The 288,358-nt window shown below is 40.5% G+C and overlaps 13 protein-coding genes, 1 long non-coding RNA gene and 1 pseudogene across 20 annotated transcripts in view; 7 read left to right on the top strand and 8 right to left on the bottom strand.

Annotated features, from left to right (window-relative positions):
* Nucleotides 1-46,547: 46,547 nt before the first annotated feature.
* On the top strand, nt 46,548-78,354 carry dpy19l1l (dpy-19-like 1, like (H. sapiens)). Its single transcript, XM_031279429.2, has 22 exons — nt 46,548-46,982; nt 47,410-47,434; nt 47,535-47,622; nt 49,111-49,248; nt 50,842-50,962; nt 54,782-54,875; nt 55,129-55,186; nt 56,619-56,710; nt 59,006-59,105; nt 60,378-60,455; nt 63,617-63,703; nt 64,766-64,825; nt 65,202-65,282; nt 66,490-66,591; nt 67,190-67,261; nt 69,425-69,504; nt 69,703-69,727; nt 72,375-72,494; nt 73,082-73,256; nt 74,181-74,280; nt 75,396-75,521; nt 76,255-78,354. The coding sequence occupies exons 1-22, from the start codon at nt 46,760-46,762 to the stop codon at nt 76,424-76,426; spliced, it is 2,217 nt and encodes a 738-aa protein (XP_031135289.1). The 5' UTR covers nt 46,548-46,759; the 3' UTR covers nt 76,427-78,354.
* A 2,102-nt stretch (nt 78,355-80,456) lies between these two features.
* Nucleotides 80,457-90,540, bottom strand: LOC116036022 (fucolectin-7-like). Its single transcript, XM_031279430.2, has 5 exons — nt 90,408-90,540; nt 82,971-83,256; nt 82,430-82,584; nt 81,554-81,833; nt 80,457-80,761 (listed from the first exon to the last, which is right to left on the bottom strand). Exons 1-5 carry the CDS (start codon nt 90,523-90,525, stop codon nt 80,608-80,610), a joined length of 993 nt encoding a protein of 330 aa, XP_031135290.1. The 5' UTR covers nt 90,526-90,540; the 3' UTR covers nt 80,457-80,607.
* Nucleotides 90,541-91,433: 893 nt separating this feature from the next.
* On the top strand, nt 91,434-93,213 carry LOC118496114 (annotated as a pseudogene).
* A 26,766-nt stretch (nt 93,214-119,979) lies between these two features.
* LOC116036023 lies at nt 119,980-137,536 on the bottom strand. The gene is made up of 6 exons (XM_036006364.1): nt 137,322-137,536; nt 133,653-133,714; nt 125,364-125,658; nt 124,836-124,990; nt 121,401-121,674; nt 119,980-120,613 (listed from the first exon to the last, which is right to left on the bottom strand). The coding sequence occupies exons 1-6, from the start codon at nt 137,366-137,368 to the stop codon at nt 120,460-120,462; spliced, it is 987 nt and encodes a 328-aa protein (XP_035862257.1). The 5' UTR covers nt 137,369-137,536; the 3' UTR covers nt 119,980-120,459.
* Nucleotides 137,537-139,545: 2,009 nt separating this feature from the next.
* LOC116036030 (fucolectin-like) lies at nt 139,546-141,677 on the bottom strand. The gene is made up of 3 exons (XM_031279441.2): nt 141,443-141,677; nt 140,074-140,353; nt 139,546-139,936 (listed from the first exon to the last, which is right to left on the bottom strand). The coding sequence occupies exons 1-3, from the start codon at nt 141,660-141,662 to the stop codon at nt 139,786-139,788; spliced, it is 651 nt and encodes a 216-aa protein (XP_031135301.1). The 5' UTR covers nt 141,663-141,677; the 3' UTR covers nt 139,546-139,785.
* A 4,378-nt stretch (nt 141,678-146,055) lies between these two features.
* On the bottom strand, nt 146,056-205,616 carry LOC116036026 (fucolectin-1-like). Of its 3 annotated transcripts, XM_031279438.2 has the most exons (7): nt 205,502-205,616; nt 203,929-203,990; nt 202,415-202,445; nt 201,409-201,663; nt 200,881-201,035; nt 147,978-148,257; nt 146,056-147,185 (listed from the first exon to the last, which is right to left on the bottom strand). In XM_031279438.2, exons 2-7 carry the CDS (start codon nt 203,984-203,986, stop codon nt 147,032-147,034), a joined length of 933 nt encoding a protein of 310 aa, XP_031135298.1. In that variant the 5' UTR covers nt 203,987-203,990; nt 205,502-205,616; the 3' UTR covers nt 146,056-147,031. The 3 variants fall into 3 exon arrangements, with proteins under 3 accessions (XP_031135298.1, XP_031135297.1, XP_031135296.1); XM_031279437.2 differs by lacking the exons at nt 200,881-201,035; nt 201,409-201,663; nt 202,415-202,445 and adding exons at nt 151,053-151,207; nt 151,575-151,860; XM_031279436.2 differs by lacking the exons at nt 200,881-201,035; nt 201,409-201,663; nt 202,415-202,445; nt 203,929-203,990; nt 205,502-205,616 and adding exons at nt 151,053-151,207; nt 151,575-151,860; nt 160,070-160,222.
* Nucleotides 163,082-164,690, bottom strand: LOC118496106. The gene is made up of 2 exons (XR_004898574.1): nt 164,659-164,690; nt 163,082-163,142 (listed from the first exon to the last, which is right to left on the bottom strand). It is a non-coding gene; the product is annotated as an uncharacterized LOC118496106 (long non-coding RNA).
* LOC116036024 (fucolectin-1-like) lies at nt 167,420-182,975 on the top strand. Of its 2 annotated transcripts, none has more exons than XM_031279434.2 (6): nt 167,420-167,522; nt 167,753-167,820; nt 179,863-180,148; nt 180,429-180,583; nt 181,577-181,859; nt 181,959-182,975. In XM_031279434.2, exons 2-6 carry the CDS (start codon nt 167,757-167,759, stop codon nt 182,107-182,109), a joined length of 939 nt encoding a protein of 312 aa, XP_031135294.1. In that variant the 5' UTR covers nt 167,420-167,522; nt 167,753-167,756; the 3' UTR covers nt 182,110-182,975. The 2 variants fall into 2 exon arrangements, with proteins under 2 accessions (XP_031135294.1, XP_031135293.1); XM_031279433.1 differs by lacking the exon at nt 167,420-167,522 and adding an exon at nt 167,622-167,702 and having other exon boundaries at nt 167,734-167,820.
* LOC116036029 (fucolectin-like) lies at nt 188,764-226,743 on the bottom strand. Its single transcript, XM_036006382.1, has 6 exons — nt 226,625-226,743; nt 226,313-226,380; nt 225,457-225,740; nt 223,120-223,439; nt 222,632-222,883; nt 188,764-188,910 (listed from the first exon to the last, which is right to left on the bottom strand). Exons 2-5 carry the CDS (start codon nt 226,374-226,376, stop codon nt 222,733-222,735), a joined length of 819 nt encoding a protein of 272 aa, XP_035862275.1. The 5' UTR covers nt 226,377-226,380; nt 226,625-226,743; the 3' UTR covers nt 188,764-188,910; nt 222,632-222,732.
* LOC116036028 (fucolectin-1-like) lies at nt 208,091-214,078 on the bottom strand. The gene is made up of 6 exons (XM_036006365.1): nt 213,946-214,078; nt 213,491-213,555; nt 211,918-212,203; nt 211,423-211,577; nt 210,580-210,859; nt 208,091-208,473 (listed from the first exon to the last, which is right to left on the bottom strand). The coding sequence occupies exons 2-6, from the start codon at nt 213,552-213,554 to the stop codon at nt 208,323-208,325; spliced, it is 936 nt and encodes a 311-aa protein (XP_035862258.1). The 5' UTR covers nt 213,555; nt 213,946-214,078; the 3' UTR covers nt 208,091-208,322.
* On the top strand, nt 217,663-220,412 carry LOC116036025 (fucolectin-4-like). The gene is made up of 6 exons (XM_031279435.2): nt 217,663-217,708; nt 217,740-217,825; nt 218,061-218,346; nt 218,648-218,802; nt 219,234-219,516; nt 219,616-220,412. The coding sequence occupies exons 1-6, from the start codon at nt 217,695-217,697 to the stop codon at nt 219,764-219,766; spliced, it is 975 nt and encodes a 324-aa protein (XP_031135295.1). The 5' UTR covers nt 217,663-217,694; the 3' UTR covers nt 219,767-220,412.
* Nucleotides 226,744-228,178: 1,435 nt separating the features above from the next.
* On the bottom strand, nt 228,179-230,865 carry LOC118496105 (fucolectin-1-like). Its single transcript, XM_036006366.1, has 7 exons — nt 230,754-230,865; nt 230,437-230,504; nt 229,800-230,085; nt 229,370-229,524; nt 228,773-229,052; nt 228,410-228,565; nt 228,179-228,332 (listed from the first exon to the last, which is right to left on the bottom strand). The coding sequence occupies exons 2-6, from the start codon at nt 230,498-230,500 to the stop codon at nt 228,415-228,417; spliced, it is 936 nt and encodes a 311-aa protein (XP_035862259.1). The 5' UTR covers nt 230,501-230,504; nt 230,754-230,865; the 3' UTR covers nt 228,179-228,332; nt 228,410-228,414.
* Nucleotides 230,866-233,174: 2,309 nt separating this feature from the next.
* smarcc1a (SWI/SNF related, matrix associated, actin dependent regulator of chromatin, subfamily c, member 1a) lies at nt 233,175-263,996 on the top strand. 4 transcript variants are annotated; one of them, XM_036006126.1, is made up of 29 exons: nt 233,175-233,436; nt 234,852-234,971; nt 235,111-235,196; nt 235,476-235,557; nt 236,006-236,098; nt 236,245-236,314; nt 236,603-236,672; nt 237,121-237,196; nt 237,610-237,735; nt 239,299-239,417; nt 239,888-240,021; nt 241,599-241,658; nt 241,810-241,847; nt 244,168-244,289; nt 245,624-245,695; nt 245,809-245,922; nt 246,563-246,716; nt 246,896-247,006; nt 247,101-247,160; nt 247,575-247,833; nt 248,135-248,296; nt 249,522-249,577; nt 251,770-251,920; nt 252,738-252,916; nt 253,330-253,464; nt 257,521-257,851; nt 259,542-259,667; nt 260,348-260,472; nt 261,819-263,996. In XM_036006126.1, exons 1-28 carry the CDS (start codon nt 233,251-233,253, stop codon nt 260,437-260,439), a joined length of 3,384 nt encoding a protein of 1,127 aa, XP_035862019.1. In that variant the 5' UTR covers nt 233,175-233,250; the 3' UTR covers nt 260,440-260,472; nt 261,819-263,996. The 4 variants fall into 4 exon arrangements, with proteins under 4 accessions (XP_035862019.1, XP_035862021.1, XP_035862020.1 ...); XM_036006128.1 differs by having other exon boundaries at nt 239,323-239,417; nt 260,348-263,996; XM_036006127.1 differs by having other exon boundaries at nt 251,770-251,913; nt 252,734-252,916; nt 260,348-263,996.
* An 11,457-nt stretch (nt 263,997-275,453) lies between these two features.
* Nucleotides 275,454-282,490, top strand: LOC116036010 (homeodomain-interacting protein kinase 1-like). The gene is made up of 8 exons (XM_031279419.1): nt 275,454-275,498; nt 277,237-277,500; nt 278,647-278,838; nt 279,745-279,926; nt 280,036-280,159; nt 281,867-281,983; nt 282,117-282,185; nt 282,302-282,490. The coding sequence occupies exons 1-8, from the start codon at nt 275,454-275,456 to the stop codon at nt 282,488-282,490; spliced, it is 1,182 nt and encodes a 393-aa protein (XP_031135279.1).
* Nucleotides 282,491-285,683: 3,193 nt separating this feature from the next.
* LOC116036124 overlaps nt 285,684-288,358 on the top strand; it is a 3,026-nt gene continuing 351 nt past the window's right edge. The window contains exons 1-7 of the mRNA XM_031279592.2: nt 285,684-285,745; nt 286,059-286,173; nt 286,254-286,412; nt 286,493-286,633; nt 286,715-286,760; nt 286,859-286,922; nt 288,335-288,358. The exon at nt 288,335-288,358 is cut by the window's right edge and continues 351 nt beyond it. Coding sequence (XP_031135452.1) covers nt 285,715-285,745; nt 286,059-286,173; nt 286,254-286,412; nt 286,493-286,633; nt 286,715-286,760; nt 286,859-286,922; nt 288,335-288,358 — 580 coding nt within the window. The 5' untranslated portion in view covers nt 285,684-285,714. The remainder of the gene's footprint in view (nt 285,746-286,058; nt 286,174-286,253; nt 286,413-286,492; nt 286,634-286,714; nt 286,761-286,858; nt 286,923-288,334) is intronic.

Raw genomic sequence — 288,358 nt, 5'->3', positions numbered from 1 at the left:
ACGTCAAAGATATAGACTTCTTTAAGTCTTACGTATAGTATTATTCATGTCACTGATGGTAATATGGTTTTTGCAGAAACCTTAATAGTGATGATTAAGTTGCAGATTTGCTTATACAATATAAGACGTTTTATTTCAGTTGATCAATACTGTAGCTGCAGCCATCACATAGCAGCAAGAATGAAATCTTTAACCTAATATTTGAGTCAGACAGTAGCCTACCTGTGCCTATGTTAAAAGACACAACTCGCCGCACATTCACATCTCACAGACACACAAAGTTTGTGGGTTAAACCCTGAACAGTGTTGTTAACCGTGAGGATCAGCAGCTCAGACATCGTGACCTTTCCTGCCTCTCAATGTAGAAGAAGCGTCAAAATTTTGCAAGACATTTCCAGGACTAAAAAAAGTTGTTCTTAAGTTTTTTTTACTCATTTTTAAGAGTCAAGTCAAGTCAATTTATTTATAGAGCACATTTAAAACCAACCTAGGCTGAACAAAGTGCTGTACAAAGTAATATTATGTTATAAAAACAAAGGAAGACAATAAAAATATAGACACAATGAACATCATACAAACAACACACTTCTATACAAATGTCCCTAAACTAAATCATACGCCAAAGAATAAAAATGTGTTTTAAGACGAGACTTCGGCAGTAGAGGAGGACCTAATATGAATGGGAAGTGTGTTCCAGAGTCTCGGGGCCACAACGGAGAAGGCACGATGGCCCTTTGTTTTCATCAAACAAAGGGAACTGATGAGACCATCTTAGGTTCCTGGAGGAGTGATGTAGGGTAAGGAGATCAGCAATACATAAAGGGGCCAATCCATGTAATGTCTTAAAAACAAGTAACATTACCTTAAAATCGATTCTATATTTGACTGGTAACCAGTGAAGAGAAGCCAATAAGAACACAAGGAATTGCAGTAGTCAATATGAGACGAAATAAGAGCATGAATAACAGTCTCCAAGTCCTTACGACAGAGGAAGGATTTTAATTCAGCAATTGTCCTGAGATGAAAAAAGCTACATTTGACAACAGAACTAACTTGTTTGCCAAATTTTAAATAGTAAAAGATTGAGACCTGGGTAGTATTCCACAAAAGAAAAAAGATGTCAGCTTGTGACGATTCAACGCATATTCAGGTCCAATTTCACATATCATTGCATTTTATTTCCAGGTTTTCTAGGATGACTGAGAAGAAAGGACAACTGCAAAGATTTGTCACCTTTTAATTAAAGACCTTCTAGCCCTGGAAACCTGCCGCTGCCACATTTTGTTTTTGCAGCTACGTGCTTTCCCTTGCCTGACGACGGCGTACCGAAGAAGGATGGGTGGATTAGCGCTATGGCCCTCGTGTCTGCTTTGGGCCCGTCCAAAGATAGGTTACATGACCCGGTGACCTATGCTTCTGCAGAGACTGCGGTCTGTCAGCGCAGACCTGCTGGGATGCAGAGCTCAGCGTTGGACTCTCTCACACCATCCCAGAGCTGGATGCCTGAGGATTAAAGTGTGTGCTGAGAGGTAGATCTGTTTTGTTTCTCTAATGCGCTAAGTACTTGAGGAGCTGTGCACGTTCTGAAAAAAAAATGTGTGTGCTTGATGATATTTATAAGTGTGCATGTGTGTGTGTTGGTGCATTTCTTTAAATGGTGGTTTGACTGTATAAGTACCTGGGAATTCTGTGGGTAATAAATACAGTGAGGCTTAAGTGTGTGTAAACACGTCTGCAGTACCAGACTGTGAAACGCTCTCCTGTGAATGGAGGCAGTTGGGAAAATTGAGCAGCTTTAGTGGCACATATATCTGTCTCTCTGTTTTGAATGTCTGAGAAAACCAATAATAAAACTAATACTCAAGTCCACTCACCCATGACGACTTCCTGTTTCAGTCCTCTCTATTTCTGGCTTTAGGTTGCTCGTTTTCATGAATATAAAGCTCTGATGTGATAAACAATTTACAGCAAGTGATGCTCCCCTGTGATCAGTTAGCAAGATGAAGAAATACAAATTGTTCTTATGTGAAAGTTAAATACAAAAATGTAATCAGTCTAAGTGTTAAGGATCAATTATTCCAAACTTTCTTAGACAAGATCTTAGTGCACCAAAAAATGCCAGAGAGTTTAAACAACATGTTGATAGCCGTTTCCAGTATTTGCATGTAGTATAACGAAGAGCAAAGACGGGCTATGAAATATGATTGGGAAATCATTTTTCCAATTATTCCGACAATACCTGAATGCAGCACAAATGCTTCACAAAAATGAAAAATAATGTGTATCCACCCCTTGATTCAAATATGCTCCAAAATGTAATGGGTTCTTCCTGTGTGCTACACCCATCGGACCAGTAGTTTTTTCATAATCCGGACAAACAAACCAACAAACTGACTAACCGAACCTAAAAACCTAACCTCCTTGGCGGAAATAATAACCAGAGCAAGTCAAAAAGGAAATATACAGTCAAAAAAAATAATACACAGACATAATACATAGAAAGAAAAAAATGTGAAAAATTAAGTTATTGTCGATTATGTTTTTTCAACTGAATAGTGAAGACATGTAACAAAGTAGATGGCTTTAAATTTGATTTCAAGTAATTTGCTCCCTCGTGCTACACACTTTCAGTTGCCTAATCTTGTGCTTGTTTATCAACCATCCTCGAAATCCACTCGGCTAAAACTGAGATCAAGAAATCCATGTGATAATCTGCTGAAATAATGTGCATGTTTGCTTGCTGAAGAGGTATCATCCTGTTCCTCATCTCCATTCCTTCCCCTCGGGGCTGATACTAAAGGCTGTTGACCCATTCACAGCATTTACTGCGTCAAGGTGCAAAGTGGGCCACCATTCTCACCCAAATCCTCCCAAAGCTCCCTTCTCTTTTCCCGGGCCAGGCCTATGGAGAGGCAAGCCAGTCTCCACAGGTGCAGCCCTGGAGAAGATGACAGCCTCTCTTCAGCAGGGCTTAGCTCCTCTTGTGTGGCTTTGAGGCTCTCAGCCAGTGGATTCCCCCGGGGCCGTAGTTGCAGCTACACCCTCAACAACACAGGTACTGTTGTACACTCCACAGACTTGAATGCCAAAATGGGACATACAGCAATTTGTGCCAAAGATACAACAGACATGTTTATGCTCTTTGAAGTGAGTGGATCATCAGATGCCAGCGGCCCTTTTCCAAGCGTTGTCTGTTAACACCCCGCCGACGTACGTTTGCTCACTGAGGAGGTGCGAACACTGAGGTATAACCTGAGAGATCAAAGATAAAAATGGCTGTCAAGTGGTTGAAGTCGTGGCTTGTCTGTGACCTCAATGAATGGAGGCATTATTACACACTTAGCCACGTCCTGTAACATCAACACGCTCGGTGCAATACACTTGAGAATTTTTTTTTTTTTAGAAGGAAATCACTGCAAAAAAAGATTGTGCCAAAGGGGATTTAAATGATTTCCTGTCATTTTAACATTTAATATAATTAATTTAATCCATATTCTAGAAATAAATAATACATTGTATTGGGACAGACCAAACCAATCCCAAATGTTTTAGGCTACTGAGAAAAAATAAAATGTGTTTGTGTTACCTTGCCTTTTAAAAATGTACTTTTGCATATGTACTTTCAGAATAGCACTTCTAAGAACATTTGAGCCGTACAATAGACAAGGTAAAGGCTGTAAAGGAGACTACAACGCAGTGTTGTAGTCAAGGCCACCTAAACCGAGACCAAGTCATCACCAAGACCAGAGTGTATCGAGACCAAGACAAGACTTTGAGGGGTTGAGACTGAGTCAAGACCAAGAACAAGGCAGGGAGAGACAGAGTCAAGACCACGACCAAGGCAGGGCGAGACTAGCCTGGTCCTACCAGACTCTCGTACATTTCATTTGTACAGAGAGTCTGGCCTCTCTCCATTGACAAGTGTTAATTTCCTTGAAGGCGGGTACTCTGTTGAAGTTTAAAACTATTGGATCTGCCCAGAGCCACTCTGGATCTGCCATAACCAATCGCTAATGTTTGGTCGTGACGTCGGCTTAGCATCGCTAGCATTAACCTTAGCCAACTCCTTCACCACTAACGGAGCGAGCTGGAAAATCAAACTTTTCCTGAACCCCGTGGGGAGGAGGGCCACAACATCATGGCCACCAACAAAACTCAGCAAAGATTGTTCTTGCTCGGGCTTTAACTTCTGGATATTCGGCAGTGTTGCCACAACGGACCGAATGGCTTCGCTCGCCTCTTTCTCCGCCGCCATTACGGAACTCACCGAAGGTTACCGAACCTCAACGTCATTCTCAGCCCCTCCCTCTGTTTGCTGATTGGACCGGTAAAGATTTGACCGGAGAAAACCCAAGAATATATCGCAAACCCAGACGTAGTACTGAAGGAAAATTAAAATTGAGCGGAAGTACGTAGGAGGGCGAAGCCAGGCTAGGGCGAGACCGAGTCAAGACCAAGACCAAGGCAGGGCGAGACTGCGTCAAGACCAAGGCATGGTGAGACTGAGTCAAGACCAAGACCAAGACCAAGACCAAGACCAAGGCAGGGCGAGATCGAGTCAAGACCAAGACCAAGGCAGGGCGAGACCGAGTCAAGACCAAGACCAGACCAGTGCTAGACAGCTAGAGCTTCTCATGTCTCCCACATTCACTTTCTTTGGAGTGCATGTTAAGGGGGTGGCGAGAGGAGGTTAACAGTACCAAATTTCAAATTAGAAATGAGTCAAGTTATTGGTTGCATTTAAAGCAGGAAGTTGTACATCCAATCACAGTAATGATGTTTACACATGAAATAAGACAATGCACAGACAATTTAGTGATATCCCTGAAGTTGTGGTCTTGACCGTTCTTGAATAAAATCCCAAGTCCTCTTTATCAGAGACTGAGATGAGATCAAGTAAAATTGCAGTCAATGCCGAGACGAGACCTTCAAAAAGTGGTCTTGAGACCGGTCCCGAGTACTACAACACTGCTAGAATGGTCCAGTACTGGGAGTTTGTGGAAGAGGGTGCCAGGCCAGCGACAACAATTCAAAAACTGCGATTTCTGCTGGCAGCATAGTATAAATAATTAATATTGTATGAGGAGCTGCATCTCACAGTCAGTGCAGTTGAAAGGTCCAAAAAACATTCAAGAAATTGAGTGTATCTGCCCCCTCCAATTTTCAGGAATTTCGAAGCTTGAGTTCAAAGTACGAAAAGTTCCTAAAGTTGCCAAAGATGCTAGTTAAACTTGATGTATGCTGACTTTTCTGTCTGTTAGCTACTTCATCATGTAACTCTCATGCACACTGTGGAGGATGGGTGGTCTGACCAACAGGAACTTAACATCTCCTCATTCACTCGTAAAAGCTGACACAAGCAAAACAAACGCTCGTAACGAACGGCATCCTACTTCCCGTGGCACGAATGAGCGAAAGTGTGAGAGGGCGTATGCGTTGTTGCTCTGCGTTTTTTTAACAGCGACCGGTTGTTGTGTTTGACGCCGGGTATTTTGTTTAGGAAGAGAAAGCTCTCCGTGTGTGATGCTGATGGCAGTTCCCACTCGGGAGCTTTTGTCCTGAACTTGACAGCTTCTCATTCATCTAGACCGAAAGCTCAAGGACAGTTTTTAAATACCTCAGTCACTACTGGTTCTAACAGGAAACATTGACGATCGACATCCTGTTCAATTAGCCAAAGATAGGAACCAGCCTGTCTAAACACAAACACAAATAAAATAAAAGTGAAAGCACACATTCACTGACTGCAAGATGGTAAAAAGCAGTACAGCAGCATTTACAGTTTTGATTCTACTGTTTGGTTGCTTCAGTTGAGACATTTTGCACACTTGTTTTTTCATGTCTTCATCTTAGAATCAGAATCAGCTTTATTGGTGGTAGGTGTACAGTACAAGGAATTCAACTCTAAATAGTTTAAGATGATAATACGGAAATGTTTTGTTCAGCAATAGTTTAGCCAAAAATAGTTGTGTTTGGATTGCCATGAGCCCACAAATGAATGCAAGACACTAGGATAATGCTGTACAGGAATGTTCAGAAAGTTTTTCAGAGATTTTATAACCTTTTTTGCTGTCTTTTGTTCAGAATCCGCCAAAGTCCGTCTTAAGGCCATTCGATAGAAAAGCTTTCCTGGGACCATTGAGAGCCTAGGGAGGTGAGTACTACATACAACATATATTGTTTTTGAATGAACTATTCATATAATACACAACTCAAATACTCAAAGTGCTGTGTACATTGTAAGTTATTTGTCACTGTAATAATTTATCTTGGCCTGAAAGAGCTGGGGGATAAAATCTGTGTTCCGTGCAAGAACGCATTCCAAGTTCATTCTTCTTATTGTGTATTGTAGTATTGTATTGTATTAATATAGATTTGAAAATTGAACTTATTCTTTTATGAAAGTCAGTTTAAAATCAGGTTTGGAATTTTTTATTATTCACATCCTACATTTTCATCATACAACTAATACGTTTTCTGTGATTCACATGATGTGTCCGTGATCTGTTTAACATGTAAGCTCAGTTATTCTGTGTAAATATTTGTGATAGCATTGTAAGTCTTTGAGCTGTGCACCATATCACCTCAGCTGGAATCTGTTTTTACATTAGTGAAGGTATTTTTTGGGATTATAAAATCAGCTTTCAACATGTTTGAGCAACCCAAATAGTGGAAAACTCACTTACTGTAACTCACACATTATCTTGTTAAATTTAAAATTATGTACTAAGAGTGTGTTTGTGGTTTTTCGGAGACAGCAGAAGAATGCCTCTGTGTGTGGTAGGGGGATATCGAGCAACGTGAGGAATGCTAACAGACTGCTGGTCTTTATTTGGTCTGGCTCCGGCTCTTATCTGCTTCTACCTCTCTCAATCTAACCTTCTTCTGTGTATTGACCAATCACAGCCCGGTTTAAACTCAGGGAGCCAATCCAAACGGAGGCAGAGCAAAAACAGCAGTAATCTTCTTGTTTTCCTGTGAATGGGAAATCAAACATAGACCATAATACATGTTCAAAAGAATGTAGTTTGTGATAAGAAGGAGCGAACACAAACACACCATCATTGTGCTTTGAGACAATTAGCATCTTGAAATATTACACGACACATCAGTGAACAGATGTTGTAACATGAACATCTGTGTGGTGTTAAAGAGCAACTTGTAGGTTGAATTACATTTATAGTTAATGATTTCTGGAAATGATCATTCGAAAAGCGCAGGATTGAATGTGTTTTACAAGACATAAGGTTAGAAATTCAGAAGACAAAGCAGGCGTTCTCAGACTACAACTTAATTTTTCGCCAAAGGCCGTTATTTGTACTTATTTCTCCAAATCCTTGTCTGGTCACTTGGACATCTAGCAAGCTAGTAGAATGGACATTCCCCTTCAAATCATCATAGCAGGATGGTCAGAGGGGCGGCCATTTTTATGTGTACCATTTGCCTTTATGGTGGTGAAGTAACTGGTCCCCAGGAAGTGTGCCGGGCTTTAAAGCCAATTTGACATAGCGGCAAAACAGTGGAAACTGTTAGCCTCGTCTACGAAATGATAGTTACCAAGCTCGCTGGCTCAGACAGCGTTTTCCCTTTTTATAGGGACTTTATTTAAAACAAAACAAAAGGTCTGTCTGTTGGATGGCCAGCCATTTTGGATGGATTGACATGACATTTTGTACAGACATTCATGATGCACAGAGGAGGAATCCGCCTGACTTTGCTGATATCCTGACCCTAACACCAGCAAGACAATATTTTGACTTTTAATGAAATATCAACACAAATATGAATTGCCATGCAATTTGGTTCAACTTTTCATCTAGTGCCAACATCAAGTAAGTTTTGTCCTCCTTCATTTGAAGTTATAGATGAAAAATGTTGAACTCAAAAAACTCTTTAAACTGAAATTGAACAGTAGCCTACATCTTCTTGTGCCTGCAATAATCATGTGGAATGACATGTGTTTTCTTTAATATTGTGTGATCTATTTAAATTCTGCGTCTTTATTTCTTGTTGTTAAGGTCTTTAAATGTTCCTGAGTCATGTAAAGAAGCCAAACCTGTAACCTTTTTTTCTCCCAATCACCAGAAAATTGCAATTGATGACATCATCAGATAGAGCCTGAGCTAATCTGGTCTTGTTGTTGGTCAGTGGCGGCAGCGGCGGCAAAGTGGTGTGACGCGTTGCATCAGACTTGGAGCCGCAGGGCTGCTCGGCTGCTCAGGATCTGGCTCTGCGGGGCCACAGCAGTGTTTATGGAGCCGGGCTGGAGATTAGCATGACTGCAACACACACACACACACACACACACACACACACACACACACACACACACACACACTTTGTCTCTCTCTCTCTCTGGGTTTCCACTCTCAGACTGCTCGCCATGAACACTCACTGCACCCCTCCTCTTTTTTCAGGGGGTCCCCTTATCATAGGCCTGGAGACTAGAGCAGTGACACTATCTACAGATGTGGGGAGGATGCGTGTGGTGTGTGTGTGTGCATGTGTGAGCAAGAGAGAGAGAGATTGAAGTGCTAGCGGCTGACATGAAAAGGGTCATAGCGTCAGATACGGCTGTCGCCAGCGCCGTCATGCCTTGGAAACTCCAACAAAACCCAACAAGGCGTCATGGCAGAAGTTCACTGCAGTCTTGGTGCTGAAACAAGAACGTATCGGGTGATGACCTCATATTGGCAGCTTTTCAGGAAACATTTTGGGGTTTGAATTTAGCCACAGTTTTTTTAAATTTCTATTATTAACGTTTGGTGTAAAAATCAACAGAATTTGAGTTGAGACATGACAGAGATATGAAGGTGGAAGCAGACAACCAGTAGACGGGTCATACATGTTTAGAGTATCACAAGGGGTTATGTACATATACAGTACATGGCCACCAGTGTTTGTGTGTGTGTGTGTGTGTGTGTGTGTGTGTGTGTGTGTGTGTGTGTGTGTGTGTGTGTGTGTGTGTGTGTGTGTGTGTGTGTGTGTTTGATAAGGAGCAGGGTGATGGCGCCATGTTGATCCTCCTCTCAACAGCGTTGCAGTAGTTCCCATGCTGTCCACATCCTTTAATGAGCCTGATGTGTGTTCTCTGTCAATGTGTTGTACAGTGAATTTTCGGCTGTGTTATTTAATTATTTATTTTTTTACATTAAACACTATAACTCGCCTATTACACTGATATTGCACATATTTTTGTGTACATATGTAGCCATAACTGTACATTTCTTGTAAATACATATATATATATATATATACATTTTCAAAATAGTCCTAAAGGAAAAAATTAAAAGGAAATATATTTCCTTTTAATTTTTTCCTTTAGGGATATTTTTTATATACCCTGTTCTATTTTATTGCTGTTTTACTCTATTTTAATTTAAACATATGAATGTCAGTTTATATATCTACTGTGTGTAGCATTGAGGGGGCTACACCTGCATTTCATTGTGCAATAAAGCTGAACCTCAAACCCTATACAAAATACATTTTATTTGACACAGTCCTCGAGCGTAATAATTCAGACATATTTAAAAATCGAACGATTGTGTTGACCAATATCCTAAACTCTCTCAAAGATGTTTCACACCTACTGTGTGAGAAAAGAAATTGACTAGTTTTGCTTTGAACATTATTGACCAAATGCTTTTTCAGTTACATAAGGTAAGCCTGGCTGCTACTACAGAATTTGTTATCCCCTAACGGACATCTTAGAGGGTGTCTGAGCTGCTCTTCAGGACCTCTTTCCAAAAAGGGACGATCCTTCAAGACAGGGATAAATGTGCTTACTTCTTTCTTACATTTCAAACATTCATTATCTCGGGTTGAGCCCATTTTAAACAGTTTTTGGTTAAACAATATCTATATACAATTTTATAGTGCATGAACCCTTGCGTCCCCTGTAGCCCTGCCAACATGTTTTTTTGTGTTTCAAATGTGTGCATGCAAGAGTGTGTGTGGATGTAGTCAAAAGAAGCCTATCTTTAAGTGTGTGTGTGTGTGTGTGTGTGTGTGTGTGTGTGTGCGTGCGTGTGTGTGTGTGTGTGTGTGTGTGTGTGTGTGTGTGTTCTTGTTTAACTATATTCGTGGGGTCCAATAACCAGGAATACAGTATACTTGTGGGGTCCGGACAGCTTTGTGGGGCCAAAATGCTGGAAAAAGGGCTGTTTGAGGGTTAAGACTTGGTTTTAGGATTAGGGTTAGAATTAGGTTATGGTTAGGGTTATGGTTAGGGTGAGGGTAAGGGTTAAAGTTAGGCATTTAGTTGTGATGGTTAAGGTTAGTGGAAGGGGCTAAGGAATGCATTATGTCAATGACGGGTCCCCACAAAGATAGTGCCACGCACTATGTCTGTGTGTGTGTGTGTGTGTGTGTGTGTGTGTGTGTGTGTGTGTGTTGTCTCCAGAGAGGGGCATTCTGATACTATTGTTAGTGAAATCTAATCTGTGTGTGTCGTATTGTGTTGGGGGTGGAGGGGCTTGGGTACCAGGGGATGGTGTGTGTGTGTGTGTGTGTGTGTGTGTGTGTGTGTGTGTGTGTTTGTGTGTGATGTTGGTTTGGAGGACATTGTGCTGAGCTCGGGTCTTCAGCAGCTTCTTTCTCCATTAATGCTCCATTAGCCAAATTAGAGGCCTAATTGGGGAGACGAGGAGAGCTCTGCGCTTTTAAAGGCTGTGTGTGCGTGTGTGTGCGTGTGTGTGCGTGTGTGTGCGTGTGTGCGTGCGTGCGTGTCATTTACTGTAAAGGCAGACATATAAAGGGACGTTTGATTTCAGACAGGAGGGCTGTTATCAGCAGGGCCTGTGAATGGATAAAGGTGCAACGTTGGATGAGGAAAGTTGGACTCTTTGGCTGAATATTGGACGGATCAGAGCTCTGACGACAGTCGCTGATGCTAATGGACTGTCTCGAGTTTTAAAGGGCCAGCCTTTGCAAATTTGATTAGCAGGTTATTAGCTAATTAGCTAGCTACTTACTGTGCTTGTTGCTCTCAAGGCCTGGTGGTGGGGAAGTAAACTGGAGGAGACACAAGGTACTGTGGCTAGAGTGTGAGTGTGTGCGTGCTCAAGCATCAGTAAGTGAAGAAGAGGAAATCATTTGTCTGCCAGAGACAGAGAAGAGATTAGTTTTGTTTCAATTAAGAGAATTTCTAAAAACCGCACACATTTCAGGACATTTCAGGTTTGAAACTGAAACTGACATCCAAGTTATGTAAGACCTGACATCCCGCTCTCTTCATTCTTGATTTTGGTTGTTTCAATTGAGCCCTGGATTACACATCTGTCAGTTTAAAGTCAAGAAAGTCTCAGTTTGTCGTAAAGCTGTTGAAGTATAGCATACAAGACTATACAAGACTTTGAAAATATATAATTAGAAAGTGTACTCACCTCAAAGTTGCAAAGTCTGCTCACCTCTAAGTAACATCTTGCTGAAGCTTCGATGTCTGTGTGTATCATACCGGGATGTAACGTTACTCAAACGAGCACTGGGTCTTGCGAGTTCTTTCCCTTCAAGGCTGATAAAAACATGCTGGATAATGTTGCGTTCGAGGCAACCTGTAACCCATGTTTTCACAACCTTCTACCCGTGAAAGTGCCCTTGAACAGCAGTCAAACCCGTAACTTACTACCCGTGAACTCGTACCAGATACCTACCAGGTAGCTGCTAGCTAACGTTAAAGTTAGGTAGCCTAACCTGAACCCTGGAACGCTACCAAGTCGTGAGTCGTGATTTGAAATTGTAACTTATGGGCTAAAAATTGTGTCTGGAACGCAGCATTAAACATGTAGATTGTTACATGTGTTGTGGAACATAGCTAAGCTAGCTAGCTAGCAAACAAGCCGAGCAACAAGCGGGGTGATGTAAATTGTGCGAGACGAGATACAGTATGTAGTTCAGTAAATAAGGTCCCATGGGGTTCACCGGAAAGGAAGGGACTTTGCCTCTCCGTACATTTAATTACAGGTGATGTTAGAGTAATAATTTAACTAATAATTTAAATAATTACATTACACATCACATCAAAATACTGATGTTAATAAACAAGTACTCCTCTGTAAATCGTCAATCCATGATGCATATCATTCGTTCAAAAAGCTACGAAAAGTTAAGCACTGTAATTCGAACTCCACGTTTTTTTTTTGCTGTATTCAGTACATTGACGGCCGCTGTATAAGAACGCGGCTTGCTGCATAGGGAGGAAGTCAGAGTGGATTGGTGGGCGTTAACATACAGGACTTTCAAGCCAAAGAGTGGAGTTCGCTTCCCAGGGAAAACTTAAGCCTTTCACTCAGGAAACGCTTGTTCCTTAGGAATATATTAGGAATATAATAATAATCTTTTTCCTAATCTTACAGTAAGTGGTCATTTTGGTGCCTAATCTTAACTTTCGTTGCAGCAAAAAGGTCATATTTTGTGGACTAAATTTAACCGTAATGTCCGCTGAAACGACCGGCAGCTCGCGGTGCTTTGTACCCAGCTGAAAGTCACCTATTTTTGGGTATCCGAACCACCAACTACCGCTGATACAACAGAGGTCTGTAGCCAGTGTCACGAAGCTCTGTAGCGGCTTAAATAACTAGCAACTGCCACTCGGCATCATGGAGCTCGTAGCCAGCTGGCATCACGTGGTCTCCTAATTTCATACGATATCATACGGACCCGTTCATGAGAATGCGTTGCACACTGATGCGATTTAATTGTTGTTCCAATTCAGTTCTATTTCATTTTGAAATTGTTATTTTAGTTGATTTTGGTAATATTTAATGTCTAATTATTCAGGTTAAGACACAATAGTACTTAAATCTAAGTATTTTTCCTCTGGGAGAAATTCTGAGAATTTTGTTTGAACCAAGAGAAAATTTGCTGATTAATATTACGAGAAAATCGGTTTACTTTATTTACTTTCTTTAGTTAATACTTGATACTTTGGCTTTCTGACAAATGCATCTGTGTGCGTACATCATAATTGGGTGCATGCCTGTGTGTGTGTGTGTGTGTGTGTGTGTGTGTGTGTGTGTGTGTGTGTGTGTGTGTGTGCTGATAAGAACAATAAAGCCTCGATCTGTGTGAAATTTCCCAGACCAGACCTCTCTGCTGAAAGTGCTCTAAAGTAGTTGGCAGAAACAGCCGCTCCGTGATAAACTGTAAATGACTGAGAGTTAGTTTAACCTAATCCTCTCTTGTAGGAGACCTGCAGGTCGCTCCAGCAACCTAACAGGTCTGTGTGCCCCGAGATCTCCACACCTCCGCACTTATCAAAGACTCGTATATCACACAGTCTCTCAAAGCCCCTCTCACTGGCCTGGCTCCCACAAATAAATGCTCACAGAGAGCGGCAGTGTGGAGGAGGAGGGAATAATGAGGGTTAGTTAAAGCTGCAGTGAAGAAGCAAGGGTTAGGGTTTATGTAAAAAATAAATCTCAGTCGTAGCTAAATTACAAAATGGAGCTACAGTATATGGAAGTTTAAAGTCACACAAGACTAGGATTCTAAATGAATTCACAAAGTCCAAATATATTTGGTAGTCTTGAACATAAATAATGTAAAAATATATATTTACATACTGTAACTTCTCATTAAAGCTGGAATTCAAATAAGCACGAACAAATACAGGCCGGTTGCTAAAAAAGGCCGGTAAAAAAACACATTGAAGGAGGTGAAATTACCTGAAGCCTACTACAACGGCTCATATGGTATAATGTACATTTCCACAGCTCGCCGTTTTCTCATATAAACTGCGGACAATGTCCTATGAATCAGGTGCAGACATTGTCTGAAGTTACCCTTTCACACATGTAGCACACGACAGGAGATTGTCCGTGTCAGACGTGTTCTTTCTTACTGTAAATACTCCGTTTGATTTAGGGTGGTGCCTGCGTAGAGTGTGCAGGTGGCAGAACATGGTGCGGGTTACACCGCAGTCACATAGTCAGATCATAATTTGGTCATAAACAACAAGTCTCTTGCCGTTCCATCAATCTGTCTGACGATTTCAGCGTCGGCGCTTACCGACAGAAGTTCCTGAATCTTGACGTCTCTCCAGTTAGACATTATCGCTTCCACCTTTGTGTGAATGACCCTTCTTCTTCTTCTTCTTCTTCTTCTTCTTCTTCTTCACCTTGGATGTTTTTCTTCCAGTTTCCCGTGAGCCCGTTAGAAACGTCTAAAAAACACGCCCTCTTGCTCGCGGTAGTAAATTCTCTGGACAATGACCATGCTCCATTTACACATGGGCTCAATCAGACATTACACAGACTTTGTACGAGAAAGGTTGCAGAGTAAAGTCCGTTTAATCACCGGTCCATCTGATTCAGACATTTGCGTTCTACCATACAGCTCCTCCGGATAATGTCAGTAATTTCAGTAATAAGTTTGCAGTGCATGTGTGAAAGAGGCTTTAGATTATCTTTTTAACAGCAAGGTTGTTTTCATACTCCAATTAATTACAGTTGTTTCTTTGGGATCATCCCTATGTTCCCAGGGCATGTGTGTCTCTTTATATAAACTCATATTGTAAGTGTTTGGTAAGGGCTATCTTCGCCGTTCAAATTGCAAAAAGAAGGAGAGATAGGAGGAGATGCGTGTCATCCCCTCTCTTTCTCTCCTTCCTTTCCTATCTATCCACTGTCACTATCGAATTAAAGTGAAAAGCCTCAAAAAATGATCTTAAAAAAAGTGGATGGAGATAAATGTCATAAGTCAAGAAAACAGTCGCAGGACAAGGTTTAGAAAAAACCTGACACACTGGGAGTTATAGAGCCGGGTTATGTTAGAAAAATAACTAGTTTGACCATCCAATAAGCAGTCAGGATGAAGCATACTGGCAGCTTCACAGCGTGTGGACTTGATTGTGTGTCTGTTGCATTCTTCACTCCTTCACAGGTATCACACTCTCATTGATGGCGGATAAAAATAGCTGCTTTAGGAAGACGGTGTGGCTCACACTAAGCCGAGCTGTCTCTCTCTCCTCACTGTTGAGTCACGAGCTCTTTTACTAAGAAAACAGTGCAGCATCCAGGTATTGTGCTGCAGGATCAGCACCGAGGGACGAGTCTGGAGAAAAGAATGGGTGGTGGTTTGACATTTTTATTTAAGACACATTGGAAAGACAGACGACCAGGGTGTGTGGTCGCACAGAGAACACAAACAAAAGTTTGTTTAAAGTTGGTCATTTATACAGTGGTTGCGAAATATTCAGTTTGTAAAAAAAAAAAAAAAATGGTACGAGCAGGAAGTTTCACAAGCTGAATCTGGAGCGGCAGAATTCTTTCAACATCTACTGAAGTCAGAAACTCAGTTTAAACACACGGAAAAGACAAATTACAAAGAAAAGAACTGGAGCATTGATGTTACACTCAATCCTAAAAAAGCAGCTGACACATATATGGATCCAGCACATCTGGCCTAAGGAAACTTATCTTACATCTTAAAATAAGAGAAAACTTGGGTATGTTTCTTGCGTTCTTGTCAACTGAGTGCATCAACAAAAATGAAATCAATATTACATTTAGTATCCAAGACTTTCCACCGCAGTTTGATAGGATCTCCCCTTCAACCCACCACTCCCCACACTTAATCACTGATAGCACCAGAGGCTCACGGGTGATTATCCTCAGGCACATCTCCACCTTCACTTCTCAGACAGTCAAGAAGTGTTTGAGGATGATCAATCAATCATTTTAATGGCTGTTGTAAGTCTTTATTAAGAAACTCTCTGGGGAGAACGGAGGCACGTGATGATCGATTATCATGTGATACTGATGTGACAACGAGCACATACATATTCTAAACTTTTGCTTTACCTTATAAGCTTTGAAGTATTAGATTTGGAGCATTTTGTAAATGAATTGTACCCTCTGATGATCTCTTATTTGAAATAATAGCAAAACATTACTTCATTTTTTTTTTTTTTATGTCAGCAACAACAGTTTGAAAAAAAACCCGATATTGTGTCCCAACTCTCGACATCTTCCTTTATAAAGACAACGTGCTCCGCTGTGGTTTGCCCTTGGCCTAGCTGCTGTCCCCTGGAAACCCCGTTGATTTCCAGAAGAACCCAAGCCTCTGTGGGTAACTGGGTTACCAAGCCTGTAATTTGTAAGTAATAGAAGTTGTCCTGGATGAGGGCACATAGATATGGTCCAGGAAATGTTTTTAAACGTGGGAGGCAGTGGGGGAGGGGGGAGGGGATCCAGAGAAGCCTCTCCACTTCAATCCTGGTAAACGGGGACAAACAGGATTAAGTTGGAGGTAGCGGGTTGGGGAGAGGGCACGCTTGCCTCTGGACTTTCAACAGCTCTGAGTGGATGCTGCCAAAGAGGCAAGGAAGAATGGTCAAACGCACTCATTCTTTTAGCCGGCCTGGTCCGCCGTACGGCAGCAGTAAATTCTCATTGGTGGAAAGGTACAGCGAGATAAAGACGATATTGTACTTCTGCTTACAGTCAAGGGTTTTAGGAGAGATTGTGGTTGTTGTTCAGTCATTTATTTATATTAGTTGCATATGCGCCTGAAGGTGGCAGTTTGATTAAATCAGTTGACGTTAAGAAGGCTCCTGATATGCAAATTAAACCCAAATGTGACTCGTGCAAGATGGTGAGCTCAAGTGCAGAATGACATCCCATTTTTTAAGATCATGCATGCAGCGAGCATGTTTATGGTGGGATGTTTAACAAAACGTTCCCAACTCGAGGTCAATTTGTAATGGTTTGAGTATTCGTGCTGAAGCGACACGGTTCGGCGGGGGTCACAGTCCGGGGCACCCAGCCGCACGCAGAATACACCATATTAAGATTGATGCACGTGGTGTGAAACCAAAGTTCAGGATCACAAACTTTTAGCCGTGTGCGAGTGTCTATGTGAATGAATGAATGAGGTGAAAATTGTAAAGTGCTCTATAAATATAGCCATTAAAACAGCTAATGCTAGCTAGCGCAAGTTGTGACTTTTTGGCCTCACTGCGGTTGCACATGTGTGTGTGTGTGAGATTGACAGACCATTGCATGATGGGTCATGTGATAAAGTGAAACATGGACAAAATGAATGTTGATAGCAATACCTAATAGCCATATTTATATATTTTATTTCCACGTGAAAACATGCCCAAGAGTTGCTGATTTCTGCTTGAAAGTGAAAGTGTAAAACTTTCTCCTCCATATTTACCACCGCTAAGGAGCCCTCGAGCAAGATACTTCACCTCTAAGCTGTTTTGTGGCCAACAGATCAGACTGCAGTTGTACTGGGCAGCATCCAGGTCAGGTCAGTGACGCATTTGGAAACTCCACCCTCAGACTTCTTCTTTAAAAGTTGGTAAAAACGTCTCTGTGTCCATCCATGGTACAGTTACAGCAACATTTCACTCGAGGGGCTTGTAATTGAATAACTCCATCCCTATAAAAGCAATTGTACGGTTATTTTCTTCTTAGGGCCCCATTTGTGTGGAGTGGCACTTAGGAGCAGGAGACTAATCTCATATTTGGATTTTCTTAGTCATCAGATTCGCCAATGTCACTGCTGCTGCCACTGCTGCTGGTGTGATGATGATGGGTTTGCCGTGACCTCGTGACTGATGAGTCTGTGTGTGTGTGTGTGTGTGTGTGTGTGTGTGTGTGTGTGTGTGTGTGTGCGCGTCAGTATTGGCAGGAGCTGGCTCATCAATGAGGTCACTATCAGGTGTGTGCGTGGCGACGTTGTCAGTGTGTGAGGTCATTTAGCACATTCTCAGGGTTTGCGCGGGGGGAACCGTGGATATGTTTGAGGGGGGAAGTGAATATGGATGAGATTGATGGACTGCCAGGAGGAATTATTTTCCCGTGCTGATCAATGTCGCCCAGTTAAAACCTTGTGATTTGATTAGGGTTGACCACTGTCCTGATCTCCCTCTTTGAATCCATGTTAAGCGCAAGCAAAGCAAGCCCTTAAGTTATGCAAAAATAATAACAGTGCGAACAGACTTTAGGAACATTGGCAACTTGAATGTTTTGGCTTTGGATAATTCCGGTTTATTAGAACTTGGATCTTATTTTGTCTATAATTCCTATCAGTTTTGTTAACATACTCATCGAATTAATTGCTGAGATCTCTGTGACGTCACTACAACAAAGTCCAACAGCAATAAACACGAGCATACAAACGTATAAAGACATATTTCTTAATTATTTGATTCATTGTTGTAGTCCCTTTTCAGGTAAAAAAAACTCTCGTTACAGCTAATGGGAGGATATGCTGCTCTTTCTTGCCAGGTGAGTTTCTTATGTTTCTTTGTAACGAGCAGGAAGGCGGGCACTGTGACCATGTATTTCCTATCCAGAAGGTTTCTGATCGTCGAAGCCAGAGCTGCACCCACCACATTTTGGCTGCCAACTCAGTCTGCTTCTTCCCGGGGGTGAAAGCTGTCAGAGGGCACGCTAGACGATGGGTGTCAGACTAAATAAACGCCGGGCAGCCATGCTTATTTGTATGGTGTTAACAGTTTGACTGTAAAACCCCCCCACCACACACCCTTAAACCCACCCAAAAGAGCCTTTCCTTCACGATGAACCGGGGCCAGAGAGGAGCAGCGTGCCAGTTCCCACAAACTGAAGGATTTCCATGTAAAATATACATTTTGGATAAAAGTACAGTTTGTATATATTGTGGGTATATTCAGGCAGACACACAACAAGAACACACACACACACACACACACACAATGAGAAAAGCCCACGTGGGTTCCAGCCAGTATTGATCTTTTAACATAGGATTATACAGTCTGGCTCTATAGGCTTAGCGGCCTTTAATTCCCTCACAGAATAGATAGACTGACTTTGGCTCTATACATATCTGGATCGATGCAAATCTACTTTCGCCCCAGCGGTTCAATTTTAAGCGAATTCCATTAGCCATAAGTAAAAGTTTTCTTGGGTAATGTGATTAGAGAGAGAAGGGGAGGGGTGTGCTTCTCACCGGGGTCTCTCTGAAAGCGGTGAAATGTTTCTATTTTTCCTCCTTCCTCTTCTTCTTTTTCTTCTTCAAACTCGCTCTGCACGCTCTCGCTCTGTCTTCTTCCCCGGCGTGACCTGCGGCGGTGGACGATGAAGAAGTGTCGATAACACGGAGAGACTAACAGGTTGTGATGCACACGGAAGCAAACACACTAAAAGAGAGACGCACACATTAGCAGGCACATGCAGAAGGGATGATTGATTCTGGTTTCTGAGGACTGACAGCGATTTGTTTGTATTTTCTGATAGCTGATATTTTCCTGTCCGCAAAATTGCAGCTTTACTTCTGTCAACATGAAAAGAACCTCTGAAGCAGCAATTTATAAAACAGCAATTTTGATAATTGGTATCGGATTTGTTGCCTTTCTCTGTTTTATCGTTGTAAATTCATAATCTTTGGATTTTGGAGTGTTAGCCATATGAAATAAGCAATTTGAAATCTTAGGAAAAAAACATTTTTGGGATTTGTTTTAGGTTATATTGACTCATAGAATAATTATATAAATAATTAACGAATATTAAAAAATAATTGTTAGTTGCGGCCATAATTAAGACCAACATGTGTCTTTTAAAACCTATATAGAAACCTTAAAAAACTAAATATTCTTTGAGTTAGCATCTCTGAAAGATATAATCATACAATCCAATCAGAAATCAGGAAGTCTGTTTTTTTAATGTAATTTTATGTATATATATATATATATATATATATATATATATATATATATATATATATATGCATGTATAAGTTTGTATGTGTGTATATATTTATGTATATGTGTTTAGGCATATTATGTGGCTTTTTTTTCTTTTGCTTTTTTAATGTTTAATATGTGACATATGTTTATACTGGTAACAAAAGGGAAGAAATGTCTAAAAACACAAACTAGAAAATTTAATTTGTAGTTTTTAGAGGCTGTCTCCATCATATTGTGAAGTTACAAGCGTGACTGACCGATATCTGATATTAAATAAAATCATCCTAATACATTGGTCTAATCCTGTTACAAACGCACAACAGTGGATGAGACAGTAACAGGACAACTGATGTCCACTGATTGGACCTAATGTATCTAAGGAGAATAGACACACAACAACAAAACACGCACAAATTACGCTGAACATTGTCCCGAGTGCAAAATTCAATCACAAAGACACAACTGCTTGTGTATTACGACCATTCACAGAGCTCCCAGCAGGCCCGGCTTTACCTACAACAATAGCAGCGCTAATATTAGAACAACAGGCCGTGATTCCTCTTCACTTCCACTCTCGTCCCTAACGTGATTTTCTTTTCTATACAGTAATTCGTTTGGTTTCAGATTGTTGGAGGGCGGCCCCCACGCTGTGTGCGGAGCGGCAGCTGCCTGTAAATGGCCGCCGAACGTCTTTGTTGTGTTGACGGGCAGGAAGGAGAGGTCACTCGGTGTCAGCCACATCTTTGTTTGACCCCTTTGATATGTCAGTTAAAGAGTAGGGCGGGACGAGCTCGGCCTGCTGCTGATTGTTCAGTTTTGGTCCGTGGTATTAAAATTCTGTCAATTACAGGAGAAGGGACTTTATGTCTCCATATGGTCTGTATTGACTTCTGCAGCAGGGACACAAATTAACATCGGTATGCTAACATCTTTATGTCTGAGTGAAGGTGGTTTGGAATTGAACACATGCACACTCGGTTAAACTAGGACATGCCAAGTCACTGTTGACTTTTTTAATATTGGATGAAATCGGGATCAGTTGCTCGCAACCAAAGGAGAGTCCAGGAAGTTACTTGGTCCCAACCAAGAAATAGTCTGGCACATAATCCTCCATAAAATACCAAATTGCACATGTATAGAGGATTACTCCTCGACGCAATTAAAGGCCTAAAATGCCCCAAAAAATTATCTTAAAAAAAAAAAAAGCTTATATTGCCTCCGATATGACACTTGCGAACGGGATCGGGACATCCCTATATCCCTACAGAGTCTTTTTACACTGTGTGATTGCTAATTTTACTTAAAGGTGCAGTAGGTAAGACTTATAAAACTAACTTTCTGTCATATTTGCTGAAACTGACCCTATGTTCGAGTAGAACTACTCCTCTGGCCACCACCTACAGCCTGTGATGTGCGATTTGCAAAAAGCCACCGCTCCCTGTTTAGATGCACCAATCAGGGCCAGGGGGGGTGTCTAACTGTGTGTCAATCACTGCTCATGCACACGCAGTCATTCTCCCTTGTGGGGGGAGGGGCTTAGGAGACCGTTTGGGCTTTAGCGGAAAGGGGGGAGGGACTGAGAAGTTGTTGATGTTCAAATTTTTTGGTCCTAAGTCCTGGATCTTCACAATCCTACCTACAGCACCTTTAACCCTTGTGTTGTCTTCCCGTCGACTATGCAACTTTTTTTTAGATTATCTGGGTCAAAATATGAAAATCCCTGATGTTTTTGAAGCTTTCCTCAATGTTTTTGTCACTTTTACCAATGTTTTTGAAGCTTTTTTTTCAACATTATTGTATCAATAATTTTCTTCAAATGCTATAAAATTTCATTAAACTCCCAAATTTAATGAAAGTAGTGAACTGAACATTTATTTTACGTTGTATGGAACCATGCACGTTACTTCTTTTTGACAAGATGGGTTGAAAGAAACCCAAATTTCTGATATAGAAACTTTTTAAAAATGGGTCAAATTTGACCCGAGGACAACAGGAGGGTTAAGTACAATATCTTGAGTACTTCTTCCACCACTGGTTGACCGCTTTAAAACATGTCAATTAGTTTTGGTTTCCCAGAGTATTTGGGTCAAACCTTCATCCTTGACTCTCTTTCTTCGTCCCTTTCTCCTTACACCTCTCTGTTCTCTCAGCATTCATATGAGGAGTCACTGAGCTGAGTACTGCAGTAAAAACCCGTCTAACAAGCTGCTGACAGCGCGCTGAATCAGGGGCAGAAGCAACGAAAACCGTGGAGACGGATTTAAGTATGCCCCTGGTCATTAGCCTCAACATAATTAAATCATTTTACTCATTCAGAAGTTTTCAGGGGCCCGTCCCAGGATGACGGACGCTGTCGTGAAGGCTTTATTCTTCCCTCAGCCTCGCTGTGCCAGGAGAGCCGCCTGCTATCGCTGCTGTCCGTGCTGCTGCTGCTGCTGCTGCTGCTACTACTGCTGCTGCTGCTGCCAAACAGGGTCACTTAACAGCTTTTAATTGTTCGTGTCTGTCTCCAGACACTTGGAAAAATATGTTGGCACTGCTCTTTCCACAAAGGAAAAAAAAACAGGTTTTAGTGATTTGCAGTAAATGCTAACTGCAGGGGAGACTGTGGCTAAAACACATTGACTGGTGGATGTGAAGTGGAGATAGAGACAAAACAAATGACATGCAGCTTAACCCTCCTGTTGTCCTCGGGTCAAATTTGACCCATTTTCAAAAAGTTTCTATATCAGAAATTTTAGGTTTCTTTCAACCAAATTGTCAAAGAACAATAACATGGGTGGTTCCATACAACACTCTTCACAAGTAAAATAAATTATCAGTTCACTACTTTCATTGAATTTGGGTGTTTTATTCAATTTTATAGCATTTGAAAATAAATTCATAAAAGAATGTTGAAAAAAGGTGACAAAACGTGGGAAAAAACATTTACAAAAACGCAGAAAAAAATCGACAAAAACATCGGAAAAGTGACAAAAGTGTCGAAAAGTCGACCAAAATGTTAAAAATCAGTTTTGAATTTTAAATTTTCACCTAGAATAAAAAAACGTTGCATGGTCGACAGGAAGGGTTAAGAAAAGGAAAAATCTCAGTGGATGTGAGAAGCAGCAGTGTGTTAAAAACAATTTACATTTTTGGATTTCATTTTCAACTTTTAACTACTTATTATTTCCCCCACAGTATTTCACTTTGTATCTTTATGTATTAATATTAATCTTTTCTGTTTCTCAAAAAAGAGAAAAGAAATGATTTTCTTTTTTTTTTTAATTTAATTGCTTGGGGATTATAAGACACCAGAGATCATGCAACTTTCTTTCTTTCATTTCACAGTAGGCTGAAAGAAAGCATCCAAAAAAGAGAAAAGGGAAAAGAAAAGACAAGAGAAAGGTGTGTGTTTAACAACCAGTGAAAGTGAAAAGAAATGGTCATCTTGTTTCTGCGTCTGCAAACTTCCCTCTCCTCTATGACTCTTCATGTTTTCCAGAGCTATTTCTCCCATCTCTCTGCACTATTTTGTCCTGATTTTGTCTAAGGTCAGGATGCTTTTCATGCTGTTATCTCCCCCTAGAGATCAATGGAGGAATAACAGTCGGTGCTCACTGTGTCTCCCAATCAGCATAAACTAACTAACTGGTTTTATAATGACCATGTTTTTTCAGGGTATGGCAGCTGCAGCTGTAACAAAATAAAGAGATGAAATTGAAGATGAAGAGAATAACATGAGGAGTCAAATAGAACCTAAATGTTGAATTGATCCAACACAATATATAACAAATATAGCTGGACTTTATTCATGCAAGATCAACTTGGCAAAAACAGATTTCAAGAATATCACAGGTGTCCACTTTCATTCCCAAATCGAATGTATAATAATATTATCTAGCATCATCATCAAATGGTGTGTGTGTGTGTGTGTGTGTGTGTGTGTGTGTGTGTGTGTGTGTGTGTGTGTGTGTGTGTGTGTGTGTGAAAAACACATGTACAATGAAAAAAAAATTAGACTTAGTTTCCACTCCTTTCAAATCATCATACAAATAATACGCATATGTCCTTAATTTTTGTTTGAAAAATGTTTTTAAACCGTTTTTTTTTTTTTTTTTTGAATTTAATCTTATTTTGTAGATATACGGCATATTAATCTCCTCAAAGACTAAGTTAAGCTCTGTGGCTTTGCTCCAAATAAACAACTTCGTACCCAGCCCACATATGAGATAATAAGTTGACTGCGAGTTATGAGTCTGAATGTGTGTGAGACTTTTATCTACGTGACGGTGTGCATCAAAGTGTGTATCTGAATTCCCTGGGTCCAGCTGATTCAGTTTGTTTGTGTTTGGTCTGAGGCCCCGGGGCTCGGCCAGCTCAGTGACAGACGTGTGCGGCTCTTTAATGCCCCCCCCCCCCCCCTTGCTCTCAGCCTTTGAAAGATATATTATTCCCTGGAACTTTTGGTTCCCATGAATCCAAGCTGTTTGTCCGAGTTGGCAGCAAAAGAGCTGCCCGCCACATCAATTCATCAACACTGCTGGCCATTTCACATGTGGTGTCTCTTCCAAGTTTGCCAGAGCTGTGTGTGTGTGTGTGTGTGTGTGTGTGTGTGTGTGTGTGTGTGTGTGTGTGTGTGTGTGTGTGTGTGTATGTGTGTAGCTGCACATCTCTTTCTGACCTTTTCCTATTCTGCCTCTCTGTTTTTCGCCATAATTCCATCAAATTAATCATTTAAAAACTACTGGTATATCACAGTAACATGTTGAGGAAACAATTTTATTCACATGTTATAGACTTCTTTGAAACTGTGTTCAAACTGCACATGTGTCCACAGCTCATCTTGTAATGTGAAGGTGAAGGAAAGTACCATGGATGTCAAACTTTTGATATATATAACTTTATATATATATATATACATCCTTTTTTCCACCATGAACTTTTCTTAGCTGACATGTTTTATTTCCCCTACCTCTGAAAAAACTCTAAGCTGTGTTCAAACAATGAATTTTAGAAGTGGTAAATGGAAAGACGTGAGTGTGACACACACATACACACACACACACACACACACACACACACACACACACACACACACACACACACACGCACACACACACACACACACACACACACACATAAACCCCTGTGCAATATTCATTCTGTGCAATAGTCACTGTTTCTAAATTTGCCTTGATCGTATATATTCTTAAAAAATACATATACATATTACATATATTTATTTATTAATAAAATGTATTATATTATTATATTTAATGTGTTTTCCTAGTTAATGTTTTTCTTTCATTGCCTTTTACAGCACATTCACACACAAACTTCCATTCTGCAAACAAAATGTGTGCAAATGAGGCAAGACGGAAATCTGCATTGACCCGTTTGTATCAGTTTTCTGAAGTGAAGGCTGTCAATCGAACAGATTTACTGTAAATACTTGCTGGGGAAAGTCAGATGTAAATGGAAAAGAAACATGCTTATGCAAATGCAAATATTTGATATGACAAATAATAAATTTTTACATTTTTAAAAGCCTGTGTTTCATGAAGGACTTGGCAGCTAGAAAATGTTGTTCAGCTTGCTGCAGTTTGTCAAAGAAAAGAGCGATTAAGGTAAAGAAAATTAGTCATTGCGCAGAGTCAGTGATAAACTGATGAACCAACACATTATTTGTTTCACTGGGCCACAAGTCAGCAAATTCTTTACCCCTATGCTTTTGTAATCTTTATTCCGACTGACTCAGAAGTCCCTATCATCATTTATTTTGACCCAACTAAAAGCCAGTGATGGCAGCATTTGATTTTTAGCCCATTTTCCCGATTAGAATCCAAACCAATAAAGCAGAGACTGGTTCTGCTTTTTTTTTATTTTTTATTTTTTTTTTTTATTAAAATTAAGACCTGAAACTTTATCCCATCTGCTAAATTTGTTGCAATTTTCTCTGAATGAATCGTTAATGTCACGGCGAACCGTATTAGGTCCCATTTGTGTTGCAGCACACAGCAGCAGACGTCACTTATTCTCTCAAACCTGCCTTTAATTTATTCATTAAATTGTCCAATTCTGCTACAAGAATCCAGTGGCTGGAAAGAAGTTAATTATGAGTAGACAATGAATTATTTATCCATGTTTGGGCCAGGGATAAAACAAATGAGATGTATATCTGATATTGAAGTTCAATGATGTTTTATTTTGTCAGCGTGAGCCCAAAGGCTTATATATCATGTTGTTAATTAATTCAAGTCAAGCCAGGCCTGTTGGGGTGTGTTTGAAAACTAATCTAAACATACTTTGTATTTCAATTGAGGTACTTTGTGTTTAGATTTGACATGTTAAATTACTATTTAAAGAATACTGTGTACAAATAAGGTATTTCATACCAAATCAAAATCACATGAAGTACAGCTGACCAGTCAATCCGGTGAAGGTGTTGATAGATCTGACCACAATATAGCTAATATAAATCTTAAAATGTACTGAGTGTATAAGATTAATCCAAAGTAATTAAAACTTGAATTTGCTAATTTTGATGAGACAAACCATTTTTTTTACATCACGTTGCATATTTTGCTGCAGATTTGAGTTGAGAGAATTGATTAAGCAGACATTTTTCACTTGTCACTCATTTTAATGTGATTGTACTTTTTCAGGTGTAAAAGCTGTGTGTGTGTGTGTGTGTGTGTTGTATTACAGCTATTTAGTATCCATATGAATATATTAATACTGCTGCCTACAGTCTGTGCAGTGATGATTTGTCAAGTTGCTCTTTAACTAAAGATGAGTCAATGAGGTTAATCATTTCTCCACTGGCTCCTCCGCCCGGCCAATCTTTCTTCCTTAGGGCCTCGAGCCATCTGTCAAGGGGAAAAGCTCCAAGCCTCCAAATTTTCTGAGATTGCCCGACAGTTTTTCAGCCTCTCCCTCTGCTTACACTCACAACAATCATCAGAGAAGATAAATATGCACAGCAAATGCACAGCTAGGGGAGAAATTGCCTCTATTCCGGGAATGGCCAACCTAATCCGTTCTGCTCCATCATCCGTCCAATTGACAGGGGAGGCTCGGTCCGGCAGCCGTGGACCAACCACGGGGCCAGGAGCCTCGCCGCGGTCCAGGCTCCGTGGCTTCGTGTCCTCATGTATTCCTGGACGCTCGGGGCCGCAGCTGCTCGTCAGGGCTCCTCGTGCCTCCATTCTGTCAGTATCGGCAGCCGAAACTAAATAAAGATGTTTACTGACAGCCTAATGAACGGATGGGCCCTGGTGATTTAACCTTGATGAATGGTCCGCCCAGGTGTTTTCAATAACGACAATAAGCACTGCAAGCCGCAGGCCCACTGATACTGGTATAATGCATTATTAGGCCATTAGAGGCAGGCCAAGAGAGACCACTTATGCACTGGCCTATCAATAATGCGGTGTCCCATTCCACATTTGGGCCAGGGGAATTAGTCATACTGATATTCTATTTAATAAAAAAATCACAGGACGACGCATAAAGAATCTCATTACATTTTAACAGGGTTACAGTAACCCAGGAGGACTGCGAGTTTAATTTTCATAAGAGCATCCATTCCTCAATTATGTCAAGCAGAGAAAATGTAAATGGCAAATGGAATCCTAACAATATCTAACCAGCAGCGCATTGGCAGCAGAGGAGAGCGAGGAGGGGCTGCAGCTATGTGTGTGTGTGTGTGTGTGTGTGTGTGTGTGTTTGTGTGTGCATGCATAGTTTCTGATCATACAAAAAAACAAGAGAGAGAAGCCCACAATTGTGTGTGTGTGTGTGTGTGTGTGTGTGTGTGTGTGTGTGTGTGTGTGTGTGTGTGTGTGTGTGTGCGTGTGTGTGCGTGTGTGTGTGCAAACCCACTCACACCCAATAAAACACACATAGAGCAGCTGCAAGGTGTGAGACCTATGCAGTGAAAACGCAAACTATTTTGAATCTACTCAGAAATATAAAATGTGTGTTTTCCTGTCCAAAACTCTGTAAAGGTGTCCTTGTTGTATTCTATGCTGATGAATTGGAGTTGATGATGACATATGGTTTGGATAACGGATCTTTTCACATACTGTAGATGATAATTGCTGATAAGACAGTGACAGATAATAAGCAGCAGCAAGTCTGTGTGTTGTATGTCTAAATTTTGTGTTTTGACTGTATATAATGCTACTGTACTTAAGCATAATCTGCTTTATTGTATCACCTGTGCCATTCCATGCTATTATCTGAGTGCCCTCTATTTAATGCACTTAAACTACAAACAACACGTTAATGAGAAAAACTATTGTGTCCAACAGAAATTCGACTCTGTTACAAATGGATGCATTGGAGGAACAGTTCAACATTTTGGAAAATACACTTGTTTTCTTCAAAAGTTAATGTTAGCTTAATTATCTAACTCGCTAGAGCAGATAAAAATCTGCCGACAGTTGACATTTCAGGTGGCATAATTGACTCGAAATAAAAAGTCTTCTGCCTTCCACTTCTGACTGAAATCAGGAAGCTATTGTTTCAAAAGTCAACGAATTTCATGCAGAAAACTGGTCCCCATTATCATTGAGTGTTTTTCATAGGTTTGTGTAACTAAAGCCCCTGACACACCAACCAGACGGCCGACCATCGGCAGAAAAGGCAGTTGGACTGATCAGTCTCCCCGAGTTGGTCAAAAAAGTGCCTCGGAACACACCAAAGCGACGAGACGTAATACGTCTCCATAACAGCAGGCGGCGCTAATCTGTATTGTCGCCCAAAAATGAAAACCGGCAGCTGATTGGACGAACACATCACGTGGGTCTGGTTTCTCCGGAAATTCAAAGCCAGACTGTCATGGCAGCTTGTTCAGAGTACGATCTCATCCATCCATCTTCTACCGCTTATCCGGTAACGGGTCGCGGGGGTAGCAGCTCCAGCAGGGGACCCCAAACTTCCCTTTCCCGAGCCACATTAACCAGCTCCGACTGGGGGATTCCGAGGCGTTCCCATGCCAGGTTGGAGATATAATCCCTCCACCTAGTCCTGGGTCTTCCCCGAGGCCTCCTCCCAGCTGAACGTGCCTGGAACACCTCCCTAGGGAGGCGCCCAGGGGGCATCCTTACCAGATGCCCGAACCACCTCAACTGGCTCCTTTTGACGCGAAGGAGCAGCGGCTCTACTCCGAGCTCCTCACGGATGACTGAGCTTCTCACCCTATCTCTAAGGGAGACGCCAGCCACCCTCCTGAGGAAACCCATTTCGGCCGCTTGTACCCTGGATTTTTTGTTCAGAGTACGATCTCATATTTTACTAAAATAGTTCACTGAAACATGTTTTTGAAAACATTTTAAGCGAGAAATAGGCCGTGCAGTTGCTGAATCTGTCTTCATTTCAGATCAACAATGGTCAGTTTAAAAGATTTTCGTCAGATTTTGAGAGACTCTAGTCACACTCATCCCGCTCCCCATTTCCAGGTTAGCACTCTACCAATCAGATGGGTCATATCAAATCGGCCAAAATGAAGACCGGCGGCCCCTCGGACGGACGACGGCACGGAACACACCGAACAGACTCGAGTCACTGACCTCGCCAGACTGTCCGACGACCGATTATCGGGTTAGTGTGTCACGACCTTAAGGTGCATGTATTTGGTGGGGTGGGGGGCTAGTTAGAGGTCCTTCATCCAGAAAATGTGACGTTTTTTAATTAATTTTAAATTTATAATTTATTTATGAATAATTTTGGACCATTCTTATTATCCTATCGGTAGTCTAAAACATTAGAAAAGCAAGAGCAGATAATAAATAAATAACACTCAAAAAGGCCGAAAGACAAAACTTGCTAAAGAAGTCCACAAAGAAGTCACAACTAACTAAATTACTTTTCTCAGATCTAATGATTGTAGTTGGCCCTACAATCATTAGATCTGAGAAAAGTCATTTAGTTAGTTTTGATGCTCACGTTGATTTTACATTCATTCAGCTTACATTAGGTGCTGCCTCAAACGCCTTGGGTGCTGTACCTACTGTAAGCCTTACAATGGAAAGCCCTGCATTGTAAACTGTATACAAGCTGTTGAAGAAAGGAAAGGTTGATAGACGTAGCAACAGAAGCTGAGGGTGCCAGGGTGGAAGGGCTTAGTTCGCAGGATTAAACAAACATGTTACAATGTATTAATCAACACTGTTACCAGACAAGAACATTCTGCATAACCCTGCTATAAGTCCTCAACCAGAAAACAACCATATCAGTTGACTGTGCAAGCAGCTCATAACCACTCATATGTGCGTTTGCTGTTAGGCGGCAGCCTCTCGTGGCTGTAGTAATTAACGAAAACAAACTATGTGTTTTAAACGGTGGCCGTTACGTTTCAGCAGGGGTGAAATGCAACTAAGTACACTTACTCAATTACTATACTTAAGTGCAAATGTTGAAGTACTTTTCTTGCCACTTTCTACTTCTACTCCGCTACATTTCAGAAAGAAATATTGTACTTTTTATACCACTACATTAATCTGACAGCTTTAGTTAAAAGTTACTTTACAACGTAAGATTTTTGCACACAAAACACGTAGTTTATTAAATATGATGTTTTATTATAAAATAAACTACCCAAAAATATACAAGTCTAATTCTACAAGTCTAGCTGAAATGATTAGACCATTAAACACTTAGTTGATGGACAGAACTGTTTGTATCGGTTCCAGTTTCTAAAATGTGAGGATTTTTCTGCATTTTTAATTTATTGCATTAATTAATTTTTTAATACTTTAAGTACATTTTCCCGAGGATACTTACATACTTTTACTTTGGTAACATTTTCAATGCAGGACTTTTACTTGTAACAGAATATTTTTACAGTGTAGTATCTACCAGAGGTGGGGGACTCAAGTCACACGACTTGACTTGAGTCCAACGGCAATTTGAGGACTTGAGACTTGCTTGACTTACATTGATAAATGACTTGACTTGACTTTGACTTGTTATTCAAGACTTGAGACTTGACTTTGACTTAAGACAGATGACTTGAAAGGACTTGACTTTTTATTAATGTAATAGCCAGGCCGCATTCTTTTTTTCTAGGTATTGAAATTAAAAAGCGAGCCCGCGATGAGCAGTGGTGGTTAGACGTGAGAAGAAACCACTGCTGCCTATCGTGGGCCAGTCTCAGCGGAGCTCAGCTAGCTTGATGTAAACCTAGCACTTTAATTGGATGTCTCTGTAATGAAGTTTTTGTTGCAACAGTTTCGTTGCAATATTGACGACAAATGTCTTTTAAAACTGATTATGAATGTAAAAACTGGGGTAGATCTAAGAATTTTGTACGACTTGACTTGTGACTTATAGCAGGGACTCGACTTGACTTGCTTGATTCTCACCACAGTGACTTGAGTCTTGCTTGCGACTTGAAGGTTAAGACTTGAGACTTGCTGGTGACTTGCACATATGTGACTTATTCCCACCTCTGGTATCTACTACTATTTTTACTTAAGTAAAGGATCTGAATACTTCTTCCACCACTACGTTTCAGAACGGTCACAAGACTAAAACTGCCATCGTGCGGCAGTAGGCTAAATAGAACGGTCATATATGTCGTTTTGGGAGTCATTGGAAATCTACCTATCCTGTCATTTAGACATGAGGATGTGTTGTGAGTTCTCCACAACACGTCCATTCTTTTACGATGCAGAACAGGACACGTTTCTTTGGGGCAAGATTCATAGGGAGGCACGAATACAAACACAGACACATACAGACAAACGCACACAAGTGGATCTGTATATTCTGCAGGGCTCAAACACATATACATAAAATTTTTGCTCACAGCACATCTCATCAAAAAAACCCAAAGACTGCTGCTGAAAGGTGTCACTCTGCACTCTGAAAACCCGTCTCTCTCAAACACACAAGCTCACAGACTGCCGGTAGCCGCATTGGCATGTAGGCATAAGCGCCCGGGGGCCGAAGCTGAGGGCCCCTGCAATAATAAACTGCTAATTGAAGAACTGCAGTGAGCAGAGAAGTGTTAGCGGGGTGCCCAGCCGCTGAAAGATCACTGCAGCACGCCAGCCAGCCGAGGCGTTGAAAGAGCCTATTACACCTCGCCTCAGTACCTGGACCTTGTTTAATGAAAACGCACACTCACACACACCCTGCCTGGACGAAATATATACTCTTTACATCTGACTTGGATGGGTTGGATTAGCATACAGCTGGACAGAGTGGCAGGAAAGCACTGTGGGAGTGTTTGTCTACACTAAACGCTTGATGCCAACTGTTATAGATGCTATAATGGTTATTAATCAAAAACATTTGCCTGTATAGACCACTTAATAATATTTTTACGTGTATGGTTTTCCCCGCACCTGATGCGGTGACTGCTTACTGTGAACAATCATGAGTTACCGTCTCTCTTGTGACGTCAAGAAGAGACCCTTTCAAGAAGAACGACAGCATCAGTCATTTCAGAAAGTGTCCCACTACGTTATTACATGACAAGTGACAAAGCCCTCTAGCAGGAATTATGACGGGAGCAAGGGAACAATGTCGGCTGAGGTTAACAAAGTCCACCGAGGAGGAGGTTTCAGTGGATGGATGGGTCGTCAAAACAACGCACTTTGACATAGGAGACCGCTGTGCGTTCTCCGTTTCCAACAGACAGTCGACACTGTTATTGTAACCATGATGAAAGGTCTCCTAACCTTAACAAAGTATTTATTTTAACCCAAACCGTGATCTTTCCTTAAACCTCAAGTCCTTTCTGTGCCTAAATCTAACTAAACGTTACCTGGCAGCTCGGTGGCTCAGTGGTTAGCACTTCTGCCTCACAGCAAGAAGGTTCTGGGTTTGAATTCCGGGCCTTTCTGTGTGGAGTTTGCATGTTTGCGTGGGTTTCCTCCGGGTGCTCCGGTTTCTTCCCACCATAAACACATGCATGCTAGGTAATCAGGACTACAGTTGAAAATCAGCCGACTGGCTAACACTGGTGCATTTACAGAAATGTTGATTAATGTGCATTGTTCTAATCAAATAAAAAACTTACTTACCTGTAGCGCTGACTTATTTTCCAGTGGTTTGGAAGGCACAGGCAGCATCGGCTCAGAAAACGATTCTATGGAGGCTGTGGACAAACAACACATTTAGTTTGTTTGTTTAATTTGGGAGGAAAATGAATGAAAACGTACAAAATAAAGCATAAATCGAGCAGCTGTGTTCCCTTGTCCATGTTTTTTCTCATCCAAACAGGAACAAAATAACAGTCTAATCTTACATTTCTACACAGCAACACAATAATAAATGCTGCTCCTTTAATTTTCACATCTTTTAGCACATTATAATTTATGTATGTATGTGTGTACGTGTGTGTGTGTGTGTGTGTGTGTGTGTGTGTGTGTGTGTGTGTGTATGTATGTGTAGATGTATGTATGTATGTATGTATGTATGTATGTGTGTATGTGTGTATGTGTGTATGTATTATTGTTTCAAATTAAGTCAACTAGAGACAGCTTTTTCTACAAATTCAAAAGTTAACGTAAGCTTAATTACCTAGCTAGCTAGGGCTGCTTAAATCTGCCAGCGACAGATGTCATTTTAGGTAGCAAAACTGACGTTTTAGCTCGAAATAAAAAGCCTGCTGTCTTATTCTGACTAAAATCAGGAAGCCGTTGTTTAAAAAGTCACTGTGAATTTCATGCAGTATATTGGTCCCCATTATCACTGTAAACTGCATACGAGCAGTGTATGGAAAGGTTGATAGATGTAGAAGCTAAGGGTGGAGGAGCTTAGTTCTCTGGAATCTCGAACATTCAACCATGAAAACCAGCTCAGTGGCACGTTTGAAAATAATCGCTAACAAAGCAGAAACACACAGCGTGATATGGCGGGAAATGGCCAACGTTTTAGAAAATGTCTCTGTCTCTGTTGGCATCAGCAACATGAAGGAAACTCTAAAAATGCCCCCAAAACACCACAACCACTTCCACCATCCCGTCTGCTTGTCCATGCCTCTCTCCCCCCCATTCGGCCTCCGTCTCACCCCTCTGAGAATGAAGTGAGGGCCCCCAGGAGAAACAGCCCCTTATGCGGCGTGCATGAAGCCATGCAGAACGCTTATAATCTTTTAATACTTGCACAGGCAGGAAAGATTAAACCGTCAGGGTGTTGACAAATGACAGAAGAACCTCGTCGAGTGTGTAAGTCACAGCAGCGGACTCACACACACACACACACACACATACACACATATTCGTACACACAAGGGCTGCACGTATGACAAAATGGTCAGAGACTCTTAAGTAACACAATTGGCTTTCCAGATTGCTTCCCCAATACTTGATCAGGTCCGTCTGTAGTAGTAAGAGGATTAGTCAAACATCTCAGAGAGAGAGAGAGAGAGAGAGAGAGAGAGGGAGAGAGAGAGAGATTGGAAATCTGGGAATGAATAGGCACTTCATTCACAGCAGGTCTCCTGTAAGGAAACATAAAAAAAATAGCCAATGAGTGACTGTTTATATGATTTGGAATGTTGCTTCATTGGTATTTTTTTTTTCTCCTTTTGTTCTGTTTTTATTCTGATTTTCTAACTTTATTCTTTTAAAAAGATTTTTTTATGGACAGCAATTGCTCTGTGCATATGACTTTCTTTATTCTGTATTCTTTATTTCATGGTGACCCCTCAAGAAGGTACTGTATAGAGAAATATAGACTGACATATAGCAAGTTGGCAGTAACACTAAATACAAGACAATAAAGAAGAACATAGGAAGTAAATAAACACATAAATATGAATGAGCAAACAAGCCAGCTCTGGTTGTTACATAAAAGTAGACATATTAAAAAAAAATAGTGAGATTGGATAACTCTTTCATGTTGTAAGAGTTGATTTTTAATTTTTATTTTACAGTGCTTGGATAAATCCAGTTTCTCTCATCATCAAAACCAGGACAAACTAATAATGATACTCTTCACTCAGACCTCCTGAAGTGCACTGTCTTGGAAACATTAGGCAAGTTTTCATCCAAATTTCAACCAAATCAACTGGATTTCCAAAATATCAGCATATTTCTTTGAAAATGGCAGACAATAAAACTTTGAGGTTGAGCATAACTATTCAGAATTTACAATTTTCTAAGACATTGCTATGCATAAGATTTTATAGAAGTTGAACAAAAAAACTCATCACGTTTCTCTCTAGCATTCACACACAAACACACTGTTTTTTTCTCTGTTTGGCATACATTTTTGACAGTCCCTATTAACCAGAAGGTGCCAGCTGGGTGACTCTGGAGGTTGGTGGTGGCAAGTGTGTGTGTGTGTGTGTGTGTGTGTGTGTGTGTGTGTGTGTGTGTGTGTGTGTGTGTGTGTGTGTGTGTGGAGCAGGGCCCCCTTGGCATTGTGTAGGGTCTGAAAAGGAGGTCACTGATTTGGGCTAATTATATTACATAGACCCTACTCAGGGCTGGTTAGGTCTGCGTGTGTGTGTGTGTGTGTGTGTGTGTGTGTGTGTGTGTGTGTGTGTGTGTGTGTGTGTGTGTGTGTGTGTGCTCTTGTTCGTCTACCTTTGTGAGGACCAGTCTGAGAGTGATGACATTTTTGGAAAGAAAGCACATTGTCTTCAAACCCTGACTTTTTCCAAAGGCCCGTTTGAAGGTTCAGACTTTTTGTTTTAGGGTTAAGATAGAATCAGGTTTAGGTTAGGATAAGGGTTGAGGTTGGACATGTACTTGTGATGGTTAACCATGGGTTAGGGACTGGGGAAGGCTTTATATCAATGAGGGTCCTTACAACTGAGTGTGTTTGAGGAGCAGAAAGTGTGTGTGAGGAGGTGAAAGAGTCAAAAGGAGAAAGAGGGAGAAGATAGTAGAGTAACAAAAGAGGAGAGTGTTGAGAAACAAAAGCGGTTGTACATGAGCCATTCCATCATTACCAAGGTAGATAGCCTTGGTAACGTTAGCTGAACCACGTCACCGTGTGTCTTCCTCTGTGCTGCAGCTAATCCTCTGCGTGTTAGCCTGCTGACTCTGTTGCTGCTCTACTTCATTTGTCTGCACAGCCAGCGTGGAGAAAAGCCCGTCATATGACTGCATGCTCTGCACATCGGCCTAATCATATGGAAGAAATGATCACAGGGCAGGAAATCGCAGCACATGGCCAAAGGAAACAATCTTTCTGCACTGACTTAAGCCAATCATGTCCTCTCTCTCAACTCACCACTTGGCCTCTCGCTTGCCCCCCCATTTCCTTTTTTTTCCCCCACATTTCTCCTTTATGTTTTTTATTCATGTGCTTCCAGTCCCCAGATGTATCTGCCTTCCTTTATAAACTCAGAACATAACAAAATATCACCAATCCTTAAATCCATTTTCACCTCAAGTCAAAGTATTTTTTAAATGTTTGTCTGCTTTTATATATGTCTATATGTTTAATATGAACACCAGTAAAAAATACTTTGGGAATTGTGAATTTATTTGGTTGTGGGCATAAGCAACTCAAATTAGGCATATTTTTAAAGCATGCAGGACTGAAATTAACACGCATTGTTCATATTTTAGCCTTTTTTCTATTATCAAAAAAAGGTTAATTAAAAGGTAAATAACGCATTTTTCAACCTGGGTATAATTCTCATATTTGTGGCCATTCTGACTATTGTCTTTGCATTCGCTACCTCTGTTGTATAGACTTAATTGGAAAACGTAAAGTGCAGTTAAACAATGTGTATAAATAAGAGCTGCTCCCCCCAAAGAAGATCTTTACACAGCAATATTAGCTGATGGGGTGTGGGTTAACTTCACTTTTGGTTCGGACGCCAGCGTTTGAAATTATTCATGTAAAGTTTTAGTTTACTGTGGGTGGTTCACACTGCTCGGTGATTGTTTTGCTGCATTTCCCAAATCTCTGCAGCAGAGGCAGTGAGTGGAGAATGATGCCATTGTCAGAACGGCCAAAATATGAGAATAAGACTTAGTTCTAAAAATGCCGGAATTATCCTTCAATAATTGTTTGAAAAATGTCTAATTGCAAATTTAATTTATGAAAACAGTCGTCGTATGCTTGATGCAGCTGATATTAAAAATGTTGCAAACATCAAGAAATGAGTTATGTTTTTACTGAAATCTTTTTCTTGGCCTGTTGGAGAAATCTCTGAAACTATTGGGCACATAAACTTGATTAGAACATATTCATGGCTATGCATGGAGCATTACCATCAGTTCAACACCAATAATCAAACAGCATCATACCCATCATATCAAAGAGGGATAGGACTAGGATTGGGCATCGAGAACCGATTCCTACTTGGAATTGTTTCAAAAATTACGATTCCAGTAGAATCGTTTCTTTATTAGAATCGTTTAGAGGATTTGGTTTCAAATCCGATCATCGCTTCCCAATTTAATAAGCGCAAGTTCTGGTGCCAGGCGCTTGTTGTGTTACAGCCTTGGAGCACAGTAAGCAGCGCTCTAGTGTGGCTTTATTTTACATTGAAAAAGCCCCGTAAAACTGCAACCCACCATTGAATCAAAATAAAACTTTTCTCTTACTTGTGAAAATAGGCATGTGACCCGTTTCAACTCCACCCCTCAAAGAATCGGAATCGAGAATCGATAAGAACCGGAATCGAAAGGAAGAATCGGAATTGGAATCAGAATTGTTAAAATCCAAAAGATGCCCAACCCTAGATAGGACTGACTTGCTGATATGAGTTTTGAAGAGAGAAAAAAGGCAATAATTGTGTGTACACTGTGCTGAGTCACCAGCAGCTTTGGTTTAATGAAATGAAGCTCTGATGTGTATCACACTCTGTTCAGCCTGACGTCTCCTCCTCAGTTTATCTCTCCATCAGCGGAGGGGCAGGTGAACCGGCCGACAGCTTTGTCCCGGGAAGCGAGGGATTCAAACGCTCGAGGTCAAGGTGCGCCGGTAATCCACGCAGCTGTGTTACCAGGATTAAGACGAGGCCAAGGCCATCGTTCTGTCCACCTAAAACAGGTGTTACCATGGCGATGACCTGGAGGGGGGGGGGAAGTAGCCTATACTACAGCTGCAGCACCTGCTGGGGTTGTAGAGAGTGCTGGACCAAAACATCTTGAACATGAGAGTAAAATTCACACTTTCCATGTACACATACAGATATACACACAGATACTCGCATGGCAACAATCAACCACACAATCAGACTCTATTTCTCTTTCACTATACACTCGCAAAGACTTACCATTACCAGTTCAATTACTCAGAAGCCATCAAGTAACCTTCACTGGAAAACTCCATCCAGCTCAGCTTCCTACAGTTATATTACCGCCTAATAGCAAAACATGTTTGAGGGAGTTAAATATCAACAATAAAGTTTTGGGATCTGACACTAAAAATCAAATCGGGAACGGATTCATATTTACAGTTGAAGAGAATGAACCCCAGTGCTTAGCAGGTACAAGACGTCATGTTTTGAGTTGTGTTTAGTTTTATTACAGTGGGAAAATTGTCTCGGCTTCTATTTGAAGTATTTCTCTAACTCTGCAAATTTAAGTGAATCACTAACCAAGAAAGGAGGAGGCCAAGAAGTTTGAGGTAAGTTTGGATTATGTCTGGCTCTCTGTCCCTCATCTCCAGCCACATGCCCTATAAATTTAAAATTCAAAATTCAAATTTATTTGTCACACAATAGTCTTTATCGGTGACGTTTCATTTCCGGGATTGTTCAGGTACCATTGGAAATTCTGCCAGATGCCCCTAATTTTCGGCCGGATGTCCGTCACCTTCCGCTTTCTTTGTGTTGGCATTTTAAACTCTGTTCGATTTATGAGGACTATGGTTAACTGTCCCTCAGATCTCTGCAGGGTAAATCCAGACAGCTAGTTAAATTGTCAAATCTGAGTTTTTATTATGCACGACTAAAAAGGCTTTTAAACGTGCACATGTTCCACCAAAACAAGTTCCTTCCCGAGGCTATATTTTGCAGAGGCACTGTTGCTCCGTAACACCCAAGATGATTGTGAGTGGTTTAAAGAAATGCCAATAAACCAGAGCACGTTTTCCAGGCTTTCCTCCGCAGTGCTGTGGAAATAGGTCTGGTAATGCGAGACTACATCCACAATAATATATTCTATACCTCAAACCACATCTTTCTCTCCATCCACCTGATGCCGTGGACCTTCCCTCCTTTCCACATCACCTGACTGCCACAGCCATCCACACACCTGTTCCCACTTCACTAATTAGCTCTGCCTGGCCTTCCCTGTCCACCTCCTCACCTGCATCTCGTTCCCTCGTCAGCCACTCTCCGGATATACTGGTCGGTCCACTTCTTTTGTCCCCTTGTCGGTTCATCATTGACTACGTTTACATGCACATACTATTCCGGTTTTTGCCCTTATTCAGAAAAGATGATATTCCGACTGAGCTGTTTACATGGATAATGAAAGTGAATATTCCACTAATATTCCCGTTTACATGTTTTCCAGCGGTGGTGGACTTGGAAACCGGAACTTGCGAAAACAGCCTCCCCCCTAAAAGGAGCTGTGTTTCTCCTTCTTATCAGGTCAGCCTTGTAAACTGTTGGCTGGTTGGTTTGTGTACAGCAACCATAGCAATGCACAGAGCTGACCATAAGCCGTAAACAGGCAAGAGGCCATAAACTGTGGTAAAACCCCCGATTGAGACACATATTCCGAATGTGCTGTATACAGTACATGTCCAATGAATGCCTCTAAAACACGAATAATACCAGAATATCCCACGTCTTAATTGGAAAATGCTTTATTAAAAAAAGGCCTTATTCGGAATATCCAACCAGAATATGCTGTTTACATAACCTGTATCAAATCCGGAATATGGTCATGTTCGAAATTATAGTGGAATATTGGTGTGCATGTAATCGTACTGAGTGTTGCAATGTGGTTTCCTGCTGCGACCCCTGTTAACTGTTGGCCTCTTACCTTCCTGTCGGATCTACTGCCTCACTTGGACATTTAACTCCTGCCAAGGCCTATTTCCATAACTTTGTTTCTTCAATAAACCACTGAATCCATCCTGCTGCCTCCTCTGTATGTCTGTCTGTGTCTAAATAACACATGGAATCTAAACATGACAAACGTATGTCAAAAGATCCATATCCAAGTATGTATGTGGAAAATGAGGTTACACTTTTTTGCGAAACTTCATTTTAATTCTGATTTTGAACCACATTTTTACTGTAAATCATCCCCAAGAAGAAGTCAGAACAGGCAAAATATACATTATCTTACCTCTGTACCTCCTAGATTTAAATCCTCTCTCTCACACACACACACACACACACACACACACACACACACGCCCTGGTTTGTGACAGCTGCTCTCTCTTGACTGATGTGGTGTTGTGGCCCCAGGGCCCCTGGAGAGCGCTAATTGAATTGACTTCCAGAGAATACTAATGGGCCTTAATGTTGAGATAACTGATACTCAAACAACGAGTGATCATTGACAGCATGTGTTTCTGCTCTGTGATAAACATGTCACAGCAGCACAGGGAGCCATTTGGTCCATAAATTAATACCCCCATCCCCCTCCTGTCCACTGTCCCGTCCCATTCCCTGCCACACACACACACGCACGCACGCACGCACGCACGCACGCACGCACGCACGCACGTATCACCCACACATATATTACAGACAACTTTTATAGTTCAGGCTTTCACAATCCCATTTATTGTGCACAAACACAAAAAAATTAGATAACAATATAAATAAATGATGATGTTTTTCCCTTGGTGGTGTGTGTGAGGCTGCATGATTTTAACACTATATACCTGAGGTCATGGCACAAACCAGGCTAACACAGGGTTTTGATGTAGTATATTTAAACATAATTGGGGCAACAATTTGAAAACTACTGGAGCATTTATGATAACATTATAGGCTAACAATTTCTCCATTGTGCTGGATGACACCTCCAATTGTAGCTAGTGCATCTTGTATTTCATCCATTGCTTGTTTCTGCGGTTGAAACACAGCTTCCCGAGTTCCTAAAAAAGGTTCCTGGGGTGGAATAGAGGTATTCGACACACAATGCATCCCCTATCCTCTAACCCTAACCATCACATCTACATGTCTAGCACCAATCTTTACCATAAGATTAACCTGAAACTAACCTACCTTTAACCTCTAAAAGCAAGAGTTCAAACAACAACCCTTTGGAGAGGTGAAGACAAAGTGAAGACAAAGTGTCCTAACTTGAATAAAATGTCCTCAGCCTTGAAGTCTAGAACTGGTATAAATAAAGATAGTGTGTATACACACACACACACACACACACACACACACACACACACAGGAGAGCGTACTGTGTGTACTGTGTACCCATTGCTTCACTATTATTACAACTAGGAGGTTAGTTCAAGAAATAGTGATTCATACTTTCACAACTTTGTAATTACTAACCATTGTATTTCATTATTAAATAAAATATACACACACAGCCGTCTTCCCACTGTCCCTTGGTTACTTTGGCGTCCATGGGTCCCCTTGCTGTCCAAGCCAGAATTCGCTTGTTTGTGCAGCAGATTACAGAGATGACCTCAGTGCTCTGAAAGCTGTAGCTTATACACACTGCTAACTGTTTTACACCTCCGCCTTCTCACCGACAGATCACACACCTATTTCTTTCCCCAAGAGTTCTCAAAAATAGATCAGGTGACATTGATGTGGCTGAGATGACATAGACAAAACATACAAATTTATAGATATTTGCATTAATCTGGGAACACACAACACAACAAAAAAGCCATTTATAATATGACAGGAAACTACAGATCTGAACACAATCCTGTAGTTCGAGCTGGTTAAAGAAGAACATCTAAAGATCTATCCATCTAAAGGTGACTGTATTCCACAGTCATCATTTAATATTTTAGTGGACATGGTTGAATTTAGACACAGCTGTTTTTAATTAGCAGAAGGTCACTAAAGCAACACAGCTAAGCGTCTTGGATAGAGAGTTTCGTCAATCCCCAGCCACAACACTGGCTCGGCCGAAAAAACCCCGACAGTACCCACCCACACCCTCGTCCGGCCAGTGCCTCTGCAATGCTGTGTTTGGTGTAAAAACAAATTCCCTCAGTGCAATCGCAAGCTGAGCGAACAGTTTTCAATAGCTTGTCCTTCACCATCGTCCCGTCCAGCGACACCTCTGGGTTTCTGACATCCCTGACGACAACTCAGCCTCAGTTATTGTATTTCGTCCAGGTTCACCAGCCCTGGATCAGCCAGGAGTTTGAGAAAATACCACCATGAGAGCGAGGACGAGCGGGGGGGGGGGCTTTTGGTGGGTTGGAAATTTGGGGGTGATGATGAGAGATGTGGCACACAGGGAAGGGGTTTTATCCCATGCGATGTCCACATGTGTTTGCGGTTTCAGGCGTGGCTTTGGACAGACAAAATGGGGACGGCACACACGCATGGCGCTCCAACAACAACTCTATAGGATGGTATAACAATAAGCATCTTGCAGATGTGTGTGGGCAGTGAGAACGCCTGTTTGAATGAGGCAGTAATGAGGCATTATAACAGTTTCTGAACCAAGACAGTGAGAATTACAGTGAGTGAGAATACATTTTTAAGGGATTTACATTTAAACAGGGGTTAGTCTTGCATTGCCTACTTTGACCTATCTCCACAGCGCTCCGGAAGAAGGTCTAACTAGCACACAACATTCCTGGATAGGAGGAAAACGTGCTCTGGCTTATTGGCATTTCTGGACGCAGCGACAATGTCGCTGCAAAATAGCCTCGGGAAGGAACTTGTTTTGGTGGAACGTGTACGTTCAAAAGTTGTTTTAGTCGTGCAACAGAAAACTCAGATTGGACAGATAGTCTAGCTAGCTGTCTGGATTTACCCTGCAGAGATCTGAGGAGCAGTTAACCATAGTCCTCAGAAATCCACCGGAGTTTAAAATGCCAACACAATGAAAGCGGAAGGTGAGAAACATCCGGCCCAAAATGAGTGGCCACCTGGCAGAACTTCTGGCGACACCAGAACTATCCAGTAAATTAAAAGTCATCGATATAGACTAAAGCTCCATTTACATTGCTATTTTTGGTTTTCAAGCAGAGTTTTGTGCCTAAAGCGATCTCCGTGCACATTTTTTTTATAGCTCCAGTAGAAGAACTAATCTCCGTTTAAAATAACACGCCCAAACCGCATATCTCATCATTCGAATGCCCCTAACAAAAACCAAACGTGCCATTACATAATTTGTGCCGAGGAGCGTTCAGATACTGAACAGATCAGACACAGGCACATATACATGTTATAATGTGCACTATTGATTCTTTATCTAATTATTTATTGATTCATCTTAGCTATTGGACTGATGATTGCATGTCACCACCATTGCTGTGTTGTTGCTGTTTATGTTCTGTTTTCTGTATCCTCTACGTCAGTGGTTCCCAACCTGGGGTCCGGGCAGCCCTCAGGGGGGCGGCAAAGATCACAGGGGGTGCGCAAGTCTTCATCTGGTTTGAGGTTGAGGTAAAAAAAAAATATTTGCACATGTTTAACAAATTATGATAATACACTAGAATATATAATGTATACAAAAGTCGGTATAAAAACTATATATTTTTGTTCTCGCTTGTAGGCAAGCTACTTAGTAGGCCAAACCTCCGGGACCTCTTAACCTGTGACCCTTGCTGTCATCAGGTCAGCTGCTAGCTGCTAGCTGCTATCATCCTCGTTTTTCCTGCCGCCACGGCATCACTATTTTATGAATAAAACATGGCGGAGAAACGTAAAAGTGCTGATAACTGCTCTGTATCAAAAAAGAAAGTAAGGCTGTATCTCGAGAGTTACCTCAACTTCGGTTTCGGGGGGGGCTCAGCTTTTCTTAGACATAAGTAGGGGGGGCGCCAAGGAAAAAAGGTTGGGAACCACTGCTCTACATCTTCAATGTTGTTGGATGTTTGGTGTGGTTTTTACTGTTATTGTTATTTACTGTTGTCTGTGCTTAATGTTCAATGTGGCTCCCTTAAGTGCAAAACAAATTCCCCGATAAGACCCAATCAGGCGGCAGAACTTTGGCTTCAAACCAGCTTCCAAACCAAAACGGGGTTTCTCCGGTTTAGGGGCTCTGAAACACTGGAACAGTGTGAACGCGAGTAGCAACGTAGCAAAAGATATTCGTTTTTAAACCGAAACGTAGCAATGTAAATGTAGCCTAAGTGTCATCACGATAGGGAATGAGGTAACTAAGATAGTTTGGCTTCGATTGAAAGAATTTTTTTATATTATTTTTTTCATTACCATATACAGAGCTACTTTACAGCGTAAGAAAAAGCAAGGTCATATCAAGATTTCATTAAAGTCATTAAATTAAGCATTACCAGAATACCTGTTGCATTTGTATGAAGTACTGCATTGTGTTGGAGTTTCTTTAGACCAAACACAGTGACACCGGGATCTCTATCTGTCGATCTCTCTGTTTATTCTAATGACAAATGCAAAAAAAAACAAGACCTCCTCATTCAGTAGGCCGCGTCAGCTTCTACAGTACACAAACAAGAAATATGCAAAACAGAAGTTAGATTAATCTGCCACAAATTTAAGCAAGCCACACTCCCTCTTAAAAACTCTAGAACACCTATATAATAATGACGTCTATTGCCTACAAGGGCATAAACTCTATATGACTAAATTAAGTGCAAAGGTCAAAGACACAAAATAACAAGTATTAGTTTTCCTAGTATTACATGCTCATACTTGTGATATCAGTAAAACATTCTCTGACAGGGGCGTAGCACAAAATTCTGGGCCCTGTAGAAAGGCATTTTCTATGGGCCCCTCCCCGCATCCACAGCGATTCATTCTAGCATATTTTTAAGGGTACTCAGTCACCTTTTCCCCCCCAGTCGGACGTCCCTGTCCCCATGTTCATCTTCTTTGTCTTATTTTTTGTGGTGATTCTCACAGATTCTCACATGCAGCTTTGGGCTTCCAGTACCGAGCTGTCGGAGAAAACAAACACACTATCTCCCAAAAACTTCTCACCCCTACCTTTTTTTTTTTTTTTTACCCACATACACCTCCCAAGCCCACCACGTCACCCTGAGCGGGAATCAGCGTCTAGAGTATCGTGGGTGTTTGTTTGTGCAGTTTGAAGGAAGCTGTCATGCTGTTACCACCAGAAGGCAGCCAGAAGAGGTTATTTTTCCCCTCTTGCTCCCTCTCTCTCATTCTCCAAGCTAAACAGATTAGATCAACTCATCTTTCCTGATGTTTCTGTCTCTGTCACCAGATAAAAACTATAGCACCCATGTTTCACTCCATAAAGTCCTGCATAAACAGAGTCTGCAAGTCTGTTTGCCTGAAGCCTCAATTGCTATTTTTAATAAAAATACCTGGGGGTCTGCTGAATCAGTTCCAAGCAAAAGCTCCAACTGTAATGTGGCTGTTGTCAAAAGAAAGTTGTAAAAAGAGAACACTCATATGGATAAAAATATGAAGGTTTGGGTGTATGAAGCTCATGTGAACCCTTTTAAATAATGTTGTAAACTAAACTTCTACAGTAATCTGCAACAGACAACCAGAGCCACTGTAATGAGATGCATTTAAAAACGTTAGCTAGATTGTGATTTTAAAATGCAGATACATTGTGATACTTCAGTGACATCTACTGGTTTTGTAATGCTGGTGGGACTTGCATGACACTAACAGGAATGAAGGACAAATTCTACCTGACAACGTTTCATACTTGCAGTCAAATTTTATATCCATAAATGTAAATACTGTTAAAGTGAATCTCTCTTTTCCTTCTATGGTTAATAAATTATGCTTTTAATTTAATGTGTGCCTTTTTGGTAAGATCTTAGCCTACCCCATGGTTTTAACTTTATCTTTGCTGTTTGGTCGTATGCAAACTTGCTAGTATTTTATGTTTTGTCTTTACATTATTTGTTTAATGTTCATAAACAGTTTGAGTTTTCAGTAAGTTTGTTAAGAAAAATACTTGTAAGGCAGTGATTCTAGTGGTAATAGGCTACCACAGACGGTTTAGAACCGGTTTAGTAGCTATAGTGTATTTTTGTTATTAGGCTACTAAGTAGGCTATTTAGACAAAGTAGGCCTATGTCATACATTTGTGGTCTGGTTAGGGTTTAAATGATTAGTCATAAGTAGTATCCCCTAGGTATAATAGCCTCATTTCAATTCATAATATTTTATTTAGACCCTGGTTTCTGTAAAATAATTTTTTTTTTTTAATTTCCCCAAAATGAATGCAGCAGTGCATGAAGTAGTAGGTTAAAAGTAGTAGCATAATATCCTACCACCAAGGTAACTTTGGTTTGAGAAGTGGGACACACACACACACACACACACACACACACACACACACACACAAAACCGGTGGTCTGAACTAGGTCCTCCGCCACATAAAATCTGCCAGAATAGTACTAAACTATGTTTAAGAAAAAGATGTCTTACTTTCTTCATTGTTTAGTACAGGCGCCGATAGCCAAGACTTATTGACAGAATTATTTTATAGAGTCAAAAATGTTCACAATTTTAAAAGTGCAGGGGTCACAAAGGGGATTTTTAAGTGTGTGTGTGTGTGTGTGTGTGTGTGTACCTACAGTACACCCCAGCCTACCACAGTGTAGAAATAGGCCTGCATTCAAAATCGTGAATATTTACATTTTGTGATAATTTATAGGCCTACTTCTACTCCTCTACAATTCAGAGGGAAATATTGTACTTTTTACTGCACTACTTTTATTTGACATAATATACAAGGAGGCATAGGCCTACTTTATTATTCCTTGTAAAAAAACAACTGTAGAGTTAGTCAACTGTATACATCTGTACTGTATGTAACGTATTGTTACATCGCTACTTGGCGTTGTCATGGTGACCACCAGAAGCTCTTTGCAGGGGCGCTAAACGGCCAGACGGGGGCGAAGCTTCATAAGATTTCTACGAGTGTCTGAAGCGAGGAACCAGTGAAAGCATCGCTCAGGTAGTAAAGGGGCAGATCCGAGGACCAGATACGAGCAACTGTGGTGCTGCTTAGCTCACACCCCTCGGGTTCTTTTTTCAACGGCGCCTCATTGCCTAACCTCGACTCTTTCTGGAGATCATGGTGGCTAAATACAGAAAACAGTCCGGGAAGAGTCCAGCGACCCAGACTGACCGCGACAAGAGCCCGCTTGTTTCGCCCCCTGGCAAAAGTAACGTTAGGCGACCAGGCAGGGAGGGCAAAGCTTTCAACAGCTCTCATCCAAATGGGCTCTCGGGCATCAGGCAGAAGCTTGGGCTAACTCCCTCTGGAGCCGTGAAGCTGGGAATCACTCTTCTCCTCGGTAAGTTAGGACTGTTAGCCAGCTAGCTCCTCCTAGCTAACGGCTGCTAACGTAGTCTATACTAGTAACTTAGCATTAGCGTGTCCGCTCAATTAAGTTATCTCCGCTGCTGATTAGTTGGCTAACATTAGCTCACCTGAACGCTAGCTCACCAGCGTTAGCTACCTATTGTTGCTATTCATTTCAATCGCATTAAAGTAGTCCGTGTTCCTCTGCACATGTGACATGTTAGTTCCACACGTGTTAACATGTTTTCTGGCAAGGGTTAAGCTAATGTTAATGTTAACATGATTTCTCTTCAATATGCACCACCGTAGCCACCCACAACATTGTATAAGCCTTCACCCCTGTGTTTTTATGGCTTCTTTCGGGACCATAAAGAAGCATTATTTTTGCAGCACTTAAAGTTGATTCTCTCTGTCCACAGCTGCTCTGACTGGGTATCTCCACTGGTGAGTTGCTCTCACAGCATGTTATTACTACTCATGCATCACTGCTGTGTTTACTTGTGGATGCAGCTCTTGGCTCACATATTTCTCCTCCTTTGGTTAGGCATCATCTCTCACAGCTGTTTGAGAATGACAGACACTTTTCACACTTGTCAAACCTGGAGAAAGAAATGGCTTTCCGGACAGAAATGGTAAATCATTTTTTTTTGTATTAGGTATGCACTAGTAAGCCAGTACTGTTTGAGTTTAAGTGCATAGCGTCTTAGGCAGTGTCCTCATTTAGAATCCAGAAGACTGGTGTATCTGGTAATGCTTATTATAGGCTTGTTTTCAAAGGAAGAGATTAATTAATTATGAAAATAATGGGCAGATTAATAGTAATACAAATAACCATGAGTTGCAGCCATAGTCGCCATAAAGGCACATTCGCCTTCTGTTACACTCAGCCTTGAAAAAGGATGCAGTGTCACAGTTCCAATGTGTGTTATAAATAAATATTGAGCAGAGAGAAGCGTCTGCGAGCAACGCTGCAGTTTGTAATCTGGTATTGTGGTGTTGTACAAAACAAGGTGATGACATAGCGCTAGAGTAATGACATTGGCATTTCCAAACACTGTTTCTATTTAACAACCAGAAGAAAAGTTGAACAAAGGTGACCTGCGAGTCTGCCAGAGTTGGGCCAGGCGAGGCAATCACAACAGAAAAGCAGGCTTTAATTTGTCAGCGGCATAGGCTTCAGTTAAAGTGAATGTGGGAGACAAAATGAATATTCAAGGCAGAAGTGTATGCGGCCGTACTGACTCCATAGCTGCATCTCATGTCGCTTAAATTGCCTCCTTGCGTCTTAGTACCTCCCACCGAGGAGGCAAGGGAGAGACGCGAGGAAATCATGGGAGGAGAGAGGCAACGAGCAAATGTGTTTTAGAGGGATGAGACGTCCTTTCCTCTGAAGCGTCGCATGAATTCGTCAGCTGTTTGGGCGGAGTTCGCAACTCCTTCAGCTGCACGGCTTCTGGGAAGGCTGCTCTCGTGTATCTTTGCTTATAGCTCCTCAATGATCCTTCCTCGATGCTTTGAGACGGCCTTCACCAAGATGGGACAGAACAACTCCCGGTTCAGCCAAGGACCGAGGAGTCGAAGAGCTATCAAATAAGGGCCATGGGATGTACCCATTATCATCTGCAAATTCAGAGAAAATCATCATATCCTCCCACAATATTACAAACAATATTGAACTTGCCCTTCAAAACGGATATTTGTGATTCTAACAATTTACAAAATGTTGGTGCATTCCTAATTTCTGTGGCATCTCTTTTCTGTCACTTTCCGTTCTCATTCTTATTCAACATGCAGCACAAGCTTCATGCCCTTTTAAGAGATGTGAGACAGTAAAGGTGATGATTTTATCATATGCAAACTGAATATTTTTCTTCCCTCGCCCCTGCTGTGTGCTACAGTACCAAATGTGCTGCGAACTGTTGCCATCTGCTGAGTCTGTTTGACTCACTTTTGTTTCCTCTATCTGAGTTGTTTGTTGTGGCGGAGTTATATTTAGTGTCTGTCTGCTGTCTCTTTCTCTCTGTATCACTCTGTTCTCTCTCTCTCTCTCTCTCTCTCTCTTTGCCTTGACATTTTTATTTAAATTTTTTTATTTTTAAATTATGTTCTTTTGGTTCCAGGGTCTGTATTATTCTTACTACAAGACCATCATTGAGGCTCCGTCTTTCCTGGATGGCCTCCACATGATCATGAACGATCGGCTGACAGAGTACCCCCTGGTTATTAACACACTGAAGAGATTCAATCTCTATCCAGAGGTAATGCTGATTTGGCATGCTATTGTAGTTTATTGCTGTTATCAGACTTTAAAGTAATAATCCTGAAGACTTGCATTTAAATAAATGTCTGTTAAGTCACTATCTATTGTCGATAACACAATGGTGTTTGAGCCGATGGCCCCATGATGAGCCCTTGCGTTTGCAGTATTGCGAACTGGGTGTGTGTGGCAACATTTCTGGGAAAAAAATCACAAGCAGCGCACAGTTAGTGACCGCTTCACAAAGCAGTGTTTGGTCCGCCAAAGAGGGTATAATGCGACAGACTTGCTCTTTAACTCACTTGTGTGTGAAGCAGCATACTCTTTTGACTATTCCATAGAGCTGGGCAATATATCGATATTATATCAATATCGTGATATGAAAGTAGATATCGTTTTAGATTTTGAATATCGTAATATGGCATAAGTGTTGTCTTTTCCTGGTTTTAAAGGCTGCATTACAGTAAATTTATGTCATTTTCTGAACTTACCAGACTGTTGTAACTGTTTTATTATTTACCTTTACTCACTTAGACATTATATCCACATTACTGATGATTATTTATCTCATTGTGTAAATATTTTGTGAAAGCACCAATAGTCAATACTACAATATTGTTGCGGTATCGATATCGAGGTATTTGGTCAAAAATATCGTGATATTTGATTTTCTCCATATCGCCCAGCCCTACTATTCCAGTCTCCATGGGTTGCGTGTAAACAGCCCAGGTGGCAACTGACTGACTACCGCTTATTATATAATAAATATATTATATAGGTGCCGCCAAAGAGAAGGAAGCAGATCTTTGAGATAACTTTAAAATGATTAAAAACGTAGTAATATTTTGCCCTAAGTTTAGGCACACCAGATCTCTAGACATTATTCTTTATTCCTGCATTAGATACAACAATTTTGAAAGAAAAGTTAGATGTGAAATGAATCATTTGCGCCATCTCTTGCAAAATGAAGTTGAGGGTTGACATTTGACAGGAAGAAGTTCTTTAGCTGTGCAGATATATATAAATCCTTTACAACATTTTATAATAATTCTAGAGTAAGGTCTGAAGTGTGACTGGTAGCAGTATAAGCATCTGGACGCATTGTGTTTTGGGCTTTCCACTGCCTAATGTTTTTTTTTTGGAATACCGTGGCTTTTGCAGGTTGCAAAACGCGAGGCGCACCACACAGACAACACTTGTTGAAGATGCCCCGATCAGACCAGTTGCATTTTTTTGTTATTCTTGCTAGGCAACCATCGAATCACCAGTCCTCAGCCAACCGATATTTCCTGGGAAGAGTTAAATGCCGTTGGACGTTTTTTTTTCCCCGCTCAGAGTTGAAGTTTTTTCAACTGAAGATGTTCAGGGCACTCCGGCAACAAAACGTGAGGCGAAGAGCAGCGCAAAAGCAGCAAGCAAAACGCTTCACTCTCATTGAAAACAATTACAAAAAGCCACCTCAGGCCACTAAAACACGCTCTGTCTGTCCTAATGCTGGCAGGGAATATAATGGAATCGGTACACAGACAGACAGGTCTTTACAACGTGTTTTAAAAAGGCTTCACACTGATTCTCATCCGTCTCTGCTCCCCAGGTGGTCCTGGCAGGCTGGTACCGGATGTACACCGGTGTAATGGGATACTTTGGGATCCCCACAAAGATGTGCTGGTCCATCAACAGAGGAGAGGGACTCAGTCCTGTGGACAGCTGTGAAGGTAAGACTGTTGCCTTGGAAATGCAGTCTGATCTGCAAATACTCTCATTTGTGGGCGGAGACACACACACACACACACACACACACACACACATACAGCAGGTTGAATGATGACTACATTACACAGGCAGATAGTTTCACTGTTACGACCTGGAGCCACACTAACATTTAAAATACTCACACAGTCTCGCGCTGAATTGACTGGATGACTAATTTCTTCACAGACTTTGATGATTTTCTTCAGTTGTGGACAGATGCAGTCAAAACAGCCTCACGGGGATTTGGCAGTTAAGAGAAAATGTATACATTTTACAGAAGGAATAGAACAAAAGGCAACATATTTTTGCTTAATATGTCTAATACGTTTCTTTTCTTGAATTGTTGTTGAATTGTTTAGTCTATGAAAATGTATGGAAAAAAAAAAAAAAAGCCAAAAGTTCCCAGAGCCCAAGATGACATCATTAAATTGCTAGTTTCGTCCATCCACAGTACAACATTGACATACGTTCAACTTGAAATCGCATAGAATGACAGAAAGCTTAGCATAGAGACTGGAAACAGGGGGAAGCAGCTAGCCTGGCTCTTTTCCAATGTAACATCTGCCCTCCAGCTCCTCAAAAATGAATACTTGTCCATCAAAATGGTTGTCAATAAATTTTCTGTCCACTCCTCAATTAATCAGCTATGTGTTTCAGCATTATTATCAATTGAAATAGAAAATAAATTGAGGTGAGGGAATTCTGAGATTGACAAAGCAAAGCTCACAAATTCATGTCAGGTATATCAAGCAAAGGTATGACATTAAGGATCTAAATGGCAGCTTAATAAATTGGTAGAACAACAAAGCCAGGGAAAATCTGTTATTATAGTAGCCCTGAGGGAAAGAAAACTGCTTTTTAACCTATTACAGACAAATAGTTTTCTGGTATTTGTTCGCAGGAACATTTCCGAGACGGATAAATCCGCTGACAGTAAACAAGCAAAACCTGTTGTCAGCTTTCCGTTGCGGAGCTGCTATCTGTGTGTTTTTGTCGGTCTCATTAGTGAAAGCGAGGCACCCCCGGGTCGATGTACTCAGGCTGTTTTCACAATGTTTACACAAACCTGACGCACACGCTGCCTTGCATAAGAGCTAACAGTCAGAGAAGTGGGAACATTTCCTGTAAATGTTAGCTGGTACATTATTTTGTGAGATGCAGAAAGGCAACATTTTACTTCACTTTAATACTGAGCTGCTATGGGAACAAGCTCCGTGATTTACCGTCAAGTCAACGGCTCTTAGTCATGTCAACACATTTCCGTGCACCTTGTTAGTCCGTGCCAGTCTTTTCTGCGAACCTGCTTATGTAGTGAGGTGAAGTGTCTTTGCGTCTACCCACTAGGTCTCTGAGTACAAATTGAGAAACCTAACTTTCTGTATCAAAAAAAGGGGGAACCATTATTATTCTAGGGCTGTCCTCGACTAAAGAAATTGTTAGTCGACTAACACTTATATGATTTTGTCGATTAATCGATTAGTTGATGTAATCGACAGAGCTGTGCTCTTTAAGAGGTGGTTAAGACTAGAAAAGCACAATATAAATGTAGTTAATTAACCATCTGTAAAACTGAGTTTCTCCACAATTAATCCTGCAAAAGCACCACTTTAAATCTTGTGCTTACCAGAAATGTGCCCATAAGTTTCTTGGAAATGAGTAATTAAGCATGAATAAGCATAAAAAATGACTTATCAACTAAAGAAATCCTAGTCGACTAAGACCAAAACGACCGATTAGTCGACTAATCGACTAAGAGGTGGCAGCCCTAGATTATTCAGTGTAATATATTCTTATGTCTACTGTTTCGAGTGTTCTGGAACTTCCCCAGACCTCAAATATGCCACATATTCTCACTTACTCATGCAAGTTCAGCTTTAGTGTAATCTAAACATGAGATCTACAGTATGTGATTATAGACTTCCGTCTGCAAAGAGAGAGTTTGGTTTATATTTCTTCCCTGCCCTGTAAAAACAACCTCTAGTCCGATTCAAACTGATCCTTAGTCTCTCCCGGCAGTGCTTTATTTGCGAGGTAACTGGAAGTGTGGGAAGAGAGAGACATAGAGGGGGAATTGCCTGAAACAAGTTGGATTCGAACTAGGGACTTTAAGATCACACAGTATATGATATGTGTTTTAACCACAAGGCTACCAGACCCTAACCTTTTATTTTATCTTCCACGTTTTGACCGTTTTGTTTCGCAACTTAAAATGTCATGTGAACTGCAGTCGATGTCATTGCTAACTCTCTCTGTTGGCCTTGCCTGACAGGGCGTAACACACAGCAGAGGTTTCCGCCCTCACTGGCTTCCCACTTATAAAAACATGGGCAAAAGTGTTTCATGGAGCACGCAGACAAGCTAAGGCTATGTTTAGACGGAAACGATCTGAAGGGAAAACGCAAAAGTGGCGTTGCGTTCTCACTTTTTATTCTGCGTTTAGAAGCGCGTTATGGGGGGGGGGAATCTGCGTGCATATGGTGACGCAAAAGTGTGTGAAATGCGATGTAGTATGCACACCAGGCGACTAGGTGGTAGTGTGAAGCACTGCCACACAACACCACCAAGTCCACGCACCTTCCTTCTACTTGTCTCCCTCTCCTCCTCCTCTCTCCCTCTCCTCTCCCTAGTAGCGTGAAGCAAACAACAAAAGCTGACAATTTTGTCTGGACAGACGAGGAGGTGGAGTTATTGCTCCAAAAAATGCACACACACACACACAGACAGACAGACAGACAGACAGACAGACAGACAGACAGACAGACAGACAGACAGACAGACAGACAGACACACTCGCACAGTGCGTTTTTACCCTTTAGACGGGAACGCAACGGTGGAGCGTGTTTAAGATTTCCACTCTGGATGGTGGTTTCACTTTTTTGCGTTTTTAAGCCCCAAAAATGCCGTCGCCGTCTAAACGAAAGGCACATCTGATAAAATATTTTGTCGTTTTCACCCGCGAGCGTATTCGTGTAAACAGGGCCTAAGTCACTTCAGTGGTGGAAGACCAAAGTTCAAAAGTAACCATAAAAGAAAAGTTGCACGGATTTTACTATATCTTTATACAAACGCATAAAATGGATTTGTCAAGTGTACTGTTGTACAAAATAACACTCCGATACGCTCTTCATATGACTTGGATGTCAAACAAAATACATAGCCTACAGAATTCCCCAAAAACTGAGCAAAAATGTACCTCATTTTAAAAATAAAATCACAAAAATAGCCACAGCATATACCTTTTAAAACACATAAATAAATTGAAGATAAAAACAGGCCACAGAAAGCCTGCAGCAGGTGATTGGTTGGGGTTTGTGGCATCCTCATAGGAAGAGCAGAGCACCATGAATTTGTCATCCTGGCCAAGAGCTCTGCAGAGACACTACCTGTTTCATGGGCTATTTTTGCACACTGACCTAACTTACAGATTTGAGGAGACTTGTGCATGCCACTTTCAGACTGTAACAGAAACTGAATAAAGACACAGGTGTGTTAAGGGGAGTTTTAAGAACATAGACATAGCTTTTCCTCTCTTCTGAATTGGTTAGAACAGTTTTTTGTGTGTCTTTGTGTAGTCTTTATATTATCAGAATTTAGTGACACTGACAGTGATATACAACAGACAAAACCCTCCTGTTTTAAAGTAATTCTTGGGACGTTTTGGTTGGATCGGACCCAGTAGAAAGTTAACAGGAAAATGAGGAGAGAGAGTCAATGTATGGCATTTTTGGGGTTGATAAATGACGATCATTAAAGTGTGTGTGTGCGTGTGTGTGGCACATTAGGAATGGGCGACCCGGCGTACTTCTACGTGGCCTTTGTGTTCCTGCTGAACGGCGCGATGATGAGCCTGTTCTTCATTTACGGCGCCTACCTCAGGTAACTCCGCTCCCACTGCTGTCACACTCAGGTGGGCATCGGAGACGAGATGATGGCTTTTTATGGGCCATGTCATTGCTCAGCAGTCAGCTGTCAGACCTAGATAGACACAATGCAGTTAACAGAGTACAGCAGTTTGTCTCCTGTCAAATATGTATTTGAAACATGAGATGGAGGATGCTCCTTTCTGAATCTGTCGTTTGCTCTCTGCTTCCCTTATCTTCTGTCCTCGCTTTCCATTTTTCCCATCTAGTGGCAGTCGACTGGGCGGCATTGTTACCACGATGTGTTTTTTCTTCAATCACGGCGAGGTAAGTGCACTACCCTAACTGTCAGTGAGTCAGGAGAGCTAAACGCCTGTTGCTTCGTACTATAACTGTGTGCAATAAGTCTCTCTGGTTGTATGTTACTGAAAAGTAGAGGGGCTCATTTTATCCCTCAAAGGAGCTTAGAGTTGGTTTCAGCTGGCACTTGAGTCCCTCCTCCCACCTTCTTCTCTTCAATTTCCTTCAGAACAAATAGCATGTCTCTCTATTAGGGATCGACCGATATGGATTTTTTTTTTCCATCAGCCATAGCCGATGACTGGTACGGGCTGCTGATTATCTTGAGCCATTATTTGGAGCCGATACTGCGTTTGCTCCCTCAATTTACATCATGAAAATGTAAACCCTGCCACACTGGATTTGTTTTTGGAATCTGCGCTGCCATTTCCTTAAAAATAATAAACAAAGTGTCACTTCTACAATCATCTTACATTCATATCACCCAAATGATGTGTGCAATGTGCATCATATGGATGGGTGCACTGCATATGGTTAACTGTACAAGGGTAAAAGGCTTTCATCAACATCTACAACACAGCCTTGATGATGCATTGCTTGCTGACATATTATAAGACAGATATAATCAGGTCATCACAAAATGTCCTTTGTCAACACATTTAAATAATTTAAAAAAAACAAACCTGAAAAGTAGCCATTGAAATAAAGTGCTTGATTTGTAATTTAAGACTGCCATGGTGCTGGATGCCTGCCAGGCTTCCAGCACCAGCAAGCCTGCCAGGCTTCCAGCACCAGCACTCTGCTAGTGGGGGAGGGGCAGTGCATGGTCTGCACGTGAACTGCAGCGTCTCCAGCAACACAGAGCTGCCTGTGGACGCCTGTCTGTAAATAATGCCAGGAAAAAACTATCGGTGAACGCAGCAGCCGTAAAAACGCAAATATCGGCCCGATATATCGGCCGGCCGATAAAATCGGTCTATCACTACTCTCTATTTTTCTCGATCAATATGGCGACATTTCAATCACACACACTCACAAGTGTTTCTCAGTCCAACACGTGCTCTTTTCATTCCAGTCTTTTCCTTCCCCTGAGTGTAGTGGTAGATTTAAGGAGCTTCTGTGGTTTTCCATTTTGTTAATTTGAGGAAGCAGTGGGTTGGTAATGAGTGTTTCGAGGTGACAAACGTGTGATATTTTAGTGTAAAGTCTGTATAAATAGGGGATTTTATCAAGCGATAGAAAAAGGTTTCCCTTTTACAAACAGTCAAGAATGCGTGTCAGCCTGGGAACAAAAAACAAGTCAAGTCCCAATCAAGTTTTTTGTCCCCCGATCAGAGTCCTTTGATACAGAAGTCCGATACTTTTATATACCTAAATGGCACAGCTGTGATGTTTTGATTTGCTTTTTATTGTGCATGTTTGTTTGTTGTTTTGTCATGTTTGTCATGGATGTTGTCAGAGCACTCGTGTGATGTGGACTCCGCCTCTGAGGGAGAGCTTTGCCTACCCCTTCTTAGTCCTGCAGATGCTTCTTCTCACCTACATCCTACGGTAAACTCACCGCCAGCATCTCTGCCTCAAAATCACAGTGGTCCAGATTATCCTGCTACAAGTCTTCTTTTTTTATACCCTATTAGCAAATTATCCATATTACAACATTATACATACAAAACAAAACACATTTTTTTGTTTGTTTTTTATTCAGCAGTGAGTGCACCTAAAGTACGCATTGCCAAGGCTTAGGTGCAGCACCCAAGCCATTTTGGGAAGCACCTCATTAGTCCCCATTAGTCATCGCCTTAGTGAAGACTATTCTTCCTGGGGTCCAGCACAAGACAAACAAATATTATAAAGCAAAATACATGTTACATTAGAACAAAAAAAACCTCCTGGATTTTGTAAAACAAAAGACACAGTAGCATGCTTTTCATGTTATAAAAACAACAAAAGAAAACAGTAACATCAAATAAAATATATAGTAAAGAAAGAAAGAAAAAAGAAATGAATAACAGAATCAAACCAGTTGTAACCTAAACTCCTTGTTTCTTTTTGAAGCTTGAAGTATTTCCCATTAGGATTAAATGTGGGGGGAGGCTGTTCCAATATTTACAGCTCTATATATATATATATATATTACCATTTTTTTTAAGAGCATTGGTTCTGGCCATTGGCAGAGTAAAGCCATAATCTGGTATCATAACCATGTCCATCATTGGTAGGTAATAGCTGCGAGAACAGGTTGGTGGGTTTACGTAATGTACAAATATTCTTTAAAAATACCATCAGGCTGCATGCTAGTCTTTCATCTACTGGCATCCATAACAGCCTGGAATGCATTTCTTCCACATTACTCCTTGTGGGGCAGCCAAGATTATAGAATCAATGTAAGCATCAAAACTATCTGGATTCCCAACGTTTAGACACAGATATGGTAATGATAATGGTCCAAAATGTATGTTGTTGTTTAGAATAGAATGCCTTTTATTGTCATTATACACATGTACAACAAGATTAAAAGCAACTCCTTTTCCAGTGTCAACATGTACGTAGGAGAAATGTAACATGTGATAAAATAAGTAGTGCAAAAGAAAGGGTGGGGGGTGCATAGTTCTGAGATGCTATATACATATATAAAAAATATAAAGATAGATATGGTTTTATATACAGTGTGATATGCAATGTGAAGTAATAATATTGCACAGTAATGAAATTGCACAGAATTTTCAATATTATCAAAAGTATTAAATATTGCACAGTATGTGGGTGGAAGAAAGTCCGGGGGTTGGGGGTAAGACTGTGAAGTCAGTGCATGTGTGAGTTCAAAGTGGTTATGGTGTTTGGGAAGAAACTGTTCTTGAATCTGTTAGTCCTCGTTCTGGTGCACCTGTAGGACAACCGGTCAAACCGATCAGAGCCAGGGTGGGAGCTGTCCTTGGTGATGTTTTCTGCTCTGCTGAGGCAGCGGGAGGAGTAGATGTCCATCAGGAAGGGGGGGAGGGCAGCCAATGATCTTCTGTGCTGCTTGTTTGTATGTTGTAATGTATAATATTTTATTGAAAAACGTAACATTTTCTTGAGGGCGGACCCCTAAACCCTCTGCCAAATACGTGCACCTAAGTCTTCCTCAAACTTAGGGAAAACACTGCCAGTGTCATCACACACTCCTAAATCTGATCATCTCATAAAACATGCAGCTTTCTAACTTTTCATGGAGCGTGGTGGATCACTGTACAGTGCACTACTTTGGTATTCACTTCCCAGATCTTGTTGTACATTGGTGCCTGAAATCTTTGGAAGAAAAACATGGACAGGCATCTGGTTTTCTTTTCATTTTAACACCCTGTTGCATACGTGAAACAACAGAAGTAAAACATGACCAAACAGCTGTTTCCTTGTCACATTAAAGTAAGCCATGCTACAATTGTCCCTGTGTGTTGTGATCACTGGGGTGAAGCTCAGCTTGCTTCTGTTGTCTGCTAAATCGTGCACTGAAGCAGGCAGCGTGCTGAGCTAATGTACTTGTCACTAGTAATCTTTCTCATTGCACATCAACTAGCGGACGCCGCCTTGTGTTATGCGAGTGCAGTCAGTAAACTGTGACTCCTTCCACCACCAGCTTTAAAATGAGAATGAACTCTGTGTCGTATTTCTGAGGCTGGCTCGGTGCATAACCGGGGCTTTGTAGTACACTCAGAGGGAAATTGAATGTGTGTGTGCTTGTGTACGTGTGTGCGTTTTCTCTGCCGTCTTAATGCATCTTCTCTTATCTCCTCTACACCCACACTCTCTAACCACTATGTTTCTCCTTTTTTTCTCTCCCCTCCTCTGTCTCTCTTTTCTCCCCAGGACACGGAACCCGAGCAGGACGGCCATGGTCGCCCTGGGCATCTCCAATTTGTGCTTCATGCTGCCTTGGCAGTTCGCCCAGTTTGTGCTGCTCACTCAGGTAAACGGAGAGCAAGAGAGACATTGAGAGAGAATGTGGGAAGAAAGCAGAAGGGGCACCGAGATTAGGGAGAAAATAGAGACTTGGAGAGAACAGAGGACTCTGGTAAGGAAGGTGCATAGATTGCTGAAGTTAGCCAGGGTGGGAGAGATACGAAGAGGCAGGAAAGAAAAGGGACAGAGCTGATGAAATTACAAGAATACACTATTTGCATCCTTGTTTCATAAACCTCTCATAACAAACAGTAGGAACATATGCATTTTGAAATCATTAGCATATTCGAGTGGAAAAAGTTGAGACTGAAAAAGAGATGCAGACACGCAAGTTAAAGAAAGAATTGGTGGGTTAAAGAGTGTAGGCTGACAGACGGAGTAGCCGGAGTTTGAAGCACGACTCCAGAATGAACGGGTCACTGCTGCGAGCGTCTGTGCTCGGCAGCAGTTAAGCCCACGCTGTCGGCGGCCCCCTTAGGGCACTGCAGCTTTATGTACACGAGACGAGTTATTTAACAGCTATTATTGCTTTGTTTTGTTCTTTTCAGCGGCTAATTGAGCCCGTCTTCCTCATGCGCTGTGTGCGTAACAAATACTGTATGTCCGCCCACACTGCTCAGTAGTGTGACTAGATATACAAAGTACACTCTGCTGGTTTTTAAACGTTTTTAGAATGACAAAATTAGTGACATTACTACGCATTTGCTGGTATTAATCTCTAAAGTATTATGATACCTTGATCCAGTTACAGGCATGCAACCTGTACATACTGTAGCTATGGGAGCTGGAATTTGCCACTTACAGAATCCTAGCTATTACAACTTGATTATTCATGTTTGCATTTAAATTATGTATTTAAAAACTCAAAGTAAAATATAATCATCTTACAATTTTCTAATTAATAATTCTATTTTCATATTCTGTTTGGTGTGGTAGACACAGCTAAAGCAAATAATAAATAAGCAAATAAAGTAAATGGAATAACAAAAAGTTAAAACTAGGCCTTTTTAAAACATATTTTGCAATACCGTTTAAAAAAAAAAATGTAATTCATCATTTAAGAGACATAATGAGGAAACAGGAATGGAAAATGTGATGATGTGGAAAGGTTTTTCACTCGGATGAAATGCAAATTTAAATAATGAAGTCATTCTGTTATGACTTTTAAATGGGTTTTTTTCTTGGATAGCAATAGTGGAGCAATAACAGGAAATAGGGGGGGGGGAATTATGTTTCCTGGAATATATTGTTATGGTTGTCGATTTTGTTTCCTTTCTAGGTGGCTTCTCTGTTTGCTTCTTATATCCTGGGTTACCTCGGCGCCGCCAAGATGCAATCCATCCTGGTCACTCATATGGTACAGTAGATGACCTTTCAGTCCATCCATCCATCAGAGTGTTAAAGCTTTAGTGCGTAACTTTTTTATATCAATGAACATCTGTTACATTCAAGCCAATGCCAAATGAGTTGATACAAAGCTAATTATCAGCTTCACACAACTCTTTGTGTGTTTCTCAGCATGGCTGTGTTTAGAAATTGTTGTTGTCGGGCGACTTTCGCGCGCAGAAACTCACTCGAGTGAAGATTTTTTGAATCCTCTGTTTTTCTTGGCTACTAGCAGATCTGCGTGGGGGTGGGGGCGCGTGCATGATTACGGAAGGCTTGTGTCATGTGGATGCAACAACGGTGGTGTTGTCATTATTTCCTCAGGGGGGGGCGACAGAAACTACGCACTATAGCTTTAATATAGTGTTTCTGTTCTCACTTTATATATTTATTTGTTACTGGTGCATCAAGCGGTGGCACCTCTGTAGCTTGGATTGATTCAACCGTGGAAATAATTACACCAAAGCAACTAAACTACTAAGACAGATACAACAATATAATTAAAGAAGAATTCAAACATGTGGAAAGGAAAGATGCAAATTATCAAATTGTGCAGGTGAGACACAAAAGCACAGAATGAAGAGAGAAAGGATCTCAATAGAAACGAAAAGTTATCCCGAGTAGAGGTTTTCGGTGGTTTGTTTCGATTTGCTCAGTAGTTTGGTATATCACAAATGTGTATTAGCTTTCAGTGTGTGTGTGTGTGTGTGTGTGTGTGAGAGGATTATGTGTTGTGCCCAACATAAGTGAAAGTCTTCCCAGCTGCTATCCTCTGAGCTGTAATGTGCTCTGCCTCAGCTCGCCTTATCTCGCTCAGCTCCTCGGCCGGAAGAATTTCATGAACCGGGAGGACGACACACCAGCCGAGACAGGGATGACTTTTCTTCAGCATTAACGATGCCACTGCATGTGCACGACTGCCTTTTTAGCATGGAAGAGGGAGGATATGTGGGCAACTCGCTTCACAAAAGGACAAAAGAATATCTGTGTTGATGTGTAAAGATGTTTTGTGTGTGTGTGTGTGTGTGTGTGTCAGTGTGTCATTCTGTTTGGTCCCTCTCTTCCACATTCTTTCCCCCTAATCCCCTCAGCATGCCAGGCTGTTAGCCAGGACCCGGTGTGCTCCACAGATAGGGAGAAGGCCCTTTGTGGTAAGATGGTGGAGATTTGTGTCAGAGGAAGGCATATGCCTCTGCATAATTTAGAGAGCTTGGCTGCGATGACTTTGGCTTTGTGTGTGTGTGTGTGTGTGTGTGTGTGTGTGTGTGTGTGTGTGTGTGTGTGTGTGTGTGTGTGTGTGTGTGTGTGATCCAGACACAAAGATATGCATGTGTCCTCTATGAGCTACAGCGCTGTTAATGAGTCTTAATGAGCAGTGTCACTTTTGATCATCAACTGATCTGTCAGTTATTAAGATAAAGACTTTATTGACATCCTTCTATAAACAGTGCAGTACAGAGAGGAACGAAATCGTGCTTCCCTGCTACAAGGCAAAAAGAATAACACATACGGTGAAAACAATACGATACAGAAATGGGTACAGAACAAAATACAAGACAAGGTATAGATACAGTATGCTAAAGCAACTGTAAAAACTGTGTTTGGGTATTATTTCATGATTAACTGTTTGTGTAGGCTTTAAAATGTCAAAACTAGTATAACTTGCGCAATCACAGTTTCTCAGATCCCAAGGTGACCCTTTTTAAATTGATCCAAACGCCCCAAATATTCAATTTACAATGATACAAAAAAATATACATTTTAGAAGCTGGAATTATTTGAAAAGATTTAATATTTAAGTTTTTTTAAATGGCAACGGCAACTGGTGAAGTACCCCCTGCCCCTGTGTTATAAGTGCCTGTCTACATAATGAAACGATTTCGCGTTTGTGTCACGCTACACTGTGGGATTAAGCATCAAGTGTTTATAAAATAAGGATTACATTTTCCTAGTGGCTGTGCATTCAAAGTTCACTGCATTGGTTTACATCTCTGGAGTGTTTTACACTTAAGATAATGTATCCCAGACCAGCCTCCTGCTAACGAGAGGCAGATATGTTGTTGTGAATATGGAGTGTTTTATTGAGGCAACTGGTGTGGTGGAATTTCCATCTTATAAACTCATGCTATGTAAGTTGAGCCAATAGTACCCAGGTGTCATTCAGGTCAGTGTCCAACATACGTAACCTCATAACCTTTCCAGGGAGAGGAGTTTTTCATCTTTGTACCTCCATAGATGATGGGAGATGTAGCAGCTGTGTGATAAGACACCCTGCTCACCCTGCCATGGCCATAGAGAAAGTGAACACATTAAACATTTTGTCTGTGCTGAGATATTTGGCTGCCCGCAATATCTTTGTTTACCTTAAAGCTATAGAGCGTAGTTTTTGTCTTCCCCATGAGGAATTCTAAGTGACGACAACAAAACTGTCGGCGCATCCACATGACCCAAGCCTTCTGTGATCGCGCACCACCCCCACCCCTCCTCCACGCAGTTGCTAGTAGCCAAGGAGGACACGGAGGATTACAAAAACATGATGGACTCTTCAGAAGAGGTCATTATCTTCACTCGAGTTTCTGCGCGGGAAAGTCACCAGACGCCACCAGTTTCTGAACACAGCCATACTGAGAAATACAGAGAGTTGTGTGGCGCTGATAGTCTTAATTAGCTTTGTCTAACTCATTTGGCAATGGCTCGAATGTAACAGACATTCATTAATATAAAAAAAGTTACACACTAAAGCTTTAAAGGTTCTGCTAAACTTGACACCTCCAGCATGATTTAAAAAAAAAAAAAGTAATTTCCCCACTGGGGATCAATAAAGTATAAAAAAATACACCTTCAGGAAGCGGGAACTTCATAAGTTAGGATGGCACCACACTGTACTGTGTCATCCTAAATTCTCCTCAATTGGGAATTCATTAAATGCTCCTGAGACCACATCAAGGTCTCCTGAATCATGAGTTGTGCTGCTCCCGAGTTTTTGCCTTAACAACTGGAAACCTGCAGAAGATGGCTGTGCCTCTGAGCTTCCTGCCAGACTCACATGTTTGGCGTTCTGTCTAATCACAGCGACAGATTGTGCACATCAAACAGGTGACCGTTGCTCTCCTACGTGTTCTCATCCTGCAGATCACTCTCGGCGTCTGCTTTGTCCTGATGTTTGGAAACTCCATGCTGCTCACGTCCTTCTACGCCTCCTCGCTAGTCTCCATCTGGGTGAGTTGGACCTTTAGAGTCCGATGTACTGCTTGTACAACCGTTAATGTTCCAAGATGTTATCGGGTCAGTCAAGATAACTTCAATTTGATTAATGTATCCAGCTGGTCTTAAAGGAACACGCCGACTTATTGGGACTTTAGCTTATTCACCGTATCCCCCAGAGTTAGATAAGTCCATACATACCCTTCTCATCTCCGTGCGTGTCGTAACTCTGTCTGACACCCCCACCGCTAGCCTCACTTAGCACAGATCCTGGAGGTAACCGGTTCCATCTAGCCTACTGCTCCCAATAAGTGACAAAATAACACCAACATGTTCCTATTTACATGTTGTGATTTGTATAGTCACAGCGTGTACAAATAACAAGGTCACATGAGACACAGCCATCTTCTATCCATATATAAACTGGGAACTATAAGCTCGTAGATATAGACTATTCTCAGAAGGCAAAGCACTGCTACTTCTGCTCCTTGGGTGGAGTGATTTGCTCGCAGCACCTGAGAAGCCCCATGGTGAGGAGCAGAGAGTTCGCTCAGAGTTGGAGTAATATCACTCCCAAGCAGCAGTGCTTCATCTTCTGAGAATAGTTCCCAAGTTTGTATACGGTTAGATGGCTGTGTCTCATGTGACCTTGTTATTTGTACACTCTGTGAATATACAAATCACAACATGTAAATAGGAACATGTTGGTGTTATTTTGTCACTTATTGGGAGCAGTAGGCTAGATGGAGCCGGTCACCTCCAGGATCTGGGCTAAGCTAGGCTAGCGGAGGGCGCGTCAGACAGAGTTACGACACGCACGGAGATGAGAAGGGTATGTCTGGACTTATCTAATTGTGGGGGATATGGTGAATAAGCTAAAGTCCCAATAAGTCGGCGTGTTCCTTTAAATAACAAATACATTTGTTTGAGTAAATGGTATTGCAGAGGAAAGTGGAAATGAAAATACAAAACCATTGTTAACTGATGTAATATGTTTGTATTTTATCATTTTGGTTAACTATGGATGATTTCTTTTGTGGTTTTGAATTCTGTTTTGGTATTTTCTTTTTTCTCCAGGCAATCATTGCATTAAGGGATCGATTTGCGCAAGTCTTTAAACCTGGCATCGTCATCTGGGTATGTAGAAATGACTTTAGAGGGATACACATCATTTTTTGCCACTTTCTTATGGCAGAAATAACCAAATGTGGCTCATATTACATGTTTATATTTAGTAGTGTCCATGTTCTCGTATTTGAAACTATCATCTCCAGAAAATAAACATGTCGATTATGCAGCCTTAGTTTTTGATCAGTTAGTTTGTTGTTAAAAGAGGTAAAAGATTGGAACTAGTTGGATTTTCTGGCTACTGTGTCCAGTCAACAATGGCCTACCTGGCTTTCTCCCAACTCCACAGCGCCTTGAAGCTTTGATTACAGGTTTCTGTCGGAGGTGTGTGTGTGTGTGTACACACATTACAGCCTGTCAGTGTGCATCTCTTCTCCCTCCTCAGCTCATGCAGGGTTTGGCTTGGGTTGGCTCCACCATTCTGCTCAAATTCATGCTGTCTACAGTCCTCTGTGCCTCTGATGATGTAAGCTACAGAGAACTTTACTACATGTATCTGGAAAAACTGCTAATATTCAGTTTGAAGTAGATTATATTCCTGAATAGGGTTGGGTACCGAGACCCGGTACTAATACGGCACCGGTGCCTTAACGACCGGTATCTACCAGACCGAATAGCAACGCGGATTTCAGTGCCTCATTCCGGTGCCACTCATATGCCTTCGCTGCTCTCTGATGCTCCGAAAACGGATGTTAGAGACAACAGTTCTGCATTGCTAGTTAACACTCGACAGCAGCTAACGTTAGCCTACCGTTAGCTAGCAGCTGGATTAAACACAGTTAAAATGCTGACAGCTAAACAGTGTAAAGTGTGACTGAATTTCACCGTAGAGGATTCCAACAACGGGACGTTAACAGTCCGACGTTGTCGGAAAAAACAACACAGACGGTGCGTTGACTTGAAACTGGTAGCCTCGCGGTGCGTTCAAAGTTATTGTAAAATACCTTTTTCCCATCTGGTGGTTGTTTTTGTCGTTCAACAGCAATTTACTAGTGAAATACGTTATTGTTATAAGTTATATTTATTACTATATTATTAAATCATTTAATTTTGACCACATGGCCTTAGCAATAAACAAGCCGTTCTTTAATGTCGCTGACTGTTGTTTAGTACCCTTCTTATTTTCACTTTCTTAAAAAGTAGCGTATCGGTCAGGCACCGTTTAGGCACTGTTTAGGCACCGGCACCGTTTTAAAAGTATCGCTTTAGCACCAGTATCGGAAAAAACCCAAACGATACCCAACCCTATTCCTGAATAATATGTTTGACGTAAAATCAGAGTAATGACAATGAAGGGTTCCTAGAAAGAGAAAGGAACGTAGAAAAATAATGTTTAAGTCTACATATTGAAAAGTTTAATAGTTGCACAGATATGTTTTTAAATGTGGATCAGTTCATATAAATGTTTAGCAATACACACTACTCTACACACTGTATTATTTTTTATTAAAGAAATGATATTCAAGTCACATTGTGTAGTCAACCCTCAAGTGAAAACTTAGCTGCCAAGGTTTAGATTGCTTTGTGAAGCTAACGGCCTATTTAACTGTTATATTGTCAAATGCCACCATCAGAAAAGGTCATACTGAACAATTAACTTACTAGATGAATTAGATCATTGTTAAAAAATGCAAAATGTATAGAAAAACATGATTTTTGTTTGTCTTTTCCAGGCTCACATCAGTGCACTGATCAAGTCTAAGTTCACGAGCTACAAGGACTTCCACACTCTGATGTACACGTGTGCTGCAGAATTTGACTTCATGGAGTTGGAGGTAAGGTCTGTTTATACCAAAATCTGGCCCTCGATCAGAGTTCCTATTTTTCATGCGTGAAGCTTTCACTGATAAAAATACAAATCTCGGGTGGTTTGGTTTGAAACCCATTTCTTTTAATCAGAAAAAAAGAAGAAAAAAAAGCCTGCTGTTTTGTATCAAAGTGGCTGGTATTTTCTCACAGCAGGAGGGAGACAGAGCTGTGCTCTGAATTTAATGGGGGAATAGAAACCTAACAGCAGAACCTGGCAGCTTATTTTGAGATGATTCTGTGCTACAGACTGTGCGTAAGACATTAGTACAGGTTAAACTATACAGACAGAAGTCAACAAGACACCATACAGACAGCTAGAGCAACAAATAAGCTTTCTCAGTAAGCCATGCAGAGCTACAGGAAGCAGCAAGACATCAGCACAGTTACACATCAACAGTATCCCCATTCAGTATAAGAAGCCATGCAAGCATCAAAACACAACCAAGCAACACAACGTTTCACGTTTTTGTTTGCGTGTCGTGACCGTGCATACAGCTGGTTAGAGTACAGTGTGCAATATTAGATTTGGTACCTGACTGTGCCTCTGTCTCTCTCCCCCCTCAGACCCCTCTACGTTACCTCAGAACGTTGCTGCTGCCCATCAACATGCTGGTGGTTGCTGTCATCGCTTGGAGGGTAGGTTTTCGTGTAGCTATTCAGACAAACACTTTTTGTTGGTTTGTTTTCAAAGTAGCAGAACAAATCGGATCCTCCCCCCCAAAAAAATGCTTAACTACACAAAGTCTGGCTGCAAAGCAAAAAGAGGACCCTAAAGATAGTGTAGATCTGTCTGTGGTTACATCCCAAACAGTAGATAAACTAAGGTCTTCTTCCTAGCTTTTTCCAGAACCACATCTCACGACGTAAAAGGGCTCGAATCACAGAAACACCTGACTCAATAACACATCAGTAATTAAAATGCATGCACACATACATCAAAATGAACAAAACAAATACAAAACACGTCTTTTAAGAGCTGATTAATTGATTAGTTGTCAACTATTCAATTAATCTCCAACTATTTTGATAATTGATTTATCGGTTTGAGTAATCTTTTAAGAAACAAAAGTCCAAATTTTCTTTGTTTTCTTTATTTGTACCCGTACGTAAATTTGTTGCGCAGTTAAAAAGTGCAGGGCATCCATGACACACAGTTTCTGACACCACAGACAACATATAATGGGGACAATGAATAGCACAACAATGAGACAATAAATAAAACGGTTAAAATGCTCCAGTGCTAATGAAGATGCTAGAATATCTAATGGATACCAATGAAAACACTTAAAAGCTTCTTAACAGTGAATATTTTCTGGTTTCTTCACTCCTCTGTGACAGTAAACTGAATGTCTTTGAGTTGTGGACATATTGGGCTTTAGGAAACACTGATCGACATTTTTCATTTTAAGCCACACACCGACCAGACGGCCGACCCTCAGCAGAAAAGCCAGTTGGACTGATCAGTCTCCCCGGGTTGGTCAAAAAAGTGCCTCGGAACACACCAAAGCGACGAGACGTAATACGTCTCCATAACAGCAGGCGACGCTAATCTGTGTTGTCGCCCAAAAATGAAAACCGGCAGCTGATTGGACGAACGCGTCACGTGGGTCTGGCTGCTCCCGGATGTTACAACCTGGCATTAATGGCGGCTCATTCAGAATACAATCTCATATTTTACGAAGATAGTTCACCGAAACATGTTTCTGAAAACATTTGAAGCGAGAAATAGGCCATGCAGTTGCTGAATGTCTTCATTTCAGATCGACAATAGTCAGTTTAAAAGATTTTCGTCAGATTTTGAGAGGCTGTTCGCCGCGCTCATCCCGCTTGCCATTTCTGGGTTAGCACTCCACCAATCAGATTGGTCACTGAGTCCAGACTGCCCGCCTTCTGATTGAATGAAGGCCGACGGCCCCTCCAACGGACGACGGCACGGAACACACGGAACAGACTCGAGTCACTGACCTCGCCAGACTGTCCGACGGCCAATGATCGGCTTGGTGTGTCTCGGGCTTTATAGACCAAACAACTAATCGAGAAATTGAAAAAAAACAATCAACAGATACAACAATGAAAATAAGCGTTAGTTGCAGCCCTGCATCTTGTAGTAAAATGCATAAGAATCCTATATATGCATAACACCTGTCTTCGTTTGCACAATCCTTGGGAAATGAGGAGTCTTAGGAGTGTAGGCTGTAGTTAGAGAAATTGTACGGTTGTGAAAAAGTGTCAGGCCTGCTGTATGAAGCCTCCCACGCCTTTCAGACCAGTACAGCAGGCAGTCAAACATGCAGTGAGTCGCTGGCTCACAGCGGCAGGAAGACAAAACTGGGAGTTGATCTGCTCTGATTACTTAATTACCCCTGAGGAAAACTGCTTGCTCCTTTTTATATATTCAGGTTATATACTCTTTCAGTTTCAGGAAATTGCAGTGGTCTTATTTGCTCTGCATGGGAAGCATAGTTGACATTTACATGTGTATAGTTAAGCTTTGAGAAAGGAAGAACAGCGAGATTTATTCTGGATTCCTGAAACATGAAAAAAAAAAAAAAATTGGGGGGTGGGGGGGACGCCTCAGAGAAAAAAGATATTTAAGGAGCTGCTCTTTATGTAGTTTAATCTCATTACGCCTTGCCCACGCTAAGCCAAGAATACTTAAGTCGATTTGACAAAGCATGGTATGCGGTACATGAGCAAGCTGTTAGGAAGATCTTCTCGGTGAACTCTTCTTTTGTGTGAAAACATGACATTTGAAGGAATCTCCTTTTGCATTTCATTCTAACCATTTGTCCTTTTCAGACGGTCCAGGATATAGTCCGGTTCCTGAGGGACGGAGGGAAGGTGTCTGTCAAGCCTGATGATGTTGATGAAGCTGCAGGGTGAGCGTCCTGAGGCCTCCTCGCTGGCCATGTTGCTCATTTTTACTATATTTACAGTCGACTCTATCAATTACCAACAGATTTTAATAGGGAAAATAGGAATTATTTCTTTTAAATATGTTTAAAAGCTTTTAATACAGATATTTTGTCCCAAGTGGGCATCTGAGTTTATGTATTTCTGTCTGTTCTGTGTTGCAGGTCTGAAATAGCTGCAAAAGGAGAGGTGGGACAAAAAACTTTGCACTACCTTTATTATTATTATTATTAAGCATATACACAAGCGTTATCTTAATAACGCCTCAATGTGAACTCGTAGGCTCTTTTTTTGCAGCGTTGTTCCATTTTTCAAAATCCGTTTTATTTGATTATATTCCTCCAGTGCAGTAACATCTGCTCAGTGACTACAGTATGTCCCTAAGTGGTTTTCATCCCTTTTCTCATTACTAAGAAATGAAAGGCGGCTTCCCTTCTACTCAGAAATCTCCCCGTGCTGCCTATTGTCAGCTCTCTCTCAGCTGCTTCATGTCATTTTCTGTAATATCCCTCCCAGGGCAGGGACACGTTCAGATGTTCATCCACCAGCCACAGTGTTTGGAAGTTTCCAGAGTTTCCCAGATAATTACTTTAATGCTTCTGTATGGATCAATGAGTAACCGTGCAGAGCCCCGAGGGTGTTCTCACTCCTCACAGGGAATGATCAAAGCACCATGCAAATGTCATTATACAGTCCTTCCAACAGATGAAGCTTTTCTTGAGGTCAGTTTTAATTGGAGGGGAGCTGCCTCTGAAGAGATCATAGCATCACTGACAGCATGGCTGCAACTGGCTGTCACTTTTTAAGAATTTTAGAACACAAAATTCATACAAGTGAATATGAACGCAATTCACCAACCTCCGCTTCCGTTCATTCGTAGTGCTTCCACTGCCTTAATTGAGTGACAAGCTAATGTTGCTGCGAGGCAGTTTTATTTTACATCAGCATGCAGCCTTACCTTGATACACAATTCTTCCATCAATGATGCCAAATCCAAAATTCTTCCTCACATTACATCTCAGTTAGTTTCATGTCATGATTATCTATTAAGTGCAAATTTTCTCCATTTTATGTCATTAAAGAGAAAAGCAGTAGCCTAGCAACAGGGCAAGCAGTGGCTTCATTTTAGGAATTTAAACCGATCATCACAGATTGCATATTTAATTGTTCCTATGTTCAACTGGTAGTTTGATTTCCATACAAATGTCCGCCCTATTATCTATTACTACGACTCAGACACCACTGAGGATTAAAGTTCAGGCAGGGAGAGACCGACGGAGCCAGTGAAAAAGAAAAAGTACCACTTTCAACTAGGGCTGCACAATATCTCTTTTTTTTTAATCGTCATTGCAATATCAACTGATGCAATATACATATCGCAAAAGGCTGCAACATATTTTATATTATATTTTAAAGATAATCTTTTGGGCATTTTAGCCTTTAATAGACAGGACAGCTGTAGACAGGAAAGGGGGGAGAGAGGGGGAAGACATGCAGCAAATGGCCACAGGTCAGACTCGAACCCTGAGCCGCTGCGTCGAGGACTGAGCCTCTGCACATGGGTGCCCGCTCCACCAGGTGAGCTTCCCAGGCGCCCTTTTATATTCTATTTTATCATTTATCGCAAGTAATATCGTTATGGGGATATTCAACAACGTTATCGCATGTTTTCCTCATATCGTGCAGCCCTACTTTCAACCACAATGGTTAACGCGATACCCGTGGTGGCGGTGCGAGGGGAAAGCTATGCTGTGTGTGTGTGTTGTAGGCAACTCTGAACTTGTTACCGCAACACCGTTTACGCTTGAAACACTGAGCCCCTCTCTACTTCTTTTCAGCGGTGAGATGAAAGTCAGATTAAAATATTTTGCTAATATCAAGTCTCGAGTCACTGTCAATCTTTACATCAAGGCAAAACTAGGGTATGCAAATTAGGACACCTATTTATCAGCATGCAAGGTCATTGGTATTATGCTGTACCAAAAAAAAGGAGCCTAGTCTTAGTCTGGAGCCCTGCGTGTCATGAATCAACTTTCATTCTCTTAACTCAATTTTTTTATTTTTTATTTTTAGATTGGTGATACAATGCACATTAATCAACATGAGAGTCCAACATGTAAATGTGCCAGATTTAGCCATACAGGCTAATTTTCATCTGCAGTCCCTGGCAGGTTGATGGCTTAAAACAATACGCTACAACAATACAACAAATACACATAAAACAAGAAAGACATAGGCATAGACAAGTAAAATAACACAACCACTATTCCAGATCATGACAACTGGCAGGTTGATGGCATGAGAAAAACATAACCGTAGTATCATACACAGTAGACACAGGTAAAAGTACGTAGACACACATTAGAACGCATCAACAACACATAAGCACACACAGAGACACTACTATAGCGATAAAGACAAACACATTATTCTGTATTATGGAAGCATAAATACTCGTGTAAAATGTACTTTGTAATATCATATTGCAGCAATGTGAAATCTAACTAAAGCTGTTTTAATACTCCAGAAATGTGAATCCAGTTGTGTTTGGGTTGAAACGACCTGCTCTGAGTTTTGTGTTTGTCTGAGTTTAACTGCCTGGGCTGCTGAGGAGATTAGATTATCTTGCTCGACTTTATTTCCTCTGCACCTTCTCGTCAGTTCTGATCAGTGTGTGTGTGTGTGTGTGTGTGTGTGTGTGTGTGTGTGTGTGTGTGTGTGTGTGTGTGTGTGTGTGTGTGTGTGTGTGTGTGTGTGTGTGTGTGTGTGTGTGTGTGTGTGTGTGTGTGTGTGTGTGTGTGTGTGTGTGCGTGTGTGTGAACTTGTTCCTCTGCAGCTGGTGTACCACAGCCTGCAGCTAGTGGCGTTTGCTGTCCTGGCCATCCTCATTATGCGTCTCAAGCTCTTCCTTACGCCCCACATGTGCATCATGGCCTCGCTCATCTGCTCCAAACAGGTCAGAATCAGAAAGAGATTTAGGGATGTAGCACTTATTAGGAATTTGTCTTGGTTGAAGGTGCGTACTGAAAGCCAATAAAATAAAAGAACAATAAATACAGAAACAAATAACATACATACATACAGTACATACTGTACCTACATACATATTGTACATACATACATGCATGCATACATACATACATACTGTACATACATACATACATACATACAGTACATACATACTGTACATACATACATACTGTACATACATACATACATACAGTACATACATACTGTACATACATACATACATACTGTACATGCATACATACATACTTGCGTGCATGCATGCATGCATACATACATGTTACTATTTAGCATTAATTGGGTTGGTATTAGAGAGCTATTATAAAGTAGGTCTGTCTGTGATTAAAAATTACAATACAAAACTCTTTTTTTTTTCTACAAAAACTTTTTTTTTTTTCCTTAATGTCAAACTATTCTGTTATTCTCCACTTAAATTAGATGTGTATGGTGCAGTTTGTTGAGCAAACATTCTGTCCTTCAATAATGCTCTCTCTCCCCCCCTGGTGGTTATGTCAGTTGTTTGGCTGGATCGGGGAGAGATATAAGCCCCAAGTTGCAGTGTTTGCAGTCATGGCCATCATGGCCGTACAGGGAGTGGCCAACCTGCAGGCCCAGTGGGGGATCATTGGAGAGTTCAGCAACCTGCCGCAGGAGGAGCTGCTGGACTGGATCCAGGAAAACACCCAGCCTGGTGAGTGAAGTCGCCTGCTTCCATGACGACAGTAAACTATAGGGCTGGGTTAAAAAAAAATCCAGAATCAATCTCTGTCTGTATCATATGAAACTAAAAGACCTTTGGTACCAACTAGGGGTGGGAGAAAAAAAAACGATCCAGCATAGTATCGCGATATTTTCCGTGGCAATACTGTATCGATACACAGACACCGAGTATCGATCTATTATTATATATGTGTTGGTCAGTTTGTCTGCTCAACAATCCCATTTTGCAGCATACAATTCAAGTGAGATGAACAACTTTTGGGGACATCATTTGAAATTGGGAAAAAAAATTTGAAGTTTTGACTTGACAAATTGCAATATATCACAGAATATTGCAATATGTTTAAAATCGCAATAATATCGTATTGTGACATAAGTATCGTGATGATATCGTAGTTTGAAGCCTCTGGTGATTCCCACCCCTAGTACCAACTATGTCATGCTAGCCTGTCGGGAAGGGGGTTAAAAAATGCTCCAAAGTAAGGCTACATTTTGGCGAGGGAAAAACTGGCATGGCCATTTTCAAAGGGGTCCCTCGATCACCTTACCATATCTGAATGAAATGTCACTCAACTTACTGACTGTAGAGTCTGTAGAACTGCACGCTGTGTGTTCATGTTAAATAAAAAGAACATTAATGTATCTGTTTTGGGGTCAATTCTTAATGTGAACATTGATACTTTTAATAATGCCTGGAAGTGATTTTTGTTTTAGTGCGACGTCAAGGGGATTCGGGCTATAGTATAAGGTTTTTAGTACGGTACATTCTATACCTAGATACTTATGAATAAGAATAAAAGAAGTGGAAGTGTAGTTGTATCCACTCTACAACTTTCCTGTTCCATCATCTCATTGTAGTCTCATTTGTTTTTGGTTTTGTGTGCGATTGATGCAGATTCGGTGTTTGCTGGGGCCATGCCCACCATGGCCAGCGTGAAGCTTTCCACAGGCCGGCCCATCGTCAACCACCCCCACTACGAAGACTCTGGTCTGAGGTCAGTGGAACTCGCAGCAGCACAAACTGCTCCTCTGCTCAGATCAGAAACCAAAATGAGTTGTTCAACAAAGCATCCATATGTGGCTCGAGGCAGTTTTGAATTTAATGTAAAATGTGTGTAAAATCTTTCGGATACACTTTACTTGAAGGTATCTACATAAGAGTGACATGACACTGTCATGAACGTGTCATAAACATTATAAACAAGTCATAAACGTTTATGACATAACACTTCTTTTCTTTTCTGTCATTCGGTTTTTGTCATGACAAGTTAGGGTTAGGGTTCATGTGTTATGACTGTGTCATGACAGTGTCATGTGTTCATGACAGTGTCATGACACTCTTATGTAGATACCTTCAAGTAAAGTGTTACCAATCTTTCTTTATCTACATCTTGTCTCCCTTTCCTACATGTATCACTCAATCTTTTCTTAGCTAAAGCAAAAAATATACAGCAGGATATGTCAACACTATTTTCACATCCAGTTAACAAATTACAGGAGAAAGTGATCACAAGCTTGTTACAATGCTTCACTTAATAAGATAGTAAGATTAAAATTCAAACATCAAAACATTTAACATTTGTGCCTAAGACATTCAAAATAATGTCTGAACAACGGGAAAATCCTGCGATGGCTGATTTTGTAGGATCAGCAGAGTGGATGTCATCCAAATATTTGCAGGTTCAAAGTTCTGCATTATGAAACGGAGAACTTTGTAGTTGATTCAGTCCTCATTCCCATAACTTAACTGCTGCATTAAATGTGACTCTAGTTGTATTCCACCTTATGCTTATAGCTCATAACAGATTGGAATTTAAGATGGTTTATGGTGTTATTACTTTCTAAGGGGATCATGTTGACAGGTTTATGTGAATGGTTTCACAGTTTAAACACAGTGTTGCCCCGTCTCAGCTCTTATTTCCACTCGCATCCCCCTCTCCAGCTAGCACTGGCACCGGCAACGTCTAACTAGCACTGTTGATTTTTAATGAAAGAGGAGGGACAAGCTAAGGCCTTACTTGAATGCTTTGCTTCCTAATACAAACATTGTATTGATTTACATATTTATATTTATATAATAGATATTTATACTGTATTGCGTTCCACGCAGGGAGAGAACCAAGCTGGTCTACTCCATGTACAGCCGCATGACTGGCGAAACGGTCCGGGGGAACCTGATGAAGCTGGGAGTGGACTTCTTCGTCCTGGAGGATTCCTGGTGCACAAGGCGAACCAGGTACCTCCCAGAAAGATTGTTACCCCAGGACCACTTTTCTTTCTTTTTTCTTTTCTTTGAAATTTGTTTCAAATATGTAAAAGAAAACAGAAAATCAGGCCATTCAGAAAATAAAAATATAGATAACATACAATATTAACAAAACACTTGATTTTTTAAAATGTATTGTCACATGTCCGAAAAAGGAGTGGGAAGAAGTATACACTTTATAATCCCACCCCTTCTCCATAAAACATTTTTTAATAATTTAACGAACACTCTCCGTCATGATTTTTCTTTTTTTAAACTCTTCCAATATTTAACTTTGCTTACCAATTCTCTTACAGCATACAATGTATTCCTCATATAATCTTATCAATTGTGTATTATAAATTCCTGGCATATTTATTTATTTTACCCAAAATACATATTGATATATTTTAGTATCAAAAATAAAAATTCATTCAGAAATTCAAAAGAATGTGACTACATATAAATAAATAAGTGAATAAAATAAAATGATTAAGGGGAAGCTACGAATTAATCTAAATAAATAAACAATATGCAAACAATGAGGGAGACATGAGACTGTGAGAATCATCTCCTTATATTTCTCTTTTTTTTATTGAGAGAGAATAACAAAGAAAGCATAAACTATAAGTTTTTATTCAGTTAAAATGCTAACCATGTTTTCTTCTGTCTTCCTCTCTGTATCTTGTTTCTTCCCTCACTCTCTCTCTCTCTCTCCGCCCAGGCCTGGGTGCAGCATGCCAGAGATCTGGGACATTGAGGATCCCCAAAATGTTGGTAAAACTCCATTTTGCACCCACATGTCCAAGAGCTCACGTCCCCACTTCGCCACGGTCTTTTCCAATGACATTTACAAAGTTTTAAAAGTCCCCAAAGCTACCAAAGATCTCAGATAACACCGTGGGGCCGACTGGGTTTTAGCATTTTGATGAGTCACTGCCATTGCTGCTTTTTTACCCAAACCCCCCTGCTGTTCCCCTTTTTTGTGGTGCTCTGATTCTCTGAGCGAGGGACTCGTACATTAATAGGTTGGACACGCCTAAACGGTTTGAGTCTCTCCACACTCGGTGCGTTCGCAGTTTTTGTGACTTCAAGGAACTCCCTGTTCCCCACATTTTGCCAATCATCCTTACTTCTGCATCGTTGTCATCCGGCGAGTTTCCCATTACGCCCATTGGTGCCCAAGTTAATGCTAAAAGGTTTAGTTAGGCTTTATTTAGTCTGTTGCATTGGTTCTGTTGTATATAATCTTCAGTTTAAGAAACATTGTCTTCAAAGAGATGCTGTTCATACATCAGTATTGTTTCTTTCTTCTCTGTGTAGAATTTATTTTTCTTTGACTTGTGCTGAAGAAGTACATTTTGTCTGGACCAATCGATGATGTCCACATACTGTGAAGCAATACCCTTTGCAAACTTGACAAAAGCTGACTTCCTGTATTGTTATGCACAGTGTTGATCTCTAAAAAAAAGTTTTTCAGTAGTACACGATTTTTATAATTTATTTCTGTGAGTGTTTTTTATGCAAAGTTCAGAGACGTTTTCTGTAGAAGCCAACAGTGTTTTAAGAGTCTTTGGACTCGCAGGGGAACATTCTGTTCTTGTGTTTGGAAGCTTTTAAAAACATTTGTACTGCATATCATTCAGCCCAGATGGAATTCATTGGAATTCAAAATTTCACACAGTAGAAGACCTTTCATTCTTAATTTAGTCATAAACTGACAAAGATTTTTCTTAACTGTGCCCTGTTCCAACTTTTATGTAAATACCCAAACAGTTGTTTTGTAAAATACCAATGTTCAGCCTTTAAAAGGATATTTTTGTTTCTTGAATTACTGTTTATTGCCAAAGGAAGTGTTGATATTGAAGCTGCATATTCGGGGGACTGTAGCACATAAAAAAACATGTTTTTAGTGATTAAGAACCTTTAATTTGTGAGTTCTGTGGCAGCCAATCCAAACTATTTGTAGCAGTGGATTTTATGTAAATAGTAGCAGTCGTTGGTTCCTTCTTCAGGGCGCATAAATGACCGTTTAATATTTCAGCAAATACACTTATTTGCTTTTTGGCTGATCTTTTGGTTAGATGAGAAGATCGATATCAGGTCTTTATAGGAGAGTTTTATCAATCTCCTTGTTTAATGTTTGGGAAGAAGGCAAATTAGTGTATTTCTCAAAATGCTGAACTATTCTTATTAAGACGAAGGAGTCGCCATGTTGGAGGGGTAGCAAGAGGAGAAAAAATGTTTTCTCTTTCTGATCCCTTTTCCTCCTGCTAGAGTGTGAGTTTAAGCCAACGCCGCACAGAACGGTTCTGTTGCATGTTTACTCCTCCAACAGGATGGGATGTCATTCACAATTATCGATTACTACTTATCAAATATTCCTTAATGGGTTTTTTGTTTCTGAAAAGGCTGCAAGCTTCTCTCAGCTTTAATGTATTCTTTGTGAATGATCTTGTAACGGGTTAAAATAATTTCGGTACACAACACACCGTGGTGCAGGTGATTTTGTTGATTGGGCACCAGAATGAGATAATAGTCCTTCTGCAGTGAGATTAAATGTGCCAGAGCGAGCGCTTGAACAAATCACACAGTACACATTTAATATGTGACATTTTGTCTATCTGATTTCAGAGCTGTTGGTTTATGTATTACTTGTACGAAGACTGAAGTTTCACGGTGTAGAAGTGATCTTCTAGGTCGAGTGCCCGTTTTTTAAGGACTGTAGCCACCTTCCCAAAACACTTTGACATAAGTAGTTTGTTCCTGTCGCAAATATAAATGTGTTTCAGATGTCTTTTATAATGTCTATTTTGTCTGTATTTAAAAAAATAAATAAAATATTTGCCATTAGCACCATTGATTTTTTTTTTTTTTTTTTTTTCCTAAATAAATGTTTAAAAAAATAGAAATCAGTTATTTTCCTTCTTAATAATAGTCTGTTCAGGAATATTTTTATTTATTACATTTTTTATAGCTAGTGTCACAGATGTTTCATGCAAAACTGCAAAAGAAATCCATTGCTGATATTGTTTTATCAAAAGTGTTTACTACAAAGCAAAATGAACACAATAACCCCAGTTATTTATTTAAAGTCAGTAAGTTTGAGTCTTGGAGATGCGAGTCCTGCACCTGAAATGAATCGCTCTAATATTTTCTGTGTCAACTTCAGCAAGTAGATGAACTTGTGCTAGTGGGCATCAGAGAAACAAGTCCAGAAACACAGTCTGCTTAAATGAATGTGGTTGTGGCAAAAAAAAGCCGTTCAAGTTTTAAATCATGTATGCATAAAAACACTTTATTCTTTAACTCCATATTCTTTAGTAGTGTTTAAGTTGAATCGAGTGCATTATGAACCAGACCATTATGCAAGGCTTGCTTAATGATTTTATTTTACTTTAGCAAAGATGACAGCAATAATGCAGCAGTGGCAGTACAATCACAAGCTCAGTGACATAGATCAGTTCTAAAACACACCTAAGCTGCTGTATCGATGTACTGAATATAATAGGCCTGTTTTACATAGGGCTGGGTACATTTTCATATGTTTAAGGCCGTTTTACAGTCACCGCATCCGAGCTTGCGCACGCCAATGTGACGTCAAAATGACAGATCTCGCTGGCGCGCCAGGATTTTGAGTGACCACTACATTTTTTTTCAGTGGCGCGCGACAAAGCGGAAACGGGAAGCCTGAACGAGCCTGAGGGTAACCGGATGCCAGGACTCTGTGTGACTACAAGTCTCTCTTGTAAACTTACTGGGTTAAGATGAGTTCTTTTATGGCAGGGGTGTCAAACTCAGTTTCCCACAGGGCCACACTGGAAAATGAGAATCACATCGAGGGCCAGACATGTAGAGATTATTGACGTGTTTATTTAAGAGAAAAAGTCAAATATTTTGACTGTATTATTGCATGTCTCATATACTGTAGTCTTCTCACTTACATTTTGGGCCTCATAAAGCCCCAAAAAAGTTTGGCTACAAAGTTCCTCAGCCAGCGACAGATACGTTGAAAAAAGCCCCCAAAAAATTGGAAAAAGGCCGAAAAAATGTCTGCACAAAATTGTCTGAAAAAGTGACAAAAATATCAGAAAGTGACAAAAACATCATAAAAAACGGCAAAACATTGAGTAAAGTGTCCAAAATTTTAAAACAAAGTGCCTAAAGCATTGAAAAAAGGCGCATAAATGTAAAAAAACAAACCAAAAACTAGGTGGGCCTAAATTTATTGTGAACCTAAATTGAAATGTGGGCCGGATCAAAACCTGCGAGGGGCCGGATTTGGCCCTCGGGCCTTGAGTTTGACACGTGTTTTATGGCGAATGAAAGGCTTCATCCAACGAAGTAGGTCATCGAATCAATTCAAAGCATTGACGTCAATGCTGCTGCCAGTTCTGCCGTTGTTTACCTTTTTCTTCTTCTTGTAGTCGCTAGAAATAGACAAGTCTGTAGCCTTTCCTCATTAGCACCACCTCTGTTCAGGAGAAGACTGCAACTAGTGTCGCGACCACCACGCACAAGTATAAATAGTTACGCCGCTCCCATGACGTCACACTGGCGCTCGACAGGTCGGCTGCGGCTAGTATACCGCACGTTTGAGGCACCTACCGAATTGCCTCCATAGTATTGAGTATAAAAAAAATCATTACCACATTTAATACTTATCAGCGTCAGTGAGCCAATAAGCATGCAGCTTTTACCAAGATCTGGGAAATGGATTTCGATAAAATTGGTTTCAATAAAAGTATCGTTCAGGAACCTGTATCGAATACACGGTATCGGTACCAGTATCAGTATCGAAAGTGTTTGAGCGGTACCCAGCCCAAGTTTCACACATGATTGTTGTAGGCTGATGTTAACACAGAGACTATCAAAGACCCATTTTATCCATCATTTTGCTAATGTCTAAAACTTAACTCCATGTTGCACACAATTCTATTGGTTATTTGTCATGTGAACAATCACATTAAAGCTAAATCTATTAACAATCACATTAAATCTGGATCTATTATGTTGCTTAGTTTGAGTACATATAACAACATTGGCTATATTCTTGCAAATGAAGTAAATGTTAAAGCTAATCCAGGACAGAGCCATACACCTCCACCTCGCACAGGACCAGCCACTCCTGTCTTCCAGGGATAACTATGTTAACATAGCGGCCATCAAACCCGTTGACACACTGGAATTCAACAGTTTGACCTGCCGGGATGCTTGATATCACAGCACACCTGGTAGAAGAAGCAGAAATCGCTTCATTAACTTGGGTTGGCTGAAGAAATAGATGACTCATTTTCACCACACCCATGAGTCTAATTTGACAAACAACATACACTGAGAGTGACATAGGCTTCACTTTGTTAGACTGTTGGTGGCAGGTGATAATGAAAAATATTGATATTTCAGGAATGACTTTCATGAATGTCTCTTTTAAGTTCTTGTCACAGAATCCTAATTAAGAACCTTCCATAAGCATATTTTGCCCTTTATATGTTATTGCTGAATCATGATGTCAAGTAACTTTGAGATATTTCAACAGGTCCTTAACTGTAACCAAAGGGTTCTCTTCCACCTTTTTAAACCTATTTTTGCCATTTTGTTTTATCTCAAGTACTCTGAAAGCGGGTTAGAGAGTCAAAGTCAAAGTCAAAGTCTCTTTATTAGTCTCCCTAAGGAGAAATTTGCCTTGGACAGAGAGAACTTGCCTTGCAAGAGTAACAACATCGACACACATCACAAGGTTAAAAAAGAAGTTAGAGAAACAAATGAACATGAAACATCTAGGCTACTCAAATAGCTGGGCAAATTACAAATGACCATATTATAAAAGCTGCTAGTAAATATCCTTACAATCCATTCAGAGATGTGGTGTTATGACCAGGACGTCACAATTTTTAATCCTAAAATCAGTTAAGTATATAGTATATAATAATTAGCACCAGAGTGACAGAAAAATGTGTTCCATCTAAATTCCAATAGTGACTTTTTAATATTAGTGATGTTATAAACAAGTGGTAAATTACCTGGGATTGTTGTTGCCATTGTTGTCAAGGGAATTTCCAACGCGGATCTCAGCTCCATTGATAAATTGTTCACGTCTATCTCGGTTGGTTATCTTAACCGAAAATACTTTGTGGGTTTTGATCAGATCCAGTCGCCACCAGGGGTTCAGCTCGTGATCTGTGTGACTGCAGGACGCCTTCTCCCACGTGCTGGCACGATTCCCATCAATGGCATTATATGCAAGGCCAAAACTGTGTAATGATGACTGTGTGGCTTTTCCTTGGAGTGCCAGGTTCTCTCCTGCAAAAAGAATAACTATACAAATCACAACTTATTTGCTTGTTTGCGCTTATCATTACAACAAAATCACAACAAATTGTCTGTTGATTTAACATGTATGACTTCTGATATCTGATATCTTTGAATTACCTTGTTGTAGCTTGTTTATACAAATAAACGTGCCTGGTCTGGCGTTGTTTTACTGTGGCAAAAGTTCTGCTGATTTTTGACAGAGTTGACAGTGTTGTTTATGGTTGCAATGGCGCTGCGCTAAGCTAAACACTAAAGGGGGAAATTAGCTGATTTTCAACCCTTCTAAACCGAGTCATCCAGATTTACCGTGTGTATTGAGGAAATAAATCAAGTGAGAATTAGGGTCATTTTCTCATAGACTTCTATAGCAAAGGACTTCTTTTTGCAACTAGAGGAGTTGTCCCCTACTGGAACTTAGATAGAATGCAGGTTTGAGCCACTTCAGCATTGGCTTCTGAAGCTTTGTCCATTATTTTTTTACAGTCTATAGTTCAAAGATGGCATCTTATTCATTCCTATGGAAGTTGCTTTCTGTGCACATACAGAGAAAAAGTCTTACAATATGTTATTTCTTAAACTCTCACCAGTTGGGACACGGTACCCGAAAACTTCCACTTCACAGAGTGAAAGAACCCTGTCTGAACCAGGTAGAGACACAGTCACATAACGTCCCTCCACACGATTGGTGAAAGTCAAAGTGTATGATCTCCCTGCAGGGATTTCAGAAATTACACCAGCCCTAAAAGAGAGACAAAAAGAGAGAAAACAGCTCATTATTGATGGTCAGGATCAAGTTGGTGGTTTCTCCGTGATGCAGACTGCAGTGTCGTGCTAAAAGAAACAGGTCTGTTGTGACTGGACTGACTGGATTGAGGTTGAAAGTGTGAGTCTCCAAACTGACTGATATCCTGGACCGTACTTTAATGAGTAATGCCTCCACTGCTAGCATTGGCCAGTTCCCACAGGTCTAAAGGGAAACTGTGGCGACGATTATTGATCAGAGCAGATAGGAAAATAAAAAGTACAGTTCTCTGGAAGAAATTAAGTTTCAATTGTTGCTCTAGCTGTCCTTTTTCATATATATATAAATAAAAGTATCTCCTATAACTATTAATAAGCACTCACAATGGGTTTGTGATACCATCGTCTTGCAAAGAGTTGCCGATGCGAATCTCTGCCCCGTTGAGCCTTTCTGCACAGCAGTCTCCTCTGTTGGCGATGATGATGGAGGTGACGATGTAGGACTCCAGCAGGTCCACTCTCCACCAGGGGTTGGTGTGTGTTTTAGAGTGGGAGCATGAACCGGCAAAATGATTAGAATCACGGTTTCCATCAATAGCATTGTAGGCAGCTCCAAAAGCTTCAGCCTGGCGTTGTGACTGAGTTGCTTTGCCACGCAAGGCCACATTTTCTGTGAAGGAAATACACATGTTTTAGGTACCAGCTTAATGTTGGCTAATGTTTACTTCTTTCCAAAGTCACACCCACAGATTTTCATTTTTAAACTTGTACTCTTCAGCCCCAATCAACACTGACTCAAGTTAGTAAATTATTAGTGCTATTTTGTAAAGTGCTCTTGTATTGAAATAAGTAAGTTTTATTGGATTTTGAAATTAAAAAGTCATTGAATTTCTAGCACTGAATATTAATGCATTGAAATTAGGTATCTGAAATTTTTTGGGTCTTTGTATGGGTCAGTGTGGTCTAGACCTACTCTATCTGTAAAGTGTCTTGAGATAACTGTTGTTATGATTTGATACTATAAATAAAACTAAATTGAATTGAATGTTATTTAAACTTAAGCTTATATATTTCATTAATTTACTGGCTTATTTAAAACAGGGGCAGTTTACAATAAATGTGTTGCACCAGATATATCACAATACTAATTCCCATCTGTTCTCTCTCTCTCTGGGCATGTAGGCTATAAGTGTTACGGTGTAGAGGATTAAAGGACCCAAACGCAGGGAGAGGCAGGCAGGCAGGAGAGGGTTTGAGCTTGAGGATTTATTATTACAAAACACAAAAATGAACCAAGGGAGTCCTGGGAAAAGGAGCAGGCAAAAACAGGTAAAAGGCGTCCAAGAAAACCAAGGGAGTAAAAAAACAGGGAAATGGAGGAAGTGTAGAAACTGACCAGACACTAACAAACACAAACTGACAGGAACAAGACACAAACGATCTGACAACAGACAAAGGAAACACAGGGGCCAAATAAACAAGGTAACGAGAAGACACAAGACAGGTGACACCAGGGCTGGGGAACAGGTGGAGCACATCAGACAATGACACAGGCGGGAAAACACAGGAAGTAGAACTAGACATGACAAGACAGAAAACAGACTATCAAAATAACAGGAAACAGAACATAAACAGGGAAATACACAACAGGGAACAGAAATATACACAACAAAATATACACAGACCACGGAATACAATAAACACAACAGGAAACATACAGAAATAATAATAACAGGCAACAGAAATGTCCACAACCACAATATATAAGTGCAACTCTATATAGAAAATATATTAACGTAACACTAATGTACACCTGTAGGACAGAACTACATATAAACGCCTCTTGTCCATGGGTCTCCTGACAGACCTCCAGCTGACAGCGGGGTCTGTGAGCATCCCTGGCCGGCCAGCGAGCGATCCCGACCTCCACCAGCTGGCTGTCACGTTAGACTGGAGCTTCTCAAGTCCAACAACATCGGAGCAAATGTACAATTGGCCATCAAATTTCGTAAAGCTGGAGAAGATGGCGGACCATGCTGTGGAGTAGACATGTTTGTAGGGAGCTCCACCTCAATCTAGCTTACATCTCACCCATAAGTCTTTAAATAAACTACTAATGGTCGTATGCTGTGCAGCAGGAAAATGACAAAAAAAGGCAAGGGGTTCAGAGCCGAAAAAAAGCTCTTGTGAAGATTTTGTCGGAAAAAGATGCCGACGCGGAGACCACCGAACAGGCAGGTGCTATTGCAGCTAGTGCTACTGCTGGTAGCGGTGAGCTCCCGGCTACTAACGAAGACATTTTAGCAGCAATACGCAAGATGAAAAGCGCCGTGGACGACAGATTCGACGAGCTTAATGGGTCCCTTTCCAGCCTTAAATCCGTTAGTGAACGTGTGACCACAACAGAGGATGCTGTTGAATCGCACGAAAAACGTCTGGACGAACTGGAGAGGCGACACGAGAGCCTAGCTTCCCAGTGCATGCTACAGCAAGCTAAATTAGATGACCTGGAATCCCGCTCTCACAGGCAAAACATCCGTATAATCAGAATAAAAGAGAAAGCCGAGAACGGCAAGCCAACGGAGTTTGTCACCAAGTTGCTACCGGAGCTACTGGGAGAGGAGCACTTTGATCATCCTGTGGATGTGGACCGTGCCCACCGAAGCGCAGCGCCAGCGAAAAACGGGAAACCGAGAGCTATCATCGCCAGGCTGCACGCTTCCAGGTAAAGGAGCTGGTACTAAGGCTCGCGAGGGAGAAGGCCCTGCTACAGTATGACGGGCGTCCGGTATTCATCTTTCCTGACTTAACATCAGCAACCATGAAGAAGCGGATGGCTTTTCAACACATCAAGGAGAAGTTTAGAGCCAGGAAAATTCGGTGTGGCTTTAGGCATCCGGCGAGGTTTGTGGTCACCGTTAACGACAACACGGGCACCTTCAGTACCCCGGCCGAAGCCGAAAAATTCCTGAGTCGAGAGGCTCATGACTGGGACACGGACATTTGATCGGGTCGTTATATGGACTGATCCTTGACCGACAATTGCATTATAATTTGGGGTATGGTGGTTTGTGGTTTTCCCTCTGGGGTGCGTTCATATGTTCAGTTTAGGGTTCTCTTTGCTTCAGCACATCTCTTTTTTCGTTTATTGCACAATCCTCTTTGCCATGGTCAGGTAACAAGCTATTTTACATTGTAGATACTATTTATGTTAAGAGGGCCTAGTAAGCACAGTGATGGTGGAGTTAATCTAGTCAGCTGGAATGTAAGGGGGATGAATAGCCCATTAAAAAGAGGAAAAGTGTATGCTCATATACGTACACTCAAGGCCGATATATGTTTCCTCCAGGAAACACATATTAAAAAAACTGCCGCTAAAGTATTATGTCCTTCATGGGCATCACATGTCTTCCAATCAAACTTTAGCACAAAAGCAGGAGGAGTGGCAACCCTTATTAAGAAAAACACTCCCTTTGTACATATGCAAACCATTTCTGATGATAGAGGTAGATATTTATTAGTTAAAGGGGAGCTAAACTCTGTGTCTCTGTATCTGTGACTTTGATAAATGTATATGGCCCAAATTTTGATGATCCCATTTTGTTCCAGAATCTTTTTAACACTATATCCAATATGTCTAACACAAATATAATCTTAGGTGGAGACTTTAATTGCGTTTTGGATTCAGTCCTTGATCAGTATCGCTCCTAATAATCTGATAGTGTTATAATCTGGTGGACATTTGGAGGCTCCTTAGTCCCACAGCAAGAGATTTTTCCTATTTTTCAGCCGTTCATAAATCTTACTCAAGGCTTGATTATTTTATATTGGATTCCAAATTATTATCACAAGTTGTGGATTGCATTTATCATAATATTCTCATTTCAGACCATGCCCCTGTTTCCTTAAAGCTTAATCTGAATCTTAAGCGGGGAGAATTTAACTGGCGGTTAAATGATACTTTACTGAAAGAGAAGGAATTTTGTTCTTATCTTTCGAGCAAAATTGATCTTTACATTGACACTAATGATAATGGTGAAGTTAGCGACTCCACACTTTGGGAGGCCATGAAGTCTGTTCTCAGGGGCCACATCATATCTTATGACGCGATGGAAAAAAGAAAATCTAAAGCTAGGTTAACTGAAATAGATAGTCAGCTATCAGATTTGGAAGCACTATATAGAGTGGATAATCAACTTGAAGTACTGAAGAAAATCTCAGCATTAAGATATGAGTACAATTCTATATTGTCCAAAAATGTTTCACGTTTGTTGGCCCAAGTAAGGCAAAAGTATTTTGAGTTTGGTGATAAACCCCAAATGTTACTTGCCCGCCAGTTAAGACAATCTCAGGCGTCCAAGTCTATACATTTTATCAAGGGGAATGATGGGATTCCCCTGACGGATCCTAAAAGAATTAATGAATGTTTTGCTGATTTTTATGAAAAGGTCTATCAGTCACAGGGTGGATCTGATCCAGGGGCTAAAAATTTCGAAAATCTGGGACTGCCTAAATTATCAAAAGAATCTTCCTCCTCACTAGATGCAGACATCAATTTGAGTGAGGTAAAAGATGTGTTTTCCTCTCTCCCCAACAATAAGGCAGCAGGACCAGATGGCTTTTGTATCGAATTTTTCAAGGTACTTAGCCATAAACTTTCCCCACTTATCCTACGAATGCTGAATCACTCACTGGTGAGCTCTAGGTTGCCTCCCACTTTATATAAGGCCAATATTTCACTTATACCCAAACCTGGACGTGATCCTAACTTGGTCTCTTCATATCGTCCTATCTCCCTGCTACCTATCGAAACGAAAATTCTTGGGAAAGTCTTAGCCAATAGATTAAAGGAGCACATTTGTTCTATTATTCACCCTGACCAAACAGGGTTCATGCCAGGTAGGCATATGTACTTTAATTTGTGCCGCTTGTTCCATATTACACACTGAAGAGACAGTAATCATTTCTTTAGATGCACAGCGTGCCTTTGATCAGGTGAAATGGCCCTATATGTTGTTTACACTTAAAAAATTTGGTTTTGGGCCCTCCTTTATGAAATGGATTGAGCTTATCTATTCACATCCAACCGCCTCCGTCATAACCAACCATAATATCTCATGCCCTTTTACAATCAGTCGTGGAACTTGTCAGGGGTGTCAACATTCTTTTATTCATTTCTCATCCTCAAGCTTCATTACCTCATCTTTTGACTTTAATTATCAACTTTGGCAGACTCTCCGGATTTTCTGTTAACTGGGATAAAAGTGAGTTGATGCCAATTTCTAACAAAGTTGATATGACATTTATACAGTCTACTCCTTTTGAAAAAGCTTTTAAAGATTTTTCGTATCTTGGTATAACTGTGACTAAAGACCCTGAGGACCTTCTATAGAAGAATTGGTATAATAAGATTGAGCAACTTAAACAAAGTATACATTTTTGGAAGACTCTTCCTATTTCTCTTGTAGGTAAGATTAATGCAATTAAGATGATTGCACTGCCACGTTTCCTACATCTCTTTCAGTCTCTTCCATGTTACATTGCCCAGTATTACGTTAAACAATTAGATTAAATTATTGCTCCTTTTATCTGGAACTACAAAGCCATCAGGATTTCCAAAAACCATCTGTGTAAACCAAAAAATGCTGGAGGCTTTGCCTTACCAAATTTTAAAATGTATTACTGGGCGGCTCATCTGTCTATACTTGCTTGGTGGAGGAAAGGCCCCCCCCCCTCCTCTTCTTATTCCTGCCCTGCTTGGCTATGCATAGAACGATTGCTTTGTAACAAGACCTCCTTGCTGGCTCTGCTCAACAGCCCCACCAAAGTTAGGAAGTCACATTATAGTAACAGCTTTGTAATCACTGGCACTATGCGCACATGGGAGCAGATAAAACTCCATATCAAGGCGCCAAGTGTATATACTGATACTCCAATTTGTGAAAATCACGCTTTCATACCCGGCCTAAATGATATTGCTTTCTCTGCTTGGAAACAGAAAGGCATTAAAAACATAAATGATTTGTATATTGGGGGAAAGTTTGCCTCATTTAGGCAGCTGCAAGCCAAATATAGAATATCTGCCTCAAGTTTTTTCAGGTTTTTGCAGATTAGAGATTTTGTTAAAAAAAAATATACCAAACTTTGAAGTTCTAAATAAACATGATACTCTTGAGGCAGTTAACAAATTTGACCCGGGCTCCCGAGGGGCAATCTCTGCTTTCTTTCGAATGCTTCATGATGGAGCTCTGATGAATACGGAGGCGTATAAACGGGCATGGGCAGATGAGTTGAATATGGAATTAAATGATGAAGTTTGGGAAGAATGTCTACGTAATGTGCAAAAGTGTTCAGTTAATACCAGGCACAACCTAATACAGTTTAAAACACTCCACAGACTCTATTATTCGCGGGAAAAGTTACACAAATTTTATCCTGATATCCCACCAGTATGTAACCGATGTAAATCCCATATAGGTACTCTAGCACATTCTTTCTGGGCATGTAGTAAACTTCATTCATATTGGAAGTGTATTTTTCTGTTTTTTTCTGAGGCTTTTGGTAAGAATTTGGTACCCAGCCCCTTGGCAGCGATTCTGGGGGCCACTAGTGTCCTCTCCTCCGTCAATAAATTTGAAAGAAGAGCCATTCAATTTGGGATGGTGATTGCAAAAAAGTTGATTTTACGTGTATGGAAAATGGATTCTGTGCCTTCATATAATTTGTGGCTGGGAGAATTGTCAAATACTTTACATCTGGAAAGATTGAGATTCTATAATGAAGATAGAGGAGACAAGTTTGATAAAACATGGGACCCGATATTGAATTACCTTAAAAATGTGAGCTCCTAGACATTGGCTATTGTATAAAACCTCACTGTGCAAATTAGTAGGTGATTTTGTATATGTCAAATTCATTTATCTTCACTACTTTTAGATGTTTTTGTTTATGGTACCCATCCTAACTATGACCATGGAATATTGTTGTAATCCAAGATGTGCTGTGTTCTGTATGTTAGTGTTCTTTGTTAGGTTTTTTTTCTTTTCTTTTTTTTCCCCTCTCTCTCCTGTCTTTATTCCTTTTCTTGAAAATCAATAAACATATTTCTAAAAAAAATGTTTTCGTAAAGCTGCCCATATTCGAACTCTACACAGTTGTTTTCTCGCATAAAAAAGTCTCAATAGTGAATTTATTGATGAAATAGCAGACGAAAATTGTAAAAAGTTTCCAGTTGTTGGCTGCAAGCTACTATGGCACACTCCCGATCCAGAATCTAGAATTGATTGCTTTTCCTTGGGTTACCAGATGTTAACAGTGAATTTTATATATTACATTTTGCTGCTGAATTTGGCCTGGTGAATTTGAGCAAGTTGAAAATATATTAGTTTAATTTTATATATTGTATTTTGTATCTGAATTTGGAATTTTTGATTCGGAATTCATAAACTTAAAAAATAAAGTTGAAAATAAGTTGTTGAAAATTTGAGTAAAATTCAGAGGCAAAAAACTCAAATACATAATTTCAATGCATAAATATTCAGTGCGAGAAATTCATGGCTTTTTCATTTCAAAATCCGATGAAACAGATTTACTTTCATACCCTTGTTACTATTATTATTGTTGTATCTTGTATGACCCTAGATTCCTGCCCAGAAAAACTTTCTTTACAGAACAGCCATTTGAGTATACCTCCACCTTTTCTGACCTCCCCCCTTTCATTCAGCGTATTATTAAATGACATCACCAGATATGAGCAATGTACGCAACTACCTTTGATGCTGTTTTATCGTTAAAATACAGATATTCGCACATTATACTTACCGTAACCTGAGCACGTCCCCAAGAGGAGCAGCAAAGGAAAAACCACACTGTTTTTCATTATTCTAGTGGAGACAGACAAGAGAGAATTGTTCATAAATATCAAAGCTGCAAATGACATTTCCACTGTTGACCATTATGTCCTTCAAGAAGAATAAAAACAAAATGGAAGTAAAGATCTTTGCCGTAATGATCTTGAATGAAGAATAACTGCATAACAGTATTTTTTTAATGGATGAACAATTGGGTAGAGGTTGGTTAAATGTCTGGTCTCTTATTGGCTCTTCCTGCTCTGAGCATACATGTGATTGATCATGTGATCATTTGTAAGCGGCTCCTAAAGTTTACTTTTACACTTCATTGTTGAATGATGTTCGATAAATGTGTAAATATATGAATCAGGTACCACTAAAATACTTCTAACTGGTACTTAAAAAGGTACAGTGGAATAAAACAAGACAATGGGGAACAAGGGAATAACTATTGGACGTTCGAGAGGAAAGGAGAAATAAATTATACTCATTTTTGTAAATACTGGATACCTACAGAATATAGTACTGGAAAACTAAACTAAAAATTTGGGGAAGATGGTTAACCACTGATATTCTACAGACCCTTTAAAGTAACTAGAAGGGCACTCGGAGAGCACCGACCTCCGGCATGGCCATTCCCTATCTCGCAATGTTAACGAGGAAAAAATATTTTTTGTATCTGCGTGATTCGGATCCGCAATTTAATCGGTTCTTCCTTGGCCCATGCTACACCCTTACACCATGTTTCATTAATTTGTGTTATTCGTTTTTCGAAAACCTGCTGACAGACAAACAAACCAACAAACTGAAGTGAAAACATAACCTCATGTAAGGTAATTATGGATGCATAATATGCTACCAAAACTGTGGGACAGTAAAGTTAAAAAAGGGGCTTTTGGAAAATCTCTTCAAACATTTACGTTATGGAAGAACATATTAAATATCAGTGTTGTTTTTGGTGAACTGAACGTACAGTATTTGTTTGCAACTAATGAACATGTACCTGAGCATCATTCGCAGGAGTTTAGGACACCTAAGGATTTACAGCACCCAGCATGTCAGTGTTGTGTCAAAGACTGTTACCTCATAAATATGTTTCCCCCTAAGTATACCTTGTCTCGCGCTGCTGGTAGGGTTAGCTTGCCTAGTGCAGCTTTCAATTCACAGCAGCAGGAGTTGGTTGGGCTTGATGTGCCGAGACAGCTTGTACACGACCCAATGCCTGTCTGGCCTCACGTGGTATGAGGCTGTAATACATTACCTGAAAGACAATAGGGGAGGAAAGAGGACTAACAAACCAACGCCAAAACATTCCCCTAAAGGTGGGGGTTGGGTGTGGGACCAGCTACTCCACCCCGTAAAAAGTCTTCAGCTACGGGAACATCGAGGAATATCAGAAAATCCTAAAGCCTTGGGAAGGAAGCCTCTGCGGCGACCCAAGCTAAAGAGAATATGACGATGCCTGGAAAACCGCAAGGAGACTGTACGTTCGAAGCTGCTTCTGACCTCAAGGCGACCCACCACCATAGCAACATGGAATGTGAGGACCATGTATGCTGGTGGAAAGGTAGCAGTGATAGCAGAAGAGATGAGGAGGTACGGGACATCCGTCCTTAGTCTGGGTGAAATTAGGTGGCTCCAGTCAGGGCAGGTCAAGCTGGCGAGTGGAGAGACCATACTCTACTCAGGGCATCCAGATGACTCCGCACCACACAGAGGGAGTAGCGTTCATGCTGTCCAAAGAAACACAAAGGGCCCTTCTCACCTGGGAACCCATCAACTCACGGATCATCACCGCCAAATTCCAAAACACCCACAAGAAAATAAACCTCCAAGTGGTACAATGCTATGCTTCCACCAACGACACTGATGATGAAGCCAAGGACCAATTCTACAACCAACTATACACCATTCTACAGGACAGGAAAAGGAAGGACGTTGTGATCTTGATGGGAGACATGAATGCAAAGATAGGGGGAAATAACAACGGCTTTGAGACAGTAATGGGAAGAGAAGGACTAGGGACCATGAATGAGAATGGAGAGAGGTTTGCATCAGTTTGTGCAGACAACAACTTGGTCATCGGTGGATCAGTATTCCAACACAAGAACATCCATAAAGCCACCTGGGTGTCTGCTGACCACACCACAGAAAATCAAATAGACCACATCTGCATAAGTCAGAAGTTTAGACACTCTCTGCTGGATGTCAGAGTCAGAAGAGGAGCAGACGCAGCAGGATCTGACCACCAGCTCCTCACAGCAAAGATTCAGCTGAAGTTAAAATGCATGAAGCACAGGGAAGAAAGGGTCAAATTCAACACAGAGCAATTTCAGGCATTAGGTACATCCGAACTCTACAAAGTGGCACTACACAACCGTTACCAAGCTCTAGAAATAGAAACCCCAAGCAAAGTGGAGGAGATATGGAAAGGTCTGAAAACCTGGAAAGACACATGCAAAGAAGTAGTAGGGAGGAGGAAGTCAGACAGCAATCCCTGGATATCCAGAGATACAGAGAGCAAAGTGAGTGAGAGGAGGAAGAAAAAAGAGGCAGTAAACAGAAGTAAAACCAGAGCGACCAAGGCGGCAGCACAGAAAGAATATGCAACAGCAAACAAAGAAGTGAAAAGAAGTGTAAGGAGAGACGAAGAAGAAATGTATTGAGGATTTAGCACAACAGGCAGAAGAAGCAGCAGGAAAGAACAACCTGAAAGACCTATACCTAACTACAAGAAAGCTCACAGGCAAATTCAGACACACACAGGCACACATTAAAAACTCCTCACAACTAAGGAAGACCAGGTGAAGAGGTGGACTGAACACTTCAACAGGCAGCCTCCTCAACTGCCAGCAGATATCCCAACAGCCCCAAACCCATTGGAGATAAACTGCAAACAAAGGAACTCCCAACAAAGGATCAACATCATAAGGAGCACCTACCAAGGGACGAGATGTCAAGTCCTCCATGAAGGATGTATATCGGAGGCATTCGAGGTACTGACTGGTGTGCGGCAAGGGTGCCTGTTCTCACCCTCTCTTTTCCTCCTCTGCATAGACTGGGTGATGAAAGAAACAACCAACAATAGACGAACCGGCATACAGTGGAGCTTGACCGAGCAGCTAGAAGATCTCGATTTTGCTGATGATCTGGCACTACTGGCCCACACACATCAACAGATTCAGGAAAACGGGAGGAAACTGCTTTGCAAATGGAAGTCGATAGGGCACACACTCAGAAGAAAGAAATCAATCACTAAACAGTCGCTGACGTGGAACCCACAGGGCAGGAGGAAGAGAGGCAGACCGAGAACAACCTGGAGAAGAACCACAGAACAGGACATGAAGAATGAAGGGCTGACATGGCAACATCTGGAGTGGAGGGCCCAAGATCGGAGAGGATGGAAGAGCTTCGTCGATAGCCTATGTTCCTATGGGAATTTAAAGGTCTAAGTAAGTAAGTATACCTTAACCAAACCTCATCCCTAACCACGGCTATGCATTTGAACAGAAGGGGAAAACTATTCAACGGCGGAACAGACTTGTCAGAACATCGGTGTTGCTTTTGCAACTAGCAATTTAGACGCAGCGACTAGTACTGCTGAAGCCAGTTCATATGAATATTTTTTTATCAAAACATCAGTTTAGATTTGGAAAAGGTATTTTTATGCAAAATGTGCCCACAGGGTCTAAAAAAACAAGTTTGAACATCAGCCATGAATTTAAAACGATACATTGAGTTGAAGCATCCAGGAGGAGGTTCTACTGAAAAAGTTGGCCATCCCTATGTTCCCACAGCACTATGTTCCCACATTTCTGTGAAAAAAAAAGATTCTTAGAAATGTGGGAACATAGGGCTGTGGGAACATAGGCACGGTACCCTGAAAAAGAATAGCTCTGAGCATCTCATTAAAAAAAAAAAATGGATGAAATGAAAATTTTTTGGAACTTCAAAGTTCTTGGAAGTTCAAAATCCAAACATTTTAAGCTATGAACATGAACTCAAGATACATTAATAAAATGACTAAAATAGGAGAAATGCAAAATGATTCCGGGTTAGAACAAATGATTTACCCCTGGAGTATTTACCAGTTGATTCAAGTCTGTATCATGCTGATTTGACATTTAATTGTAGCAACAGCTTCTTCAGAGTGAAGTCCTGTTTCTGGAGATAAAAATCCTTAAAACCAAGCTATTTATCTCAAATATCTCCCTTAATCAATTATTAATAAATATTACATTAAACACAGACACTATCCAATCACATCACATCATGGAATTTACTCTCATGCACTCCTACTCATCTAGGTTCCAGTGGTCATCTAAGGACACACCATGAAATATACCCCAAAGTTCATGTAATACACACTCATTAATTCCTCACTGATCCAACAGTACCATTTGACGAGGACTTTGGTTTAACACATTCACAGATGCAATAATGCTTTCACTTAACTATAAAATGACAATGTATGATTTCATTATGTCTTATGGTAGGAGTGTCCAAACTACATACAGCCCAACACCTTTTACAATATATATGGATTGTGAGTTATTTTAAAATTGAATCACTATCATCATATGGGAATATCAATCACAGGAAACCAGAGTCGCCCGGCTGGTTCATGAGATCCTTGGTCAAAACTATTATTCTCTTCCGATCAAGAGCACTTAATCACTGGGAGTTTCTTCCACTTAGTTGTGTGCTGGCATAGACGTTGGACAGTTCTGGAACGGTTCGCAGGGTAAGTTTGCAAGGAAAAGATAGGCTTATGTTGCAAACACATGAAATCATTTGTTTTAAAAATTTGACTTTTTGTGATGAAAAATCAATGACACTTATACTGCACACTTCTCAACTCTGTAGGCAATGATCTCCAGTCCCTCACACAAATCTGTGAAAATGGAGAAATACTGTATGTGACTGTGCTCACAACAGCGATCACAGTTTACCCATCACTTTTAAGATCTCACTGCCATTGAGGACATTAACCTGTTCTTCAAACATCTCTCTGTTAATAAGGAAGGAGTACAGAATATGTGCAGTTGAAGCATATTGAAATGATACTCTCTGATAGGATGATACTCTCTGTCGTCGCCACCAGCAGCTCCCACTGTCAAAGTGCTACAGGGATTTAGAAAGGGGCTTTGGGAAAATCTCTCAAAACATATACGTTATTAAAGAACATATTAAATATTTGGGTTATGTTTCCAAAATGACAACAGAGGTATTGACGTTTGCTGGGTTACAGTTAGTTTTGGGGTAGGAAGAATGATTCAACACTTTGCTTCAGCCAAGAGTTACTGTATCGTGCTGATTAGTTGTCAAGTTGTAGAAACCGCTTCTTCACCCTTGGCAAACCCCTTCCAGTCATTGGAGTAATAAAAACAAGCTGTTTTTGTAAATTTGCCCCCTTACATTCAATCGTTAATATTGAACACATTCATCCAAACACTATCTAATCACATCACAGAGTTAACTCCAATGCACTCCTACTATTCTAGGTTCCAGTAATCATCTAAGGACACACCATGAAATACACCCCAGAGTTCATTGCTTTCCCCACAGAGAGATGATTCCACTGATCAAACAGTACCATTTAACTAGGATGAACTGAACAACCCTGAGCGGTTGGCAGACTTTCTGTAGTTGAGCTTACCTGCTGTCTGAACACATTGAAAATATAAGTTTGCAAGGAAAAAATGGGCCTACATTGCAAATATATGCACACATGAAATGATTTGTTGTGAAGCTTCGACTATTTAATAGGAAAATCAATGACACTAATACTGCACACTTTTCAACTCTATGGGCAATGTTCTCCAGTCTGTCAAACATTTCTGTGAAAGTGGAGAAATACTGTATGGGACTGTGCTCACATCAGCGATCACAGTTTACGCAGCACTTTCAAGATCTCACTGCCATTGAGAAGGACATTAACATGTTTTTGAAGCATCTCTCTGTTGATGTGGAAGGACTACAGAAGATGTGCAGTTGTAGTTTATTGAAATATGATAGGCTCCCACTCTCAGTGTGCTACAAGGGTTTGAAAAGGGGCTTTTGGAAAATCTCTCAAAAAGTATACGTTATTGAAAAACATATTAAATATTTGGGTTGTGTTTCCAAAATGACGAGGTATTCACCTATGCACCTATGAGTTTTAGCAAAATAGTTTTGGGGTAGAAAGAATGATTCAACTCTTACCTTCAGCCAGAGTAAGTGTATCGTGCTGATTAGGCTTCAAATCATACCGATATAAAAAACCTTAAGACCAAGCTGTTTGTGTAAAATCGCCCCCCTTACAGTTAATCATTAATAAAGTTCACATTCACCGTTTATTTAAACACACTTCCAACACAAAGATGACACAGAGCTAGATAAAAATCGGTATCCCTTTAAAATACAAAGGATTGCATTGATTTTATAATATATATATATATATATATATATTGATTTTATTATATATATATATATATAGATTTTATTATATATATATATATATATATATACATATACATTGTTGTAGGGTTATGTTTTGACTATGTACACAAGCCAAAACAAACATTGTATTGCACATTATGCACTACTTTTTTGGCAGTTTGGCTTTAAACTGACTTTAAAAACCAGGGCAGTATTTGAATCTGTAAGATCCTCTCCTGCTTCTACTGCACTCTTTTGCAAGACAGAAAGACTTTAATTGTTCCTATGATAATCTACTGGTGATAAGTATTTAATAGGGAAGATGTTCTGACAAACCTACAATGCAAGATATTTTCTTACACTGGGTTTGGCACCATTGTTTTCTAAATAGTTGTTGACGGGAATCTCTGCCCCGTTGATCCTATATTCACAGCAGTCTCTTCTGTTAGTGATGATGACGGAGGTGACAATTTAGGACTTTAGCAGGTCCACTCTCCACCAGGGGTTGGTCTCTTCATCAGTGTGGGTTTGGGCGGAAGAAAACCCAGATTTAGGGTTTCCATCAATAGCAATGAAGGCAGCTCCTAAGTAGGGCTGGACAATATGTCTATATTATGTCGATATCAATATATGAGACTATATATCATCTAAAATTTTGGATTCCGTAATATTGTCATATGACACAAGTGTTGTCTTTTCCTGGTTTTAAAGGCCACATTACCCGCAATTTCCACCAACTGCGGAACATCTGCAGATAGGCTCCACTGCGTGTCAGCTCCGTGCTCCGCCGTCCTTCAATACCCACCAGGTGCGGATTTGTTGCAAAACGGTTGCGGCCATGACTGACAGCTGAAGTCACGAGGACCCACGAGATCTCGAGAATTCACGTTTGATCGCACGATATAACAGGATGTAGTTTCTACCCTGTGCTGAATTGCTGCGGAGCTCTCCGGCATCCGTCAAAAATAGAAGCTCTGCGTATTTGCTCCGGAGGGCTGCGGATCACTGGAGCTGGGACGGAGTCGGAATGCAGCTGTTCTGCAGTCAGTGAAAATACACACATTGACTTTAATGGAAACCCATTGACTCCGCCACCGTTCGGGAGCGGATCCGCAGCCGTTCCGCAGTTGGTGGAAATTGGGGGTTACAGTAAGTGATGTAATTTTCTGAACTTGATTATTTGTCTTGAACCACTTAGTCATTATATCCACATTGTTGATGATTACTTATCAAAAATCTCATTGTGTAAATATTTTGTGAAAGCACCAATAGTCGACTTTACAATATGGATATTGAGATAGTTGGTCAAAAATATTGTGATATTTGATTTTCTCCATATCGCCCAGCCCTACTCCAAACATTTGCTCATAATGGTCAGACCGGGTTGCTTTTCCACGCAAGGCCATATGTTTTTAGGAATTAATGTTAAAATACATATAAAAGACGTAATGAAATATTGTTTGTAAATTCTTGCACTTAAATCAGGGTTTCAATTAATGGTAACACTTTACTTGAAGGTATCTACATAAGAGTGACATGACAATGTCATGACACAGTCATGACACATGAACCCTAACTCTAACTTGTCATGAAAAAACCGAATGACACTTATTAAAAGAAGCGTTATGTCATAAACGTTTAAGACTTGTTTATAATGTTTATGACACGTTCATGACAGTGTCATGTCATTCTTATGTAGATACTTTCAAGTAAAGTGTAACCAGATTAATAGCTTTACTGTGGTCCTGTCAAACTTTGACCAAGCTGTTTGTGTAAGATCACCCCCTTACAGTCAATCATTAATAAAGATCGCATTCACCACAGACACTAGCCGATCACATCATAGCATGAAGATTACTCCCATGCTCTCCTACTCATCTAGGTTCCACTGGTCATCTGAGGAAACACCATGAAATATACCCTTTCAAAGAGATGATGTTCATACATCAGTATTGTTTATACTAACTAACTGTGTAGAATTTATTTTTCTTTGACTTGTGCTGAAGAAGTACATTTTGTCTGGACCAATCGATGATGTCCACATACTGTGAAGCAATACCCTTTGCAAACTTGACAAAAGCTGACTTCCTGTATTGTTATGCACAGTGTTGATCTCTAAAAAATGTTTTTCAGTAGTACACGATTTTTATATGATATACGACACAATTTTTATAATTTATTTCTGTGAGTATTTTTATGCAAAGTTCAGTGAAATTTTCTGTAGAAGCCAACAGTGTTTTAAGAGTCTTTGGACTTGTGTTTGGAAGCTTTTAAAAAACATTTGTACTTCATCATTCAGCCCAGACGGAATTCAAGACGATTTTTAGCAAAATTTCACACAGTAGAAGACCTTTCATTCTTAATTTAGTCATAAACTGGCAAAGATTTTTTTTAACTGTGCCCTGTTCCAACTTTTATGTAAATACCTAAACAGTTGCTTTGTGAAATACCAGTGTTCGGCCTTTAAAAGGTTACTTTTGTTTCTTGAATTACTGTTTATTGCCAAAGGAAGTGTTGATATTGAAGCTGCATATTCGGGGAACTGTAGCACATAAAAAAAATGTTTTTTTATCAGTTTTTAGTGATTAAGAACCTTACATTTGTGAGTTCTGTGGCAGCCAATCCAAACTATTTGTAGCAGTGGATTTTATGTAAATGTAGTATTGTTGTATGTCATTGGTTCCTTCTTCACTTATTTGCTTTTTGGCTGATCTTTTGGTTAGATGAGAAGATTAATATCGGGTCTTTATAGGGGAGTTTTATCAATCTCCTTTATTAATTTTTGGGAAGAAGGCAAATTAGTGTATTTCTCAAAATGCTGAACTATTCTTATTAAGACGAAGGAGTCGCCATGTTGGAGGGGTAGCAAGAGGAGAAAAAATGTTTTCTCTTTCTGATCCCTTTTCCTCCTGCTAGAGTGTGAGTTTAAGCCAACGCCGCACAGAACGGTTCTGTTGCATGTTTACTCCTCCAACATGATGGGATGTCATTCACAATTATCGATTACTACTTATCAAATATTCCTTAATGGGTTTTTTGTTTCTGAAAAGGCTGCAAGCTTCTCTCAGCTTTAATGTATTCTTTGTGAATGATCTTGTAACGGGTTAAAATAATTTCGGTACACAACACACCGTGGTGCAGGTGATTTTGTTGATTGGGCACCAGAATGAGATAATAGTCCTTCTGCAGTGAGATTAAATGTGCCAGAGCGAGCGCTTGAACAAATCACACAGTACACATTTAATATGTGACATTTTGTCTATCTGATTTCAGAGCTGTTGGTTTATGTATTACTTGTACGAAGACTGAAGTTTCACGGTGTAGAAGTGATCTTCTAGGTCGAGTGCCCGTTTTTTAAGGACTGTAGCCACCTTCCCAAAACACTTTGACATAAGTAGTTTGTTCCTGTCGCAAATGTAAATGTGTTTCAGATGTCTTTCATATGTCTATTTTGTCTGTATTTTAAAAAATATATATATATTTGCCATTAGCACCATTGATTTTTTGTCCTAAATAAATGTTTAAAAAATGGAAATCAGTTATTTTCCTTCTTAATTTTAGTCTATTCAGGAATATTCTTTATTTATTATATTTAGGGCCCGAGCGCCGACAGCGGCGAACGCCCTATTGAAACTGAAGGAATTATTAGTATTTTCTGCAAATGAATTGCCTTTTTGAGGGGCTTAACATATTCAAACTCACCAAAATTGGCAGTCGCATCAAGTCTGGTGAAAATTTACGCTCGCGCCCCCTACAAAGTTAAAAGAAATTGAGCCCCTGCAGTGCGTTTAACGTAGACTCACAAATCTTGGTACACATATGTAGCATATCAAGACGTACAAAAAACGTCATTGGAGCCATACCCTAAACCCAACAGGAAGTCTGCCATTTTGATTTCAAAGTTCGAAATTAGTGCGATTTTGGCCATTTCCACGTCGTACTTTAACGAACTCCTCCTAGAGATTTCATCCGATCAACTTCAAATTCGGTCTGTGCCACCTTAAGACATTAAAGATGAAAAGTTGTTAAAGGAAAAACTTTCGTCATAGGGCGTAGCCGTGGCGGGACGGCCATTTTGTGCGTTTCGCCATCAAAACAGGAAGTGGCTATAACTTAAGTGTACATTGTCCAATTGGCTCGAAACTTTTCAGGATTCATAAGAGTCCAACCCTGAGGACAAATAAAGGCCGATATTTACTTAAAGTCATAGCGCCCCCTAGTGGCAACAGGAAGTAAGCCTAAAAGTCAAGGTGCTATACTTTAACAAACTCCTCCTAGAGATTTCATCCGGCGGACTTCAAACTTGGTCTGTACCATCTCAACACCTTAAAGATGAAAAGTTATTAAAAGAAAAACTTTTCGTCAAACGGTGTGGGCGTGGCATGGCGGCCATTTTGAGTGTTTGCCGATGAACGAGAAAGTGGCTGTAACTACAGTGTACATTGTCATATATATGTTTGAAATTTCACAGAATCAACAAGAGTCCAGGCCTGAGGACATATACAGGCCAATATTGACTTTTGGTCATAGCGCCCCCTGCTGGCAACAGGAAATAAGCCTTATATGACAAACATCATCTGATTTACATGAAACTTAGAATGTGTGGTCTACATGTGATACTGAGCCGGCCCCTATAATATAACCACTGTGGTGGAAGTTTTCTTTACAGCAGGTGTAGAAGTTTTGGAAGAAAATAGAATTGTGAAACAAAAATAAAGAAACAGTCGAAGACTAAACCAAGTTAGGTTTTTGTATTTTATTAAGTATATTTGCAAATATAGGAGGAACACATTTCACAGAAGGCACGCAGCACAGGTGTGGAAAGGCTCTTCGAAATAAGTGAGCAGAAACACACAGCTTATATGCACGAGGTTTAAAGGGAGTGTTTCTCCACATATGGTTTAAGTTTAAGATCTAAGTCTGAACATTGCCTAGACAGCATATCTATATGTCAGCACATCTAAATCACAAAATGACATTCTGGTGCCTCAGTGTCCCTATCTTAGCCTTTACTATCACCATCTTGGGTCACATTCCCTGTACATCAGTGGGCTGGTAAAAGCTACTAAACGACAGAGGAAGATGTTTTCCGTTGACCTTGTACCCTTATCAGTTCGCACAGAGTCCATCTACATTTCAGCAGACTCCCAGGCGTCAGCTCATTATAAAGAGAAGATTTAAAAGTCTACATGTGAGATCAGTCAGTGAACTAAACTCCCTTTACATCTGTGGCGGAAACATAAAAGAAATAAATCGGAAAAATATATAGAGAATCATGTTAACAGAAATTTCGCCACTACATTTCACTCTTTTGATTACAAAATAATCACAATAATCAAATTACATGCATTCTAGAGGATATATTTTTTTTTCAAACCCTCTTTTTGTGAGGGGATAAAGAAAAACCCTCTAGTGAAAACAAACACCACTCTTATGTGAAACAACGCAAACAAAAAGGTAACTTAATCAAGAAGTAACAAAAATCACATTGTGTCTGATGCATTGTCTAACTCATCGTCAAAGCCATAATTGCAGAGGTCAAAACCGTTAAACCCTTTAGACTCAGTGTGTTGTTGCTGTAAGGCCTGATATTGAACCATGTGTAACAAGAACAATGAGGAGAACAACTTTTTGATTAGTGCCTTGGTCAGTAGGTTGAGCATCTCTTAGCGTCAATAACATAGCAGGTGAGGAAAAGTTATCAGTCAGATTAGTGTGGTCTCTAGGAACTGTGTGACCCCAGTTAGTTTTACTAGTGTGCCAAATAGCCCAGTCCCATGAGTAACATGTAGGTCCTACCCGTGGATCTGTGACAAAAGGTACATAACACATGTACATTTCTACCAATCCCCATTGCGACTTCCCACCCACACACATAAAATAGTCACATGGTTGAAGCATAAGGGTCGATGTGGTGTAAGTCACTACCGTGATGTTCGGTCTGTTGTAACTATTGAACTGTGAACGCCATTGTCGTCTAGACATTGAATACGGTGATCGAGCCACACGATGTTTACCCCCTTTCTTTACTGTGTTTGTGTCATCAATGTGTGTGTGCGTGTCAGTGGCATTGAGAGAGGCAGGCATCCTAACAGTGTAACAGTGTCATCGGGAGAAGCGGTTAGGTGAACAAGTGTTTTCTCATATCTTTCTAACACCAGAAATGTAATCATTAGACACACAGTAATAAAAAATACACTGCTAACAAATCTGAAAACCTCACAAAGTCGTGGTCATCGCCATTCCAGCCTCCAGTTTCTTCTGGACCGCTCCATTTGTGTCAGAGCAACCCTGCTGCAGTATGGAATGAACTGTTTTTAGATCTAAAACCTTATATCAATCTGTATTGGTTCTTAATCTACTCAATAAACTAATATGAATTAACCAAAAATATGTTGTTATTTCATTTAATTGTTGCCTTGCAACGCAAAGTAATACCAATTGTTGTCTGGTATTTCTAAAAACCGTTATGAATTAAAGTTTTCTGGCCTATAGAGCCAACCTAAGCACTTCGAATTTTCAGTCTATTAATTCAATTTGTTACTTGACATGGAAAATATAACACATTATATTATGTATGTCAAAAAGTGTACCTTAGTGTACTAAAAATGTTTGCTGAGCCTAAAACTGCACATGTACAATTCCTGTCTTTCTCTTATCTCTGTGTGTGTGTGTGTGTGTGTGTGTGTGTGTGTGTGTGTGTGTGTGTGCGTTCTCTGGGAAAACTCCTCCTCCAGCTGTCCGCTCTAAGGACAGGAGGACTTTCTCCAGGGTGCATGTAAACACACACCTAACTAAAGAGAGAGTGGAATGTGTTTCTGCTTATCATTCAAATAGAAATGCAAACCAAAATGTATTTGTTATGTCCACTGGAACACTGAGGAAAAAAAAGTTAGACAAATCATCAACATATTTGAAAAATATTTAGCATCCCCTTTAATCCCCTTTCGAATAGTGTACAGGTTCTGGCACATTTGGTGCGCAAGCGTGTACTGCTGCATTTACTGCTTTGAGGTCCTGAACAAAATGCCACTCGACGGCCTTTATCTCTGATTGGCTTTATAATCATATATTTGTTATTAATATTATATATTAATATGGAGTTAAAAACAGGTCTGATTCCGTCAATTGCTTCCTGCTTTAGTGGGTACTGATGTTTTTTGGGGCCTGTAGTGCGAACGCGGAATGATGACCACAGGTTGGCAATTTTTAATCAAACCCACATCATATTTGTTTGCTGTCCAGAGGTGACGCGGCACTTTCAGACAGCAAAGTTAAAATATCAGTTTGTTCTGCAAAAAGGTTTGCCACAGGTTCCCTTAACAGGTGAATGCTGCGTACACAAGACATGCGTCGCGATAATAGTTTCCTATAACACCCTGTAGAGGGAGAAAAAAGAAACCTTTTTATCCGTAGTGTCAGTCCAGTTGGTCAGTCTGTCACAGTCCAGTACAAAAATCCTGAGTCTGTCTCCTGATCTGTGTGGAGACAAAGATACAAGAATGTGAGCATGTGAGTGAGGAACTCTGAAAAACACATGTTGTTTATCAGTCAAGTTTGCGAATACTGCACATTTTTCATCATATCAGTATGCATAAGTATACTCAAGCTCATTTAGTTCTTCAAAAAAAAACTGTTCAGCGTAGTCTTCAGCTGGTTTCTGGTGAAACAAGAGAGGTACAATGTAAATGCTGTGCTTCCATGAAGTCAGCTGTGGACAGTGTTGGGAGTAACGCGTTACAAAAGTAACGCAATTACAGTAATGTATTCCTTTTTGCTGTAACGCAGTAATATAACGCATTACTAATTAAATTTCGGTAATATTATACTCGTTACAATCTCAGTAACGCGAGTTACAACGCATTTTAACGCAACATTTAGTGGTGCATGTCAAGACATTGTTTGTGTTAATAAAGTTGTACTTCCCAGTGACCAATCAGAGAGCGTGCTGCTAGGCAGACACGTATCATAACAGGAAGAGTTCAAGAAGAGAGAAAGAAAACGTTTGATGTATGTTACCGAGACGTTGGCAATGAGACAATAAAGAAAGCCAAGTTAAGAGCAAATAAACTGTATTCGCCAGCAGCATTATTTGACATGGTGTCAGAAGTGTTCTAAAACGGAACCGACGTGATGGCAAAGTTTAAACCACCGGAGAACTTCAACTTTGGAAAGCCGGGTGAATGGCCTGCGTGGAGACAGAGGTTCACACGATTCAGGTCGGCAACAAAGTTAAGCTATGAAGACGGTGACGTTCAGGTTAGCACACTCATCTATGCTATGGGCAATGAAGCCGAAAATATATTCAAAACATTCGTCTTCACGGAGGAGGAAGACGAGAACCATTATGAAACGGTGCTCGCGAAGTTTGATGAATACTTCGTACCGAAGAGGAACACAATACACGAGAGAGCGTGTTTCCACCAGAGACAACAGAAGCCAGGCGAAATGGCGGAGATGTTCATACGGGCCCTGCATGAATTGAGTGAAAACTGTGACTTTGGCGAAAAGAAAAACGAACACATTAGAGACAGACTGGTTGTGGGAATCCGTGACAAAGAACTATCCAGACGAATGCAATTAACGTCTGACCTCACTCTAGAAAAAGCAGTGATAATGGTGAGGCAAGCGGAAGAAATAGCACAACAGATAACCCACAAGAGCAGCAAGCACAGCTCACCGTGCAAGAAGTGAAACACAGGCATCCGATAAAGAAAGAATGGAAAAAACCGCAGATGAAAGAGGGGAGCGTTGGACAGCACTGCTCAGGGGTTTCCAAGTGCCGTCGATGCGGGAAAGAAAAACACAAAATCCCAACCAAATGCCCAGCATTAGAGTCGGAATGCAGAAAATGTGGAAAAAAAGGCCATTGGGAGAGAAATTGTTTTTCTAAGTTAGTGAGGGAAGTCACTCACAACAAGGAAGAAGAGGAAAGCTTCTACCTAGGCGCAGTAAGTAAGATAAAGCAAAGTAGTGTTGAACAGTGGACTGAAGAGATTTGTATAGGATACACTCTGGTCAGATTTAGAATCGACACAGGAGCAGATGTCACTGTAATGGACGTGAAAACATTTAGAGCTCTTAAGCCTGAAAGAAAGCTTGAGGCGCCCGATGGACCTTTAGATAGCCCGGGCGGGGCACTGGACATAATGGGCCAGTTCACTGCTAGCGCACTGCATAAAAACAAGAAATACATCTTTAATGTATACGTAGCAAGAGGGCCTACAGTAAGCAACCTGCTAGACAGGGAAACAGCGGTAGAGATGGGGATGGTGAAGAGAATACAGCAGATTAGGACAGCTGTGGGAATCCAGGGGGTGCTCAAAACCGACCCGGTGAAGATCCACCTAAGAGAGGGGGCTGTCCCATACGCTGTACACACCGCCAGAAGAGTCCCTCTGCCACTTCTTCCTAAAGTCCAAGCGGAGCTACAGCGAATGGAGGAACAGGGCGTGATCGTAAAAGTGACCCAACCAACAGACTGGTGCGCGCCAATGGTGCCAGTTATGAAACCTACAGGTGCCATCAGAATCTGCGTGGGGCTCCAAAAACTGAATGAAAACATAAGAAGAGAGAGATACCAACTGCCCACAACAGAAGAGACACTAGCTGAGCTAGCGGGATCTACGGTCTTTACGTCACTTGACGCAGCGTCAGGTTTTTGGCAGATACCACTACATGAAGAAAGCAGCACCCTCACCACCTTCATAACGCCTTTCGGCAGATACTGCTTCAAGCGACTGCCCTTCGGAATCAATATTGCTTCAGAAATATTCCAACGCAAGATGAACGAACTGCTGGAGGGCCTGGAGGGCGTGGCAGCATACATGGATGACGTGATTGTTCATGGAAGGGATATGGCATCACATGACAGACACCTACAAAACACACTGGAGAAAATGGAGAAGGCAGGCCTTAAGCTCAACAAGGAAAAGTGTGTATACAGACAACCAGAGCTGCGATTTCTGGGCCACATAGTGGACGCCAATGGGGTAAGAGCCGATCCAGACAAAGTGAGCGCCATTAGTGAGCTACAAGAGCCCGCCAACGTGCATGAGTTAAAGCGTGCATTGGGCATGATAAACTATATGAGCAAATACATACCAGACATGGCAACGGCAGCGGGCCCTCTGTATGACCTTCTGAAAGAAAGGACCGCCTGGACCTGGGACCAGCCGCAGCATCGGGCGTTTCAGCAGCTGAAAGAAGCCCTCATTACATCACCCGTCCTGGCTCACTATGACCCACAAAGACAGACGGCTGTTTCAGCAGATGCGAGCAGTTTTGGGCTAGGAGGCGTTCTACTGCAACTGAATGACGAAAGCTGGAAGCCAGTTGCCTACTGCTCAAGAAGATTGTCAGACGCAGAAACCAGGTATGCGCAAATTGAAAAGGAATGTTTAGCAGGAGTATGGGCCTGTGAAAGGTTTGAGAAATACCTGGTAGGCATGGAGAAATTCAGATTGATCACAGATCACAAGCCACTGGTCCCTCTGATAAATAGTAAAGATTTAGATACAGTACCAGTGAGGTGTCAAAGACTCTTGATGCGACTCATGCGATTTAACGCAAAAGCTGAATATGCACCGGGAAAGACGCTGGTCATCGCAGACACCCTGTCACGCAGCCCCATCAAAGACAAAGACAACACAACGGAGGCGATCATCGCTTGCCATGTAAATGCAGTGGCTCACAGCTGGCCTATTTCACAACACAAGCTGGACAGGATCAAGACAGCCACACAAGAGGATGAGCTGCTCCAAAAGGTTCAGAAGCTGATCAGAGATGGATGGCCCAAGCATGTGAGTAGCATCACAGACAGTGTTAAAGACTATTACACGATGAAAGACTCCTTGTCTGTGTGTGACGGCCTCATCACAATAGGTTGTCGCATCGTTATTCCACAGTCCATGAGACAAGAAATATTAGACCGCATACATGAAGGACACCAAAGTGTGTCAAAATGCAGAGAACGTGCACAGGAAACAGTGTGGTGGCCAAGGATATCAGCGGATATCAAGCACAAGGTGGACACATGCCGCTTCTGCCAGACAAACAGACGCACACAGCGCAAAGAGCCGCTACAACCAACTCCTCTGCCGGAGAGACCGTGGCAGAAGATAGCCACCGACATCTGTGAGTATAAAGGAAAACAATACATAGTGATATCAGATTACTACTCACGATACCTAGAAATCTTACATTTGACGTCAACCACAACAGACCAGGTGATAAGGTCAATGAAAGTTACATTCGCGAGATTTGGCATCCCTGAACAGATAGTCAGTGACAACGGGCCACAATACACTAGTGAGGCCTGGAGAGACTTTTGCACACAGTATGACATAGAACATACTACATCCAGCCCGCACAACCCACAAGGAAATGGGCACGCGGAGCGTGCTGTCCAGACAGCCAAACGCATCCTCAAACAGGAAGATCCATTATTGGCTATAATGTGCTACAGGGCCACACCCACAAGCTCTACGGGAGTGAGCCCTGCAGAAATGCTCATGGGTCGCAAGATCCGGACCACACTACCGTCACTCAAAAGGAACCTGATTCCAAAGTGGCCAGACCGAGACGTCATTCGGCGCAGAGATGAGGAGGCAAAACGACAACAGGCATTCTACTTCAATAGGAGACATGGTGTGAGGGACTTACCGCTTCTACTGCCAGGGGATCAGGTCCTGTCAAAACTGGACAAGGAAAAGGAGTGGAAAGGACCAGCAGTGGTCATTCAAGACAGCTGCACTCCACGCTCCTACCAGGTGAAGTCACCAAGGGGAGGGGAGGTGAGAAGGAATAGGAGTCATCTACAACTGATACCAAGGGGAGCAGAAAAGGAGAACACAGACACTGGGCACACAGTCAAAGAGTCAACAGAAGAAATACCACAAGGACTGAGCAACAATAATAAAGGTCCTACAGTAACACCGGAAGGACTGACCGTGACCAGGTTTGGTAGAGTGTGTAAACCAGTGGTGAGGATGGATGTGTAGTGTAAGAAATATATGGTTAAACTTAGTTCAGTTCTTGTTAGTCATAAAGGTCATGAGTTGAATGAGAAGGGAAACAGTTACTTACAATCAGCACTTACAAGATGGAAAGTTATGGTTTAGGATACTGTTATATTTCTAATAGTCTTAAGGACAGGGAGAATTTGAGGGGGAGATGTCAAGACATTGTTTGTGTTAATAAAGTTGTACTTCCCAGTGACCAATCAGAGAGCGTGCTGCTAGGCAGACACGTATCATAACAGGAAGAGTTCAAGAAGAGAGAAAGAAAACGTTTGATGTATGGGTCAATGACATGACGCCTAAATTTACTGTCTGACTGCATTTTCTCCAGTTAAAAATGGTCTAGATTTATAGAAAAAAAACAATTCATATTTAGTATCTCTCCCCTTTATGTAACCACATTCATTTTTCAAAAATCATATGGCATTTAAAAAAATTTTGTTACTGAAAGTGTCAAAATATCATGTGGTGCGACCGGTCAGGCATTACTTCTATTTTGGAAACTTCTGGAAATTTGCTCATAATGTATTACAATGTACTTTCTGCCCTTTTTGGCATAATTTCCAAAGTGTTTTGTAGTCTTATATAATATTACAATGCTCTTGTATTGATATTTCTGTCATAATATACAAACAAACTTTGTCCGAGTACGCACATTTTATGAAATATCACGCGGTGCGACCATCAAGAAATTCCCATTTTGGAGCTTTTATTTTGAATTCCACTGAAAGACAGGAAGTTGCATCATACATCAGTTTTCAAAGGACCCTTGAAAGCAACAACCAGGTTTGTAACCCTCTCTCATATTTTGAAAAAAATAACTTTTTGAATGGCTAGTATGTAGTTTCCACTTTTGGATGTCATGTGGTATGACCTCAAAAAGACAATAAGTGTTAATTCATATTTACAAATTGATATTTTGATAGAAGATGTCATAGTGCCCTTTTGCGAGAAACTAGCTAGTTTTATTTAGGTGGCCAATGTTGTGCCTGTAAATTTTGACTGAATTAAAAAAAATCATGTGGTGCGACCAAAAATCATGTGGTGCGACCATTGAATCATGCCTTCCAAGACTGTTATACATCCTATATTGACAGGTTTTGTGCTCTTCTATTCTTTTTATGGTTTGTATACAAATAGTAATTCATTTTAATATTCTATAAACAAGATTTGAAGGCTTTTCACGATTTTTTCATGTATTTCAGAGACAACGGTTTATGATTAGTATTTGTACAATATAATGAAAAAAATACAGAAAAATATCATTTTTTTATTATTATTAATAATAATAATAATAATAATATATTATTTTAATCCATTTTATCAGATGCCACTGCCAAGTAAAGTAAAGACTGCTCGCCACAGAGAACGCGTCAATTCCGACCCTGCAGCAAGAGCAGAGTACCTTGCCAGGAGAAAAGAAAGGTTTGTTGTAAAATGCAGAAAACGAAGACAATAAATTGAAAAGCAACATGAACTACATATTCCTCTTGTGTGGAGGACATGCATTTTTGCATTAAAATATTCATCTACTGTCATTTGTCTAAAAGAAAACACTAGGCCATAGATTTATGACATGACACTACATTTGTTTCAGCTACCAGAGAAGAAAACAGCAGGGAAAGATTCACTATGTTAAGTCAAGTGAGCTGCCTGGTAGAGAGAAAAACAAGCAGAGAGAGAAATGGAGGGCTGCATCCCGTTCCTATAGAGATAGGAAAAAGATGGCGAATGCTGTATTAGACCTCACACCGCCATCTATGGACAACATCCCGCCAATTCTGCTTGATGTAGCTATAGCTCCAGAGCCATCCGAAAATGCAGGTCAACCTATCTTAGACCCAGAACCTTTTAATGAGGATTTTAATCCGCCAGTCGCGTCCACGCCAGAGAGAGTTGAGAGGAAGAATACTTCAGCTGAGAAACGTAGCAAAAGACTGCAGAAGGAGAAGGGAACACTAGAAAAGCAGGTCTTGTATCTGAGGAAACAGTTGGCAGAAATGAGAAAACTAAAGGATAAATGTAGAAAGAGAGAGAGGAGATTGATGGCAAGACAAAGTCAAGGCCTAAGTGAAAAATTCAAGCAAAGGGGAAGCAAGAAAGTGTCAGCAGAGAGAAAGCAGGCTGTTATCAAGTTTTTGTCCAGAGATGAAAACAGTTTTCTTTTAGCTGGGAAAAAAGACACTATCACCAAAAATAAACAGAAAGTACAAAGAAGAGTTCTAACAAAGCCCCTCTCCGAGCTCCACATGCAGTATCAGACTGAGGTCGAACAACATCTGTCCATGTCTTACAGACAATTTGTTCGAAGGCGGCCATTTTACATCACAGAGCCCAAGTCCAGGGACCGAGATACCTGTGCATGTTCAGAACACGAAAACATCCGTCTGTTGGTGAACAAACTTGCCAAGAGAGGGCTGCTGAAGACAACAAGCATCTCAGAGTTAGTGGGAATCATTGTATGTGACCCCAAAAATAAGGAATGTATGGATCGCGTTTGTCCTAAATGCTGCTTTGACGAAGTTGAATTTCCTGAAACAGATGGTATTACGGTCTCTTGGGAACAATGGGAGCGGGTAACTTCAACAAATGGAGAGAAAACCTTTGCAAATGTTGTAAAGCGCACATATAAAGGGCCAATACAGGAATTGAAAGAGCTGTTCCAAAAAAAGCTAGAAGCTTTAGCCATACATCAGTTCAATTGGATCCACCAAACAGAGCAGTTTCGATACATAAAACAAAATCTCACTGACTCTGAAGCGGTTCTTCACATTGATTTCTCAGAGAACTATGCATGCAAGATGAGCACAGAGATACAGGCTTATCATTTCGGAGGCAGTCGAAAGCAAGCAACAATCCACACTGCTATCCTCTACACTGTCCATGGCACAAAATCATATGCAACACTGTCAGACAGCCTCCGTCATGATGAGCGGGCAGTGTGGGCACACTTGGAGCCCATACTGGAGGAGCTACGGGCAACCTACCCAAAGATTACAGCTCTGCATATTATTAGTGATGGACCAGTTACACAGTACAGGAACAAAGCAAACTTTTACATGCTTAGTACTGTGCCTTTCCTGTCTGGATTTAAGTATGTTTCATGGAACTATTCTGAACGATCCCATGGAAAGGGTGCCCCGGACGGTATTGGTGGTGCCGTAAAGAGGGAGGCCGATCAATACGTCCTACGAGGAGGTGAGCTGCAGACTCCACAGGACTTGTACGAGATGCTGGCCAAAAAGTCAGGATCAAGCATTCATCATCACTGGATAAGCAAAGAGGCAATACAAAAGTATGATGAGCTGATTCCAAGCAAGATGATGGCTGTGAAGGGCACCTTAAAGATCCACCAGGTTTTGTCTTCACAAGCTGCACAGATAAGCCATAGGGAGGTGTCGTGCTTCTGCAAGCATGCAGAAATGAAGACCTGCTTATGCTACCAGCCAGTAAAAGTTGACCTGAGGGACACCACGTGCCACACTGAGGATGAGTCAAGAAATTCTGAGCCACCAAAGGAACAAGATAGTCTTCAGGACTTATGTGGCAAATTTGTGATTGTAACATATGATGAGCTTCCATACGTTGGCCAGGTCCTTGAGGTTGTGGGAGAGGAGGTCAAGGTCAATGCCATGCGGCAGACAGGAAATAAGAACTTATTCATGTGGCCACAAACTCCAGATGCCATTTTCTACTTAAAGAAGGATGTCCAGTCAGTGATCTCAGAACCTGAGCCAGCAACCTCTCGCTGTTCTAAGTTAAGCAGCAATGACTGGGAAAAGTTCAAAAGTTCCTGGGGTTAAAGAAATGCCTATACCCCAATCCCAATGGTCCCATCAGAATAAGTAGGATTAGTAAAATGAGCAATTTGATGTTTTAAAAATGTGTTGTGTTTGTTGTTCCTGGATTTCCAGGGTAGTTCTTTCCAACAATGCTTGTTGTTCTTTGAATCTTTCATGAAATGTTTACACAATGCCAATCTCTTAAGCGGTTTGTGTTTGTTTAAAAATGAAAATGGTATGTTGTGGAAATGAAAATGAAATGTTTGCCTTCACTGAAAAATCAGTTAGATTTGAATAAAAATCAGTTTTTAATTTTTGCATGCAATTTATTGCTTCCTAATCTATTGATTTTTGACAATATATGGTTGCCCCATCATTTGGTGCGACCACACATCATTTGGTGCGACCAGAAATGGCAATAACTGTATTAAAATAAAAATGCAATATGTAATTTCTGAGGCTACAATATTCATCTCTGATCGAGTATGCTGAAGGGAATTATATTGTTTAGACATCTTTTTCAGTTTTGTGCAATTTACAGGAAAAATGTATATGTTAACTACATGTAGGTAGGTGACTGTGATGTTATAGAACAAAAACAAATATCAACAACTATAGAATTTCAGAAGAAATCCAAATAATTAGTTTCTACAGACTTCACATTACTGAGAACTTGTAAAATGAATGTAAACAGGTTAAGGTTATATGTTCATTTTTAAAAATAATTCACGGTCGCACCACATGACATTTTTAAAGGTCATGGCCAATTCATGAACATGAAAAAACACTAAAATCAGTTTAGATAATTGTTTTATATGAATTAATTCATACACAACATTGTTATTGTTTGAACAAATGCAATAAAAAATAATATTTATTGTATTTTAAAATTGGCCTGTTGAAAATCCTTATACGTCATTGACCCGTATGTTACTGAGACGTTGGCAATGAGACAATAAAGAAAGCCAAGTTAAGAGCAAATAAACTGTATTCGCCAGCAGCATTATTTGACAGTGCATTGGTTTTTTTAAGAATTCACCAACACCGCGACACATTTCTTCCCAGAAAAAAAAAAAGCCGTATTATTTTCCTGTCGCTGTATTCGATGGTTGAGATGACTGCAGAGACAAATACATTTGCGAGATGGATATTATTTTCAGGAGTTATTACGCTGCGTTGAAGTGAGCTGTCCTGTTTCTGTTCCCGTGGTCAGAGCCAGAACCAGAGACGGTACGGACAGCATGTATGTCCCAACAGGTGACGGTACGTCAGCGGCTGACAGATATAAACATGTCGGGAATTAATGTTGAGGCTTGCTACACGTAAATATCATTGCATTTTATCAGCCGTGGAGAGTAACTCTGCCTGTAGTGGAATGGCTTCGAATGATGACCAAAAACGCTTGTCTTTTACTGTGACCATTTACTGTTCAATATGTTGCAGTTTTACAAACAAGAAAGTGAACAACTTGAGCCTGACGGACATGTTGCTTCTCAGTAAACTAGCAAGAGTAGGCTACACAACAGACAACTTCCGTGTAGCTTACTTCAAAATAAAAGCACTTCCACGCAGCACAGGTGTGGAAAGGCTCTTCGAAATAAGTGAGCAGAAACACACAGCTTATATGTACAAGGTTTAAAGGGAGTGTTTCTCCACATATGGTTTAAGTTTAAGATCTAAGTCTGAACATTGTCTAGACAGCACATCTATATGTCAGCACATCTAAATCACAAAATGACATTCTGGTGCCTCAGTGTCCCTATCTTAGCCTTTACTATCACCATCTTGGGTCACATTCCCTGTACATCAGTGGGCTGGTAAAAGCTACTAAAAGACAGAGGAAGATGTTTTTCGTTGACCTTGTACCCTTATCAGTTCACACAGAGTCCATCTACATTTCAGCAGACTCGGTCCGTGTACTTGGTGGCCAACGGATTTTCGTTTTGAAAGGAAAAAAACAAAAACGAAAAATGGCCAGTTTCCCAAACCATTAGTAAATAGGAAAACAAAAACGGAAAACAACCCATTATTCGTTTTTTGTTTTGATATTAAAAAACGGAAAACGAAAAACAATCTCGTTATCCGATTGTCTTTGATGTATTTGTAGATGGAACTCGGAAATTAAAATACGTGTGTATAAGTCGTATTCCTTAATTTTGCATTGGTATTTTTTTCGTGACCCGAAAGTTACTCCCGCCACGCCAAGACCCGCCCTTCAATAGCATTTATTGGCCAGTACTGCCTGTAAGATCCGTTCTGTGCATGCGCATAATTACGAAGTAGAAAACTAACAATGTCCCTGTGCGAGATTTGTACCATGTGTCAACACTTTACGACCAAACATTACAACTTTTTTATTAAATCTTTTTTTATTAAATCTTTATTATACAATAGTCATAGCTATAAACATTCGAAACTTGTCACTGATCCAAAACCGTGTAGCGACATCGTTGTTGTGTTGTTTACGTTAATGTTTTTACCTAATACTTCGTCTTGACTAATAACCATAGACTGTCTATTATTAATGCGATGAAGTGTAAACGTACATAAGTGTCCTTTTGAAGATGGGATGACAGCTCTCCCAGCCACCACTGCTGTATACCACTATAGTAGCTACATGCTAACGGCAGTAAACACTATAGTAGCTACATGCTAACGGTCATCTTAGCTGGCAATGTGAGATCGGTCAGTGAAATAAACTCCCTTTACATCTGTGGCGGAAACATAAAAGAAATAAATCGGAAAAATATATAGAGAATCATGTTAACAGAAATTTCGCCACTACACCACGCCCACTTGCTCAGGCCACGCCCCCTTTCATTACATTTCAACCGTTTAATGTAGAGTCTTGTGTGAGGTGTCATTGACCTCAGCAGAGTTCCTTCTTCATTGGTGATGGTTTGGCCCGCCCCCTATGCTTAAGCCACGCCCCCTTTCATATCATTTCAACCGTTTAAGGTATACCCTTGTGTGAGGTATCATTGAACTCAGCAGACAGTTCCTTATTCATTGGTGATTGTTTGGCCCGCCCCTCTGTACTTAGCCACGCCCCCTTTCATAAATGGTGACCCGTTTAAGGTAGAGTCTTATGTGAGGTATCAATGAACTCAGCAGAAACTTCCTTTTTTATTGGTAAAGGTTTGACCCGACCCATATACGTTGGCCACGCCCCCTTTGTGTATGTCGTAGAGTCTTGTGTGAGTTATCATTGAACTCAGCGGGGAGTTCCCTTTTCATTGGTGATTTGCGGTATCTAAGTACCGCGCAAATGCACGGTCGCAGGGAGCGGCGTCCGCCAGTAAATCAGTAAATCAGTTCAACGGTAGGGGAACGTTACGGGAACTTCCTCTAAAGGGTGCAACGTTACGGGAACGTTCTCTAAAGGGTGCAACGTTACGGGAACGTTCAACGGTAGGGGAATGTTATAGGAACGTTCTCTAAAGGGTGCAACGTTACGGGAACATTCAACAGGAACGTTCTCTAAAGGGTGCAAGGTTACGGGAACGTTATCTAAAGGGTGCAACAGTAGGGGAACGTTACGGGAACGTTCAACTGTAGGGGAACGTTACGGGAACGTTCTCTAAAGGGTGCAACGTTACGGGAACGTTCAGCAGTAGGGGAATGTTACGGGAACGTTCAACGGTAGGCGAACGATACGGGAACGTTCTCTAAAGGGTGCAACGTTACGGGAATGTTATCTAAAGGGTGCAACAGTAGGGGAACGTAACGTTCAACGGTAGGGGAACGTTACGGGAATGTTCTCTAAAGGGTGCAACGTTACGGGAACATTATCTAAAATGAGAGCAACAGTAGGGGAACGTTACAGGAACATTCTATAAAGGGTGCAACAGTAGGGGAACGTTACGGGAACGTTCAACGATAGGGGAACGTTCAACGGTAGGGGAACGTTATGGGAACGTTCTCTAAAGGGTGCAACGTTACGGGAACGTTCAACGGTAGGGGAATGTTACGGGAACGTTCAACGGTAGGGGAACGATACAGGAACATTCTCTAAAGGGTGCAACGTTACAGGAACGTTATCTAAAGGGTGCAACAGTAGGGGAACGTTACGGGGATGTTACCTAAAGGGTGCAACGTTACGGGAACATTCAACGGTAGGGGAACGTTACGGGAACATTCTCTAAAGGGTGCAACAGTAGGGGAACTTTACAGGAACGTTTAACGTTAGGGGAACGTTAGGGGAACGTTCTCTAAAGGGTGCAACGTTACGGGAACGTTATCTAAAATGAGAGCAACAGTAGGGGAACGTTACAGCAACGTTCAATGTTAGGGGAACGTTACAGGAACGTTCTATAAAGGGTGCAACGTTACGGGAATGTTATCTAAAGGGTGCAACAGTAGGGGAACGTTACGGGAACGTTCAACGATAGGGGAACGTTCAACGGTAGGGGAACGTTCAACGGTAGGGGAACGTTACGGGAACGTTCTCTAAAGGGTGCAACGTTACGGGAACGTTCAACGGTAGGGGAATGTTACGGGAACGTTCAACGGTAGGGGAACGATACGGGAACGTTCTCTAAAGGGTGCAACGTTACAGGAACGTTATCTAAAGGGTGCAACAGTAGGGGAACGTTACGGGGATGTTACCTAAAGGGTGCAACGTTACGGGAACATTCAACATTAGGGGAACGTTACGGGAACATTCTCTAAAGGGTGCAACAGTAGGGGAACGTTACAGGAACGTTTAACGTTAGGGGAACGTTATGGGAACGTTCTCTAAAGGGTGCAACGTTACGGGAACGTTATCTAAAGGGTGCTACAGTAGGGGAACGTTCAACGGTAGGGGAACGTTACAGGAACGTTCAACGTTACGGGAACGTTCAACGTTAGGGGAACGTTACGGGAACGTTCTCTAAAGGGTGCAACGTTATGGGAACGTTATCTAAAGGGTGCAACAGTAGGGGAACGTTACGGGAACGTTCAACTGTAGGGGAACGTTACGGGAACGTTCTCTAAAGGGTGCAACGTTACGGGAACGTTCAACGGTAGGGGAATGTTACGGGAACGTTCAACGGTAGGGGAACGATACGGGAACGTTCTCTAAAGGGTGCAACGTTACGGGAACGCTCAACGGTAGGGGAATGTTACGGGAACGTTCTCTAAAGGGTGCAATGGATAGGGGAACATTACAGGAACGTTCAACGGTAGGGGAACGTTAAAGGAACGTTCTCTAAAGGGTGCAACATTATGGGAACGTTCAACGGTCAGGTAAAGTTACGGGAACGTTGTCGTACTTTAACGAACTCCTCCTAGAGATTTCATCCGATTAACTTCAAATTTGGTCTGTGCCATCTGTCACTGCCCGATGTGAGTCGAGTGCAGATGTGAGTCGCGCATGCTCAGATTTAAACTGTTTACGGCATAACGTGTCATACTGAAATTTGTGAAATCTATAAAATAATAAACGTTTCTCTTTACATACAATAACAGAAGATGGTAATCATTTCAAAAACGTTGTAGCTATCTATGACGGTTTGGTTGCTAACGTTAGCTCAAAATGCCATTCAAGTGACAGCCTTTGTTGTGTTTGATTAACTTTTAGCTAGCAGTCATTTCAAAAACATTTTAGCTATCTATGACTGTTTGATTGCTAACGTTAGCTCAAAACGCCATTAAGTGACAGCCTTTATTGTGTTTGATTGCTAACTTGTAGCCAGCAGCAGCAGTCATTTCAAAAATGTTTTAGCTATCTATGATTGTTTGATTGCTAACGTTAGCTCATAGACTGTGCGTTAGCTCAAAAAGCCTCACATCTGCACTCGACTCACATCGGGCAGTGACACCATCTTAAGACGTTAAAGATGAAAAGTTGTTAAAAGAAAAACGTTTCGGGTGGCCATTTTGTGCATTTTGCCATCAAAACAGGAAGTGGGTGTAACTCGAGTGTACATTGTCCAATTGGCTCCAAACCTTTCAGGATTCATAAGAGTCCAACCCTGAGGACAAATAAAGGCCGATATTAACTTAAAGTCATAGCGCCCCCTAGTGGCAACAGGAAGTAGGCCTAAAAGTCAAGCTATACTTTAACAAACTCCTCCTAGAGATTTCATCCGATGGACTTCAAACTTGGTCTGTACCATCTCAACACCTTAAAGATGAAAAGTTATTAAAAGAAAAACTTTTCGTCAAACGGTGTTGGTGTGGCGTGGCAGCCATTTTGAGAGTTTAGCGATCAACGAGAAAGTGGCTGTAACTACAGTGTGCATTGTCATATCTGCTTGAAATTTCACAGAATCAACAAAGGTCCAGGCCTGAGGACATATACAGGCCAATATTGACTTTTGGTCATAGCGCCCCCTGCTGGCACCAGGAAATCAGCTCAAGCCACGCCCCCTTTCATAACATAACCGTTTAAGGTAGAGTCTTGTGTGAGGTGTCATTGAACTCAGCAGAGAGTTCCTTTTTAATTGGTGATGGTTTGACCCTCCCCCTATGCTTTAGCCACGCCCCTTTTATACCTAATGACCCGTTTGATGTAGACTCTTGTGTGAGGTATCATTGAACTCAGCAGAGACTTCCTTTTTTATTGGTAAAGGTTTGCCCCTCCCCCTATTCTTTGGCCACGCCCCCTTTCACAGCTCATGAACTGTATGATGTAGAGTCTTGTGTGAGGTATCATTGAACTCAGCAGGGAGTTCTGTTTTCATTGGTGGCGATTTGTGTGCAAAGGCGCGAGGGCCCGTCCATTGCTGCTTGCAGCTTTAATTATATTTAAGATAGTGTCACAGATGTTTCATGCAAAACTGCCAAATAAATCCATTGCTGGTTTTATCAAAAGTGTTTACTACAAAGCAAAATGAACACAATAACCCCAGTTATTTATTTAAAGTCAGTAAGTTTGAGTCTTGGAGATGCGAGTCCTGCACCTGAAATGAATCGCTCTAATATTTTCTGTGTCAACTTCAGCAAGTAGATGAACTTGTGCTAGTGGGCATCAGAGAAACAAGTCCAGAAACACAGTCTGCTTAAATGAATGTGGTTGTGGCAAAAAAAAGCCGTTCAAGTTTTAAATCATGTATGCATAAAAACACTATTCTTTAACTCCATATTCTTTAGTAGTGTTTAAGTTGAATCAAGTGCGTTATGAACCAGACCATTATGCAAGGCTTGCTTAATGATTTTATTTTACTTTAGCAAAGATGACAGCAATAATGCAGCAGTGGCAGTACAATCACAAGCTCAGTGACATAGATCAGTTCTAAAACACACCTAAGCTGCTGTATCGATATACTAAATATAATAGGCTTGTTTTACATAGGGCTGGGTAAATTTTGATTTTGTTTAGACACCTACTGAATTGCCTCCATAGTATTGAGTAAAAAAAAAAAAAAATCATTCATTACCAAATTTCAATACTTAAGATCTTATCAGCGTCAGTGAACCAATAAGCATGCAGCTTTTACCAAGATCTGATGAATGAATTTTGATAAAATTGGTTTCAATAAAAGTATCGTTCAGGAACCTGTATCGAATACACGGTATCGGTACCAGTATCAGTATCGAAAGTTTTTGAGCGGTACCCAGCCCAAGTTTCACACATGATTGTTGTAGGCTGATGTTAACACAGAGACTATCAAAGACCCATTTTATCCGTCATTTTGCTTTTGTCTAAAACTTAACTCCATGTTGCACACAATTCTATTGGTTATTTGTCATGTGAACAATCACATTAAAGCTAAATCTATTAACAATCACATCAAATCTGGATCTATTATGTTGGTTAGTTTGAGTACATATAACAACATTGGCTATATTCTTGCAAATGAAGTAAATGTTAAAGCTAATCCAGGACAGAGCCATACACCTCCACCTCGGACTGGACCAGCCACTCCCGTCTTCCAGGGATAACTATGTTAACATAGCGGCCATCAAACCCGTTGACACACTGGAATTCAACAGTTTGACCTGCCGGGATGCTTGATATCACAGCACACCTGGTAGAAGAAGCAGAAATCGCTTCATTAACTTGGGTTGGCTGAAGAAATAGATGACTCATTTTCACCACACCCATGAGTCTAATTTGACAAACAACATACACTGAGAGTGACATAGGCTTCACTTTGTTAGACTGTTGGTGGTAGGTGATAATGAAAAATATTGATATTTCAGGAATGACTTTCATGAATGTCTCTTTTAAGTTCTTGTCACAGAATCCTAATTAAGAACCTTCCATAAGCATATTTTGCCCTATATATGTTATTGCTGAATCATGATGTGAAGTAACTTTGAGATATTTCAACAGGTCCTTAACTGTAACCAAAGGGTTCTCTTCCACCTTTTTAAAACCTATTTTTGCCATTTTGTTTCATCTCAAGTACTCTGAAAGCGGGTTAGAGAGTCAAAGTCAAAGTCTCTTTATTAGTCTCCCTAAGGAGAAATTCGCCTTGGACAGAGAGAACTTGCCTTGCAAGAGTAACAACATCGACACACATCACAAGGTTAAAAAAGAAGTTAGAGAAACAAATGAACATGAAACATCTAGGCTACTCAAATAGCTGGGCAAATTACAAATGACCATATTATAAAAGCTGCTAGTAAATATCCTTACAATCCATTCAGAGATGTGGTGTTATGACCAGGACGTCACAATTTTTAATCCTAAAATCAGTTAAGTATATAGTATATAATAATTAGCACCAGAGTGACAGAAAAATGTGTTCCATCTAAATTCCAATAGTGACTTTTTAATATTAGTGATGTTATAAACAAGTGGTAAATTACCTGGGATTGTTGTTGCCATTGTTGTCAAGGGAATTTCCAACGCGGATCTCAGCTCCATTGATAAATTGTTCACGTCTATCTCGGTTGGTTATCTTAACCGAAAATACTTTGTGGGTTTTGATCAGATCCAGTCGCCACCAGGGGTTCAGCTCTTGGGTTGTGTGACTGCAGGACGCCTTCTCCCACGTGCTGGCACGATTCCCATCAATGGCATTATATGCAATGCTGTGTAATGATGACTGTGTGGCTTTTCCTTGGAGTGCCAGGTTCTCTCCTGCAAAAAGAATAACTATAAAAATCTCAACTTATACCGGGACTTGTTTGCGCTTATCATTACAACAAAACCACAACAAATTGTCAGTTGATTTAACATGTATGACTTCTCATATCTCGTGGGGAAAAAAGTTTCTTGTCATTTTAAATCTTCTTTTAATCACATTAAGATCGAGACAAATTGGGTGTTTTTTTTATGTGTCACAGCCTTTGGTCGTGGAGAGGTGGGCTTTACCCGGCCGTCAGGGAGGGTCTAATCAGAGACACTAACCAGTCCCTCCAGGATTTCGCAACCTTTTTTTGAGATTGTTGCGGTCCAAAATGCCTGATTTTGCGGGAGCTTTTGTAAAAAACTGCAATAAAAGTTGCTATGTCTTTTGTATTTTTGTTGCAATGAAGTTGTGAGAGACGGTGAAAGTTTTACTGCAGTCTCACTACTGGCTGTTCGTAGAGACCAATGTTATTTCTCCAGGTCGGAGGACGGCTCATTTTGATGAAAATGAGTTTGTAGCTTGTTGTTAACCTTACTACGTTAGGAAAGATGCATCATTTGTGATTTAATAACATTTCACTATAAAGTAATTGATCCCAGAAGTTCGAATCTGTGAATATCTTTCTAGCTTTGCTCACTTTTATAAAACCGAGGGCACGGATTATGAATCCGTGCTCACAGTTTATGAAACCGAGGGAACGAATTTTTATTCTGTGCGCACGGTTTAGTTTTTTTTTCTCAGCTGACCCCAAGGGGGCTCCGTACCTTAGAGATGAAAAGTTATTAAAAGAAAATCTTTTCGTCATAGGGCATGGCAAGGGGGTAAGCTTCGCTTCAGAGCTCGAACCTCCTATGGCGCCATTTTGATGCTACAAAGCGATCACCCGACGTTAGCATTCCATTGACTGCCATTCATTTTAACGTCACTTTGACAGCGAATAACTTCACGTTTAAAGACTTTATTTGTCCATTGTTTATTTCTAAAGAAACACGACAATGTATAAAAGGCTCCATTACCTTGTACCTCACGTTATGGCTCCGTAGTATACGTTTTTGTAAAAATAGGCTAACGATTGTGTCATAACCACGCGACTTACTGTCGCATAGTAGAGAAATTACCGTATAGTACAGGAGAAGCTGGCAGGCAGTTTGGACTTACATTAGCTGTGTAAGTGTAATTACTAATGTTAACTAGCATTTTAGTTAGCAATAATTAGCCTGTGTCCATGTTATCTCCTTACATATACCTACGCTCTCCATCTCTGCAAGATTGGGAATGATTGAGATTTCTCTTGGCACAGCTACCAGAAGACTTACAACTTTCAGACACGTTGCTCACGTCACATTTACGTCGTCTCTCTCAGTTGGAGGCTGCGCAGTAACGCTCAGCCATCACCGGAAAAGTGCTTCTAACGTCCTTCACTGGTCTCAGTCCAGAGCAACGGAATCTGTTGGTCCATTCTTATATACTGTCTATGGGGCATGGCCATGGCGGGGCGGCCATTTTGTGTGTTTCGCCATCGAAACAGGAAGTGGATGTAACTTGAGTGTACATTGTCCAATTGTCTCGAAACTTTTCAGGATTCATAAGAGTCCAACCCTGAGGACATATAAAGGCCGATATTTACTACTACAAAGTCATAGCGCCCCCTAGAGGCAACAGGAAGTAGAACTAAAAGTCAAGGTGTGGGCGTGGCGGCCATTTTGAGCATTTATCGATGAACGAAGAAGTTGTTGTAACTTTAGTGTACATTGTCATATCTGCCTGAAATTTATCACGTTTGACAGTCCAGGCCTGAGGTCATCTACAGGGCAAAATTGACTTTTGGTCATAGCGCCCCCCGCTGACAACAGGAAATCTGCCTTATATGACAAACATCATCCGATTTACATGAAACTTATAATGTGTGGTCTACATGTGATACTGAGCCACCCCCTATACTTTAACCACGCCCATGAACTTAGGCCACGCCCCCTTTTATGTTAACAAAACACTTATACTCTATTCTCATACTGCCCGTGGCTGCTGCACCTGTATTGACCCTGTAGTCTCATACAGAGTATAGACAGAGTATAAAGCAGGACTTTATACCATGAACAATCACCAATAAAGGCTTCTAAACCAAATACTACACAACCGGACATATTACTGGAGGAATGTGACCAGAAATAGGGGAGAAATTACCAACATTTTCCGCCAAGATTACAGCTATCTGCTGTTAGCACGCAGCTACTGTTGTTAGCAGTGGACACTAAAAAAATATAGCAACACTTTCTATCATCAAAGGCGAAAAGGCTTCTAAACCAAATACTACATAACCGAAAATGTTTCAGGAGTAATTGGGGGGAATTAAACAACATTGGCAGCCAAGATTACATCTTTCACTGCTGTTAGCATGTAGCTACATGGGACAATGTTAACACTGCAGTAGCTTAATAAATAAAAACACTCCAGTCCTGCCTGGCTGGAGCAGATGACCAATCATAGAAGACTGGCTTGGAGTTGCGTAACCCTTAGCCGAGAGTAGAAAAAACTGTTGAAACCAGAGTGTTCAGAACAGTTGGAAATCTGAACGTTTTAGCTCACAGGGATTTCTCTGAAATATGTTTACCTAATTATTTGACTTTTTTGTTTGTTTGTTTTGGCCACGTTTAACATTAAAAACAAACATGATAACAACATAGTTCCACTTTAATGTACACAGTGCCATGGTTAGCATTGCTAAGCCTCTAATGTGATTGACAGGTCAGCGTGTTGCCACGCCCTAAAGCATCTCCTGCTTTATCGTCAAAAAAACAAAAAAAACATTGGATCATAATTTACAAAATGAATATTATGATGTATTGAATAAGACTTGAAACTAGCTATTGGGACCATAAACCCGATAGGAAAATGTGTATTGAGGAAATAAATCAAGTGAGAATTAGGGTCATTTTCTCATAGACGTCTATAGCAAAGGACTTCTTTTTGCAACTAGAGGAGTTGTCCCCTACTGGAACTTAGATAGAATGCAGGTTTGAGCCACTTCAGCATTGGCTTCTGAAGCTTTGTCCATTATTTTTTTACAGTCTATAGTTCAAAGATGGCATCTTATTCATTCCTATGGAAGTTGCTTTCTGTGCACATACAGCGAAAAAGTCTTACAATATGTTATTTCTTAAACTCTCACCAGTTGGGACACGGTACCCGAAAACTTCCACTTCACAGAGTGAAAGAGTCCTGTCTGAACCAGGTAGAGACACAGTCACATAACGTCCCTCCACACGATTGGCGAAAGTCAAAGTGTATGATCTCCCTGCAGGGATTTCAGAAATTGCACCAGCCCTAAAAGAGAGACAAAAAGAGAGAAAACAGCTCATTATTGATGTTCAGGATCAAGTTGGTGGTTTCTCCGTGATGCAGACTGCAGTGTCGTGCTAAAAGAAACAGGTCTGTTGTGACTGGACTGACTGGATTGAGGTTGAAAGTGTGAGTCTCCAATCTGACTGACATCCTGGACCGTACTTTAATGAGTAATGCCTCCACTGCTAGCATTGGCCAGTTCCCACAGGTCTAAAGGGAAACTGTGGCGACGATTATTGATCAGAGCAGATAGGAAAATAAAAAGTACAGTTCTCTGGAAGAAATTTAGTTTCAATTGTTACTCTACCTTTCCCTTTATATATAATATATATTATAACTATTAATAAGCACTCACAATGGGTTTGTGATACCATCGTCTTGCAAAGAGTTGCCGATGCGAATCTCTGCCCCGTTGAGCCTTTCTGGACAGCAGTCTCCTCTGTTGGTGATGATGATGGAGGTGACGATGTAGGACTCCAGCAGGTCCACTCTCCACCAGGGGTTGGTGTGTGTTTTAGTGTGGGTGCATGAACCGTCATGAAAATTAGAATTACGGTTTCCATCAATAGCATTGTAGGCAGCTCCAAAAGCTCTATCAGTTTCAGCATAGCGTTGTGACTGAGTTGCTTTGCCACGCAAGGCCACATTTTCTGTGAAAGAAATACACACACGTTTTAGTTACCAGCTTAATGTTGGCTAATGTCTGCTAATTAAGCCTTGAGCCGCTAGACTCGAGCAGAGATGAGGAGAGGGCTACAGAGGTTTAAGTTTACTTCTTTCTAAGGCCACACCCACAGATTGTTTTCATTCTTAAACTTGTACTCTTCAGCCCCAATCGACAATGACTCAAGTTAGTACATTATTAGTGCTATTTTTGTAAAGTGCTCTTGTATTGAAGTAAATCTGTTTTATCGGATTTTGAAATTAAAAAGTCATTGAATTTCTAGCACTGAATATTAATGCATTGAAATTAGGTATCTGAATTTTTTGCCTTTGAATTTTACTCAACTTATTTTGACCTTTATTTTCATGTCACAAATTCAGATCATAGCAATGTCTGAAATGGCAGAGAGATACCCCTCTCTTGAACACATTTGTAAATAATAAATAATGGAATTACTGAAATTGTTGGGTCTTTGTAAATTATAGAGTGTGGTCTAGACCTACTCTATCTGTAAAGTGTCTTGAGATAAGTGTTGTTATGATTTGATACTATAAATAAAACTGAATTGAATTGAATGTTATTTAAACTTAAGGAGAGGCACCAAAGCTTATATATTTCATTAATTTACTGGCTTATTTAAAACAGGGGCAGTTTACAATAAATGTATTACACCAGATATATCACAATACTAATTCCCATCTGTTGTCTCTGGGCATGTAGGCTATAAGTGCACATCTATATAGAAAATATATTACAGTTTTTTTCTATTGCTAAACGACAGTGGGCACAACTGGAGTCACGTGCAAAACTCAAGCCACAGTCTGCACTACCAACAGTCACCTGAACTAAACAGGTCACATCTCCTGCAAAACTCATTTAAAGCAACACAACTCTTAACACAAGTCTCAAAACAGGCTCAGTGCAGCCAAACACTATTCATAATCCTCACTGAGATAACACACACTGACACTCAGAACACACTGAGAGTAAAAACACTAGCATCAAACACCAATACAGAAATTACAAACTTTTTTATCTTTACAGTTTGAACAATTTGAGTGACTTGACACTATTAAATAGTTTATTTAAGTAAAATATATACCAATTTTTACGTAAGGTAAATAAGAAGGAATGAAAATCAGCAGTTTTCTTCAATATAGTATTTTGTCTCTAGTAATTTATGGAATTACCATGTGTTTTTCTTTTTTTTTATAGCTGTGTACATAACCTCAGACATCTTACCTGGACATGTTGGTATCTTTGCTCCTTTACCTGTTATTCTCAAACGGTACAGTGTATAACTGTTTCCTTCTTATTTGGTGTTTGTATACAAAAAAAGGCTTTCTGAGCTTTCTCTGTATGTTCACTAACTAGTCTAAAACAAGACATCTGCTTAGGCTTTCAGCTTAAATTTCAATCAGCAGTGTTTGATAGGCACCAGACTGAAATCTATTCTGTTTTGAATGTGTGGTTAACAGTTTTAACAGCAGTGTGTTAGCATTTGAACAAAGTGCTGTAGATCCACAGTGTTGTGCACGTTGTGGTTAAAGTCATGGGAAAAGTGTGTAGAGTTTTGAAAACTGTGTTCAAGCAAAGAAAAACGAACTAGCGTTTGGGCCACATGAACTGCTGCTGTGCAGACTGTAGTTAGAGTTTTGCACATGTGACTCCAGTTGTGCCCACTGTCGTTTAGCAATCGAAAAAAACTGTAACATAACACTAATGTACACCTGTAGGACAGAACTACATATATAAATGCCTCTTGTCCATGGGTCTCCTGACAGACCTCCAGCTGACAGCGGGATCTGGAGCAGCCGGCGAGCAGGCGATCGATCCCGGCCTCCACCAGCTGGCTGTCACGTCAGACTGGAGTTTCTCAAGTCCGACAACATCGGAGCAAATGTGCAATTGGCCATCAATTTTTGTAAAGTTGCCCATATTCAAACCCTACACAGTTGATTTCTCACATAAAAAAGTCTCAATAGTGAATTTATTGATGAAATAGCAGATGGAAATTGTAAAAAGTTTCCAGTAGTTGGCTGCAAGCTACTATAGCACACTCCCGATCCAGAATCTAGAATTAATTGCTTTTCCTTGGGTTACCGGATGTTAACAGTGAATTACATTTTGCAGCTGAATTGGGCCTGGTGAATTGGAGCAAGTTGAAAATATATTAATTTTATTTCATATATTGTATTTTGCATCTGAATATGGAATTATTGTTTTGGAATTTATAATATATAACTTAGAAAAATAAAGTTAAAGTTAAAATAAGTTCATTCAGAGGCAAAACATTCAGATACATAATTTCAATGCATAAATATTCAGTGCTAGAAATTCAATGGCTTTTTAATTTCAAAATCCGATGAAACAGATTTACATTCATACCCTTATTACTATTTTTATTATTATTATTGTTATTATTAGAATCAGAATCAGAAAGGGCTTTATTGCCAAGTACGTTGCACATACGAGGAATTTGTCATGGTGTTGTTGGAGCATGTCACACATACAAATATAAGAAGGATAAAAAGAATATAAACAATATAAGTATAAACATATACACACAGTATGTATTAATAACGATAAAATAAATTTAAATAAATAGTAAAATAAGTTAAACAGTAGTAAAAAGGAACGCTACAGCAGAGTAGGTACAGTGGCATGAGGAGCCAGAGGTGGGGTGTGGAGAGAGTTGGGATGGATTCCGGGCCTTGTTTAGAAGGCTAGTGGCGGAGGGGAAAAAACTGTTTATGTGGCGTGAGGTTTTGGTCCTGATGGACCTCAGCCTCCTGCCAGAGGGGAGTGGCTCAAAGAGCTTGTGACCGGGGTGGGAGGGGTCAGCCACAATCTTTCCAGCACGCTTCAGAGTCCTGGTGGCATATAGGTCCTGGAGCGGCAGCAGATTGCAGCCAATCATCTTCTCAGCTGACCGAATGACACGCTGCAGCCTGCCCTTGTCCTTGGCAGTGGCAGCAGCGTACCAGATGGTGATGGAGGATGTGAGGATGGACTCAATGATGGCTGTGTAGAAGTGCACCATCATTGTCTTTGGCAGGTTGAATTTCTTCAGCTGCCGCAGGAAGTACATCCTCTGTTGTGCTTTCTTCACGAGGGAGCTGATGTTCAGCTCCCACTTGAGGTCCTGGGAGATGGTAGTTCCCAGGAAGCGGAAAGACTCCACAGTGTCAATTGTGGAGCCACAGAGGGTGATGGGGGCAGGTGAGGCTGGGTTCTTTCTGAAGTCCACATCCATCTCCACTGTCTTTAGAGCATTGAGCTATAGGTTGTTTTGCTTGCACCAGGTCACCAGGTGGTCAGCCTCCCACCTGTAGGCAGACTCTCCATCAGAGATGAGTCCGATGAGGGAGGTGTCGTCCGCAAACTTCAGAAGCTTGACGGACTGGTGACTGGAGGTGCAGCTGTTGGTGTACAGGGAGAAGAGCAGAGGAGAAAGAACGCAGCCCTGGGGCGATCCGGTGCTGATGGTCTGTGAGTTGGAGACGTGTTTCCCCAGCTTCACATGCTGCTTCCTGTCAGACAGGAAGTCATTGATCCACCTGCAGGTGGAGTCAGGCACACCAAGCTGGGAGAGTTTCTCCTGAAGCAGAGCCGGGATGATGGTATTGAAGGCAGAGCTGAAGTTCACAAACAGGATCCTGGCGTAGGTTCCTGCGGAGTCCAGGTGCCGGAGGATGTAGTGGAGGGCCAAATTGACTGCATCATCTACAGACCTATTGGCTCTGTAGGCAAACTGCAGGGGGTCCAGGAGGGGGTCGGTGATGGCTTTGAGGTGTGAAAGCACAAGGCGCTCAAAGGACTTCATAACCACAGAGGTCAGGGCGACGGGTCTGAAGTCATTAAGTCCTGTGGTCCTTGGCTTCTTGGGGACAGGGATTATGGTTGAGGTCTTGAAGCAGGCTGGCACGTGACATGTCTCCAGTGAGGTGTTAAAAATGTCTGTGAACACTGGAGACAGCTGGTCAGCGCAGTGCTTCAAGCTGGATGGGGAGACAGCATCCGGTCCAGCAGCTTTCCTGGGATTCTGTCTCCTAAAGAGTCTGTTGACGTCCCTCTCGTGAATGGAAAGAGTCGTCACTGAGGTGGGAGGGGGGGTGGAGGTGGAGGGGACCTTTAAGGAGGGCATTGGTGGGGGGGCCCAGGACCCTGCTGAGGTGGGCGAGGTGGAGGTGATGCACAGTGGCTGTAGCTGTAGGGAGGTGTCGTGGGGGATGGTGTCAGGACTGTCCTTTTGTCTTTCAAATCGACAGTAGAACTCGTTCAGGTCGTTGGCTAGGTGTCGGTCATTGAAGGAGTGGGGGGTTTTAGACTTGTAGTTGGTAATCTGCCTAAGTCCTTTCCAGACAGTCGCAGAGTCATTAGCTGAGAACTGGCGTTGGAGCTTCTCAGAGTACCGATGTTTAGCCTCCTTCACTGCCTTGCTAAATTTGTACTTTGACTCTTTAAATCTGTCTTTGTCCCCACTCCTGAACGAGTCTTCCTTAGCCAGCCTTAACCTTCTGAGTTTGGCTGTGAACCAGGGTTTGTCATTGTTGTACCTCACCCTGGTGCTTGATGGAACACAGCAGTCACACAGAAGCTGATGTATGACGTCACAGCCTCTGTGTACTCATCCAGACTGTTGGTAGCAGTCCTGAACACATCCCAGTCAGTAGAATCCAAACACGACTGGAGATCCTCCACAGCTACACTGGTCCACTTCCTTGATGTCCTCGCTACAGGTTTGCAGAGCTTTAGTTTCTGCCTGTAGGCGGGGATCAGGTGGACCATGACGTGGTCAGAGTGTCCCAGTGCAGCACGGGGGACGGCGTGATAAGCATCCCTGACTGTGGTGTAACAGTGATCCAGAATGTTCTCCTCTCTGGTCGGGCATTTAATATGTTGTCTGTATTTAGGGAGTTCATGAGTGAGGTTCCCTTTATTAAAGTCACCAAGGACAATAACTAGGGAGTCCGGGTTGGTCCGCTCCACACACAGTATCTGGTCGGCAAGCATGCGCTGCGCGTCCTGCACGTTGGCCTGCGGTGAGATGTAAACACCGACCAGAATGAATGAATGGAACTCACGGGGTGAATAAAAAGGCTTACAGTTTATGATGAAATACTCCAGGTCAGGAGAACAATGCTGCTGGATCACTGTCACGTCGTTGCACCAACCACTGTTGATGTAGAAACAGATTCCTCCACCTTTAGTTTTGCCGGAGAGGTCCGTGTCTCTGTCCGCTCTGAAAAGCTGGAAGTCTGCCAGCTGCAGCGCAGAGTCCGGTATTATTCCACAGAGCCACGTCTCCGTGAAGCACCAAACAGCAGATGAAGAAAAGTCCCTGTTTCCCCCCAACAGCAGTTGTAATTCCTCCACTTTGTTGGGCAGAGAGCGCACGTTAAAGAGGAATATTCCAGGTAACGGTGTGCGTGATCCTCGCTGGCGGAGACGCACCAGCGCACCAGCCCGTTTCCCTCTCCTCCGGCGTTTCGCTGCGTGAGCAAAGGTGAGCGCACCTTTGACCAGAATGTTCAAAATTTCCAGTGAAGGGAGAAGAAAAGTGGGAAATAAGTCTGATGGTGTTGTTGCCCTGAAGTTCACGAGCTCTTCACTTGTGAATGAGATACGGGTACCATCGCAAGAAACAAAACAAAACAGAGCGCTCCAACACACCGTGTCGCCATTCTGCGGCGCCATCTTGATGCTTATTATTATTATTATTATTGTATCTTGTGTGACCCTAGATTCCTGCCCAGAAAAACTTTCTTTACAGAGCAGACTTGTATTGACATCACTTTTGACCACCATTTTAGTGTACCTCCACCTTTTCTGACCTCCCTCCCCCCTTTCATTCAGCGTATTACAGTTTTTTTTCGATTGCTAAACGACAGTGGGCACAACTGGAGTCACATGTCACAAAACTGTAACTACAGTCTGCACAGCAGCAGTTCATGTGAACCAAACTCTAGTTCGGTTTTCATTGCTTGAACACAGTTTTCAAAACTCTACACACTTTTCCCATGACTTTAACCACAATGTGCACAACACTGTGGATCTACAGCACTTTGTTCAAATGCTAACACACTGCTGTTAAAACTGTTAACCACACATTCAAAACAGAATAGATTTCAGCCTGGTGCCTATCAAACACTGCTGATTGGAATTTTAGCTGAAAGCCTAAACAGGTGTCTTGTTTTAGACTAGTGAACACACACACACACATACATATATATATATATATATATATATATATATGTGTTAATTTGATTAATTAATCTGAGAAAAAATAACGCGTTCAAAAAAATAACGCAGATTAATCTATTCCATATTGACGTTTGACCCGGAGCCGTTCTAGCCACCATTGGACTGTAAAATGAAGGAGGGAGACGAGAATGTGCTGCCTGGATCATTAACTGGAACATTTACTTGTAAAAATCTTCTTCCTGCCAACCCTGGCTACCGAAATCTGGTGCCACTGATATGTCTGCACTTCTCTCTGATGCTCTGAAGACGATACAGGCAACACAAACACCGCTGCACGTTACGCTAGTTAACACTATACTCAACAGCAGCTAACGTTAGCCTACCGCTAGCTAGTAGCTGGATTAAAAATGGTTAAAATGCTGACAGCTAACGCTAAACGGTATAAAGTGTGACTGTGTTTTAGCCGTCGGAAAAACAACACAGACGGTGTGTTCAATGAAACTGGTAAACTACAGACTCGTGGTGCATTTGAAGTTATTGTAAATGTTATTTTCCCACCTGGTGGTTGTTTTTGTCGTTATTAAAAAGTATCGGTTCAGACACCGTTAATTATGTATGCGATTCATTTCGATTAATTAATTACAGAGTATGTAATTAATTAGATTAATATATATTAATCTAATTAATTACATACTCTCTGAACCGATACTTTTTAAGAAAGTAAAAAAAGAAAAGAGGGTACTAAACAACAGTTGGTGACATTAAAGAACGGCTTGTTTATTGCTAAGGACATTCAATTATTTAATAATAATGTATAACAATAACAATAACTTATTTCACTAGTAAATTGCTGTTGAACGACAAAAACAACCACCAGGTGGGAAAATAACATTTACAATAACTTCAAATGCACCATGAGTCTGTAGTTTACCAGTTTCATTGAACGCACCGTCTGTGTTGTTTTTCCGACGGCTAAAACACAGTCACACTTTACACCGTTTAGCGTTAGCTGTCAGCATTTTAACCGTTTTTAATCCAGCTACTAGCTAGCGGTAGGCTAACGTTAGCTGCTGTTGAGTATAGTGTTAACTAGCGTCACGTGCAGCGGTGTTTGTGTTGCCTGTATCGTCTTCAGAGCATCAGAGAGAAGAGCGCAGACATATCAGTGGCACCAGATTTCGGTAGCCAGGGTTGGCAGGAAGAAGATTTTTACAAATAAATGTTCCAATCAATGATCCAGGCAGCACATTCTCGTCTCCCTCCTTCATTTTACAGTCCAATGGTGGCTAGAACGGCTCCGGGTCAAACGTCAATATGGAATAGATTAATCTGCGTTATTTTTTTTAACGCGTTATTTTTTTCTCAGATTAATTAATCAAAATTAACGCGTTATTTTGACAGTGCTAATATATATATATATATATGTATATATATATATATATATATATATATATATATATATATGTATATATGTGTGTGTGTGTGTGTGTGTGTGTATACAACACTATGTGTGTATATACATAGTGTTTGGCTGCACTGAGCCTGTTTTGAGACGTGTGTTAAGAGTTGTGTTGCTTTGAATGAGTTTTGCAGGAGATGTGAACTGTTTAGTTCAGGTGACTGTTGGTAGTGCAGACTGTAGTTTGAGTTTTGCACATGTGGCTTCAGTTGTGCCCACTGTCGTTTAGCAATCGAAAAAAACTGTAAATGACATTACCAGATATGAACAATGTACGCAACTACCTTTGATGCTGTATTCCCACATTATCTTACCGTAAGCTGAGCACGTCCCCAAGAGGAGCAACAAAGGAAAAACCACACTGTTTTTCATTATTCTAGTGGAGACAGACAAGAGAGAATTGTTCATAAATAGCAAAGCTGCAAATGACATTTCCACTGTTGACCATTAAGTCCTTCAAGAAGAATAAAAACAAAATGGTAGATAAGGATCTTTGCCACAATGATCTTGAATGAAGAATAACTACATAACAGTTTTTTTTGATGAACATTTGGGTAGAGGTTGGTTAAATGTCTGGTCTCTTATTGGCTCTTCCTGCTCTGAGCATACATGTTTTGTAAATGTGTGAATCAGGTACCAATAAAATACTTCTAACGGGTACTTAAAAAGGTACAGTGGAATAAAACAAGACAATAGGGAACAAGGGAATAACTATTGGATGTTCGAGAGGAAACGAGAAATAAATTATACTCATTTATACCTACATGCCAACAGAATATAGTACTGGGAAACAAAACTAAAATTTGGAGAAGATGGTTAACCACTGATATTCTACAGAACCTTTAAAGGTCCCATGACATGGTGCTCTTTGGATGCTTTTATATAGGCCTTAGTGGTCCCCTAATACTGTATCTGATGTCTCTTTCCTGCAATTCAGCCTTGGTGCAGCATTACAGCCACTAGAGCCAGTCCCACAATGAGCTTTCCTTAGGATGTGCCATTTCTGTGTCTGTAGCTTTAAATGCTATTGAGGAGGAGAGAGGGGGGGGGCAAGGTGGAGGGTGGGGTGTGGCCTTGACCAACTGCCACTTTGCTCATTTGAAAGCCATGATGTCTCTCTCTCATGGGTGGGCCAAATTCTCTGGGCGGGCAAAGCAGAGAAAGGGGAGGTAACCTTGCTTGTTATGACCTCATAACAATCATGACACGTGATATGACATTGTCTTTTCCTGGTTTTAAAGGCCACATTACCCACAATTTCCACCAACTACAGAACGGCTGCGGATCAGCTCCGCTGTGTGTCAGCTCCGTGCTCCGCCGTCCTTCAATACCCACCAGGTGCGGATTTGTTGCGGAACAGCTGCGGCCATGACTGACAGCCGTAGTCACGAGGACCCACGAGATCTCGCAAATTCACCTATGATCGCGTGATATAACAGGATGTAGTTTCTATAAACAGAACCACAAACTTGACTTCAGGCCTGTCTCTGCCCATTATGATGTTTTCAAGGTGTAGTGCAGGGAAATATGATCCGCCGTGAGCACGGTGTATTTTATTTAGAAAATTAACAAGATGTTTTATTTGGTTTCTGTGCTCGACTTCCTGTCCCGCACAAAGTGCTGAATTGCTGCGGAGCTCTCCGGCATCCGTCAAAAATAGAAGCTCTGCGGCTGCGGATCGCCGGAGCTGGGACGGAGTCGGAATGCAGCCGTTCCACAGTGAGTGAAAATACACACACTGACTTTAATGGAAACCTTTTGACTCCGCCGCAGTTCGGGAGCGGATCCGCAGCCGTTCCGCAGTTGGTGGAAATTGGGGGTTACAGTAAGTGACAGGGCATGGAATTAACACCCGACCAACCGGCAAATGCGGATGAATTTTGCAATTGGCGGGTAACACTGTCAATCTACCTGCCACGTTGGCGGGTAGCCAATGAGAATTGAGTGATTCAGACGCATAACTATCGGTTAGCACGGTTGCTGGGCCCGGTCCAATCAGGGGCCCGCATCACTGGAAGACATTGATTGACAGCCGTGGCCCCCTATCGCATTTTCATTACTCACACAATCCCAGCATCCCACGTGCAGCCACTGACCAAGCGGGAGTGAGAACGGGTCAAATTCATTTCCTTGTTTCTGTTATGAAGATGAGATGTGTGTGACTCGAACATCTCACATTTACCAACAAAACGTACAGCGAAAGACTGTGCAAAACATTTCAGACCGTCCTGCCTACCTGTATACATTTTAACATCAATGTACTCAATAACAACTTTCAATCCTGTCGGCTGTCTGCAGCGGGCGGGGCTGTTGCTCCGTTTCCCCCGCGACTGACGCGCGCACACACACAAACACACACAATCACACACAGTGGATGCAGGAAAAAACGCAGATGAGACCTACAGGATGACCTAAATTGAGGACAGCTACGTTATTGTAAGTGCAATGATAAGTTAAAGTCCAATAAGTACTTTATCAAACCGTATGAATGTGTGTCCCAGGCCAGGATAGGAAATTAACTAACAATGTAAAGATCAACAAGCCACTGACAATGACAGATATGTTCATATTTGATTCATTCAATAAATTATTATTTTGTGTCTTAAATCCACCAGCCATTTTCATATTATACCAACATTTGCAGCATCCTGAGCCTTTTTCGTAAGGTTACTAGGAAATCTCAGCCCAGAGTAATTAATTAATAGTAATAATTATTATTCTCCCCAAAACAAGTTTCCTTTTTATTTATTTTTTTATTTTTAAGAACTATACAAAAAAAATTGCAACATTTTTTGCAACAACTGATGTGTTATGGTGCGCATTCACCAGTGTTTTTGTTATTGTTGTGGTGTGCGTAGGCTACTCCTGATTTTGTCAGTCATCTCATCTCTTATATGCAGTGGCGTAACGAGCCAACACCGGGCCCCTATGCAGGATGATCAAGGCGGGCCCCCCTACTACAGCACGTGATGACGGCGCAATGTCCACGAGTAGGCTACCATCAATAGGACAGGACAGGATCATAGAGACACAGCAATTCCTGTTTTTCACCTTTATGATGCAAAAAAAAAAACTGGCTGGTGGTCAAAAAAGTTAACTTCATGCCCTGGTAAGTGATGTAATTTTCTGAACTTGATTATTTGTCTTTAATCAAATTTAATGATTATCTCGTTTGGTTATCTTAACCGAAAATAACGGTAACCGAAAATACTTTGTGGGTTTTGATCAGATCCAGTCGCCACCAGGGGTTCAGCTCTTGGGCTGTGTGACTGCAGGACGCCTTCTCCCACATGCTGGCATGATTCCCATCAATGGCATTATACGCAATGCCAAAACTATGTAATGACGACTGTGTGGCTTTTCCCTGGAGTGCCAGGTTCTCTCCTGCAAAAGGAATAACTATAAAAATCACAACTTATACCTGGACTTGTTTGCGCTTATCATTACAACAAAATCACAACAAATTGTCGGTTGATACATGTATGACTTCTAATATCTAATATCTTGTCGGAAATTTTTTTTCAACCTCATCCCTAACCACGGCTATGCATTTGAACAGAAGGGGAAAACTATTCAACGGTGGAACAGACTTGTCGGAACATCGGTGTTGCTTTTGCAACTGGCAATTTAGACGCAGCGACTAGTACTGCTGAAGCCAGTTCATATGAATATTTGACAGAGTTTTATCAACACATCAGTTCAGATTTGGAAAAGGTATTTGTATGCAAAATGTGCCCACAGGGTCTGAACATCAGCCATAAATTTAAAACGATACATTGAGTTGAAGCATGCAGGAGGAGGTTCTACTGAAAAAGAATAGCTCTGAGCAGCTCGTTTAAAAAAAAAAAATTGATGAAATGAACATGAACTATTTCATGTTTTGGAACTTAGTTCAAAATCCAAACATTTTAAGCTATGAAGATGAACTCAATATGCATTAATAAAATGACTAAAATAGGAGAAATGCAAAATGAAATGCTTACCCTGATTCCTGGTTAGAAGTCTGTATCATGCTGATTTGATGTTTCATTGTAGCAACAGCTTCTTCAGAGTGAAGTCCTGTTTCTAGAGATACAGACACTAACCAATCACATCACATCATGGAATTTACTCCCATGCACTCCTACTTATCTAGGATGGTCATCTAAGGACACACCATGAAATATACCCCAAAGTTCATGTAATACACACTCATTAACGGGGGAGCTGCTGAGACTGACTGCTAGCAGGCTGGTGTAGAGACTGGGTGTTGGCAGACTGGAGGTTGACTGGACTGGCGCTACGAGGACCCCCCAGCGCAAATCGGGTTCCCAGAAACCGGTCTGGGGCAGGAGCAGTGTATCTGCCCATTGTCCAATCAGTGCCAACAATTTCCTCAAAACATTCTGCTGGGTCCATTTCTGGTCGGTTCATTCTGTCAAGAATTGCGAGGCTTGGACCCAAAAATGCAGAGTTGAGGTATTTATTGAACAAAAGACTTACAAAAAAAGGTGTCCTGAGGTAGGCAGGCAGGCAGACACAAATGAAGATAACCAGAAGACAAGACAGGGAAAAAACAACCAGGAAGGAGCGACGCAGGGAAAACCAGGAAGGGAAGACGATGAACCGACATGAGACACACAGGGTGCGAACTATGGGGGAGCTTGGCTCCCCTTAATAATACATGGGCTCCCCTGAAAATGTCATTTGTGAAATTCTGAGGGGTTTTTTTGACGTGCATTTTCAGTTTTGTGTAATGTAATCATTGTGGATTATTATGTGTAATATTGCAAAAATATCATTCATTCATGCATGAAGGCGATGTAAACCTAATTCACTTCAATAAAAATAACTATACATGCTATTCTTGTCATGAGCATCAAGGTGTGGCGGCGCTGCGGTGCAAATTCAACTCAAGCACAGAAGGCAGCTCCTAACTAGGGCTGGACAATATGTCGGTATTATGTCCATATCAATATATGAAACTAGATATTGTCTTAAATTTTGTGTTGTCTTTTCCAGGTTTTAATGGCTGCATTATAGTAAAGTGATTTTCTGAACTTACCAGACTGTTCTAGCTGTTGTATTATTTGTTTTTAACCACTTAGTCATTACATCCATGGTACTGATGATTATTTATCAAAAATCTCATTGTGTAAATATTTTGTGAAAGCGCCAATAGTCAACCCTACAACATTGTCACAATTTTGATATTGAGATATTTGGTCTAAAATATTGTGACATTTGATTCTCTCCATACTCAGCCCTACTCCAAACATGTGCTCATAACGGTCTGACGGGGTCGCTTTTCTATACAAGGCCATATTTTAGAAAGACATAATGAAACACTGTTTGTAAATCCTTAAGCTTAAACTAGGGTCTCAACTAATAGCTTTACTGTGGTCCTGTCAAACTTTGACCAAGCTGTTTGTGTCCTTACAGTCAATCATTAATATAGATCACATTCATCACAGACACTATCCAATCACATCACAGCATGAAGATTACTCCCATGCACTCCTACTCATCTAGGTTCCAGTGGTCATCTGAGGACACACCATGAAATATACCCCAAAGTTCATGTAATACGCACTCATTCATTCCTCACAGAGAGATGATTGCACTGATTTTAACAGACCTATTTGACGAGGACTTTGGTTCAACACATTTACAGTTACAATAATGCTTTCACTTAACTGTGAAATGACAATAATGTTTGATTTCATCATGTGTTATGGTAGGGGTGTCTAAACTGCATACAGTTCTATCATCATATGGGAATATCAATCACAGGAAGCTAGAGTCGCCTGGTTGGTTGATGTGATGAGCACCTTGATGAAAACTATTAATCTCTTCCGATCAAGGATGCTTAATGTTTGGGAATTTTTTCCACTCAGTTGTGCGCTGGTTTAGTCGTGGGAAGGTTCCATTCTCTGATACCTGAAATTGACTTATTTTGTAAGAAAAAGAAAACAGCTTTGTTGAACTGAGTAACCCTGAGTAGTTGGCAGAACTTAGTTGATCTCACCTTCCGTCTCAACAAGTTGAATAAGCTTGCCATCAAGTGCATAAACATAATAATAGTAATAACTTGTATTTATATAGCGCCTTTCATGAAACCCAAGGACACATTACAGATATGACTGTGACTCATGCAACAATCAATGATTTCATGTGTGCATTGTACATTTCTTTCAGACCAATGATGATCAAATGAATAGAACAATAGGCTGTTTTAATGATTTAATTATATTTCAGTATTGATTACATAGTTTTTATCCTGCAGCAGGTGACAGTACACCAAAAATCTAGCATTAGATTAGAAATTGAAACATGGCCAAACTTAATAATATGTATGCACTAAGAAGTGGTGTTAACAAAATCGTACAAATGGAATCACTAGGAGCTAATGAATAAGTTTACAATGAAGTGATTTGTTTTTGTTACGCATTGTAAACTTCTTCAGAGCTAATCCAGGCGAGAGCCATACACCTCCACCTCACACAGACTCAGGAACTCTTCTCTTCCTGGGATGACTATGTTGACATAGCGTCCGTCCATCCCATTACACTTGAACTCACCAACACCACCTGCTGGAATACTTGTGATCACAGCACACCTGGCAGAAGAAACAGAAATCAAAAAGGTTGCTCTTTGTTGCTTTAACCAAAAGGCACACAGTTAAATTATACTTTAAAAAGTAAAAAGATGTAAAGTGAGAAACCAGGGACTCTAAATGAACAGGTGATAAGCTACCTGGTATTGCTGTTGCCAAAGTTTGCGAGAGAATCTCCAATGCGAATCTCAGCTCCATTGAGTCGTTCTGCGTCTTCATCTCGGTTGGTTATTTTAACAGAAAACACTTTGTGGGTTTTGCGCAGATCCAGTCTCCACCAGGGGTCGATGTTGTTGTTTGTGTGAGTGCAGGAGCCGTCGTCCCACCTGCTGCCATTGTTACCATCTATGGCATTGTATGCAGCGCCAAACATGTACAGTGATGACTGTGTGGCTTTTCCTTGAAGTGCCAGGTTCTCGCCTGCAAAAAGAATACTTACAAAGATTACAGTTTTTTCACCTGGACTTGTTTGAGCTTTACATGACAACTAAATCACGACAAATTGTAGGTCTTATTAAATGCTCCAACATATGTGACTTCTAATATCGTATTCCTATGACTCATTGAAAGAATGTGATTTAATTTGCAGAAAAGACAGGATCAGGGGTGGAGTGGAGGGGGTGGCTTTTGGGGCTCCAGTCCCAAATGTTTTCTCAAAAGCCCCAAATATTTTGGGTTTTTAAAATACCATCAACTGTTCTTTTCTACTAGAACTATGCCATTCCCTGAAGAAATCTGATATAATTGTGTAATTTCTTTTTTTTCTTGATTTACAATTAGAGCAACCCAGATTATCATGGGATCGATTAAAATGTAGCACATTTGTCAGCTAAACATTTATTCTGTGAACCCTTCTCCAGCATAGCGTAACAAAAATACATTTCAAGATCATTAATGCTGTTATGTAACTTTGGAAATAGTAACATCAGACAACTCTTGCCTCTTTTAAGGTAACAGGAGTGAAAAGTAGTCATCCTCAACATTTGTTGTGTTCTGGGTTCAGAATGATAAAGAGAGTATGAAAACAATAACATACAGAATAGGATGTAGGCTCTACAGGATGACTATTTTTCTTAGAAACTTTAATGTTTTTTCCGAATGATGTACAGATGTTTATGCATTGTATTATCTCAAATTGCTTGAATAATAGGGCATATACAGTAGCTGCTGTAAATAGGGAAAAAAATCTCTCTGGGTGAGCATGCCCCACTAGGTTTGGACTGAGCCCCGAATGTTTCCGGCCATGGGCAGGATTTACCTCCATTTACTCCATGTTTTTTTTTTTATTAATAGGATGTATAAATGTTACATTTAAAGTCATAACATCTCTCCAAATACACTAATTAAAGTATTAACTACATGTATTACATCGCAAATTTAGCTTATAAGCATGGTGACTTTATAACATCAACAAAAAATGTGTCATGTGATTATTTTGGCTTATACAGCAGTTTATAATTAAGATGAAAATCCCTGAATATTTATTTATGTAATAGCTCAATTTCTTACCAGTTGGGGCACGGTACCCGTAGACTTCCACTTCACAGAGTGTAAGGATCTTTGATGAACCTGGTACAACCACAGTCACATAACGTCCCTCCACACGATCAGTAAAAGTGAATGTGAATGATTTGCCTCTACCAATACTAGAAATTTTACCAGCCCTAAAGAAAGAGAATAAAAAAGCAGCACATGAATCACATTTTACTGCCCCAGAAACATGCTTCATTTTCTCAGAACGATGAAAGAAATGCTTAAAGAAATATTTTGCTGATTTAAATACAGCTCTGTGTCATGGCAGTATGGGCAATGTAATTAGATGAACAGTGTTTTGTTTTCTCTCTGTACTCAGCAGAAACTTCCTTTTTTATTGGTAAAGGTTTGACCCGACCCATATACGTTGGCCACGCCCCCTTTGTGTATGTCGTAGAGTCTTGTGTGAGTTATCATTGAACTCAGCGGGGAGTTCCCTTTTCATTGGTGATTTGCGGTATCTAAGTACCGCGCAAATGCACGGTCGCAGGGAGCGGCGTCCGCCAGTAAATCAGTAAATCAGTTCAACGGTAGGGGAACGTTACGGGAACTTCCTCTAAAGGGTGCAACGTTACGGGAACGTTCTCTAAAGGGTGCAACGTTACGGGAACGTTCAACGGTAGGGGAATGTTATGGGAACGTTCTCTAAAGGGTGCAACGTTACGGGAACATTCAACGGGAACGTTCTCTAAAGGGTGCAAGGTTACGGGAACGTTATCTAAAGGGTGCAACGTTACGGGAACGTTATCTAAAGGGTGCAACAGTAGGGGAACGTTACGGGAACGTTCAACTGTAGGGGAACGTTACGGGAACGTTCTCTAAAGGGTGCAACGTTACGGGAACGTTCAACGGTAGGCGAACGATACGGGAACGTTCTCTAAAGGGTGCAACGTTACGGGAATGTTATCTAAAGGGTGCAACAGTAGGGGAACGTAACGTTCAACGGTAGGGGAACGTTACGGGAATGTTCTCTAAAGGGTGCAACGTTACGGGAACGTTCAACGGTAGGGGAACGTTACAGGAACGTTCTCTAAAGGGTGCAACAGTAGGGGAACGTTACGGGAACGTTCTCTAAAGGGTGCAACGTTACGGGAACATTATCTAAAGGGTGCAACAGTAGGGGAACGTTACAGAAACGTTTAACGTTAGGGGAACGTTATGGGAACGTTCTCTAAAGGGCGCAACGTTACGGGAACGTTATCTAAAATGACAGCAACAGTAGGGGAACGTTACAGCAACGTTCAATGTTAGGGGAACGTTACAGGAACGTTCTATAAAGGGTGCAACGTTACGGGAACGTTATCTAAAGGGTGCAACAGTAGGGGAACGTTACGGGAACGTTCAACGATAGGGGAACGTTCAACGGTAGGGGAACGTTACGGGAACGTTCTCTAAAGGGTGCAACGTTACGGGAACCTTCAACGGTAGGGGAATGTTACGGGAACGTTCAACGGTAGGGGAATGATACGGGAACGTTTTCTAAAGGGTGCAACGTTACAGGAACGTTATCTAAAGGGTGCAACAGTAGGGGAACGTTACGGGGATGTATACCTAAAGGGTGCAACGTTACGGGAACATTCAACGGTAGGGGAACGTTACGGGAACATTCTCTAAAGGGTGCAACAGTAGGGGAATGTTACAGGAACGTTTAACGTTAGGGGAACGTTATGGGAACGTTCTCTAAAGGGTGCAACGTTACGGGAACGTTATCTAAAGGGTGCTACAGTAGGGGAACGTTCAACGGTAGGGGAACGTTACAGGAACGTTCAACGTTACGGGAACGTTCAACGTTAGGGGAACGTTACGGGAACGTTATCTAAAGGGTGCAACAGTAGGGGAACGTTACGGGAACGTTCTCTAAAGGGTGCAACGTTACGGGAACATTATCTAAAGGGTGCAACAGTAGGGGAACGTTACAGGAATGTTTAACGTTAGGGGAACGTTAGGGGAACGTTATGGGAACGTTCTCTAAAGGGCGCAACGTTACGGGAACGTTATCTAAAATGAGAGCAACAGTAGGGGAACGTTACAGCAACGTTCAATGTTAGGGGAACGTTACAGGAACGTTCTATAAAGGGTGCAACGTTACAGGAACGTTATCTAAAGGGTGCAACAGTAGGGGAACGTTACGGGAACGTTCAACGATAGGGGAACGTTCAACGGTAGGGGAACGTTACGGGAACGTTCTCTAAAGGGTGCAACGTTACGGGAACCTTCAACGGTAGGGGAATGTTACGGGAACGTTCAACGGTAGGGGAATGATACGGGAACGTTCTCTAAAGGGTGCAACGTTACAGGAACGTTATCTAAAGGGTGCAACAGTAGGGGAACGTTACGGGGATGTTACCTAAAGGGTGCAACGTTACGGGAACATTCAACGGTAGGGGAACGTTACAGGAACATTCTCTAAAGGGTGCAACAGTAGGGGAACGTTACAGGAACGTTTAACGTTAGGGGAACGTTCTCTAAAGGGTGAAACGTTACGGGAACGTTATCTAAAGGGTGCTACAGTAGGGGAACGTTCAACGGTAGGGGAACGTTACAGGAACGTTCAACGTTACGGGAACGTTCAACGTTAGGGGAACGTTACGGGAACGTTATCTAAAGGGTGCAACAGTAGGGGAACCTTACGGGAACGTTCAACTGTAGGGGAACGTTACGGGAACGTTCTCTAAAGGGTGCAACGTTACGGGAACGTTCAACGGTAGGGGAATGTTATGGGAACGTTCTCTAAAGGGTGCAACGTTACGGGAATGTTATCTAAAGGGTGCAACAGTAGGGGAACGTTACGGGAACGTTCAACGGTAGGGGAGTGTTCAACGTAGGGGAACGTTACGGGAACGTTATCTAGAGGGTGCAACGTTACGGGAACATTCTCTAAAGGTTGCAATGGATAGGGGAACGTTACAGGAACGTTCAACGGTAGGGGAACGTTAAAGGAACGTTCTCTAAAGGGTGCAACGTTATGGGAACGTTCAACGGTCAGGTAAAGTTACGGGAATGTTGTCGTACTTTAACAAACTCCTCCTAGAGATTTCATCCGATTAACTTCAAATTTGGTCTGTGCCATCTGTCACTGCCCGATGTGAGTCGAGTGCAGATGTGAGTCGCGCATGCTCAGATTTAAACTGTTTACGGCATAACGTGTCATACTGAAATTTGTGAAATCTATAAAATAATAAACGTTTCTCTTTACATACAATAACAGAAGATGGTAATCATTTCAAAAACGTAACTATCTATGACGGTTTGGTTGCTAACGTTAGCTCAAAATGCCATTCAAGTGACAGCCTTTGTTGTGTTTGATTAACTTTTAGCTAGCAGTCATTTCAAAAACATTTTAGCTATCTATGACTGTTTGATTGCTAACGTTAGCTCAAAACGCCATTAAGTGACAGCCTTTATTGTGTTTTTTGCTAACTTGTAGCCAGCAGCAGCAGTCATTTCAAAAATGTTTTAGCTATCTATGATTGTTTGATTGCTAACGTTAGCTCATAGACTGTGCGTTAGCTCAAAAAGCCTCACATCTGCACTCGACTCACATCGGGCAGTGACACCATCTTAAGACGTTAAAGATGAAAAGTTGTTAAAAGAAAAACGTTTCGGGTGGCCATTTTGTGCATTTTGCCATCAAAACAGGAAGTGGGTGTAACTCGAGTGTACATTGTCCAATTGGCTCCAAACCTTTCAGGATTCATAAGAGTCCAACCCTGAGGACAAATAAAGGCCGATATTAACTTAAAGTCATAGCGCCCCCTAGTGGCAACAGGAAGTAGGCCTAAAAGTCAAGCTATACTTTAACAAACTCCTCCTAGAGATTTCATCCGATGGACTTCAAACTTGGTCTGTACCATCTCAACACCTTAAAGATGAAAAGTTATTAAAAGAAAAACTTTTCGTCAAACGGTGTTGGTGTGGCGTGGCAGCCATTTTGAGAGTTTAGCGATCAACGAGAAAGTGGCTGTAACTACAGTGTGCATTGTCATATCTGCTTGAAATTTCACAGAATCAACAAAGGTCCAGGCCTGAGGACATATACAGGCCAATATTGACTTTTGGTCATAGCGCCCCCTGCTGGCACCAGGAAATCAGCTCAAGCCACGCCCCCTTTCATGACATAACCGTTTAAGGTAGAGTCTTGTGTGAGGTGTCATTGAACTCAGCAGAGAGTTCCTTTTTAATTGGTGATGGTTTGACCCTCCCCCTATGCTTTAGCCACGCCCCTTTTATACCTAATGACCCGTTTGATGTAGACTCTTGTGTGAGGTATCATTGAACTCAGCAGAGACTTCCTTTTTTATTGGTAAAGGTTTGCCCCTCCCCCTATTCTTTGGCCACGCCCCCTTTCACAGCTCATGAACTGTATGATGTAGAGTCTTGTGTGAGGTATCATTGAACTCAGCAGGGAGTTCTGTTTTCATTGGTGGCGATTTGTGTGCAAAGGCGCGAGGGCCCGTCCATTGCTGCTTGCAGCTTTAATTATATTTAAGATAGTGTCACAGATGTTTCATGCAAAACTGCCAAATAAATCCATTGCTGGTTTTATCAAAAGTGTTTACTACAAAGCAAAATGAACACAATAACCCCAGTTATTTATTTAAAGTCAGTAAGTTTGAGTCTTGGAGATGCGAGTCCTGCACCTGAAATGAATCGCTCTAATATTTTCTGTGTCAACTTCAGCAAGTAGATGAACTTGTGCTAGTGGGCATCAGAGAAACAAGTCCAGAAACACAGTCTGCTTAAATGAATGTGGTTGTGGCAAAAAAAAGCCGTTCAAGTTTTAAATCATGTATGCATAAAAACACTTTATTCTTTAACTCCATATTCTTTAGTAGTGTTTAAGTTGAATCGAGTGCGTTATGAACCAGACCATTATGCAAGGCTTGCTTAATGATTTTATTTTACTTTAGCAAAGATGACAGCAATAATGCAGCAGTGGCAGTACAATCACAAGCTCAGTGACATAGATCAGTTCTAAAACACACCTAAGCTGCTGTATCGATGTACTAAATATAATAGGCTTGTTTTACATAGGGCTGGGTAAATTTTGATTTTGTTTAGACACCTACCGAATTGCCTCCATAGTATTGAGTAAAAAAAAAAAAAAAAAAAAAAAATCATTCATTACCAAATTTCAATACTTAAGATCTTATCAGCGTCAGTGAACCAATAAGCATGCAGCTTTTACCAAGATCTGATGAATGAATTTTGATAAAATTGGTTTCAATAAAAGTATCGTTCAGGAACTGGTATCAAATTCACGGTATCGGTACCAGTATCAGTATCGAAAGTGTTTGAGCGGTACCCAGCCCAAGTTTCACACATGATTGTTGTAGGCTGATGTTAACACAGAGACTATCAAAGACCCATTTTATCCATCATTTTGCTTTTGTCTAAAACTTAACTCCATGTTGCACACAATTCTATTGGTTATTTGTCATGTGAACAATCACATTAAAGCTAAATCTATTAACAATCACATCAAATCTGGATCTATTATGTTGGTTAGTTTGAGTACATATAACAACATTGGCTATATTCTTGCAAATGAAGTAAATGTTAAAGCTAATCCAGGACAGAGCCATACACCTCCACCTCGCACAGGACCAGCCACTCCCGTCTTCCAGGGATAACTATGTTAACATAGCGGCCATCAAACCCGTTGACACATTGGAATTCAACAGTTTGACCTGCCGGGATGCTTGATATCACAGCACACCTGGTAGAAGAAGCAGAAATCACTTCATTAACTTGGGTTGGCTGAAGAAATAGATGACTCATTTTCACCACACCCATGAGTCTAATTTGACAAACAACATACACTGAGAGTGACATAGGCTTCACTTTGTTAGACTGTTGGTGGCAGGTGATAATGAAAAATATTGATATTTCAGGAATGACTTTCATGAATGTCTCTTTTAAGTTCTTGTCACAGAATCCTAATTAAGAACCTTCCATAAGCATATTTTGCCCTTTATATGTTATTGCTGAATCATGATGTCAAGTAACTTTGAGATATTTCAACAGGTCATTAACTGTAACCAAAGGGTTCTCTTCCACCTTTTTAAACCTATTTTTGCCATTTTGTTTTATCTCAAGTACTCTGAAAGCGGGTTAGAGAGTCAAAGTCAAAGTCAAAGTCTCTTTATTAGTCTCCCTAAGGAGAAATTCGCCTTGGACAGAGAGAACTTGCCTTGCAAGAGTAACAACATCGACACACATCACAAGGTTAAAAAAGAAGTTAGAGAAACAAATGAACATGAAACATCTAGGCTACTCAAATAGCTGGGCAAATTACAAATGACCATATTATAAAAGCTGCTAGTAAATATCCTTACAATCCATTCAGAGATGTGGTGTTATGACCAGGACGTCACAATTTTTAATCCTAAAATCAGTTAAGTATATAGTATATAATAATTAGCACCAGAGTGACAGAAAAATGTGTTCCATCTAAATTCCAATAGTGACTTTTTAATATTAGTGATGTTATAAACAAGTGGTAAATTACCTGGGATTGTTGTTGCCATTGTTGTCAAGGGAATTTCCAACGCGGATCTCAGCTCCATTGATAAATTGTTCACGTCTATCTCGGTTGGTTATCTTAACCGAAAATACTTTGTGGGTTTTGATCAGATCCAGTCGCCACCAGGGGTTCAGCTCGTGATCTGTGTGACTGCAGGACGCCTTCTCCCACGTGCTGGCACGATTCCCATCAATGGCATTATATGCAAGGCCAAAACTGTGTAATGATGACTGTGTGGCTTTTCCTTGGAGTGCCAGGTTCTCTCCTGCAAAAAGAATAACTATAAAAATCTCAACTTATACCGGGACTTGTTTGCGCTTATCATTACAACAAAACCACAACAAATTGTCAGTTGATTTAACATGTATGACTTCTCATATCTCGTGGGGAAAAAAGTTTCTTGTCATTTTAAATCTTCTTTTAATCACATTAAGATCGAGACAAATTGGGTGTTTTTTTTATGTGTCACATCCTTTGGTCGTGGAGAGGTGGGCTTTACCCGGCCGTCAGGGAGGGTCTAATCAGAGACACTAACCAGTCCCTCCAGGATTTCGCAGCCTTTTTTTGAGATTGTTGCGGTCCAAAATGCCTGATTTTGCGGGAGCTTTTGTAAAAAACTGCAATAAAAGTTGCAATGTCTTTTGTATTTTTGTTGCAATGAAGTTGTGAGAGACGGTGAAAGTTTTACTGCAGTCTCACTACTGGCTGTTCGTAGAGACCAATGTTATTTCTCCAGGTCGGAGGACGGCTCATTTTGATGAAAATGAGTTTGTAGCTTGTTGTTAACCTTACTACGTTAGGAAAGATGCATCATTTGTGATTTAATAACATTTCACTATAAAGTAATTGATCCCAGAAGTTCGAATCTGTGAATATCTTTCTAACTTTGCTCACTTTTATAAAACCGAGTGAACGGTTTATGAATCCGTGCTCACAGTTTATGAAACAGAGGGAACGGATTTTTATTCTGTGCGCACGGTTTAGTTTTTTTTTCTCAGCTGACCCCAAGGGGGCTCCGTACCTTAGAGATGAAAAGTTATTAAAAGAAAATCTTTTCGTCATAGGGCATGGCAAGGGGGTAAGCTTCGCTTCAGAGCTCGAACCTCCTATGGCGCCATTTTGATTCTACAAAGCGATCACCCGACGTTAGCATTCCATTGACTGCCATTCATTTTAACGTCACTTTGACAGCGAATAACTTCACGTTTAAAGACTTTATTTGTCCATTGTTTATTTCTAAAGAAACACGACAATGTATAAAAGGCTCCATTACCTTGTACCTCACGTTATGGCTCCGTAGTATACGTTTTTGTAAAAATAGGCTAACGATTGTGTCATAACCACGCGACTTACTGTCGCATAGTAGAGAAATTACCGTATAGTACAGGAGAAGCTCACAGGCAGTTTGAACTTACATTAGCTGGAGTGGATGTAACTTGAGTGTACATTGTCCAATTGTCTCGAAACTTTTCAGGATTCATAAGAGTCCAACCCTGAGGACATATAAAGGCCGATATTTACTACTACAAAGTCATAGCGCCCCCTAGAGGCAACAGGAAGTAGGCCTAAAAGTCAAGGTGTGGGCGTGGCGGCCATTTTGAGCATTTATCGATGAACGAAGAAGTTGTTGTAACTTTAGTGTACATTGTCATATCTGCCTGAAATTTATCACGTTTGACAGTCCAGGCCTGAGGTCATCTACAGGGCAAAATTGACTTTTGGTCATAGCGCCCCCCGCTGACAACAGGAAATCTGCCTTATATGACAAACATCATCCGATTTACATGAAACTTATGTGTGGTCTACATGTGATACTGAGCCGCCCCCTATACTTTAACTACGCCCATGAACTTAGGCCACGCCCCCTTTTATGTTAACAAAACACTTATACTCTATTCTCATACTGCCCGTGGCTGCTGCACCTGTATTGACCCTGTAGTCTCATACAGAGTATAGACAGAGTATAAAGCAGGACTTTCTACCATGAACAATCACCAATAAAGGCTTCTAAACCAAATACTACACAGCCGGACATATTACTGGAGGAATGTGACCAGAAATAGGGGAGAAATTACCAACATTTTCCGCCAAGATTACAGCTATCTGCCGTTAGCACGCAGCTACTGTTGTTAGCAGTGGACACTAAAAAAATATAGCAACACTTTCTATCATCAAAGGCGAAAAGGCTTCTAAACCAAATACTACATAACCGAAAATGTTTCAGGAGTAATTGGGGGGAATTAAACAACATTGGCAGCCAAGATTACATCTTTCACTGCTGTTAGCATATAGCTAAATGGGACAATGTTAACACCGCAGTAGCTTAATAAATAAAAACACTCCAGTCCTGCCTGGCTGGAGCAGATGACCAATCATAGAAGACTGGCTTGGAGTTGCGTAACCCTTAGCCGAGAGTAGAAAAAACTGTTGAAACCAGAGTGTTCAGAACAGTTGGAAATCTGAACGTTTTAGCTCACGGGGATTTCTCTGAAATATGTTTACCTAATTATTTGACTTTTTTGTTTGTTTGTTTTGGCCACGTTTAACATTAAAAACAAACATGATAACAACATAGTTCCACTTTAATGTACACAGTGCCATTGTTAGCATTGCTAAGCCTCTAACATGATTGACAGGTCAGCGTGTTGCCACGCCCTAAAGCATCTCCTGCTTTATCGTCAAAAAAACAAAAAAAACATTGGATCATAATTTACAAAATGAATATTATGATGTATTGAATAAGACTTGAAACTAGCTATTGGGACCATAAACCCGATAGGAAAATGTGTATTGAGGAAATAAATCAAGTGAGAATTAGGGTCATTTTCTCATAGCCGTCTATAGCAAAGGACTTCTTTTTGCAACTAGAGGAGTTGTCCCCTACTGGAACTTAGATAGAATGCAGGTTTGAGCCACTTCAGCATTGGCTTCTGAAGCTTTGTCCATTATTTTTTTACAGTCTATAGTTCAAAGATGGCATCTTATTCATTCCTATGGAAGTTGCTTTCTGTGCACATACAGCGAAAAAGTCTTACAATATGTTATTTCTTAAACTCTCACCAGTTGGGACACGGTACCCGAAAACTTCCACTTCACAGAGTGAAAGAGTCCTGTCTGAACCAGGTAGAGACACAGTCACATAACGTCCCTCCACACGATTGGCGAAAGTCAAAGTGTATGATCTCCCGGCAGGGATTTCAGAAATTACACCAGCCCTAAAAGAGAGACAAAAAGAGAGAAAACAGCTCATTATTGATGGTCAGGATCAAGTTGGTGGTTTCTCCGTGATGCAGACTGCAGTGTCGTGCTAAAAGAAACCGGTCTGTTGTGACTGGGCTGACTGGATTGAGGTTGAAAGTGTGAGTCTCCAAACTGACTGACATCCTGGACCGTACTTTAATGAGTAATGCCTCCACTGCTAGCATTGGCCAGTTCCCACAGGTCTAAAGGGAAACTGTGGCGACGATTATTGATCAGAGCAGATAGGAAAATAAAAAGTATTTTTTTTAAATTTAGTTTCAATTGTTACTTTACCTTTCCCTTTATATATAATATATATTATGACTATTAATAAGCACTCACAATGGGTTTGTGATACCATCGTCTTGCAAAGAGTTGCCGATGCGAATCTCTGCCCCGTTGAGCCTTTCTGGACAGCAGTCTCCTCTGTTGGTGATGATGATGGAGGTGACGATGTAGGACTCCAGCAGGTCCACTCTCCACCAGGGGTTGGTGTGTGTTTTAGTGTGGGTGCATGAACCGTCATGAAAATTAGAATGACGGTTTCCATCAATAGCATTGTAGGCAGCTCCATAAACTCCATCCCAGCGTTGTGACTGAGTTGCTTTGCCACGCAAGGCCACATTTTCTGTGAAAGAAATACACACACGTTTTAGTTACCAGCTTAATGTTGGCTAATGTCTGCTAATTAAGCCTTGAGCCGCTAGACTCGAGCAGAGATGAGGAGAGGGCTACAGAGGTTTAAGTTTACTTCTTTCTAAGGCCACACCCACAGATTGTTTTCATTCTTAAACTTGTACTCTTCAGCCCCAATCGACAATGACTCAAGTTAGTACATTATTAGTGCTATTTTTGTAAAGTGCTCAAGTATTGAAGTAAATCTGTTTTATCGGATTTTGAAATTAAAAAGTCATTGAATTTCTAGCACTGAATATTAATGCATTGAAATTAGGTATCTGAATTTTTTGCCTTTGAATTTTACTCAACTTATTTTGACCTTTATTTTTCAATGTTCACAAATTCAGAATCATAGCAATGTCTGAAATGGCAGAGAGATACCCCTCTCTTGAACATATTTGTAAATAATAAATAATGGAATTACTGAAATTGTTGGGTCTTTGTAAATTATAGAGTGTGGTCTAGACCTACTCTATCTGTAAAGTGTCTTGAGATAAGTGTTGTTATGATTTGATACTATAAATAAAACTGAATTGAATTGAATGTTATTTAAACTTAAGGAGAGGCACCAAAGCTTATATATTTCATTAATTTACTGGCTTATTTAAAACAGGGGCAGTTTACAATAAATGTATTACACCAGATATATCACAATACTAATTCCCATCTGTTGTCTCTGGGCATGTAGGCTATAAGTGCACATCTATATAGAAAATATATTACAGTTTTTTTCTATTGCTAAACGAGTGTCACGGAGTCACGTGCAAAACTCAAGCCACAGTCTGCACTACCAACAGTCACCTGAACTAAACAGGTCACATCTCCTGCAAAACTCATTTAAAGCAACACAACTCTTAACACAAGTCTCAAAACAGGCTCAGTGCAGCCAAACACTATTCATAATCCTCACTGAGATAACACACACTGACACTCAGAACACACTGAGAGTAAAAACACTAGCATCAAGCACCAATACAGAAATTACAAACTTTTTTATCTTTACAGTTTGAACAATTTGAGTGACTTGACACTATTAAATAGTTTATTTAAGGAAAATATATACCAATTTTTACGTAAGGTAAATAAGAAGGAATGAAAATCAGCAGTTTTCTTCAATATAGTATTTTGTCTCTAGTAATTTATGGAATTACTGTGAAAAAACTAAAGGTACATACGTAACAGTACAAAGAATAGTGTGACTAATCCTGCCTCTCTCCAGCATCATGCGGCAAGTTTTCTTCAACACATTGGATGTCTGCATCATCTCTAAATACAAATGAATGTGGTGTTTCCATTGCTTTCATCTCCATTACTTTCTGAAAAACAGTACGAACGCAGTTTTACTATTGTAAATATATAGTGTTTTTCTTTTCTTTTTTTATAGCTGTGTACATAACCTCAGACATCTTACCTGGACATGTTGGTATCTTTGCTCCTTTACCTGTTATTCTCAAACGGTACAGTGTATAACTGTTTCCTTCTTATTTGGTGTTTGTATACAAAAAAAGGCTTTCTGAGCTTTCTCTGTATGTTCACTAACTAGTCTAAAACAAGACATCTGCTTAGGCTTTCAGCTTAAATTTCAAAGTGCTGTAGATCCACAGTGTTGTGCACGTTGTGGTTAAAGTCATGGGAAAGGTGTATAGAGTTTTGAAAACTGTGTTCAAGCAATGAAAAACGAACTAGCGTTTGGGCCACATGAACTGCTGCTGTGCAGACTGTAGTTAGAGTTTTGCACATGTGACTCCAGTTGTGCCCACTGTCGTTTAGCAATCGAAAAAAACTGTAACATAACACTAATGTACACCTGTAGGACAGAACTACATATATAAATGCCTCTTGTCCATGGGTCTCCTGACAGACCTCCAGCTGACAGCGGGGTCTGGAGCAGCCGGCGAGCAGGCGATCGATCCCGGCCTCCACCAGCTGGCTGTCACGTCAGACTGGAGTTTCTCAAGTCCAACAACATCGGAGCAAATGTGCAATTGGCCATCAATTTTTGTAAAGTTGCCCATATTCGAACTCTACACAGTTGATTTCTCACATAAAAAAGTCTCAATAGTGAATTTATTGATGAAATAGCAGACGGAAATTGTAAAAAGTTTCCAGTAGTTGGCTGCAAGCTACTATAGCACACTCCCGATCCAGAATCTAGAATTAATTGCTTTTCCTTGGGTTACTGGATGTTAACAGTGAATTACATTTTGCAGCTGAATTGGGCCTGGTGAATTGGAGCAAGATGCATTTTGCATCTGAATATGGAATTATTGTTTCGGAATTTATAATATATAACTTAGAAAAATAAAGTTGAAAATAAGTTCATTCAGAGGCAAAACATTCAGATACATAATTTCAATGCATAAATATTCAGTGCTAGAAATTCAATGGCTTTTTAATTTCAAAATCCGATGAAACAGATTTACATTCATACCCTTATTACTATTTTTATTATTATTATTGTTATTATTTGAATCAGAATCAGAAAGGGCTTTATTGCCAAGTACGTTGCACATACGAGGAATTTGTCATGGTGTTGTTGGAGCATGTCACACATACAAATATAAGAAGGATAAAAAGAATATAAACAATATAAGTATAAACATATACACACAGTATGTATTAATAACGATAAAATAAATTTAAATAAATAGTAAAATAAGTTAAACAGTAGTAAAAAGGAACGCTACAGCAGAGTAGGTACAGTGGCATGAGGAGCCAGAGGTGGGGTGTGGAGAGAGTCGGGATGGATTCTGGGCCTTGTTTAGAAGGCTAGTGGCGGAGGGGAAAAAACTGTTTATGTGGCGTGAGGTTTTGGTCCTAATGGACCTCATCCTCCTGCCAGAGGGGAGTGGCTCAAAGAGCTTGTGACCGGGGTGGGAGGGGTCAGCCACAATCTTTCCAGCACGCTTCAGAGTCCTGGTGGCGTATAGGTCCTGGAGCGGCGGCAGATTGCAGCCAATCACCTTCTCAGCTGACCGAATGACACGCTGCAGCCTGCCCTTGTCCTTGGCAGTGACAGCAGCGTACCAGATGGTGATGGAGGATGTGAGGATGGACTCAATGATGGCTGTGTAGAAGTGCACCATCATTGTCTTTGGCAGGTTGAATTTCTTCAGCTGCCGCAGGAAGTACATCCTCTGTTGTGCTTTCTTCACGAGGGAGCTGATGTTCAGCTCCCACTTGAGGTCCTGGGAGATGGTAGTTCCCAGGAAGCGGAAAGACTCCACAGTGTCAATTGTGGAGCCACAGAGGGTGATGGGGGCAGGTGAGGCTGGGTTCTTTCTGAAGTCCACATCCATCTCCACTGTCTTTAGAGCATTGAGCTCTAGGTTGTTTTGCTTGCACCAGGTCACCAGGTGGTCAGCCTCCCACCTGTAGGCAGACTCGTCTCCATCAGAGATGAGTCCGATGAGGGAGGTGTCGTCCGCAAACTTCAGAAGCTTGACGGACTGGTGACCGGAGGTGCAGCTGTTGGTGTACAGGGAGAAGAGCAGAGGAGAAAGAACGCAGCCCTGGGGCGATCCGGTGCTGATGGTCTGTGAGTCGGAGACGTGTTTCCCCAGCTTCACATGCTGCTTCCTGTCAGACAGGAAGTCAGTGATCCACCTGCAGGTGGAGTCAGGCACACCAAGCTGGGAGAGTTTCTCCTGAAGCAGAGCCGGGATGATGGTATTGAAGGCAGAGCTGAAGTTCACAAACAGGATCCTGGCGTAGGTTCCTGCGGAGTCCAGGTGCCGGAGGATGTAGTGGAGGGCCAAATTGACTGCATCATCTACAGACCTATTGGCTCTGTAGGCAAACTGCAGGGGGTCCAGGAGGGGGTCGGTGAGGTCTTTGAGGTGTGAAAGCACAAGGCGCTCAAAGGACTTCATAACCACAGAGGTCAGGGCGACGGGTCTGAAGTCATTAAGTCCTGTGGTCCTTGGCTTCTTGGGGACAGGGATTATGGTTGAGGTCTTGAAGCAGACTGGCATGTGACATGTCTCCAGTGAGGTGTTAAAAATGTCTGAACACTGGAGACAGCTGGTCAGCGCAGTGCTTCAAGCTGGATGGGGAGACAGCATCCGGTCCAGCAGCTTTCCTGGGATTCTGTCTCCTAAAGAGTCTGTTGACGTCCCTCTTGTGAATGGAAAGAGTCGTCACTGAGGTGGGAGGGGGGGTGGAGGTGGAGGGGACCTTTAAGGAGGGCATTGGTGGGGGGGCCCAGGACCCTGCTGAGGTGGGCGAGGTGGAGGTGATGCACAGTGGCTGTAGCTGTAGGGAGGTGTCGTGGGGGATGGTGTCAGGACTGTCCTTTTGTCTTTCAAATCGACAGTAGAACTCGTTCAGGTCGTTGGCTAGGTGTCGGTCATTGAAGGAGTGGGGGGTTTTAGGCTTGTAGTTGGTGATCTGCCTAAGTCCTTTCCAGACAGTCGCAGAGTCATTAGCTGAGAACTGGCGTTGGAGCTTCTCAGAGTACCGATGTTTAGCCTCCTTCACTGCCTTGCTAAATTTGTACTTTGACTCTTTAAATCTGTCTTTGTCCCCACTCCTGAACGAGTCTTCCTTAGCCAGCCTTAACCTTCTGAGTTTGGCTGTGAACCAGGGTTTGTCATTGTTGTACCTCACCCTGGTGCTTGATGGAACACAGCAGTCCTCACAGAAGCTGATGTATGACGTCACAGCCTCTGTGTACTCATCCAGACTGTTGGTAGCAGTCCTGAACACATCCCAGTCAGTACAATCCAAACACGACTGGAGATCCTCCACAGCTACACTGGTCCACTTCCTTGATGTCCTCGCTACAGGTTTGCAGAGCTTTAGTTTCTGCCTGTAGGCGGGGATCAGGTGGACCATGACGTGGTCAGAGTGTCCCAGTGCAGCACGGGGGACGGCGTGATAAGCATCCCTGACTGTGGTGTAACAGTGATCCAGAATGTTCTCCTCTCTGGTCGGGCATTTAATATGTTGTCTATATTTAGGGAGTTCATGAGTGAGGTTCCCTTTATTAAAGTCACCAAGGACAATAACTAGGGAGTCCGGGTTGGTCCGCTCCACACACAGTATCTGGTCGGCAAGCATGCGCTGCGCGTCCTGCACGTTGGCCTGCGGTGAGATGTAAACACCGACCAGAATGAATGAATGGAACTCACGGGGTTAATAAAAAGGCTTACAGTTTATGATGAAATACTCCAGGTCAGGCTGGATCACTGTCACGTCGTTGCACCAACCGCTGTTGATGTAGAAACAGATTCCTCCACCTTTAGTTTTGCCGGAGAGGTCCGTGTCTCTGTCCGCTCTGAAAAGCTGGAAGCCTGCCAGCTGCAGCGCAGAGTCCGGTATTATTCCACAGAGCCACGTCTCCGTGAAGCACCAAACAGCAGATGAAGAAAAGTCCCTGTTTCCCCCCAACAGCAGTTGTAATTCCTCCACTTTGTTGGGCAGAGAGCGCACGTTAAAGAGGAATATTCCAGGTAACGGTGTGCGTAATCCTCGCTGGCGGAGACGCACCAGCGCACCGGCCCGTTTCCCTCTCCTCCGGCGTTTCGCTGCGTGAGCAAAGGTGAGCGCACCTTTGACCAGAATGTTCAAAATTTCCAGTGAAGGGAGAAGAAAAGTGAGAAATAAGTCTGATGGTGTTGTTCCCCTGAAGTTCACGAGCTCTTCACTTGTGAATGAGATACGGGTACCATCGCAAGAAACAAAGTTAAAACACAAAACAAAACAAAACAGAGCGCTCCAACACACCGTGTCGCCATTCTGCGGCGCCATCTTGATGCTTATTATTATTATTGTATCTTGTGTGACCCTAGATTCCTGCCCAGAAAAACTTTCTTTACAGAACAGACTTGTATTGACATCACTTTTGACCACCATTTTAGTGTACCTCCACCTTTTCTGACCTCCCTCCCCCCTTTCATTCAGCGTATTACAGTTTTTTTCGATTGCTAAACGACAGTGGGCACAACTGGAGTCACATGTCACAAAACTGTAACTACAGTCTGCACAGCAGCAGTTCATGTGAACCAAACTCTAGTTCGGTTTTCATTGCTTGAACACAGTTTTCAAAACTCTACACACTTATCCCATGACTTTAACCACAATGTGCACAACACTGTGGATCTACAGCACTTTGTTCAAATGCTAACACACTGCTGTTAAAACTGTTAACCACACATTCAAAACAGAATAGATTTCAGCCTGGTGCCTATCAAACACTGCTGATTGGAATTTTAGCTGAAAGCCTAAACAGGTGTCTTGTTTTAGACTAGTGAACACACACACACACACACACATATATATATATATATATATATTAGGGCTGTCAAAATAACGCGTCAATTTCGATTAATTAATCTGAGAAAAAATAACGCGTTAAAAAAAATAACGCAGATTAATCTATTCCATGACGTTTGACCCGGAGCCGTTCTAGCCACCATTGGACTGTAAAATGAAGGAGGGAGACGAGAATGTGCTGCCTGGATCATTGACTGGAACATTTACTTGTAAAAATCTTCTTCCTGCCAACCCTGGCTACCGAAATCTGGTGCCACTGATTTGTCTGCTCTTCTCTCTGATGCTCTGAAGACGATACAGGCAACACAAACACCGCTGCACGTGACGCTAGTTAACACTATAGTATAGCTAGTAGCTGGATTAAAAACGGTTAAAATGCTGACAGCTAACGCTAAACGGTGTAAAGTGTGACTGTGTTTTAGCCGTCGGAAAAACAACACAGACGGTGTGTTCAATGAAACTGGTAAACTACAGACTCGTGGTGCATTTGAAGTTATTGTAAATGTTATTTTCCCACCTGGTGGTTGTTTTTATGCAGAACACAATTCTGTTGCTATAAACACAAAATTGCATTTAAAAAAGCTGTTGTAAAGCTTTTGTTACCCAACATGTGTTGCTGATGTGTTTTTCTATGGAGGGAAAAACTTGCTTATGTCCAGACAAATTATTTGTATAACGATACTACGTTACTTTGGTAACACTTTACTTGAAGGTATCTACACAAGAGTGACATGATATTGTTATGAACACATGACACTGTCATGACACAGCCGTGACACATGATACCTAACCCTAACTCTAAGGCCGGTTACACACTGGATGCGTCGCGCGAGCGTGGCGTGTCCGTTTTTATTTCGGCTCCCATGTTAACAGGTTAGAGCTTACACACTGCCTGCGTGGGACGCGCGGCTCGAGCCACGGCTAAGACTAGAATAGGAAAATATGTTTATATGTCATTTAGACAAATGAATACATATTAATAAATGACATCTTGATGTTTGAAAGTCTCTAGATTTTATTTAGATATAAATGTAATAAAAAATTTCAGAGAAAAGATTTTCAAATATTGCACCTGTCAATACAGAACGAATATTCTGTAACATATTTTACAGTCAATACTGCCGACGTTGTCTTGCTTCAATCAAATCAGTAGGCTATATATTTATGTTTAACAACTCTCTCCCCTCCGGCGAATTCTTAACAGAATAAGGGCTGCAATGGCTTTTCTTCTGTCAACAACTCGAACTGAAAAAGAACAAATAGCGTTTTAATTTTACATAGTAACATATGTATGTAGCCTATATATAAAGGGTAGGTAGGATAGGCTACAATAACAACGTAGTGTGTGTTCTGAGTGACGGTCCAACATCAGATAGGCTATATAGGCTCTTTACAGCTACACAAAGTTGTCATAAACAGACAGCCCGCTTACCCATTTTTCAGACTTTGAATGTGTCGGCGCTATGTCCCGAGATCAGCCCTCCCTGTACCTAGCAGCAGGAGCAGCACCGCGTCAGACACGCTTCTGGTGTGTAGGACACAGAAAAATCCACGCAGCCGCCACGCTTCTGAGACGCAACAGAAACGCCACGCTCGCGCGACGCATCGAGTGTGTAACCGGCCTAACCCTAACCATAACTTGTCATGACAAAAACCGAATGACACTTACTAAAAGATGTGTTATGTCATAAATGTTTATGACTTGTTTATAATGTTTATGACACGTTCATGACAGTGTCATGTCACTCTTATGTAGATACCTTCAAGTAAAGTGTAACCGATACTTTTTTCCTTTTCTTGCTAACAAAACAGTCAGACACACATTCACCTCCTGGTGATGTTTTACAATGAAGACATCACACATACTGTCGGATCATGCTCACCATAAGTGGAAACTGAGCACGTCTCCAGGAGGAGCAGCAGAAGGAAAACATACAGTTTCATCATTCTGGTTGAGAAAGATGAGAGTCATTACTTGACCATGTTTAAAAAAAAGCACACTTCTTTTTCTTCATTATTACTGTTGAACACTGTTGAGAAATGTATTGCATTAGAATTATGGAGGAGTGATAACAACGGAAATGTTGAATGTGTTAGATGTCAACAAAATAGGAGAAAGTGCAATGATATAGTAGAAGCATTCAGTTGTGGCTGAATTTCACAATTAGGATTAAGGTTTAAATTATTATGGCTATTATTTTCTTCCTTATGCTGCAGAGCTGCATATCTTTTGTAAAGTAATATATTCTCAAGCAGTGAAAAGCAAGTTGAGACAGCAGGATACACAGGAACTCATGTACTAGATGATCTGATGCTCAAAAGAAATTGAAAAGTGTTACCTTGACAGTCTGATGAGAAAAAAGGCTCCCAAACTAATCTAAACTATTCTTTTGCCCTTTATATGTATCTCTTTCTTCACCTCTACATCAGTCAAACCATGTCCAACTAATCATCAGAATTCAGATCATATTCATATTCACCACTTACCCAATCACAGCCCATTGGTTAACTCCCATGCACTTGATTTCACTTCCCTACTTGTGAGTTTAATTTCAGAGGTTATCCAAGTACATGCAGAGAAGTATGCCAAAGATCACTCAATTTTTTTTACCAATACTATTGGTTCAAGAGTATATAGAGTAACTTAAATAGGAAGAAAATATTCTTACACTCACTTAGTGGCAGGGGGTGGAATAACTAAGGAATGGAAAGTACTGTACTTGTGTACAATGTTGAGGTACTTTTACGTGAGTATTTCCATTTTATGCTACTTTATACTTCTACTTCACCACACATCAGAGGGAAATATTATACTTTTTACTCAACTACATTTGTCTGGAAAGTTATTTTATGGGTTATGATTTTACAAACAAAACATACAATCAACTTATAGAGTATGATACATTGTTATAAGAGTATCATGTTTGATGTAGTAAAAATTAGCTCAACCTCAACCAGCTGTGATGGGTTTAGCCCATGCATGGAAAGTTACCAACAGGAAAAGAATCAGGAAAAACAGAAACCGTTAATGCAGAAAATGCTTAGTCTCAGGTTTTTATTTTGTGCAATGTTCAAACTTCTGTTTTATGCCATCATCAATTAAATGTCTGTTTCAACATTTCACATTTCTACTTCTCTTTTTTCTCTCTGAAAACTCACATAGTCCAACTCTCTCCAGTTTACATGTATCTCTAACTAATCATCAAGTACAAATGTATGAGCAGCAATATATATACATATATATATATATATATATATACTCAGCAAAAAAGAAATGTGCTGCTTTTATATTTTAAGCATCTTAACATATGCAAATATTTGCATGAAAATTAAAAAATTTAACAACTAAGACATAAACTGAACAATTTTCACAGACATGTGACTAACAGAAATGCAATAATGCGTCCCTGAACAAAGGGGGTCAAAATCAAAAGTAGCCCTCAGTATCTAGCCACCAGCTGCATTAAGTACTGCAGTGCATCTCCTCCTCATGTACTGCACCAGACTGGCCAGTTCTTGCGGTTGTTGTTGCCGTCCTGTACCTGTCCCGCAGGTGTGATATTCGGATGTGCCGATCCTATGCAGGTGTTGTTACACGTGGTCTGCCACTGTGAGGACGATCAGCTGTGCTTCCTGTCTCCCTGTAGCGCTGTCTAGTGCCCCGTTTACATGAAGGGAAGACGCAGATATTTTCCTGCGGTTTGGCCTCTCATTTACACGAAAACCCCGTTTTTATCACAGAAAACGATTATTTCTAAAAACTCCGGCCAAAGTGGAGATTTTGGAAAACTTCATTTGCACGTTTGCATGTAAACTGAGACAAACGGAGGTTTAGACAGCCGAGAGAGAGAAAGAGGAAGTGAGTCGTTGCTGTTGTCATCAGGGGCGTAGCACAAGATCCTTTTTTTTTATAATAATAATAATAATAATAATAATAATCAGGCCTCTGTATACATGAATCTGTAGGCCTAGATGTTTATAGGGTAATAACTATTAACTGTACTGCTTAGAGTAACCTGATAATTTCTCTACACACATTTCAAACCTTTCCCAACATTCTCTAACCTACTTTACTGTGGTTACTAAATTTAAGCTAAATGATATTACAATATTATTATATTATATTTTAGTTTTCTAATCCCTACATGAACAAACTGCTTACTGCATAATAAAAGATAACCAAACAACACTTGACTCATTCATATTATATTTGCAGAATGAAAAAGACAAAAGGAACAGATAGCTTATACATGACATTGGAGTTCTCCCTCCAGTAAATGCCACTGAAGGTAGCCTAATATTAATGCCATATGTGCTTAAGTCATCATTTCAGACTTTCTTAATGTAGGCTACTCTGGTCTACCGTCACTTTACTTAAATGATTTTTACTTGAGAACATTATTTGTATTATGCTTTATTAGTTCAAGGCATAAATTAAATCTTAAAACATGCCATTTTAGTTTTGTACATTAAGAAAAAGCTATATTCAAAAGACAAACAAAACGTCTCACTAGTCATTTTTATCTGAAGAAAAAAGGCAAAACGAAACAAATGCTATTGCTTACATGCTATGGCTTCCTCAAATGTATAGCTTATACTTAAGTTTATTCCCCAGTAAATGCGTTGTATGCAAACAGCATTGTTAGTGTAGTTTATTTATTTAGCCTTTACCTCAGATTACACGTATAAACAAATTATCATTTAAAAGTGTATGTGCTGCTCTTCATATGGGTTGTCTCAGTCCGTTTTTAGCACTAACGGTCGCGGAGACATTCAAGTAGTTTAGCACCATTTCGTTTTCTAGTTTGTGCTCACCTTTCTTTGAAAATAAGTCAGTCAGCAATTGCTTTCCCTCATTTAGTTTTCTCTCCTTATCCTGTCTTTCCTTTCTTTTCTGGCAGCCTGATTTGGCTTTCTTTGAGAAAGACATTTCTATACTAGAAGTTTGCGCTCCACCTAGCGCTCAATGGCCGTTTCTCAATCTGTGTTCTTTTATTGACTTGTGTTCTTGTGTCCCTGTGAAACGTCCTCTCGTGTTGCCCAAGTACTGTCCCAATACACAAGTTCGCATTTCACCAAGAACAGTTAAGATTCCCGGAAATGTTCTTGACACGCCCATTTTACCGAGGATGCATTGGTTGGTAACTTGTATGAACTTCGCTGCAACCGTATCCCAACATTCATTTCGGCATTCAATGATGGTCGGGTTTCCGGTACATAGACAGCCCAAAAACGGGACAATTTTAACAATTTTCGCCATCTTATTCATCACCAAATTAACTTCTGACCACATTTTAGGCGAGAAATGAACGGTTTAGATTTCGAATGTAGGCAGTCTTGCGAAAATCTTTGCCGAATTGACAATTTGCTCCAAGGTTTTCGGAGTTTTCGGAGCTCCGTGAAGTGAGGCGGCCGCCAGCTTGCGCCTGCCCCGGCCGCTAGCTCGTCGCTCGGATAGTCACGCTCAGAGACCCCGCTGGAAGCCGGAGGTCTTTTAGACCGGTCCCGTAAATAAGAGGCTTTTATTTCGCCGTTGACGGATCGTTTGTTTAAATATCACAACACATGTCCATCATAAGATTAATGGGAACCTGTGGTTAACTGTCTTTTCAGAGTTAAACTCCACAAGCACACACACACACACACACACACGCACACACGCACGCACGCACGCACACACACACACACACACACACACACACACACAAGGGGGAGAGATATATACAAGTTTCTTTTCGGGAGACTTGTTTAAATTATGCCATAGGCTATACATTTACGTATATATAGATTTAGTTTTTTTTTGGTGTATTTGTTTTCTGATTTATTAGAAGTTGAGTTTCAGTCTGTATGATAAATTAACAGTTGTACATAAAGTGGTAACATGCTGACATGTTATGTAGACTAAAGGGGGGACACCAACCTTTATAATTTGAATTGCTAATTTCCATCTCCCTGGGCATATACAGTGCACTACAATAATATAGAAATGATCACGATCATGAACACATAGGACACACCAGTGCATGCCTACTTATTTTTTAATTTAAACTGACTTAAACTTATACACTAATAATAGTAGGGATCACGTTCCACTCTTTTGAATAAGTAAGGGATGTTTGAGCTAAACCATAAACAATAAAATTAAAGCTCAATAAGATTTATTTTTCAATATTATTGCAATAGTTGTAACATTGTGAGGTTTTCTTGTCCGGAGATTGTTTTAATATAAAGTGGTTATATTGTTGTGGTTTTTATTTCTAGCTGTTATTTTGGAGCCCTGCTGGTAGCCTCTGTGCTGGGGGGGGTTGAGCAATAACAGGAAGTACGCATCGTCTCAAACTCTTAACAGTGTTTTCTGTGCTTGTGAACTTGCAAGTTCATTCTTCCAGGTACAACTAGCAAGAACGTTCTCCCCAAGAACACAAGTCTGTTCTTTGCATTCTTGGTATTGGGAAACGGCCAATGTCTCCACCAGATGCTCAACTGAACTAAACAAAATGCGTGGTGGACTAAACCATTTGGCGCATTAGCAAGGGGTAGGTGAGACCTTAGATAGTCTTTTTTTATATACAAAATGTAGTCAGTCAATCAACCAAGTTATTCAGCCAATACACTTTACATTTCATCTGGCATGCATTATGAAATGTAATTAGGAAATGAAAATATTCAGGTGAAATAAAATATATTCCAGACTTTTCAAGGGCCCTCTCTCTCCTTGGGCCCTGGTAATCAGTATCGGTTTTACCCCCAGTCCGACGCCCCTGGTTGTCATAGATATATATATATATATATATAAAGGCTAGATGTCTCGTCCGCGCTGCTGGCCAATGGAGGTCGACGTCCGCACCTGGCGGCCATCTTGCCACAGTCAGCTCGCTCACTCGTAACATTGTGTTTTAATGGTGCAAGTACTTTTTAAATAACCATAACTTGCTCAATTTTCTACCGATTTTCAAACGGTTTGGTTTGTTATAAACGTCAGAGATGTAGTTATGACACTGCATACTTATGAATAATTATAACCATGGATTTCCATATGAAAATAACATTAAACAGAAAAGATAGGTGCAATGAATATACACAAGCACAAGGTATTTATGTTAAATCAATATATAGGCTACTAAAACTCAGTGTACAGAATGGCAACATGTATATATATATATATATATATATATATATATATATATATATATATATATATATATATATATATATATATATATATATATATATATACACACACACACACACACACTTTTATAATATGTATATTACTAATATAATAAAATTATAATATATATTTATATATTATATATATTATTATAATTATATATTATTATTATAATTATAATATAATTATAAAAGTGACATTTATTTGCAATAAAAAATAGGTACAAGATTTCCCTTTACAAATAGACATAAAGAAATGCTGCATGTTGAAATCCCCACCCTGTAGAGAGAACTACACTACTGTGGAGGTATACACATGGAGGATAGAGATAAAAAATTAAAAAAATTCAATTCAATTCAATCCATTCATTCAATTTTATTTGTATAGCGCCAATTCATAAAAAAAGCTATCTCAGGACACTTTTCAAATAGAGCAGGTCTAGACCGAACTCCTTATAACATTATTTACAGAGACTCAACAGTACCACCATGAGCAAGACCTTGGAGACAAGGGCAAGGAAAAACTGCCTGTTAAGAGGCAGAAACCTAGGACAGACCCTTCAGCTCTAGGTGGGTGGTCGTCTGACTCGACCAGTTGGGGTGAGAGAGAGAGAGAGAGAGAGAGAGAGAGAGAGAGAGAGAGAGAGAGACAGACAGACAGACAGACAGACAGACAGACAGACAGACAGGTGCACAGCAACAACAGTATTGGCAATGGCAGTCAAGCAGGACCATGGCAGGAGGCTCCACTAGGATCCATGAGAACCTGCGAGACGAGAAAGCACAAGAACTCCGGGGAAGAAGTGAAGTTAGTAACATGCATTAATGGGACATGAATGAGTGCAGAAAGAGAGAGAGAGGAAGAGACAGTGTTCCATGGGAAATCCTCCGATAGTCTAGGCCTATAGCAGCATAACTAAGGGATGGTTCAGGACTCACCTGATCCAGCCCTAACTATAAGCTTTATCAAAGAGGAACGTCTTAAGCCTACTCTCAAATGTGGAGAGGGACCTATATAATTAAACAGCTCGATTGTGGTCTCAGCCTTGATAACTTGCGCAAGTAGTAGTGATACACAACTATGCTGCACGATTAAGTCGTTTTTTTGAAAAGAAAAGCTGCAATTTCAACATGTTCAAGCATCCAGAATTATAGCCACGTTAATAACGTTTGTAAGACACCAAACCGTTTGTAAATCTGTTGAGATTTCAGCGAGATAAGAGCATTTGTGTTTGTGCAGATCACTCACCTTACATCAGGTACCACAGAGCCCGCAAGAAAGCTTGCCTGTGACAAGATGGCTGCCGGTGATGACGTTAGAGACTCCACCGTAAGACATCTAGCCTTTATATATATATCTATGGCTGTTGTTGCTATTTTCGGGATTCTGATTGGCTAACGTGGGCTTGAGCTTCTTGTTACACTGCCACCTACAGGTGTGGCATGCTCTTCACAGCATTGACAGCATATATACACGGGTACATGTAAACGAACACTTTTCTGAAAACATAGAGGTTCTAAATGTCCGCTTATGAAAATAGCCGGCCACGTGTAAATGTAGTCTTAGGCGTCTCACACTAGGGACATTGCAATGTATTGCCCTGGCGACATCTGCTGTCCTCATGCCTCCTTGCACCATGCCTAAAGCACGTTCACCTAGATTAGCAGGGACCCTGGGCGTCTCTTTCTTATAATTGTGACCTTAATTGACTACCGCCTGCAAGCTGTTATTGTCTTTTCAACCATTCAACCGGTCCATGTTCATTAATTGTTTATGGTTCATTGAACAAGCATGGAAAAGATTGTTTCAACCCTTTACAATGAAGATCCCTAAAGTTATTTTGATTTTTAAAAAAAGTATCTTTAAAATACAGTGTCCTGAAAAAGGGACATTTCTTTTTTTGCTGAGTATATATATATATATATATATATATATATATATATATATATATGTCTCATTAAAATGTTGCTGATCCCTGATCTGCTGACTTGAGCCTTATCTACATTCAAGGACAAATACCAGTCATCTGTAGTAAATCATCAATAAACACAATACCATGATAAGATGTGCACATAAATATCCCTGTGTGGTCACATCAAATCATATTCACCAACACAACATCAACAGCGGCTCCTCGTCTTCTTCTGAGTTTATTTCAAGTCAAGGTATGTGGTTGAATAATGATACTTTTAAAATATATTTACAATACAATTACAATTTATATTATTAAAAAAAATTCCACCATCCACCATGTTCATATCTATGCAGCTTGGATATTTAACTTCTGTAACAAAGATAGTCGTAGGTCAGGGATACATTTAATACAGTGATAATGGCGACAATGTTTATCCTTCAGTGTATTTCAGTTATTGACTCTTTTGTCTATTTCAACCAGAACAATGAAACGCAGTTCAGTTCTGCTTTTGCTGTTCCTTCTGGGGACGTGCTCGGCTTACACCTATCGTAAGTAGGCTATGATCCTGCTATATATGTGATATTGTTATATAGGGCCCTATGAAATCTGTTTTATTTTTTTTCAAATTCCGTGTTTTCTAATTTATTTTTAGCTCTTTCGGATTTTTCGGATTTTCACTTCTAAGCAGTATTGGCCTTTAAAAACTCAGTGACACAAACTCACAATCCAGCTTTTTTATTTAAACTGTTAATATATTCAGCAAAGCACATTCAAAATTACCTAAATAAAAGCTTAGGATGCTCACCTATAACAGTGTTGAGGACACTGTGATCTCGGTTGTCAGAGGTTTCGTCGCCAACAACGAAGATTTTCTTTCCACGGATCTCAATATAGCGACTTTGTCGCTACATTTAGCGACTTCTCAGACCCCCTTAGCGACTTCTTTTCAAAAAAGCGACTAGCAACAAATCTGGCGAGTTTCTGTAGAAAAGTTGCCAGTATTGTCCAGCGGGCACGCAAGGTATTTCTCTCCTTTGGCCGCCAAAGCAATCTCCTCTCTCTTCTGTTCTGTGACTCACTGCGGAGCAGCCCCTCCTCCCTTCTCTCTTCATGTGCAGTAGCACTGCGCACATTGCGCAAGCAGGTAGAAAGGGGAGAAGGGACAGGGTGCAGGGACCTATGAGAGGCCGTATAGGAATTAATTCATACTTCTGTCTCACACACACTATCATAATCTCGCATATACACCACTATACTCATACACACACACTATTATAATCCTTTAACATGTATGAGAGGGTAATGTCGTGTATATGAGAGAGTATAGTAGTGTATGTGAGAGAGTATAGTAGTGTATGTGAGAGAGTATAGTAGTGTATGTGAGAGAGTATAGTAGTATATGTGAGAGAGTATAGTAGTGTATGTGAGAGAGTATAGTAGTATATGTGAGAGAGTATAGTAGTGTATGTGAGAGAGAGTATAGTAGTGTATGTGAGAAAGTATAGTAGTGTATGTGAGAGAGTATAGTAGTGTATGTGAGAAAGTATAGTAGTGTATGTGAGAGAGTATAGTAGTATATGTGAGAGAGTATAGTAGTGTATGTGAGAGAGTATAGTAGTGTATGTGAGAGAGTATAGTAGTGTATGTGAGAGAGTATAGTAGTGTATGTGAGAGAGTATAGTAGTGTATGTGAGAGTATAGTAGTGTATGTGAGAGAGTATAGTAGTGTATGTGAGAGAGCATATAGTTGGGTATGTGAGAGAGAAAGTATAGTTTGTGAGTGATTGTATAGTTGTGTGTGAGAAAGTATAGAAGTGTGTGTGAGAGAGTATAGTTGAAAAGGAAGTTGAATTGATCAATCAGAAAGACTTTAAATTCTCACTTCCTCATTGGCTAAAGGGGCCATTTTAAATTATCCGGTGGGCTTGCTGCTTTGAAAGCACAGCTAGCACCAATTCAGAGGAACAAGGAACATTTACATCAAGCAGCAGAAACTTTAAGGACAAAAACAACCTTGTTGGACGAAAAAATGTATTCTTATCTTATTTAGTTTCTTTTTCAAGGTCAGTTTTTGTTTGTGGAAGTAAATGGTAATGAGGAAAACATTGCTATCTTTTTCACTGATACTGTGTGTTCAGAAAATTGTGAGGGAAACTGATAATTTGGGACATGACAGTGTCATTTTGGAAAGATTAATTTCTGAGCTCAATGGCTATACTCGGACAATCTCTTTCTTGCTCTTGATTAACCAGCAGTTTGAAGAGGATGATCAGGGAAGCTTTGGTGTAGAGCTGAAGATCTTTGTCCGAACCCGACAGGACCTGAATTTCTATCATTTTACACGGGCTCGCGCTCCAGGTTGCGTGCGGCAGTGCAGAGGCAATGCAGAACATTTTAGTTGGGAGTGACAACGCTGAAATGAATGAAGACCCCCCAGTACATTTTGAGACTTCAAACAATGTTGTTGTTCCAGAAAAAATACTTTATTTTCAATGAAACTGTTACAAACATAATTCTAGAAACTGTAGCCCCACTAGCCGATGACGGTAACCATGGCATTCAATTATTTTTGGGCCTGGTGAACTCCCTATCAGTGAGCAAGTTCATTAGTGTCAAGGCAATTAATAAAGGTTAATAAAAGGCCAGTGACAATTTCTGCTTCACAATGTTGAACAATAAAATAAATAACAAAATGGTTTCCTTTTTAGTCAAATGATTATTCCATTTTCAATTGTTTAAACAATACATTAATAATGTATTAGGAAATGGTGAGTTATTGACAACGATGCTTCATCAATTTAGTCAAGTTCAACAGGCAACAGATTTTAATAATGTATGTTCAGGAGTTCTCGGAAGTCATTCCTGACCAAATCCCTGAGTGTTTTTTAATGCAAAATCCATAGTTTCCTAGAAATCTTCGAATTTTTTCAGGACTGGCAACCGCAGGCAGTTAATGCATGTGTTTGCGGTAGGTAAATGACGGCCTTGTCTGAGGGGCAGCTCATGGAGAAAATCCACTGAAGGTCGTGGGGAGAAGCCCAGGGGGTGGAATTGCATTTGCTCCCGTCGCAAAGGCCAGGATACCCCCAAGTTGCAAGGGTCCCTCTTGCTCTGAAAAAGAAATACACCAAAGAACACCAAAAAATAAATTAAACCTAGCATGTAGAAAACTTTTAAAAAGGAGGGAAAGACAAAGACAGACAGAAGGGCATATGAAAAGATTTTTATTCCATAACTAGCAATAATACTTACCCTCAACATCCAGCAGGTAGTCCCTCCAAAATGCAGCTGTGAGTGGGGATGGCTCGTGACAAAACAGCGGTCTGAAAGCATCTGGGTGCATTCTTATTGCATCAAGAACACCAAGGGTCTTCATCCCCTCCCGGAATCTGTAAAAATGTATCATGAGAAGATACAAATATCTGTTTTCAAATTGGATAAATTATCACACAGCACACGAAAGGGATGACTTACAAGATAGTTCAGTGTTTTTGATTATGCAAAAAGGCCTTGTCATTGACAACTATCTAAAACGTGATGTTCTTTAAGTTATTTTATATGATACATGCAAGACTTCAGAGTGTTTGTAAGGTTGTACACTCTTAACAAGCACAGTACATTCTTAACCCTTGTAAGGTGTTTGGGTCTGTGGGACCTGTTTGCTAAAAGAAAAATTATGCTATTTATTATTTCTTCTAACTCAAACTCACTGGCCTTGGCTCATTTTCTGTGAAGAACATAAAAAATAACTTATTTTCAATGACTGCACATGGTACAACCCCCTACACATAACTATTACATATGAGGTGTTAGGGTCTACTGGACCCGAGTGTAATTATTACAGTGTAATAATTGTAGGTGCTATGAAACTTAACTGTGTCCTCCTCCTAATTAGGCCTGCTGTGTGTGTGTGTGTGTGTGTGTGTGTGTGTGTGTGTCTGTCTGTCTGTCTGTCTATGTGTCTGTGCGTCTCTTTTTGTGTCTGTTTGTCTGTATGTGTGCGCGTCTGAGTGTAGGTGCTATGAAACTATATTGTCTTTCTGCACCTGCTATTCCCACACAAAGTTACAAAATTGTTACATTTCAAGTACTTTCACCTGTTCTGATTAAGTTTTAAGAAATAAGCACCAATAATGATCAAAAAAATTGTTTCTATTTTTTTTTTTTTACCGTTTTTATAATTGAATTTCCTTGTTTACTCACAAAAAACGAATATGATCATATGATCTCACAGGAGTAAATGGCAAATATGAACCATAAAGGATGTATATATCATTGGTAATTCAGCTTAAGTAAACCTCTATTAAGTATTTTTACATAAATTGTTTCAATTCAATTCAATTTATTTTATTTATAGTATCAAATCATAACAAGAGTTATCTCGAGACACTTTACAGATAGAGTAGGTCTAGACCACACTCTATGATTTACAAAAACCCAACAATTCCAGTAATTCCCCCAAGAGCAATCATTATTAATGGCTAATGTGACAGTGGCGAGGAAAAACTCCCTTTTTTAGGAAGAAACCTCGGACAGACCCAGGCTCTTGGTAGGCGGTGTCTGACGGTGCCGGTTGGGGGTGTGATGAACAGTGGCAGTAACAGTCACAGGGATAGGGGAAACAGTGACTACAAGTGGTAGTTGTAGTAGTTCATGTCATTATGTCATTATGTTCATGTTATGGCTGTATTGATTTAAAAGCCTAATAATGTGGTGGGTAAACCAGACCCGGGAACATTGGCTGTGTAACAAAAATATGAACACCTTAGAAGGGTTAATTATGTTTGCTAAAAAATGGAGTTACACAAACCTTTGAAGTGCTCCACTGACTCGATGAACCACTTGAAACATGATGATATCCTCCACCAAGAGATCTTTGTCTTCTATGCGTTTCAAAGTCCTTAGACACCCAGCATTGGCCAGATAATCTGTAATAAATCATTGTATAGTATGAATAACACAAGATTAGATATATTAAACAAACTGTTCTTTCCTGGAGGCCAGGCCTGTATGTGATGATGAAAATCTTTTATTTAACTACTTCAGTCACAGTAGTATATTGAGCACTGACCAAGCCTGGTGTAAACATTCATATGAAAGTCAGAAACAAATCACACAAACTAAAGTGCAGATTGCAGAAATATAAAAACAAATATGTGGCTTTACCACACTTAGTAGTATTTAGATTATTATTCACTGTAATAAACTTATGTAAACATGTGGATTGCACTTTTTAATATGTATAATAATAATAATAATAATAATAATACATTTTATTTATATAACGCTTTTCATGGTACTCAAAGACACACACAGATAGGCTAAACATCGTCACCCAGTCAGATGATTGCAACTCAGCTAGCTAGCCAGCCGATGCTAGAGCTTTCTCATTTAACGCTATTTTTGCTGTTAACAGCCTACTCTGATGTCTCCTTACCCAAAGATAGGCTAAATCCAATAAATGCAGAACTACACTGTAATAAGCTGCGCATTGAATAGCAAATTACAATGTGTTTGAAATGGAATAACAGGAGCGCAGCAATGGGTACTATAACTACCAATATGCATAACTGCTGCAGCTAGCTGCTAGCTTTTTCTCCTAGTCAAAGTCAAATGTATTTGTACAGTAAAATATCATATAGTGTGGTTAATCAAAGGGCTTGACAGATACTGTGTCTTCTCTCTCATGTAACAGCTGATTTAATTCTGAAACCTGATTTCTGAAATTATTTCACACAGCTTGCTCAAACTTGCTTGATCATATTAACTAGCACTAGTGGAGATATTGCAGTGTTTTCAATGGAAAATGGCTAGCCCGTGTTGTATGTGGGTAGCAACTAGCTAGCAGCGCTAACGTCACGACCATGCTAACATGAATTTGGGGGGACACTGCAGATAGGGTGACATTAATAAAAAAGGGTCCTTGGCTATTTTTTTTTATCAACTTACCTCTTTCTAGATTTCGACGACGTATACCGAAATGCTGTCTCGTCTGGTAACGGGGTCCTCCATGTTCCATTGAGCTAGCTAGAAGTAGCAGTGCTAGCGCTGGAGCCAGGTCTGACTGGATTTGAAGTTCCACCCCTGAATAATCTCTGCATCTCCGAATAAGAGCTCTGTTGGACTTGATTTAATTGTCGAGACATCGTTGACAATATCACCATTTCCTAAAATATTATTTAGAAGACCCACAGCTTCAGTTAGCCTCTCTGTATCCATTACAGCGCCACTTCAGCCAAACTATTGGATGCAGGATTTTGACCGTCAAATACCGCTTCTTCTTTGTCAACCAATCAGGAGCTGAGTAATCAAACTCCCTTCCGTTTCAATCAAACTCTCTCACATACACTACTATACTCTCTCACATATACTACTGTACTCTCTCACATACAATGCTATACTCTCACACACACACACTACTATACTCTCTTACATACACTACTATACCCTCTCATACATACATGTAAAAGGATTATAATACTGTGTGTGTATGAGTATAGTGGTGTATGCAAGATTATGATAGTGTGTGCAAGACAGAAGTATGAATTACTTCCTATACGGCCTTTCATACATAGGGGCCAGTGTAGGTACGAGAGACAGTGGGACACAACAGGAGAATGACGCAGCTGAGCTGGCCTGGCCCTGGCCAAGCCAGCCTTCTTTGAGAATTCTTTATCGATCTTTTTCCCTCCCTTTGTAGAATTTATTTTATTTACTTCAAAGATAGGCTACCTAAGTAATAATTATAAGGTAAAAGATAGGCTACCTAAGTAATAATTATAAGGTAAAATAAATTCCTGTATTGAATTTGTGATTATTTGGCTAAAGATTTCTCTTTCTTTCTATCTACCTTGCTGACACAACCACTAAGCTTTATGCAAATGAGTGCGTAATGACGTCACAAATATGCAAATGAGCGTATGACGTCATCTAGCTACTTATAGCGACTTTTAATTTAAAAAAGACATGAAATTATATTTTGAAACTTTAAAAGGACTGACAAATAAGAAAGCCATCTGGACTCTGAACTTTTACAATGCCTTACAACCTCTTTAATGTAAATTTCATGCCCCCCTTTTTTCATGTATGTATGTATGCATTTAATGTTTTCAATGTGTTTATGTATCTGTACTTATAATATACATACTTTTTTTTTTTTTTGTCTAAAAAAGAATTTGCGAAGCTGATATAGCCTCGTTTCACATTAGCTAGATGATAGAAACTGATGATGTAGGCTAAACACAAATGACATTTCATGCAACAACAGTGAAGTTTTCATGTAGTTACTGTAATTGGGCCCGTACTTTTTCGTTCACTTGATTTCCAATTTTGAAACATGGAAATTGATGACAATGTGTTCAAACAGAAATCGAGCCATATTACATTTCATTTGAAGTTGCATTTTAACGGGGCAGTGCAAGTTGCTGCTGTGATTTAGCTGAAGCTAACGCCACTTAAGCTTTCACGTTACAATATAAAAGGTGTTAACCGTTGACTTAGCTACCACGCAAACAGTTCATTTACATGTCTACGACCAGGTTAGCAAACCATACCAAGAGACAGATACCGAGGAATATTGATAGAAAGCAGTGGAAACTAGTACTGTCATAATTTTTAGCACTGGCTAATTAGCAACCTGCCTGCCACTAGATGTTAGCTTCCGAGCTAGTTAGCAGCTAGCCCCAGAAGCTCATGAAAACAAGTCTTTTACCGGAGCAGTCTTACATTATTTCCGAACCACTCTTTTCTTTTGAAAAAGTACACAGGGCCCAATTACAGTAACTACATGAAAACTTCACTGTTGTTGGATGAAATGTCGTTTGTGTTAAGCCTACATCATCTAAAGTGAAACAAGAGGCTTCGCTACCAGGCTGTCTTGAGGCCTGTACTACGAATCAAGATCAACATGCCCTGGATTTCTTTCAGTTATCCGGCTTCACTAACCCTAACAACCACGGTCCCGCATAACCTGTGTCACGACGGTGCTTAACAACTAGTTCAATCAACCCAGGGTTTCCCAATCCAGCGGCGCACGCGTTCACATAAAAGAGGCGGTGTTTGCGCAGAACGACCAATCGCAAACATCTACCAGAGCTGCATATTTTACATAAGAAGAGGAAATTATAATTCCACATAAATATGAATAACACAGACACGGTTTTGCAGGCAAAACGCAATACAGTCGCTGCTTCCTAAAACAGGAGGAAAGCTGGCAATAAAATAGCCGACGCTGTAGATGCGCAAATCACAACGCTTATTAGTATCACTTCCCCATCAGTCAGGACCAAGATCTGACCATAATTACACTTGTCCTTTCCATAAACTGTCGTTGCTTTAGCCTATTATTTCAGTTGCGACCCTGGCAGTGCGGAAGCGATCGTGAGAGCAAATAAAATATATAAAAACATAATTCAAACTGATGTGCGCATTGGCAGCACACGGCTCAAGATACCAATAGCCTATATGTAATTCCCTCCCATTGAAATCTATATATTTCATAAAAATACCCATCAGGGAATGTTAACGGGGTTGTCGGTCTCTAAATGTTTGAACTTTTATGAGCGCATCCCTCTCAACCCCTCTCTCCCTCTCTCTCTCCGCGCACTGAGCCTCCGCCTGATCTTACCGTCCTAATTTCCACCGGTTGCGGTGACGCCGTTATCAATCGAGTATTGATTGGTCAGTAGGTGGTGCTTTTACACCAGTTGATCTCTAATCTCCAACATAACCTGCTCCCGACCAGGTTAGGCGTTCAGCATAAGTTACCACGGCGATTGAACCCGGTAACAAGTGATCCACCTTCGTGGTACAGAAAACCCTGGGTTGAACCTGAAGTTACCTCGTTAACGCCAAATCTTGCTTCGTAGTACAGGCCTCTGGTCCATTCGCGTATGGGGAGTGACGTAAACAAAAAAACAAATGGCTTGCACTTCCCGCAGGCTGCAGCGAGACATACTTGACTTTTGGAGCTGGTGCTAGCTACTTTCATTGGAAAAGAGTTGGCAACACTGCTTGCAGCACTTTTTGCATGTGCTGGTCAAAGACCCGCGGCAGGTGGGTCTGCCTGAGGCTGCTGGCGTTTTCTGGGAGTGCGCCTCCCTGCTTGCAATGTTTAACAAGAAACGGACGTATCCTCTTCATTTTCTCAGCACACATTGCAACAAAATCTTCCACAAACTCACGCCTTGCATCTATTGATTTTATTGTCACCGTAATCTGGAGGGATTTGCCCGCTGTGGATTTAGCTTTGTTCTTTTGAGATGAACTTTTGATTTCAAATAGTCGTTACATGTGTCTTTGCAGGTCCAGTCAACAGTATGTTGACAAAACTTACAAAACAGTTGTTGTCCAGACTCATAGTAGTCGTTAGGGTATTGTTCAGCCCGGTATTTAGTTTCTTAATTTTTTCGCCACTGTTGGCTTATCAGGAGACACTTGCTTCGACATTTTTTTTCCCCACGCAACAAACTCACAACGTGAATGTGAGGATGTATGGTCACTAGGTAACATGTTTAACAATGCCATTTGGACACGGTTTAGGTAGAGACCATAGACAGTCTATGGTAGAGACCTTTCTACGCTTGTTGTTTTAAACTGAAAAATGAGAAGGAAGTAAAACGAAAAGGGTTTTTGTGGCATTACACCATTACACAGTCTGCACAGTTGTCTTTCAATATTTTCAGCACGATCTTTATCTAGTAAGTGAAAACGTTTAACTTACTACGCTATGAAAAGAGATGAAATAGCAAATTATTGGTTGAGAGGGAGACATTTATTTAAGCTTTAAGCAGCTGTAATCAATATATTTATAATAACGTATCAGATGAAAGTATGACGATGTGAAGGAGAGAGGCCACTCAGTAATGAACCTGCTGAGAATGATCACCTGAATTTGCAGCTCACCTGAGCTTTACAGTGCTTATACTTAGTTTTTAACTCGTTGTTTAGCTGTCCGGCTTCAACTTTACTGTTTTGGGTCATTCTCACTGCTCTCATAGTGTCATGTTTGTGTTTTCAGGAAGATGTTTTTAGTATAAGAGCTCTAAAAAGCCACTGTACACAGAGACTAGCTAATCAACATGGTGGAATACTTAGTAGCTAAAGAGACAGATATTTATCTCAGGAGTTCGTTAAGACAGAAAAGAGCTAAAAGAGAGTGAATATTGGACTTATATTCACAACAATTATGTGCATTCAAACTACCGCACATGTGTACCACCGGGATACATTGGTACAGATCAGAGAATATGCAGGACACTTTATTACAGACGGAATCTGCGGCGGAGTGGGACAAAATAAATCTACCGGGAAATTTCGTAGACCACCGGCCCTCAGGGGGCGGGGGAGAGATGGACGTTCGGAAATAAGAGGTTGCTGCGGCCCGCCGTACAGGTTAGTTTGACCAGCGGGCAGCAGTGGCCGGAGCGAGCAGCAGCGGTGGCCGGAGCGAGCAGCTGCAGCGGCCGTAGCAGGCAATCAGACCAGCCGTAGCGGGCAGTTGCCGGAGCGAGCAGCTGCAGCGGCCGGAGCGGGCGGCGGCCGGAGCGGGCGATCATGGGGGACGTCCTCAACGGTGAAACGCGAACGGGGGCTGGAGTATAACCTAGCTAGGTGGAAAGCTAACGCTAGCCGGCCAGCTGTTCCATCCATCCTGCTTGCAAGTGTCCGCTCATTAAACAACAAACTGGACTACATCCAACTTCAATGAAACTCCCAACGCAACTTCAGAGACTGCTGTGTTTTTTTTGTTGTGGAAACATGGCTGAACAACAGTGTACCGGACTATCCAGCCTGCTTCTCTGTTGCCGGGTAAGAGTGGTGGTGTGCTGTGTTAACACGGACTTGTGCAAAAATGAGCTGCTTGTATCCAACTAACTGCTAACTACTGGTGGAGTTTGTGACTATTAAATGCCGACCATTCTACATTCCACGCAAATTCACGACTGTGTTTATAATCGGTGTCACTGCCCGATGTGAGTCGAGTGCAGATGTGAGTCGCGCATGCTCAGATTTAAACTGTTTACGGCATAACGTGTCATACTGAAATTTGTGAAATCTATAAAATAATAAACGTTTCTCTTTACATACAATAACAGAAGATGGTAATCATTTCAAAAACGTTGTAGCTATCTATGACTGTTTGATTGCTAACGTTAGCTCAAAACGCCATTAAGTGACAGCCTTTATTGTGTTTGACTGCTAACTTGTAGCCAGCAGCAGCAGTCATTTCAAAAATGTTTTAGCTATTTATGATTGTTTGATTGCTAACGTTAGCTCATAGACTGTGCGTTAGCTCAAAAAGCCGTTAGCATCTTGTAGGCTACTTGTCGCAAAGTGACGCATGCGCGACTCACATCTGCACTCGACTCACATCGGGCAGTGACAATCGGTGTTTACAGCCTGTCGGTACACGATCCGTTCTGCCTGCACGATCCGTTCTGCACATGCGCAAAATGTTCGCGCATGCGCGGTTGTACGAGGATTTACGACACTGCACGATCTGTTCCACGCTTCCGGTCGACAGCCAAGCTAACGTTAGTTTAGCTAACAGCTAATTCGGCTAACTGTTGATTGTAGCGGTCTGCCGTTAGCCTCCACAGGCAAGCTAACGTTAGTTTAGCTAACAGCTAATTCGGCTAACTGCTAGCTGAGACAGCATGTAATAACTTTAAAAGACCCTCAAAATAAAACTTGAAAATAAACGTTGACATATATAACAAACACCTAACATATATAACAGCTGTTACGTCAGTTCTACTTTACTTGTGCTCATTTAAAATACAATCACTCAATACTTGTCTTTATTGTTATTACTGTGAAGTCTTAATTTAGCTGTAGCCTGCTTTTCCCATTACGTTTGAGTTAACGTTATTTTAGACTGAATCTAGCTGTCAGCTAGCGGTTAGCCGAATTAGCTGTTAGCTAAACTAACGTTAGCTTCCCGGTGGAGGCTAGCCATAGGCTAGCGTGGAACAGATCGTGCAGGTCGTATCCTCGGTAAAACAGTATTATCTTGCGCATGTGCAGAACGGATCGTGCAGGCAGAACGGATCGTGTACCGACACAGCCCACCAAGCGCTAATGCTAGTATGCGTTAGCTGAACTTTACGGAGCATATGTGTGTGCATGCTTCAGATGTCGTTTTTATATATTTTAATTGTGTAACACCACTTGAGCCATGGTGAAACGTTGTTTCGTGTATATGATTGAAATGACAATAAAACATATTTGAGTTGAGTTGAATGCTGCCTCTGTCACCTCACTGTCTGTCTGTAAACGGTAGGCGTGGCTTGGGAGTGGAGTCTAAAGCAGCGAAGCAAGTGCATTCTGGGATTTGGTGTCTTTCATCCATATGAGCCAAAAACACATTTTCTGGCTTATCTCGGCCTAGAAGGCACCAATTTCTATAATTTTTTCACATTTCTACTACATATGTGACCCAATTATATTCGTCTTTCCAACGGTGAAATATCCCTTTAAAAGGTGACACAACTTGTTTCTGCTGACCCCAAGTAGCCAAATATACCAATAAACTGTTTAGTCATTTACAAACATTTTCCCATCAAGCATCTTAACTGTTTCATTTACAGAAAATGTGGCCTTGCGTGGGAAAGCGACCCAGTCAAACCGTTTTGCAGACATGTATGGTTTTGCCCACAATGCTATTGATGGAAATCGTGAATCTGACTACAGCGCCGGATCATGCACCCACACTGTTGAACAGACCAACCCCTGGTGGAGAGTGGACCTGCTGGAGTCCTACATCGTCACCTCCATCATCATCACCAACAGAGGAGACGCCTTTCCAGAAAGGCTCAATGGGGCAGAGATTCACATCGGCAACTCTTTACAAGATAATGGTGCTGCAAACCCAGTGTGAGTAAATAAGTAAATACAGGGTTTCCCCCAGGAAATTGTTTAGCAGACTTAAGCCTCCTAAGATAGTGACTTATCTCATCTTACGATCTATTAACTAGTATTTGATAGACTAAATGACAGTCACACTCATTGTACATGTGGCATTGCTGTGTGAGTACTGCCTCTACTCTTTCCAGCAGATTAAGTGTTGGTGTTATTTATTACTCTGTATTGCTATTTAGCTTTAGTACTGCCATTGTAAAACATCTTCATGCACTGCTTCCTCTCTCTCTTTTAGGGCTGGTGTAATTCATCATATCCCAGCAGGCAGGTCTTTAAAAATTACTGTTACCAGTCTTGTGAAGGGACGATATGTGACTGTGGTTGTACCTGGTTTAAAAAGAGTTCTTACACTCTGCGAAGTGGAAGTCTACGGGTACCGGGCCCCAACTGGTGAGAATTCAATATGCAGTCCCTCCAGAAAAACGCGATTATGCGATCGCGTAATTCAATGCATAATCAGCCAAAGTCCACATATTTATGCGGGGGCTGCATTTTTTTCAAATATGCTGCACTTTCGCCACATAAATTGCCGTTTTCAGCGCAAAATATGCAGGGCTTGCATGATTTCATAATCCCTGCATTTTCGTTGCAAAGAAGTCACATATATTTTAGCAGAAAGTTGAAAAATGTTGCGTTTACTTCACACAAGAGCAGCCATTTTCCCCTGTTGCCATGGGAACGTTATGAAGTGACGTTATGAAGTGACGTAATTACGCGAACACGTGAACATCATCGGAAAGCTGCAAACCCTGCGATGAAGCCATGATGAAAACACAGTTTTTGCAAGTTCCCGCAATTTCATTGCATAAAATTGCATAAATATCGTGCATATTCCATAGCATTTTTTAAGAAAACGTTCCGCATAATCAAGGATTTTTGCCTGCAACAATCACAAAAAAACTCTTGCATTTTTCTGGAAGGACTGAATATGTGGCTGAAGCCACACAAGATTTGATTTTCTAGATGATGGCTTTGTTTCATTTTATATTTGGTTCTCCAGCCAGCTCCTTTATTTTGAAAATGAATGACCCTCTTAAAAATGATTCATAGGCAATATCAATTGTTAAATCATAAGAACAAGTTTCTCAAGATTTGCAAATTTGTTGTTAGGGATACTGACATACAACATAATCTACACTAGCTACTGGTTGGTCCTTCAAGTTTTTCATTGCTGATCTAAAAAAACAACAGCATAGTTACAACTTTCCATGACTTCTCCATCCGTCTGACTGCATTTTCCACTTACCACTGGAAAAGGCAACAATGTGGAAATAGTTGTGAATTTCAGTTTCAAGACATTCACAGATTGAGCATACTTTCTTCTGCAGAGAGCATCAAGGAAAACTAGTTATACTGATGTTTGTGAATGTGTTCTGTTTGCAGGAGAGAACCTGGCAGTCCAAGGTAAAGCCTCACAGTCATCATTGTATTCTAACGGCATTGCATATAATGCTATAGATGGGAATCGTGACGGCATCTGGAGCCAGGGTTCTTGTACTCACACAAAAAACGACTTTAATCCCTGGTGGCGACTGGACCTGGGCAAAACCCACAGAGTGTTTTCTGTTAACATAACCAACACTGTAGATTCTATCCCACAACGACTCAATGGAGCTGAGATTCGAATTGGAGATTCTCTTGATAACAAAGGAAACAACAATCCTAGGTAGTTTACAGTGCAAATAGTAATAGTAACTTGTATATATGAAATTAGTATTAATTTATTCAAATGATCATGAGTTAAAGTATTTTCTTCTTCTGCTAGGTGTGCTGTGATCTCAAGCATCTCTCCAGGTTTCACTGAAACCTTCCAGTGTAACGGGATGGACGGTCGCTACGTTAACATCGTTATTCCTGGAAGAAGCGAGTACCTGACCCTGTGTGAGGTGGAGGTGTACGGCTCCAGACTGGATTAGGTCTGAGGAGGTTCAAAATGTATAACAACATTTTACATTGCAGATGTTCAGCTGATGCTCTTGTACAGACTCCTGTTGCAATCATAGATGAAGATGAATTTGCTATCTACAGACAGATGGGAGTTCTAGCTTGTTAAACTAGAGCTAATCCAGTAAAAAAGTAATGTCATTTAAAGTTAATGCGGCATTGTCTGAAAAAGCGACCCAGCCAGATCATAGTGGTGACAATGGTAATTCAGCCAGTACATTAAGGTCCATCAGTTTTCATATAATGATATCTATCCATCATCATCAGTGTGTAGAGAAATCAAACACATTTTCAGAGCTTTTGTAGTTTTATTTTATATTATTATGGACCTATTTCCTCCTTATTTATCCTCATGTGGTCTTTTCAGGATCTAAATTGAATTCCTGCGAATTCAAAATACACATGTACAACTGTATTTATGTGGGAATTGACAGTAAACAGCAAGTACATGTGGCATATTTTTTTTTAAACAAAACGTGGCCTATAAAATGAAAACGCATAACAAAAGTGCGTGTTTATATACACAATATTCCTCTCATTTCCTTATCATGTTGCAAGAATAAAATAATGTTACATTAACTGTGTCTGTGTGTGAGAGTCAAGATGGCTCCATCCTGTGGTGCCACTACACTGCTCTGATTGTTGGTGATGTTTGTTTTTCGTGCTGTATGCTTGTTCAGCTATGGACAGAGTGAGATTTCAAAAATCACCCAAAAAGGATCCCCTGGGACTTTAAAAGCAGGTCACAAAAATGAAGTTTAATTTTTCTTAAGGCTCAGTATACTTCCTTAAACAGCTGGGTACTGTAGTTATAAGCAAACTTTCCTCAAACAAGTCATTATTGCATTTGTTTGAGATTTTACATATATATATATTTACATATATTACTGAATTAAGATGTCAAAAATGACTATACCTTTTGTTATATTATTTATATATATATATATATTCTTTCGTAAGGTGCCATGTATCGTAAGGTGCCATTGTTTTGTGCCTGTGATACTTTCTTATAAGCCTGAAAAGCCAGACCCACATCACGATGTTGGGTCTGGGAACTCACCATTGACAGGGCTCAATCCGAGGGGCGGGATAAACGGTTGTCTTTCAAATTAACTCTGCACGCAATAGGATAGCTCTGCAACCAGGCAGAGCATCGAAGAAGGTAGCAGAGCTAGTTGATAGATTCAACTTTTGCCGTATCCGGTTGGCAAAACTCAGAACACATCTTCTTTTTTTAAGAATGACTTCAGTGCCGTTCTTTGTTCTTTTCTCAAAGAAAAGCTTAACTCCAAGTCTTCCAGAAGACCACTGTTCCCAGCAGCAGCAGCAGCCATAAGCCCGCCCACCGACTCTATACACGATGTGATTGGCCTGACTAGAGTTTAGTTTTTCCAGCTCGCAAGCCAATGGAGAGTGCCTAGACCCCCCTGGCTGCAAATTAAATTTGCTGCCGCTAGGGTGCGTCTAGATTTCTAGGCTACTGTTTTATAGTTTGCTTTTTTGTTTTTTTTGGTTCTTGTAACACGGCAGATGTTGGGAGAGAGATTTTGTTATGGGCTTCGACGTACTAATGAAAAATCAATACAAACATTGATAAAAAAAAAAAATAATAATTTAGCCAGCGAGCACACCCTGGTCCATCTGCCTCATTCCCCAGCACTAAAAGACCTCGGGACAATGAGTTGGAGAACAGTGATACACGGAGTCAAGACATTGAAGTAAGGCAGCAGTAATATGTCCCCATAGGCGAGAACACTTAAGAATGTAGCCTAGCCCTCAGTGTCTTCACTAGCTTTTTATATATTTACATGTTTGTGTGACAAGAATCAGGTATAATACACATTCCATTTCAACACTTAAAATCTGATGTATTATACAAAGCCAGAGGCTAATTATCATCCTCAGTGCCCAGGCAGGTGAACAAATATACAAACAGCATATCGATACAACAACAGGCTTCTTCTTTTTTTTTTAAACTGTTCACTATGTACACAGAGACAGTATGCACACAGCACACAAAACTACGGTGGCCCTGAAGTGCAAATCACCACAGCAATTAGAGAAACGCAACAACAAATCAACGGCAAATAGGAAAACACAACAGAAAAAATGAAAACAAAACGGCAAATAAGAAAACACGACGGCAAATAGGAAAACACGACGGCAAATAGGAAAACACGACGGCAAATATGAAAACACGACGGCAAATAGGAAAACACGACGGCAAATAGGAAAACACGACGGCAAATAGGAAAACACGACGGCAAATAGGAAAACACGACGGCAAATATGAAAACACGACGGCAAATAGGAAAACACGACGGCAAATATGAAAACACGACGGCAAATAGGAAACCACGACGGCAAATAGGAAAACACGACAGCAAATAGGAAAACACGACAGCAAATAGGAAAACACGACAGCAAATATGAAAACACTTCAACAAATCACAAAACACAACGGCATTATCTTCTACCGGAAAAGGTAGGGCCTATCTAGTAGAGGACGGACCCTCCTGATTGGACAGACGCACTGTCTGTCCTTTGACAGGAAGGAGAGGTGAAAAAAAGTGCCTCACTGTCTATGCATTTAACAGACGGACTAGCCGTTTCTCATTTCAAAACACTGGACGAAATGGATGTGGAACTATGAACTGTGCTGTTGGTGAATCGGCGTCAGTCTGCTTGCAGGAGGAGAATATTCTGTCAGGAACTTTGCTCGCAACGTGCAAAGGTAGGTAACGTTACCGACACCGATAGGCTTTAATGTAAGCAATAGTCGTTTTGTCTTATTTATCCCATGTCAATAAATTAAAAACTCGTGGGAGTTCATGTTTGTAGTAGTCATAACACTTACCGGTAAGGAGAATTGCAGTAGCTAACCGTTTACATTAGCTTGTAGTTTACTGCATGTATGCAACATTAGCTCATTGTCCAGTAGCTTCTAGCTTTCAGACAAATGCAGTGCAAAATATGATCAGCAACTACAAGGTAAAAGCTACCAGCTAATGAGCTACCACAGGCAGTATGATATGCATTAAACTGCAAGTGAGAAAGGGTAAATAGTACTGTAAACACACAAGCTACAAGGCTACAACCAACATATGAAAAGTCATAATACCTCCATTGATAAACACCCACTAATACAGTAAAGGTAGGTGTAAGTGTGTTAAATGGTCAACAGTTGTCAGTTAAGACCATGATGAAGAAACTACACCACTACACAGTTACATGAAGTACCTTCGTGTTTCAGTATGCTTAAATATACTTGTGATACAATTCTAATCTTACCAGGACAGGTTGGATAACTACTGGACTAACCTAATCTTACCAGGACAGGTTGGATAACTACTGGACTAACCTAATCTTACCAGGACAGGTTGGATAACTACTGGACTAACCTAATCTTTCTCCTTCTGTCTGCAGTCCGGAAGCAACACCATCATCGGGAGCTGAGTCTGATCGCCGCTTCATGTTGAATATACTTGTGTACAGTATATAGTAATGTTTGAATAAATGTTATAATAAAGATACACGTTTCATGTCTTTTTAGAGCTTGTATACCTAACTAGTTATTAAAACAGGTAGCATCTGAATATAATTACTCAGTTAGAAGTTTCCTGTGTCCAGGTCATAATTTGATGGAAAAATAAACATTGAAAAACAGTTTATATTATATACACACCCAAAAACTTAAAAGACACAGACAAACTAGTTAATTTAATGCATTTATTTTTTGAATGGCAATCTCTAATATAGCAAATAATCTATTCAACATCTCTTTTTGGCCTCTGTCTCCCTGCTTGTCTTTTGCTTTCCCTCTCCTCCTCATCTCTCCCTTCTGGTGACGCTAGTGCAGCCACGACGCTGAAGTTGGCATCCGATTCGCAGCTTCTGATTTGGCAGTTAAGGGGAACTTAAAACTGTTTTTTTAACCTCTTACTGTATTGAATGAGTGTTAGTCATTAAGGTAAATTTATAATTATGTCTAAAACACACTTTTAGATTTGTGAAAGCTTTATTGTCTTTATGAGAACACAATAAGTTTTTTTTCACATATAAACCACATTAGACTAGGTCTAGATCCACCTAGACTTGTCAAATCTGGACTACATTATCCCAGAGAGGCTAAGGAGTCTTAAAAACACAGTTTGGGATTTGTGAAAGCTTTATTCTATTTGTGAAAATGCCATAAAGGGAGATTTTACTGTTTTTTGCATATGTAGACCACATTGGACCAGGTCCACATCCAAAACCACAATACCTAAACTTGTCAAAACTGGACAAGAATTAACTCACTCTCTCCATGTCATTTATTATATCCATGAGCAGGTCTTCCCCTGTACTTGTGTAAACACGGTAACGCAAATTTGGTAATCTACAGTGGGCAATACAGCACCGTAAAGAAAAGACCTTTACGACAGCAGGTGTGGTGAAAATACTACCACTTTTATCCAAAGTGGCCGCTAGAATTAACACAAACTGAAAGTTACATATAGCCACTTTAAGTCATAGAAAAAAATGTCTTCATCAATATAATGTGGAACTGCTGTGGACCTATCTCTGACAGCAACACATTTAGGATGTATTTGAGCCTGTCAGAAGACACTATGGTGCATACTTTATCAGAGAGTGTGTCACAGCTGTCGAGGACGTTTGACAGGTATTTCACAATCCTGTCCAGCTGGGTTTCATCATCAAAGAAGATCGGGACCCAGCGTTCCCCAGAAGTGGGGTTGCTCCTCACCTGAGACAATGGCCTATGAAGTATAAATTAAAAAAAATCTTAATAAATACTCAGTCCTGCCTCTTTTTCTGAGGAAAGGTGAGAAAACAACACTTATGTTGAAGGAGAAGGATTTGAAGAGTAAATTAAACCACTGGCAAATCTATGACGATATTTGGATTGATTTCCAAAAGGTAAAAATAACTTTTTCTACTTTTCTTTTGAAGTGAGAAGGAAGACCTGCTCATAGATATAAGAAATGACATGGAGAGACGTGGACTTGTACGTTGAATGTCAATTAGCAAAGGCCATGCTGTGGCAATAAAATAAAACAGTTTATTTAGCCTCTCTGGGATAATTTAGTCCTGATTTGACAAGTCTTAAGTATTGTGGTTTTGGATCTGGACCTGGTCCAATGTAGTCTATATGTGAAAAATACAGTAAAATCTCCCTTTATTGCATTTTCACAAATAGAATAAAGCTTTCACAAATCTCAAACTGTGTTTTTAAGACTCCTTAGACTCTCTGGGATAATTTAGTCCTGATTTGACAAGTTTAGAAAAACGGTGAAATCTCCCTTTATTGCGTTCTCATAAAGACAATAAAGCTTTCACAAATCTAAAAGTGTGTTTTAGACATAATTAATAATTTACCTTAATGACTAACACTCATTCAATACAGTAAGAGGTTCAAAAAACGGAGGATCAGTCACTTAGCAATGTAAATTATGTTTCCCTGCTGAATCGGACAGTTTTAAGTTCCCCTTAAATTTCCCCTTAACTGCCGAATCGGAAGCTGCGAATCGGATGCCAACTTCAGCGTTGTAGTGCAGCCTCCATTTGTTCCTTAGTCCCTGTTAAAAGACAGCAAACACAAGAAAAAGATCTTTACCATTATAAATGCTATAACGGAATGTTATACTTGTTACATGGGAAACTACTCATACATTTTAGCTTTCATTTAACGTTGCTAGTGAAGTTAACAAGGTGCAGCTTTACCTCCAATCCTGCAGCTACAACTGATAAACAAACCAATTTCTAAATCTCTGCTAACATTACGCATATACAGTAACGGCTTACAAAAAGAGATGAAAATGCCACCGGACATTAAACTTTACGAACACAAATGGCATAAAAGACAGCAACACAGCTAGCTAGCTAACAGCCTAATGTTAAATGATAGGTTCAGTTAGCTTAACGTTAGCTCGGGGTGTATCTACCTAATTATAATAGCAATTTGTACCAGCATTAATGCGTAACACTTGACATTGATGTAACACATTAACGGTGATAACAAATGTACGGCAAACACTAAATATACTTACATTTAAATGTTAATTGTGCCATCAGCGATGCCGCTCCAACTCCCACTTAGGTCCGCCATTGTTGTTGTTTTTTTAACGAGCCGGCAAAGCCGCACGCATAGGATTGTGGGTGATTTGGGAGCGCGAAAGACAGACAGTGCGTCTGTCCAATCAGGAGGGTCCGTCCACTGCTAGATAGGCCCTACCTTTTCCGGTAGAAGTTAATGCCGTTGTGTTTTGTGATTTATTTAAGTGTTTTCATATTTGCCGTTTTGTTTTCCTATTTGCTGTCGTGTTTTCCTATTTGCTGTCGTGTTTTCCTATTTGCTGTCGTGTTTTCCTATTTACTGTCGTGTTTTCATATTTGCCGTCGTGTTTTCATATTTGCCGTCGTGTTTTTCTATTTGCTGTCGTGTTTTCCTATTTGCTGTCGTGTTTTCCTATTTGCTGTCGTGTTTTCATATTTGCCGTCGTGTTTTCCTATTTGCCGTCGTGTTTTCATATTCGCTGTCGTGTTTTCATATTTGCCGTCGCGTTTTTCTTATTGCTGTTGTGATTTGCACTTCAGGGCCACCGTACAAAACAGCTGTGGCTACTCACAAAATTTAAATTCATGATTGCATATTTTATTCTCCTTTAACCACCTTTTTAACATCATAAAAATGGGGAAGTTTTGATATGCAATAGAAGGGAGTTCCATTTTTTTCTTTTCAGAAAAAAAGGTTCTCTGTATGCACTCTAAAAGAGAGCCTGTCATCCACCCAAATACTCAAGTACTTGATGATTGCAACATGAAGTTATGCAATAGCATCAGCTGACGTCTGCAATGTAACATATCATTGTTATACATTTTGAACCTCCTCAGACTTAATCCAGCTAGATAGCTAGATTTGGCATCATAGGATGCCCATATTTTGATGCCATACTTGGCAGGCTTGTTGGGCATGTACTGTCGGAAGGGACAGCGCCCCCTGAATTGAACAAGGCTTTCGTCTACAGCAGGGATGTCAAACTCATTTTCACTAAGGGCCACACTGGAAAAAGAGAATCACACCGAGGGCCAGACATGGAGAGTTTATGACGTGCTTTTGTTACTGCATGTCACTTCTTTTTTTTTTTTTTTTTTTTTTACATTTTGGTAGCTTTTTTCCTCATTTTTGTTGTTTTCTTTCTGACTTTTTTGTGGCTTTCTCAGACATTTGTCACCTTTTTGTAAATTTGTTACTTTTTCACAGACAAACAAAATAACAAAAGTCATCAAAAGAGTTCCTTAGCCATAGAATTTAGCAAATCAAGCAAAACGATAATTTTTTTCATGTGTTTCGCAGCCTGAATATGAAAACTCTCTGTTTCTGGGGGAATTTCTAAGTCTCAGAGTCGGTAAATCTGCCATATTCTGCTTTGAATGTCAGGTAATTGCAGTGTATAAAACACTTTCCTGTGTTTTTGATTTGCTGCACAACTAGGCGGGCCAAAATTTATTGTGAACCCAAATTGATATACGGGCCGGTTCTAAATCTGCAAGGGGCCGGATTTGGCCCGCGGGCCTTGAGTTTGACACATGTGGTCTACAGTGACATGGGGACCAGGATTGTACAAGACCCATTTATCCCATACATCTCTGATTGCAGCTAGTTTGTCTCTTTCACGTCAACCAGCTCTGGTGTTGTGGAACAGCCGAGATATCACATGAAATGACTCCAGAGACATTGTTGCTCGAAAGATCCGGATCGTCGATAGCATTGTCTTCGGTCTCTGAAAGATCCTCTGACTCTGAAACCTCTTCCTCTACATCACTATTACCATCAAAAATCTGTGCTAAAACTTCTTCAGTTGCAAATCTTCTGGAGCTCATTTTGTAGTTTGCGTGTCAAAGAGATGACATTACAACAGTGAAGAGGACAAGCATGAGAAAGCTCCTCCTACTTTACATACTCACCTGGTTCTAAATGGGTGTTGAAAGTCAGTCAAATTGTAAATGAATGCAATCAAAATAAAGGGCATCAAAGAGAGATATTCATTTTGGGTCTTGACAACTACCTACCCACATCAAAGTCTCTGGGTCAAAATGACCCGCAACATCATCTTTGTATACAAACTCTGAACAGACATTCCATTTCACATCAGTGTGTTCTGATTTAACAGACAAGTTCATGACCCTAAATGAGGAAATGTCATAAAATTTCATGAAGAAAAAGATAAGTTAACCAGTATTTTGGTCAACACAAAAACGGAAATGGGTCAAATTGACCCTTAACATAATACAAGGGTTAAAAAGCATAATTAGAATGGAAGCGCCGCTTTTAAGATTTACCGTATCTTCGTTTTTCGGTCAAATGGCCTTTTGAATGGAGTGCTAGGGGCACTACTATAATAGCATCAAAATCAACATTTTTAAAATACTAAGAAGGCTCGACACAACATGAAACTTTGATCAAGTATCACCAGGGGCTCTACACATGAACTCGAGCATTGAGAACATTGTTTGTGTACACAGAGTTTACTAAAAAGAAAGGTTTTGAACGACTTACTTTAGCAGTTGTTGTTTCTGGGCGCTACCATCTCGCCAGTCAAAAAGTGTCAATCTCCAAATGTGGATGAACGGACTCCATAGGAGGAAATGTCATTCAACAACAACAACAATATGAGGCTCCTTTTTCAACTACAAGGTCAATATTGTTTTTCACTAACGACTAAACACACATTCACAAAAACACCCTAGGTTGCATTTTGGCAAGAGTTACGCTTTAACCTTCACCGTCTTGAACAAGTCCCAAGTCACTGTGTTTAGACTCAAGTAAGGCTGTAACAACAAATAGGGGTGTGACAATGTTAAAAATACACGTTCGGTTCAGACCTCGGTTTGTTTTTTGTTTTTTTTGTTTACAAGAACAGACCAGGTAAACCATTAACAGTGTAAATGTCATTCGGTACCTCCTTCAGCTGTATGTGGGTTTGTGAACTCCTTTGCTGCCTCCTTCTTAGCCTCTGCTGGGCTCCCTCTTGCTCTGGGCTATCCTGTTCTCAGCCATCTGATGCACCAGTAGAGGAGTCTTCAACCTCTCCCAGGCTATTCAGACTGTAAAGCAGGTTCTCAGGCTGGCTGTGGGACAGCTGTCTGGTCTGTTGGTTCAGCCTTCATTAACTGGTCCTTGGCCTATTAAACCTTGTCACACTGAACACAGAATGAGAGCCATAACATGGGTGAGAAAGATGTGGTAAGGTACAGCTGATAACGTGTGATACTGTTTGGTGAACATCTCTTTACTTTAGCTTTCTTTATCTCCTTGATCTTCTTAATCTTGGTATCCTCCTTTCTTTCATCTTGCCTAAACAGGGATTAAAGAATTAGGGTGAGATTTGAACATTACTGTAACAGTACTATACATAGATGTATTTGTGAAGCATTGATTGTAATTATTTATTTAGATTTACAGCAAAAATGAAACTTAAAATACATATTTAATTACATACTTAGTGCAATTGTCTGGAGGAAGAAACACTTATAAGTAAAGCCGGTAGCCTATAGCCAGTGTTGGGCAAGTTACTTCCAAAATGTAATACATTATAGATTACTAGTTACTGTCATTTGAGAGTAATAAGTTATATTACAATATTACTGTCTCTGAATTGTAATGCGTTACACTACTTTTGCAGTACTTTTGAGTTACTTTTACCAAAATAACAGGGGAAGTTTGATTTGGCAGCTAGCTTGTAAATCCACTTTAATACATCATAGATTATTCATATTTTGTATAATTAATATAAATATGCAAAGTAACTAAAGCTATAAAAAATAGATAAGTAAAACGTATAATAGGCAATTATATAAATATAAATTATAAAAATATAAAAAAAATATAAATATATATATATTGTAAAATGTTTGTTTATAGCACTTGAATAAGAAATTCATGTTGTTTAGTTTAAAACACTCTAAAGGAAATGTTCAATTATAGTGTGATTAAAACTCACTATTTACATTATTTACAGTACTTGATTTACAGCTGATTTGTGAAAAGGTAGCCTACACAACCTTATTTAACAGTAATTTAGTTTCACTGCGAACCGTCACAGGAAGTGCTTTTTATTTTGAAGTAAACTACACGGAAGTTGTCTGTTGTGTAGCCTACTCTTGCTAGCTTACTGAGGTGCAACATGTCCGTCAGGCTCAAGTTGTTCACTTTCTTGTTTGTAAAACTGCAACATATTGAACAGTAAATGGTCACAGTAAAAGACAAGCGTTTTTGGTCGTCATTCGAAGCCATTCCACTACAGGCAGAGTTACTCTCCACGGCTGATAAAATGCAATGATATTTACGTGTAGCAAGCTTCAACATTAATTCCCGACATGTTTATATCTGTCAGCCGCTGACGTACCGTCACCTGTTGGGACATACATGCTGTCCGTACTGTCTCTGGTTCTGGCTCTGACCACGGGAACAGAAACAGGACAGCTCACTTCAACGCAGCGTAATAACTCCTGAAAATAATATCCATCTCGCAAATGTATCTGTCTCTGCAGTCATCTCAACCATCGAATAAAGCAACAGGAAAATAATAAGGCTTTTTTTTTCCTATGAAGAAATGTGTCGCGGTGTTGGTGAATTCTTAAAAAAAAACGCACCACTAAATGTTGCGTTAAAATGCGTTGTAACTCGCGTTACTGAGACTGTAACGAGTATAATATTACCGAAATTTAATTAGTAATGCGTTATATTACTGCGTTACAGCAAAAAGGAATACATTACTGTAATTGCGTTACTTTTGTAACGCGTTACTCCCAACACTGCCTATAGCTATCTTATTTCTGAGTTTGTTCAATTCCCTGTCCATTTATTTTTATGTGGAAAGCGAGAATGGAAATATTCTCTCTGGAAAGACAGAATGGTAATGTTAAGTTGGAAACATTGAATCATGAGTGAAAATAACGATCACGTTCAAATTAAGATGTTGTGGTCCACAAAGCAGACGCTCCGTTTAATGTCATGTTGTAACTTGTTACACTTGTAAATTTTAAATGAAGCAGGGGTAAAATGTTACTTACAATGTGTGGTTCAGTGTTCCTAAAGTAGAACCAACTTAACGTTAGTCAGCTGAGATAGCTTATGTAAAACTGAGGCATAACTTAATGTCTAACTAAATTAGCAGTTACGTGGTAGCGTTAAACGGCGGGTTACCGGTTACTGTATTTAACAGTAATGTTAACTACCTAGCGTTAGGAGCAACGGAGCGTTATAACATTTTGCTTTTATTAAAGGCCTACCCCTTCAGTTTTCAAATGAAATCACAGATAATTTCTCAAATAAGCATAATGCTGCAGATGTCCATACTGTCAGTAGGCATGACTTTCATAGGAGGGCACACACTTTAAATGGGCAGCCGCACACAATTCAAGATTCCTTTATTGTTGTACATTAAATTACAGGTATAGGACACTATCAAGCAACATCTGACATGACACATATGGCTGTGTCGTGTCTTTTGTGGCGTATCAACGCAGGGTTGGACCCTGAGGACATATAAAAGCCGATATTTACTCAAAGTCATAGCGCACCCCCTAGTGGCAACAGGAAGTAGGCCTAAAAGTCAAGGTGCTATACTTTAACGAACTCCTCCTAGAGATTTCATCAGATTGACTTCAAATTCAGTCTGTGTCATCTAAAGACCTTAGCGATGAAAAGATATTAAAAGCAAAACTTTTCGTCCAACGGTGTGGGCGTGGTGTGGCGGCCATTTCGAGCATTTATCGATGAACAAAGAAGTTGTTGTAACTTCAGTGTACATTGCTCAATTTAGCCAAAATTTCTCACAATTGACAAGGGTCAAGGCCTGAGGACATATATAGGCCAAAATTTACTTTTGGTCATAGCACCCCCCCGCTGGCAACAGGAAATCAGCCTTATATGACAAACATCATCCGATTTACATGAAACTTATAAGGGACTGTTCGTTACTTATTTAAAGGGCCACCAGAGGAGTTTTGGGACCTTTAGCCAAAAAAGACATGGGGCATTTCTCAATCTGTGTTCTTCTATTGACTTGTGTTCTTGTGTCCCTGTGAAACGTCATCTCGTGTTGCCAAAGTACTGTCCCAATACACAAGTTCACATTTCACCAAGAACAGTTAAGATTCCCGGAAATGTTCTTGACACGCCCATTTTACCGAGGATGCTGTCGGTACACGATCCGTTCTGCCTGCACGATCCGTTCTGCACATGCGCAAAATGTTCGCACATGCGCGGTTGTACGAGGATTTACGACACTGCACGATCTGTTCCACGCTTCCGGTCGACAGCCAAGCTAACGTTAGTTTAGCTAATAGCTAATTCGGCTAACTGCTAGCTGAGACAGCATGTAATAACTTTAAAAGACCCTCAAAATAAAACTTGAAAATAAACGTTGACATATATAACAAACACCTAACATATATAACAGCTGTTACGTCAGTTCTACTTTACTTGTGCTCATTTAAAATACAATCACTCAATACTTGTCTTTATTGTTATTACTGTGAAGTCTTAATTTAGCTGTAGCCTGCTTTTCCCATTACGTTTGAGTTAACGTTATTTTAGACTGAATCTAGCTGTCAGCTAGCGGTTAGCCGAATTAGCTGTTAGCTAAACTAACGTTAGCTTCCCGGTGGAGGCTAGCCATAGGCTAGCGTGGAACAGATCGTGCAGGTCGTATGGATACGTAAAACAGTATTATCTTGCGCATGTGCAGAACGGATCGTGCAGGCAGAACGGATCGTGTACCGACAGATGCATTGGTTGGTAACTTGTATGAACTTCGCAGCACCCGTATCCCAACATTCATTTCGGCATTCAATGATGGTTGGGTTTCCGGTACATAGACAGCCCAAAAACGGGACAATTTTAACAATTTTTGCCATCTCATTCATCACTAAATTAACTTCTGAGAACATTTTAGGCGAGAAATGAACGGTTTAGATTTCGAATATAGGCAGTCTTGCGCAAATCTTTGCCGAATTGACAATTTGCTCCAAAGTTTTCGGAGTTTTCGGAGCTCCGTGAAGTGAGGCGGCCGCCAGCTTGCGCCTGCCGGGGCCGCTAGCTCGTCGCTCAGATAGTCACGCTCAGAGACCCCGCTGGAAGCCGGAGGTCTTTTAGACTGGTCCCGTAAATAAGAGGCTTTTATTTCGCCGTTGACGGATCGTTTGTTTAAATATCACAACACATGTCCATCATAAGATTAACGGGAACCTGTGGTTAACTGCCTTTTCAGAGTTAAACTCCACAAGCACACACACACACACACACACACACGCACACACCGCAGCTTCATACACACACACACACACACACACACACACACACACACACACACAGACATACACACAGCGCAGCAGGCAGAGGCGGGGGAGAGAGATATACCTGTTTCTTTTTAGGAGACTTGTTTAAATTATGCCATAGGCATATACATTAGATTTAGTATTTTTTTTGGTGCATTTGTTTTCTGATTTATTAGAAGTTGAGTTTCAGTCTGTATGATAAATTAACAGTTGTAGTGTTAACATGCTGATATGTTATGTAGACTAAACGGGAGACACCAACCTTTATCATTTGAATTGCTAATTTCCATCTGTTGTCCCTGGGCATATACAGTGCACTACAATATAGAAATGATCACGATCATGATCATGAACACATAGGACACACCAGTGCATATGCCTACTTATTTTTTAATTTAAACTGACTTAAACTTATACACTAATAATAGTAGAGATCACGTTCCACTCTTTTGAATAAGGGGTGTTTGAGCTAAACCATAAACAATAAAATTAAAGCTCAATAAGTTTTATTTTTCAATATTATTGCAATAGTTGTAACATTGTGAGGTTTTCTTGTCCGGAGCTTGTTTTAATATAAAGTGGTTATATTGTTGTGGTTTTTATTTCTAGCTGTTATTTTGGAGCCCTGCAGGTAGCCTCTGTGCTGGGGGGGGTTGAACAATAACAGGAAGAAGGCATCGTCTCAAACTCTTAACAGTGTTTTCTGTGCTTGTGAACTTGCAAGTTCATTCTTCAAGGTACAACTAGCAAGAACGTTCTTTGCATTCTCCTCCCCTCGCCAGTAAAAAAAAATTCTATGACCCTCCAAAACAATTTAGAAAAAAGGTATGACCCTCCCCCAACAATTTACAGATACCTTCTGTATTGCTTTGCACTTGGCAAATATACACAGATTTCCATTGTTTGTTTGTTTTTTACAGCCATTACATAAGCAACTAAACCTCTGCATTTTCATCTGATGCATCACACTCCTCTGTTATGGTGTGGTGGCCATTTCAGTAGATTTACTCACTAACATTGTTGTGGAAACACAATAAGCATGGAAACTAAATGCATACTTCCTGCATTACTGCATTACTTCAAATACTAAGTTACTCCTCTAGTAAACTAGTATTCACATGAAATAAAACAATAAAACATTGAGACCATTCAGCAAGGCACTCTGGGTAGCCTAACATTCAACACACAAACTGGTTGCTATGGACTCGTCACTAGGCTTTCTCCACTTTCTTCTCCACTGCCGTTTAAACAAAGTGTAATAAACGTATAAAAGTCCAAATCTACACAAAACCCGCAATCAATTAGTAAGCTGACATCAAATGTGGCATTTAGGAAACCTTTATTGCAAGGTTGGCACGGTAAGACGTCCAGACACCTGCTGCTCCCATCGTCAGCCAGGAACTCTTAACAATGAAGTGTAAAAGTAACACCAGGAACTACTTTTTTTTACTAAAGCAGTGTATGAAATCTGATGTATTACCTACCACCATTTAGTTGTTTTGTGTTATTTAAGATATTTATAAAATATCTGATCATGCCAGACATTATAATTCCACTCATTTTATTTAAATAATGCAATTATCTGTTTCAGCCACCAGGGGGGCAGCTCCACCCGCCCCAGAGCAAACTCATGGGTCAGACCATCTGGTAGCAAAGGAGGGCCGAGACTGAGAGAGCTACATGGAGCTACATGGAAAAATATGCACCAAACAAGCCACTTTGAAATTTTTCTGTTTCATGAATACAAAAGTTGGGTGACCCCCCCCCGGACTGAAAAATGTTGGATGACCCTCCCCTCAGCAAAAAATAAAAAGACATGACCCTCCCCTATTTTCCTCCGGTGGTCCATTCCATAAATACCGAACGGTCCCTAATGTGTGGTCTATTGAGCCGCCCCTATACGTCAACCCACTTACTCAGCCCACGCCCCCTTTCATAACATTTGAACCGTTTAAGGTAAAAAGTTCCTTCTTCATTGGTGATGGTTTGGCCCGCCCTCTATGCTTAAAGCCCATGTTGCAGGGTTTATTTTCTAATGAATTTGTGCAATTTGCTTGTTGGTAATAAACATTTAAACTGTTACCCAACAACATCAAATACAATGGATATCACAAAATGGAATAAAATACGAAAAAGTAGTACTATTTTACAGCGGTTTGCAATGATTCTCTTTTCCCCCACAATGCATTGCACTACGTCACGTTGGGGAGACGACAGACGAAAGCCCCGTCTCTGTTCACTGTCTATGGGCTCGGTCTGTGCCACTGGTGTTGCAAAATATGGCTTTTGGTCTCGACCGAGTCCATGTGTCTTTATTATGTGTATAATAATATTGGAGGGAAAGTGAAACACAGCTTGGACGGGGATACTGTTCGGCTTTTCACAAGTTTAGACAGCTAGCTACGCCGATGTTTGCTAACGTTAGCGCAACAGCATTAGCCTAGACTGCTAGCTAGGTAAATATTACGACTGCCTTCGGAGTTTCCTATATCTGCGTCTATGTTGTCAACATAAGACATGTTGCGTTAGTGCTCCTTTTGTACCATCATTTTATTGAATGAAATGTTAAGCTTCGCTCCGACGAGATGGGTGGGTTTTTGTTAGCTAGCTACATACAAAGCTAACTGGCTATAGTTAGCCTGTATGCTAGCGGAATTAGCTAACGTTGCGTAACCAGCCAGCAACTTCGGCAATTGGCAGTAGTTTCGGTAAGCTAACCACGACAGTATTGTCGCCCACAATCAACCTCTGCTGCTAAAAGCAGTCAATCTGCAGTGATGTTTGAAATAGAGACGCTTGTGGATGTGTTAGCTGTCGTGGTTAGCTCGCCGGAACTACTGCCGAAGCGGCTGGCTGGCTACGCAACATTAGCTAATTCCGCTAGCACAGGCTAACTATAGCCAGTTAACTTTGTGTTTAACGTAGCTAACAAAAACCCACCCATCTCGTAGGAGCGAAGCTTAACATTTCATTCAATACAATTATGGTACAAAAGGAGCACTAACGCCACATGTCTTATGTTGACAACGTGGACGCAGGAAACAACGAAGGCAGTCGTAATATTTACCTAGCCGTCTAGGCTAACGCTGTTGCGCTAACGTTAGCAAAACGTCGGCGTAGCTTTAGCTAGCTGTCTAAACTTGTGAAAAGCCGAACAGCATCCCCATCCAAGTAATAAATAAACACTAGGCAAATATGTTGTTACTGGAGCTAGTAGGGTGCATCAAAACGTGAGATATCTAATCGAAAATGTGTTTACGTCGGGGGATTTCACAGGTGGGACTGACTGGCAAGTTAGCCCATAGCTAGCATGATGCCTTCTATTTCTAGATCTAGCTAGATTACCAGTACTTATCTGAACTAACGACATGATCACTGTCACTAAATATAAAGAAAACATTGACTTTCACTCGGTGCTATTCACTGACAGTAAAAACACCTCTTCCACCTCTTCCTCATCCCAGTCGGTCACCATAGTTCTAGTACCAGGCTGAGGCACGTCTCCCCAACGTGACGTCATCACCGAATTGCGTTAAAAAACCCACTAAACGACTAAAACGGTAAAAACTGGCCTTTAACACTATTTGGTGACATTTTTAACAATGATATACATATGTGTACCCATTAATCAACAGTGGTGGTTAACCTGCAACATGGGCTTTAAGCCACGCCCTTTTCATAACATTTGAGCTGTTTAAGGTAGAGTCTCGTGTGAGGTATGCTTTAGCCAAGCCCCCTTTCACAGCTAATGAACTGAATGACGTAGAGTCTTGTGTGAGGTATCATTGAACTCAGCAGGGAGTTCCCTTTTCGTTGGTGATGATTTGCAGTGTCTGCGCAAATGCACGGTCGCAAGGAGCGACATCCGCCACTAACCTTGATGCGCGCAGAGGCGCAAGGACCCGCCCAACACTGCTTGCAGCTTTAATTGTATTTTGGAAATGTTTACATGCTTTCATGTTCAAAACACACTTTGTTTTTCTCATACTGCCCATGGCTGCTGCACCTGTATTCACCCTCTGTATGAGACGCTCTATTGGAGTGCCTGTCTCTTTAAGCCCCCTTCCTGAAAAATTCCAGTCTGCTCTGATTGGTCATTCACTCCGGAGCCTGTGACTGACTGCAACAGAGTATAAAGCAGGACTTTCTACCATGAACAATCACCTATAAAGGCTTCTAAACCAAATACTACACAACCGGACATATTCCTGGAGGAATGTGACCCGAAATAGGGAAGAAATGACCGACATTTTCCGCCAAGATTACAGCTATCTGGTGTTAGCAGTGGACACTAATAAAATATAGCAACACTTTCTATCATCAAAAATCACAGATTAGGCTTCTAAACCTTGGAGTTGCGTAACACTTAGCCGAGAGCAGAAAAAACTGTTGAAACCGGAGGGTTCAGAACAGTTGGAAATCAGAAAGTTTTAGCTCACGGGTAATTCTCTGAAATATGTTTACCTCATTTTTTTTAAGTTTTGGCTACGTTTAACATTGAAAACAAACATGATAACAACATAGTTTCACTTTAATGTAGGCTATACAGTAGAGGGCTGCATTGGGATTGGGTCCCGCCGCGGGACCCAACGCAAATCTTGCGGGAGCGGGCGGTTTTAACTTTGCTGCGGGCGGGAGCGGGCGGCTAAAAAAAACACTGCGGGATCGGGATGTAGCCCCTCATCCTCGGCCCCTTCCTCCCCCTCTCTCCCTATCCTTCTGCTCCTTCCTCCCCGTCTAACAGCAGCAAGCACCTGCCTTCTTTGCCTTCATCTTTTCCCTATTAACCTATAAAATGACGTGTTTTCTCATGCGGGACAGGAGAAGACATAACGTCAATGCATCTCTATTATTGTGCGGGCATAAATTCTCAGAGTTTTGCGGGTGCGGGCGGGAGTGGACGTACACATTGCGGGAGCGGGCGGGAGCGGACGGTAATGGTCAGAAATTCGCCGGGAGCGGGCGGGAGCGGGATGAAGAAAACAGTCCCGCGCAGGGCTCTAGTACACAGTGCCATTGTTAGCATTGCTAAGCCTCTAACATGATTGACAGGTCAGCGTGTAGCCACGCCTTAAAGCATCTCCTGCTTTATCGTCAATAAAAAAAAAGAACCGGACCATAATTTTCTAATGAATATTATAATGTATTGAATAAGACTTGAAACTAGCAGTGCAATCAAAGATAGTACAGAAGAAGAAGAAGAAGAAAAGAGGTCTCACTCTGTAGCTAAAACAGAGACCAGCTGAAAAGAGGATCTGCAGCAGTGAGAGAGAGCACTGCAGTACAACACAAATATGGTGTTTTTTGAAAATTAAACCATGTAAACCTATTCTGGTACAACCTTAAAATACAATTATGAACCTGAAAATGAGCATAATATGGCTGCTTTAAACTCTCACCAGTTGGGACACGGTACCCGAAAACTTCCACTTCACAGAGTGAAAGAACCCTGTCTGAACCAGGTTGAGACACAGTCACATAACGTCCCTCCACACGATTGGTGAAAGTCAAAGTGTATGATCTCCCTGCAGGGATTTCAGAAATTACACCAGCCCTAAAAGAGAGACAAAAAGAGAGAAAGCAGCTCATTATTGATGGTCAGGATCAAGTTGGTGGTTTCTCCGTGATGCAGACTGCAGTGTCGTGCTAAAAGAAACAGGTCTGTTGTGACTGGACTGACTTGATTGAGGTTGAAAGTGTGAGTCTCCAAACTGACTGATATCCTGGACCGTACTTTAATGAGTAATGCCTCCACTGCTAGCATTGGCCAGTTCCCACAGGTCTAAAGGGAAACTGTGGCGACGATTATTGATCAGAGCAGATAGGAAAAGAAAAAAAGTACATTTCTCTGGAAGAAATTAAGTTTCAATTGTTACTAGCTTTCCCTTTATATATAATATATCTTATTACTATTTATAAGCACTCACAATGGGTTTGTGATACCATCGTCTTGCAAAGAGTTGCCGATGCGAATCTCTGCCCCGTTGAGCCTTTCTGGACAGCAGTCTCCTCTGTTGGTGATGATGATGGAGGTGACGATGTAGGACTCCAGCAGGTCCACTCTCCACCAGGGGTTGGTGTGTGTTTTAGTGTGGGAGCATGAACCGTCATGAAAATTAGAATGACGGTTTCCATCAATAGCACTGTAGACAGCTCCATAAACTCCATCCCAGCGTTGTGACCAGTGTTGTAATGTAATAAAGTACAAATACTTCACTACTGTACTTAAGTAGAATTTTCACGTATCTGTACTTTACTTCGTTATTTATATTTCCAGAAACTTTTACTTTTACTCCATTACATTTCCTAAATAAAATGTATACTTTTACTCCACTACATTTCCCCTAAGCATCTTAGTTACTCATTACTACAAAATAAAATCAGAAGAAATTCGTTACACTGGAAAAAAGCAGGTTTGGCGAATCATTGCTCCTAAATTGCCAAGATAATGCACTCTCCATTCCAGTTGGTGACCTAATGCCTGTTTGTTGCCAAGTGGTAAAAAAAACAACCATAGGCCAAAACTAAAGAAGAAGAGGAGGAAGCATAATGACTGATAGTGTCATGGAAGCACCTGGTGCAGGCTCTGCCGCCATGGTAACAGATGATGACCACCCTGACGACAGTGGTGATGAAGATAACGTTACACACCTTTGACCATAAAGTTCATAATCAAAGTTTTTTTTTTTACTTTTAATTTTACTTCTAATACTTAAGTACATTTAATGTAATGTAATGTAATGTAATGTACATTTAATATCAGAAAATTACTTTTGATACTTAAGTACAGTAAATATCAGATACTTCAAGACTTTTACTCAAGTAATATTCTAAAAGGAGACTTTAACTTCTACCAAAGTCATTTTCTGGTAAGATACTTGTACTTTTACTCAAGTATTGCTTTCAAGTACTTTATACAAGACTGGTTGTGACTGGGTTGCTTTGCCACGCAAGGCCACATTTTCTGTGAAAGAAATACACACACGTTTTAGTTACCAGCTTAATGTTGGCTAATGTCTGCTAATTAAGCCTTGAGCCGCTAGACTCGAGCAGAGATGAGGAGAGGGCTACAGAGGTTTAAGTTTACTTCTTTCTAACGCCACACCCACAGATTGTTTTCATTTTTAAAGTCTTCAGCCCCAATCGACAATGACTCAAGTTAGTACATTATTAGTGGTATTTTTGTAAAGTGCCCTTGTATTGAAGTAAATCTGTTTTATCGGATTTTGAAATTAAAAAGCCATTGGATTTCTAGCACTGAATATTAATGCATTGGAATTATGTATCTGAATTTTTTGCCTTTGAACTTTACTAATTTTCAACAATTTATTTTCACCTTTATTTTTCAATGTCCACAAATTCAAATTAGAGCAACTTTTGAAATGGCCTTACCTAACCTCTCTCTTTAACATACTTGTAAATAATAAATAATGGCATATGTTATTTAAACTTAAGGGGGGGCACCAAAGCTTATATATTTCATTAATTTACTGGCTTATTTAAAACAGGGGCAGTGTACAATAAATGTATTGCACCAGATATATCACAATACTAATTCCCATATGTTGTCTCTGGGCATGTAGGCTATAAGTGCACTTTTATAATAGAAAATATATTAACATAACACTAATGTACACCTGTAGAACAGAACTACATATAAACGCCTCTTGTCCATGGGTCTCCTGAAAGACCTCCAGCTGACAGCGGGGTCTGTGAGCATCCCTAGCCGGCCGGCGAGCGAGCGATCCCGGCCTCCACCAGCTGGCTGTCACATCAGACGAAATAGATGAAATAGCAGACGAAAATTGTAAAAAGTTTCCAGTTGTTGGCTGCGAGCTACTATGTTACACTCCCGATCGAATCTAGAATTGATTGCTTTTCCTTAGGTTACTGGATGTTAACAGTGAATTTTATACATTACATTTTTGCAGCTGAATTGGGCCTGGTGAATTTGAGCAAGTTGAAAATATATAAGTTTCATTTTATATATTGTATTTTGCATCTGAATTTGGAATTGTGATTCAGAATTTATAAACTTGGTTGAAAATAAGTTGTTGAAAATTTGAAGAGTAAAATTCAGAGGCAAAAAATTCTGATATATAATTTCAATGCATACATATTCAGTGCTAGAAATTCAATGACTTTTTAATTTCAAAATCCCATGAAACATATTTACTTCCATACCCTTGTTACTATTATTATTATTATTATTATTATTATTATTATTATTATTATTATTATTATTGTTGTATCTTGTATGACCCTAGATTCCTGCCCAGAAAAACTTTCTTTACAGAACAGCCATTTGAGTATACCTCCACCTTTTCTGACCTCCCCCCTTTCATTCAGCGTATTATTAAATGACATCACCAGATATGAGCAATGTACGCAACTACCTTTGATGCTGTTTTATCGTTAAAATACAGATATTCGCACATTATACTTACCGTAACCTGAGCACGTCCCCAAGAGGAGCAGCAAAGGAAAAACCACACTGTTTTTCATTATTCTAGTGGAGACAGACAAGAGAGAATTGTTCATAAATATCAAAACTGCAAATGACATTTCCACTGTTGGCCATTATGTCCTTCAAGAAGAATAAAAACAAAATGGAATATAAAGCAGCAATCTTTGCAGCAATGATCTTGAATGAAGAATAACTGCATAACAGTATTTTTTTAATGGATGAACAATTGGGTAGAGGTTGGTTAAATGTCTGGTCTCTTATTGGCTCTTCCTGCTCTGAGCATACATGTGATTGATCATGTGATCATTTGTGAGCTGCTCCTAAAGTTTACTTTTACACTTCATTGTTGAATTATGTTCGATAAATGTGTAAATATATGAATCAGGTACCACTAAAATACTTCTAACTGGTACTTAAAAAGGTACAGTGGAATAAAACAAGACAATAGGGAACAAGGGAATAACTATTGGATGTTCGAGAGGAAACGAGAAATAAATTATACTCAGTTTTGTAAATACTGGATACCTACAGAATATTCTTTGGGGAAGATGGTTAACCAGTGATATTCTACAGACCCTTTAAAGTAACTAGAAGGGCACTCGGAGAGCACCGACCTCCGGCATGGCCATTCCCTATCTCGCAATGTTAACGAGGAAAAAATATTTTTTGTATCTGCGTGATTCGGATCCGCAATTTAATCGGTTCTTCCTTGGCCCATGCTACACCCTTACACCATGTTTCATTAATTTGTGTTATTCATTTTTCGAAATCCTGCTGACAGACAAACAAACCAACAAACTGAAGTGAAAACATAACCTCATGTAAGGTAATTATGGATGCATAATATGCTACCAAAACTGTGGGACAGTAAAGTTAAAAAAGGGGCTTTTGGAAAATCTCTTCAAACATTTACGTTATGGAAGAACATATTAAATATCAGTGTTGTTTTTGGTGAACTGAACATATTCATTTGCAACTAATAAACATGTACCTGAGCGTCGTTCGCAAGAGTTTAGGACACCCAAGGATTTAAGGCACCCAGCATGTCGGTGCTGTGTCAAAGACTGTCACCTAGTAAATATGTTTCCTCCTAAGTATACCCTAACCAAACCTCATCCCTAACCACGGCTATGCATTTGAACAGAAGGGGAAAACTATTCAACGGTGGAACAGACTTGTCAGAACATCGGTGTTGCTTTTGCAACTAGCAATTTAGACGCAGCGACTAGTACTGCTGAAGCCCGTTCAACACATCAGTTCAGATTTGGAAAAGGTATTTTTATGCAAAATGTGCCCACAGCGTCTAAAAAAACAAGTCTGAACATCAGCCATGAATTTAAACAATACATTGAGTTGAAGCATCCAGGAGGAGGTTCTACTGAAAAAGAATAGCTCTGAGCAGCTCATTTAAAAAAAAAATGGATGAAATGAACATGAACTATTTAATGTTTTGGAACTTAGTTCAAAATCCAAACATTTTAAGCTATGAACATGAACTCAAGATGCATTAATAAAATGACTAAAATAGGAGAAATGCAAAATGAAATGCTTACCCTGATTCCTGGTTAGAACAAATGATTTACCCCTGGAGTCAGTTGATTCAAGTCTGTATCATGCTGATTTGACATTTAATTGTAGCAACAGCTTCTTCAGAGTGAAGTCCTGTTTCTGGAGATACAAATCCTTAAAACCAAGCTATTTATCTAAAATATCTCCCTTAATCAATTATTAATAAATATTACATTAAACACAGACACTATCTAATCACATCACATCATGGGATTTACTCCCATGCACTCCTACTCATCTAGGTTCCAGTGGTCATCTAAGGACACACCATGAAATATACCCCAAAGTTAATGTAATACACACTCATTAATTCCTCACTGATCCAACAGTACCATTTGACGAGGACTTTGGTTTAACACATTCACAGATGCAATAATGATTGGAGAAGGACAAGAACACAAAGCCCCCTTTCCCCGAAAAAGAAGCTAACCCCAGTACAGGGCGTGGATGAGTGGGTACAGGGCCAGGCAGCATGACGGAGACAACCGTAGGACAGAGAACACTATAGAAGGGCTTTCACCGGCGACCCGATAGCTGTTGGTTGGTAAATACGCAGGAACACCAAAAGCGGGAGGAAGCGTGGGTTAATATGTGTATTGATACTGGGATGTCTACACAACTGTGTGAGTCGATTGACTTCAAAAAGTTCGCCACTTTACTTGAACCAAAGTTCAAAACACCTGTTCATGTATGTTTTCTATAGTCTATTGGCTATTTAGTTTTTTTCCTGGCACACGTCACTTACACATTTTTCACTTATTGCGGCGTCTTGTGTAGACTGTTTACATATTTGTGCTCATCATATGTACATTTTATCTACTGGTGTTATTGATGAATACATTGTGAATACATATTTCTAAAACTGTATGATGTTTTTGTTGAGTTATTATTACACAATACTTTTTCTGACCTTTTTGAATCTTGCCCCTACAACCCATATTACAAAAAAAGACTAAAACTAAACTAAAACTAAGCATTTAAAAAAAATAAAAACTAAACTAGCAAACCTGCTTTAAACACTTATTAAAACTAAACTGAATTTGAAAACAAAAAGTCAAAACGAAATAAAAATAAAAACTAATGAAAAATGCAAAACTATAATAACCTTGCTCTGAAGTCACCACCAGCTAGCCTGGTCCTACCAGACTCTCGTATATTTCATTTGTACAGAGAGTCTGGCCACTTGACTTTGGTCAACATCACGGTCTCATCAGCTGATCTGCATCAGCTGAGCTGCAGCAGCTGATCTGCATTAGTGCATCAGCTGGACAATCCCCTCGCTGGTAATGGCTACACTCAACACGGCACGCTACTTAAGCTGATTCAGTTTGCTCCTTCTGCTTGCTGCCTTAGCTGCTCCTAAATGCTGCTAATTTAGCTTGTTTCTACTGCTGCTTTAGCTTGCTCCTAATGCTTGCTGCCTGCTTTTTGCTATCCAACTCCTCCCCTGCTCCACCTTGTCGTGTATAACGTGGCATTTGCTTCTATGTCATCGTTGCTGCTCTGTTCATATGGGGGAATAGTTTAGCTCTCCCAGTCTTAAACTGTGTGAGCGTCCCCTAATGCTGCTGCTGCTGTACCCTGATTCACTGCTCTTTCATGGTGCTCATGAAAGGTCAGGGGACTCCTCTGAACAGAGCCATGCTGCCAAATTGAATTCATAATTCATTCAAAAAATTCTAAAGCTTTTATTGTCTGTGTTGTTCTTGACGTTATGGACCTGACAGAACTTCCTTGAAGGCGGGTACTCTGTTGAAGTTTAAAACTATTGGATCTGCCCAGAGCCACTCTGGATCTGCCATAACCAATCGCTAACGTTTGGTCGTGACGTCGTCATAATGAATAGAGAATTGCATATAGAGCCAGAGTGTGCGACAATTTTTTCTTACTTTTAAGTCTGCTTCCAGTGATCCAAAGTTCATGTAATACGCACTCATTCATTCCTCACAGAGAGATGATTGCACTGATTTTAACAGACCTATTTGACGAGGACTTTGGTTCAACACATTTACAGTTACAATAATGCTTTCACTTAACTGTGAAATGACAATAATGTTTGATTTCATCATGTGTTATGGTAGGGGTGTCTAAACTGCATACAGTTCTATCATCATATGGGAATATCAATCACAGGAAGCTAGAATCGCCCGGTTGGTTGATGTGATGAGCACCTTGATGAAAACTATTAATCTCTTCCGATCAAGGATGCTTAATGTTTGGGAATTTTTTCCACTCAGTTGTGCGCTGGTTTAGTCGTGGGAAGGTTCCATTCTCTGATACCTGAAATTGACTTATTTTGTAAGAAAAAGAAAACAGCTTTGTTGAACTGAGTAACCCTGAGTAGTTGGCAGAACTTAGTTGATCTCACCTTCCGTCTCAACAAGTTGAATAAGCTTGCCATCAAGTGCATAAACATAATAATAGTAATAACTTGTATTTATATAGCGCCTTTCATGAAACCCAAGGACACATTACAGATATGACTGTGACTCATGCAACAATCAATGATTTCATGTGTGCATTGTACATTTGTTTCAGACCAATGATGATCAAATGAATAGAACAATAAGCTGTTTTAATGATTTAATTATATTTCAGTATTGATTACATAGTTTTTATCCTGCAGCAGGTGACAGTACACCAAAAATCTAGCATTAGATTAGAAATTGAAACATGGCCAAACTTAATATGTATGCACTAAGAAGTGGTGTTAACAAAATCGTACAAATGGAATCACTAGGAGCTAATGAATAAGTTTACAATGAAGTGATTTGTTTTTGTTACGCATTGTAAACTTCTTCAGAGCTAATCCAGGCGAGAGCCATACACCTCCACCTCACACAGACTCAGGAACTCTTCTTTTCCTGGGATGACTATGTTGACATAGCGTCCGTCCATCCCATTACACTTGAACTCACCAACACCACCTGCTGGAATACTTGTGATCACAGCACACCTGGCAGAAGAAACAGAAATCAAAAAGGTTGCTCTTTGTTTCTTTAACCAAAGGGCACACAGTTAAATCATACTTTAAAAAGTAAAACTCAGAAAAATTAGATAAAATAATAAAGTATATAATGAACAGTGTTGGGAGTAACGCGTTACAAAAGTAACGCAATTACAGTAATGTATAACGCATTACTAATTAAATTTCGGTAATATTATACTCGTTACAATCTCAGTAACGCGAGTTACAACGCATTTTAACGCAACATTTAGTGGTGCGTTTTTTTTAAGAATTCACCAACACACATTTCTTCACAGGAAAAAAAAAGCCGTATTATTTTCCTGTCGCTGTATTCGATGGTTGAGATGACTGCAGAGACAGATACATTTGCGAGATGGATATTATTTTCAGGAGTTATTACGCTGCGTTGAAGTGAGCTGTCCTGTTTCTGTTCCCGTGGTCAGAGCCAGAACCAGAGACGGTACGGACAGCATGTATGTCCCAACAGGTGACGGTAGTCAGCGGCTGACAGATATAAACATGTCGGGAATTAATGCTGAGGCTTGCTACACGTAAATATCATTGCATTTTATCAGCCGTAGGGAGTAACTCTGCCTGTAGTGGAATGGCTTCGAATGATGACCAAAAGCGCTTGTCTTTTACTGTGACCATTTACTGTTCAATATGTTGCAGTTTTACAAACAAGAAAGTGAACAACTTGAGCCTGACGGACATGTTGCATCTCAGTAAGCTAGCAAGAGTAGGCTACACAACAGACAACTTCCGTGTAGCCTACTTCAAAATAAAAGCACTTCCTGTGACGGTTCGCAGTAATACTAAATTACTGTTAAATAAGGTTGTGTAGGCTACCTTTTCACAAATCAGCTGTAAATCAAGTAGCCTACTGTAAATAATGTAAATAGTGAGTTTTAATCACACTATAATTGAACATTTCCTTTAGAGTGTTTTAAACTAAACAACATGAATTTCTTATTGAAGTGCTATAAACAAACATTTTACAACAATGCCGTACTTTTGAGTATTTTCATTTTCGTTTTACTTATCTATTTTGTATAGCTTTAGTTACTTTGCATATTTATATTAATTATACAAAATATGAATAATCTATGATGTATTAAAGTGGATTCACAAGCTAGCTGCCAAATCAAACTTCCCCTGTTATTTTGGTAAAAGTAACTCAAAAGTAATGCAAAAGTAGTGTAATGCATTACAATTCAGAGACAGTAATATTGTAATATAACTAATTACTCTCAAATGACAGTAACTAGTAATCTATAATGTATTACATTTTGGAAGTAACTTGCCCAACACTGATAATGAAGGAGGTATAACATCGTACAATTCAGTTGAAAGTGTAGTATCTGATGGACTTATAGGTTTAATGTCTGTATAAAGCTCAAATGTGCTGAGTCATAATAAGAACGTTCATCATGGGTACTGTGGCAGTATAGGGAGTAATAATTAACCTCTTAGTGGCGTGATTTCGATGGGATGTTTAAAAGACAGGTCTCGGATTGGATGCTGAGGGGTTAACGAACTATAGGAAGCCCCTGAAGAGGACACTAACCTATGCTATGTCAACTTGACTTCCATAGGTTATCTAACATGTTACCTAAGCTATCCCATATAAGCTGTGAAATGTAAAGGTAGAATTAGAATGCATATTGGCGGTGTGTTCTCCAGACCTTCCATGGAGTCTGTAAATGGATGCTGTAATCTTTGATGTAATAAATCTTTTTATACTAAGAGCAGTGTCTACGAAGTTCCTTCTCCATACAACGGCAACACAGTGCTGCAACTAAAATATGCCACAAAAGCAAGCCAGGTTGAAAAAGTGTGCTTTAAGCTGACTTTTGAAAAACATATAAACAGTAATGTATTCCACAGTTTAGGTGCCACGACAGCAAATGCACGATAGCCGTGATTGCAAATGTAGGAACTGCGAGAAGAGCTTTCTCTGTCGACCTAAATGTGCTAACATTTTTTTTCATTACAGCAGCAGTAAAATATGCTGTGTTGAAATATGAAATACAAATGTATCTAAAGATGTAAAGTGAGAAACCAGGGACTCTAAATGAACAGGTGATAAGCTACCTGGTATTGCTGTTGCCAAAGTTTGCGAGAGAATCTCCAATGCGAATCTCAGCTCCATTGAGTCGTTCTGCGTCTTCATCTCGGTTGGTTATTTTAACAGAAAACACTTTGTGGGTTTTGCGCAGATCCAGTCTCCACCAGGGGTCGATGTTGTTGTTTGTGTGAGTGCAGGAGCCGTCGTCCCACCTGCTGCCATTGTTACCATCTATGGCATTGTATGCAGCGCCAAACATGTACAGTGATGACTGTGTGGCTTTTCCTTGAAGTGCCAGGTTCTCGCCTGCAAAAAGAATACTTACAAAGATTACAATTTTTTCACCTGGACTTGTTTGAGCTTTACATGACAACTAAATCACGGCAAATTGTAGGTCTTATTAAATGCTCCAACATATGTGACTTCTAATATCGTATTCCTATGACTCATTGAAAGAATGTGATTTAATTTGCAGAAAAGACAGGATCAGGGGTGGAGTGGAGGGGGTGGCTTTTGGGGCTCCAGTCCCAAATGTTTTCTCAAAAGCCCCAAATATTTTGGGTTTTTAAAATACCATCAACTGTTCTTTTCTACTAGAACTATGCCATTCCCTGAAGAAACAGAAATCTTTTTTTTTTTTTTATTATTATTAATAGGATGTATAAATGTTACATTTAAAGTCATAACATCTCTCCAAATACACTAATTAAAGTACTAACTACATGTATCACATCGCAAATTTAGCTTATAAGCATGGTGACTTTATAACATAAAAAAATGTGTCATGTGATTATTTTGGCTTATACAGCAGTTTATAATTAAGATGAAAATCCCTGAATATTTATTTATGTAATAGCTCAATTTCTCACCAGTTGGGGCACGGTACCCGTAGACTTCCACTTCACAGAGTGTAAGGATCTTTGATGAACCTGGTACAACCACAGTCACATAACGTCCCTCCACACGATCAGTAAAAGTCAGAGTGAATGATTTGCCTCTACCAATACTAGAAATTTTACCAGCCCTAAAGAAAGAGAATAAAAAAGCAGCACATGAATCACATTTTACTGCCCCAGAAACATGCTTCATTTTCTCAGAACGATGAAAGAAATGCTTAAAGAGATATTTTGCTGATTGATCCTTCTAAATCCGCTGGATGATCTCAGCAGATGTCAGCTGCCCCATTCCTCTATGCACTGGGTCATCTAACACCCCTCCACACACACACACACACACACACACACACACACACACACACACACACAAAGATGACACAGAGCTTGATATAAATCTGCAAAGTATCCCTTCAGTGAAGGAGTTACAGAAGTTATTGTGTTCTTTGAAAATGCAGGATATTTTCTTACACTGGGTTTGAGGCACCATTGTTTTCTAAGGAGTTGCCAATGCGGATCTCTGCCCCATTGATCCTTAATTCACAGCAATCTCCTCTGTTGGTGATAATTACAGAAGTGACGATGTAGGACTCCAGCAGGTCCACTCTCCACCAGGGGTTGCTCTCTTCATCAGTGTGGGTGCATGATCCAGAATGAAAACCAGATTCACGGTTTCCATCAATAGCAGCCTCGGCAGATCCAAATGCGTGCTCATAACGGTCTGACTGGGTTGCTTTTCCACGCAAGGCCACATTTTCTAGGAATGAGAGTTAAAATACATACAAAAGATATGAAATATCGTTTGTGAATTGTTAAGCTTTAATTAAGCTTTAATCAGTGTCTCAACTAATAACTTAACTGTGGTCCTGTCACACTTCGTCTTTCTGTCCCTCCTCTTCAGACCTATAATTAGTCCTCCAAATAAAATCATTGCCATTTTCCATCCGTCCACCTGATGCCCTCGGACTTTCCCTCTTGTCCCCAGCTCTGCCTGGCCTCTCCCACTCACCTCCTCACCTGCATCCCATTCACTCATCAGCCACACTCATATACCAGTTTGCCTCCTTTTGATCCTTCTTAGATCATCCCAGTTGAAATGTGGTTTTCTGTTACCTGCCTGATACATGTTACCTGCCCACACTAGGAGTAAACTTAAACCGTTCAGGTCATTTTCCAACCCAATTGTTATCAACTATAGTGTGTTTCTGTCTTCTGTATTTCTGGATTTGATGTCTTTTTGGATGTGTTCTTTGTATTTGCAGCATGTTGCATTACAGTGCACATGTTGCCAAATTGATTAATGTGTTCCTCAGTGTTTATTATCTATGCTGTGACACGCATGGTTGTTGAATTGGAGATTGAAGATGTTTTCTGTATTTGTTTATACAAATATATACAAAAATCCTGCAGGAATTTGTTGCAGAAAAGAGGACGTTAATCTGCTAATACAGTCCAACTACAAAACAACATTTGGAGAGCCTAGACTAGCTAATACAGCACACAAATTTAATGTGAGCATTTCCCAACTTTTTATGCAGAACACAATTCTGTTGCTATAAACACAAAATTGCATTTAAAAAAGCTGTTGTAAAGCTTTTGTTACCCAACATGTGTTGCTGATGAGTATGTGTTTTTCTATGGAGGGAAAAACTTGCTTATGTCCAGACAAATTATTTGTATAACGATACTTTGGTAACACTTTACTTGAAGGTATCTACATAAGAGTGACATGATATTGTCATGAACACATGACACTGTCATGACACATGAACCCTAACCATAACTCTAACCCTAACCATAACTTGTCATGACAAAAACCGAATGACACTTACTAAAAGATGCGTTATGTCATAAATGTTTGACTTGTTTATAATGTTTATGACACGTTCATGACAGTGTCATGTCACTCTTATGTAGATACTTTCAAGTTAAGTGTAACCGATACTTTTTTACTTTTCTTGCTAACAAAACAGTCAGACACACATTCACCTCCTGGTGATGTTTTACAATGAAGACATCACACATACTGTCGGATCATGCTCACCATAAGTGGAAACTGAGCACGTCTCCAGGAGGAGCAGCAGAAGGAAAACATACAGTTTCATCATTCTGGTTGAGAAAGATGAGAGTCATTACTTGACCATGTTTAAAAAAAAGCACACTTCTTTTTCTTCATTATTACTGTTGAACACTGTTGAGAAATGCATTGCATTAGAATTATGGAGGAGTGATAACAACGGAAATGTTGAATGTGTTAGATTTCAACAAAATAGGAGAAAGTGCAATGATATAGTAGAAGCATTCAGTTGTGGTTGAATTTCACAATTAGGATTAAGGTTTAAATTATTATGGCTATTATTTTCTTCCTTATGCTGCAGAGCTGCATATCTTTTGTAAAGTAATATGTTCTCAAGCAGTGAAAAGCAAGTTGAGACAGCAGGATACACAGGAACTCATGTACTAGATGATCTGATGCTCAAAAGAAATTGAAAGTGTTACCTCGAGACCTCGACAGTCTGATGAGAAAAAAGGCTCCCAAACTAATCTAAGCTATTCTTTTGCCCTTTATATGCATTTCTTTCTTCACCTCTACATCAGTCAAATCATGTCCAACCAATCATCAGAATCAGATCAAATTCATAGTCAGCACTTACCCAATCACAGCCCATTGGTTAACGCCCATGCACTTGATTTTACTTCCCTACTTGTGAGTTTAATTTCAGAGGTTATCCAAGTACATGCAGAGAAGTATGCCAAAGATCATTGATCAATTCATGTCCATTGTTTACCAATATTATTGGTTTAAGAGTAATAACTTAAAAGAAATAATAGGAAACAAATGACTCTTACACTCACTTAGTGGCAGTGGTGGAATAACTAAGGAATGGAAATAACTAATGTCCTCAAGTACTGTACTTGTGTACAATTTTGAGTTACTTTGAGTATTTCCATTTTATGCTACGCTATACTTCTACTGCACTATACCTCGGAGAGATGCGCCTCTGCAAAATAGCCTCGGGCAGGTACTTGTTTTAGTGGAACATGTGTACGTTTAAAAGTTGTTTAGTCGTGTAACAGAAAACTCAGATTGGACAGACAGATAGTCTAGCTGTCTGGATTTACTCTGCAGAGATCTGAGGAGCAGTTAAGTCCTCACATATACACAGGAGTTTAAAATGCCAACACAAAGGAACCCCAAAGCAACGGACATCCGGCCTAAACGAGGGACTTCAGGCGGAATTTCCAGCGGAGCAATCCTGGAAGTGGAAAGTCGTGTATATAGCCTAAAGCATCTAATAATCGAATTATATGATACACAAAATAATATAACACTCTCCAAGGGCCCACTCTGCCCAACTACTTTTTCTTGTACTTTTCAGAGGGGTATTGCAATGTGCACAATCATCTCTGCACACTATAGCTTGATTGAAATGGACCACTACGGCAGGAGGTTTGGTTGTTGAGCAATAATTTACACTTCATAAACTTGTAAACTGATTATAAAACAAAGTTATAACCAACGACTTCAGTTCAGACAACCACCGATTTTGCGAACAGCCTGATGCTCATTACTCACCATCTAATAGTATCGTACTTTAAAGGCATTTGTGTGATTGAGTTCTTTTGCAGCTTGCTCGTTCACCAATCATGTGAGAAAAACAGCAGAAAACAGTGTAAGCCTTAATTAAAAAAAAAGTAACCGTTAATGCTGAAATTGCTTAGTCTCAGGTTTTCATTTTGCGCAATGTTCCAAACTTCTGCTTTATGGCATCATCACTTAAATGTCTGTTTCAACATTTCTTATTTCTACTTCTCTGTTTTTCTCTCTGAAAACACACAAACATAATCCAACTCTATCTAGTTTATTTAGTTGACCAAGTTAGTCTACTCTCTAATTATTGATATTAAGGTGTAATGGCATTTAATATGTAATCATGCCTAATTCTGATAACTTAAAACTTACAACAATTTAGCAATAATACAATCTGAGCAGTTATGATAATGACACCACAATGTGCAAGAAGTGCAAAATGTGGAAGTACTTAGATCCTTTTAAATAAGTAAAAGTATCATTTCAACAGAAAACTATTACAATGATAAAGTCCTGCATTCAAAATCTTACTTGAGTAGAAGTACGTGTGTATGGCAAAATATACTTAAAGTATCCAAAGTAAAAGTACTCATTATGCAGAATGACCCATTTTAGATGCTTCAGTTCTCAAATGATCGTACATTTACAAAAGATAATCTTGCACATGCACGTCTAAAATGGTTATTGAAATGTTCTGTTTACATAATTGATTGCTCTTGATTGGACAGCAGCAACTGCTTTACACATCAGTAAAGTCTTTACTAGCTAAGACATTTCTTAAGTTTTAAGGGTGCATAGTAATTTAGGTAATGACTAAACTAGTTACCAAGAATGTAGAAAGGAACGTATACGTTCAAACTTAGGAATGGATTTGTGACTTGCTTCTGATCTCGAGGAGCTTTCCTTTGTCAACTTCATTGTGTCAGCTGCTGCACTGTGCTTTACAAAATAAACTACTGTGTGTGTGTGTGTGTGTGTGTGTGTGTGTGTGTGTGTGTGTGTGTGTGTGTGTGTGTGTGTGTGTTTTCATGGTGATAAAGGAACATGTCACCCAGTGCAACAGTGTGGCTTAATAATGTGTTTTTAATAGTGGAGCAATGGAGCTCTATGGCACAGAGGTACAAGATTATCAGCCTTTGGTTAATAAGACCATGCATTCATATAATACATTTTAAAGTCAAATCCATTTTCATAATAATATTCATCCATGTCAATCATCATCCGTGTGTACAGAAATTGCACAAATTTTTATTGCTTCTCTGTTTTTATTTGATATTATCATGGACATACAAAATGCAGAATTTAATTTGCATTAGTTGAGGATTTAGCTATAAGCTCTACATGTACATCTACATGTAATTGATTGAATACATTTGACACTTCAAATAAGCTGCTGTGTTGTATTATTTTGTTGTTTTCACCTGTGTTGTCCTGTGTCCTGTTTTTTATGATTGCCTGTTATATGATTTAATAAGTAGTAGCTGTTGATATTGTAGGCTATCTACAGTTACAAAGGTATGAATGAACCTTGAAATACCAGTCATCTGTAAATCATCAATAAACAATAGCATGTGCCATGATAAGATGTACACATAAATATCCCTGTGACAATCCCAAATCACATTCATCAACACAACATCAACTGGGGCTCCTCGTCGATTACTAGTGCTATTTGTAAATACGTCCCTTATGGCACTCCCGTTACCAACAGGTTAATATGTTTCCATTCTCATTTAATCAGAATCAGAAATCAGAATCAGAAAGGGTTTTATTGGTTTTATTGCCAAGTACGTTTTTAACACATTTTGGTGTTGGTGTTGTTTTGGTGTTGGTAAGTCAATACATTTTCATACAATTATATTCATCCATGGCAAGCAGTATCAGCAACATTAAAATTCTTATCTCTGTGTTTATATCTGACCAGGAAGGACAACTGTAGTTATTAAGGAATTGACAGTAAACAGCAAGTACATGTGGCATGTTTTTCAAAACAAAAGGCAGCCTATCAAAGCAAAGCACATCATGAAATTTGACATTGTTGCAATGTACTGTACATACAACTCATTCAACTAATTTCATGATGTAACCTGCCCCCAGATTTTGTCAAAATCTAGTGTTAAAACCTTCATTCTTTCAGCTGAAGCTGAAGTTTGATGAATGGTGTGGCAATAGTAAGTAAAAGTATTGAATCTTAAATCTAAAAAACCAAAGGTAGACAGCTAGACAAAACAAACATCATAAAAATGAGCTGATCCCTGATTTCCTTGATTGCAGACTCAAGCCTTATCTACATACAAGGACAAAGACAAGTCATCTGTGGTAAATCATCAATAGACAATGGTATGTGCCATGATAAGATGTGCACATAAATATCCCTGTGTGGTCCACACCAAATCATATTCACCAACACAACATAAACAGCGGCTCCTCGTCTTCCTGAGTTTATATAGGTCAAGGTATGTGGTTGTAGTTAAATAATGGTGCTTTTAAATACACAGTCTGTAGGGTTATTTGATTTTTGTCTTGTGCATTGGTTACGACTACACAGTTTCTTATTTGACACTAGTTTTTCATTTTAACTGTTAATTTATTTTATGCAGTATAAGTATCTAAATTCTGGTTGTTGTAGGTCAGGGATAGATTGTATACAGTAATAATGATGACAATGTTTATTCATTCAGTGTCTTCTATTATTGACTCTCTGGTCTGTCTCAACCAGAACAATGAAACACAATTCAGTTCTGCTTTTGCTGTTCCTTCTGGGGACGTGCTCGGCTTACACCTACCGTAAGTATGATCCTGCTAAATCTGTAAAATCTCTGTTAAAGTCCACCTCCAATCAAAATGTGTTTTGCTTTTTGTTATCACTTGGACTTTTGAGCATCACTGTGCAGTATGATTCATGTCCAGAGTTTTACACTAGAATGCAGTTTTCACATTCATCTGCTAAAGGGGGACATACTGTATATCAACGATGTGTTCACAACTTGTAAATTTTAACATTTAACTGTTTCATCCACAGAAAATGTGGCCTTGCGAGGAAAAGCAACCCAGTCGGTGCGTCATGCAGACTTGTATGGTTTTGCCCACAATGCTATTGATGGAAACCGTGAATCTAACTACTTTGCCGGTTCATGCACCCGCACTGATGAACAGACCAACCCCTGGTGGAGAGTGGACCTGCTGGAGTCCTACATCGTCACCTCCATCATCATCACCAACAGAGGAGACTGCTGTGCAGGAAGGCTCAACGGGGCAGAGATTCACATCGGCAACTCTTTACAAGATAATGGTGCTGCAAACCCAGTGTGAGTGAATGTTATTACTTTTTAAATACAGGGTTTCCCCCAGGAAATTGTTTAGCAGACGCAAGCCACCCTAAGATGCTGACTCAGCTCATCTTATTAACTATTGGCTAGTAGATTATAAACTAAACGATAGCAACACTCATTGAACATGTGGAATTTGCTGTATGAAATAGCGTCTACTCTTTTTTCAGCTGATTAAGTGTTGGTGTTATTGATTACTTTATATTGCTCTTTACCTTTCAAGTGGCCTACTGCATTTATGAAACAACTTCATGCACTGCTTCCCCTATCTCTCTTTTAGGGCTGGTGTAATTTCTCATATTCCAGCAGGCAGGTCTTTAAAAATTACTTTTACCAGACTTGTGGAGGGACGATATGTGACTGTGGTTCTACCAGGTTTAAAAAGAGTTCTTACCCTCTGCGAAGTGGAAGTCTACGGGTACCGGGCCCCAACTGGTGAGGAATGAGTACGTGGCTGAAGCCAGATGTGATTTTCTAGATGATGGCTCTGTTTCATTTTATATCTGCCTCACCAGCCAGCTCCTTTATTTTGAAAATGAATGGTAAATCATGAGAAAAAAAAGTTTCTCAAGATGTGAAAATGTGCTATTGTGGATACAGCACAATTTACACATGTACTACTGCTAGCTGCTGGTGCATCCTTAAAGTTTTGCTGTGTTGATCCAAATTAACAACAGGCATCTTCACAACTTTTCATGATCTCTCCATTTTTGACTGCAGTTTCCTCTTACCATTGGATAGGGTAACAATATGCTTGTTGTTAAATTTCAGTTTCAAGACATATAGAGATTTGGGCAACTTTGAGAGATCAAGGAAAACTAGTTATAATGATGGTAATGATGTTTGTGAATGTGTTCTGTTTGCAGGAGAGAACCTGGCAGTCCAAGGTAAAGCCTCACAGTCATCATTGTATTCTAACGGCATTGCATATAATGCTATAGATGGGAATCGTGACGGCATCTGGAGCCAGGGTTCTTGTACTCACACAAAAAACGACTTTAATCCCTGGTGGCGACTGGACCTGGGCAAAACCCACAGAGTGTTTTCTGTTAACATAACCAACACTGTAGATTCTATCCCACAACGACTCAATGGAGCTGAGATTCGAATTGGAGATTCTCTTGATAACAAAGGAAACAACAATCCTAGGTAGTTTACAGTGCAAATAGTAATAGTAACTTGTATATATGAAATTAGTATTAATTTATTCAAATGATCATGAGTTAAAGTATTTTCTTCTTCTGCTAGGTGTGCTGTGATCTCAAGCATCTCTCCAGGTTTCACTGAAACCTTCCAGTGTAACGGGATGGACGGTCGCTACGTTAACATCGTTATTCCTGGAAGAAGCGAGTACCTGACCCTGTGTGAGGTGGAGGTGTACGGCTCCAGACTGGATTAGGTCTGAGGAGGTTCAAAATGTATAACAACATTTTACATTGCAGATGTTCAGCTGATGCTCTTGTACAGACTCCTGTTGCAATCATAGATGAAGATGAATTTGCTATCTACAGACAGATGGGAGTTCTAGCTTGTTAAACTAGAGCTAATCCAGTAAAAAAGTAATGTCATTTAAAGTTAATGCGGCATTGTCTGAAAAAGCGACCCAGCCAGATCATAGTGGTGACAATGGTAATTCAGCCAGTACATTAAGGTCCATCAGTTTGAGTCAGTCAGTTAGAGAAATCAAACACATTTTCAGAGCTTTTGTAGTTTTATTTTATATTATTATGGACCTATTTCCTCCTTATTTGTCCTCATGTGGTCTTTTCAGCATCTAAATTGAATTCCTGCGAATTCAAAATACACATGTACAACTGTATTTATGTGGGAATTGACAGTAAACAGCAAGTACATGCGGCATATTTTTTTTAAACAAAACGTGGCCTATAAAATGAAAACGCATAACAAAAGTGCGTGTTTACATTGTTGCTATGTCCATTCAACTAATATCTAATGTAACCTGAATATTCCATGGATGTATTAAGAGAACGGAATATTCCTCTCATTTCCTTATCATGTTGCAAGAATAAAATAATGTTACATTATCTGTGTCTGTGTGTGAGAGTCAAGATGGCTCCATCCTGTGGTGCCACTACACTGCTCTGATTGTTGGTGATGTTTGTTTTTCATGCTGTATGCTTGTTCAGTTATGGACAGAGTGAGATTTCAAAAATCATCCAAAAAGGATCCCCTGGGACTTTAAAAGCAGGTCACAAAAATGAAGTTTAATTTTTCTTAAGGCTCAGTATACTTCCTTAAACAGCTGGGTACTGTAGTTATAAGCAAACTTTCCTCAAACAAGTCATTATTGCATTTGTTGGAGATTTTACATATATATATATTTACATATATTACTGAATGAAGATGTCAAAAAATGACCATACCTTTTGTTATATATATACTATATATATATATATATATATATATATATATACACACAGTGTTGGAAGTAACGCGTTACAAAAGTAACGCAATTACAGTAATGTATTCCTTTTTGCTGTAACGCAGTAATATAACGCATTACTAATTAAATTTCGGTAATATTATACTCGTTACAGTCTCAGTAACGCGAGTTACAACGCATTTTAACGCAACATTTAGTGGTGCGTTTTTTTTAAGAATTCACCAACACCGCGACACATTTCTTCACAGGAAAAAAAAAAGCCGTATTATTTTCCTGTCGCTGTATTCGATGGTTGAGATGACTGCAGAGACAGATACATTTGCGAGATGGATATTATTTTCAGGAGTTATTACGCTGCGTTGAAGTGAGCTGTCCTGTTTCTGTTCCCGTGGTCAGAGCCAGAACCAGAGACGGTACGGACAGCATGTATGTCCCAACAGGTGACGGTTCACTGGTTCTGACCACGGGAACAGAAACAGGACAGCTCACTTCAACGCAGCGTAATAACTCCTGAAAATAATATCCATCTCGCAAATGTATCTGTCTCTGCAGTCATCTCAACCATCGAATACAGCGACAGGAAAATAATACGGCTTTTTTTTTTCCTGTGAAGAAATGTGTCGCGGTGTTGGTGAATTCTTAAAAAAACCGCACCACTAAATGTTGACTGTAACGAGTATAATATTACCGAAATTTAATTAGTAATGCGTTATATTACTGCTTTACAGCAAAAAGGAATACATTACTGTAATTGCGTTACTTTTGTAACACGTTACTCCCAACACTGTATATATATATAAAAACATTTTTTTAGTTATCGCAAGTGTTTCCAACAATGTTCAAACCCAGTGAATGTCACTTGGTTGCCTGTCAATTGCGTCATATAACCTTTGACCTCTCTAGTGGCTCCAACGAAAAGAAGAACTTCTGGTAAAACACAGGAATACCTTAAAACACCAGATGATACGTTCAAGAGTAATTGTAAATAACTTATTTAATGCCACCTGATACCTAAGATTCAAATATGTGGTGAACCCCAGAAGGGGAAAGGACTGAGGCATGTCTTGGAGGGTGATAGCAAAGGTGCAATTCTTATTTATTTTTGTATTCATGCATATAGTAACTTTGCTAGGTGCCATTGTTTTATGCCTGTGATACTGTCTTATAGTTAGCTTTTTTGTTTTTTTGGTTCTTGTAATACAGCAGATGTTGGGAGAGAGATTTTGTTATGGGCTTCGACGTACTAATGAAAAATCAATACAAACATTGTTAAAAAGAAAAAAATAAGTTAGCCAGCGAGCACACCCTGGTCCATCTGCCTCATTCCCCAGCCATCGGGACAATGAGTTGGAGAACAGTGATACACAGAGTCAAGGCATTGAAGTAATGGAGGCAGCAGTAATATGTCCCCATAGGCAAGAACACTTAAGAATGTAGCCTAGCCCTCAGTGTCTTCACTAGCTTTTTATATATTTACATGTTTGTGTGACAAGAATCATGTATAATACACATTCCATTTCAACACTTAAAATCTGATGTATTATACAAAGCCAGAGGCTAATTATCATCCTCAGTGCCCAGGCAGGTGAACAAATATACAAACAACATATCGATACAACAATAGGCATTTTTTTAAACTGTTCAATATGTACACAGAGACAGTATGCACACAGCACACAGCTGTGGGTGCTCATAAAATTTAAATTCATGATTGCATATTTTATTCTCCTTTAACCACCTTTTTAACATCATAAAAATGGGGCAGTTTTGATATGCAATAGAAGGGAGTTCCATTTTTTTCTTCTCAGAAAACAAGGTTCTCTGTATGTACTCTAAAAGAGAGCCTGTCATCCACCCAAATACTCAAGTACTTGATGATTGCAACATGAGGTTATGCAATAGCATCAGCTGACGTCTGCAATGTAACATATCATTGTTATACATTTTGAACCTCCTTAGACTTAATCCAGTCTGGAGCCGTAGACCTCCACCTCACACAGGCACAGGTACTCGCTTCTTCCAGGAATGATGATGTTAACGTAGCGACCGTCCATCCCGTTACACTGGAAGGTTTCAGTGAAACCTGGAAAGATTCTTGAGATCACAGCACACCTAGCAGAGAAAGAAATTAGTGTGTTAACTCATCGAATGATCGTTTGAATAACAGATAGATAATAGAAACATTTGATAGATATACGGTAAGTTGCTGCTAAATTACACCAAACCTCTATAACCCATATATATATATATATATATATATATATATATATATATATATATATATATATATATATATATATATATATATATATATATATATATACATAAGTTAACGGACTGTAAACTACCTGGGATTGCTGTTGCCATTGTCAAAAAGAGCATCTCCAATTCGGATCTCAGCTCCAGCAAGTTGTAAATTAAGATTTTTGTAGTTAGTTATGGTAACAGAAAACACTCTGTGGGTTTTGCCCAGGTCTAGTCGCCACCAGGGGTTTAACTCCTGGACTGTGTGAGAACAAGAGGCCTGGCTCCAGACGCTGGCACGATTCCCATCTATAGCATTATATGCCGTGCCTGTAGAATGTTGGGATGACTGTGTGGCTTTTCCTTGGAGTGCCAGGTTCTCTCCTGCAAACAGAAAACATTTGCAAATATCCGCACTGAAAACCTTGAAGAACAAATTGGCCATGATCTATCTTATCACTGAAATTGGCAACAATTTCCAATCGCAGAATCAAAAGGTCAATTCTGATTGGCTGTTCATCTCCAATTAGATCGCAAGTAGCAGGAAAGACATCTACAGGGAAACAGTCTTTGACGCAACACCTGCCGTGATGCCCCAGCAAGGGGTATCTCTGCTGTAGCCAGTGGGTACTTGGAAAGATTGTGGAGCAGCTTAACTAATTAAAATAATTGAATTATGATTGATTTAAAACAATATATCAGCTAAAACAGCTCAACATATGTTTAAACATATAGCGAAGTAATCAATGGTAGAAATAAACAGCTAAAAGTGACTTAACTAACAGTTGAAATGATTAGCTAAAAGTAATGGATGAATTTTGAAACATTAACCACACTTCAAGTAAAAGGCCTAGCTAGCTAGTAGAATTTCTGACCAAACCAACCTAAATGTTTACAGTTCAATTGCATGAAAATGTAGGAATATTCACTTTAATATGATAAATAGTGTGAATACAATGGGAATTGATAGGGCGGGGTATGTGAGTTTATATGACAGGGCTGTGGGGGGAACCTCAGACCAGAAGGGTTGGAAAGCACTGATCTACAGTATTTTATATTATTGACCGACCGGTATATTACAGACATGCCTTAATAGTTGTGTTAATCACAATACCGTTGTTTGAATTACATATCTCCGTGTGTGACTAACGTCATCCTTCACAAGCAATCTAACATTAGCCCAGCATGGATAAAGTCCAGCTATGCATCCAATGTATTCATCCGAACACACCTAAAATGTCACAATCCAGCCACTTGTAAGACGTTTGTAATACTGGTTACATAGTTATCGTGTTTTATTAACCTTAATTCTGTTTGCCAAGGCTATATTTTATTGGCTTGCAAAGTAGCTATCCGATGCTAACGCTAACGTTAGCTAGCTAATTTATGTCAAAAAGCAGTAGCTAACTAATGTTACTGCCAAGATATGGTTTCATTGTAAGACAGTGTAAACACATGACAACACTTGATGAGTCTTACAACACCTCTCTGGTCTCTAGTGAAATCATATCTTGGCAGTAGTTAGCTAACGTTTCTGCTTTTTGAGATAAATTAGCGTTAGCAACGGATAGCTCCTTCGCAAGCTAATATAGCAACATAATTCAGGTTAATAAAATACGGTAATGTAACCAAAGTATTAAAAACTACTTAGCTACATGTGGCTATAGTGTGACAGGTCTACTGCTGTTCAGTCTCGCATTGCGAGACCTAGCTAACTTAGCTAGTTATAGTGCTGCGAGGCCTGTTCAGATGACATGTCGGCTGCAGTGTGTGAGCTAGATTGCTTGTGAAGGATGAGTCAAACTAACGTTAAACACACAAGGAGATATAAGTCAAAGAAAACAACGGCATTATAGTACACACAAATATTAAGACATTTCTGTGATATAAGTCAATAATACAAAATACTGACCGACATGTGTTTTAATCCAGTAACATTAGTCGAACAGCTCCACTATAGTCAGTATTTGCTGTACCAACAGGTGTAAACTGAAAAAGTTTACTCCTAGATTTTTGTTTCCTGCTACTTGCGATCTAATTGGAGACGAACAGCCAATCAGAATTGACCTTTTGATTCTGCGATTGGTTGGTTTTGTGGCACACTTGTAACGCTGTGAAAATCTGAGCGAGCGTGTCTAGAGTTGAGCGCGTAGAGAGAAGAGGTTGAGAGCGAGGGAGACATGACCGGAGCGCAGCAGCGTCTACCTGCGAGCAGAGAAAGACATGCAAATACATTTATTGTGCACGAAATAGGTTTTTGTTTACTCAAACTGAATTATTTTTTGCGAGTGTACATTTCTGTTCAAAATGCAATGTAATGCGCATGCAAAATATAGTTCTCTGTGCTCAAAACATACAATTACTCGCTCAGGAATGTGACACATATATAACGCCATAGAAATCCTGTAGCCTTTTTAAGAAGTACTAACATTCACTCACACTGGGTTTGCAGCACCATGGTCTTGTAAAGAGTTGCCGATGTGAATCTCTGCCCCGTTGAGCCTTTCTGGACAGCAGTCTCCTCTGTTGGTGATGATGATGGAGGTGACGATGTAGGACTCCAGCAGGTCCACTCTCCACCAGGGGTTGGTCTGTTCATCAGTCCGGGTGCATGAACCACCATTGAAGGTAGGATCACGATTTCCATCAATAGCATTGTAGGCAGCTCCAAATGCGTGGTCAAGACGGTCTGACTGGGTCGCTTTTCCACGCAAGGCCACATTTTCTGTGAATGAAACAGTTGAAATACACATTAAAATGTTTAAGGGAAGAATGTTTGTAAATTACCAAACCTCTTTAAAAAACACACTCAACCCCTCTGATGTAAAGCATTACAGACCTGTCTCCCTTCTTCCACTTCATTCTAAGGACCGCACTTACAGGGTAACTTGGAGATAATCTGTGTCTGAACCTTGCAAACTCAATACTGGAGTACCGCAGGGTTCACTTCTGGGTCCATTCAACGTTTCTCTTTACACCACGTCATTTGGCTCAGTTATTCACTCACATGGCTTTTCCTTTCACAGCAATGCAATTGGCACTCAACTAACTCTGTCTGCATATTGGTATAAAATTGTCCAGATCTGTCCTGGTAAGGTGTTCTTAGGTAAAGAACCTTTCCCTTCTTCAGCAGATTAATTTAAAAACAGCCATCTAGTGTCAAACTCTTTACAAAAATCATTCTGCACAGTAAAGCTCAAACATGTGAGAAAACAATAAGCAAAACTAGTTTTTACATGTTGGGGACTTAAATGTTTAATAGTGAAGGTATCACAGATATAGCCGGATCATACTTACGATAGGTGTAAGCCAAGCACGTCCCCAGAAGGAACAGCAAAAGCAGAACTGAACTGTGTTTCATTGTTCTGGTTGAGACAGATCAGAGAGTCAACAATATAATTACAGTGAAGGATAAACATTGTCATCATTACTGTATGAAATCTATCCCTGGTCTACAACAATCAATTGCTCCAGAAGTTAGATATCCAAAGTGGTGGCAGATAAGAAAGTGTGAAATCTTAACTGCCAGTGCAGAGTAAGCTGACAAATATCAAACAACCCTACAGACTGTGTATCCAAAAGCATAATTTTTCAACTACAACAACATACCTTGACTTGCGAAATAAATTCAGAAGAAGACGAGGAGCTGCTGTTGATGTTGTGTTGGTGAATGTGATTTGGTGTGGACCACACAGGGATATTTATGTGCACATCTTATCATGCCACATGCTATTGTTTATTGATGATTTACCACAGATGACTTGTCTTTGTCCTTGTATGTAGATAAGGCTTGAGTCTGCAATCAAGGAAATCAGGGATCAGCTCATTTTTATGATGTTTTTCTTTGGCTTTGTCTAGTACTACCTCTGTTTTTTTAGATTCAAGATTCAATACTTTATTGCCACATCATTCATCAAACTTCAGCTTCAGCTGAAAGAATGAAGATTTTAACACTAGATTTTGACAAAATCTGGGGGCAGGTTACATCATGAAATTAGTTGAATGAGTTGAATGTACAGTACACTGCAACAATGTCAACTTTTATGATGTGCTTTGCTTTTATAGGCTGCCTTTTGTTTTGAAAAACATGCCGCATGTACTTGCTGCGTACTCGGTATTGGCCGATACGCAAGTTCAGGTATCAGAATCGGTATCGGGAAGCAAAAAATGGTATCGGGCCATCTCTAATTTGTACATCGTGTAAAAATCAAAGATAGTTCACAGAACAATAAAGTATTAAAAGAAGTTCAAATAGTTCAGACAACTGCAGAGGACCACTTCTATTTACACCTCGTCGGCCACATTCATCCCGTTACTTAGATCAAGATTTTTTTTATATTTTGTAAAGGACCTCAAATGTTTTTAACGAATAATTGTTTACTTTTACTAATGCAAATTATCTTGTCCCACAGGTAGAGTTATGGACAATTCTTTAATCCAATTAATTAACTTTGGTTTACAAGTCTTTGAGTGTTAGATAACTCTTTTGCAAGAAGTAAACAAAGAAGGCAAGGATATCTTTATTAGATGTATGATGTTGATCAGTGTATGAACCTAAAATGAAGAACTTAAGGTTAAATGTTCAATGTATGTCCAGTATACTCTCCAGAGCTTCTTTAATCTCACTTCAACTCTTCACTTGATCATATTCCCAAACACAGTGAAAAAATGTCCCTCTCTCCTGTCCACAACTAATAATCAAATGCATTAATTACTTATGTTTGAGGAACGTTTGCTCATGGAAATTACTGAATTATATCTTTGTGACGCTTTTTTCAAAGTCTCTGGTGATGTTTTTCTTGATGACTTTTGAAAATCTCAATCCATTCGTAGCTGAACAAGCACGAAAAACAAACATCACCAACAAGCAAAGCAGCATAGTGTCGCCACAGACACAGTCTAGTAAATTTTATTCTTGCAACATGTAAAGTTAATTTGAGGAATATACATTTATTTTGAGGTTACATACGACATAAGTTGAATGTACATTGCAACAATTTAAACATGCCCTTTTATTCTGTGTTTTCCTTTTATATGCTGCCTTTGTTACTTTTAAGTTTTTCTCTGAATCCTTTCAAAAAATGTATGAGGACAATGCACATTGACCAACATTTCTGTAAATGTGCCAGTGTTATCCAACCGGCTAATTTTCATCTGTAGTCAGTTACTTAGCATGCATGTCTTTATGGTGGGAGGAAACTGGAGTACCCTTAGGAAACCCACGAAAACATGGGAAGAACATGCAAGCTCCACACAGAAAGACCCTGCTCAGGGAATGAAGTGGAGAGGCAGCAGTGCTAAGTACTGAGTCACAGTGCTGCACAGATCAACATCAAAGGAATAAGAACAAATATTTTAACTGAGAAACAGTTTTGTCTTTGTCATTATTATTGCCAGGCTTAATCCAGTCTGGAGCCATACACCTCCACCTCACACAGGACAAGGTAAGTGGTTCTTCCAGGAATGACGATGTTAACGTAGCGACCGTCCATCCCGTTACACTGGAAGGTTTCAGTGAAACCTGGAGAGATGCTTGAGATCACAGCACACCTAGCAGAAGGAGAAATTAATTTGGTGACTCATTGAGTGTTCAGATGAATAAATGGTTACTCAGATGAAGGTACCAAATTATTTGATGTAAAATACCTATTTATGCCAAAAAATGAGTATAAATGTGGTTCAAACAAACCCAATGATAGCTACCCATTAATCACAAACTGTAGGTTATAGCAGTATAGTTAATGGACATTAAACTACCTGGGATTGTTGTTGCCGTTGATATCAAGAGAATCTCCAATTCGAATCTCGGCTCCAGCAAGTTGCAAATTAGGATCGTTGTAGTTGGTTATGTTCACAGAAAATATTTTATGGGTTTTGCCCAGGTCCAGGCGCCACCAGGGGTTTAACTCCTCAAGTGTGCCACTACAGGAACTCTGGCTCCAGATGCTGGCACGATTCCCATCTATGGCATAATATGCAATGCCTCCAGCATTCACTGATGACTGTGTGGCTTTCCCTTGGATTGCTAGGTTCTCTCCTGCAAACAGAACACATTTACAAACATCAGCACTGATAATCAGTTTTCCTTGATGCTCTGTGCAGAACAAAGTGTCCCAATCTGTGTCTGTCTCGAAACTTGAATTCACAGCTATTTGCACGTTGTTGGGAGGAGAGATCATGGATAGTTGTGTGGATGCCCAATTACCACTTTGCTAAAACGAAATCTATCAGTAACAGGAAGCACATGCTTTTGCCCGTTTTCGTTACTCAAATGAATGCATTTCAAACTCTGGTATGGTGCATCACCTAGAAAATCACATCTTGTGTGGCTTCAGTAACATAGTCATTCCTCACCAGTTGGGGCCTGGTACCCGTAGACTTCCACTTCACAGAGTGTAAGGACTTTTCCTGGACCAGGTAGAACCACAGTCACATATCGTCCCTCCACAAGTCTGGTAAAAGTCAATTTTAAAGACCTGCCTGCTGGAATATGATGAATTACACCAACCCTAAAAGAGAAAGAGAGAGAGGATGAAATGTATGAAGTTGCTTTATAACTGCAGTAATTGAATGGTAAAAAGCAATATAATTTAATAAATAACACCAACATGTAATTTGCTATAAAAAGCCGTAGCATTTTAAACAGCAAAAGCCACATGTTCAATGAGTCTCTCTAGTCCATCATATTCGAGCTAATAGATCATAAGATGAGCTGCGTCAGGATCTGGGTGGATCAATGTCCTGGGTAAAACCCTGTATTTAAGAAGTCAATATGTCCACTCACACTGGGTTTGCGGAACCATGGTCTTGCAAAGAGTTGCCGATGTGAATCAGTGCCCCGTTGAGCCTTTCTGCACAGCAGTCTCCTCTGTTGGTGATGATGATGGAGGTGACGATGTAGGACTCCAGCAGGTCCACTCTCCACCAGGGGTAGGTCTGTACATCAGTGTGGGTGCATGATCCAGAATGAAAACCAGATTCACGGTTTCCATCAATAGCAGCGTCGGCAGCTCCAAACACGTGCTCATAACGGTCTGACTGGGTCGCTTTTCCACGCAAGGCCACATTTTCTGTGAACGAAACAGTTGAACAACACATTAAAATGTTTGGTGAAAATGAAATGTGATTATGAAAATATTTTTTATTTCAACTGTTGTTTCCAACTTCACTAAAGAGTCCATTCCAGTGTACACTGGAGGCTTCAAGCTTCCACATCACATGTTGTGCTCCAAAGTAGTTGTGATGTTAGGAAAAGTTGCAGATACTCTGCACATCCATTATTCTGCACAGTGACGCTCAAACATCCAAGTTAAGTAACATTAAGCAAAACACAGTTTTGAGTGTTGGGGGGGGGGGGGGGACTTAAATGTTTTATAACAAAGATATCACAGATATCACAGATATAGCAGGATCATACTTACGATAGGTGTAAGCCGAGCACGTCCCCAGAAGGAACAGCAAAAGCAGAACTGAATTGCGTTTCATTGTTCTGGTTGAGACAGATCAAAGAGTCAACAATATAATACAGTGAAGGATAAACATTGTCGTCATTACTGTATGAAATGTATCCCTGGTCTACGACTATCATTGCTCCAGAAGTTAGATATCCAAAACTGGTGCAGATATGAAACGTGTGAAATCATAACTGCGTGGCAGAGAAACTAAGCTGTACTAACTGTCAAAACAAATACCCTCCAAATTGTGTATTTAAAAGCTTAATTATTCAACTACAACATACCTTGACTTGCGAAATAAACTCAGAAGAAGACGAGGAGCCGCTGTTGATGTTGTGTTGGTGAATGTGATTTGGTGTGGACCACACAGGGATATTTATGTGCACATCTTATCATGCCACATGCTATTGTTTATTGATGATTTGCCACAGATGACTGGCGTTCTAAGGTTAATTTCGGCTGTTATTTTTTTTTTATTTTATCTGGTGCTACCTTTGTAACTGTAGATAGCCTACAAGATTTAATAACTAACTGCCACATCAACAGCTACTACTTATTAAATCATATAACATGCAGTCATAAAAACATAGCAGCTCATTAAAAAAAGTGTCAAGTGTATAAAATGTAAAGCTTAGCTAAATCCTCAACTAATGCAAATTAAATTCTGCATTTTTCTTGTTTTCTTATCAATAACTAGCCTCATGATTAGACATGATTTTTTGCCCAAACGTCTTGAATAGATGGTTCCCATTTCGTGCTGGCCACCACGAAAAAAACAAGATAAACGTGTTGTTGTACACAAATCAATAGATTAAAAATAACGTGACAATTACACAAACTGCCGTGAGACCGTGTTGGTATGGCAGAGAAAAAGGGCAGCTCAGTAACAATGATTTTTGAGGTTGTGCATACAAACTGCTTCTCCTCTTCGGCTGTGGTGCAGGCTGTATTAGATCACAATAGAAAAGGTAAGCATGGATTCAATCACAGCCTGATAGAACTAAAGCAATCCCCTCCCTCGATAACCTAAATGTCTCTGTTTATCTCCTAAAAAAAAATCTCTGTTGATTCTTTTTTGATGACAGAAATGGTGTTCTCCAATTCACAAAAGAGGAGCTGGTGTAAACCTGCTCCACCTCATGGCCTTGGATGTACAAAGACATAAACTTTCTGCAGCCAGGAAGAGTCTGGTATCAGCTAACATGTAAGACAGACGTGCAAAAGTTCACTCCGGTCACTCTTTTATGATGTGTTTTGCTTTTATAGGCTGTTTCGAAAAAAGTGCCATATACTTTCTGTTTACTGTCAATTCCCAAATAATTACAGTTGTCCTTCCTGGTCAGATAAACAGAGATAAAACAGTATATCATTGTTGTTGATACGCTGCCGGATCGTATAATACACAAGTTCCTGGTTTGATTAGGTAATGTCTGTGTTCTCAAGAATGTAATATGCTGAATAGGCGAACAAACAATAAAGAGTGAAACCACATAAGGACAAAGGAGAATATGTCCGTAATAATATGAAATACCAAACTAGGGAAGCGATATACATATCTACATTGGCTCCCTGTGCGTTTTAGAATAGATTTTATTATTTGCTTTCAAGGCCTTAAATGGTCTGGCTCCAGAGTATTTGTCTGAAATTTTAACTTTGCGAGAGCACAACCGGTCATTGCGTTCTTCAAATCAGCGAGTTTTAGAAGTGCCAAGATCAAGGTATAAACGGGGGGGGGCTGATCAGGCTTTTGCAGTTGCTGCCCCGAGACTCTGGAACAAGTTACCCCCTGATATTCGCACTATTACAGATGTAGCTCTTTTTAAGTCCAAACTCAAAACGTATATGTTTAGTCTGGCTTTTAATACGTAGCAGTGGTGTGACAATTTCATTCTTCTGTTTCTTTGTAACCTTTTCTGATTTTACTGTTTTTTATGTTCATTCTTTTTATTGTATGATATGTGTTTTTACTCTTGGTTTCTAATGTTAAGCACTTTGGATACCCGCTGGTTCTGTAAAGTGCTATATAAATACATTTTGATTGATTGATTGATTGATATAGTAATGTGTATAATTTCTGTATGCATGTGATCGTTGTGCAATATATTCAAACATTGAAATTTTAATACAGTTTATATTACAGGTGCCAAGGTATAAATAGTGGGATTAAATGGGCATCAGTAGACGTGTACGTTTTTTCTTTCCAAACAGTAATAAGATAAGAATGTTTCTAAGATTTTTTTTTTTGCATAAATATGTTTCAAAAGAGCAACACATTAAGGCAGGGGGGTGGTAAAAGTGATGTTAACAAACAAGGCATATATGATTAGAAAGAAATAATATAGGACAAACTGAGTCAACAAACTACAACTAAACTATAAATTATTCTAAAATAAATAAATAGTAATCAATTGTATTTGTCACATGAAATTAGGCTATAAGACGTAACTACAGTGAAATGTGATTTTTATATAATAATATTAAATAAATAATAATTATAGAATCTTTAATAATTATGAAAATATTACGTCACATTGCAGATTTTTGTGTGTGCATGTTTTCTTTTTATTACTCTCCAAAGGACAACAGCGTGTAATGTAAACAAACGTCCCGTGTAGACACACGGGACACTACATTTCCCATAAGCCCTATATTATTGAGACTATGATCGAGACTCGCGAGACTTAAGTGTCAACACGTTTGCGGCTGCGCAATATCATTCGAAAACTTGCACGGTGAGCGACGCCGTGGAGGAGAAAGACAACGCAGCGAACAAAACACACAATGGCGACGGCGGCGACAACGGCAGGCGGAACGGGCTCAGGCGGAGCGGCCACCGGCCAGGTTGGCGGCGGAACCGCAGTGGGACGAAAGAAGGACGGTGGTCCTTCCACGAAATTCTGGGAAAGTTCAGAGACGATTTCCCAGTTCGAGACGGTGCGGCAGTGGATCGGAAAGCACTACAAGAAGGTGAGCTAGCTAGCTGCTCTGGTTCTCCATTGATATCTATGACGGCCCGCGTCCCGCTGGCACAATGGAGCGCTGCTATCCTAGCTAGCTGCTGCCACACAATAACTTACTCAAGTTAAAGTTTAAGCAGTTTATACAAGCATTTACTTTTGTTTGCGAGTTTCAGATGATACCCAGTTAGCACATGTTTGTGTCAACATGCCACAAAATAGACTCTGGCGTTACTTGAGCGAAGCTGGTTATCTATAAGCTAGCTCGCCGTTAGCTAGCTAACCGCTCATTCAGTGACATTTCTAATAACACACCTGCGGCGAAAATGTTTACAAACGAGCGGCAGATGGAAGTTGCAACTACTGCAGTTGTTCAACTTATATTTGCAGCTTTTCTCAATTCACAACATTTTCACAAAACTATGAGCATTACAAAAGGCCCGAGAAGCTAACTATCTGTTAACTAATCACGGGACACCAGGCAATCAAAAAACATATTATTAGCAACATGGAACCAAACTTGCCATTTTATTCTTATTCAGTTACATTGTAGTCAGGAAATAATCATCAGATCACTGTGTGCATTTTGCAAGCACCGTTATATTTTCTGCTGAAGAGTGAGCGGTGTTGAGTTTTGTCAACACAGCAGCATACCACTCACCCACTAATTTAGCCAAACAAAGAATTGTCCTCCTGTCTCTTCATGCCCTCGTTCAAACCCACTCACACGCTTTAGCCGGTTATGTTAAAGAAATCAATTACAAACCTAGATGGGGAATTGTGGATGCAACTAGTTTTAAACTCAGAACTAAACATGGAAACAAGCTTCTGCAGAATGCCAACACAGATGCTTGGCTTGAGTTTATTAATATGCTCACTGTACGTAAAACGGATAAGTTGAATGTATGTTAATGCTAGAAGTGGGTCTCCTTGACAGTGTCCTTGTTATAAATAGACCAGGTCTTGTGTGAGCTTTTTCCCCTTTTTAGTTTTGGCTTGTCCTAATTTTTCATAGCAAGACCTCTGCAGCATTGTAGCTTAGTGCCAGAGCAGGAGTGGACATTTATCTGTGGCCAGGAAAAGAAAATCATGTATGCGTGAGACTTGGTAGATAGCGGGACCCGTGACAGCAAATATCTACCTTGTTGAAACAGCTTAATGGCAACTTATCGCAATCTTTAAACGCAGCACCATACCAGACTGCGCAGGCTCCACAATTAAATGACATGTACTTGTACTATGAAATGAAAATGTGAATAATTATATTCTCAGCCCAACTCAAAGCTGACATTTCCCTGCTTCACTTTTTACATTAGAGTTGTGATACTGTGTTGTTCGGGACTAATTGTGCAGCTGTAGATGTGTGTGTATATCAGTTTACTGGTTTGTGTTAATACATGTTTTTTTTTATCTCTCTTGTCCCAGTATGTCCAGAATGACTCCCCCTCCAGTAAATCCTTGGCGGGCCTGGTGGTCCAGCTGCTGCAGTTCCAGGAGGACGCATTTGGACGCAGGGTCAACAATCCTGCCCTTACCAAGCTACCTGTAAGTACAACACATGCTTTTTATTTCTATTAAACCACATACATTTTGTGGTGTTTGTGCTCTGTGACGTTTCTGAAATCCATGGCTAACATACTCTGTGTGCTGAAGCGTCATATCCCTATTGATCTTCTATCTTCAGGCCAAGTGTTTCCTGGATTTCAAGGCAGGAGGTGCTCTCTGTCACATCTTGGGTTCGGTCTACAAGTTTAAGAGCGAGCAGGGGTGGTGAGTCAACCCTTATTTAAACCCTCACGTAGTCCTGATATGTAACCAGTTTGCTTTGTCAAAGACAAAGAAGCTCCTTTCTTCCACTCAAGTTCATTTTATTATAGCCCAATATCACAAATTTGCCTCAGAGGGCTTTACAATCTGTTCTTGCTTTCACACTTGCACTCTCTTGTTTTCACTCTTACAAAACGCTGCGTTATAGCTGTTTGTTCTGTACTTGACTGCTGCAACCACATCTCATTGCATGTCTGACTGTTCTCTGTCAACCACTCCCAGGCGTAGATTTGACCTGCAGAATCCTTCCCGGATGGACAGGAACGTGGAAATGTTCTTAAATGTAGAGAAGAACTTGGTCCAGGTATGACCCATACGCTCCCCGCGCAAGTGGCATACTGATGAACAGCTCGGTGTCCCCAATTAAGATTTCTGCTGCAGTCTGTCAATGCTCGTTGTGTATTTAGTTGAACAAACTTGTTTGGTCTTATTGGAACGATCCTGCATACGGAGAAAGACACCATAAGTAGTTGTATCATTTTAACTAGGCTTCATTTTTTCCCCCCAGTAAGTAAAGCCCGAGTTGTACGGTTCTAGTTAACTGACAATAAGCTGCTGTTATGAAGTCTTTGTGATCTGACCTGCATTATTTAGTAATAGTATAGATGTTTTTTTTGTAACCTCTATGCAGTTTTAATCAAACCAAACTGGATAGATAGATAGATAGATAGATAGATAGATAGATCAGAATATACATTTTTGTGATGAAAAATATTGTTTCTGGTTCTAACTTAATGTTTCGGTACTTTTAGAACAACTGCTTGACTCGACCCACTGTCTTCCTGTCGCCGGACATTGAGCAGAAACAAGCCAGTAAGCTCAAAGACATCATAAAAAGGCACCAGGTGAGCCCAAACTAGCCAATGAAATAATTTGTCAGTGAAGTAGAAAGGCTGCTTTTTTTTTTTCCTTCTTTTTCTAATTGCAAACTTTGTTAAATCTATGTCTCTTTGGTTGTTTATTATTATTTTCTCCACTCTGTCTTCTCCAGGGCTCCATTACTGATGACAAGTCAAAGGCCACCCACCACATCTACCCCTCTCCATCCCAACATGAAGAAGGTAGGGTAGAATTGTCTGTAAATCATAGCAGAGGAAAAATGTAATTGCTGATTTTCTTCCACGTTCAGTATATCTAAAACCAGTGTTTTATATATTGTACTAATAAAAAAAATGCGAGATGCATCTCCTATAATGATAACACTTTACATATAATTGTAAGTAAATATGTGACTGGTAATCCTAACAGTTATTTTGTAATATTAGACATGCTTTTCGTGTAATACTTAGTATTTCGTATAGTTTATTGGCCAATGTGTATATGTCAGCATTGGTTTGTGTGTGTTGCAGAGGAATGGCTTCGCCCTGTCATGAAGAAAGACAAGCAGGTGCTGGTTCACTGGGGTGTGTCCCCAGACAGGTGAGCAGAGAGGAGGATAAAGAGGCGAACAAACAAGGCGCCGAACACTCATAGATAGTTCTGTTCATACCACACAATTTTTGTTGAACCAGCTCTCATCATCTTCTCTTATATTTCCTTAGTCTATCATCAGAGTCATATTTTAAAATGATTATAGTCAGTTAGTAAAGCAGGAGGGCAGACACGATGCTCCAGGCTCCTCTGAAGGGACTAAACAGACCCAACATTTCAATTTCACTGAAAAGTTGAACAAACTTCAAAAATAAGAGGACAAGTGCTCAGAAAGCGCTACACATTTTTCTTTATTTTTTTATATATAACCCAGATTTATTTTCAATACCGAATGTTTTTAATTTTATTAAGCATATTATTTTTTATATTTATTGAACTGTGGCAAGTCAGTTCATCGATGTCGTACTTATCACTGACCCATTTTTTATTCTATTAGCTATGACACCTGGGTGTCGGCCAGCGAGGTGGATGGGGACGTGGAGGACCCCCCCAACACTGACAGACCATGGAAGGTGAGCAATGAGCAGTATAAGCAGAGAAGGAACTTTTAGCTCAAGTTCAACATCTTGAAACCAAAACAGACTTTGGTATTCAAAAAAGAAAAAAATGTATCCAGTCAAGCCATCAATTTCATTTATTTAGAATTTTTATTATGGCTGCTACTTTTGTAAAACAAGTAGTCATCATGTCCAGCAGTATTGTTACAGTTGAGGGTGCTGCAATGACATTTTTTGAAACACTTTAAATGTCTAGTTCATGTTTGTTAAAAGTGACATAATATCCAATAAATGAAAATCGTGGGGATCAGCGTAAAGAGATGATTAGATTTTAGTAGGATAAACAAAGAATAAAAAACAATCAGCATACTGATACTTCATGTTGAACGACTTGCCTCAACCCCCGTCTCCGTCACTCCCCCACTCAGGTCCATGCCAAGTGGGTTTTAGACACCGATGCCTTCAATGAGTGGATGAATGAAGAAGACTATGAGGTAGACGAGAACAAGAAGCCAGTCAGCTTCCGCCAGAGGATCTTCCCCAAGGAGGAGGAGGTAGGTATCTGTGGTATATGTGTGTGTGTGTGTGTGTGTGTGTGTGTGTGTGTGTGTGTGTGTGTGTTAGTTCAAGAACATCTTGAGTCTGAAAGGTGTTTTTTTTTTTTAGCCCTCAGCTCATCAGTACAGCTTAAAACCACTGTTTGTTGTTGTTGTTGTTGTTGTTGTTAATTATCAGCAGCAACTTTCCTGATTTCTCCCACATGATAATAACCCACTAACTAATCAACAAAAGACTTCAAAGTGGCTGTTCATGAAGAATATAAATCAAATGATGGTCATGAATTATGTACTGTATGGAAAGTTGGTGATGAAAATAAGTCTGAATGGTGTGTGTAAGTGTATTTTGCTGCAAGTTTGTGTTTTGTTTCATGTGGCTGGGCCCTGTGGATTGTGCGTTGTCGTTCTCCTTCGTCTGCGTCTAGCCTCTGTCGGTCTGTTGCCCATCCTTTCCAAACCTTTCCTCACTCTTTTGTCTCCTTCTAATGTATTTCAGGGTTTCTGTCATGTTTGGACAATGATTTTGAACAATAACTAGGATTTCAAATTGAAACAAAAGCTGATAAACTAAAGTAGGTTCACTAGCCACAAATAATTCACAGGACAAGTGCTTTCACATGATTGCATTTGGATGTCGTGAAGAATTCATAAAGAGGGAGAACATTTGGTTTTGGTTTAGAAATTACATCTTTTTGACTTGATCTATTCACGGTCACCTTATGAAAATACCCTCACAGTTTCTGCTAGTTTAAATTTAACTTGTCATGCCAATGTTTCAATGCTTATATGCCAATGTGTTAATGCTCCCAACTAATTGTGGGAGCAAAAAGGGCAGCTTATCTGAAGCCTGTTTGATTCAGAGATTTTGATTAACTTACATTTGGTTCACAGAGTGCACAATGGCGAAAAAAGAATCCGTAAACAACCAGAAACTATAGTATGTAGTTGGGCTGCACAATTAATTGCAATTCTATCGAAATCGCACTATGGACTAGTGCAATGTCCAAATCGCAGGGGGGTACGCAATATTTGTTAAAGGCAAAATATGTGTCAAACCTGTAGACTGAGACGTCTCGGCCTGCAACTCGTATCCTACAGGCTAAAGAAAAAATCTTTGTTTGGTACAAATCCTCACTACAATCATTCATTTCTTTTAATTTTCAATGAAAATGAGAATAATGATACAAAAATTATCATTCCCTCCAATATCGTGAATCATAATCACAATATCAGTCAAAATAATCGCAAATAGATATTTTCCTAATATCGTGCAGCCGTAGTATGTAGGGGATTTGTCTGCTAAAGATGAGCTTTCACCACAATGCACAAATCAAGAAGTGAAGGTTTGGGTTAAAGAGAAACTATTTTGAGATAGTGAACAGTATACAGGAACCCTGGTCGTCTCCTCCACCACCACGGCATCCCCCCTCCCTCCCTGCTGTCGTTCTCCCACCGCTTCCCCTTCCTTGTGTGTGCAACCGTTCCATCCTCTCATTCTGCGCCTCTTTCTCTCATCCTCCATCCCTCGCTCCCTGCGCTGCACGGGGTTTGTCTGATCAGTCTTCCCGTACACCCGATCGCAAGGAGCGCAAGGCCAACTCTGCCGGCAAGAAGAGGAGGCGCTCGCCCTCGCCGCCCAGCACTCCTGCCGAGTCCCGCAAGAAGGGAGGAAAAAAGGGGTAAGGAGGCCACTTTAAATATTCCCCTTAATAGCCAGAGGTAGAGCAAGTCATTGAAGTTGTAAAATAAAAAAGTTGAATTAATCTAGCAGACAGGGCTCAGTAATTTATTAACAGCTGGGCACTGTAGTTTTTAGCAAATGTCACTCAAACAAGAGTATATTCCTTCGGATGTCACCAAAGGGTCTGTGCACTGGAAATTGAAAATAAATGATATACAAGACATTGGCAGAGTATAACATTGTTAAGTCCAAACACAATAACTTTAAGTCATTTGTGCTGGTGGCTTCATGGTCTGCACAGCTGAAGGTGAAGCTGAAAGAAGGAAGCTGTCTGGAACACCTTTTTACATGCCTGATCTGATCTTGTGATATTTGGCTTGTTTGAGCTGCCGTACTGACTTGCTATAATAGATATTTGTTGAGGATTTCCGGGGACATTTGATGGACTTATGGCTCTCTTGCTGTCAGGAACCCGGGGCCTCACTGGAAGCAGCGGCGGGGCCACAGGGGTGAAGAGGAGGACACGGAGGAGGACGTAACCAAGGACATGGACGACTCCTCAGCTGGTGCCAGCATGGAGGAGGGCAGCATCTCCAAGAATGGTATATGCCGAGGGTGGGGGGCTAAGCTGCACAATACATGAGCACTCTGAATGACCAGGTTGAGGCAGCAGTTTGGTCAAAATGTAAAAAGAGAAATGCAATCCCACGGTGGCGTCTTCACATGATTTTGTTTTGTCCAAAACGAAAGCTATTAAATTAGCAATGATGATAAAACAGAGAAAATCAATGAATACTAGCAATAACTTGTAAATGTAAAAAAAAAAAAAGTAATAATCTACTGTACAACTGGTTACATCCAGCTTCATATTAGCCTAAAATGAAATTAATACACGTACATTGTTATTTCTTGTGTATCTGATTAGAGTCAGTTGTCATCTCAAGTTGAACATCGGACCAAGGTATTTTTCAACTCTGTGGGGGGAAAAAATATTAAATTATTTTAATCAGGCTTAAAATGTGTTATATAAAAAAAAAAGACAAATACATTTCTGTTTTAAGTGTTATCTTTGACCTTGATTGAGTTAAGATTTTTTCTTTGAGTGATGTACAGCAAATCGGTACCAGAGGTCCATTTAAATAATTTATTTTCAATTCTAAAATTTGTGGTGGGTTTTCTGTGATTATCTTACACTGGGGCATGAGGATGACAGAACATCCTCGCTCCATAACAATCCTCTGTCTCTCTCACAGACACAGCCCACATTGTCTAGTCAGAAACGTAGGAAAACAGCCTGTGGAGAAATGAAGCTTGATCTGTACTCCTTAAAAAAACCTTTAAAACCAAATACACAATCCTTACTAAAAATGTTCTTTAGGGTTGCACGATATTGACAAAATGTGATATTGCGATATTGATTATGAATATTGCGATATTAATTTTGATATTTTTTTAAACGTATGTAAAATTATAAAAAGTTACGGGAAAACGCATCAAAATGGATTCATAACAAATAAAACAAGTTTTCTTACAGCGCAAGGTTTATTCCAACTGACGGTCATATTGGACTGGTCCAACGTAAATAAATAATGACCGTGTCTACAGAACAGGACATGTTTTACTGGTTGGACAGTATATAATATATAAAGAGAATGGGACACAACTTTTCTTTCTCTTCTCTGATTCATTCCGTTTTGTCTATCTATTTCTTCACTTACTCTGTCACTCTGTTGAAATATACACACACGTGGTACGCTCCATACGGTTTGTCACGTAGTGGCCCCATGCTCAACTGACCAACGAAATGATGATCATTATAGGGTTTCAAGTGAGCTCTAAATCAAACACAACTAAGCCACACAGCCAACGGACGGGACGCAGCGCTCCACAAAATATTGCATACTTTCGATATAATATTGCGCAACGTGATATTGCGATAACGATATTGAGTTGATATATCATGCACCCCTAATGTTCTTTTTAGAGCAAGTCCCACGTTTACAAAAAGCCCCCCCAAAAGAAAAAAAAAACACATACCCTTTCTCTAGCTATTTTAGTGTCCTCTTTTGCAAACCAGAGTGCATGTTAATGCCTCCATGCCCACGGCTGAATTAAAGTTCCAAAAAAAGAAATCTTAGCCCTTTTTTTTTCATCTTTTTCTCTTTTCTTCCATTCACAGCGAATTCAAAGAAAGACAGTGAGAATACTCCAGTGAAAGGAGGGAATGGGGCCGACTTGGGTAAGTATCTATAACGGAATTGATCTGTGTAGTTGTGTATTAATGAACTTAAATAATTCAGAAGAATAATACATTCTTAGATACTTGTCAAAAGGATTATTTGTCCTTGATGTGATGCATCTCAACTAAAATCTGATTTTACCTTTTCTAGATGACATGGAGGACGACTCTGTGCTGTCTGGTGGAAAGGTAAGATGATTGATGACTCGGACTGTGTGTGTCACAAATGCCCACCAGACATTAATAGAGCTTAAAGTGCTGTTGTCACAGTGAAACATCTCGTGGGTAGGACGCCATTGTTGAACAATCTGCAATCAGAAAATTTAAAGTTTTTAATGGTTGGGTGAAAAAGTAGAGTTTCGGCACACTGGATTCAAGCCCCCAGAAAATGTATTTGACTGAAAAAAGCAATGTTTCGACCCTACTGGATCTTCATCAGGTAAATGGCCAACATGACAAATAGCAGGTTTTGTTACAATCATGTTGACATCATTATTTAAAGGTGCAATATGTAATACTGACAGCTAGTGTTTAAAATAGTTACTGCAGTACAAATTCAAAATACTGGAGAGTCGTCACCCCCGCCCCCTCCTCTCCAGACTCAAAGTCCACGGAGGTTGCCAGGCTGAGACCGCAGCATCCACAACAGTGTTGCTAGATGCTTGTCTCACATAGCCAGACATTACTTCACAGCACAGCGGAGTAGCTAACGTTGCTGGCTATATAGATAGTCATAAAAGCCTGTGCTCATGCGGACAGACACACTTCCTCGGCTTAGAATTACGGTGAGAATCGCTAAAAATAATTAGTGCTGTCAGTTAAACGCGTTAACGCAAACCCATTTTAACGGCGTCAATTTTTCTTATCGCGAGATTAACGTTCTTTTTGGCCTAGCAAACTTTGTAGTTTTTTTTCACATGCTGTTGCAACAACTAGTAACGTTGGAAAAACTACAACACCACACCGGATCTAGCTAGACCGGAAACAAAACAACAGGCACGCCGCACACACTTGTTTGGGCTTGCAAGCCGGCCAAAGAGTAGTAGGCTAACGTTATGTTTTGAGTGGATGGCGAGCGCGAGGCGCCGAAATGGATGCCAGTAAGATTCTGAATGGAAAGTTTACTTTTAAAAAGTTGCCAAATGGTTCCATTGACAAGACCAAAGTGATCTGTGTGTTTTGTCGTTGTGAACTGAGCTATCATCGCAGCACGTCCAGTCTGAAATACCACTTGATGACCAAGCACACAGCTGATGCCAATTCTCCGCCCCCTCGTCAAAGCCAGGCGACAAAAGCACAGAGCAAGCCGATCCACTTTTCCATGTTGATATGAGCATTAAAAAGAGGAAAAATAATTGGACAAAAAGAAATCTAGGGACATTTGCAATAGGTAAAAATGTGTGATTAATTGCGAGTTAACTATGACATTAATGCGATTAATCGCGATTAAATATTTTAATCGTTTGACAGCACTAAAAATAATACTACCTTGCCATCCTCTCCACCCGACTGAACACACTTCATTGGCTTAGAATTACGGCAACAATCGCTAAACACACTGCAAACTCCCGGTCCTCTCTTCCCGATTTACAGCCCCCCTCTCTTGGCTTAAAATAACTCACTGTTGTCGGGTACGGTCACTGAACAGGCTACACGTTGTCAACGGCTGTGGGCCGCTTGCCTGGTCCTCCGGTAACGTTAGAAGTTAGCAGGGTTAGCATGGCGACATTAGCCAGGACCAGTCAGGATCACTTTACTGGCTGTCTCAATTTTTTTTGCGAGTAACCAACTCAGGTACTCTAGCTATATAATTCAATGTGAGAACACGAATGTTGAAATGACATAAAATGCCCTTGTAGCTGTGATAAATTAGCCTGAAGCTAATGCTTAGCTACCTGTTCAGGAGGAAATTAGCCAACTCGGCGTCCTTTTGGGCTCTAAGCTGTCTCCATCTTTCAAATACATCTCCAATTTTACCCGGGGTTTCTTACTTCTCTGGTCACGCAACTGTTAGAAACATGCCGTTTTTTTTTAGGTCGGGTAGAATCCTTCTCCGTTGATCCTGTTCGTTTGTTTGCTGCTTCCATGGCTGTACTAACATTACAGCTGTAGCACGCTGGGTTTACCTTTTTTACAGGTATATCTGGCAACCTGGCCGGGCTGTCAGAATGGGCGGTTGATAACAACACACAGGCCAAAACACAAACCGACATTCCGTCACAGAACGGAAATTTCAAAAGGAGAAAATACTGGCATTAGCATTGTTGTCAGAAAAGTATTTCAACTTAGCATGTTTCCTTAATATCTGATGACGCATTGGGGTCATTTTTGGATTTATTACAGTAAATATATTACATATTGGACCTTTAAAAAATTCATGAAAGGAGTTGATAATGCATATATACTTTTACGAAAGTGAACTTTTAAAGTTTTTATTGGCATCACAATACTGTTCCTACAGAAGCAGTAATCATCATGCTGACCTGTCTGACTCTTTCTCTTCCTGCAGGATGATGAGGAACAGAGCAAAGCTGAAATCAACCGACTGATGGACGCTAGCGAGGACAATGTGACTGAACAGACTCACCACATCATCATACCCAGCTACGGAGCTTGGTTTGACTACAACTGGTAAGAGCTGGGGAAGGAGGATAAACACATTACTACTACACAAACGTTATGCCCATTTTTCAGATCATTCTTGTGATAAAATCCGAAATCTGCCACAAATCCATCCATCCATCTTCGTCCGCTTATCCGGTATCGGGTCGCGGGGGTAGCATCTCCAGCAGGTGACCCCAAACTTCCCTTTCCCGAACCACATTAACCAACTCCGACTGGGGGATTCCGAGGCGTTCCCATGCCAGGTTGGAGACATAATCCCTCCACCTAGTCCTGGGTCTTCCCCGAGGCCTCCTCCCAGCTGGACGTGCCTGGAACACCTCCCTAGGGAGGCGCCCAGGGGGCATCCTTACCAGATGCCCGAACCACCTCAACTGGCTCCTTTCGACGCGAAGGAGCAGCGGCTCTACTCCGAGCTCCTCACGGATGACTGAGCTTCTCACCCTATCTCTAAGGGAGACGCCAGCCACCCTCCTGAGGAAACCCATTTCGGCCGCTTGTACCCTGGATCTCGTTCTTTCGGTCATGACCCAGCCTTCATGACCATAGGTGAGGGTAGGAACGAAAACTGACCGGTAGATCGAGAGCTTTGCCTTCTGGCTCAGCTCTCTTTTCGTCACAACGGTGCGATAAATTGAATGTAATACCGCACCCGCTGCCGCTGCCGATTCTCCGACCAATCTCCCGCTCCATTGTCCCCTCACTCGCGAACAAGACCCCCAGGTACTTGAACTCCTTCACTTGGGGTAAGGACTCATTCCCTACCTGGAGAAGGCACTCCATCGGTTTCCTGCTGAGAACCATGGCCTCAGATTTAGAGGTGCTGATCCTCATCCCAGCCGCTTCACACTCGGCTGCGAACCGATCCAGTGAGTGCTGAAGGTCACAGGCCGATGATGCCATCAGGACCACATCATCCGCAAAAAGCAGCGATGAGATCCCCAGCTCACCGAACTGCAACCCCTCTCCACCCCGACTACGCCTCGATATCCTGTCCATAAATACTACAAACAGGATTGGTGACAAAGCGCAGCCCTGTCTGCCACAAATATCGTGCTATAATGCGGAATTTAGTTTTAAAAAGGGTACCAAGGCTACTCTTATCTTTCTTTTAATTTAAACCACTAACTGTATCTTGTGCACTTAATATGAAAAAACGTGTCTCTCACTATTATGCCTCTCACTATTATAGCAGTCAAATGTGACTCGTAGGTTTAAGAAGATTGCACCTGTTAAACAGATTTTAATATAGCAGATAACAAGGAACCACCGTACATTTTTCAAATCATTGATAAAACCAAATCTTTGATTACTTTTTCCAATTTGTTTTTCTTTGCTGCTAGCATCCATGAGATTGAGAGAAGAGCCCTGCCTGAGTTCTTCAATGGAAAGAACAAGTCCAAAACTCCAGAGATGTGAGTTTGTACACACACCCATCATCCACACACGGTTACAAATGGGTTACAAATTACACGATACCACCAGACACGTGCTAATCTCTTTGCGGTTCTTCTCGACTCTTTATCAGATACCTGGCCTATCGCAACTTCATGATCGACACATATCGGCTAAACCCTCAGGAGTACCTCACCTCCACCTCCTGTCGCAGGAACTTGACCGGGGATGTCTGTGCCATCATGAGGTGAGAAAAGTATTTTTTTCCGTGTTTTAAATTTGACAAAATACCTGAAGTACATACACAAACTTAGCTCCAGATTCCCTCCCTGTCCCACATACAAACTTAAAAAGTACTTATTCAAAAGGAAAGAATCCTGTGTAGAGAGCATGCAGTGCATGAGTGCATGAGTTATTTAATAGATGACTAGTGGTTAATCAACAGTGGTAATATGTCTATATCATATATGAAACCTGCATTGGCAGTGTTTCCATCCATTTGAAATAAGCCTGCCAAATATTTATGTTTGTTGTATCCTTTTCTGACATTGTATCGGGTGTTTTCAAGCGGAATTCAGTTGTTAATTTCCAAAAACCCATCTAGCAATGAGAAGACGAGAATCTGATTTCCATGCCATTGCTATACACTTTTTAGCGATGCATAAAAATATATATTTTTTAAAACCTTTTTGGAAAGTACCCTTTAATTTGGACTAATTGTTGTACAATTCCCATATAAACAAACTTCCAGATACAATGGGAAGGTAAATGCTTTATTTTTTTAGTGTCTGCATTCTTAAGATGGGCCAGTATCAGAAGTTCTTGTCACCACAAAGACACAGAATTAATTGCATATGCAATATGCTTTTATTTCCTTCTGTGTCCAGGGTTCATGCATTTTTGGAGCAGTGGGGTTTGGTAAACTACCAGGTCGACTCTGAGAGTCGCCCTTTGCCCATGGGCCCCCCACCCACACCCCACTTCACCGTGCTGGCTGACACACCCTCTGGCCTCATGCCCCTGAACCACAGACCCCCACCGGTAAGGCAGACCAAAATATACAAGGCCGAGTGATCAATGGAAGAAAGTATTTTTTTAAATGGAGACAGTTGAGTTTTTCATTACAAAACACAATGAAAGACTGACCTAAAGATCTCTAATGGGACTAAAACAAAACTACGTAAACATTGTTGCTCACATGCTGTGTTTCATCCCATTAGATTCCCCCTCAACAGCCAATGCCCAACTTCGCCGACAAAGGCAAAGACAAGGCCATCGACCTGCAGAACTTCGGCCTTCGCAGCGACCTCTACAACAAGAAAAATCTCAAGGTCGGCACACGGCTCACTTAACAACCTTCACCACATTATGATTTTATTTCTCTTGAGCTCTTTATGTGATCATCTTGCTTTTGGGTCGCAACAGGGTAAAGCTGCCAACTCTACCAGGGATTGGACCGAGCAGGAGACTCTACTGCTGCTGGAGGTGAGGCTCAAAGGACATTAGAGACTTAAGAAACCTGTAAAAATACTTAATTGGACTTGCTGCATGTCATTCGTCTTTAACCTCTATCACTTTCCAGGCAGTTACCCTTTTTCTTTTTCTTCCCTACTTGTCCCTCTTATTCTTTTTTTTTTTTTTAACTCTTTTGTCAGCTTCATTCTCAGTGCCCTTCTTGCATCCATCCTAGCTTTGTAAATTATTTCTCTTCTTTTACAATTGAATTACCCATCCTTCCTCAGTACATAACCCTCATCCTCTCTCTCTCCAGCCCATCATTTTCCACTTTAATTTGTTCATCTGTCCTCCCACTCTTCTTCTGTCCACCTCTGTCAACATTGCACACTGACAAGATATTATGACTAAGACTTGCCTATTCACTCCCCTCACCTCTTCCAGGCCCTGGAGATGTTCAAAGACGACTGGAACAAAGTGTCTGAGCACATCGGTTCACGCACCCAGGACGAGTGTATCCTGCATTTCTTGCGGCTGCCCATTGAGGATCCATACATGGAGAGCACTGAGGCCTCCCTGGGCCCTCTGGCCTACCAGCCCATACCCTTCAGCCAGTCTGGAAACCCCGTCATGAGCACAGTAGCCTTCCTGGCCTCTGTGGTTGATCCCAGAGTGGCGTCTGCTGCTGCCAGGGCAGCCCTAGGTGAGAACGGACAGAAGGAAGATGAAACTGCAGAGTCACGTGTGAAATCTAAAGTCTCACTATGATTAAAAACATTTTTTACAATAAATATCAGGACAACAATTCTTCAAAATTTGTAGCAACATGTAAGAAAACCCATAAACGTGTAAATGAATCGGTACATACAGGCTCATACCTTTTTTCTAGCTTTCAGTTAATGTAACTTTTAATATAAAATTAAACTGGGATGGAACTGATAGATATTGGATGTGGATGTCAATTTTGAATTGTAAATGATTAAATGTCCTCTCTCTGTCTGCAGAGGAGTTCTCCCGTGTCCGTGAGGAGGTGCCGGCTGAGTTGGTGGAGGCTCACGTGAAGAAGGTGCAGGAGGCAGCCAGGAGCACAGGAAAGGTGGACCCCGCCTTCGGCCTGGAGAGCAGTGGCATCGCTGGCACCGCCCCTGAGGAACCAGAAAAGACCGGTGAGTAACATGTGACGAGGCGTAGATACAGGACCTGAAGTCGCTGGTTACCGTCTCCCTACCAGAGCAGAAAAATGTTTGTTAAAAAAAAACCCCTCTAATTTATAACCTCTAATTTGGTTTTATTCACTGCAGATTTGGTAGTTTTTGTGTATTGTAATGTATGTAGCCACTGGAGGGCAGCAGATTGTAGCATTACAATAATATGCAAACATTTAGGCAAGGAAAGGCATCTTTGGGGTGTGTATGAGGACATGTTCATGTGTCATCCCTTCGTCCTGTACTCGCATCCTTGTTTTTCCTCCATCTTTGTCTGAATATCGGGCAGATAATGATCAGTGTGTCTTGCCATTTGAAGGCGATACCCATGTCCATTTGTACCAGCAGGGTGGTGAGCTATACATAAATCTTTGTGTGTGCATACAGCCGTGGCAACCGGTGGATTAAAACAACGGTGGCAGATGGGGCAGGGGAGGAGGGGGAGCAGGAAACTGGGTCATCACTGCCATGTGCTTATTCCTTACTCTCTGTTTTGCTCAATGCTTTTATTTAAACAGACACACACACAAACTCTCTCACACAACACCAATCATTTGTTATACCTGAATTAATGCCCTCCTGAGCCACAGTTGCAATCGATGAGCTTAAATGCGCTGCCTGGCCGGAAGCTCTCGACTGACACATGCATCACACAATCAATATTCAAACCCTTAACGCACGCTCAAGTGCACCCGTGACATGGTTTAACACTCAACCGCACACATGTATTCATCCGGTCACATGTCTGCAAGCGCTTGTACACACTTCACACACGCCCTTTCCTGCTCACTTAAAATGCGTTTGACCTTAATTTCCTGTCCTCAGTTTCTTCCTTCAAACACTAGTTTTTGATGGCGTTTGCCTCAGAGAATCTATAAAGGCATTTAATTTCAATGGCACAGGATGATATGTCGGTGCTCCCTCATTCTGTTACAGTTGTATCGCAAGTGTTGAATGGATTTTTTTCTCCTTTTTTTTTTTTTTTTTCTTCTTCTTTATCTTATTATGCATGCCTAAACGCATTCTCAACCTGTTTCTTGCCCGTATTCTTGGTTTTTGGCTGCATAAACAATTCGAGAAATAAACAGTTACAATAAAAATATAGGCTTCTACACAACAATCACGAGCCATGTTGATCATTTTAAGTCTGTCATGATGCTAATTTCTCCCACTTTTTTACTTGCAGAAACCCCAGAGGCAGAGAAGATAGACACGGACACAGACTCCCAGCAGGCTGATAAGGTAAGGCCACCTTTCATATATCTTCGTGGATCATACATGTTGAGGGAAACCTGCATTTTTAGAAAATTGGTTGCATTTGTGGAAGATTGGTATAATGGAAACCTCTGCTAATTAATGGATGAAGCTGCCAATAATTAGCATTTTTTATGTCAACAAATCCCACGTAAAGACTAAAATCAACAAAGCATTAGTCCGCCTCTAAGCACTTTAAGACTTTTTTTACCCTGTATGTGGCACTCATCCTATATTGAAGAAATAATTGGTGTTTAAAGTAAATTTTCTACTCATCTACATTACAGCTGGGGGTTTTTGACCAAATGCATCGGTGTCGATATTGTAGGGTTGACTATTTGTGCTTTAACAAAATATTAATACAATGAGTTTTTAAATCAAAATTTTTTTTTATTTAGTTTTCAGTATAACAAAGTGCATTGTTGTTCATTTGTTATAGACAGGTTATATGAAAGGAATAAATAAAAAAAACAACTTATGCCAGATATATCAAAACAATAACAATAAAAGAAATACCAAAAATTATCCCTTCATGGTCACTGCCAGTATCAGCCTGTCAAGTGAATGGGTAGGCTGTAATTCCATTGAACTGTGCTTGATTAACAAGCATTGATAAACGCCTGGAATGAGTTTAAAAAAAGCTCCCCATGCGTTCTGAAACCTTGCATTTCAATGTTGAAGCGAGTACTTGATTTTACACAATTAGATTTTTGATAAATAATCACCTGTAATGTGGACACTTTACCAGTAATCTGAATAAATAAACCGCTAGTAAGTCTGGTAAGTTCAGAAATTGATATCACTTTACTGTAATGCAGCATTTAAAACCAGGAAAAGACAACAGTTGTGTCATATCACAATATCCAAAATGTAAGACGATATCCAGCCTCGTATATCGATGCGGATATAATATCGTTATATTGCCCAGCCCTCATCTACATTTGATGTTTGGTTTGGAAAGGCCCACCGGCTGAATGTAAAATTGATTTTTTTTTTTTTTTTTTCTGTTCACATTGTCCCCTCTCTGCTGGGCAGCTTGTTGGCTGATGGCTTCTTCATTAGCATCCATTAACCAGTGTAGGACACTGTGTCCAAATCACAGTGATTGTCCACCAAAAAGCGGTTAGGGTCACAATACGACCCATTGCTCCATTTGCCCTGAGGATCAGGCAACAGTGACGTTAAAACGTTCCGTTCGATTTCCCCTTTTATGAATGTCAGCGAGTACTCCTCCATTGTTAAGAGCCAGACAAGCATGTTTGTGTGCTCGTTCTTTGGGGAAATATCCATTAATTGGTCTAAACATTGATGTCTTTTGGACTAATAGTTTTTGAGAAAAGTACCTCTTCCACCTGCGTACGGAAGATTTAACGGTGTTCCGTACAGGCGACCAATGTTGTTTTCCGTACAGAGCCCATTTCATGATTTCAACGGTTCTTGTCTGTTAAAGAAAATAAATTTGAAATGTTAAAATATTTAATAGATGTAAATAAAATTCACCTTATTGATCCTTTATTAAATAACAGTGCTGTAACATAATCATTGCGTTCAGGATGACATGCAGACAGCGTCTCTGTTGACAGACTTGCTGCTGAAGTCTGGCATTGATCTTACAAATGCTCATTTCAGTGCATTTATTCAACACATGTGATTACATAATTATAATTACCTTTTTTTTTTTACAGCCTGTAATGCTGTGAGACACATAAATTAAGTGGAAATGAGTATTCTGCTCTAGTCTTTGCTGGAGCTTCCCTCGCCATGCGCTAGGGGCGCACTAGCAAACTTACTGCAATCTCACAGGAACAAATGGCCGGGTTGTCTCTTGCTTGGTGGGAAATAAAAGAGGGGGAACTGAAGATGACACTCGTATACATTTTAATCATGACCTAATATTTATTTAGTGATCGGCGAAAAAGTCATCTGTACGGAACATCGTTAATGTACCCAATACAGTTGGTGTACATTACCTGTTGTGGTTGTTTAGTTGTTCTTTGATACTGTATCCAGGCCATTTGCTACAATTCTACCATCTTTTGTGTACTGCTTTTTCTAAGTTGTGTTTTGCTACCCATAATGTTTGAATCTAAAGTCAGATCAGACTTGAAACATAGCCACGTATTTCCTGTGGCATTGACACAGGCCACTTATCATTGTGTGTCTGTGTCCTCATCCTGCAGGCAGAGTTAAAGGATGAGGCAGAGAAGCCCAGCGAGTCTGCGGAGAAGAGCGACAAGACAGAGGCCACAGAAAAGGTGAAGGAGGGATCCGAGGCGTCGGAGCGCGATGAGGAGAGTGAAGAGGGAGGGGAGGCCAAGACGGCTTCAGCAGGTAACGCCCAAATTCATAATGAAATATAAGTTGATGTTCCACACACTTTAAGTTCGTAATCTCACAACTAGAATTTCATTAACAGTTAGTTCCTAATTAAGGCTGCAACTAACTATTCAGTTCATTATCAATGAATCTGCTGATTATTTAGCGATTATCCCATTGGTCTCTAAAATGTCAGAAAGTAGTAAAAAAATGGCCATCGCGGTTTCCTAAAGCTAAGGTTACAAATCGCCTATTATGTCCGACCAACAGTCCACAACACAAAGATATTCGGTTTACTGTGACATTTGACACAGAAAAGCAGCAAATCCTTTCTGGAACTAGGGAACGTTTGGCATTTTTGCTTGAAAAATTACATTGAACGATTTATCAAAATGATTTCTTTTCGGTGAATTGAATAAATGATTAATCAGCTATATCTTTCAGCTCTACTTGTAATACAGAAGAGGTCAACTTCAGAAGTTAACTACTGATTTGTGAAAAATTTACTTGCGGGCACCCAGATAGCTCAGCTGGTAGAGCAGGCGCCCATATAGAGAGGGTAACTCCTCGACGCAGCGGCCCCGGGTTCTACTCCGCCCTGCGGCCATTTGCTGCATGTCATTCCCCCTCTCTCTCCTCTTTCATGTATTCAGCTGTCCTGTCAAATAAAGGCCTAAAATCCCCAAAAAATTATCTTTTAAAAAAAATAAAAATGTTTTACTTGCAAACGTCAGTGTGCAGAAGCATTTTTCAACACACCTGTCCCTTGATAACATCTATACAAGTGATTATTCTGAGTTTGAAGTTAAACGTCTGTCTCCGTCCCTCTCAGACAAAGACAAAGAGGAGGCTATGGAGACGTCGTCCTCAGAACAGGAGAAGGATAAGGAGGAGAAGGCAGCTACAGAGGAGGGAGATGACAAGAGGAAGAAACTGGAGCATGACATTGGAGAGGGGAACATTGCCACCGCAGCTGCTGCTGCCCTGGCATCTGCTGCCACCAAGGCCAAGGTGAGTTTTGGGGGTGTGTGTGCTGACACAGCATACACACTTAAGCAACTAAGATCTTTGCAATGTTCACCCAAGTTGTCATTTTGAAAACTTTGCTGTAAGTCATTGGTTTGATCCCATGGTTTACTTAACTATGCCAAGAATGCAGAAGACGAAAGGCGGACTGTGAATCCGTCATTCTGCTAATCGCCAATGTTCTGACCTCCTTTGTGTGTCCCGCACATCCGAATGCACGTGGAATACTAAATCTTTTCATAGGATTGGAAAGAAAATATGGGAAATACAGTATTTAAAGAAAGGTGTTAAAACCAAATTCTGGTTACAAAGCAACTGCAGAATGAGCTGAACTTGGTATTAGGAATTGATCAGATATTTATCATTTGTCTGACTCCCCTCTTACGTCATCCTTGCAGCACTTGGCGGCGGTGGAGGAGAGGAAGATCAAGTCCCTGGTGGCTCTGCTGGTGGAGACCCAGATGAAGAAGTTGGAGATCAAGCTGAGGCACTTTGAGGAGCTCGAGACCATCATGGACCGAGAGAAAGAGGCTGTAAGTCAGAAAAAAAGCTGTCGTGCTTTGTGAGTGTTGAAGTTAAGATTAAATGTGGATGCTATTGGCCAGCATTGACCCTGCAAAACTGCATGAGTTTCAACATGAACATTTCCACTTATCTCTACACACTCAGTAAGGGCTCTCAGCTATGGTTATTAATAATAAAGGTGATCTGTTAAAAGAGACTCCTCCTGCAGTCATATCCACTCACTAAAGCGTATATATACATTGGGGTTTAACTATATACGTAACTAAAACCAGAAAAAAATCTCTAATCACCATAGACAAAGGTTTGCTGAAAAGGCAGAACCTGTTTTCAATGTCCTACTGCTACAACTTGGAAATGAGACACAACACATTTGAGTAACATGTAGCTACTTACTGAAGGTTAATTTCAGACACTATGGAATAAACGTTAATTAGCAACATCTGATAGAGTCTGCCACTGGTGATGTGTCCTTTTAACCGCCAAAAGTAATGGTAAGTGCTGTTTAAAGTGAGAAGCCCGTTAATATTACCTGAATACGTGTTTGTTACTCTTCGCTAATATAAAGAATGAGGAGAGATTAAATGATAGGGGCTTTGTTAGCGCCAGAGCTTAAAGGAACACGCCGACTTATTGGGACTTTAGCTTATTACATTACATTATTACATACCCTTCTCATCTCCGTGCGAGTTGTAACTCTGTCCGACGGTTCCACCGGTAGCTATATTCTCAGAAAGGTGAAGCAGTGCTACTTGGGCGGAGTGATATGCTTTGCAGCACCTGAGAAGCCCCGAGCAGATCAGCAATGCTTCGCCTTTCTGAGAATATAGTTCCCAGTTTGTATACGGTTAAAAGATGGCTGTGTCTCATGTGACCTATTTGTACACACTCTGACTATACAAATCACAACATGTAAATAGGGACATGTTGGCGTTATGTTGTCACTTATTCGGAGCAGTAGGCTAGATGGAACCGATTACCTCCAGGATCCGTGCTAGGTTAAACTACCGGTGGAACTGTCAGACAGAGTTGCAACATGCACGGAGATGAGAAGGGTATGTGTGGACTTATCTAACTCTGGGGGTTACGGTGAATAAGACAAAGTCCCAATAAGTCGGTGTGTTCCTTTAATGTGTTCAAGTGTTTTGCTAACGTTATCTGAAATAGAACCGGCTATTGTAACCCAACACATATCGCAATTCAAACTAGCAGGACCAAAATACCACCAATCCTATTCTATATGTTGTCCCGTGTAGCAATGCTTCTTACCGGCAATTTCCACTGGATGTGGAACGTCTCCGGAACGTCGACGGAGTCATTAGGTTTCCATTAAAGTCAATGTGTGTATTTCCACTGACTGCAGAACGTCTGCGTCCCTACTCCGTCCCAGTTCCGTCAGTCCGCAGCCCTCCGGACCAGATACGCAGAGCTTCTATTTTTGACGGACGACGGAGAGCTCCGCAGCAATTCATCACAATTCAGATTGTGCGGGACAGGAAGTCGAGCACAGAAACAAAATAAAACATCCGGTAACTTTTCAAAATAAAATACACCGTGCTCACGGCAGGTCATATTTCCCTGCACTACACCTTGAAAACACAGCACAGAGTTGTTTCCCCTCTACTCCTCTGGATGGAAACAAACTATTGTTGGTTTTGTGGTTCTGTTTATAGAAACTACATCCTGTTATATCGCGCGAACATACGTGAATTCGCGAGATCTCGTGGTCGACTGGCCGCAGCCGTTAGGCAACAAATCCGGACCTGATGGGTATTGACGGACGGCGGAGCACGCAGCCGTTCCGCAGCGGAGCCGGTCCGCAGACGTTCTGCATCCTGTGGAAATCCACGGCTATACATCATTATGATTACTTGCTGGTTTTAAATAGTGAGCTATATCTGTTTTTACATAATGTGTTTTCTAGCAGCCTTAGTTGTTATACTTCCCTTAGTCCGGGAAAGTTTAAATGTATGTTTCCATCTAGTTTGTGTCATGTAAACACACCTGCTGCATCACTGGTGCAATGAATAATAGTGAATAGCTATAAAACATGTTTAAAACAAGCAAGCAGCACTTTTGAGAGAAGGCCCCATTACAGTTCTCAATTTAAACCATGTTTGATGGGTCATTTATTTTCCTTGACAGGTTGCACAAATATTAATATTTTATGAGGTTGAAACGACACCCTTTTGGTACCTGTTTGTTACTGTTTAATGTGCACATATGTATTGGGGAAACCTCTGCAAGTGCTTTTGCTGAGAAACTCGCCTCAATTTTGACTGTTGGATTTGGATTCCCTAAGTGAAACCAATCCCAACCCAGCTGAGTTTAAAAGCCTTCTGATGTTTGGCTCAAATGTTGGCCATGTTCAGTCCTCTAAGATCCTAATGAGGTTCTAAACTGCTCACAATAATTAATATCTTTGGAGTCAGTCAGTCTCTTGTTTGTTTGCAAAGTATTAAACTAGAGTTTCAAAATGATGAATAATTATGGAGTGAAACACATTTTTGAGAAGAAAGAGGACATTTTTTAATGACAGTTATGATTCAGAATGATGAGACATTGTGCTTGCATGAAGAAAGTAAATGGTCAGTGAATTACAGGATTTTGTAAAAATCCCAAAATGACCCAGTGTCACACAGTTCTACTTCTGTGGTTTCTAAATTGAAATGAGTAGCAAGTAAATGTTTGCAGTTCATCGGCCGAAGTTGGCCACTGAACAAGTTGCTTCCCACGTGGTCCAAATCCTCCACAGAGACTGAAGAGGAGACATAGAATTACTTCTTTTGTGAACGAGCTGAATTGAGAATGAAAGATTTCCCAGAGCAAAGCAGCTGTATAGTCAGGCAAGTGAAACTGTTACCTGCCTCTTCAGTGCCATTGAATAGCCCTCAGCTCTGTGTGTGTGTCCTGTCGCTGGCCAATCCCTGGAGACGCCAGTGAGAGTGTAAAACTGTGTTTTCACGGTGGAGGCATCGGGAGCGTAGCCCAGTTTCACAGCTGTAAATAGTGCATGAAAAGAAGTCTGGTTTACCAAAGCTTTCCAAAGACTGGCGAGAAATCAAACCTCTGCTGCTGCCATAAGCTGTAAAACATAGAACTTCTAAAAAACAAAAAAAACAAAGATCCACACAGCAAAGAGGCACAAGACAGTTTTACACCGAGTCTTCACAGGCCTGTGCATGCACCATCGCCTCTACAGACCTGCAAGCAACCAATGAATTGTACATTTGTGCTGCTCTCTCGTCCTCATGTCGTTGAGCTTCATAAAGCCAAAAAGAGAATCTTTATACAAGCATGCAAGCGTTTTTTAAAGTGCTCAGTTCACCCAAATTACTAAGACATATTTTTTCACTTAGCCCTAGTTGAATCTAGCCATGCAGATACTTTTTTTTTGTGTATGTCCACTTTATGAGAGCATTGACGACAACAGTGGGAAACCTCAATTTTTTACCTCTTTATTTTACAGTCCGTTATACTAACTTTTAAAGTAAGTAATTAAGTGAAATATTGGTAATGGTCTAATGAAACTTTAAAATTGCTGAGGACACCCAGGGCCCTTTTCATGGACTCTTAGTGTTCCAGAGATCCACCGTTATACAACACCCTGTCCCTCACCTCATTAATGTTTACAATTCGTCTATAATTTTATCTTCTTTCTGTATACTGTAAAACTATATTTTATTATGTTGGTAATTCTGTACACCCGACATCTTTTGCATGTCGGTCTGTCCAGATAGAGAGGGTTTCACCTCTGTTGCTCTTCCTAGGGATTCTAACATTTGTTTCCTTAGTTACAGATTTTTTTTTTCTTCCCTTTTCTGAATCGAGGGTCTAAGGACAGATTGTGTTGTCTGCTCTACAGATTGTAAATCCCCTTGAGTCAAATTTGTAATTTGGGGTATTGGGCTATATAATTATTATTTTTTTTTTTTTACTAGACTTGACTCACCTACCAGCCGTTAGTGGGCAGCTGAATGTCATTCTCATTATAACTCATTCTTATTATAACAAATCTCTTCATTTAATCACCTTTCATGGCATTTCCTCCCATCTTCTTTTTGCAGTTGGAGCTTCAGCGACAGCAGCTGCTCACTGAGCGACAGGCGTTCCACATGGAGCAGCTCAAGTATGCCGAGATGAAGGCGAGGCAGCAGATGGAGCAGCAAGCCGCCGCCGCGGCTGCCGCTGCTGCCCAGGCTCAAGGACAGGGGCAGGCTCCTGGATCTGGACCCCACTCTGGGCCCCCTCCATCAGGCATGCACCCTGGAGGGCCCCCGCCACACCACGGTGCACCAGTGCCCTACCATGGAGGGCCTCCACCCGGTGCTGCCATGCACCCAGGCTACCCTCCGATGGGTCACCACCCCATGGCCCCTCACCACCCAGGACAGACAGGTGAGAGACAAACGCATGGCAAGTAGAGGTGGTAATTGTTCTCGTGGTCCATACTGGCTGTGAAGACATCCCTTCTTTAAGCGTAATGTGAGAGATGGGGACAGGGTGTCCGCAGGGTTTTAAAAAGTATTAAAAGGTAGTAAATCAAATTGGTAAAAATGAAGGCCATTAAAAGGTATTAATCGCCATTTTACGAGGTATTAATTTTTTGAATAATTTTTTTGCTTCTTTTATTATGTCTATTTAAAGTTGATCTTGTAAAGTTTGTGTGATATTATATCCTATCCTGCATCGGGTGATAGCCTATCTTAGCCTGACAAGCCAGACCCACAGTTGTCTTTCAAATTTCCTCTGCACGCTACAACCAAGCAGAGCAACGAAGAAGATGTTAAGAAAATATTGTATAGGGACAGTAGAAGTGGATAGGTAATTCAGATTGATTAAGGACATGTGTTAGCGGTCTCAGTGTGCAAGGTGGTTTTGTGCATTCTCTTAACAGTGTGGAAGTGTCATTGCTTTTACCTAAATTTATTTGAACAAGTTCTGAAAAAATCTACTATGCACTCCTAGCTCTCTATGTCTACGTTTTTCATGTTGGTTTTGAGCGGTATGCTCCCCTCGTGGGGAAGAAAAAGCTATTTAATTGAAGCACTTACCATGAGATCACAGCTTCACTTAGTTTGAAATGGTTATAATTAGTATCAGAAGTTCAAACGGTGAATGCTTGTCTGTATGTCTGTCTGTTTTCTTGTATTTCACTTGCCATGTGTACTCATTTGGGTGACTGTACATACAGAAGAAGGTTCACTTAGTTTTAAGTGGTTATAATGGCATCAGTGAATGCTTGTTTCTTTGAACTGCTTTAATTGATCATTTTATTTCATCTATTAATGTTATTCTAAAGGTGAAATAAATGCAAGATGGGTTAGGGTTGCAAGATGTTTCCAAAGTCAGTGAGTCTTAATGTGTTCTGTTGACTTTTCCTATCTGCATTGTTCTATTGGCCTAGAGGGTGTAGTTTTATAAATCTCAAACTCCGTTTAATGGTCAGAAACGTGTTGCCGTATAAACCTGTATCTCACTGGCGTGTTTGTTTTAAAAAAAATATTGAAGGTATTAAAAATGGTATTAAAATGTATTGAATTTACCTCCAGGATTTCTGTATATACCCTGTGGGGAACAACATCCACAGTCCTTAATGTGTGTTTAAAAAAAAAAAAAAAAAAAAAAAAGTATGAAATACATCTGAAGTTAATGAGGCTTCAGCAATCTTGAGTTAGACAAATCAAGTGGATATCTTATAAAGTTGCAGTTCTAAAACTCCCTTTTTGTGCTTCCCTGTAAAGTGTCTCCTTGCTGAGCCACAGACCGTAAAGGGGTAGTAACACAAAGAGGTAACTTTGTACTAAAATGACTAACTTTGGAAGAAACCGTCTTAGACGTCTGCCGCCTCATTTAAGCTTTAGGTACACAGAACCAGAGGACTGTGGATTTTGTCCTCCATCACTTATTTTAAAAATGCTTTCACAAGGGGATTTCTTTGTGGCCAGTATGGAGAGGGGAAACAATTACAGCAAACAAAAACCTTTTCAATATACACATGGGCACATTAGTGTTTTTTCAAAAAAGAGTTCATCTTTTGTATGTGCGAAGAATTTTGTCTGATTTAACCTGATTTTCTGCGCTACAGGACCAATGGGACCAGGCCAGCCCATACCGGGACGTATGATGCCTGGCCCACCCTCTGCCGCCCCCCCTCCTGGCGGCATGCCTCCTATGATGCCCCCACGTCACCCTGGAGCACCCAACGGCATGTGTGAGTACAAATCTCCTTCTGCCACACAATCTCATTATGTTTGTGTTGTGTGTTTTTACATATATAGATTATAGGTTTGTGTACACCAGATTTGAAGGCTTTTTATTGGATTGTTGTGTACACCATTTAATTCACCAAAACCAGTATACTTCATGGGTGTTTTTAGAACCCAGTATTTACACCACAAATCACTAAAGCTTTCTGGGAATCTAAATATCACAGCGATCCAAAAGCTGACAGCTGGTATTTACTTTAAATGCCAGGTGCAGCTAAACGTTTGTGTCATTGCTGCTTATTAGCATCACATCACACACCAATCAGCAACTGAAATCAGGCTGCAGCATGATGACAGCTTTTGAAATAGAGCCCTTGTTTTTTTTCCCATCAATTTTCTTTTGAAGGATGTGTCTGTACCTGTATTGTAGTTGTGATTAGCTGATATATACTTTAAGAATAATGTATAGGGAGTTACCCTATCCTAAACCAAAGTATCAACATAAATGTCTTCTTTTCTGTCTTATTATTCATCTCATCACCCTTGAGATTTACCCAACAGCCCTTTGGGTGGGTCCAGACTCTAGACCCCCATGTTGGAAACCACCGTCAATGCCACCATGGCGTTTCCTTTACCCCATAAAGCGCTTCTTTTCTTGGTCTAAAAACCAATTTCCTCTTTCCAGACCCTGGCCCACAACCTGCACAGCCTGAAGCGGTACCTCAAGTTCCTGTGGGTCCTCCAGCGCCCGCGAGTGGCCGAGTGGCTGAAAACTAAGACCCACATTGACACAAACACACACACACACACATACACACACACAAAACTAACTATCTCTGAACCCCTTTTTGATGGCCTTTGCTACTGGCTCGGTGTATTTCCCCTCAACACTCAAAACTACTATCAACTTTATTACAGGTCACACACACCCACATACACACTCAGGGTCTCTAAGTGGCAAGGGTAACCCAATTATCCAAACACACATCCAGACTTCCTCTCAGGGCACAGCGCAAGGGTCGTCGTAGTAATAAACACTGTTTTCTGCTCTGTTGGGCCAGATGGAGGTTGGAGAGAATGGACTGTGTATGGAAAACAAAACCAGGAGAGAGAACGATAAAAAAAAAAAACCTGTCTTTCTTACCTTTTTTCTCTGTTCAATGCTGTTTCAATGACACTCTAATCCCCCTTCCCTTCTCTCTTTAAATCACACACCTCCTTATGTCTGGTGCCTCTTTTTGCAAGCCAAACACTAGAGGGAGCTAGTGAGAGCAGAAGGCTGGTCAGACATGCAGGGGTGTGAGTGTGTGCTGAGTAACCTCCGCTGTAACACACACACGCACGTTATTCAGATTATGATATGACTAAATCGCACACACACACAGAGGGGACCCAGCCTGCCCTCGTCTTGTTGAGTATCTACCTCTCGCCCCTCTTTAAATGATACACTGTAGTTCTGTGTGTGGGTGTGTGTGTCTGTGAAAGTGTTTCATGGCCCTTCACGCGTCTGCCACCTCTGACCAAAGTTTGTGCCACTTGTGTAATCTTTGCTTTTCCATTTGAGACTTTTGCAATAATGAGTTGAGATACAGACAGAAGATACTCTTTGGTCAAAAAGTTGGACAAATGAGGAAGGTTTAGGGATAAAAAAAAAAAAAAAAACTAAACTTGACATGTTTTTTTAAGACTTGTTAATAGTTATTGAAGGTTCTTCTGTCTTGCCGATGTGTTTAAATTTTTGGACAACAATGGAGTTCTATGGCACAGAGGAACCAATTCATGGTTGGTTTTGGTTCTGATAAAAATCAGTTTTCCTCGATACGTCACCACCTAGGTGCAGTTAATAAATGGATCATTGGAGCAGTGTGCGAGCGATTTATTTCTGTTACTTCATAAATTTGCTCACTTTTGGCTCAGCATGTCGTCCTTGGTTTGGATGTGCGTGCATACTCCTATTGGTTTTGGTTCCTTGACTAGATTTGTTGACCATAAGGAAAATGTACTATATCACCAGACGTATCTTTTAAACATTAAAGCAAAAGTCTCAAATCTGATTACTTGTGAGACACAAGCCGAGGCTCAGTCAGACCATTACAGGACAGATGGCTAAACACACAATCGTTCCCTCTGCCCCACTCTAACCACAGTACTGTAACACACACACACACACACACACACACAGATAGAAATGTAAGCTAAGCTGAGGCTCACACTGGAGGCTGCATGCACACACTGACTTGACCAGACCCTGTCCCCAACGCACTGGACAACCACACACACCGATACATGAACACACACATACATATAATCTCCTGCTGACCTTCCCACAGCCTTTACAGAGAGGGAGACGCTGTGATGCGGCTCGACTGAGACATCAGAACATGGATGATGCTCTTCCTCAGCGCGGTGGGCTTCTAGATGTTTTTAGGTGCTGATACTGTAGCGAATAAACCCCGCCACCCTCCTCCTCTGCTCACGCCTAGTGCTGCCTACCTCGCTAGCCCCGCCTCACACACAAAAACATTTTTGCTTTTATGGCCACCAGCCACGGGAAAACTAAAGCAATATTCTCATTCCTGTGTATCAACCTATTTGTGGTCGGCACACTGAGAAATGCGGCTCTACCAACGAGAAGCAATCATGATTTCACAGTTTGGTCCTCAAATTCTGTGTCCTGTGGTGTTGTAGTACATAAAAAGCTGCGTAAACAAGGGGAACAACCACCGAACATTTATTTATAGAGCTGAAATTATAGGCAATTGATTTAGTCAATCCACAGGAAATTAATTGAGAACTATTTTGTGATTTGTCATTTTTCATGCAAAAATAACTAAACATTCTCTGGTTCCAGCTTTTCAGATTTTGGTGATTTTCTTTGTCTTATATGATGATTAATTGAATATCTATAGACATATAATAGACATCACCTTGAGCTTCAGGAGTTTGTAAGATGTGCATTTTTACTATCTCCTGACATGTTATTGACTGAAATAATCTGCCCTGTTCTTTTCATTATCAATTAATTGTTTAATCCTGCAATTTAAAGCTGTACTCAGCAGATATTTGGTAATTTTGCTTGGTAATCAATTACCTAGATTACCTGTTCCTGAACCTGTTCGGTTCATTCTTGACCCTTGCCAAGAAGCAGTCTCATTCGTACTATTGTATCACACAATATTCCTCAGCAGTTGTTGTTGTAGATGTTCAAATTTCCATTGTTTTCTGCGCATTTTAACGACTTTGTGCATTTTGGCTTAAAAGTTTAGACTGAAAGTTCATTCTCAACCTCGGAATCCGCAGTTGGCTCAACAATCTCACCAGAAGATCCGTTTGTAGCTGTTGAGCAGCTTTTGGTTGTATTACAATCTTCCTCGGCAGATGAGGTTGCCCAGTTGTCGTGGAAATCCCTAAAATGCTCAAAATAGATTTGGACAGCTACAATTCCATGACAAGTGCTTGAGGAATACCATGTATTTCAATCAAAAGCTCTAGAACAGCTAATAAAGGACCACGCGACAAGATTGTTTAGCCAACTAATCAATTGTTTTCAGCCCTACACGAATATAAAAAACGGTGACATGAATTAGCTTTATACATTTTCCATACGTCTTTGAGTTTACCATGCATGTTGGCTTGAAATAAAGCTAAACTCATTCTGACAATAGGAAAATGAGTAAGCTAAACTCGAGTGGCGTTACCCTCCTGCTCACTCTAATTTCCTCAGAAATTGAACGGATATGACGCGCTGCATCGCTCTTCAGTCGACACACAGGTTGATAATAAGCTCAAAGGTTTTTTTAATGTGAAGTTTTAACTGAAATTACTCCTCTCCCCCCTCGCTAGCACTCTCTGCTACCTCTTCCTTGTCCATTTGCTAGCTACCTCTTCTAGAAATCTTCCTCTCGCTATCTGCTACCTCTCTGCGCACCCCTTCGCTACCTCTCGTTCCCATTTCCTTTCTTTTTATTTCATCTTTTTTTTTTTTCCTGCCCACGTGACTGCTTCATCACTGATTGTTGCTCTCTTCTACCAGTCTGATGGAAGAAGAAAACACACGTACAGTCGTTCACTCACGCTCTCATTCACCGCGCCCTCCTTTCCCATTCAACATCTTTACAGGCTTGTTATGTAATATCACTTAAATATGACGGGAATCCCCTTACATATATTATCTTTAATCTATACTTTTTTGTGTTGGTATGTATTTTTAAGGAGACGTTTTGTGTAGATGGAAGTTATGTTATTTGAAAGTTTGTAGAATTTTGTTTTTTCTTTTGTATGGGGTCTGTTGGTACTTGGACCTAGACACTGTCAAATAAACTGTTTTGTATGAGCTTGATGTCCCAATATCTTTTATTGTTTTGATTCATTTTCCTCGCTACTTCTTTAGACAACATGATTCTCATAAGCCAGCATGAATCCAACAAGGTTTTACTCTGAGGGAAATATTCCACAAGGGGGGGGAGCTGTATGTGCTTTAAAGGCTGATCCAGTCACCTGAAAAGTAATTTTGGTTCACACTGTCTGCGCTCAAAAATCTGACTGCACAGTGCTACTTTGAGACAGTTGTGTGTTGAGCTGAGTAAAAAAAAAAAGTAAAGTTGTGACCTCTTGTTAAAAAAAATTAAATAGCCATTTTCTAGTTTAGGCGCAATGTCTGAGTTGTTAGAATCTACAACAAAGTGACAGATGTGTAATCTGAAGATGAATGTTGTTACTGTATTTTGTACAGCATTTACAACATTATTGTTGTTTTTCATAAACTGCAGCTCCAGGAGGAGAAACTGGATTATCTATTTGTGTCTCCCTCTTGCCTTTGTGTTGGGATTAGGGACGCTGCTACAAAACATCTGTACGTAATGCATTTACAGTGTGTAAACTAGTGACATCACGGGCTTATCAAGCTGTTGTGGAAGTGTGGATTCGTAGTATTTCCAACAAAATGCATAAAAGCTCATCACCAGCAGTACATGCAACAATTCCTATAAAAGAAAAATGTATAAAACAATGCCTTATCAATGTGATTCACTGTAAGATTTCTAAATACAAAAATAATTACTAGAAAAAACAAAAAAGAGACTTGTAGCAAGCCAGAAATTTGCTGAATAACAAAACGTTATTGTATTAACTCAATCCATTTTTTTATATATATATATATATAAATAAATAAAATAAAGAAAAAAATTTGCAGAGTGAACCGTGGTGAGATTTTGGATTGACGTTGCACATCATTTTAGGTCGTTAGATTACTTTCTGTATTTCTACATCCAATCCGCTACAAGTACAGTAGTAGTGTAGCTCTGTGTGTGTGTGTGTAACCAGAGTCCTGCCGCTGTGTAAAACATAATCCCGGCCGGCCGGCTCTGTAATCTGGCGAGAGGGGGGGATTTCTCTACCCAGCAGATTGACCATGAGGATGTTATTGAGAGGGATGAGGGGCCAGAGGGCGATTACTCCCTCTGTGGGATGGGGAGAGGGGGTGGGGTGTGGGAAAGGGCCTTTATTTGTATCAAGTTTTGTGAAGGTGCAATGTAGTTCAATTTTCATGTGAGGCCTGAAGCTAACATTTTTTTAGTTGTTGATTCCTGGATGCTAGATTTTGAACTTCACTAACAAACCAGTTGCAAACACCCTTTATCAAGTCCAACACATGGGTTCAAAGCTTTTTTGCCTCAAAGGGATAGTTCAGAATTTTTGGAGTATGGTTGTATGCGGTAGTCTACTTCTCCATGAAGCAGACAGGAGTACCGACACGGAAGCGGGGGCAGCAGCTAAAAGTATTTTAGACACCTAAAAAAAGACTGACCTTAAAATGGCTATATAAGTTAGTGTAAACTACATTAAGAATATTTTCACAGCTTTACCTTGCTGTCAAACAGCCCTGAAGTTATCTATGCTCTCGTCAAAGCCACCAGACTCCATTGACAAAAATAGTAATTTTACCTCGCAGATGAGTTGCTGGTCCACCACTGCCTCGATTAATTAGTTTGTCTTTTAGTTTTGTCAGTTCCTAACCCTTTTAAAATACACAAAAAGTCACACAATAACACAAACAAACTAAACATCAAGTCCAACTCTCAAACCTCTGAGCTGCTCTGGACTGCTTTCTAGACAGGTTTCCAGAGCAGATGAGTGAACAGACCAACTGCCTGCCAAAGGAAAAAAAAAAAGGCCTATTTGCATTTTGCTGATACTCCTACTGAGAATATCTGACAGGGCGTGAGGAAGAAGGGGTCAAGTGTTTACACAAGGGAATTTAACTTGACACAGGTTCAAACAGTGACCTTTCAGTTGGTCTGTCTCTTAGCAGTCTGCAGCGATGCTGACGTCCGATGTCTATGTTTAGGTGTGAATTTCATATTCTCTTCCTGTCATATTCAAATGATATGAATGAGGCTGACAGCGGAGAGTAACATGATTGACACATGTCTGCTGAGCCTTGCTCTCGCGTCAGTCTTTTGCTAAGAAAGGCAAACAATTAATGAAGTCTGGATGTTCAGTCTTCTTCCACCGGACTGAGTCACTTTCCAGGGGTGAAGAAAGCTCAGGAAATGTCATCGTAGGATTTCATGCATGTCACAAGACGTAGCTGTGGTTTCACCTTGAGATCTCATTATTACTGTGCGCATAAATGAATTCTACGGATCGATTTCTAACAAATATTAGAATGCATTTGCGATACAAAAAAAATACTTCATGTGTTGCAGTTTGTGCAGGCTTGCAGCTGACAATGTTTTGCACACTAGATGAAGTTAATTTATGGATTTCTCTTTATTTTTCATAATTTTGTTGACGTTAGAGATGGTAAACAACAGTTAAATTCTTAATTTCGCCCAGCTGCGTTTGCTCAGTCGTTCTGGTCATTGCTCATTCCCTCAGTTGCATCCATCCTTTTGACTTCTTCATCATGCAGCCTCCAGCTGGTGTAGAGTGAATAAATGAACAAAGCAAAGATATATATATATATATATATATATATATATATATATATATATATATATATATTTATATATATATATATATATATATATATATATATATATATATTTATATATATATATATATATTTTATATATATATATATATATTTTATATATATATATTTTATATATATATATATATATATTTTATATATATATATATTATATATATATATATATATATATATATATATATATATATATATACAGTGCTGCTCATAAGTATTCATACCCATGCTAAAGTTGACTAAAAAAAAGAATAAATTTCCCTTGGCCTTTGGAATGAAAATTGCCCCACATCATCACATACCCTTCACCATACCTAGAGATTGGCATGGTTTTATTTCAGTTAACCTAATAGCTAACTGAGATAAGATCCATATCAATGCAAATCAAACCAGGCCAAGGGAACGTTATCAGTATGCATAGTATCCTGGATCCATGAAATAACTGACCTTTAAAAATAAAAATCTGCCTGCCTCTATGGGAATTTAACATAGGGGTATGTATAATTATGGCCCCTGTATTTTAAGGAAGAACATTTATTTATTTACAATACATTATTAATTCACAAAAAAAAGTGTCCTTTATTTTTCATAATTTTGTTGACGTTAGAGATGGTAAACAACAGTTAAATTATTAATTTCGCCCAGCTGCGTTTGCTCAGTCGTTCTGGTCATTGCTCATTCCCTCAGTTGCATCCATCCTTTTGACTTCTTCATCATGCAGCCTCCAGCTGGTGTAGAGTGAATAAATGAACAAAGCAAAGATATATATATAATATATATATATATATATTTTTTTTTTTTAAATATATAGCTGGCACTCAGCACTCCTGTACAGTCATCTAAACTCTTCACCTCAAGACAAAAAGCGTGTGTGTGTGTGTGTGTGTGTGTGTGTGTGTGTGAGAGTGTGTTGCTGCTTCCCCAGAATGTTTCATAATTTTTTACATTATAGAGGTACAGTATGATGTACACAGTCACTGGTTGCAGAGTGAACCGGCCTGGGCGGCACGTGAAGAAGGGAGAAGATGCGTGTTTGGTGTGGTGGTTTTGCTGTTTAGCGCTCTTCTAGTAGCTGTGCGTGCGTGTGCGTGCTGTGCGTGCGAACACACTGCTTCCCCAGAACGTTTCATAATTAACATGGCCGTCGCTCCCTCAGGCTTCCCACGTGCGCTGAATCTGCCACTACTGATGAGCTTACACTCTACAAGTCAACCGTTCCCCGTGACTCTTTTATTTCTTCCTCTGTATTTTAGTGGTCAAATCTCTTGCTTCCCTCTGCTGTTTACCGTCTGTGACACTCACCGATTTCAGATTCAGATTTCACCTTTACTCCTCACCTGCCGCTTCTTCTTTGTAAACCATACTAGCAGCTCATGGGACAGAAATGTTAGTTCATTCAGTCGAAAGTGATATATCTCGACAACTACTGGATGGGTTACCACTTTAAATGCTTCTGGGTGAATTGTTGATCACTTCAGCCCCTGACGTTCAATATAGAGCCTCCAATGGCCATAAATTAGGGGTTGTCACTAGTTCAAGATCCAATAAAACCTTCCTGAACCCAACATGCATGAATTCATTTATGGAAAAGTGATAGAAAGGGAAAAGAAAATGGTAGGCTACTTGTCTAATTTATTGGAAAATTAGTTAGAGAGAGAGAGAGAGAGAGAGAGAGAGAGAGAGAACACCAACACTGGGAGCATCAGACTTTTGAATCACCACTTATTTCTGTGATTGGTTCAGCGATTTAAATGGGTCTTGTGAGCTCCATATCAGGTGTTTCCCACAGTTAGAGAAACAACTGACCAATCTCTCAGCGTAAGTCCATTTGCAAATGTTCAGCTGCTAAAGAGCAAAGATGTAAATACTTAAAGCCTAAAAATATAATTACAAACTCAGACCATAAAAGCACCGTTTGTGTATCACATGTAACCCTCGTGGGTTTCAATTTGCTGTATTTCAGCGACTGTGTGTGCGTGTGTTTGTCATCATGCTTTGCTTTGTGTGTGTTTTAGATCCTGCAGCAGCAACTGAAACGCCGCAGGTCCTCGCCCTTTGTGGAGGAGCCTGTTGCTATAGCGATGGCTCCATAGTTACAGTTGATAAGCCTGTGTATACCCAGCGTTCTGTGTGGCAGGTCGGTGTGTGAGGCCGCTGTACTGTAGATGCTTTGAAACCATAACCCCAGACCACCTGCACCCCCCATACAAAACATTTTACCAGAATTGTGTTGCTGGGAAACAGCTTGGATCCAAGTTTGTTTCCAGCCAGCTGTTGATGTTTATAAAAAGGGTGAGGCTATTTGCACCCCTGGTACAATAAGCAGTGTATGCTATTCGTACCCTGGTGCAATTAGAAGAGCTATTCGTACCCTGGTGCAATTAGAAATGAATGCTATTCCTACCCCGCCGGTGCACACAGCAATGTGTTCTATTCATACCCCGTCTGGTACAAATATCAATGTATGCTATTCACCCCTGTGCATTTACAGTACCTTGGCATATATTTGCACACAGTTATCCATACTACTCATGTATTACACCTTTTTGGAATATTATCGCCCTGACATTCTTACCCTAACCATAACCAATCCCACTCCTCTTGCCTAAACCTAACCAACCCAACCAGAGCAGGCATATTCATGAGTCTTCCCCTACAACCCTGCAAAAAAATGTTTGCATTCGCGGGCCCTGACTTGCGCAATTGACCCTTCGCTAAGCCCCGCCCTCCTCAGTTACTGTTGCTACACCTGTCAAGCTTTCGTGCCTGGCATGTCCATTACAGTATGTAGGCACCGGTGTCAGACATTCCCAAGGAGATAATTGGTCATTTTTGGCGAACAGGTGAAATATCTGAGAGAGCAAGACAAAAGGGACTGCAGGGGATATATATATTCGAGGGATATATCCACGACATAATATGCAACCGATTAGAGAATAATTTCATCAAAATTGAAGCTAATGCCTATAGTTCATGCAATAATGTGTGCCGCCTCATACGCTGACCATTCAAATGGGAAACACACAAATTGAGGAGCAGCTATGTTCATGCACAGCAGGGTAAGTGACATTTGAAAATAATCTAATAATTATAATAATGATAAATCAAACAGCTTATCCATAAATCTTGTGGAATAAACACAAGACATGAACACTTTGAACACTTTGCAATGATAACATTCTCCTGCTTATATTTTTAGCGATTAACAAATGCTGAAATATATTTTAAAGTATGTCAGTGAGCCTCCGTCTTGCTTTTAATCATCTTAAGGATGGGTTAATAACAGATGTGTACCCACTTTGTCGTTCTCTGGGACATGTTTTCATGCTAATCGAATGTGTTTGGAGCTTGAAACAAGCTAGCGTAGACCGCTGATTAGCTTACAACGCTAGTATTCGGGGCAGAAAGACAGTAGCTCCCAAGACGGCGGCCGCCTGTATACGAGAACGCGACTGTCTTTATAATCTATCTTTTTAATAAACTGTCTGTACACTTACAAAGTTCTCAATGTTTCGGTTAACATTTAGGGACCCTCATTATGCTACCGTTGAAGTGTGGTGATATTTTGAGCCTTTTTAGTGGCATAAATAACGATTTGTTTTTACTTTAGTTTACTTTGTGCCCCGAATACTAGCATTGTAAGCTAATCAGCGGTCCGCGCTAGCTTGAAAACATGTCCCAGAGAGCGACAGAGTGGGTACACATCTGTTATTTAACCCCTAGGTTCGTTTTGCGCCGGAATTGCTTTATTTCACGTTCAAATATATGCATTATGAATTATAAAGAACCGTCATTATTTCCAAGCAATGCTGTGCTGAGTTAGCTAGCTAGCTAACTAACATTAGCGTGTTCTTGCCTTGGAGCAAACGTATGTGTTTTTGTTAATCCTGTCGACATTTAGCTAGTTGTGAATGGGGCCTCCCACACTGCTTGATCCACGCCCGGCCTTTCTCCCCTTGGGTTTTAGGTTTCGGGAAGGGAAAAAATCCACCACCCCGTCCAAACTTTTAGGATACCGGGTATCGGATTTGCACAACGCTTCGGCGTACGGTGTTTCTCTCGCTCGAAAGCTTGACAGACCTCCTGCGCCTAGTTACGGTTGCTAAGCCACGATTGGCCTGTGGCGGTTTTCGGGCGTGGCTTAGCAAAGGGTCAATTGCATGCAAATTATCCAATCCAAAATGAAAAAAACACAATCACTTCCCCAGGGAATCAAACTCCAGGCTCCTAGACCAAAGCTCAGTGTTCTAACCACTCACCTAGCAGTTCTTACATAATGTTGTACAACTGTTCAGTGTTGCCAACTCTTTTCCAATGAAAGTCGCTAGCACCAGCTCCAAAAGTCACTAAAAGTCGCTAGATGATGTCATACGCTCATTTGCATATTTTTGACGTCATTACGCAATCATTTGTATAAAGCTTAGTGGTTGTGTCAGCAAGGTAGATAGAAAGAAATAGAACTCTTTAGCCAAATAATCACAAATTCAATACAGGAATTTATTTTACCTTATAATTATTACTTAGGTAGCCTATCTTTGAAGTAAAAAAAAAAATGAAATTCTACAAAGGGAGGGAAAAAGATCGATAAGAATTCTCAAAGAAGGCTGGCTTGCCCAGGTCCAGTCCAGCTCAGCGGCGTCTTGCTCCCGTCGCGTCCCGCTGTCTCTCCTACCTACACCGGCCCCTGCACACCCTGTCCCCCTCCCCTTCTACCTGCCTGCACACTGTGCCCAGTGCTGCTGCACATGAGGAGAGAGGGGAGAGGCTGCTCCTCTGTCACAGAACAGAAGATTGTTTTGGCGGCTAGAGGAGAGAAATACCTTGCATGCTCGCTGGACAATACTGACGACTTTTCTACAGAAAGTCGCCAGATTTGTCGCTAGTCGCTTTTTTGAAAAAAAGTCGCTAAGGGGGTCTGAAAAGTCGCTAAATCTAGCGACAAAGTCGCTAAATTGGCAACACTGCAACTGTTTACCACTTGGTGTCTTCAAGCCTCGGTTGCTAGGTAACCATACTGTATATATATATATATATATATATATATATATATATATATATATGTTTTAGGCAGTATCGGAGCCGATACCGTTACTGGTATCTCGGAACATCTCCAATAAAAACCTGCAAAAAAAAAAAAGTTTATGGTACTGGAAGTTACAAGAGAATTATAGCAATGGGAATTATTACTACAGTTTCCTCTGTGTCCTAATCTCAAATTAAAATGTATCTATTTTAACAGACGTAGTCACAGTTAGGAGCTGTATGTTTTGTTTTGTATTCATTTAGACTGACAGACAGAAATTTGCCTAACAAATCCACACTAGGATGTTCACATGTCCAGAAAGGCTAGGTGTATACTTCATCTTTCTGATTTGTGTGTTGGAAGAAATAGTTTTAAAAGAAATGGAAAAGTGTGTTTCCCAGAATGTTGAGTTCTATGATGTGCTTAGCCCTCCTGTTGTCCTCCTTGCTCTCCTTATTTTCAAAGTTTCTACATCCGAATATTTGGGTTTCTTTCAAGCAAATTGCTTAAAAATAACATGGGTTGTTCCATACAACGCTCTTCTCAATGAAAAATAAGGATCAGATCTCTACTTTCATAGAATTTGGGGTGTTTAATTAAATGTTACAGTATTTGAAAAATCTATGGAATGGTTTCTAAACAGTATCCTGACTAAACTTTGACAGCCTGTGATTATCCACTCAATCGTAACTACTTGTTGAAATAATTCAAAATTTCAGCTTTTTTTTTTACTCAAAAATTAGGTAAAATTTCATATAAACTAGGTTTATTGACCATGAATTTAAAAAAGAAAACTGTACAACTAATGGGAATAAGTTGATGATAGTGGTATATCCGGAGATAGAGAATATAAAAGGCCGAAAAAAAGCCACAGAAACCTCCAAAAAAGCTTCAAAAACCTCGGAAAAACGGTTAACCCGGGAGGACAACAAGTTGCATGGTGGACGGGAAGACAACACAAGGGTTAGCTTAGGTTAGCAAAAACACTGGAAACAAGGGAAAACAGCTTGCCAAGTAGCGGCGAAAAGGGCAGCTCGCCGCAATAATTATATGTGTCTGCTGGCTGCCAGGAAGCGTGTTCATGTGTTTCAAGCTGGAAGAAATTCTTTGTGAACATGAGTCAACTTGTCACTGGAGTCACAGGACTCTGTTACTGATTGGCTGCAGGTATTCTATCGCGGCCGTTAAAAGTTAAAATATCCAAGCTTTTAGTTTGGCCGCACTCCACCACCATTCGCGGCTCTCTGAGCATGGAGTAGGCTAATTCTCTGCTGCTTGGTGTGTTTTTTGGTGTTAACTCCATTAAATGTGTATTTCATGACTTCCACTGTCATATGTGAACACCGTAAGCATGCTTGAAAATCATGTAGCATTAATAAATGAGACACAACGTGCCGCTAGCTCGCACTTTGGAGCTCTTTATGGACCGAAAACAGCCTAAAACCTTTGATACGTGCAACATCTCATTAGTTTCTTAGTTAAGTTGACCGCTTTGCAGTTTGGTGAATAAAACCCAGCTGACTCATGCATCGGTGGCTATCAGTAAATATGGCAGGTGTGGAGTTAATTGAAACCATTTTTCATTTTATCACTAGCCTATACAGTTTTGTAGTCACACCACCTTAAAGGTGCACTATAAGTTCCTGCATGGTTTCAGCGCGATTTCATTTTTGTCTCAAATCGTAGGCATCTCTCCTTGATCCGCTAGCTGCCTGCCCCCTGAATACACTGTGAAAAAGCCCGGTCTCGGGAGACAACACAGGGGTCGTAAACGTCAAACAAACACTGGAGGCACAGGCTGTGCACCAAAATACAACAAACCACTCCAGCCAATCACCGACAAGATGGTTGGGGCAGGGGGTGCTTTTAGAGCAGCAGCCTTAATTTCAGTGAAAAAGACGCACTAACCCCCACCCCCTCCCCCAACTCATAGTGCACCTTTAATTGAAATTAGCTGTTTGTATCATATTTGTAGCAGTTTGTTAACTTGAAGTGTTTTTTTTTTATTAGCTAAATTGATTGCATCACTGTTATATTTTATTTCGATGTGCCAGCATGGTGGCTTTGCAGAGATGTCGTCCCCAGTTTGTGGAAATTTATGTAGTTATTTTTTTTTGCCAAGTTGGAGATATCGTAGCTGTCAGAAACTCCCAGTGTCTCAGATCTAGATTTACAAATAGGCTGTTTTTCTCACTTGGCTGCCCTTTATTATAAGTTTATGTGCGATATAATGTGAACAGGGCGAAAGCCACGCAAACTCACTGAACACACCTTAGTGGGAGTAAATGGATTATTCCTATCTATTATGTAGCACATTTGTAGTAGGCTACACCTGTACAGAAAGCTGACATTATTGCAGGTTATGTGTTTGGTCATGCATGTTTTTATTGTTGACATTTCACTGCTGTGTCTGAAGGCTCATAAGGGCATGAATGGTGTGTGCGTGTGTGTGTGTGTGTGTGTGTGTGTGTGTGTGTGTGTGTGTGCGAGCATCCATGCGTGCATTGTGTGTGCCTCCATATGTGTGAGTGTGTGTCATAAAAAATGGAGAAGGCTAAAGTAGGCCAGCAGTTCACAGCAGCACCACATGGGCTTGAAGGAGCCGTGAAAAGACATCTCCCTTCCAGCCCACACTGCTTTTCTCTTTGTCCTCCTCTTCTGTCTCCCTCTTCCATCCCTCCTCGTCTATCCCCTTGCCTCCTCTCTCCTCCTCGTCTTCCTTCCTCCTCAGAGCCATCGTTTCTTCACTGTCCTTTGTCTGACTCCTTTCGGAGGTACAGTGAGCGACAAGAACCAAAAATGACTCTGCTGTCTAAAAACAGGACATGACAATGATGACTGTTAACATAAATAAAATAACCGTTACAACCATAATGCACCTGATATAGCTGTTTTGTAATTTATTCTTTGCTTTGAGAGGAAATTATCTGCGCGATGATGGTTGTCGTTATAATAATAATGATGACATAGTGAAAAAGATGATGAGTATAATAGAGAGGAATGGTGACAATCATATATCCTTTATCTCTTGTGGTTCAGCTATGCAGCAGATCCTTAAGAATAGATTTGCACAGTCACAGGGTCATCTCTGCATTCATTTTAACTGAATCAAGGGTCTCAGGACAGAGGGAGCCGTATGCCATTTAAAGGTTATTCTATTGTATGACTGTGCTGTGTTACAGTGGTGTGTAAAACAACAAACAGCTCTGTTTTAATGACTTCCCTGTTGAAATGTTGTATGAATGTATTTTAATGTGTATTTCTTAACAAAAGAGAGACGTGAAAGAGTTTGTTTGAGGCATGAGGTGCAATCATGTCTTTCTGATAAAGAGAAACAGGAGAAACATCCTTAAATATTCAATGTATGAGGGAAGGGAAGTATCCAATATACTGTAGTACACTATGAAACTGTCAATTTATTTTTCATACGACATTCTATGCGCCTGTGAAGATTGGTCTGTCTACCCTAATCTGTGTGAGAGTGCGTAGTGTGAGTGAGTGGGAACTGGGGTGGGTGGGACTGGGACAATATGGGTGTACTGGGTGAGTTAGCCTTGGAGCATCAATCCCAGAACCTCTTCACTTTTATTGTTAGCCTTGTCAATTTATAACTCAATTCTGTCAAAAAAAAAAAATGAAATAAAGATTGAATGTACATGTGGATTTTAAGCTGGTGGTTCTCTCCCAGCTAAATATTAGAAGAACCAATAACCGGTTGCTGCAGTCTGGTCATTTAAAAAAAAACAAAAAAACAGCAATATTTCACTTGTTTTTTTGATTATGTTTGATTCTAAACGAAGGCTCTGCCTGCAGAATGCAGAGAATGTTAGAACATGGCATCATAGGAGCTTCTAGAATCACCCGTGTCATAAAGAACTGACTGCAGAAAAGCCATTATTTACTGTAGTTCTGTTCATCATTTCAACTGTAGCTTTGTTCGAGTAGGGTACACAACTTCAGGATCAACTTCAACATTTCAATTGCCAGAAAATCTTTTCACATGGAAAAACATCACAAGTGACAACATGGGAAGTTGTTTAAATGAGTTTGTTTTAGCGTTAATAAGTCACGAGTTTCCTTCCAAGGCTGGTTGCAAGTGTAGAGTCCACTGATCTGCTTATATTTACTAAAAGCAGATCTATTTAAGCACCTCATTTTCAGTTTATTATGTATTTAGTCTGATCATGTTATAATGTATTGAGTCTGATCAGAAAATATGTAAAATGGCATTTGAAGAGTTGCTTTACAAACAGATGTGATCACAAAACAAGCAGAAAACATCTTAATTTGAAGATGTTAAATGACTTTAGATTGATTTTACCTTTTTTTGTATTACTTTATTGTACCTTTCTTTTCGATACTGCTTTTGTTTAATTCTTTGCACTGCACTGTATTGGGAATTTTATTTTTTTATTCCTATATTTAATCTGTTTTTGATTAACTGTTTTTAATTTTGTATGAATTGCTTTTAATTTTGTATTAATTATTTTTAATTTTGTATTAACTTGTATTAACTTTTAACTGTGTTTTAATGTTCTATGTAAAGCACATTGAATTGCACTGCTGCTGAAATGTACTATACAAATAAAATTGCCTTGCCTTGTAGTACTTTTCTTAGTGTCAAGTGCAAAAAGCATTACATTCTTTATCGTACTACATTTTTTTCCCCATATTAACATTCAATAGAAACACCAACACATCACACAACAGGGAAGAGACAAAAAGGAAAAAAAAAATAGAAATAATAAAAAAGACAGAAAATAAGACCGCAACAAAACGCACACACATTTTGTGATTTTAACTTTTGTGTACTTCTCAAAATGTATTTCAGGGTTTTCCCTACCATTATAAGGCTTAGGTGCAGCAGCACCAAAGCCGTTTTGTGCACCACCTTAGCCGAATAAATGTAAAATCAATGTGTGCATCAAAACTAACCTTAACTACTAATTACTTTTCTTAGATCTAATGGTTGTTGTTGTTGTTGTCCCCAGTGGACTTCTTAAGCAAGTTTTGTCTTTAAGCTTTTTGGCTGTTATTTATTTATTATCTGCTATAGCTTAAAAAGAAAAGGTGCCAAAATATGTGAACTTGTATTTTTCATATAAATAAAAAACGTAACATTTTCTTTAGGGAGGACCCCTAAACCCCCCGTCAAATATATGTACCTAAGTCTTACACAAACCTAGGAAAACAATGTACTTTTCAATTAGCAATCTTGCAATTCACGTCTTATTTCACTCTGCAGTTACTGACAGTAAAATGGCATTTAAACAGTTGCTTTACAAACAAATGTGATAATGAAAAGCAGAAAGCATCTTAATTTGAAGATTTCTGATGACGTTTGTTTGATTTAACTTTTGTGTAGTTCTTAAAATGTACAGTATTTAGGTGAGCTTTTCAATCAGCCACCATATAAATCCTTCACAATTCACTCGTTATTTCACTCGGCATGCCTATTCTCATCCCTACATGCAAACTCATTACACTACTATTGCTAGTGTTCTATTATTTGAGACTAAACGCGACGTCATGTTGTGTCCATCACTCCTTCCTTCTCCTCTAGTCTTCAAATTACCGAGACCAAGCTCAGTATTCTACAGATTCTTCTGAAGATGAGAAGCCTTCATCCCCTTCCTCCTCTGCAGGAGAGGATGCCAAGTTCACCCAAGGCGTCCTCTCCTCCCCCTTCTCTGATTACTTGATTCAGTCGTTTTTGGGGGAGGGCATCTTTGGAGAAGTCGTCAAGTGCGTAAAGTCAGCCACTCAGGAAACGGTGGCTGTGAAGATAATGAACAACAACAACTCAGCAGCTGATGTACAGAACGAGGTAGAACAGAAGTGATGTGTATCAAACGGGCGATTCTAGGATCCAACCTTTAGGGGGGGCTCAGCCCCTAATTAGAATGTGACACGGATACAGTGCCTTGTGCCCCCCCTCTGCTAAATCAGTAATTTCATTAGCCGATAATCTCTGAGCTAGCTACTGAACAATAACGTCAGCTAACACTATTAACACCATGATGGAACAAGTCTTGTATAAAGTACTTAAAAGCAATACTGGAGTAAAAGTACAAGTATCTTACCAGAAAATAACTTTGGCAGAAGTTAGTCACTTTTTAGAATATTACTTGAGTACAAGTCTTAAAGTATCTGATGTTTACGGTACTTAAGAATCAAAAGTAATTTTCTAATATTAAATGTACTTAAGTATTAGAAGTAAAAGTAGATTATGGCCAAAGGTGTGTAACGTTATTTTCATCACCACTGTGGTCGCGGTGATCATCGTTCATTACGTTGGCGGCAGAGCCTGCAGCAGGTGCTTCCATGACACTATCAGTCATTATGCTTCCTCTTCTTTAGTTTTGGCCAATGTTTTTTTGTTGTTGCTTGGCAACAAACACGTCACCAACTGGAATGGAGCGTGCATTAATGATTTGCCAAACCTTTTTTTCCTACTGATTTTATTTTGTAGTAACCAGTAACTAAGATGCTTAGGGCAAAGCTAGTGGAGTGGAAGTATACATTTTATTTAGAAAATTTAGTGGAGTAAAAATTTCCAGAGATATAAATAACGAAGTTAAGTACAGATACGTGAAAATTCTACTTAAGTACAGTAACAAAGTATTTGTACTTTGTTACATTACAACACTGGATGGAACTAAACCTGACACTTTATAGGTCACAGTAATAACCAATTTGACACAAAGTTCTAACATTCAGCAGTTTTAGTTGCTTACGTTTCAATTTGGGTTCTAATCTGCTCCATGAAATTACCAACTTCTTCTCTGAGGACTACCAACGTTAAACTTCACAACCACACTCCTGCTCTCCCTTTGACAGATTTAGAGCATAGCCTCAGCTTGAGCCCCCCTAAAAATGGTCTAAAATCCCCAGTGGTATCAAAGGCTTCATGTATGTTTTGAATGCACTTTAAACCATTCTCCTTAAATCTAACATCTCATGTGTTCCCCAGGTGGCCATCCTTCAACAACTGCAAGCTTTCGAATCAGACAAATTCAACATTATCAGATTCATGGACTCTTTTATCGACGGAGAGCATGTTTGTCTTGAGTTTGAAATGCTGGACATGAATCTGTGGGATTTCTTGGAAAAGACACCTTTACACTTTCTCTCTGTAAAACAAATCCAACCAATCCTTCACCAGGTGTACTGCGAGAGGTTTATGTCAAAGGCAAACAGGAGGTAGACACATTCAGGAACAACTGAACATTCAACCAGGCCCGTTACTGTTGCTGTGCCTGGCAAACTTTCCATTCTTGCATTATGCAGTTTACAATGACGGTGACAAAACTACATGAAATTCTTAGTTATGTTTTTAATAAATGGGACCTTGATTTCAGTCAGAGTGGGCAAAAGTAGGCTTCTCATTTCAGCCTGAGAGCATCAATTTTGTTGGCTAAAATGACAATTGTCTCAAGCAAGTTTTATCAGCTGTTGGTTGTAAACACCTTCTCCCGCTGATTGGTTTTAAAATGAGAACCCTGTAAAAGTCAGGGCTGTCCTTGACTAAAGAAATTCTTAGTCGACTATTAACACTCATAGGATTTTGTCGACTAAATCTTTTAGTTGATTTAATCGACGGATCTGTGCGCTTTAAGTGGCTAAAAAAGTGCAATATATACCATCTGTTAAACTGAGTTTTTCTATATATTGTGCTAAAAGACTGAAGCCAAAGCAACAAGTCCCAGGCACAAAGTTCTGACCTGTTGATGATTGATGAAGCTAAGGCTGCTACCGTGTGACTGGACAACTTTCTTAGCGGGTTTAGCGTACAGTCAATTGTTGAGAATTTGTCATAAAAAGTTATATTTTAGCGCATTTTTTGTGGCTTAATTCCCTAGACAAAATAGTCTACTGGGTGGACAAAAAGATCCTTGCTATTGTACTTAAATATATTCCACTGCATTCAATTATGAGGCGTTTCTATTTCTGTTCAACTTCTGACTGTAAATAAGTAATTTGCTCTGAAACTTACAGCGCTCAATCAGCAAACATCAACTGATCGGAAGTGCAATGATTGACCTTCTTATGATTTCCTCATGACTTTCAGATGGCCACAGCTCTGCAACTCCTGAGGAGCCTTGGAGTTGTACATACAGACCTCAAACCAGACAACATCATGTTGGTGGACGATGTAAACAAGCCATTCAAGATTAAGATTATTGACTTTGGCTTGGCCCGTTATGTCTCTCAGATCAAATCGGGCTCATACATACAGCCACGCTATTACAGGTATCTTACAAGTTGACAACAAGGCAGAGTTCCAGCTTTAGATTTTATTTTTCTAACAAAGCAGCCAAAATACAAAACTAAAACAAGGTATTTGTATTTGTTTTCTTAGGTCTCCAGAGGCCATCCTGGGATTTCCCTTCACAACAGCCATTGACATGTGGTCTTTGGGCTGCATTGCTGCAGAGCTTTTCCTGGGCTATGCGCTGTACCCCGGCAGCTGCGACTACGACATGGTCAGTGTTACACTTAAAACTCAAAAAAAAAAAACAATCTAATACTTTATATTATTTTGGTTATGAACAGTAGACCTATCCAAAAAAAAAAGCATCCTAAATGAACATTTTGGCACTTTATTTCAAGGAGTTAGATAAGAAGATTGATACCACTCTCAAGTCAAGTCAAGTAGAACTTTATTTGGGCTATTGGTTTTGCAGCAGTAACAACAGTAATCACATAAGATCAATTTAAATACAACATATAAATACTAAAAAAAAAAACAACAACATTAAAAAGCCATATTTACTGAGCTTGGTTAGGTGGTCAAGCTGATATTATCTTTGTCTGTGCTTTAATTATGGAGCTAGATTAGCTAAGTGTAGCATAATGACTGAAAGCAGCGGGAAATGGCTAACAATCTTTTCATTTAAAGTGCTCTTATGCTTTTTGGCTTTTATTGGGTTATATATCTTTTTTGTGCATGTTATAGGTTTACAAAGTGAAAAAGCCCAAAGTCCACCCCAAAGGGACTTACCATCTCCAACAGAAAACACTGTTCACAAACTGCTCCAAACAGCTCTATTGTAGTCCAGCCTTTACTTCAGAGACAAACGCTTGTCACTTTGTATCACACATTATAATCAAGGGGGTAAGCGAGCATCCAGAAAGCGTACCTCCTATGGGGAGACTCTTAGGCTAACAAGCCATCACCTGCTGTTAGCATTCCATTGACTCCCATTCATCTTGGTGTCACATTGACAGCGAAGAACTTTACATCTGAAGCGTTAAAAGACTCTATTTGTCCATTGTTTATTTCTAAAGAAACATGACAATGTATAAAAGGATCCATTACCTTGTATCTCATGTTATGGCTCCGTAGCAGACGTAAAAAAAAACGATTGTGTCATAACATGGCGACTTTCTGTCGCACAGTAGAGAAATTACCATATAGTCAGGAGCTTGCAGGCAGTTTTGACTCACATTAGATGTTTAAGTTTAATTACTAATGTTAAGTAGCATTTTTGTTAGCTATAATTAGCCTGTGCCTATGTTATCTCCTTACATATACCTACGCTCTCCGTCTCTGCAAGATTCTGAATGATAGAATGACAGATTTCTCTTGGCACAGCTACCAAAAGACTTACAACTTTTCAGACAGGTTGCTCACGTCACATCTACGCTGCGCAGTAACACTCAGCCATCACCGGAAAAGTGCTTATAATAGACTTCACTGGTCTCCGTCGAAGTCTAAGGCGTCGCTGTGTCCATTCTTTTAATGTCTATGGTTATAATAGCTGCTAGCGTGGCACGCCCTCATACTCTGTTTCTTAATGGCTAGTAGTCCTTACCTAGGTACTGTGAATGTGCGACTCCCAACAAAGATGGAACAGAAGTGAGATGTCTCACTCTGTAGCTAAAACAGAGAGCTCAACACACAGGGTGAAAAGAGGAGCTGCAGCAATGTGCAGTACAACAAAAATATGGTGTTTTTTGAAAATGAAACCATGTAAACCTATTCTGGTACAATCTCTTAATACAATTATGAACCTGAAAATGAGCATAATATGAGCACTTTAACTCTTGTGTATTTCCCAAAATGTGAAACAATTTTCTTTGATTTAGGCATACAACGTGAGCATTTCTGCATCAATTTGATGATATGAAACTAAATCTTAATATTGTTATATGTACCAAGTGTAACTGACTTTGTGTTGTGTTAACAGCTACAGCATATGGTGCAGACTCAGGGTCAGCTGCCACACAAACTTCTAAACAACGGCATCAAAACCTGGTGCTTTTTCCGCAGAAACAGGGGCCGCAGACGTAGCTGGAGATTAAAGGTACAACCAATCAGTGGCTTTCACCTAGAATGTCTTACTTTTTAATCTCTTTCTTTCCATCAGTATCCTTGTCTTTCCATATGCCACGTAGTGTTTGGGACAGATTAGCTAAACAAATATTATTTGTCTTTAGACGCCATTTGAATACGGACAAGTCACCCGCAGCGAGAGCTATTTCAACTCCCTGAATGACCTGAAGAAGGTAGGAAGTCCCAATTTGGAAAAGTTTTAGTGAGAACATTTGCGACTAAATCCATTACCATGAGCCACAAAGATGAATAGAGATTTTACCGACTTTTGTGCTTTATTCTGATTCAGATAAGACCAGCCTGCCATCTGTCAAAAGAGGACACCATGGCAGAAAGCAAAGACCAGGAGAACTTTGTGGATTTGCTCAAGAAGATGCTTCATCTGGACAATGGTCAACGGATAACACCCGGCCAACTTCTGGAGGATCCATTCATCACCATGTGCGACCTGGCGAACAGCTACCCCGACAGCTTTTAGTAAGTCTACAATAAAACAAATCTGTGTGGAACCTCTGTGCCGGTGAGGATGGCTGGATGTTGATTTGTCGTCCATTGCACATGCTATGTATCATGATCTTTTGCACATCCTTCGATATTTTTACACATCCTGCACTTAACCATTCAACCCTTTATTCTTTTCCACTGGTTAAGATTCAAAACCGAATCCAAAACCGAATACTGAATCCTAATCCCATCCATTAATGAAGTAAACAACGTCCGCAGCCTCTAAAATACTTAAAGGGATATTTCACTGCTGGAAAAATTAATATGTATTTAAATTGGGTCATTTATATAGTAGAAATGTGAAATTATTTTTAGAAATTGGTGCCTTCTAGACCGAGAAAAGACAGAAAATGTGTTTTTGGCTCATGTGGATGAAAAACAACAAGTCCCAGAATGCACTTGCTTTGCTTCCCTACGAGGCCACTCCCAAGCCACGCCTACCAGTTACAGAGTGCAGTCAAGTCAAGTGGGTTTTATTGTCATTTCAACCAGAGTGATAGAGAAAGAGTCTCTCTATGGCTCTGATTTCAACCATATACACTGTATATAGTGAAACGAAACGTTTCACCATGGCCTAACACATTAAAAATATATAAAAACGACATTATATAAAAACAACATACAAGATACATTTAGTGCACACACATTATAGACATATATACATATATACATAAAGTGCTTTTAAAAAAAATTACTATTCACCGTGAGGTGAAGATAGAATATAAGAACATTCTTGAGATTTGCGTGGTTGAAATCACTAGCAACAATAAATAGTCCATCCAGATGTGGAGCTCGAGTATAAACACAGCCGTGAATTTGCGTGGAATGTAGAATGGTCGGCATTTAACAGTCACAAACTCCACCAGCGGTGAGCAGTAGTTGGATACAAGCACCGCATTTCTGCACTAGTCCGTGTCTGTCAGTCCCTCCAGAAAAATGTGAGAATTCAATGCATAATCAGCCAAAGTCCGCATATTTATGCGGGGGCCGCGTTTTTTCAAATACGCCGCACTTTCGCCCGCATAAATTGCCGATTTCCGCACAAAATATGCGGGGCTTGCATGATTTCATAATCCCTGCATTTTCGTTGCAAAAAAGTCACATATATTTTAGCAGAAAGTTGAAAAATGTTGCGTTAACTTCACACAAGAGCAGCCATTTTCCCCTGTTGCCATGAGAACATTATGAAGTGACGTAATTACGCGACGTGAACATCATCGAAAAGCTGCAAATCCCGCGATGAAGCCATGATGAAACCGCAGTTTTTGCAAGTTCCCGCAATTTCATTGCATAAAATTGCATAAATATCCCGCATATTCCATCGCATTTTTTAAGAAAACGTGCCGCATAATCAAGGATTTTTGCCCGCAACAATCACAAAAAAACTCCGCATTTTTCTGGAAGGACTGGTCTGTGTTAACGCAGCCCACCTCCATGAGTCTTACCCAGCGACAGAGCAGCATCTACTCGGAAGGCTAGCAGGCCTGGTAGCTGGATAGCGGAGTCTGGTACACTGTTGTTCAGCCATATTTCCACAAAAACAAAACTCTAATGAGCGGACATTTGCAAGCAGGATGGATGGGACAGGTGGCCGGCTAGCGTTAGCTTTCCACCTAGCTCGAACTCCTGCCCTCGTTTCCGCTTTCTCGCACACCGCTTTGGATGTCCCCTTCCCCGGCTAGCGGCATCAAGCGACACCGCAGGTTGCGTAGTGTGTTGAGTATTCCGTCTGTAATAAAGTTTCCTGCATATTCTCCGATCTGTACCAATGTATCCCGGTGGTAAACATGTGTGGTAGTTTGAGTGCACATAATTGCAAGGTTGCTGCTGAAAAGAGAGAGCCTGTTAGCTTAGCTTCAAGATGGCTGACACTCAACTCGCATCGGGTAGTGACAGTGCCACCCCCTATGGGCAGGTTGAAAACATGCGGAACTAGCTGGCTGTACTATGGCTGGAGTCCATAGCCTCGGGACAAAAATGCCTCCGATGACGCTAAATGACGATTTTTGCGTCATCAGAGGCAAGACACGCAATAGAGAGATCTGTCATCTCAGGGGCCATAAGGGAGGGAAGCACGGCCATTCAAAAATACTACCGGGTTTCTACTGATACAAAGCTTAAGTGCCTCTTAACAGACACAAAATGCAATTAAAATGTCTGTGCAACATGAACAGGGCCCTTACATGACAACAAGACGCGTTTTCAACTCAGACATTGTTTAAATTCACCTACCCTGTTAGCTGCGAGCTGCCGTCTGGGATGAGTGAGTGTTCAGCCAGGCTTCGGTAATAATAATCAAGCAGCAGTTCCCTGTGTATTTGTAGCATATATATCCATTTTGTGTGCGATCCATCTAGCGTTGGTGAATAGTAGTCTCTGCAGTGGCGAACTGTGTGTTAGTTGCCTTAGCCAGGCTAGCAGGCCCGACCGGCATCCTTCTACTTCCTCCCCGCCTTCCCCGCCTGCCGCAGCCGACAACAATCCACGGGCGCCCGCTGGTCTGGTGGATGTCCTCCTATGTAACTACATGGAAACGGGCCAAATGATGCCTGTTTCTTGTACAGTAATAGTGTTACTGAAGGCTAGCTCTAGCTCCATAGGTTACTCCAAGCGTCTTCCCTTGTGAACACCTCCGCTCTTCACTCTTCTCACACCATGCTCCGATCTGCACACTGCTGTTTACCTTTTCCTGCTACAACTGAAATCCCACGGGACTTCAGCGCAAGACTACAGCCAGTCTTATGTAATGCTGTTACTTTACAAGAACCAGGCATCATTTGTCCCGTTTCCATGTAGCTACATAGTCACTGATATGATCATAACCACTACAGTGCTCAATTACCTATTTTTGAGGGGGAAATAAACTTTTTTCGCCGCAAAAATTTCACCACGAAAGCATGAACTGTCCTCTGGAGGACATCCACCAGACCAGCGGGCACCCGTGGATTGTTGTCGGCTGCGGCAGGTGAGGAAGGCGCGGAGGAATTAGAAGGATGCCGGTCGGCCCTGCTAGCCTGGCTAAGGCAACTAACACACAGTTCGCCACTGCAGAGACTACTATTCCGGTACTCAGTACTGGTGAGTACTGGCTCATTTCAGGCACTGATTATATGACATTTTGCTGTTAAAATGGAAGAGATACAAACAGTATTCGGTCTATGCAGAAGCCTGGAAAGCACCCTGACAGAGAGCAAGAGGATGAAGACAGATTTCATCGAGACACAAGCAGGTAGGCTCAACCACAGCAGCTCACACTTGCGAGCAACTGTACATCAATAATTCTGCGTTATAAATATGTTTGAACTTACACACGGCTGGTGCATCGGCCTACAGTGTATATTTTAAATCAATTCAGTGGACAATTTCTTTAAGTCTGATCTGAAATAAAGAGGTAATGTTTGACAGGAGAAAGCAGGAGGGTGAAACTAAGAATCTACTGTACATGCGGAGAATTGTCAGCAGTATTTTTTTGGTTAGAATGAAACATTGCTTTTCCTAACTTTATAAGCATTAAAACGTTTTTTTTTTTTTATTTTATCCAGGGTTACCTCAAATATCCAAAGAAGTTTCGGCTGAGGCTTCATCCAGCACGGCCAAAGCTAAGCCTCAGAGGAAAAGGACATGGGACACTGTTGTAGCCTCAAACAGTGGGTTAAGGTAGGTGTTATTTAACTTGCTTGTACATAGGAATTTTACTGTTAACATTCAAAAGATTTAAACCCATTTCATCCATGCAGAGCTCCAGACAAGGACTCGCCACAGAGAAAGAAGATGAAGATGAGCCTGCTAAATGACTCACAAGAGGCTCCAATTAGAACTCTGTCCAGTGACGCCAAAATTAAACCGCAAAGGAAAAGGACATGGGCCACTTTTGTAGCCTCACACAGTGGGTTAAGGTAGGTGTTATTGAACTTGCTTGTACACAAGAATTTCACTGTTAAAATTCAAGAGATTCAAACACATTTCATCCATGCAGAGCTCCAGACAGAAACTCGCCAGAAAGGAAGAAGATGAAGATCAGAGAGGATCCAATTGAAACTCTGTCCAGTGAGGCCAAAGTTAAATCGCAAAGGAAAAGGTTGTGGGACACTTTTGTTGCCTCGAACAGTGGGTACAGGTAGGTGTTATTTAACTTGCATGTATGTATAAAATGTACTGTTAAGATTCTGGAGTCTGAAACAACATTTGGTTTATGCAGAAGCGGCTCTCCAGAAAGGAAGAGGAGGACGATGAGCCTGAATGAGGTGACAAACGATTGACACAGATTCAATGGGTCCCAGTTATACAAATTACACATTTGCAGCTAGTTTTGGTGAAACTTTAAAACCTTTTTCCCCCACAGATAAGCGCCACAATTGTAACCAGGCTTTATCCAGCGAGGCCAAAAGTCCAGAGAGTGACAAAAAGTAGGTGTTATGTCACTTCCCTGTTTTGATTGAATTACTATTACTGTAGCATTCAAGAAATTTAAACATTTGATCTGTGATGATGAGCCTGGATGAGGGTGCACATGCACATAAAGGTAGGCTCATCATGATGGCAACTCACCCTAAGCATCAGCTGATTTTAAAATCAAGTGTCTTTAGGTCTGATACGTTTCAAAGCTTAACATTTTTAACAAAAAGCTGGCATTACAAACTTGGGATAGGTTTGAAAGAAGTTGTCGTTTAGTGGGCATGGGAGGTCTAATTGCTATTGGGTTGCAATATGGAAATCACTGTACCTGGTCTGGATGTTCTGCATTTTTAATTGGCAGCAGCAGGGTGCAGCTCCCCCGCTGTGGTTACCCGTGCCCTTCAATCCTAAAAAAGCCCATACCAAACACCACTGGTAGCTGTTGTCCACCTATAGTGTAAATTCATCATGTAGATAACTAAATACGCAAACACGTAAATAGAGCACATTTAATATGATAATAATAATATGACACAGGTTTTGCTGGCTAGTATCTTGAAGATCCCATATTGTAAAAGGTGAAACTTCCATTGCTTTTTTTTAATTATAAAGCAGGTCAAGGTGCTATATAAATACTGAAAGTATTGGTCAATCCACAGCGAAATGCACAAAACTCGTGTTCAGAAACTGTGCCTTTAAATGAGCCGTCAGGACTACGGTACGGTTGTGATGTCACAACTATACTATTTAAAAAAAGAATGTGCCTTTTACAGCTTTAGTGCCTACCTTTTTGATATTAATGAACGTCCATTACATTCAAGCCATTGCCGAATGAGTTGCCACAAAGCTAATTAAGACTATCAGCTCCACACAACCCTCTCTGTATTTCTCAGCATGGCTATGTTCAGAAGATTGTGTCGTCCGGTGACTTTCCCGTGCAGAAGCTCGAGTGAAGATAATTACCTCTTCTGAAGAGTCCATGTTTTTTTAATCCTCTGTGTCGTCTTTGGCTACTAGCAACTACGTGGAGGAGGGGGTGGGAGTGCATGCGCGATCACGGAAGGCTTGTATCATGTGGACTCGCCAACAGTGTTGTTGTCATTACTTAGAATTCCTCATGGGGGAGACAGAAACTACCCACTATAGCTTTAAGCATGTAAACATGTTCTAGTAGAAACCCCGAAAAACAAGTTTGAACCTGAAATGAGCCTAATATGTCCCCTTTAAACAATAATCATACTTTGAGTCTGACGTTGCTCTAATAATTTATATTTGTATTCACTGCTGGTGAAGAGGTTTAAACTTCAGAGAACTCAGACACAAAACGCAACAGAAGTGATTAACAAAACATAACTAACTCACTGGGGTTCCCATTAAAAATGTTCATGTTTTCATGGTTCATATTTTTGTCATTGCTTGACAGCACCAGGCCATGGATGTGAGCTCA

Source organism: Sander lucioperca, chromosome 10 (genome assembly GCF_008315115.2).
Source record: "Sander lucioperca isolate FBNREF2018 chromosome 10, SLUC_FBN_1.2, whole genome shotgun sequence".
NCBI lineage: Eukaryota > Metazoa > Chordata > Actinopteri > Perciformes > Percidae > Sander > Sander lucioperca.
This window is presented reverse-complemented; position numbering and strand designations above follow the sequence as displayed.

What these genes read in the sequence shown, in the direction of transcription:
- dpy19l1l (XM_031279429.2), top strand. Translation starts at nt 46,760, where the DNA reads ATGGTGGCTAAATACAGAAAACAGTCCGGGAAGAGTCCAGCGACCCAG. An exon ending in GGGAATCACTCTTCTCCTCG is followed by an intron (nt 46,983 to 47,409) that starts GTAAGTTAGGAC and finishes CTCTGTCCACAG; the next exon opens with CTGCTCTGACTGGGTATCTC. An exon ending in TACGAAGACTCTGGTCTGAG is followed by an intron (nt 74,281 to 75,395) that starts GTCAGTGGAACT and finishes CGTTCCACGCAG; the next exon opens with GGAGAGAACCAAGCTGGTCT.
- LOC116036022 (XM_031279430.2), bottom strand. Translation starts at nt 90,525, where the DNA reads ATGTCATTTGCAGCTTTGATATTTATGAACAATTCTCTCTTGTCTGTC. An exon ending in GATGGTATCACAAACCCATT is followed by an intron (nt 82,585 to 82,970) that starts GTGAGTGCTTAT and finishes TCTCTCTTTTAG; the next exon opens with GGCTGGTGTAATTTCTGAAA. An exon ending in AATGGCAACAACAATCCCAG is followed by an intron (nt 80,762 to 81,553) that starts GTAATTTACCAC and finishes TTCTTCTACCAG; the next exon opens with GTGTGCTGTGATATCAAGCA.
- LOC116036023 (XM_036006364.1), bottom strand. Translation starts at nt 137,368, where the DNA reads ATGAAACATCAAATCAGCATGATACAGACTTCTAACCAGGAATCAGG. An exon ending in GATGGTATCACAAACCCATT is followed by an intron (nt 124,991 to 125,363) that starts GTGAGTGCTTAT and finishes TCTCTCTTTTAG; the next exon opens with GGCTGGTGCAATTTCTGAAA. An exon ending in AATGGCAACAACAATCCCAG is followed by an intron (nt 120,614 to 121,400) that starts GTAATTTACCAC and finishes TTCTTCTACCAG; the next exon opens with GTGTGCTGTGATATCAAGCA.
- LOC116036030 (XM_031279441.2), bottom strand. Translation starts at nt 141,662, where the DNA reads ATGAAGCATGTTTCTGGGGCAGTAAAATGTGATTCATGTGCTGCTTTT. An exon ending in CGGGTACCGTGCCCCAACTG is followed by an intron (nt 140,354 to 141,442) that starts GTAAGAAATTGA and finishes TTCTTTTTGCAG; the next exon opens with GCGAGAACCTGGCACTTCAA. An exon ending in TTTGGCAACAGCAATACCAG is followed by an intron (nt 139,937 to 140,073) that starts GTAGCTTATCAC and finishes TTCTTCTGCCAG; the next exon opens with GTGTGCTGTGATCACAAGTA.
- LOC116036026 (XM_031279436.2), bottom strand. Translation starts at nt 160,133, where the DNA reads ATGATGAAACTGTATGTTTTCCTTCTGCTGCTCCTCCTGGAGACGTGC. An exon ending in GATGGTATCACAAACCCATT is followed by an intron (nt 151,208 to 151,574) that starts GTGAGTGCTTAT and finishes TCTCTCTTTTAG; the next exon opens with GGCTGGTGTAATTTCTGAAA. An exon ending in AATGGCAACAACAATCCCAG is followed by an intron (nt 147,186 to 147,977) that starts GTAATTTACCAC and finishes TTCTTCTACCAG; the next exon opens with GTGTGCTGTGATATCAAGCA.
- LOC116036024 (XM_031279433.1), top strand. An exon ending in GTGCTCGGCTTACACCTATC is followed by an intron (nt 167,821 to 179,862) that starts GTAAGTAGGCTA and finishes TTTCATTTACAG; the next exon opens with AAAATGTGGCCTTGCGTGGG. An exon ending in AATGGTGCTGCAAACCCAGT is followed by an intron (nt 180,149 to 180,428) that starts GTGAGTAAATAA and finishes TCTCTCTTTTAG; the next exon opens with GGCTGGTGTAATTCATCATA.
- LOC116036028 (XM_036006365.1), bottom strand. Translation starts at nt 213,554, where the DNA reads ATGATGAAACTGTATGTTTTCCTTCTGCTGCTCCTCCTGGAGACGTGC. An exon ending in AATGGTGCCTCAAACCCAGT is followed by an intron (nt 211,578 to 211,917) that starts GTAAGAAAATAT and finishes CTCTTTCTTTAG; the next exon opens with GGCTGGTAAAATTTCTAGTA. An exon ending in CGGGTACCGTGCCCCAACTG is followed by an intron (nt 210,860 to 211,422) that starts GTGAGAAATTGA and finishes TTCTTTTTGCAG; the next exon opens with GCGAGAACCTGGCACTTCAA.
- LOC116036025 (XM_031279435.2), top strand. An exon ending in GTGCTCGGCTTACACCTACC is followed by an intron (nt 217,826 to 218,060) that starts GTAAGTATGATC and finishes TTTCATCCACAG; the next exon opens with AAAATGTGGCCTTGCGAGGA. An exon ending in AATGGTGCTGCAAACCCAGT is followed by an intron (nt 218,347 to 218,647) that starts GTGAGTGAATGT and finishes TCTCTCTTTTAG; the next exon opens with GGCTGGTGTAATTTCTCATA.
- LOC116036029 (XM_036006382.1), bottom strand. Translation starts at nt 226,376, where the DNA reads ATGAAACACAGTTCAGTTCTGCTTTTGCTGTTCCTTCTGGGGACGTGC. An exon ending in GTGCTTGGCTTACACCTATC is followed by an intron (nt 225,741 to 226,312) that starts GTAAGTATGATC and finishes TTTCATTCACAG; the next exon opens with AAAATGTGGCCTTGCGTGGA. An exon ending in AATGGCAACAGCAATCCCAG is followed by an intron (nt 222,884 to 223,119) that starts GTAGTTTACAGT and finishes TTTCTCTGCTAG; the next exon opens with GTGTGCTGTGATCTCAAGAA.
- LOC118496105 (XM_036006366.1), bottom strand. Translation starts at nt 230,500, where the DNA reads ATGAAACGCAATTCAGTTCTGCTTTTGCTGTTCCTTCTGGGGACGTGC. An exon ending in CGGGTACCAGGCCCCAACTG is followed by an intron (nt 229,053 to 229,369) that starts GTGAGGAATGAC and finishes TTCTGTTTGCAG; the next exon opens with GAGAGAACCTAGCAATCCAA. An exon ending in AACGGCAACAACAATCCCAG is followed by an intron (nt 228,566 to 228,772) that starts GTAGTTTAATGT and finishes TCCTTCTGCTAG; the next exon opens with GTGTGCTGTGATCTCAAGCA.
- smarcc1a (XM_036006126.1), top strand. Translation starts at nt 233,251, where the DNA reads ATGGCGACGGCGGCGACAACGGCAGGCGGAACGGGCTCAGGCGGAGCG. An exon ending in TAGAGAAGAACTTGGTCCAG is followed by an intron (nt 235,558 to 236,005) that starts GTATGACCCATA and finishes CGGTACTTTTAG; the next exon opens with AACAACTGCTTGACTCGACC. An exon ending in AGACTCTACTGCTGCTGGAG is followed by an intron (nt 247,161 to 247,574) that starts GTGAGGCTCAAA and finishes CACCTCTTCCAG; the next exon opens with GCCCTGGAGATGTTCAAAGA.
- LOC116036010 (XM_031279419.1), top strand. Translation starts at nt 275,454, where the DNA reads ATGTTTGATTCTAAACGAAGGCTCTGCCTGCAGAATGCAGAGAAT. An exon ending in GCCTGCAGAATGCAGAGAAT is followed by an intron (nt 275,499 to 277,236) that starts GTTAGAACATGG and finishes CTTCTCCTCTAG; the next exon opens with TCTTCAAATTACCGAGACCA. An exon ending in GACGTAGCTGGAGATTAAAG is followed by an intron (nt 281,984 to 282,116) that starts GTACAACCAATC and finishes ATTTGTCTTTAG; the next exon opens with ACGCCATTTGAATACGGACA.